Consider the following 288,358-nt stretch of genomic DNA (forward strand, 5'->3'; position numbering starts at 1 on the left):
GGATGTCCAAGTCTGCGAACTCCACTAGGTGGAGCCCAGGGCACAGTGCCCACCAGAAGGAGATCAAGTCATGATGCCCCATCAGAAGTAGTCCAGGCCATGTTGTCTCACCAGGAGTCCAAAACACAGTGGAGCGATAACGAAGCCAGTGCAGCCTGTGCTATTCCCCGAGCAAAACTGTTCCAATACAGCTATGGCATTGGCATCTATCCGACAATATGAACGATTGCCCAGGTATTTGCTATCCACAAAAAACAGGATAAATCTAACCTGGCCAATTACCACCCTATCAGCCTCCATCCAATCATGAGTAAAATGATGGAAGGAGTCATTAACAGTGCTATCAAGCAATACCTATTCCCCAATAACTTGGTCACCGATGCTCAGTTTGGGTTCCGCCAGAACCACCCATATCCAGATATGGACGCAAGAGCTGAATTCCAGGGGAGGTTACAGTAAGCACCCTCGATATTAAGACAGAGTTCAACTGAATATGGCATCAAGGAGCCCGAGCAAAACTAAGGTCAATAGGGGTCAAGGGGGAAACCTTCCAGTGGCTGGATCATACCTGGTTGTTTTCTCCTCTCTCTCTTCCCCAACCCCGCTGGCCCCCTTTGTAAGGGGGAGTGGGGCAATATTAAAACATTTTTTAAAAACACAAACCTTTCCTTTGGGAGTCTAGGCTGATTCCTTAACCTGGACCCTTGTCCCCCCACCCCCAAAACACACACACCAGTGGGGCTCAATTGTGCCTTTCTGGAGGCTGGTATTCCTCATCTCATTGGGTGTGCCAGCCTCCAACTTTACACTGAGGCTGGGGAAGTGGAAACAACCAGAATAAGGAGACGCTGACCCCAGACTGCTCCCCCACCCCTCCCCTTTTATACCACTGGACTTTTAAAGGGTTCGGCGGAGGTTCTGCCCCTCGCAATGACATGCAGAAACTCCAAGTATAAGCAGTGACCCCGGCTAATCCAGGTCCTGGCCTGTTTCTGGGCCTTTCTGCTGCTCTAGCACCAGAGAAATTTCTCTTAATAATTTTGCTTTTTTTGATAGGGCCAGTTTTCTGAATGTGTGCCCGATGGGCAAGACTGAGTTTGTTACACATGACTATTATTACCAAAGATGAAAGAAACAAATTTCTTACCTTTCTTCAATAATAAATTTATGTAGAAAGAAAAACTTATTTATAAATAATTTCCTTTTCCATCCTTGTGATAAAGAATATTTTTCTTGAAGCAGTCTGCTCAACTGAAGCTGAGTCTTTTCAATCAACCCTACCTTTTTGTGGCCAAAAAAAAGTGATTTTACAAGGTGACAGGTGCCCACTGGTAGAACTTGTCCCATCAGGAACTTCTGAAGATGAGAACCTTGGCACACGCTCACATCACCTTGATCTGTAACAACGGCTTGAGACAATAGTGCCCACTCATCCCGTAGGAAAAGGGATTATGGATGATGGCATCATAAATATCCACGATCTGGTTCCTGCACCCCTTGGTTTCCTGCCTCCACTATCCATCTGTTATTGATGCCCTCTGACAGGTTGACAGTAATATCACGCAGTGTTGCCATGTGGTGCAGGATGCAACAAACGGAAAAACATTCAGACCTTAAGGTGTGCCTCCACTGAAATCTAAAATTCAAAATCTCATTTTTCAAAGTCATTCTATTATTGGCCTTTTGGTAATATAAGCCTCATTATCTGTACAGGGGGGAGGAGGAAGGTCAGGAAAGCAACAGTGATAGGGGATTCAATAGTTAGGGGAAGAGACAGGCGTTCCTGCGGCCGCAGACGTGATTCCAGGATGGTATGTTGCTCCCTGGAGCCAGGGTCAAGGGTATCACTGAATGGTTGCAGAACATTCTGGAGGGGGAGGGTGAAAAGCCAAAGATCGTGGTCCACATTGGTACCAACGACATAAGTAGAAAGAGGGATGAGGTCCCGCAGGCAGATTTTAGGAAGCTAGGAAAGAGATTAAAAAGCAAGACCTCAGAGGTAGTAATCTCTGGATTACTCCCGGTGCCACGCACTAGTGAGTATAGAAATAGGAGGATAGAGCAGATGAATGCGTGGCTGGAGAGATAGTGCAGGAGAGAGGGCTTCAAATTCCTGGGGCATTAGGACCGGTTCTGGGGGAGATGGGACATGTACAGGTCAGATGGGTTGCACCTCAACAGAGCTGGGACCAATGTCCTCACGGGGAGGCTCTCTAGTTCTGTGGGGGAGGGTTTAAACTAATTTGGCAGGGGGGTGGGCATCAGGATGTGGCATTGGAAAAGAGAAACAAGGTGCGCAAAGGATTGGGAGAGACAGCTAGCAATAGAGTAAGAAATAGTACGGTATTAGGTGGGATCAGACTAAGAGAGAATACAAGAAGGTCTGAGATAGGTTTACAGTGCATGTGTGTAAATGTACAAATCGTGGTAAATGAGGTTGGTGAGCTGCAGGCACAAATAGCCACATGGGAATATGATGTTGTGGCGATAACAGAGACCTGGCTCAAAAAAGGGCAGGATTGGGTACTAAATATTCCTGGATACAAGGTGTTCAGAAAAGATAGGGAAGGAAAGAAAGGAAGTGGGGGCGGTGACAGTATTGATTAAGGAGAATATTGCAGTGCTGGGGAGAGAGGATGTCCTGGAGGGGTCAAGGACAGAATCTATTTGGTTACAGTTAAGAAACAATAGAGGTGCCATTACACTACTGGGTGTATTCTATAGGCCACCAACTAGTGGGAAGGATATAGAAGAACAAATTTGCAGGGAAATTCCAGAGAGGTGCAAGAACCATGGAGTAGTGATAATGGGGGACTTCAATTATCCTAATATAGACTGGGATAGTAATAGTGTAAAGGGCAGAGAGGGGGAAGAATTTCTGAAGGGTGTTCAGGAGAATTTCCTTGATCAGTATGTTTCCGGCCCAATGAGGAAGGAGGCATTGCTGGATCTGGTTCTGGGGAATGAGGTGGATCACATGGAGCAAGTGTCAGGGGGGAACATTTAGGGAACAATGATCATTGTATCATAAGGTTTAGATTAGCTATGGAAAAGGACAAGCAGCAATCTAGAGTAAAAATACTTAATTAGAAGAGGGCCAATTTCCGTAGGTTGAGAATGGATCTGGCCCGGGTAAATTGGAATCAAAGATTGGCAGGTGAAACTGTAATCAAACAATGGGCGGTCTTTAAAGAGGAGATGGTTCAGGTACAGTCTGGGTACATTCCCATGAGGGGGAAAGGTAGGGCAACTAAAGCAGAGCTCCCTAGATGACGAAAGAGAATGAGAGTAAGGTGAAGCAGAAAAAGAGGGCATATGACAGATGTCAGGTTGATAATTCAAGTGAGAACCAGGCTGAATATAGAAAGTTCAGAAGGGAAGTGAAAAAGGAAATAAGAGAGGCAAAGAGCGAGTATGAGACTAGATTGGCAACTGACATAAAAGGGAATCCAAAAGTCTTCTATAGGCATATAAATAATAAACGGGCAGTAAGAGGAGGGGTGGGGCCGATTAGGGACCAAAAAGGAGACCCACTCATGGAAGCAGAGGACATGACCAAGATACTAAATGAGTACTTTGCATCTGTCTTTACCAAGGAAGAAGATGCTGCCAGAGTCACAGTAAAAGAGAAGATAGTTGGAAGGGCTAAAAATTGATAAAGAGGAGGTACTGGAAAGGCTAGCTGTACTTAAAGTAGATAAGTCACCCGGTCTGGATGGGATACATCCTAGGTTGCTGAGGGAAGTAAGAGTGGAAATTATGGAGTTACTGGCCATAATCTTCCAATCATCCTTAGATACTGGGGTGCTGCCAGAGGCCTGGAGAATTGCAAATGTTACACCCTTGTTCAAAAAAGGGAGTAAGGATAAACCCAGCAACTACAGGCCAGTTGGTTTAACCTCGATGGTGGGAAAGCTTTTAGAAACGATAATCTGGGTCAAAATTAACAGTCACTTGGACAAGTGTTGATTAACTAAGGAAAGCCAACAAGGATTTGTTGAAAGCATTTGATGAAGTGCCACATAATAGGCTTGTCAGCAAAGTTGAAGCCCATGGAATAAAAGGGGCAGTGGCAGCATGGATACAAAATTGGCTAAGAGACAGGAAACAGAGAGTAGTGAACAGTTGTTTTTCGGACTGAAGGAAGGTATACAGTGGTGTTCCCCAGGGGTTGGTACTAGGACCACTGTTTTTCTTGATACATATTAATGACTTGGACTTGGGTGTACAGGGCACAATTTCAAAATTTGCAGATGACACAAAACTTGCAAGTGTAGTGAACAGTGAGGAGAATAGTGATAGACTTCAAGAGGACATAGACAGGCTGGAGGAATGGGCGGACACTGGGCAGATGAAATTTAACACAGAGAAGTGCAAAGTGATACATTTTGATAGGAAAAAACGAGGAGAGGCAATATAAACTAAAGGGTGCAATTCTAAAGGGGGTGCAGGAACAGAGAGACCTGGGGGTATATGTGCACAGGTCGTTGAAGGTGGCAGGGCAGGTTGAGAAAGAGGTTAAAAAAGCATACGGGATCCTGGGCTTTATAAATAGAGGCATAGAGTACAAAAGCAAGGAGGTTATGATGAACCTTTATAAAACACAGGTTCGGCCACAACTGGAGTATTGTGTCCAATTCTAGGCGCTGCACTTTAGGAAGGATGTGAATGCTTAGAGAGGGTGCAGAAAAGATTTACTAGAATGGTTCCAGGGATGAGGGACTTCTGTTACATGGATAGACTAGGGAAGCTGGGGTTGTTCTACATAGAGCAGAGAAGGTTGAGAGGAGATTTGATAGAGGTGTACAAAATCATGATAGGTGTAGATAGAGAGAAACTCTTCCCATTGGCGGAAGGGCCGAGAACCAGAGGACACAGATTTAAAGTGATTGGCAAAATAACCAAAGGCGACACGTGGAAAAACTTTCTTACGCAGTGGGTGGTTATGATCTGGAATGCACTGCCTGAAAGGGTGGTGGTGGCAGATTCAATCGTGGCTTTCAAAAGGAAATTGAATAAATACTTGAAGGGAAAAAATTTGCAGGGCTATGGGGAAAGGGCGGAGGAGTGGGACTAACTGGATTGCTCTTGCATAGAGCTGGCACGGGCTTGATGGGCTGAATGGCCTCCTTCTGTGCTGTAACCATTCTATCATTCTATGATTATATGGCTCTTTTGGGTAATTGGGACTAAATCATAAACTTGGACCTTAGCCTTTGTTATTGGTGAAAGTGATGTTGGCACTCATTAAAAGCAACACGAATGGAGGATGAAAACTGTGAGAGATCCACAGATTAATACTTTACTTAATAGCCATTCAGGAGTTAGTTGTCCTTGAAGAAACATCCTCTCAAGTCTTGAATAGGAAAGGACAAACGAGCCACAGCTGCTGCCCAGGTAGCTGGCATACATATCTTTAATGATGTTCCTTGGCATCACGCACCTGCACTTTCACAGAATGCCCACACTAACCTGCACTTTCATAGGTTGGGAATATTTACTGCAACAGTAGACGTGAGCAATCTCCACAGCTGCACAGATAGGTATGTGGGCAGAGGATCGAACTCAAGACATTAACGTGTATGCTGATACTACCCACCTCTACCTTTCCAACACTTCTCTAAACCCCTCCATTGCCTCCATGCTGTCAGACTCTTGTCTGACATCAAGTACTGGATGAGTCACAAATTCCTTCAGCTCAACGTCAAAAGACCAAAGCCTTTATCATTGGCCCTGGCCACAAACTTTGCTTCCTTGCCACTACTCCTCCTTCTTCTCGGCTGAACCAGACTGTCCATAATCTTGGCATCCTGCTGACCCTGAGCTGAGCTTTAAACCTTACATCCTATCGATCACCAAGACTCCTTAAGTCTGTCTCTATACCATCGCCCACCTCCATCTTAGCCTCTCCACTGCTTAAATCCTTATACATACTTCTGTCATATCCATACTCGACTACTTCATTGCTCTCCCTGTTGGCCTCCTATTCCCCACTGTCCATAAACTCCAACTTGTTGTAGCCTCTGCTGTGCAATAGCTTAATTTAAATATTAATTTAAATGTAATTTCCTGACATTCAGTCATGCAGGATACGGTTGCAAATGACACCCATATGAGTGGTAGTTGATTTAAAAGGCAACAGTATTTTCATTTTCCTCCTGCTGACACTTAGGTTCTCATGAACCTTCATGCTAAATGTGCTAATTTATAGTTTTGACCATTGCCCCCATTAATGAGTTTCCAAGTGGGAGTCCTCTATCTGACATGTTCGGAAGAAGAAGAGGAAGACCAACGAAGGGAGACCATTCAGTTCGGGCTGCACAAAGGGTATAGGGTTGCCAACTGTGGTTGGAGGTATTCCTGGAGGTTTGATTACATGGCATCTGACCATGTGTCATCTGATCACGTGATATCTGATCATGTGACATCTGCAAATGTTATTGCATTTACCTTATGAAGGTTGGGTCCCCAGTGGTTGAACATCTTTGCTCGTGGTTTCGCGCCAGCAGCTTTGTTCGAGAAGTTCCGAGGACCAGGAAGCCACCCACAAGCAGGCAAAGAAGGGAATCCAAGGGCGGCAAAGAGGGAAAACCAAAGGTGGGAGCGGGATTCGCAGGGAGAAACTCCAGCCCTACAATTTCCAAAGCCCTTGCCGATCTTTCCATTTCTGTAACTCTGACTTCCTGAGCATTCCCTCTCCTTTCGCTTTGCCATGTCTTCAGCCACTGAGGCCCCACACTTTGGAGTTCCCTTCCTAAACCCCTCTGCCTCTCCATCTGTTTCTCCCCCTTTAAGACCCTCTTTAAAACCCACCTCCGACCAAGTTTTTGGTCAGTGTCCTAATCTCTCCTCCTTTGGCTCAGCATTCATTTTTCTTTACATCTCTGTGAAGCACCTTGCGACATTTTTCTACATTAAAAGATATATATAAATGCAAATAGATGTTATTGTTGTTGTAGCTGGCAAAATCCATAGGGAGCTTTCTTCACAGAGTCTGAGTGATCAGACCCTGACAGAAAATGTACTCCTTCTAAAAATGTTACAATTCAATAAACCAATCAGAAAGAGACAATAAAAAATCGCTATTTTATTATCAACCCATAGTTGGTGCTAATGTGGAACTTAATTTTTACAGGATTTTTTTCAATAGATTTCCCTACTTGTACACTTACCTGGCAGTGCAGAACTGATCTTTAAGCCTCGATTTTAACCGAACCAGCCTGGTGGGATTGAGGCGGGTTCATGTCAGATGTCTGTTTTACAGCCCACCCACAAGTCAATGGAGCGTAAAATTGGGCGAGGTTTAAAACAGACATCTGACCTGAACCCGATGGTTAGGTTAAAATGGGGGCACTTGAGTCTAAAAGCTAGAAATAAGTGTGGTGATATTAGCTTGACAGGTCTGATAATGCAGCCCCAGGATTGCTGCGCATTGGCTGCTAGTTGTGCCTGTGGGGTAAACAGCTGACCTCACAATCATTTAAATAAATTCCAGGGCAGATGCTGTGCTCCCTCACTCCCAGAGCAGTGTAGCACTCGCAGGAAAGTGTATTGTGGCAAATGGTGGGCGCACAGCCCGTAGTTTACTTTCCATTAATTTTAATTGTTGGTCTGGTTTGCTGTGATGCTCAACCTGTGAGTGCTGCTCCCTGCTGGAAGCATAGAGTGCGGACTTGTCCCTTCTCACAGCTCCTAATATCGAGCATCTGACGCACTGGAATGGAATTATGGAGGGGGTGGGGTTATGAGAAAAGTTAAAGGGATGCAACGCCTTAAAGGTAAAGTGGTTGCATGGGGAAGGAATTTTTAATACTAAATTTTTAAAAATAATTAATAAAGTATGTGTTATTTTTTCTTTTTCTTTTCATTTTTAAAAAAGTATTTGTCAGCCTTTGAAAAGGCAATGTGGCAAGGAGGTAAAAAAAGTGGCAATGGGGTAAAATAATGACGGATCGAAAGCATCTCAATGTCAAGGCCCGAAATGGAGTTTGTGGGCAAGCGACCAAATGGCAGAGACTTGGCCCCCTGTTTGAAGACTGGTGAAGTGAATTATTTGCTGTGTAATCAGAGTGCAATTCGCACATCTAAGACACTGGGATAGATTTTAACTTGGGCTGCCCGGTGTAAACAAGGTGATAGTGGCCCGAAAGTGTCTGTCCTCCCTGTTTAGGCCAGCACTCGGTGGCCTCCATTCTCAAAGGGGTTTATCTCTGGGCAGCGGGATTACCCGCCTGTTTCAGACAGTGGGCCCCCCTTCTGATATGCAAATCTGGGTTGCATGACGGACATAGGATCCAGATTCCAATTTTGACGTACAACTGGGCAGAGTGTGCACTGAGCAATCTCCGCGATGTCTTATTGAGCGGTACAACAGAAGAGGGCCGGAAAAAGGTAAGTTTAAAATTATTTCTGTGAGGCCAGGAGAAGCAGTGGTGTATTCGGGGCAAGAATAACGTGGGCTGCTGCCGCTCCGGGCTCCCCCCTCCACCCCACACCTCTCCAACCTACCATCCTGTCGGCCGGCTCGGCATCTTGCCAACTGATAATGCTGCGGCCCCGAGCCGGCAAGCTGCAGCAGGGCACCTGTTTGGCACACGCAGCTTCTCCAGTGGCATGGTAATAGGGTCCAGCCCCCAAAATGGAGCGGCCGCCCCACCAGCAGGATCCAGCGTGCTCCGCCGGTCAGCCACTTGATAGTTAAAGTGTACCCTACTCTCTCCATAAAATGGGAAAACTCCATGCCTGGCAGAAGGTGGCAGGTAGGCTGAACGCTGTGTATAGTATCTGTAAGATCAGAGAATAGATGCATGAGATGATGGCACACTATAAAGAAACATAGAAAATAGGAGCAGGAGTAGGCCATTCAGCTCTTCGCACCTGCTCCGCCATTCAATATGATTATGGCTGATCCTCTATCTCAATACCATATTCCCGCTCTCTCCCCATACCCCTTGATGCCTTTTGTGTCTAGAAACCTATCTAGCTCCTTCTTAAATATATTCAGTGATTTGGCCTCCATAGCTTCCAGTGGTAGAGAATTCCACAGGTTCACCACCCTCTAAGTGAAGAAATTTCTCCTCATCTCAGTCCTAAATGTCCTACCCCGTATCCTGAGACAGTGACCCCTTGTTCTGGACCCCCCCCAGCCAGGGGAAATATCTTCCCTGCATCCAGTCTGTCTAGCCCTGTCAGAATGTTATATATTTCAATGAGATCCCCTCTCATTCTTCTGAACTCGAGTGAATACAGGCCTAGCTGACCCAATCTCTCCTCGTACGACAGTCCTGCCATCCTAGGAATCAGTCTGGTGAACCTTCGCTGCACTCCCTCTATGGCAAGTATATCCTTTCTTAGGTAAGGAGACCAAAACTGCATACAATACTCCAGGTATGGTCTCAGCAAGACCCTGTATAACTGCAGTAAGACATCCTTGCTCCTGTACTCAAATCCTCTTGCAATGAAGGCCAACATACCATTTGCCTTCTTAACTGCTTGCTGCACCTGCATGTTTACTTTCAGTGACTTGTGTACAAGGACACCCAGGTCCCTTTGTACATCAACATTTCCCAATCTATCATCACTTAAATAATACTCTGCCTTTCTGTTTTTCCTTCCGAAGTGGATAACTTCACATTTATCCACATTATACTGCATCTGCAATATATTTGCCCACTCACTCAACTTCTCTAAATCACCTTGAATCCTCTTTGCATCCTCCTCACAACTCACAATTCCACCCAGTTTTGTGTCGTCAGCAAACTTGGAAATATTACATTTGGTTCCCTCATCCAAATCATTGATATATCTTGTGAATAGCTGGGGCCCAAGCACTGATCCCTGCGGTACCCCACTAGTCACCGCCTGCCACCCCGAAAAAGACCCATTTATTCCTACTCTGTTTCCTGTCTGTTAACCAATTTTCAATCCATGCCAGTATATTACCCCCAATTCAATGTGCTTTAATTTTGCACACTAACCTCTTATGTGGGACTTTATCAAAGGCCTTCTGAAAATCCAAATAAACCACATCCACTGGTTCTCCCTTATCCATTCTACCAGTTACATCCTCAAAAAATGAAATTGGCACGGTAAGATTACCCAACAATACCCTGCATCAGGCTGATGGTGCAAGATTACATGCCACAATATTTCAACCCGTCTCAAATGACCCTTTGCCCAGGCCAAGCCCTCACATAACCTTACACCACATTGCATTTTATGAACATGCATAGTCCAGCAGGGCACACATTCTAGTGAAAGTTACATTTGAAAGCCTTGCCACCTCACATCTTCCAAAGACTTAATACATATTGTAGCACAAATGCAATCACTTACTGACATTCAAGATGGACTTTTGGTTAGGCAACCATCAGTGACCTCTTGTACTTTAACAGTGTGGTGACACTGGGCAGCTGTGCCATGCTACTCAGTGGAAAAGGAGATGAACATGGAGGGCATACTGACCGATGCATCAGTCACCTGTTTGATATCACAGCAGCACGTTAGCTAATATTCCAGTGCTAACCTGCAATAAGCCACAAGAATAACAGTTTGAGGCCTTATGCCTGAAGGTGTGCTTGCTGCAGGTGGCAAAGTTTTGTAACTGGCACCCTGCTGACCCATAGAGAGTTGAGGCAGTTGTCCTCAATCTTTGGCAGGTAAATGTCCCAAGGTCTGCACCAGTGCTCTGGGGCTTAATGATCGTTGGCATCCTTCCGTCATCTTGTACCACTTAAACCCTCAAATATTACATTTGAGGCACTTTAAAGCCAAACTTAGCTTAAGGAGTAAAAAATTGGTCAAATATTTTTCTGAAATAAATATGAAAAATTCAAATACCAAAAATATAGAAAAAATCTGTATCAAAGCAGTATTGCACTGGAAATATACATGCAGACAATTACATTTTTAAAAGCATTTGCCACTTTAAGAAGTCCTGTGCCCATAAAATTTCCATCACCCACATTCCGAATGGGCACAATAAGCATTATGGTGCTATATATTATTTTAAATATTTTTGCGTGAAACCCAAAGCCGTAATGAAGCTCATGACTTGTGCACAAGCTCTCAGCGCCACAGGCAATTCCTCACCATATTGCACTGCTTGGTGTGCAAAGCGAGCAGATCTCAGACTCCTGCCCCACATAATGCAACGAGGCAACCTCCACTCCAGCATGGGAGTGCATTTTCGGTCCCAGTACGTTTTGCGGAACTAACAAAGCAGACTGGCAAACTCTCGTTAAAATGTGATTGGATCATGCAAGTTTCATGAGTTAGCCATTCCCCTGGCACAAAGGGACTCTGAAAGATGTGATTTTTTAAATCCCATGTATCCTGTCTATCTAAAGTCATAAATAAAACAAAAATCTCTCAAATCATTTCATTGTCAACAGTTAATTGGACATGCAAATATAAACAATCCAAGTAAGTGTGTATATATAGAGTATAAATCATGGCTTTTATTTGATGATTGGAATCATCTAAATTTGCCACACAGTGTCATGATTGACTACCTTCAGTTGTACTTTGCACCTCACTGTTGGGTTTATTCAGTTATATTTAACAAACATTTAAATACTAACTATGAGTCATCCGGGAGGTTGTAATACCAGCCAATCTGGGTTTATAAAGCAAATATTGTTCAATCTAAGAATCCCTTGTACTCAGCAGCCAAGATTTGCTCCATCTAGATTGCTGTAACAAAAATGTGTTTGTGTGACATTTCATTCCAAAACAAATATATCCATCTATTTTGTCCCCATTCACCATGGCATGCTTCCCTTCTGATGGAGGGTACAGAAGGCTAAATCAACTGTATTACTTTCAAGGTGTCAACACTGTTGCTACCGCACTCTGACCACAGATGAATGATGTATTAGTGGTGTATATTGAAAAATCTATCTTTAGTTCTATAAACAAAATTTTAAAAGAATTATGTAGATCTGACTCAATGGCCCATTTGTTCAAAATTCTCATTTCTTGATTTTTTAAAATTTGAAGTATTCACTTAAGGCTACATTTGGAATGTTTCGTGCAGATTTGGGCATTCAGTGATTAATTGGAGAAAAGTGACCTGCAACTTGGGCCACAAACTCAACTTATCCGCTTGGCTCAGCTTCGAGTCAGCACGATATGGCTCCAACCTCCACTCCCTACACCCATGCAAATCTGCCCTGGAAGCCATGCTCACGAGCTGACTGCAGAAAATTGAATGCAAACAACCCACTTCCATTTGTGTCTGTCTAAAACCTGCTAACAGACATTCAGGTCAAAGCTACACCATGGAAGAAAGGTAAGGCTTTGGTTGGCTTAAGGAAACCATCATCAAGCTTTTTGCATGACAAAGGATATGTTGGAGAGAGCCCGAAATGCAACAGTAATGTATGTAGGTATGTATAAGTTAGTTTTTAGTTTGCTGCTAAAACGCCTCTACCCATATTCAGGGCTACCCCCTCGATCTTGCCATCTCAGGAGGGCACTCCCTCGATCTTGCCATCTCCCATCATCTCAGTCACAGACTAGGCCATCTCTGATCCCTTCCTTGTGTCCATTACCATGCATGTCCCCTTCCAACCCCACTTCCTCCCATGTCCGCCTCTGGAAAAAAAACTCTCTGCCAAGTCAATTAAAACTTTGAAAAACTCTCAACTACCTTTGGCCCTCTGTTCACCACAATGCTTCTGCAGCTGCCAACCTGATCAATCACTTCCTTTCCACTACCTTTGATGCCTTTGTCTCAGTAAAACCCATTCTCTCTCCCACCCTGGTCGTTTCACCCTAATACAGCCCCCATCTTTGCTCCCTCAAGTCCAAGGGGTACAGACTTGAATGTATCTGGTGCACAACTGGTTTAGCCATTCATCGCCAGATCTGGCTGGACCACATCAAGAAGTATCGGGCTCGTCTCTCCTCTGCCAAAACTGCTCACTACTCCAGGATCATCCTGGAATCCAAAGATAAACCTCGACTTCTTTTCTCCACTACCAATCGTCTCCTTAAACTCCTCTTCCCTGCACTCGCACCTACAATAACAAATGCGAGGAGCTTATGGACTTCTTTGTCACTAAGATTGAGACCATCCGTTCAGCTGCCTCTGGCGTATCGCCCTTCCCCTTTCTCACCAAGCCAAACTTCCTCAAGGTTCCCCCCTACCCTAGCCCTGAACCTGCTATCAGTTTCTCTCTAACAGTATCATAGTATCATAGTGGGTACAGCATAGGAAAAGGCCATTTGGCCTATCGTGCCTGTGCCAGCTCTTTAAAAGAGCTATCCAATTAGTCCCATTCCCCTGCTCTTTCCCCACAGCCCTGTAAATTTTTTCCCATCAAGTATTTATCCAATTCCCTTTTGAAAGTTACTATTGAACCTGCTTCCACCACCCTTTCAGGCAGTGCATTCCAGATCATTACAACTCACTGTGTAAAAAAATGTTTCCTCATGCTGCCTCTGGCTCTTTTGCTGATCACCTTAAATCTGTGTCCTCTGGTTACTGACCCTTCTGCTACTGGAAACAGTTTCTCCTTATTTACTTGGTCAAAACCGTTGATGATTTTAAACACCTCTACCAAATCTCCCCTTAACCTTCTCTGTTCTAAGGAGAACAACTCCAGCTTCTCCAGTCACTCCACATAACTGAATTCCCTCATCCCTGGCACCAGTAAATCTCCTCTGCACCCTCTCTGAGGCCTTGACATCCTTCCTAAAGTGTGGTGCCTAAAATTTAACACAATACTCCAGCTGATGCCTAACTAGTATTTTATCAATGTTTAGCATAACTTCCTTGCTTTTGTACTCTGGATTCCATATGCTTTTTTAACAGCCTTCTCAACTTGTCCTGCCACCTTCAAAGATTTGTGTACCTATACCACCAGGTCGCTCTGTTCCTGCACCCCCTTTAAAATTGTATCAATTAGCTTATATTACCTCTCCTCATTCTTCCTACCAAACTGCATCACATCACACTTCTCTGCGTTAAATTTCATCTACCATGTGTCTGCCCATTTCACCAGTCTGTCTATATCATCCTGAAGATCCTGAAGTCTGTTACTGTCCTCCACGTTGTTTACTCCATTTCTGAATTTCATGTCATCGGCAGTCTTTGAAATTATACCCTCTACACCCAAGTCCAGGTCATTAATATATATCAAGAAGAGCAGTGGTCCTAATACTGACCCCTGGGGAACACCACTGGGGAACCCTTCAGTCTGGAAACAACGATTCATCACTACTCTCTGCTTTCTGTCCCCTAGCCAATTTTGTATCTATGCTGCCACTGTCCCTTTAATCCCATGGGCTTTAATTTTGCTAACTGGTTTATTATGTGGTACTTTATCAAATGCCTTTTGAAAGTCCATATAGACAACATCAACTACACTAACCTCATCAACCCTCTCTGTTACTGCATCAAAGGACTCAATCAAGTTAGTCAAACACAATTTTCCTTTAACAAATCCGTGCTGACTTTCATTTATTAGCCCATACTTTTCCAAGTGCCAATTTATTTTGTTCCGGATTATTGTCTATAAAAATTTTCCCCACCACCAATGTTAGGCTGACTGGTCTGTAATTGTCAGGTTTATCCCTCTCCCCATTTTTGAACAGAGGTGTAACATTTGCAATTCTCCAGTCCTCTGGCACCATCTCCATATCTAAGGAGGATTGGAAGATTGTGGCCAGAGCCTCCGCAATTTCCAACCTTACTTCCCTCAGTAACCTAGGATGCATCCCATCTGGACCAGGTGACTTTTCTACTTTGAGTACTGCCAATCTTTTAAGTACCTCCTCTTTATCTATTTTTATCCTATCCAATATCGCTACTCCCTCCTCCTTTACTGCTATAATGGCAGCATCCTCTTCTCTAGTGAAGACAGATGTGAAGTTTTCATTTAGTGCCTCAGCCATGCCCTCTGCCTCCACAAGAATATCTCTTTTTTTTGTCCCTAATCGGTCCCAGGCTTCCTTTGACTACCCTCTTACTATATATATGTTTATAAAAGATTTTTGGATTCCCATTTATGTTAGCCGCTAATCTATTCTCATACTCTCTCTTTGCCCCTCTTTTTCTCTTTTTTCGATCTCCACTGTACTTTTTGTATTCAGCCTGGTTCTCTACTGTTCTGTGTACTTGAAGGGAAAAAATTTGCAGGCTTAAGGGGAAAGAGTGGGGGAATGGGACCAACTGGATTGCTCTTACAATGAGCCAGCATGGGCTCGATGGGTTGAAATGCCTCCTTCTGTGTTGTAACCATTCATCAAAAGCCTCCTTTTTCTGTTTCATTTGAATCTCTATATGTTTAGTCATCCAGGGAACTCTAGCTGTGGATACCCTTCCTTTCCACCTTGTAGGGATGTGACGACTCTATATCTAAATCAACTGCTCCTTGAAAGCCTCCCATTGTTCAATTACTGTTTTGCCTACCAATTTTTGATTCCAATCCATCTGGACAAGATCCCTTTTTAACCCACTAAATTTTGCCCTCCTCCAGTTAAGCATTTTCACATTTGATAGTTCCTTGTCCTTTTCCATAACAATTTTAAACCTAATGATATTATGATCACTGTTCCCCAAATGCTCCCCCACTGAAACATGCTCAATCTGCCCCACTGAAACATGCTCCACCTGCCCCAGAATTAGATCTAGCACTGTTTCCTTCGTGGTTGGGCTGGAAACACACTGTTGCAAAAAGTTCTCTTGAATGTATTTCAGGAATTACTCCCCCTCTTTGCTCTTTACATGGTAACTGTCCCAGTCTTTTTTGGGATAATTGAAGTCCCCCCATTATCACTACTCTATCGTTCTTGCATCTTTCTGTAATTTGCTTGCAAATGTTCTGCTCCATCTCCTTCCCATTATTTGATGGCCTATAGTATACACCCAGTAGTGTAATAGCTCCTCTATTGTTCCTTAATTCTAACCAAATAGATTCTGTCTTTGACCCCTCAACTGCGTCATCCCTTTCCAGTGCTATTATAGTTTCTTCGATCAATACTGCCACCCCCCTTCCTTTCTTTTCTTCCCCGTCTTTCCTGTATACTTTGTAGCCAGGAATATTAAGTACCCAATCCTCCCCTTCTCTGAACCAAGTCTCTGTTATTGCCGTTATATCATAGTCCCATGTAGCGACTTGAGCCTGCAGCTCACCAACCTTATTTACCATGTTAGGTGCATTTATGCACATGCACTCCAATCTCATTTTAGACTGCCTCGCATTTGCCCCTTGTCTGATCCCTCCTATTTCTGAACTATTCTTTATTCTCATGCTACTTGTCCCTCCCAGTTCTCTGTGCACCTTCTTTCTCCTCTCCAATGTGTCATCCTGGTGCCCATCCCCCTGCCACATTAGTTTAAACCCTCCCCTACAGCATTAGTTAACCTCCCCGCAAGGACATTGGTCCCAGCTCTGTTGAGCTGCAATCCGTCCATCTTGAACAGATCCCACCTGCCGTAGAACTGATTCCAATCCCCCAGGAATCTGAAGCCCTCCCTCCTGCACCATTTCTCCAGCTACGCATTTACCTGTCTTACCCTACTATTCCTATACTCACTAAAGCGTGGCACTGGGAGTAATCCAGAGATTATTACCTTTGAGGTCCTGCTTTTTAAACTTCCTCCCTTGCTCCTGAAACTCTGACTGCAGGACCTCGACCCTTTTCCTTCCTATGTCATTAGTTCCCACAAGGACCATAACTTCTGGCTGTTCCTCTCCCCCTTCAAAATGTTCTGCACCCTCTTAGTGATGCCTTTTTCCCTGGCACCAGGGAGGCAACACACCATGCGGTTGCAGAAACACCTGTCTATCCCCCTGACTATTGAATCCCCTGTAACAACTGCATTTCTTTTGCCCCTGCTCTGTGCAGCCGAGTCTCCCAAGGTACAGTGGATTTGCTCCTGACTCCACTCCCCCGAGGTGTCGGCACCCTCGCTGGTATTCAACACTGTGAGTTCCACGCTCCCAGGGGACTACTACACTGCCTGCCTGTTCTTCTCAGTCTGTCTGATGGTCACCCCCTCCCTCTCCGCCTGAACTCTCTGTAGCTGCGGGGTGACCACCACCTGAAATCTATCATGCTATCCACGAAACTCTCGGGTTCCCGCATGCACTGTAGTGACGCCAGCCGCCCCTCAAGCCCAGAAACTCCGAGTTCGAACTCGAGCAGTTGGTGGCACTCCCTGCACATGTGGTTTTCCAGGACACACAAAGTGTTTTGGAATTCCCACATGGCACAGGGTGCGCATGTGATGGGTCCCAGCTGTCCTGTCATGTTAGCTAACAGTTATTTAAACTGTTCGTTTAGCTTTAAGGCACTTTACTGTTATCTGACACTAAAACACTAACCACTAAAAAACACTAATCAGTGAACTAAATACTTACTGACTTACCCTCGGCGCTCCTCCTTGCCTTGTTTTGATTCCTCGTGCGACTTCCTTTTGCTCCACTCAGTCTTAGTCTATAGTTCTTTCCTTTAAATCACTTAGCACCTCCTTCCCCCTCTGTACCTAATTCCCACACTCACCAAATTCCCAGTTGAAAGTCCTCACTCTGTTAGCACTTCACTTTGTTAGAGGTTCACTCTCTGTCCACTCTCTGTCTTTCCCAACCTCTGTGCTCCTGTCTCCCCTCATGCCTTCTCCAAGTTCATCGTCGCCATGAGACACACCTTTTGCTCTTTTGACCTTATTCCCACTAAACTACCAACCTAACTTCCCTTCCTGATCCCCTTGCTATTTGACATTTTAAACAGTTCCCTCTCCTCAGGTACTGTCCCTACCCCTTTCAAAACTGTCGTCATCAACCCTTCCAATCTTTTTGAAGATGGACTGAAACACTTAGTGAGTCAAGGTCAGGTATAATTCATTACACTGTCTTATTTTACGAACAGCAAGGGAATGTACAGAGTAACAGATGTAATTCAACTAACTACCGAACCCTCTTTGAGAACAACAAAAATAATAAAAGTACACCCCGCTATTGCTATTAGCAGGACTTGATTAACTCCCCTTGTCAGTCTTCTGATTCAGACTGGCTTGAGGCTTGAGATCAGTGAGTTTTGACTTGCTAAGGCCAGGCTTCCTCCCAGACCTAGCTGGCTGGCTGGCTGGCAGACTGCTCGTGTGTACTTTGGTCCTTTTCTCCCTGTGCTCCCTGCCAATGGGAGGGCAGTCTCTCTGACTTCTTCTCCATTCAGTGATTCGCAGTAGGCCTGTCAATAAATCCGGTCACCTCTCCCGCCTCGAACCCCACCAGCCTTAAAGAAAAACATCTGCTAATCTTAAAATGAATAGGGGCCATCCTGGCTTAATGGGTCTGAGATGAGACAATTGAACCTCATTGTCTCAGTTTGAAGTAGACAATAAACAAGAACATGGCTCATCTAGCTTCAGCACGTAACTTCAATGCCTGCAGCCTGCGGCTTTTCTTAAAAACTGTGCAAACTCATACACAAAGTTCATGACCAAAAATCCTAAAACACGACAGGGGCTATGCGAAGAAAACAGGGGCAGTGTAATTAGTTTTGGATTCCTTTAGCAATGAGCTGGCATGGACATGATGGGCTGAATGGCCTTACAGCAATGGACATGAAGTTCACATTCTCTGTGACAGATCGGCGTGCTTGTTGATTCTGGCTTCTGTTGGGAGCATGAAAAAAGGTCCCGCTGTTTCTCCACAACGCAGTTCACAAGCACATACAGAACAACAAGGCTAAAACTGGCTTTTGAACTTACACACTCCACAGCTGGATTACAAAACGTTTCAACATTTATATTGATTCAGCAACTTGCTAGTTTGAGGAGTGATAAAAGATCATTAGTACAGGTGCATCACGATTGGTTGTTTACTTTGTAATTTTGTTAGTGTGAAAACATTCAGCAAAATTTCAAAGCTGCATGGGGTAGATCTTGGCTTTGTGCACTAGGGCAAGTCAGCAGCCCGTTTTACATCACTCCCAATTTTTATTTCCTTTGACTTCAATGGAAGTGACGCCATTTTAACCACCTGGGGCAGGAAGGGTTAAAGTTAGGCCTCAAATCTCTCAAGATTTTCCTCATAACTCAGACCCCAGACAACAACAGCAACAACAACAACTTGTATTTATATAGCGCCTTTAATACAGGAGTGTAATCAACCAAAAATTGATACCGAGCCAAAGCAGTTGTTATTTGGAGGGGTGACTAAAAGCTTGGTCAAAGAGGTAGGTTTTAACCTTGGTTCCACGCCAGGGAAGGAGCAGCCCTCCCACCCTGCCTGGACTCCCAAGGTATTCCTCACTTCAGTTGATCCTGAGAAGGGTAGGCTGCATTCTTCTTGCTGTACTGGCCTCCATAGATATGTCGGGTCTCTGAAAGGCCGAGTTAGCGGGAACTCCAACATAGGGAGTCTCAGTCCTTGGCTCCGCCCCCTGTGCTACAGGCCCCCTTCTAAGGAAGGGTCGCAGTTTTGCCCCTTACAAGACTCCACAAATACTGGCAGTACAGGGAGACCCGGCTTGATTTCCGCACTCCTGGAGTTGCAGCCTAAGTGCGCTGGAAGAGCTGTGGAATTTCAGCCCCACTCTTTCTTGTCTGGTGCAGCATTAACTCAGCTGGAACAAAGTGCTCTTCGGGCCTGTGTATTCAAAGTGTAATAGATTATTTTGCCACATTGAACAAACGTATCACTGTTGATAATGTGAGGTGCTGTCGGTTTATTTGACTGAGGTTGAATAGTGTTGCTTCATTTTTCCAGAATAAACTTTTCTTAACTGCTGAAGTTTCTTTTTTCATCGATAATCTTGATAATAAACCAATGTTGCTATTCTAGCCCACATTCCACTGCACTTGACAACTGTATTGCCCCACAACGTCAGCACAGACATCCCTTTTTGACAATGAGATCAGTAGAAATGGCTTATGATCTATTAATATTATAAATTTCTTAGAGATATTGACATTTCTGAATACTAAATATGGGGGATGAAATTACTGTTTGCCGATTGGCGGCCCGTTTTACACCGCTCCCCATTTTCTTTCCATTGAAGTGCCGATTCGCTGAGCCCATTCCACGCTACTGCCAAAGACCAGTTTCACCCCCATGATCATCAGTGCTTTGTTTTTAATCCATTTCTGCAGATATATGTGGTCACAGTTTATATACAATGAGCTCCCCCTTCCCTATTTTCTTCAAAGCTGGGTGGTACAGCCTGCACTCGGCCCTGAGGCAGTTGCATTTCCAGTGAGAACCGTATGCTTGCCTGGAATCTTACTGTGGTCTGATCTCAATCTGTGGAAAGTTTTTTTTTTGCAATCCTCATTTCAATCTTCTGCTACATCCCAGCATGTTCAAATGACTCACTATAATAGACATCAGAATAAACCTCTGATGATGTCTCATTAACCCAAAGAATGGCTGGAGTTCTCTACCATTCTCTGGTTCAGTTATTTTCTTGATAGTTTCCACTCGCTTTTGTGGTGGACATAGACATTCTTTGTTCACGATAAATGCAAAATATTCTGCTTATGATGCACACTTTGACCTCTTTCATTTGATTGCATCATCATCAAGATATTGTAGAGCAATATCAAAGTTATGATATTTAGTAATGTTCATTGTATCTAACAATAAATGTGAGGTCATTTAAGATACATCAATTCCTTCTAAAACCTTTCCCATGTGTTTTGTACCTTGTTGCAATACAGCGCATGATCCTGATGAGCTTTGTTGGGCTGATTTTACTGAATAAATAGGCAGTGCGTCTGCAATCTCCCGATACGTGCAGCTGGCGGGCAAGCTCCCTGCCGATAATACGCATTTGTAAAATTGCCCCTCGTATATCGGCGAAAAGGTTGGCCCACTCGCTTTCCACTAGAGGAATCAGTTATCTTCAAATTCTTTTGCAGCTCCAACATAGCAGGCCTTGGACAGCTTCATTCTCACCTTGACACTGGCATCCATTATCTTACCATTCAGGTTTTTTCCCTATTTTCCCCCCCATATATTATTTGTGCTTTTCTTGATACACTTCCCATTTGACGCCTTATTTCTTTACAACGGCATTCTAAGTTTCTGTAAAAACAAGAGTCTGCTATGTGGTTATTCCCCTCACACCAGAAACATTCACCCTGTGTTTACTACACTGCAAGGCTGGCATGGCTCGATCTCCTTTAGTTCTTTATCAGCAGCCTCCATGCACATAGCATTCTCTACTGTTTATTTCAAGGTCAGATTAGCCTCCCTCAAAAGTTTCCATTGAGTGGTATTGGAACTGAGGCCACAAACCAACCTGTTTCTGAGGTTATCCAAATGTGCAGTTTTCTGAAGCTTTCCTTGACTCTGTTGACTGTTTCTCCCCTCTCTGTTTTTTTGATGAATTTAAAACCTCCAGCGATGACTAACGGTTTGAGATCGAGACTCTCTTTCACAGTTTGTTATCGAGTGTGATGGATTTCGTGTTGAATTGTTGTTTTAGATCATCAAATGAGTTTGCACAGGGCTTATTGAGGTTTCTTATCTGTCACTATAGCCATACTCATGGATTAGCAATGGCATCTGGGCCTGTTGTTCGTTCTGATTGACACGCATCAAGATCCCGTGTGGCTTGTTCAATTCCATAGTTCATATTTCACCACCAAATATGCAATCTAGCAAGAGTCTTCATGCATACAATCCCTGGATGGTTTTCATGTAAATTACTCAAAACTTGAAGCCGATAACTGTTCAGAGATAATAACTCTCAAGACTCTGAGTAGAAATCCATCTTTGCTGCTGAACTCATTTTTCTTTTACAGTATTGCATTAACTCAGCTGGAACAAAATGTTCTGCTAGGTTTCTTATCTGACTATAGTTTTGACTGCTGCAAGTTGTCAGTAAGGTAAAACACTTTCAGACCATCTTCAAACTCATTTGCTTTGAAGTGCTGCTCCAGTCTTTCAGAATACTTAGTCTAGATTGTTTAATTATTCTATATATTGTTTATTTTTCCTGCTGTATCTTCCTTCTGTATGATCACAATCCAGTGACCAATGTTTGAAAGCAGATATCAGAGGAGGGCAGAACCAGGTTTGACTGCATTATCCCCATGATCAAATAGCCAGCACTCAATGTTGAGCTTACATATAAAGAATAGCCTCTTGAGCAAGGTACTGGAGGGCTGCAGGCATCTGTGAAATTCCCAATGTACCTCAACTACTTTGAGAAGGGGAGAGGGGAAAACTGGGGATAAAGCTTAACTCTGTTTCTTTCTCCACAGATGCTGCCTGACTTGCTGAGCATTTCCAGCATTTTCTGTTTTTATTTCAGATTTCCAGCATCTGCAGTATTTTGCTTGTGATAAACCTTATGCTCCTTGACTCAGTGGACTGTAAACACAAAGGGGTTACAGATGCCATATTTATTCACTAGATTATACATTTTATATTACCACACTATTGTTGAATTTAATTTGTAGATATAGATCCTAAGGGTTGGCTCTTGATATGTTCCAGTTCCTTAGGTTCCAGAAGCTTCATCCAAGTAGCTTCTTATCCATAAATGAGCCTAGACAGCAAGGGACAGATTTTCCCATGCGGCGGGATTCCCACTAGAAGTGCGTCGGGGCAGGATTCCTGACAACTAGTGTGAGTCCACACGGACTCTAATGAATTCCTTGGGGTCAGGCTGATTAAAAAATTCATGGCAGGCTTTAGTGCTATTAACGCTTTCTTTTGAGAATTTGCATCAGGAACGGGGTGGAGGAAAATGGCTGGAGCTCCTGCCAGAGCATAGCATGGCTGGCTAAATCTGGACAGAAAGGCATAGGGTATGTTGACTTCCCCAGCCAAATTCCCAATATGCAATCCTGTCAATGGGAAGGTCCACGGATTAGTAAACTCTACCCCCTTATATAATCTGAAAGCCTGGATAGATGATGATTTCCAAGTCTTTGACAATGCTGCTGTATAAGGTGAAGAGGTGACTAAAGTAGTGGACAGGGGAATGTCAATGGATGTTATTTATATGGACTTCCAGAAGGCATTTGATAAGGTCCCACATAGGAGACTGTTAGCTAAGATAGAAGCCCATGTAATCGAGGGAAAAGTATGGACTTCGTTAGGAAGTTGGCTGAGCGAAAGGCGACAGAGAGTAGGGATAATGGGAAGGTACTCACATTGGCAGGATGTGACTAGTGGAGTCCCGCAGGGATCTGTCTTGGGGCCTCAATTATTCACAATATTTATTCACAATATTTATTAACGACTTAGATGAAGGCATAGAAAGTCTCATATCTAAGTTTGCCGATGACACAAAGATTGGTGGCATTGTAAGCAGTGTAGATGAAAACATAAAATTACAAAGCGATATTGATAGATTAGGTGAATGGGCAAAACTGTGGCAAATGGAATTCAATGTAGACAAATGTGAGGTCATCCACTTTGGATCAAAAAAGGATAGAACAGGGTACTTACTAAATGGTAAAAAGTTAAAAACAGTGGATGTCCAAAGGGACTTAGGGGTTCAGGTACATAGATCATTGAAGTGTCATGAACAGGTGCAGAAAATAATCAATAAGGCTAATGGAATGCTGGCCTTTATATCTAGAGGACTAGTGTACAAGGGGGCAGAAGTTATGCTGCAGCTGTACAAAACCCTGGTTAGACCGCACCTGGAGTACTGTGAGCAGTTCTGGGCACCGCACCTTCGGAAGGACATATTGGCCTTGGAGGGAGTGCAGCATGGGTTTACTAGAATGATACCCGGACTTCAAAGGTTAAGTTGCAAGGAGAGATTACACAAATTGGGGTTGTATTCTCTAGAGTTTCGATGGTTAAGGGGTGATCTGATCGAAGTTTATAAGATATTAAGTGGAACAGATAGGGTGGATAGAGAGAAACTATTTCCACTGGTTGGGGATTTTAGGAGTAGGGGGCACAGTCTAAAAATTAGAGCCAGACCTTTCAGGAGCGAGATTAGAAAACATTTCTACACACAAAGGGTGGTAGAAGTTTGGAACTCTCTTCCGCAAACGGCAATTGATACTAGCTCAATTGCTAAATTTAAATCTGAGATAGATAGCTTTTGGCAACCAAAGGTATTAAGGGATATGGGCCAAAGGCAGGTATATGGAGTTAGATCACAGATCAGCCATGATCTTATCAAATGGCGGAGCAGGCACGAGGGGCTGAATGGCCTACTCCTGTTCCTATGTTCCTATAAGTGGCTGCAAGAAAGTGCATGATAATGCCTGGGGTGACTTTCTCTCCAACTTCCCCTCCATTCCTGTGGAGAAGTGTTTGGCTCCCATCAACATGGCATGGATGAAATTGATAACTAACCATGAGAGGAACTTCAAGTGTGAAGCCATGTCCTACCACTCTGAGGCCCAGTGTTCTGGAACCACAACATTCTGTGCTGCCATGCCACCTTCTGATATAAGGGTATCCTTTCATTTTCTGATGTTAAACTATGGTAAAACTAAATTGTAAACCACTCTGTAAAACCATTGCATCCTAATTGAGATCCAGTTACTTGATTAATAGTGAACTGATGGCGCACTATCGCTGCAGTATGTATTATCTACAGGATACACTGCACCAATTCACTGGTACCTTGAAGTACCTCCCTCCCCTGTGACATCTGCCACTGAGAAGGACAAGAACAGCAATGTCGTGAGAACATGATCACCTACAAGTTCCCCTCCAAGTCACACACCATCCTGACTTATATCACCGTCCCTTCATTGTCACTGGATCATGATTCTATCACCACATGGAAAAGGTCCACTAACATCTTCTTAGGGCTAGTCGGGATGGGCAGTAAATGCGGCCTTGCCAGGACTCCCACATCCTGAGAACAATTTTATTTTAAAATGTGCTATTTAAAAATATTCTTGTCGTCTTTTGGCATTTTTACATATTATGGTTACTTTTGATGCTGGCCCAATTTTTTGCTGTGAAATGCGTGCAAAAGTATTTGCTGGGCAGAGAATTAAAAAGTTATAGAATCATAGAACTTTACAGTGCAGAAAGAGGCCTTTGTTTGAGCAATCCAAAACTAATCCCACTGCCCCACGTTCTCTCCATAGCCCTTCATCTTCCTCCACTTCAATATTTATCCAATTTTCCCTTAAAAGATGCAATTGTCTGTGCCTCAACCATTCCTTGTGGCAAAGCAGTCCGTATTCCAATAATGCTCTGTGTAAAGAGGTTTCTTCTAACCGCCCTCCTCGCTCTCTCAGTGATAATTTTAAATTGATGACTCCTTGTCACTGTCTCCTCAACCAGAGGAAATAGTCTTTCTCTAATCACACTATTAAAGCCCCTTCATAGTTTTATAAACATCTATTAAATAGCCTTTTAACCTTCTTTGCTCCAGTGGAAACTCTCTCTCCCCGTAACTATTGTTTACAACCCTTGGCATCATCATCATTCTGGTGAATCTATGTTGTATACTTTCTATGGTCCTAATGTCCTTTCCATAATGGGGCACCCAATATTACACACATTACTCTAACTAAGGCCCAACCAAAGTCTTGTGTAAATGTATTATTACTTCCTTTCTCTTGTATTCCATACCCCTATTAAGAAAATCCAAAATGCTGTTAGTTTTTTTATGGCCTGCACTCACATTTTCAGGGAATTACATATTTGCATTCCAAGGTCCCTTTTTATCTGCACCCTTTAGAAGTCTGTCCATTGAATATATACTCCCATTCCTTGTTTTAACTCCAGTGTCCTGGCCAATATTTGTCCTTCAACCAACATCACTAAAACAGATTATCTGGTCATTATCTCATTGCTGTTTGTGGGACCTTGCTGTGCACAAATTTGGCTGCCGCATTTCCTACATTACAACAGTGACTACACTTCAAAAGTACTTCATTAGCTGTAAAGCACTTTGGGATGTCCTGAGGTCATGAAAGGCACTATATAAATGTAAGTCTGTCTTTCTTTCTTTCTCACTTTTATCCACATTAAATTGCATCTGCCACTTGTCTGCCCATTTCTCTTACTTGTTGATGTCTTCCTGAAGTCTTTTACAGTGTTTCTTGCTGTTTGCCAAACCCCCTAACATCAGCAAATTACGTAAAAATATATACTTATTTGCATGGAAAATAGATACAAAAGATGTTTGCTTCTTTGAATGTTTCACATCTTTTTTCAATTATTGAGGAAATCTCCCCGTTCAGAATTAACTCTGATTTACCTTCCACTTTGCAAAGCCCTGTGCAAAGTCCTCTGGGTAACACTCTTAGTTGCTCCATGTTCTGACTATAATGGAGCTTCAGCGTGGACCTAGTTGGCTGGATATAATGAGATTTGACTGTAAAAATCTTTATTCATGATGAATAAAAAAAAATCTGAATTTTTACTTCCCAATACTTCTCATCCAACCACATCCCATGTTTATTTTATGATGCCTGGCTATCTAACCTGCTGCAGGTGTTTAAATCTTCCAAAAAGGGCTCTGTTTCTTGATCACAAAGGGGCAAGCTCCCAATCAGAAGTGCTGACAGCTCCAAAATATTCAAATTAGGTTGACCCTAGAAACCTCTGCAGAGTGGGAACTGGCATGGTCGGGAGGGCAGAATTCCTACCCACCACTTTCAGTGGCCAATCACAACCCTCTGTGTAAAAAAGTTTCTCCTGTTCTCTGTCCTGAATCTATACATTTAATTTTATATCCATGACCCCTCGTTCTAGACCCTCCAACCACTGGAAACAATTTATTTCTATCCACTTTGTTCCATCCCTTTGTAATTTGAAACACCTGCATCATCAACAACAACACCAATAACAAAAGTTGTATTATGTTGTGCCTTCAATGTAGAAAATGATTCCAAGGCACTTTACAGAGACATGATCAATAAAAATTGGATGCTGAGCTAAAGAAGGAGAGTATGAGCAAAGGTTCAAGCGGTCTATTTTAAGGCAGTGTTGTCCAATAAGATAGCCACTAGCCCAATGAGGCTAATTGGGAATCCGGATGTGGCTAATTGCATTTGTGATTAGTAAATAAAAAATAAGTAATAACACTGTCATTGGGCATGTGATCTCAATACTCACATTCACATGCATGTGTACTTTAATTTTTTTTGTCCATTTGTTGGTAAAATGGTAAGATGACAAGCGGCGTGTGCAAGTGTTTTTTGATGGTTGTGTGTGCTTTACTTCCTTGGTTACTGCTTGTTGGTTGTCTGCTAAAATGGTGTGTAACACGGGTGAAAACGCCAGACTTCAGTACTGTGGAAACACCAGCAACATTATATGGAAAGGGGAGTAGTCATTGTGGTCAGCTTGACCAATCGATTGACTGTATAAGGCCAGCAGAAGAAAACAAGGCCAACCAATAACGAGCAGTTCCAACATGGCATGTCATGGCAAAGGACAAGCAACATCCAACCACTGGATGGAGAGCAGGGGCTGGTCCGTGCATCTTGTGTGAGTCAACATTATCAGCAATCACTCTGAGGAGTCAGGATACCTTCTAATACTTTACCCACAATGATGCAAGGCTCATTGGCCTTTAATTTGTTGGGTCGTCCCTTAGCCTTTGTTAAAGAATGGTGTGATGTTAACTATTTTCCAATCCTTGGGCACTAATCCCATTTCTAATGATTATATAAAGATACTGGCAAGGACATGACCTATTTTGTATGCACTTCTTTAAGTACCTTTTATGACGTCCAGGTGAGTTTGTTGTCCTTTCTTCATTTAACTTTCTCAGCCGATCAGTGACTGCCTTGTCTGAAGTTTCTATTTCCTTTAGCACTGATATGGTTCACAATCACCATTAAAACTGGATTAAAGCCCAAAGCCATTGCCTGATTTCTTATTGTTTATAGCATACATCATTTCAATTTTATGCTGGGGCTTGGAGTAGTCTAAAAGAATTTAAAACGATCAAATAACAACTTCGGAGCCACCCTTTAAAGTTTCTTTTGGTAACGTCTTTAAAAGTTAAAGGAAGATCATAGTGGAAAACCTTAGTATGGGGCATATAATGCTGGCAGCAGCTGTGAGTGCAGAACCCAGTTGTTTATGCGTTCCACACCCTTGGCACATGATAAAGGATTGATGATTATGATATCATTGCTTCTGGTTTATTCAGACATAATTTGTAGTTGTTTGTCAGGAAGTTACATGCCTAGTATGTGTATTGAATTAATTTAAGCAGGATATCAGCTCAACAGTCATACAGTTTAATGGAACAGACTGACAATGGGTGACACATGATACAGCTGTAACAAGCATTGTATATGGCCTGCATATATTAGTCACTCTCCCAGTCGTAAAGAATAGACTGATTGTTTAACCTCTGGAGAAGTATATGCCCCTTGCGGATTTGAAAATATATAACAGCCGTAGGATTGCCAACAAAGTAAGTAGTTGTTCTTCTGGTTGTTAATGAATGTTAGGAAAAATTCGGGTCTGAAAGAAACACATATTTTAAATCTAAAAACAAATGAAACTGCAAACCTAAAGCTATCTTGGCTGGTCTGATCTGGACCAGGTCTGCAAATGTTTATAAAAATGAAAGCAAGACATGTCCTAAATCATATTGGCCAGCCTCCTCTGTGTAGCAGTGCTGCTGGTAGTGGAACAATGTTCACAATGAATTTGCATTTTGAAGCTGCATTGGCACAAATTGCCGTTAGGGTAATTTTGTTCCAGGAAAAAGTTTTGTTTATTTACTTTGCATTAAAATTGATAGAATCCAGTAAAACGGAAACAGGAACTAGTTGGCAGCATTTTTTTTTCTCTGAACAGAGGAACTATGGGAACAGGCCCAACCAGCCCTTCCAATTTTAGTTGATCTTAACCCAAACTTCTTATTGCATCCCTTAATATGTTTTGGGGCTTTTACTTTAGATAATTTGTTCAAGTTCAGCAACTCAGACCACTTCCATAGGTGAGCCCTTGCTTCCTGTGGCCTGGAATGTGGTGATGGACACAGGCCCAGAGGTGCTCCTGGTCAGTATGATAACAGTATCGTAAGCAGTACGCTATTTGCAATAATATCTAAGTAATTTATGGCAAGCCCCAGGAATCAGATAGAAAATCCAAATTACTGCATTTTGATTTCATCATATGATCTCCCTCAACATCGTAAAGGTAGAATAAACTTTTCATTATAAAATCATAGAAAATAGGAACAAGAGTAGGCCATTCGGTCCTTCGGGCCTGCTCCGCCATTCAAAATGATCATGGCTGATCGTCTAACTCAGTACCTGTTCCCGCTTTTTCCCCATATCCTTTGATCCCTTTAGCATTAAGAAATATATCGATCTCCTTCTTGAATATATTCAGTGACTTGGCCTCCACTGCCTTCTGTGGTAGAGAATTCCACAGGTTCACCACCCTCTGAGTGAAGAAATTTCTCCTCACCTCGGTTCTAAATGGCATACCCCGTATCCTGAGACTGTGACCCCTGGTCCTGGACTCCCCAGCCATCGGGAAAACGCTCCAGTGGCTGGAGTCATACCTAGCACAAAGGAAGATGGTAGTGGTTGTTGGAGGCCAATCATCTCAGCCCCAGGGCATTGCTGCAGGAGTTCCTCAGGGCAGTGTCCTAGGCCCAACCATCTTCAGCTGCTTCACCAATGACCTTCCCTCCATCATGAGGTCAGAAATGGGGATGTTTGCTGATGATTGCACAGCGTTCAGTTCCATTCGCAGCCCCTCAAATAATGACACAGTCCGAGCCTGCATGCAGCAAGACCTGGACAACATCCAGGCTTAGGCTCATAAGTGGCAAGTAACATTTGCGCCAGATAAGTGCCAGGCAATGACCATCTCCAACAAGAGAGAGTCTAACCACCTCCCCTTGACATTCAATGGCATTACCATCGTCGAATCCCCCACCATCAACATCCTGGACCAGCCATATAAATACTGTGGCTACGAGAGCAGGTCAGAGGCTGGGTATTCTGCGGCGAGTGACTCACCTCCTGACTCCCCAAAGCCTTTCCACCATCTACAAGGCACAAGTCAGGAGTGTGATGGAATACTCTCCACTTGTTTGGATGAGTGCAGCTCCAACAACACTCAAGAAGCTCGACACCATCCAGGACACCATCCAGCCCGCTTGATTGGCACCCCATCCACCACCCTAAACATTCACTCCCTTCACCACTTCTCTACAGGATGCACTGCAGCAACTCGCCAAGGCTTCTTCGACAGCTCCTCCCAAACCCGCGACCTCTACCACCTAGAAGGACAAGAGCAGCAGGCACATGGGAACAACACTACCTGCACGTTCCCCTCCAAGTCACACACCATCCTGACTTGGAAATATATCGCCGTTCCTTCATCGTCGCTGGGTCAAAATCCTGGAACTCCCTTCCTAACAGCACTGTGGGAGAACCTTCACCACACGGACTGCAGTGGTTCAAGAAGGCGCCTCACCACCACCTTCTCAAGGGCAATTAGGGATGGGCAATAAATGCTGGCCTCGCCAGCGACGCCCACATCCCATGAACGAATAAAAAAAAACATCCTGCCTACATCTAGTCTGTCTAGTCCTGTTAGAATTTTATATGTTTCTTTGAGATCACCTCTCATTCTTCTAAACTCTAGTGAATATAGGCCTAGTCGACCCAATCTCTTCTGATACATCAATCTTGCCATCCCAGGAATCAGCCTGGTAAACCTTCGTTGCACTCCCTCCATGGCAAGGACATCCTTCCTCAGATAAGGAGACCAAAACTGCACACAATACTCCAGATGTGGTCTCATCAACGCCCTGTACAACTGCAGTAAGACATCCCTGTTCCTGTACTCAAATCCTCTTGCAATGAAGGCCAACAAACCATTTGCCTTCCCAACTGCTTGCTGCACCTGAATGCTCGCTTTCAGCGTCTGGTGTACCTCCCCTTTTCCCAATCTATTACCATTCAGATAATAATATGTCTTTCTGTTTTTACAACCAAAGTGGATAACCTCACATTTATCCACGTAATTCTGCATCTACCATGTTCTTGCCCACTCACCCAACTTGTCTAAATTACATTGGAGCCTCTTTGCATCCTCCTCACAGCTCACATTCCACCCCAGCTTTGTGTTGTCTGCAAACTTGGAAATGTTACATCTAGTTCCCTCATCCAAATCATTGATATATATTGTGAATAGCTGGGGCCCAAGCACTGATCCCTGCGGTACCCCCACTAGTCGCTGCCTGCCACCCGGAAAAAGACTCGTTTATTCCTACTCTCTGTTTCCTGTCTGTCAACCAATTCTCAATCCATGCCAGTATATTCCCCCCATCCCATGTGCTTTAATTTTGCACACTAACCTCTTGTGTGGGACCTTATCAAAAGCCTTCTGAAAATCCAAGTACACCACATCCACTGGTTCTCCCCTATCTATTCTTCTAGTTACCGCCTCAAAAAACTCCAGTAGATTTGTTAAGCATGATTTGCCTTTCATAAACCCATGCTGATTTTGTCCAATCCTGTTAATGCCCTCCAAGAGTTATCACATCCTTTATAATAGACTCTAGCATTTTCCCCACTACTGATGTTAGGCTAACTGGTCTGTAATTCCCTGTTTTTTCTCTCCCTCCTTTTTTTAAATAGTGGGATTACATTTGCCACCCTCCAATCTGTAGGAACTGTTCCAGAGTCTATAGAATTTTGGAAAATGATCACCAATGCATCCACTATTTCCAGGGCCACTTCCTTTAGTACTCTGGGATGTAGATTATTAGGCCCTGGGGATTTGTCAGCCTTTAGCCCCATTAATTTCCCTAGCACTATTTTTAACTAATACTGATTTCCTTCAGTTCCTCCCTCTCACTAGATCCTTGGTTCCCTAACATTTCCAGGAGGTTATTTGTGTCCTCCTTTGTGAAGACTGAACCAAAGTATGTGTTTAATTGTTCTGCCATTTCTTTGTTCCCCATTATAATTTCCCCCATTTCTGACTGTAAGGGACCTACATTTGTCTTCACTAATCTTTTTCTCTTGACATATTTATAGAAGCTTTTACAGTCAGCTTTTATGTTCCCTGCTGGTTTACTCTCATACTCTATTTTTCCCCCCTTAATCAATCTCTTTGTTCTCCTTTGCTAAATTGTAAATTGTTCCCAATCCTCAGGCTTGCCGTTTTTTCTGGCAATTTTATATGTCTCCTCTTTGGATCTAATGCTATCCCTATTTTTTTTGTAAGCCATGGTTGAGCCACCTTTCCTGTTTTATTTTTGCGCCAGACAGGAATGAATAATTGTTGTAATTCCTGCACACGTTCTTTAAATATTAGCCATTGCCTATCCACCGTCATCCCTTTTAGTAAAGTTCCCCAATCTATCCTAGCCAACTCGCACCTCATACTTTCATAATTTCCTTCATTTAGATTCAGGACCCTAGTTTTGGATTCGACTACTTCACTCTCCATCTTAATGAGGAATTCTATCTTGTTATAGTCACTCTTCCCTAAGGGACCCTGCACAACAAGATTGTAAATTAATCCTTTCTCATTGCACAATACCCAGTCTAGGATCGCCTGTTCTCTAGTTGGTTCCTCAACGTATTGGTCTAGAAAACCATCACATACACACTCCCGGAATTCCTCTCCCCCTGTATTATTGCTAATTTGGTTTGACCAATCCATATGTGAATTAAAGTCACCCATGATTATAGTTGTACCCTTCTTGCATCTCTAATTTCCTGTTTAATGCCCTCCCCTACATCTCCACTACTGTTTGGGGGCCTATAGACAACCCCACCAACATTTTCTGTCCCTGGGTGTTTCTTAGCTCCACCCATACAGATTCCACATCGTGATTTTCTGAGCCAATATCCTTCCTCACTATTGCATTGATTTCCTCCTTTACTAACAATGCCACCCCACCACCTTTCCCTTTTTGCCTGTCCTTCCTAAATATTGAATACCCCTGGATGTTCAGTTCCCATCCTTGGTCACCCTGCAGCCATGTCTCCGTAATCGCAACTATATCATAACTGTTAATATCTATCTGCGCTGTTAATTCATCTACCTTATTGTGAATGCTCCGCACATTAAGACACAATGCCTTTAGACTTGTCTTTTTAAGATTGCTAGTCATCTTAGTATTATTTTGCACTATGGCCCTATTTGTTTTTTGCCCTTGTTTTCTCTGCCTTCCACTATTGCTTCTTCCCTTTCTGTCTTTTGTTTCTATCCTTGTTTCCCCCTCCTCTGTCTCCCTGCTCAGGTTCCCATCCTCCTGCCATCCTGGTTTAAACTTTCCACAACAGCACTAGCAAATACCCCCGCGAGGACATTGGTCCCGGTTCTGCTCGGGTGTAACCCATCCCGCTTGTACAGGTCCCACCTTCCCCAGAACCGGTCCCAATGTCCCAGGAATCTAAATCCCTCCCTCCTACACCATCCCTGCAGCCATGCATTCATCTGGTCTATTCTCCTGTTCCTATACTCACTAGCACGTGGCACTGGTAGTAATCCTGAGATCACTACCTTTGAGGTCCTGCTTTTTAATTTATCTCCTAACTCCTTAAATTCACCTTGCAGGACCTCATCCCTTTTTTTACCTATGTCGTTGGTACCGATATGGACCACGACTACTGGCTGTTCACCCTCCCCCTCCAGAATGCCCTGCAGCCGCTCCGTGACATCCTTGACCCTAGCACCGGAGAGGCAACATACCATTCTGGAGTCACGTTTGCGGCCACAGAAACGCCTATCTGTTCCCCATGTTAGACCATGGCTTAGGCGATAAACTGCCAAACAGATTTATTAAACAGTAAATGGATAAGTCAACAAACAAAATGACATATGTGTATTTACAATAGGGACCCAGAACTCGAAGTCCACTCTTAAAAAGAAGTATAGACCCGATTTTAACAGTTGGCGGGAATGGTGCAATAAATATGGTTGGACTCCTGACCAAACCCGGCCAGATCCACCACCTGGCCAGCAGGCAGGAGCGGGAATTCGGGCGGCAGGAAGCAGGAACGGTCCCAGCAGTCAGGTAAGTGGGGGGGGGGGCGATTACGGGAGGAAGCTCAGGGCAAGGGAGGACCAAAGTTTTCTTTGTGGGGCCCGGAGGAGCACTGTTCCTCCTGGCCCACAAGGAAGCCAGAAAAATAAATCTTAAAACTTACCTGCCTGTGCCTCTTTTGGTCCTCAATCCATCTTCTGGCAGGTTTGGCCTAATGGGGAAGCCGTCAGTGCTCCCCCACTCAACCTATGACCTATGACATAAATTGCAGTCGTGTCCCAATTAGATCATCGGGACCTAATCTGCATATTTAAAGAAAGACCCCGCTGCCTTCTTGCTGGTGTCCTGCTCGCCTGCTCAAAAGAGCGAGTTAATATCGGGACATGGTGGGATCACAATGGGTAAATCGCTGCCCTTATTTTAACCGGCCAGCCACCTGGTTTCTGCCAGGGGTGCGTTAAAATCAGGGCCTATGATTCATGAGCATTAGTGTGTTGGCAGTGGTTAGGATCTGGAATGCACTACCCGAGGGGTTGGTGGAGGCAGATTCAATCATGGCCTTCAAAAGGGAACTGGATAAGTACTTGAAAGGAAAAAATTTGCAGGGTTCTGGGGAAAGGGTGGGGAAGTGGGACTAGCGAGATTGTCCTTGCATAGAGCCGGCGCGGACTCGAAGAGCCAAATGGCCTACTTCCTGCTGTAACCTTTCTATGATTCTGTGATTCTAGTGGAGATGGTTTCCACACATATGGTTGAGATGATGCACAAGTGGGAGATGTCCACTACACACATCTACAACACATTGCTGGAAGTTTGTCATGCTACGTGGAACATCCTGGAAAGAGTGACAGTTCAGGAGATCTCTATGGCAACAAGGAAGCAGGAGGAGGGACTATTGATGGCTTCTGGAGTGGCACTGTCCCTGCTTCAATTGATGCTTTGAGGGTCAGCTTTAACACAATAGTTTCACAGAGCACCCAAGACTTAACTGGACTATTCAGCCTGTTATCCTACTGACCAGTAGCACCTCTGAGCCTGTGCCCATCATCAGTGAGCTGCAAGGAGTGGTATCAGATGTCACTGTCTCTCATGAGAGTGACAATGGACCTACTTCTTTAAGGCCTCTCATGTAGTGGTGTTGTATCGTATGGTTAGGTTAGGAGCATTAATTGGGAGAAATTGTAGGGACAGCTTGGCCACGTCCATTGTGTAGCGGGGTGTGCGAAGGACAGACAGTAATGCTGACTATTTTCCTGAGCAGAATTTTGATGACCAGTATTTGGGGCAGAATTGTGGTGATGAACCACATTGCTTGATTTTACTCTTACAATCTCAAAACGACCTGAAAATGGGTGGTTTTCCATAGTGCGAGAGCAGGTAGATAAAGTCATAAAAGGGCCAATAGCATATTGGATTGTAGTAATAAGAGCATAGAGTACAAGAGCAAAGAAGTAGTGATAAATTTGTTCAAGGCAAAGGTAGGCCACAGTTTGGGTACTGTGCGCAGTTCTGAGCGTCCCATGATAAAATGATCATTAAAGCCAAAGGGAGCATAAAATGTAGATTCCATCAGAATGACACCTGGGATGATAACTATAGTTACAATGAAAGTCCTGAGATAGTGGGACAATTTCCACTGCAGCAGAGCAGGCTAAGAGGAGATTTAATAGATTTTTAAAAATATATCAAGAATTTTGAGAGAGTTTATAGGGAAAGATTATTTTCTCTGACTGGGGAGTCATTCTTTATGCAGTGTTGTTATCCTATGGAATGCTTTGCTACAGGGAATAGCTGAGGCAAAGAACATTGCATCTTTTAAGGGAAGAGTAAACATTGAGAATGCAAGAAAGTCTAAAATGGGTTTGCAGTGCAGAGAGTACAAGAAAGTCTAAAGTGGGTTTGCAGTGCATGTGTGTAAATGCACGAAGCGTAGTAAACAAGGTCGGTGAGCTGCAGGCGCAATTAGCCACATGGGAATATGATGTTGTGGCTATGACGGAGACCTGGCTCAAAAAAGGGCAGGATTGGGTACTAAATATTCCTGGATACAAGGTGTTCAGGAAAGATAGGGGAGGGAAGAAAGGAGGGCGGGAGGTGGCAGTATTGATTGAGGAGAATATTGCAGTGCTGGAGAAAGAGGATGTCCTGGAGGGGTCAAGGACAGAATCTATTTGGTTAGAGTTAAGAAACAATTGAGGTGCCATTACACAACTGGGTGTATTCTATAGGCCACCAACTTGTGGGAAGGAGATAGAGGAGCAAATTTGCAGGGAAATTACAGAGAGGCGCAAAGGCCATAGAGTTGTGATAAAGGGGGACTTCAACTACCCTAATATAGACTGGGACAGTAATAATATAAGGGGCAAAGAAGGGGAGGAATTTTTGAAATGTGTTCAGAAGGCCTTTCTTGACCAGTACGTTTTCAGCCCAATGAGGAAGGAGGCATTGCTGGACTTGGTTCTGTTAATGAGGTGGGCCAAGTGGAGTAAGTGTCATTGGGGGAGTATTTAGGGAGCAGAGATCATAGTATCATAAGGTTTAGAATAGCTATGGAAAAGGACATGGACCACTCTAAAGTAAAAATACTCAATTGAAGGAGGACCAATTTCAGTGGGATGAGAACAGATCTGGCCCGGATAAATTGGAGTCGAGAATTGGCAGGCAAAACTGTAATTGAACAATAGGCGGTCTTTAAGGAGGAGATGGTTCAGGTACAGTCTAGGACATTCCCACGCAGGAGAAAGGTAGGGCAACTTAAGCCAGAGCTTCCTGGATGACAAAAGAGAGAGAGAGTGAGATGAAGCAGGAAAAAGGGGCATATGACAGATGATGCAAGTGAGAACCAGGCTGAATATAGAAAGTTCAGAGGGGAAGTGAAAAAGGAAATAAGAGGGGCAAAGAGAGAGTATGAGACTAGATTGGCAGCAAACATAAAAGGGAATCCAAAAGTCTTCTATAGGCATGTAAACAGTAAATGGGTAATAAGAGGAGGGGTGAGGCCGATCAGGGACCAAAAAGGTGATCTACTCATGGAAGCAGAGGGCATGGCTGAGGTACTAAATGAGTACTTTGCATCTGTCTTTACCAAGGAGGAAGATGCTGCCAGTGTCTCAGTAAAGGAAGATGTAGTTGAAATACTGGATGGGCTAAAAATTGATAAAGAGGAGGTACTAGAAAGGCTGGCTGTACTTAAAGTAGATAAGTCACCCGGTCCAGATGGGATACATCCTAGCTTGCTGAGGGAGATAATGGTGGAAATTGTGGAGATGCTGGCCATAATCTTCCAATCCTCTTTAGACATGGGAGGACTGAAGAATTGCAAATGTTACACCCTTGTTCAAAAAAGGGAGTAAGGATAAACCCAGCAACTACAGGCCAGTCAGTATAAACTCGGTGGTGGGGAAACTTTTAGAAATGATAATCCAAGATAGAATTAGCAGTCACTTGGACAAGTGTGGATTGATTAGGGAAAGCCAGCAAAGATTTGTTAAAGGCAAATCATGTTTAACTAACTAGATAGAGTTTTTTGATGAGGTAACAGAGAGGGTGGGTGAGGGCAATGCGGTTGAAGTGGTGTATATGGACTTTCAAAAGGCGTTTGATAAAGTGCCACATAATAAGTAGAATAGTGATAGACTTCAAGAGGATATAAAGGCTGATGAAATGGACGGACACGTGGCAGATGAAATTTAATGTAGAAAAATGCGAAATGATACATTTGGGTAGGAAGAACGAGGAGAGGCAATATAAACTAGAGGGCACAATTCTAAAAGGGATACAGGAACAGGGAGATCTGGGGGTATATGTAAACAAATCATTGAAGGTGGCACGGCAGGTTGAGAAAGCGGTTAAGAAAGCATACGGAAGCCTGGGATTTATAAATAGAAGCATAGAGTAGAAAAGCAAGGGAGTCATGACGAACCTTTATAAAACACTGGTTCGACCACAACTGAAGTATTGTGTCCAGTTCTGGGCACTGCACTTTAGGAAAGGTGTGAAGGCCTTAGAGAGGGTGCAGAAAAGATTTACTAGAATGATTCCAGGGATGAGGGACTTTAGTTACGTGGATAAACTGGAGAAGCTGGGGTTGTTCTCCTTGGAACATAGAAAATTGAGAGGAGATTTGATAGAGGTATTCAAAATCATGAAGGGTCTAAACAGAATAGATAGAGAGAAACTGTTCCCATTGGTGGAAGGGTCAAGAACCAGAGGACATAGATTTAAGGTGATTGGCAAAGGGACCAAAGGTGACATGAGGAAAAGCTTTTTTACACAGCGAGTGGTTAGGATCAAGAATGCACTGCCCGAGGGGGTGGTGGAGGCTGATTCAATAGTGGTTTTCAAAGGGGAACTGGATAAGTACTTGAAAGGAAAAAATTTGCAGGGTAACGGGGATAAGGCGGGGGAGTGGGACTAGTTGGATTGCTTTTGCATAGAGCCGGCACGGACTCAATATGCCGAATGGCCTCCTTCTGTGCTGTAACCTTTCTATGATTCTATGATTTGAAGCAGAGGAAGATACAGGGATATAGGGAGAGAGCAGGGCAGTAGGATTAGTTTCATATGAAATTGACGGGCAGGAAAAGACCAGCTGGTCCATCAAGCCTGCCCCACACCATGATGGCTGGAGCATCGTGCCTAGACACTTCCCAACCCCCTCCACCCTCTACTGCCCCCACAGCCATGTAATCTCCTGGGAGAGTCAAAAAATCCCAGGGTCAATAAAGGAAAAAATACTGTGGAAAATTCCTCTCTGACCCACTCAGGCAATCAAAATCAGCCCAGGAGATCATATGGAACAAGTGTTATCTATAAAGACACTTACCTTCTATATAATGCGAACTCTGCCCAAGTCAAGAACCATTCCAGCTCCATCTTGAAGGTATGGAAAGAGTCAGCACCCACCACACTACCCCGGCAATGGATTCCAGAGGCTCCAATTCTCTGGGAAAAGAAGAAGCGCCTAACACCCAGTCTATTCCTATTCTTACATACTTTAAACTCATGGTCCATGGTCCTTCCCATTCTGTCAAACTGGAATAATCTCTCAATAGCCACGCTATCCAGCCCTTTAATTATTTTATAGACCTCGATCAGGCCATCTCTGGGTCTATGTTGCTCTAAAGTAAATATACCAAGGTCCTGAAGCCTATTTGAGTAGCTGAGTTCTTTAAGCTAGGAATCATTCTCGTAGCTGTCCTCTGGACCCTTTCCAAACCCATTATATCACCCACTATGTAGAGGGGGGGGGGATAAAACTAGACACAGTACTCTCGGTGCAGTCTGACCGGTGACCTATATAATGACAAAATGGTGTCCTTTTGATTTATATTGAATGGTTCTATTAATACAACCCAATACCCTGTTAGCTTTAGCTACAACTTCTCTACATTGGTCTGTGCACAACAGCACCTAGATCTTTTTTTCTCTCAACCTCTTTCAGTATTGCTCCCTGCAAATAATATGTTTGTTCTGTGTTGGCCCTACCAACATGCATGACACTACATTTATCCAAGTTAAAGTTCAGATTGCTCTAGCATAGAGCCAGCACAGATATGATGGGTCAAATGGCCTCCTATAATGTAAATGTCAATGGTTATATGATTCTGTTTACTCATTGATCCATAACAGGAGCCCTTGACATTTCCATCAGCAATTTGTTTCCCAAATTGCTAGAACTCCAGGCTAATTGCATACCATACAGGTGGTCTCAAGCCGCAGTCAGACTGATGTTTTGGAAAATGGATGAATTGTACTAACACCATTGCTGGGTTTCTACAGTAAGTGCCTCCTTAGAGACCAATGAATTTTGGTACAGCTTTCATTTAGTGTGTGGTACTCAGGGTTTAGGGCTCATATTGTAAGAGTGGTAATGGTCACATTTTTCTGCTGGTGCCTGTTCACAATGTGAACGTCAGCTCCCCATCACAAAAATGATTCCAAATCTCATTGATTCCTGTGGAGGTGCTGCCTGATAAATTCCACCATCAGTGGAGCATAATTTCTCTCACAAAATATCAGCCTGACGGCAGCTGGGGAACAATTGTTTAAAATAGAAGTATTCTTTACATACAGAATATGCTCCACTGATGGTGGAATTTATCAGGCAGCACCTCCACAGGAAACAATGAGATTTGGAATCATTTTTGTGATGGGGAGCTGACGTTCACATTGTGAACAGGCACCAGCAGAAAAATGTGACCATTACCACTCTTACAATATGAGCCCTGAACCCTGAGTACCACACACTAAATGAAAGCTGTGCCAAAATTCATAGGTCTCTAAGGAGGCATTTACTGTAGAAACCCAGCAGTGGTGTTAGTACAATTCATCCATTTTCCAAAGCACTGACTGCGGGAGTATAGGAAAATTGGGACAGAATCTTACGAACATTTGGAACATGCACATGCTATGCGATATTTAGCTGTAATAAATTTATCCCCTGTCAGTTATGAATCAAATAAATGAACTTTTTCTCTGCAACCACATCTCAGAATTACCTTCAATTTGACACATATGTGCGGCTCCGTTAATGTTAGGATTTGTACGATATGTTCACTTTGCTTTTTCTGTTGGTCTCTTTAAAAATCAGAGACCATAATAATGAATTGTGTTCAAAGTATTCTAAAGTACTGAAGATTTACTGTTTACACAGACATTCTGAGATACCCATTTATTCCAGTTTGGTAAAACATTTTACCACACTAACTCAAACCTGCTGAAGCTTGTGCTTGTCTGAGGAATATAAGTGTCTTCAAACATATTCCTTTGCACTGATTGGGTGAATCATTTGCATTAGAAAGCCATTTACCTCAATTTGAAACTTTCACACAGTGCAGTGCGAGGGTAAAGACATTGGGGGCTAAATTGGGCCATGTAGTTCCTGTTTTGTAGGCGCTACGTGGACACCCAAGCCCCGAAAATGGTGTCCGAGATGAGTGCACTTCCAGCATGACGTGTGCAGGATGCCATGTTGGTAAAGATGGGTGCGCACCTAATGAACGGCGGAAGCATGTAGAGTAGGGAGATTATGATGTAAATCGGTGTACAACGCTGATTTGAAGCAGCCGGCTAAGGAGCTGTCCACAACCGAGTGCTGCCGACAGGCACAATCCAAGGTCCAGGAGTACGTGCTATGGGACACACTGAAACGAGGTGCGGCCTGCGCAAAGGCTCTATGGGGAAAGGCTATCGTGTAAGGCCATTTCACCTTGTATTCTACAGCATGTATTAGAAGATATGTCCTGTGTTTTAAATTGTAATAGTGGAATCGTATTGTATGTGATCTGTATTTGAATTGTAATTGTGATAGCCATATTGAACTGTGTATATCCTTAAGTTTTATGAAATGAAGTGTATTTTGAAAAAACAAAAGATTTGAAGCAGCCAGCGGCATTTTCGAGCTCCCTGCTCCAGTCAACACACTGTCCTAATCTCGCACAGCTGAACAGGAGTTAAAGGGCATGAAGGACCCCCCCCCCCACCAGTGCTATTTAAAGGGAGAATGCAGGAGTTACAGGTTAGTTGTTGGAATAGTTATTCTGGCTGCTGGTTCAACTGTGGGTGTTTGTGGAAGTTTCCTATATGTGGAGAAAGTTACAATATTATATAAAGAGTGGTCTGGGTGATCTTGCAGAACTGTTAATGGCATTTTAAATAGTGTACTGAACAAAGCTGCTTCCAGACATGGATGGCCTGCTAGGGCTCCCTCTGGGAATTGAACATGACTGGGAGCATGCAGAGAGGCCACGCAAAGCAGGACAAGCTGCGGGAAGAGGGGGGAGGAGGAGGAGGTGCAGGGCACTCAGCAGGAGGCCATATCTAACGAGGGCCTTCAGGGACCAATTCTCTTACCTCAACTTCAGCGATGACCATTGCATCCGATGGCTGCGGTTCCCTAAAGAGGTCGTGACTGAGATTTGTCAACTGCTGCAGCCACAACTGTGATCAGATCAGGGCAAGGACACCATTGCCTGTGGCTGTTAAGGTAACCGTGGCACTTAATTTTTAAGGCTCTGGCTCCTTTCAGGCTGATGCTGGAGATATAAGCAACATCTCGCAGTTTGCAGTCCACTGCTGTATAAGGGAGGTCATTGAGTCTCTGTATGCACTCAGAAACAGATTCATCACGTTCCTCAAGCAATGCTTCTGCTGCCTGGATCGCTCTGGAGGAGCCCTGCAGTACTCAGCTGAGTGAGTATCCAGATTTGTTGTTGCATGCTGCACGCTGCACAACCTGGCCATTAAGAGGGAACAGCCCTTGCTACCGCCTATCCGGCGAGAACCTGAGCAACAGGAAGAAGAGGAAGAGGCAGAGGAGGAAGTGGAGGAAGGGACAGGGAGGCAACAAGATAGACAGGCCCTGTCTGCCAGGAGTCTGCATGATCAGATTATTAATGAGCAGAATTAGTGTGCGACCTCGCCCTCTGGCGAGCTGGCACCTGTGCTATCCATTCCCCCCGCCCCGGCTCCTGCGCACTTGTGCCCGGTGTCTCACCATGTGCGGATCCCTCCTCCATCCTAGCCTCTAAACCAGTGGTTTTCAAAATATGGGTCACGACCCGATACTGGGCCACGGAACATTAATCACAGTGTCGCTTCCCTGTGAGGCCGAGTTCCCCGCCCACCACGTTCGCGCTTCCTCTGTCCCGCGTCAAGCTCATCATAAAGAGCTGCCCCGACACGTCCAGCGTCAATCAGGACGCGCTGAGCCCTCTCACTCCCTGATTGCTGCTTCACGCTGCTCCCCTTGGTGGCGGGGGAGGGGACCAGACGAGCAGGTGCATTGTGGGTGCCATAGGCCGCAGGCTGGAGAACAACCATGGCGACCAACATCGAGGAGATCTCCCGGTCTTTTGTGGTAAAAGAAGATAAAGGAGATAAAGGACGAAAAGCAGCAGACGTAAGGAGTGGGGGGGGGGGGCACAGTTTGATTTAAAAAAGAACAGAGGGGGGCGGGGGGGAAGAAAACAATACAATAGTTTTTTTTTAAATATAGGTGATGTGGTTCATGTTTTCACTAAACTTTAATAAACCGTTTTCGACCTGGTCCTGGCAGCTGTGAAGCCTCCGGGTGAAAATGGGAGGCAGACCTGGAGTAACATGTTTGTAAAGAGAGATCTGGGTTTCCAATCCGGAGTTTAATTTCAGTCCCTGCACCTTTTGTTGGGCTCAGAAAACAGGCCTCATCCTGCAGTTCTTTAAAAGAAAACACCCACCACACCCTGGCCCTTGTACTGGGAGCAGTGCAGTGGCCGCTCCTTCAACTGATCAACCCAGAGGGCCGCTCCAGGCAGCGTGTTTTTCCACACTGAAAACACGCCACAGTCATTAAGTTTGTCATCTTTTTGGATCAGTGCTTTCAAAGAATATCCACTGTTAAGTAAGATTGGTGTTCGGTTGTTGCTGCCGTTGACAACAACCTATATGTGCGAACTGGGATTTTTGACTTTGACAAAGTTAAAAACAAGAGAAAGAAACTGACTCAACAGCGCACCTGATATGCCTGTAGTGCTTTCATCTTGTGATCCAGATTGGAACGAGATCATGAACAACAGGCAGACCCACCCATCACATTAAGTAAGTGAAACTCAACCTGATCTTTTTTTTTACTGTATTTAAAATGTTTTTCAAGTAACGTCGATGTCTAATTTTAGTTATTACTTGAAGTGAAGTGGTTAAAGCTAGCATGTATTGCCTTTTATTGTGATTTTATGAAAACTCCAGTTAGAAGATATTATTGTTTTGGGTCCCTGGGGTAAGCGTGTTTCTTCCACTGAGTCACGAGAAAAAAAGTTTGAAAAACACTGCTCTACACTACGTGCAGTGTCAGTCCCTGAGCTGGTGACTCTGTAAGATCAAATGATGGTGTGTCTGCATCATCACATTTGTCTTCCTTCGCCTCCTCTGTTGGCGTCAGGACCAGTTCTTGGGTATCTGAAATGACAAAGGGATACAGGTTGAGTTGTGGTGCGGGGAGAGGAGAAAGTCAGACGTGCGTGCTCACACCATCTGCAGCATGTGAGTCAGAAAAGATTGTGGGAGGAAGGAGAAGTGGGAAGTGAGAAGGAGGATTTGGTAAGCAGAGATCCTCCAGCACTGCCAGTGGTCGCGGCATCAGCGATGGCCCTTCCAATGATGGACAGCACTGTCTCCTCCATGGGGGTGAGGACGTGTAGGCGTGCCTGACCTCTCCCAGTTCTTTCCTGCTGCCTACTGTTATGCGCCACCTTCTCCTGCAAGAAAGAGGGACGTTTTTTTTTATTCGTTAATGGGATGTGGGTGTCACTGGCAAGGCCAGCATTTATTGCCCATCCCTAATTGCCCTTGAGAAGGTGGTGGTGAGCCGCCTTCTTGAACCGCTGCAGTCCGTGTGGTGAAGGTTCACCCACAGTGCTGTTAGGAAGGGAGTTCCAGGATTTTGACCCAGCGACGATGAAGGAACGGCGATATATTTCCAAGTCAGGATGGTTTGTGACTTGGAGGGGAACATGCAGGTGGTGTTGTTCCCATGTGCCTGCTGCCCTTGTCCTTCTAGGTGGTAGAGGTCGCGGGTTTGGGAGGTGCTGTCGAAGAAGCCTTGGCGAGTTGCTACAGTGCATCCTGTGGATGGTACACACTGCAGCCACAGTGCGCCAGTGGTGAAGGGAGTGAATGTTTAGAGTGGTGGATGGGGTGCCAATCAAGCGGGCTGCTTTGTCCTGGATGGTGTCGAGCTTCTTGAGTATGTCAGTGAGTGTCCTGCAAGATGTTTGGGTGATGTGGCTGTCATGGTTGAAAAGCTGCTAATGTGTGTGACCTGTGAGTTGTGGGTGTGCGGCTTGCAAGAGTGGTAATGTATGAGGGTGAGATGAAGCATCTGATTTGAAGAGTTGCGTACTGATTGCAAGATTTTGTTGGTAGGTTGTGACGGGGGGTGTGGTGCGTGGTGCAGTTGGTAGGAGACGCCACTTGACAGTTGAAGTCACGCACCTTGACCACTCATGTCAAATCATTGAACTTCTTCCTGCACTGCATCCATATGCGTGGTGCTATACTCCTGGCATTGACCTTGTGCATGACGTCTTCCCACTGCCTCTTCAGCATGTGTCTGGAGAGCCTCCTGCCCCATGCTGATAAAGGCCCCTCCGCGCCTCCACCTCTTTCACCAAGTTTCTAGTGCAAAGTATGAGAACCTTGTTGCACGCCCTCTCGCAGAACGCAGCCATTCCTCACCATCCTGCAGCACAGAGTTAGTTGCCAAATGAATTCCAGCTCTTCTTGCAGCAACAGTGCACCTCCCCTTTAAGAGTTGAAGGCTACCTTTAGCCGCTCCCAATATCGGGGCCCCCTGCTGGTGCGTGCAGCCAATCAACAGCGCAGGTAGCGCTGCAGGCAGCACGAATGTTACATGCTGCTTGCATCGCAACCAATGGGCGTGGGTTAATCGCACGCCACGATCACAGTGCCCGTTTTCGTGGGTTAACCAATTTAACCCCTATGAGATTTATTATTGTTAGAATTATATATCACGAAGGGTGTTTTATATTTGTGTACTGTCTCCTTGACAGGCATATAGTGCTGCCGAATTTGCTTGTAACATGCTTCTAAACATGTTACTTTCCTTAAAACTATTGTGATCTACACCGCTCTGTGAGGAACATCTTGACTTTATACGATCGTGTAAAATGGGTGATAGTGAATCGGCAGCCTGTTTTACATCTCTCCCGATTTTTATTTCAACACCAAGCCACATAAGGAGATATTAGGAGAGGTAACCAAAAGCTTGGTCAAAGAGGTAGGTTTTAAGGAGCGTCTTAAAGGAGGAGAGGGCGGAGAGAGAGGTAGAGAGGCGGAGAGGTATAGGGAGGGAATTCCAGAGCTTAGGGCCTAGGCAGATAGCACGGTCGCTAATGGTGGAGCAATGAAAATCGGGGATGTACAATTGACTTCACCCGTTTTACACTATTGCACGGTCAAGATCTACGTCCTTGTTCCAATAACCTATGGAATTGGGTGGCAGGATGCAGGTAGCCTTTGCTATTATTTCCCACGTAATGACATCCCAACTATGGCTCTTCCTCATAGGAGGAAAAGAATGTGTCATTGGGTAAAGATTACACTCTCTAGTGGCTGGCTGGAAAGTAGCTTGGGCAGGCACGTGACGCAGGTTGTTGGACCTGAAGTTTGCTCTCTCAGCGTGTGGCATAGAGGACCAAGAAAGAGAGGAAAAAAAACGTATATTTGAAATAGGGACAAAATGAAAAAAAGGGAGAATTTTTTTTCAAAAAGCATGTAAAATCCTTGATGTATTTTTTCCTTTTAAGTTTTAATTTATGAAACTGTCTTGTTTGAAGCACGACCCATTTGGGAGATTTTGCTTTAGTGTAGCAAATGGTGCTGATCCCCACATTCCACTCTGCTTGTCCCTGGATTTACAATGAACAGGAGTTAGTGTTCCACAGCGGGGGCCAGTGCTATCTATAAACCATGGTTCAAGAAATCTCACTCTTTGCTTTGAAAGTGTAACATTTCCAATGTACATTTTGACTATCAGTTCAGTTATAAACTTTAAGGCCAGAAACACCCTGTCTACAGTAGTATTATCATTTAGTTCGAGCTTCTAGTGGTTATTTTGGCAGTAATCCTACTTTCAGTATAGTTAAATTAAACACATTCATGAGTGATTAGAATACAATGGCTCGAACACCAATTAAGCAAATCATTCATTTGTTACAATGAAGTATAAGTCAATTAAAAACTAAAGTGCAGGATAGACTACAGCAGGCCTGCTGTGTAATGCTGTCATTGGGAGGCATCCACAAATCATATTACAGTAAGGGTGCCTTACAGACAACAGAAGGCTTATTCACAAACTTTCTGGTGAGGGACACAATCCCATTTTCTCCATCTATCCTCCATCCTATTCTTTCTCCTTTTTCTTCCAGTTCATTACTTGCCCCTCTGACAACTTAGATTTCTTTCCAGAACTGGAGGGGCCCAGAAGCAAAGAGAACAACAAATCTGTTGAGGGCCAGAGCAAGGGGAAGCTGGGCTGCAAGTGGTCCCCAGGTCATTTTATGACATGATGTGGAGATGCCGGTGATGGACTGGGGTTGACAATTGTAAACAATTTTACAACACCAAGTTATAGTCCAGCAATTTTATTTTAAATTCACAAGCTTTCGGAGGCTTCCTCCTTCCTCAGGTAAATGTTCAGGAGCTCCTCGAAGCCTACGCATTTATACATATAGAACAATACATGGTGTTTACAGACTGCCTCTGCAACTGCCCGTTGCCAAGGCAATCACCGTGTTCATGACACCTCTCTGTCTGAACACGGTGATTGCCTTGGCAACGGGCAGTTGCAGGGGCATTCTGTAAACACCATGTATTGTTCTATATGTATAAATGCGTAGGCTTCGAGGAGCTCCTGAACATTTACCTGAGGAAGGAGGAAGCCTCCGAAAGCTTGTGAATTTAAAATAAAATTGCTGGACTATAACTTGGTGTTGTAAAATTGTTTACATTTTATGACAGTCATTGGAAAGTAAACCGTTTTCTGTTACTCAGCACACTCTACCCAAAGAATATTATCGCAGCAAGTGCTATTGTGAGAGTAATTCGAGAAAATCAATCCAGCAAAGACAACTTTTAATTGATTTCAAACACCTTCTGACCTTAAATTCACATCCCATGGGTTTCAATGTTTCAGTTCCAGCTGTTCCAAAGATTATGTATATGTTTTATAGCTCTACAGATAGCAACAAGGCTGAGAATAATAGTGCAATTTGTTACAACTTTTTATATTAGTACAGATAGTTTTGTTGTGACACCAATCATTTTTGACGTACTGGTAAATGAGTTTGTATTCTTCAAGAGTTCATACATTGGCTTTAATGCCCTCAAAGTTCCTTTTGAGTGCTCCAGGCAGTATCATGTTTATCAAGAGTGGCACCAAATCTAAACTGCGTGGTTATTCTGCAAACTACTATAGAGGAGGATCTAATGGTTTGGATATTGTGTTAGCACAGTGCCTTAGTCTGCCATGTGCTCCACTCCAGACTGGGAGACTTGGTTTGAAATTTCACCTTTTGCTCAGATACATGTTGAGCTTTCCCATGTGAATATGAATATTTTCTCAAAGGTATCTCTGTAGGTTCCAAAGTTTGGATGATGTCTGAAATTCCTCACCTGTATGAAAAATACAGGAACCCATATAAGGATGGGAGTACTGCGAGTGGAAGCAAGTTTCTTGGATGAGGAAACAGAGGGAAAATTAGTCGGGATCCCAATGTAGACTGCACCTCAGATGTCTCTTCCAGCTGGCCGTAGAGCGACACTGAGGGAGGGCTGCACTGTCGGAGGTGCCGCCTTTCAGATGAGACGTTCAACCGAGGCCCAGTCTGCCCTCTCAGGTGGACGGAAAAGACCCCATGGCACTATTTTAAAGAAGAGCAGGGGAGTTTTCGCTGGTGTCCTGGCCAATATTTATCCCTCAACCAACATCCTTGCAGACACGCACACCTCTTCTGCCATGTGGATTGAATCACTCAATATAACGCTCTATTATCACTGACTCTCTGTTACCTCATTGTCAACTTAATGCATTGTGAGCTGGAACACAAGCACATGCAAATCTTTAATTGGTCCTTAACAAGCCAAAAATTCTAACTGAGAATGAAACCTGTTCAGTACTGGAAGGAATTTTGGAAGTGTGGGTGAAAATGCACTAACACTCTGTTAATGCTACCGCACAAAATTACTATACATTAGCAGAAACTTAATGTACCTATTAGCATTAGCAGTGACACTGCCTAAATATTTATATAATTCTCCACATACATTGTCTGATTGCAATGCAAGTACATGGTTGGAATCTTGACCTGCAGAGGACACAAGCCTGACTGTGTCCACTGGAGACGCCTTTTATTTTAAAGTTGTGGTTCTAAATGACCTTATTGCTGTTAAAAATAATGGCAAATCAGGCACTCCAAGTTACTTATGGTGCCCAGTTAGTAAGCTATTACTGCTGGTATGGACGCTGGCAGCAAAAATCCATAGTGGGAGGGGTTCATCCCGATATTATGCCTGGACCCAGTGTATCCAAGTTCTGGCCTAATTTCTAGCCCTTCCAGTACATCCCCACTGAAATTACAGCAGGAGTGCGCCATACGGCTGCAGATTTTCAACCCCACCATCTGCAATAACTGGATGTTATTATCAGTTACAACTATTGGAGAAAAAAAATTACTGCCCATTGGACAGTCTTGGCAAATCCTTAAAGATGTGATTGTTCAGCATTATTATTTTTATGCTTTGATCGAAATAAGTACAGAAGAAAATAAGAAGTTTGGATCGAAAAAGGCCATTCAAGCTATCGTGGGTATTTTATGTGCATTGATCTTATAGATTTTGTGCTCAGCAGTACATATAAAAAAGTTATTGCAATTGTAAAAGCTCATCTAATACTGCAATATCCCAAATCAATAACTTTTAAAATAATCTGACTTTAAACTATAAGCAACTTTTGACAAGAATAGGCGCTTATCAGAAGTGAGACATGAAAGCAAAATGGGTGCGGCAGATTTCAAACCATTTAAATACATGAAACTTTATTTATTTTCCTAGAGCAGGAAGCAGAGAAACAGATTGGGGGTGAAATTGGGCCTCGTAATGCTCGTTTTGTAGGCGTAACGCAGACACCTAAGTCTTGAAAATGGGGTTCAGGATGCGTGGCGCACACTTCCGATGGGAAGTGCGCAGGATGCCATCTTGGTAAAGATGTTTGTGTGCGCACATCGAAAAACCGCCGGCAGCATGCAGAGCAGGGAGATTACGATGCAAATCAGTGTGCAAAGCAATGCTGCTATTTTGGAACTCCACACACCAGCCAATGCCCAGTCTTAACCTCGCACAGCTGAACAGGACTTAAAGGGCATAAAGGACCCCCTCCACCAATGCTATTTAAAGGGATCATGAAGTACTTACAGGTGAGTTGCTGGATTATTTCTTCTGGCTGTTGGTACAATTGTACGTGTTTTTGGAGGTTTCCTCTACTTGGATAAAGTTTGAATACTCCACAGGGAGAGTGGTCGGGCTGGTTTTGCTGCACTCTGTGTCATTTAAAATATTGTGCCAAAAAAAGTTGCTTCCAGACATGGGTGGCCTGGTAGGGCTTCCTCTGGGAATTGAACATGACTGGGAGAATGAAGAGAGGCCACGCAGAGCAGGACAAGCTGCTAGAAGAGGGGGGAGGAGGAGGAGGAGTAAGGCACTCAGCAGGAGGCAATATCCGCGGAGGGTCTTCAGAGATCAATTCTCTTACCTCAACTTCAGCGACCAGTGCATGAAACATCTTTGGTTCACAAAAGAGGTCGTGACTGAAATTTGTCAATTGCTGCAGCCACAAAGCAGTGCAAGGACAGCATTGCCTGTGGCTGTCAAGGTGACCGTGGCTCTTAATTTTTATGCCTCGGGCGCCTTTCAGGCTGCTGCTGGACATATAAGCAACATCTCGCAGTTTGCAGTGCACTGCAGTATAATGGAGGTCACTGAGGCTCTCTATACAATGAGAGACAGATTCATCTCATTCCCTCTTGCCAGAGACAAACAGGAGGAGCAAGCACAAGGTTTTGCTTGCATTGCAGGCATCCCCATAGTGCAGGGTGCCATTGACTGCATGCATATTGCCTTGTGTGCTCCTCATCTGAACTCGGGCATATTCATGAACAGAAAGGGATTCCACTCCCTCAGTGCGCTGCTGGTGTGCGACCACAGACAGCGCATCATGCAGGTCAGTGCCCGCTATCCTGGCAGCAGTCATGGTTCGTTCATTCTGCAACAGTCCTCTGTTCCACCTGTATTTCAACCAGCATGGCAAGTCAGAGGCTGGCTACTGGGCGACAAGGGTTATCCCCTCATGACATGGCTCATAACTCTGGTCAGGAACCCACACACACGTGCACAGCAGGCGTACATTGAGTGCCATTCTGCCACAAGGAACATCATAGAGCACACCATTGGCAACGTCAAGCAACGCTTCCACTGCCTGGACTGCTCTGGAGGAGCCCTGCAGTATTCAGCTGAGCAGGTATCAAGATTTGTTGTTGTATGCTGCATGCTGCACAACCTGGCCATTATGGGGGAACAACCCTATCAGGCGAGACCCTGATGTGCATGAGCAAGAGGAGGAGGAAGAGGAGGAGGAGGATGAAGAGGAGGAAGTGCAACAGGATGTGGAGGAAGAGGAAGGGAGGCTACAACATAGACATGCTCTTTCTGCCAGGGCTCTACGTGATCAGATTATTAATGAGCGATAGCAGTAACCTCAACTGCACCTCCCCATTTACCAACAGTCCTACACTCCTCACCTTTCCTCTCTCACATGACCATCAAATCGTCTTCCTTATGATTACACATTGGATCCTCTCTCAGCTCACGCAGAAATAAAACCCACCATAAAATGCAAATTCAAATCCACTTTTATAAATGAACACATGAAATTATGCAAACAAAATGAGACTATTCATCCTTGTGCAGTCCCTTAGTCCCTGTTTTCCGTGTGCCTTTACCTTTCCTAGTGATCCTACGAGGTGCTTCCCCAGTGGCTGGAGCATGGGAGGTGGAAGGCTGCTGACATTCAATTGGGGAGACTGCAGATGCCTTGGAGGACAACCTCGAGCAGCCCTGGGCCTAGAGGCCCTGACTTCAGACTGCACCATCTCGGCCTGGGCTGCAACAGTCTGGCCTGGCTGGCTGACAGGCAACAGCAAGGACACTGGCGGAGTGGCATGGGTCGGAGCAGGAATGCTGTCACCCTTAGAGAGGACAGCAGGTTCGTGTTTCATGGAACCACTGCCACTCTCCTGGGGCGGCACCTCAGCACTCCTGGTGATCTGTTGGAGAACAGATTGCTGGACTGCTGTGATGCCCTGGAAGCCCCTTTCAACAGTGATACCCAGAGTCATGGTGGCAGCAGTCTGAGCTCCAAACGCAGCAGTCTGAGCTTGCAAGCAGCAGTCAGACCTTTGATGGAAGATGTTTGTGCTGCAATGGAAGCTGTGACATCGGTCATCAGATGTTGTATCATGGTGGGTTCCCTAGGTTTTTTAAAATTCATTCATGGGATGTGGGCGTCGCTGGCAAGGCCAGCATTTATTGCCCATCCCTAATTGCCCTTGAGAAGGTGGTGGTGAGCCGCCTTCTTGAACCGCTGCAGTCCGTGTGGTGAAGGTTCTCCCACAGTACTGTTAGGTAGGGAATTCCAGGATTTTGACCCAGCGATGATGAAGGAACGGCGATATATTTCCAAGTCGGGATGGTGTGTGACTTGGAGGGGAACATGCAGGTGGTGTTGTTCCCATGTGCCTGCTGCCCTTGTCCTTCTAGGTGGTAGAGGTGTGCTGATGGAGGTGACCACCCAGTCAATGTGGGCAAGGATGGGCTCCAAGCTCTGCACAAGCTCTGGACTCCTCCATGCTCCTGACATTGTGCACAGGCTTTCTGGCAGGCTTTCCAGTGCACCAAGCATGTGGTGGTGTATGCCCATCAGCCTTCTTCTGTAGCCTGGCCCATCAAAGTCATCATCTGACTTCTCTGCAGCAGAACTAGTGTGCGACCTCAAGCTCCGGCAAGGTAGCATCTGCAGTATCCTTTCCCCCCACCCTGGCTCCTGCGCACTTGTGCCCGGTGTCTCACCACGTGCAGATCCCTCCTCTATCGTAGCCTCTAAACTACGCGCAGTGTCAGTCTCTGAGCTGGTAGCTGCAAGTGTAAAATCGATTGATGGGTGTCTGCATCATCACTGTCATCTTCCTCTGCCTCCTCTGACTGGGTCAGTTCTAGTTCTTGGGAATCTGAAATGACAAAGGGACAAGGGTTGGGTTGTGGTGAGGGCAGAGGAGAAAGTAAGACGTGCATGCTTACACCATCTGCAGCACGTGAGTCAAAAAAGATTGTGGGATGAGGGAGAAGTGGGAAGAGAGATGGAGGATTAGCTATGCAGAGACCCTCATCACTGATCCCTCCAGCGCCATCAGTGGCCATGGCCTCAGCGATGGCCCTTCCCATGATGGACTTGTGGGTTAAAATGTGTAGCTGTGCCTGTCTTCCCCCAGTTGTTTCTTGCTGCCTCCTGTTATGCACCACCTTCTCACTAAGGAATTGGTACTCAGTAAAATAATGGGTCTCAAGGCGGATAAATCCCCTTGACCTGATGGCTTACATCCGAGGGTCTTGAGGGAAGTGGCAGTAGGGATTGTGGATGCTTTGGTAATAATTTTCCAAAATTCTCTGGACTCGGCAAAGGTCCCGGCAGATTGGAAAACTGCTAATGTAAGACCATTATTTAAAAAGGGTAGTAGGCAGAAGGCTGGAAATTATAGACCAGTTAGCCTAACATCTGTGGCGGGTAAAATTTTGGAATCTATTATCAAGGAGACAGTAGCGGAACATTTGGATAAACGTAATTTAATAGGACAAAGTCAGCATGGCTTTACGAAGGGGAAGTCATGTCTGACAAATTTGCTTGAGTTCTTTGAGGACATAACGTGCAGGGTGGATAAAGGGGAACCAGTGGACATAGTGTATTTAGACTTCCAGAAGGCATTTGACAAGGTGCCACATAAAAGATTATTGCTCAAGATAAAGAATCACTGGATTGGGGGTAATATTCTGGCATGGGTGGAGGATTGGTTATCTAACGGGAAGCAGAGAGTTGGGATAAACGGTTCATTCTCGGACTGGCAACCAGTAGCCAGTGGTGTTCCGCAGGGGTCGGTGCTGGGTCCCCAACTCTTTACAATCTATATTAACGATTTGGAGGAGGGGACCAAGTGTAACATATCAAAGTTTGCAGATGATACAAAGATGGGAGGGAAAGTGGAGAGTGAGGAGGACATAAAAAACCTACAGGGGGATATAGACAGGCTGGGTGAGTGGGCGGAGATTTGGCAGATGCAATACAATATTGGAAAATGTGAGGTTATGCACTTTGGCAGGAAAAATCAGAGAGCAAGTTATTATCTTAAAGGCGAGAAACTGGAAAGTACTGCAGTACAAAGGGATCTGGGGGTCCTTGTGCAAGAAGATCAAAAAGTTAGTATGCAGGTGCAGCAGGTGATCAAGAAGGCCAACGGAATGTTGGCTTTTATTGCTCGGGGGATAGAATATAAAAACAGGGAGGTATTGCTGCAGTTATATAAGGTATTGGTGAGACCGCACCTGGAATACTGCATACAGTTTTGGTGTCCATACTTAAGAAAAGACATACTTGCTCTCGAGGCAGTACAAAGAAGGTTCACTCGGTTAATCCCGGGGATGAGGGGGCGGACATATGAGGAGAGGTTGAGTAGATTGGGACTCCACTCATTGGAGTTCAGAAGAATGAGAGGCGATCTTATTGAAACATATAAGATTGTGAAGGGGCTTGATCGGGTGGATGCGGTAAGGATGTTCCCAAGAATGGGTGAAACTAGAACTAGGGGGCATAATCTTAGAATAAGGGGCTGCTCTTTCAAAACTGAGATGAGGAAAAACTTCTTCACTCAGAGGGTAGTAGGTCTGTGGAATTTGCTGCCACAGGAAGCTGTGGAAGCTACATCATTAAATAAATTTAAAACGGAAATCGACAGTTTCCTAGAAGTAAAGGGAATTAGGGGTTACGGGGAGCGGGCAGGAAATTGGACATGAATTTAGATTTGAGGTTAGGGTCAGATCAGCCATGATCTTATTGAATGGCGGAGCAGGCTCGAGGGGCCGATTGGCCTACTCCTGCTCCTATTTCTTATGTTCTTATGTCCTGCAAGAAAGAGGGAAACGTGTCAGTGAGTGTCCTGCAATATGTTTGGGTGATATGGCTGTCATGGTTGAATAGCTGCCAATGTGTGTGAACTGTGAGTTGTCGGTTTGGGCTTGCAACAGTGCTAAGTGTGAGGGTGAGATAAAGCATATGATTCGAATGGTTGAGTACTGATTGAAAGAGATTGTTGGTAGGTGGGTGATGGGGGTGCAGTGCATTGAGCAGTAGATAAAGCTATTGGTGCATTTGGTAGGATATGCCACTTGAAAATTGAACTTCTTCCTGCACTGCATCCATGTTCTTGGAGCTATGTTCCTGGCATTTACCTCCTCTGCTACTTCCTTCCATTGCCTCTTGAGCATATGTCTGGAGGGCCTTCTACCCCCCACCTCCGGATACAGGATTCCCCTCCTGTTCACCATCTCTTGCACCAAGGCCTCCAGTGCATTATCAGAAAACCTTGGTGCACATTCTCTCGCATGTTCAGCCATTCCTCAAAGCATCAAACAATTCCCACCACTTCTTGCAGCCACAATGCAGCTCCCCTTTAAGAGGTGCAGGCTGCCTTTAAGATGCACTGGCCACTTGCAATATGGGGCCCCGGCTGATGCATGCAGCCAAAGTACAGCGCAGGTAATGCTGACTGCACGCAACAATCATGGAAATCAGCAGGCAGCTCAAACTTAACATGCTGCGTGCCGCATAATGAACGGGTGCAAGTTAATCGTGGACCGCGATCCCCACGCCCGTTTGTGGGGGTTATCCAATTTAACCACCGTTATGTTGTGAGATTTGACAGGCCTGCCATTTTTGCACAATTTAAAAAAGAATTTGGTTGACCTCACCCACATAATGTGCATTTTGTTCATGTCAGAGCTCCAAGAAGTGCTGGAACTAAGCCTTCCTACCCTCCCTCTCTGTTATTTTTCTCCCTTCATTTCTTTTCTCTCTCGCTTTCTCAAACTCATTTTCTGGCAGTGATTACTGCTTACTTACATAGCCTTTGTAAACAAAAAAAAACTCTTGCATTTACATCACATCTTATCATAGTAAAACAAATAAGAACACTTCAAAAGGCCCAGAGTGAAAAATTTGCCAAATGATCCAGCCCTCTTCATCCAGAGTCCATATATAATTATTCTATCCTGGACTTACCCCCACCACCACCATCATCATTGCCTGTTAATTTCCCTACTTAAGAAACATTAGACCATAAATTTTCCAAGTCTGCATCAACAACAAGATACATATCATTGCTTTCCCTGTGAGCTGGCAGCAGGTAAGGTACCTTGCTGCTGGCATGGACTTGGAAAATTTAAGCTTAAATTCCTACCTTAACCTCCCTGGGGGGGAAAAAAAACCAAGCAGTACTATAACCCTCAATCCCCTTCACAACAGCTATCAATCTAGCCCCTTTTTAAAGATACCAGTTGACCCTGAATCAACCACCTGGTCTGGAAATCTGTTCCATGTATCTACCATCCTGTGAAGGACAAAAGATTTTCCAATCTCTAACCTTGCTTGAGATTTGTGAATGTTTGTATTTGCGTCCTGTAGGCCTGGTCACAATGTCCAAGTTAAATAGCTTAGCAACTTCAACCGTATCTATAACTTTCGTTATTTCAAAGATATCTATCATGTCTCCCCTCAGTCTTTTCTTCAACAAAAATAAGCATAAGGGGGGCGATTTTAGGAGGCAGTTGTGGGTGCGTTGGGGGCAGTGGGGCTCCGAAAATCGCAGAAATCCCATTCGGGTTCGGAAGCCGGCTCCAACCCGTCGACTTCCAAGTTTCCCAGGGACCCACCTGCCAATTAAAGCCAGCGGGATGACAGTCGAAGAGCCAACTGTACCTCATTGAGGTACTTAAGGCACTTTACCTGTGACAGATGAAGTAATTAGAGCGATTTTTAACTTACCTGGGTGGCTTGTCCACCGCTTCTGATTCACGGCATGAAGGGCCAGATCAAGGAACGAGAAACAAAATAAATTAGCAAAATAAATTTGAAGGAAGTTAAAACACAAAATGAACCTACATTTGCACACTGATCCGATGTCCGATGTCTCCTGCTCCGATGTCCCCTCTTCACTCCCCGATGTCCCCCCCATGACCTCCCCAATGTCCTCCCGATGTCCCCCTCTTCACCCCCTCGATGTCCCCTCTTAACCTCCCTCTCGATGTCCTCCCAATGTCCCTCTCTTCGCCCCCCGATGTCCTCCCAATGTCCCTCTCTTCGCCCCCCGATGTCCTCCCGATGTCCCCCTCTTCACCCCCTGATGTCCTCCCGATCTGCCCCGATCTTCCCCTCTCCCCCACGATCTTCCCCTCTCCCCCACGATCTTCCCCCGATCTTCCCCTTCCCCCCCCGATCTTCCCCTCCCCCCCCCCCCCCGATCTTCCCCCTCCCACCCCGATCTTCCCCCTCCCACCCCGATCTTCCGTTCCACCGTTGGATGATGGCTCGCTCTCTCTCTTTCTCGCCCCCCTCCTCGCGTTGCAGCTTATGACGGCAGTCAGCCTGTCAATCAGCCTAGCTGCCGGGCGCGAAATCAGGAGAGGCAATCATCAGCAATCAACATGCGATCACCTCAGAAATAGTAAGTTTTGTTCATGTGGGTTTGCCACGTGCACCATCCCCCCACCCCCCACCCCTGCCACCCCGCCACCATTGTAAAATTGAGCCCAATTACTTGATTCTTTCTTTACAACTTAGTTCTCCAATCATCCCTGTCATTTTCCTCTGAACCCTTTCTAAGGTGCAATGTTATGGTGATTTCCAATGCAGTCCTCTCCAGATATATCCAATATCAGATCTTCCTTATTGACAACTGCTTCACATTGACCAATGGCTTTCAGAGGAAGAACGATTCCTCCCAAATCCTTTTCCTTTTCAATCTCTGCCAGTGGAAAACCTGTACCTTGCCAAGTCTGTCATCCACAGCTCCAGGATGTATAAGAATGTCAGACAGGATTCCAGCAACTGTTTGCCCACATTTCAAACTACAGTTTGTGCCCAGATGACCCTTAAACACTAACATGTGGAGCCTACCGACTCACTGGATGTCTTCTATGACTGGTGCGCACCGCATGGAATTTTTGTTTTGATTTCACTCAATTTTACCTCTTTGACGTAAATCTTTTATTCTAGTCACTTTTGTTTGTTTCGTTAAAAATCAGTTTGAGTGGGTCAGCCACTCCCTGAAATTTTAGTGTGTTGCCCCTTTAAGAAGAAGCACTTGATTGTATCCCAGGGTTTTTAGGCTTGCTAAATCCCACAACTCCACTGGTCTACTTAAAATAGGACCCTTTGATGTTATTTGTTTGGGTGAGCCAAACCGTCCAGGAATTTTAATTTTGTTGCCCTTTTAAAGGGAGGGACTTGTTCAAGTCCAGTAAGATTGGCCATAATCAATCCCTTAATTCCCACTGGCCTACTTAAAACAGAATCACTGCATGTTATACATATGTTCATTATTAGCTGTTCCTATCAGCATTACCCTACATTCATCCTTGTTGTAATCCATTTTCTATTTCTTAGCTCAGACACATAATTGGCCCAAGCCTCTAAACATGATCAATCTTCTTCCTAATCATCACCTGCCTACATTGCTTTACATCATCAGAAAGGTTAATGATACTAGTACAGACACCTTGTTCCATATCATACACAAATACTGTGAGTAATAGAGATCCAATAATGGATTTCTAAAGAACGCTGCTAGTTACTTTTTCCCAGGCAGACCATTTTGCATGGATCAACACCCTCTGTCTTTTACTCCTAAACTAATTCACAATCCATCTGGACAATTTGTTATCTAGCAAACAAGCTGCAAGAGAAAGAGTTTTGGGGTCAATTAGTACCATTTAAAAGGAACTGGATCAATATCAGTTTAGAAGTAGGACTGAAGGTTCTAGAAATATTTAAAACTGTTTGATTTTTTTTGCAGGGAAGGTCGGCAAACAGAATCAGTGTTCCCTAAAGTAAGGATCGACAGGCATTGTGAAAGGGAAGTCCACAATACAATAATCATATATAAATTCTGGATGGAAAGGTTTGATGGGCTGGATGGCATTTTCTTGCTCTGAATTTTCTTACATTCTTACCTGTTCCTTAAACATTTCCTATTAATCTCACATGAGGAGCTTTATTGAATGTCTTTTGAAAATCGAAGTAAGCAATAATTACTGGACTATTTTCATCCACCACTGTAGTTACTTCCTCAAAAATTCCAGTAGGTTTGCAAGACATGATCAATTACTTCTAAAACCATGCTGAGTGCTCCCTATGTCGCATATGTTATGATTCAAGCTTTCTCCCAATACTTTTGTGTGAATGACAAAAAGGCAGTATCCATGACCAAACCAAGTTTCGTATAGACCTGCATCCTATGTGTGTGAGTGGTACAGCAGGCTACAGGATTAACAATTACCTCCCATTTAAAGTATATTGTGCACCAGAGAGCACATGCAATGTCCATCATATTCTCTAGTCATCTCTGGAAGGCAGTAAATCCACAGGGGTATAAATTCATCCTGGGTGATGGTGCAGAACGGGTGATAGTGAACCAGCAGTCCCTTTTCCATTCCGCCTGATTTTCTTTTCCATTGACTTCATTGGGGAAAAAATTTGGAGGGAGTGTGAAACGGGCAGAGTGTGAAACGGGCGAAGTATAAAATGGGTGGCCGATTCACTATCACCCATTCTGCGCCACCGTCCAAAATTAATGTGTACCCCATACAATCAGATCCAAATGTTCAGGCAAAAACTGTTAGTCAGATTTATTTACAGGTTGAGTGATGCACAGCAGCAGAAAGTTATTGAAAGTACGATACTTAAAACAATATAGGTAGAACCAAGCCACGGGATTAAAACACTGTCCTTAGAACATATTTCTTACATCTTGATGAGCAACAGGACTCTTGATTGAAACAGTCTTTGTAGTCAGTCACAATACAAAATTTTATGTAGATGATACAAATTTTCAATGCATGGAGTTCAGGTCTCCAGACAGAACTAAAGCTATACTTATGTTGAGAATCCTTTTAAGTGAAAGCTATGCTTTGAAGTTACCTTTCACACCTTGTGAATGTGGTGTTAATATTTCAGTATTACTGTCTTTCTGCAAACATCTTGCTTTATAACTGGAGTTTGTCCATTCCACGATCTGTTAATCTGCATATATTAACATTTCAAACAACCCGTCCTAGCCATCAAGCAACTTCTTACTTAATTAATCTCTGATACAAACAAAGGAAAATCCATCCAGCACAACTATCTCTCATTGTCATGATCTGAATTTGCAGCCAGTAACAAAAATGGTCACCATCACCACAGAAACAAAGGGCTTCATCCAGAAATACAGCTGATTGATGACATTTTTTATGTCACTTTTACCCTCCCCATCTAAAGTCATATAAAATATAATACAGTAATCTCCCATTTTGTCACAACCTATATTCTGTAACTATTCATTTAGAGGTGAGCAGAGCATAAATGGAGGCCCCAAGAGCGAGGGGAGAGTCCAAGAGGTGAGTGGAGGGAGGCCTCGAGAGGTGAGGGAGAGAAGGCCCGGGAGGTGAGGGAGGCCTCGAGAGGTAAGGGTGGGAGGCCCCGAGAGGTGAGGGAGGGAGGCCTCGAGAGCGAGAGGAGAGTCCGAGAGGTAAGGGAGGGAGGCCCCGAGAGGTGAGGGAGGGAGGGGGGCCCCGAGAGGTAAGGGAGGGAGGCCCCGAGAGGTGAGGGAGGGGGACCCCGAGAGCGAGAGGGAGGGAGGCCCCGAGAGCGAGAGGGAGGGAGGCCCCGAGAGCGAGAGGGAGGGAGGCCCCGAGAGCGAGAGGGAGGGAGGCCCCGAGAGCGAGAGGGAGGGAGGCCCCGAGAGCGAGAGGGAGGGAGGCCCCGAGAGCGAGAGGGAGGGAGGCCCCGAGAGCGAGAGGGAGGGAGGCCCCGAGAGGTGAGGGAGGGAGGCCCCGAGAGGTGAGGGAGGGAGGCCCCGCCCCTTTTTTTGTTTCTCTGTCACTCACACAGGCAGAAATTTCAAAGAGTGTTGTCACAGGAGAGCAGGTAGGTGATTGGTTGGTAAGTTGAACTGCTTTTTTCACTGTTTTATTTGCTCTCTAACTTATGACAGGGGTTAAATTAAGAGCTGAGAAAGTATACCTGCTATTAGTTGATTAAATTAATAAATTAACCCATATTAACTAATTAATCAAACTACAAATAATCGATTGAATAAAAACTTTATCTAATTAATTAAAAACAAGGTTAGATAGGGATGGCAGGGCAGGTGGTGTGTCGTAACTGCAGCGTGTGGGAGTTGGTGGAGACCAGCGAGATCCCGAGCCACCACATCTGCTGTTAGTGTTTGCAATTCGAGGAACTTTGGCTCAGAGTTGTTGAGCTGGAGTCCGATCTGCAGACATTATGATGCATCAAGGAAGGCGAAGAGTTAACCGGGCACTTTGATCCAAGAGGCAGTCACACCCCTTAGGTTAGGGACTAGTTTAGATTTGTTCAATGATCAGGGACAGGAGGGTGTGACTGCGAGTCAGGCAGGTATGGGGACCCAGGATGTAGTGATGGAGGAACCTCAGCCCTTGACCTTGTCCAACAGGTACGAGGTACTTGCTGCCTGTGTGGATAGGAACAAGGGCTGCAGGGAAGATCGGCAAACTGACCACGGCACCATGGTACAGGAGGCCATTCAAGTGGGGGAAGTGAAAAGGAACGTGGTAGTGGTAGGGGATAGTATAGTCAGGGGGATAGACTCTGTTCTCTGCAGCCGCGACTGAGGCTGTGTTGCCTGCACTGTGCCAGGGTTAAGGACATCTCCTCACGGCTGGAAAAGAACTTGGAGCATGAGGGGGAGGATCCAGTTGTCACGGTCCATGTAGGTAGAACTAAGAATGAGTTTCTGCTGAGGCAGTTGGAGGAGCTAGGGACCAAATTAAAAAGCAGAACCTCAAAGGTAAGAATCTTTGGATTACAACTTGAGCCACGTACAAATTGGCATAGGGTCAAGCAGATCAGAGAGTTAAATGCGGGGCTCAAAGAGTGGTGTGGGAAACAGGGGTTTTGATTCACGGGGCGTTGGCACCAGTACTGGGGAAAGAGGGAGCTGTTCCATTAGGAGGGGCTCCACTTAAACTGGGCTGGGACCAGCATCCTGGCGAATCAAATAACTAAGGCTTTAAATTAAAAAAGGGAGGGTGGGGTCAGGTGAGGGGAAATTTAGAAATCTAATGAGAAAAGTCAAGGCAACAGAGCATTGTAGTGATTTGGGTAAAGATAAGCAGAGTGTGGCAGGAAGGGACAAAGAGTTTACCAATAATAGTGCATCAGCAAATAATGTCAAAGCAGGAAAAGAAAATGGTAAAATGTCAAAATTAAAGGCCCTTTATCTGAATGCATGGAGCATTCTTAACAAGATAGATGAATTAGTTGCACAAGTAGAGATAAATGGGTTTGATCTAATTACGGAGACATGGGGTCCGATATTAGGAGGGAGGCTGGTTGGCAGCAGGGGGTCGACTGGGCGCGTGGGTAACGCGCCCAGTGAATTCGGGGTGCTCCGCACGCAATCGCAGCCTAATTGAAGGCACTTACCTTGGCTTCCGGGTTTCCCGTTCTAGACCTGCGCAGCGGGCGCACTGCGCACCCGCATCACAGGCTGTCAGCAGGAGGAGCCCTATTTAAAGGGGCAGTCCTCCAATGCTCCTCCTGCAGCAAACAACCAATTTAGGAGCATAGAGCAGGCCAAAGGCAAGGCTGCTTCAAGGTCCGTGGCTAACTAAAGAAGTTAAGGATAGTATTAGATTAAAAGAAGAGGCCTATAATGTTGCCAAGAAGCGTAGTAAACCTGAGGATTGGGAGAGTTTTAGAAACCAGCAAATGATGACCAAAAAATTGATAAAACGGGAGAAAATAGAATATGAAAGAAAACTAGCAAGAAAGATAAAAACGGATTGTAAGAGATTCTACAAGTATGTAAAAAGGAAGAGAGTAGCAAAAGTAAATATTGGTCCTTTAGCTGCTGTGACAGGAGAAATTATAATGGGCAATCAGGAAATGGCAGATGCGTTAAACAAAATATCTTGTATCTGTGTTCACAGTAGGAGACACAAAAAGCATACCAGAAATAATGGGGAACCAAGGGGCTAATCAGAGTGAGGAACTTAAAGTAATTAATATCAGTAGAGAAAAAGTACTTGAAAAACTAATGGGACTAAAAGCCAATAAATCCTCTGGACCTGATGGCCTACATCCGAGGATTCTAAAAGAGTTGGCTGCAGAGATAGTGGATGCATTGGTTATGATCTTCCAAAATTCCCTAGATTCTAGAACAGTCCCAGCGGATTGAAAGGTAGCAAATGTTACCCCGCTATTCAAGAAAGGGGGGAGAGAGAAAACAGGGAACTACAGGCCAGTTAGCCTGATATCAGTCGTCGGGAAAATGCTGGAATCCATCATCAAGGAAGTGGCAACAGGGCACTTAGAAAATCATAATATGATTAGGCAGAGTCAACATGGTTTTATGAAAGGGAAATCGTGTTTGACAAATTTATTAGAGTTTTTTTGAGGATGTAACGAGCAGGGTAGATAAAGGGGAACCAGTGGATGTAGTATATTTGGATTTTCAAAAGGCATTCGATAAGATGCCACATAAAAGGTTGTTACGCAAGGTAAGGGCTCATGGGGTTGGCGGTAACATATTAGCAAGGAGAGAGGATTGGTTAATGGACAGAAAACAGAGAATAGGGATAAACGGGTCATTTTCAAGTTGGCAGGCTGTAACTAGTGGAGTGCCGCAAGGATCAGTGCTTGGGCCTCAGCTATTTACAATCTATATTAATGACTTGAATGAATGGACCGAGTGTAATGTATCCAAGTTTGCTGACGATACAAAGCTAAGTGGGAAAGTAAGCTGTGAGGAGGACGCAAAGGGATATAGACAGGTTAAGTTAATGGGCAAGAAGTTGGCAGATGGAGTATAATGTGGGGAAATGTGAGGTTATTCACTGTGGTAGGAAGAATGGAAAAACAGAATATTTTTTAAATGGTGAGAAACTATTAAATGACGGTGTTCAGAGAGACTTGGGTGTCCTCGTACAAGAAACACAAAAGTTAGCATACAGGTACAGGAAGCAATTAGGAAAGCAAATAGTATGTTGGCCTTTATTGCAAGGGGGTTGGAGTACAAGAGTAAGGAAGTCTTGTTACAATTGTACAGGGCTGTGGCGAGATCTCACCTGGAGTACTGCGTACAGTTTTGGTCTCCTTACCTAAGGAAGGATATACTTGCCTTAGAGGTGGTGCAACAAAGGTTCACTAGATTAATTCCTGGGATGAGAGGGTTGTCCTATGAAGAGAGGTTGAGTAGAATGGGCCTATACTTTCTGAAGTTTAGAAGAATGAGAGGTGATCTCATTGAAACATATAAGATTCTGAGGGGACTTGACAGGGTAGATGCTGAGAGGTTGTTTCCCCTGACTAGAGAGTCTAGAACTAGAGGGCACAGTCTCAGGATAAGGGGTCGGCCATTTAAGTCTGAGATGAGGAGAAATTTCTTCAATCAGGGGGTTGCGAATCTTTGGAATTCTCTACCCTAAAGGGCTGTGGATGCCCAGTCATTGAGTATATTCAAGACTGAGATCGATAGATTTTTGGACTCTAGGGAATCAAGGGATTATGGAGATCGGGCAGGAAAGTGGAGTTGAGGTCAAAGATCAGCCATGATCTTATTGAATGGGGGAGCAGGCTCGAGGGGCTATATGGTCTACTCCTGCTCCTATTTCTTATGTTATTATGTTCTTACAGCATCCCTTGGAATACTCTCTTTTTGCCACTATGGATGTTGAGTTAACTGGCTCATAAATATCAGGTTTTCGCCTTACTCCTTTTTCTGATTATTGGAACTACATTTACCATTCTTCAGTTCCTTGGTGCTACTGTGCAATCTTTTTTATTTGTTTGTTTATTTATCCAAAGCAATTTCACCTTGAAACTGAAAAAGGAATAGAAGCAGAATGGCAAAAAGGATTTAATGCAGGGGACACAGCGAAGAAATGAGAAGGAAAGCAATTTACTAGAATGCTGAATAAACAAAATGTGTATTATGTGATTGATATGAACTAAACACATTTTAAAATTGTGTAAAAACAGTAAAGCAGAAAAATGCAGGAGTGGGCTTATTGCCAAAATTTGGTAAGTAGTTTGAAATCACTTTTTATTTTAACTTAATGATTGTGGAGCAATGCAGCTTTAAGTATATGCAGATCCCATTATAAATCTGCTGTGTAACTAAATTGAATTACTGGGGGCGATTTTGAATTTGCTGCCATCTCTCTTACTCTTAAAAACGAGACAAAAATCACATGAAGGATTAACCCACCAACTTACCTATACCGATTTTCAGGAGGATTTAGGTAGCCAGAGCTCCCTTTGGAAACAGGTGGGAGCCTCATCAATATATACAAACTCAGTTAAAACCCCAATGCTATTTTCATCTCTACCCACGTTGCTATTGCCAGTTCCTCTACTAGCCCACAAACCATGGCGGTACAAGCTGTGAGGTGGCCATTTCCAGCAGTATTTAAAGGGGTCCTTCCCTGCAGTAAGGTAAAGCTGGAAGCAGTTTTGCACTCATTTTTACTGCAGCTTGCTTGTGCTTTTTGTGCCTTAAAGGCTTCCAGTATTTGATCTCCTTGCCACTGTTCCCTTTCACTCCTGGCACTTCCATCTCTGCCCTTTAAGATGCTTCTGCAGGCCTATCAAACCCACCCCTCCCACTGCATTTCCCACCCTCCCACTCGACGAGCTGCATATAAGGAGCACGATTAGCACTGGCAGCTCGCCGATTCACCTGTTCAATATTGTGGCTGAAGCTTCCCACACCCGACTCTGCCATCCGCACACCTGGGCCCCGATATTAGCGGGGAGGCGGGTTGGCAGTGGGGGGGGGGGGCGATTGGGCGCATGGCAAACCCCCATGAACCAAACTTACCGTTTCCGACGTGATCGCACATTGATTGATAGTGGTTGACGTCCTCTGGATAGTGGTTCGTGCCCGGCAGCTAGCGGGGGGGTGGGGGGTGGTGGGAAAGAGAGAGAGCCAGATGTCATCTTGCACTGGGCTGGAAGACCAGAGAGGGGGGAGGAGAGGGGAAGACCGGGGGAGGGGGGGAGGGGGGGGAGGAGAGGGGAAGACCGGGGGGGAGAGGAGAGGGGAAGACTGGGGGAGGGGGGGAGGAGAGGGGAAGACCGGGGCGGGGAGAGGGGAAAATTGGGGGTGGAGAGATCGGGGGAGACATTGCGGAAGATCGGGCGGACATTGGGGGGACATCGGAAGCGTGAAGAGGGAGACATTGGAGCGGGAGACATCGGACATCGGAGCAGGTTTCAAAGGTAGATGCATTCAGTGTTTTCACTTCATTGCATTTTTAAAATTTAATTTATTTAGTTTCTTTCTCCCTGATCTGGCCCTTCATGCCTGGTTTTATCAGGTGTGAATCAGAAGCTGTGGGCAAGCCGCCCAGGTAAGTTAAAAATCTTTCTAATCACTTACTCTGTCACAGGTAAAGTGCCTTAAGTACCGCAATGAGGTACATTTGGCTCTTTATCTGTCATCCCGCCGGCTTTAATTGCCGGTGGGACTTCCGGTTTCGGGTCACCTGCGTGCACACAGGTGGGTCCCTGGGAAACTCGGAAGCCGGCGGGTTGGAGCCTCCTAAAATCACCCCCCTGATCTCAGCTTAATTGCACGCAGCCAGCGTCTTGCTTAGCCATCAACCATCAGTCGGGAAATTAGTGTGTTCTTGTACATAGTAACGCTTCTTGGTCAAGGCTTGCAAAATTGATTCCTTGTTAGATAGAAGCTGAGTTTGCATTGTGTAACAGTGGAGTACAACTTCAGTGTTGCTTCAGCTGATAGAAGCAACAGACAGCTGGACTTAATTGTTTTTAATTATATGAATTATTCTTTTTTGGCCAGTACTTCTCAATGATCAATCAACTGTGATTAACACACTACACTAATCACACCCTCTGACTCTCTCCCTATTTAAGTTGCATGGTATTGATGGGAGAGTCTCATACATCCCAATTCAAATCATTACTGCCCTGGTTGCACTCAATGTATCTTACAAGCAGATAAATGAGGCACTGTGGTTTGCCTGATCCTGGCGAAACTGCTGTATTTAAAGATGCTAACTTTCTGAACAAAATTTGCTCATATCTCAGATTTGCTTTCATATATTTGGAAATATTTTCTTTCATGGATAGCTACTGAGATAGACTTTAAAGTACCAAAGTAGGATGGGGCACTCTCTGGTTACCAGCAAATTTAGAACTGCCACCTACAGTACAGGATACTATTGAACTGCATAGGTTTCCTATGGGAATTTCTCTGTACGCAATGTTGATGAAGGAGGAGGGGTTGACCTTAAGAGAGCAAATCAGAGTGTGGCAGCTTCGAAGAAAGAATGAGGTCAATCCATAACTACCCCCCGCCACCCCCCCCCCCCCCACCCCCGTCCCAGGAGATTTTATGAAGGTATGAGTTATGAGTTGTGTCTTTGCAAAATTAGAAGCTCTGGATGACCTGTGCCCAACTTCGACACGCAGACCTGCAGCCAGATCACGTGCCCAGATAGCTCTGCCAGTGGTTGTCAAAGTGAGTGCAGCTGTTTATTTTTACGTCACTGGCTCATTCCAGGCTGCAAAGGGGTATTTTTGTAACATCACCCAGGGGACCATCCAGCCCTGCATTCACCAGACCACCGATGCCATCTTTAGGAGAGCTGGGGAATTCATCCATTTTAGTGTGATTCCATACATGCCAAACATTTGCTATTTTAAGCTGACAGTCACCTTTTCAACCCATTTGTCAGCATTTTGCAAGAAACGTCAATTTTTTTCACTGGGATTGGAGGTCAACCCCAATATGAACCAATCAGATCAGTTGAAGGCACAGTTGGAGGTTGCCAGTTGGAGGGCAGAAATTAAGGCTATTAGAACCATTTTTTTCTTCTACTGTTGGATGTATACAAACTTGGACCAGAAAGCTTTACAGTGAGTTCATGGTTTATGAGCATCACACTTCCAGGTGTTTTTATTTATTGATTAGCCCCAGTGAAGTTGTATATCACAAATAAGCTCCTAAATTGGAACTTTTAAAAACTTTTAATTTTCCTCATGTCTGGCTGTAATTTTATCTGAAGATTTATTTTCTTCAAGACTAGTTGCAACGTGGAGTTGCTAACGTGGAGTGATTGGAAAGAGAGGCCACACCACCTATATTAGAACTGTCAACATCTATGAGGAAATATGAGGAGTGGTATTTATCATCAGTAAGCGTATAATAGGTTGTGAACCCAAAGATGAAAGGCACTCAGTCAGATCCACTTGAGGGCACAAACGTCAGCTCCCCATGCATGTTCCTGCAAACCTGATTTTTGTTCACTTTAATAAAATAAAATGATTGCAGTGCGTAATAATTTTTGTGATTTGTGAATATTGCCCGGCAATTATATGTTGGTATGTTGGTGTAATAGACCAAGATCACATGTTGTCATTATTTGTAGTTACTAATGGCTTCAAACAAGGTTGCATTCTCGCTCCAACCCTGTTCAGGATATTTTTTGTTGTGGTACCGCTCAAGGTATTCAAGAACTGTGACAGAGGAATTGATATTTGATATCATACAGGTGGTGGCACTTTCAACCTTCATTGGCAGCATGCAAAAACAAAACGAATGCAGATAACCGTGACTTGTTTTTTGCCAATGATTACGTGCTACCCAACCACACTAGAGGATATTTAGCTGCTATCTGACTGCTTTGCTCAGGCGGCACAACATTTTGGTCTTACAATCAACTTAAAAAAGACTGAAGTCATGGTGCAGCCCATACCTGGTCATCCAGTCACACCCCCTACCTGGTCATCCAGTCACACCCCCTACTTGGTCATCCAGTCACACCCCCTACTTGGTCATCCAGTCACACCCCCTACCTGGTCATTCAGTCACACCCCCTACCTGGTCATCCAGTCACACCCCCTACCTGGTCATCCAGTCACACCCCCTACCTGGTCATCCAGTCACACCCCCTACCTGGTCATCCAGTCACACCCCCTACCTGGTCATCCAGTCACACCCCCTACCTGGTCATCCAGTCACACCCCCTACCTGGTCATCCAGTCACACCCCCTACTTGGTCATCCAGTCACACCCCCTACTTGGTCATCCAGTCACACCCCCTACCTGGTCATCCAGTCACACCCCCTACCTGGTCATCCAGTCACACCCCCTACCTGGTCATCCAGTCACACCCCCTACCTGGTCATCCAGTCACACCCCCTACCTGGTCATCCAGTCACACCCCCTACCTGGTCATCCAGTCACACCCCCTACCTGGTCATCCTTGTGGTTACGATCAATAACTTACCACTTAAGCTCATGGATGAATTCTGCTACCTCGGAAGCGCTCGCTCACAGAATGTCACAATCAACAATGTCACATACTGAATCAGGCCCCAACATCACACTATAAAATAAATTTGATACCTTCAATGCTCACAACCCCCGTCAATCATTTTTAAATTCAGCACCTCTTCAAACCGTGCATTTATGTATTGGAGGATTTTCCCCCTACAATAAAAGTGATGAAATATCAGGTATACCTACAGCTTCAGTTATCGCCTGCCCAAGTTTCATTGTGACCACTCATCTTCACATCTCATAAGGCTTATATTCAGGACTGTTCTTGAACTGCCAGTTTTTCTGGGACTGTCAGCTTTTTTTAAAAACTGTTGGTTAGATTTTGCTAGTTTTCTAAGTTGCAATGAATGTGACTCTTGAGACAGCAGCATAAAAGGGCCATTCAGTTCTCTAATGTTGCTGCATTCCCTACAGTTCGAGGGCCATAGATGGGACTGCAGGCTCTTATTTGGAACCCATTGGTGTCATCCTTGGCTCAGTGGTAGCACTCTCGCAACTGAGTCAGAAAGTTGTGGGTTCAAGCCCCCTTCAGTGTAACAGATTCGGATGTGGCACCAAATGGTATTCAATGTCTCATTTATTAATAGTCAAATCAAACATCTAAAATAACCCAATATTAGAAGACAGTAATACATAGATTAAAACAATATTACCTCATTTGATCTCTGGGCAGAGTTTGTAATTAAGTTGACGGTGTGGCCCTTTCAATTTTTCTGACAGCTAGGAAGTCTTCTGACATCTTGGTAGCTTTCTGACAGCTGGGTAAACTTTGTTGATTCCTCTGCCCTGAGCTCAAAAGATGTTGGGTTTTTATAGCCACCTGGCCGGACCCTCACACCATATACAGAGTTGTTATTCACAAGACCCTTGTGGATTTACACAGTTGTTTTTCACAGAACTCAAGGTGGCCAATTTGTTTTAACCTTACTCATCTAGTCACAAGACCCTTTGCGAGGTTGTTTTTCACAGAACTCAAGGTGGCCAGCTGGTTTGATCTTACTCAACTATCTTGCTTGTGTCCTGTTCTTAACACTATCTTTGGATTATTGTTCCGCTTTTTGGGTCAATTGTTCTTCTTTCTATCACATAGCTGTCTTGCCTCACAATGAGGGTGACAAGGTTCAGTCATTAGTTAAAGGTTACCATTTTACAATTCAGCAAAATAAGCAGCACAGTCTGCAGAGCATGATGGTTAATAGCATTAAAAATAAATATGTCAATTTGTCCCTGTTTCCAATATTCTTACACCAGGACTTGACACACAATCCAGGCTGACACTTCAGTGCAGTACTGAGAGAGTGCTGCACTTTCGGAGGTGGTGTCATATGATCAAATGTTAAGCCGAGACCCCCGTCTGCCCTGTCAGGTGGAAGTAAAAGATCCCATGGCACTATTTGAAGAAGAGCAGTAGAGTTCTATAGTTGTCCTGGCCAACATTTATTCCTCAACCAATATCACTAAAATAGATTACCTGGTCAAATATGTCATTGCTGTTTGTGGGACCTTGCTGTGTGCAAATTAGCTTCCATGTCTCCCCAGATTACAGCAGTGACTACACTTCAAATGTACTTTATTGGTTGTGATGTGCTTTGGGATGTCCAGAGGCCACTAAAAGCACTATGTAAATGCAAGTTCACTCTTTCTTTCTTTCTGTCTTTCTTTCTGTGGAATTTCCTGATTGGAAAAGGATTCCACGCCCTGCATGTTTAAATTGTTTGTGACCAGCAGCGAGTTCTCCATGTCAATGTCAAATTTGCAGACCATTGTCACTACACTGTTGTCATGAGGCAGTCCAGCCTTCCAGTTTTATTCACGGAAGACGGTCAAGTGTCAGGATGGCTTAAGGGCAAAAAAGCATACCCCTTGCTTCGATGGCTCACGACTCTACTTTGCGTGCCATCCTCACTAACAGGTACAGTGAGGCACATTGATCAACTAGGTCATTAAAAGAACTATTGTGGCTCAGGGGGGAAGGTTTCAATGCCTGGATAGATCAGAAGGGACGCTGCAGTATGCTCTAAAGTGGGTCTCATGCATTGTGATTGCTTGCTGTGCCCCACACTACGTCTTTATTCAGAAAGGAATGGAAATGGAATCCCTGGGGGAGGAAACCCTGTGAAAGCATTATGAAGATCTGTGAGGCAGCTTAATGAATCAAAATCCAAACAAAATTAAAGCAGAATGTTGTCTGTGCCAGTTTTGTGGCAATAGCAGGTATAAGCCGAAGGAGGTGTAGCAAAATGTCCCATTGTGATCAGAGGAGATGCTTGTGCAGCAAGGGAAGAGAAGGATTGGTAGTGCTGGGAAAAAGTGTAGAATTGTAAGGCTGTATTCAGAGTAAGAGAGATGTGAAGAGGAATCTTGCCTTGGCAGTCCTGGTATGATGGTACGGCAGCCAGGTCTTGGGGGTGATGCCACTGCCACTGATCTGCTCAGCCGCCTCTCTCCATGCATGCTGACTTATCTGTCGCGGGACCCGTCTGCCATCAGGGAAACAGATCCTCCTTCCTGGCCCTGACATCTTCAATAAGTATTTCCAATGCAGTATCAAAAAATTGGAGTGCCCTGGCCATTGACGTCGTACCTGCTGCTCCACAAACTTTCCAGACACCATCCAATTAAAATTACACATCCCCTTTAAGATGTGCGGGCTGGCTTTAAGAAGCGGCAATGATATCCCACCCTCCCAAACAGTGAGCTGCTTATAAGCAGCGTGATTAGTGCTAGCAACTCACTACTCATATTTAAATGAGACCCAAAATCGATTGGGCCTCCCGCTGATGTCATCCCAACCTCCGCCACCTGATCTGCGTCCAAAACAAATATCAACCCCGATGTTTCTTTCTAGTTGTGTGTTTTAAATGTCTGTACAGGAAATTCTTTCATCCAAAATATGGCAAAAATCTAACGCAAAAGCAATGTCACCTGTTACTGGCTCTTAGAAATCATGTTGGTGCTTCCCTGACAACTTATTTGGTAAATGCACTGCCCAACACAGTACTAAGCCTTATGGCAGTCGCAAGTTCAGTCCATTCTCTGTGTTGAATTATCTGATCTCAGCTGGGTTGGTATTTGGGGTACTACAATTGGCCTCGTTTTCATGGACTAGAAAAGAGAAAAAAATCACGCAGAATTACCGCATCTGATCACTATCCAGAGGGCCTACTGGACAGCCCAATCTGTGAAAATTGGGTAAGGAGAGGATCAGGGACAGATGTGATGCCCTCCAACAATGTGTATCCAACCAGCACTCACAATCTCGATTCATCCTGATCACTTGGATGAGATTCCAACAGGAATCACTGTCATAAGGAAAGTGGGGGGTGGGGGGAGAGAGAAAGCTGTGGAAAATATATAAAGATGACATTGCAGCCTTATAATCAATGTTTTCTTTTGTGAAAAAACTGTGGAGAAAAAAACCTGAGAAGACACACATGAAGTATGTTTTGCAACAGTTTTAATGCAACAGTATTGAGCCTGGGAGGCCATATAAAACAAATTCTCAGCTCTTTAATTACTAAATCTATATATCAAGCCAAGTATGCAATAGTTTGTTTCGATGAACACTGGTTCACTAATGTCCTTTAGGAAAGGAAACCTGCCGTCCTTACCTGGTCTAGCTTACATGTGACTCCAATTCCACACCAATGTGGTTGACTCTTAACTGCCCGCTGAAGTGCCCTAGCACGCCATTCAGTTTAGGACAATTAAATGCCAGCCTTGCCAGCGACGCCTCTATCTCGAGAATAAATTTTAAAAATCTACCATTCCAACAACAATCCAGGAAAAGGAATTTGCTGCAAAAGACTGGAACAAGAGTTAAATGAGTAGGGCAGTTTTGCATCTGTAATTTCCTTCCATTACAATTCCTGATGATAGCTAGACGTTTGGGGGCAGGATGATAAGGAGGGTTGGGGGAACTGGAGAACAGAGCAAAAGCAGAGCCCTTCACTACAGAGAGGAAGGGAAAATCTGAATGCCAGTCAACTGTAATCTTAGCTGTTTATAATCCACAGATGCCAAAAGCCTGGGACTGTGCCTTAGTATGGGGTATGATAGGTCCTCTAGGAAACCTAAAAGGAGTGGAGGTAGAGGAGAAAATGATGGTGCCCAATTTCACAAACAAACAAGGGAATATCCACATTAAAGTGATAACCGTCTGGTGTTGGCAGATCAATAGGAAAACAATCATGTGGCTTTCAAACATTCATTTTTGTGCTTCTGTTTCTTGTGATTTGGAGGAATCAATTATTGATATTATTAACATTGTCGATTATTTTTGATCTGCAGTAAAAAAACATCTGAACCCAAGCCTGTCACTTCTGCTACCCTCTATTCAGCCTATCCTGGTGATACCCAGTTTTGGAATTAACAAAAAGTGACAATCCTAATCCACATACTACATTTTTACTTCATTATAGAACATGGTTTCACTATTGTGCAGTTCGGTGTGTCGCAGCAAAAGGAAACTATTACAAGTATATTAGGATCCTTACACAGCTTCATATTTGAATGAAAGAAAAATGCAGTGGAGAAGAGAGTCGTACCTCATGGCAGGTATGGCAGAATAATGAGGGTATGTTGGCAGCAGGCACAGAATCACACCTAATTGCTCTTACAGTTGTGCAAATAATAAGTTTGACAGCTCATCCCTGGGAAACTGTACAACTGTTTTACTTAATAAAAGAATAAACACCTTATTTTACACAAGAACTAGATAACAGTAAATAACACTGGCAAGTAATTGGAAGCATGTGGAGTTGTGGGGAAATTGTATGTAGCAGTAGAGATTTGTACTTCATTGCTGCCACATCATAACATGAAAGTGTGTCAATAATCTGGAAATGACTGTGATTGTTGTTGCCATACAAACTTAATGCACTTGTATCAAATTTCTCTCTCCGTTATTTAATTGAGGCATTATCCCATTTGTTTTAACTGGGTTAACACCTCCATTAAATTAACGAAAAGAGGAATTTGCTACAAACACGTTGGGGGTAATTTTGACTTTGGGTGATAATGTAAAATGAGCGATATCGATTCAGCCGCCCGTTACACCTCTCTCCCGATTTTCATTTCCATTGAGTGTTTGTAGGATAACTTCACTCACAGTCATTTCCAGAAAATATGTACAGTTGAGTGCAATAGACAACTAACTATAACATCCATAATCAGATCAAATTACAATGGCAAGCCAGCACTTCTTAGTAAGTTCCTTAAACACAATACGATGTTCAGTTAGTAATGGAAAGATAATTTTATTCATGACATTTTCCGACTTTTTTTGATTGTAATAGAGTTAAACAAAATTCCACCAGGATGCTATGAGTATATGTGGCAGCCTGCAGAGATGTTCAATTCCCTTCCTTCCCCTTCCCCCAGTTCATGGCAATGTTCATTTTAAGGGAAATCTTTCCAAGGTACCAGTTCACTACCCAAACGTTCAACAGCAGAAAGGGCAGGGGCTGCATACTCACATTTGGTGAGGTACATAAGGCTATCACAGTAAAACTCGAACATCTACCTGCAAACCTTAAACTTATTGTAATACTCAGTCCATCAAAGGAAACATGCTTTAAGGAGCAATTTATGATATTTTCCAACTTGAGGCAATGAAAAGTAAATAGAACCTGCAAATAAGTAAAAATAGTGAAACAAAGACTATCTGAGGTTTATATTGGAATCTGCTTCTGTTTATGCAGAAATTAAAACAGGAAGTGCAAGCAGGCCAATCAGCACCTGAAAGAAAAAGACATTCAGGTCTGGCCCTTTCATCAGCTGTTTTTATTTCAGATTTCCAACATGTGATTTTTATCTTCTGCTGATGCCAACCTGCTTCGCAATGTATTTAAATTTGTACAGCTATGGTCAGCTTTAAGAAAGAAGCATGTCTCCAACAGATGTAGTTAAATGATTGCAGCATCATTTTAAAAAAAAATCCGCTTTAAACATAGAAATCTGCACATTTTGTGGTGTAACCAACAAAGCAAATGAAGAGTAGAAGCACAATACCAACCCGGGGCGGGGGGAGGAATTGGTAAATGACAAAAAAAAAAGCCAATAATGGAGGAGCTCATTTCTTTTCAGTGGATTATACCAGCATCTGAATTATTTCAACAATTTGGTGTAAGATTTCTCCCCTCCCCACTTCCAGGGTGAGAACACCTCAAGGCCAATTTTTGCCTTTGGTTCTGTCTGTTCTAAATGGGTTAGAACTGGTGTAAATTCCATCAGAAAGGTCAAATAGAAAATAGCACTCAATATATATTTTTTTATTCGTTCCTGGGATGTGGGCATCGCTGGCAAAGCCAGCATTTATTGCCCATCCCTAATTGCCCTTGAGAAGGTGGTGGTGAGCCGCCTTCTTGAACCGCTGCAGTCCGTGTGGTGAAGGTTCTCCCAAAGTGCTGTTAGGGAGTTTCTGGATTTTGACCCAGCAACGATGAAGGAACGGTGATATATTTCCAAGTCGGGATGGTGTGTGACTTGGACGGGAACGTGCAGGTGGTGTTGTTCCCATGTGCCTACTGCCCTTGTCCTTCTAGGTGGTAGAGGTCGCAGGTTTGGGAGGTGCTGTCAAAGAAGCCTTGGCAAGTTGCTGCAGTGCATCCTGTGGATGGTACACACTGCAGCCACTGTGCGCCGGTGGTGAAGGGAGTGAATGTTTAGGGTGGTGGATGGGATGCCAATCAAGTGGACTGCCTTGTCCTGGATGGTATCGAGCTTCTTGAGTGTTGTTGGAGCTGCACTCATCCAGGCAACTGGAGAGTATTCCATCACACTCCTGACTTGTGCCTTGTAGATGGTGGAAAGGCTTTGGGGAGTCAGGAGGTGAGTCATATAAGCTTATTTACATAATTATTATAGCAGCAGGTACAATCTTAGATAGGTTTAGGGAAAACACAGGTAGTGGGACAGGAGAATTGTGTATGTCAAATTTAAAGGGATGGAGACTATGTCACAATAGGGAGACAAACAAAATCAGAAAGCTTTTGGAGAGCCTCAACAGGCATTTCAACCTATTAGCAGCCTTTGTCCGGACTAAAGTGGTAGACCAGACCAGTACGTCCAGTTTGATCATCGCTGAAGTTGAGGTGGTGTTGCTTGAAGTACACATAAGGAGTGTTGCCATCTGTACCAATCCATGGTACTATACCTTTATGGTAGTGCACCTGCAAGGAGGTGCAGCCAAGTTTCAGACCACCACTGATCAACCTACATGTGCCAACCCTAAACTGTGTGGTAAACACACATACACCTATGACAAATTGCACAGTTATGCTAACCCAGACCCTGACAAGGCAGCTCCCCATGGCCATTGGTGGATAGGTGTGACAGGGCCCGCAGGTATGATTGGTGGTATCTTGATGAGTACAACCAATAAAGCAGTGCTGGCTCTTGGACACCCTGACATTCCTTCTTTCATGCAGAACCATGTAAAATGTGACATACTGTGATTGGGGGTGCTTCTGAAGAACTATCCAGCCTAACGGTTCGTCAGAATGACACCATCAGGGTCTGCTGGAGCAGATTTCTTTGCGAAGGGGAGCCTACACTAGCACTGTATGTCAAAGAAGGGTAATTTCACCTCTCTCTGGAGATGCAAATGTGTGGGTGCTAGTGGGCCAGTAAAGGGAGGTAGCAGCAAAATATTAAATAGTCCCTGAAATTCTGTGGGGGAGGGGTTGTACCAGTCTCCCACTGTAACTCCAGCAGAACCCCTGCAAAATAGCATAAGCAATTAACATAACTGGCACAAAATCTCATGAAGGCCTAATTGCCAGCAGAAAAGTTATCTAGGACGCAGAGAACTCCCTGCTCATGTTCAAATAGTGCCGTGGGCAGGCAGATGGGAGTTTGGTTTAATGTATTATCCAAAAGACAGTGCCACCAATGATACAGCACTATCTCAGTATTGCATTCATAGGAACATAGGAACAGGAGTAGGCCATTCAGCCCCTCGTGCCTGCTCCGCCATTTGATAAGATCATGGCTGATCTGTGATCTAACTCCATATACCTGCCTTTGGCCCATATCCCTTAATACCTTTGGTTGCCAAAAAGCTATCTATCTCAGATTTAAATTTAGCAATTGAGCTCGTATCAATTGCCGTTTGCGGAAGAGAGTTTTTAGACTGTGCCCCCTACTCGTCAAATCCTCAACCAGCGGAAATAGTTTCTCTCTATCCACCCTATCTGTTCCCCTTAATATCTTATAAACTTCGATCAGATCACCCCTTAACCTTCGAAACTCTAGAGAATACAACCCCAATTTGTGTAATCTCTCCTCGTAACTTAACCCTTGAAGTCTATTGTGGTTTAAAGAAAGGTTTGGAGAACTTTTGCAAAACCATCCAATCAGTAATTGCATTTAACCCAAAATCCTTTTATTCTACATTTCTCTATTGCTGCTATGGAATCAAAGATAATGAACAGAATAACAGAAAATTAATTCTACTATGTTGCACAAAAATACAGAGAATTTATTGGCACTAATGAACCCAAGAGAGCGCAATTATCCAAGTGTCTCAGGATTATGTTTTAGCATTTAGCTTCAGTGTCAGAATGGTCCCTGAGGAGCTAAAGCTTATTTTAAACATGTGCTTCTTTGTACATTATTTCATTTTAAGTGGAATCCTGAATAAGTAAATGACACATACTGAACGTTTTTATTGTAAAATGAACTAAGAAAACATAAGATAGATTTTTTAAAAAGTTTTTCTTGTCACCGTTCCACTGTTTGCAATCAAATTTTATTCTAACACATCAGCCTTCAACAAATCATTCGTATTGTGCTTTCCTCCCCTCTTTGTTTTCCCTAACTAACTTTACAGTATTGATCCATGATATGGGAATGGCCATCTAGTACCTTGCCAAGTGGCCTTTCCTCATGTGTGAGCCTGGGTAACTATGCTGATTGGCTATTTATGAATGGGGACCATAATAGCTAAGATTGGTCCTAGTCTCGCCAATGGGTGCTCATGAAAGCAACCAGCAATGAGAAACCAGACTATTTTTCTCCTCCTGATCCTTGTAATACTGCAGCCAATCATAATGTTCCCATCTTTGCCCCAGATGGGATTAGATAACTGCACAGATCACAGGTTGAGCCTGCTTACTATCTGCATTGGCTCACACATCATCATACCATACTCACTATAGACCCATCCTCAGGTGGGTCCAATCCTACTTGTCCCAATGTAGCCAGCACATCACCAGCAATGCCTCAGATTCCCAAACTCAATCCTTGGTCCCCTCCTATTCCCCATTTACACGTTGCTCTTTGGTGACATCATCTGCAGCCATGTTCTAAGTTTATTTGTTTGCTGGCAAGACCCACCCAACACTCAACTCCATGACCTTCGGTATTGTCTGACGTAATGTTATGGATGAGTCAATTATTTGTCTCCCATTGAAGATATTTTGTTGCTGATTCTATTCCCTTTCCTGGATGCTCATCCAGGCTGAACCAAACAGTGTGAAACCTGTGTCCTGTTTGATCCTGAGCTATGCCTCAAACCCCCATATCCTTTCCATCATCAACACTATTTATTTCTGCAACATTGCCCACTACTGACCTGACCTCAGCCCCACAGCAGTTGAATCCCCTGATGGCACTTTTGTTATCTCCAGAATCAACTTCTATGACGCCCTTCACCTCGGCCTCCTGAACTCAACACAAACTCCAACTAATCCAAAACTACACTGCCCACATCGTGTCCTGCAATAAGTCCTGCTCACCCACCATCTCTGTCCCCATAGACCTGCATTAGCTCCCCATCCCCAATGCATCAAATTCAAAATCCTTGTCCTCATTTACAAATCCTTCCATGGCCTCATCCCACCTCACCTGTGCAACCTCCTCCAGACCTATATCCCAGCTCATGTTCTTCAATTCTGACTTCCTGCACATTCCTCTCCCCTTCCTTCCAAGCACCCCCTCCCCCACTCCACAGCTGGGCGCAAATCCTCCAGCTATTTCAGCCCTACTGGTTAGAAGTCTTTCCCTAAATCCCTTTGTTTTGCTACTTTTCCTTCTATTTTTAAAAACCTCCTTGAAACCTATCTTTTCGACCATGCTGTCAGTCATCTCTTTTTCTGCATGGTATTTCTCATCTATGAAGCGCCTTGGGACATTTCCTGTGTTAAAGGCACTATATAAATGCAAGCTGTTGTAGTTGAGTCACGAGGGTACTTCCAGTCTTGGCTTTGTCAACCTTGCAGTCAGCCTGGCTTTGATTTAGATAACTTTGCAACCAGAAAGGTACATCTGCCTGTGACAGATTCAGTGAACATTGCAGGGCTTGCTGAGTACAAAGAAATACGTTCAAGGATTGCTGCTGTAACTCAACATATCTTTTGAGTGACAGAGAAGACAAATGAAATCAGATCACACAGCATGACTGGGAATTACTGTTTGGATGATGAATTACATTTTCTTTAATGAATCAAAACAAATCCTGTCTGTTCTTCACTGTTGCGGTTTTCTTTTTTTAATGGAAATGAATAGCTTGCAATGAATATCTTCACTATGAGGAAGATGCAGTTGACATTCACAGAATATGAAGGTATCAATAACTATATCCAACAGTGTGAATGCCACACGCGCTCACACACACAAACATAATGAAGGTAATCAATGTTAATAAAGCCACGTTCAATTAAGAACAAAAAGGTAGCTACAATATTATTTATTTTTCTTAATAAAAGTTAACAAAGCCATTGTTAAGCAGAAAACATACAACTTGAATGAATATGCTTACATTCTTCAGGACTGTAAGAATGCGACTTTCTCTTTTTTCCAACTTCCATTACACTGCTTTCTTTTGCATGCAATGATTCTTTAACTGACACGGTTATTCTTTGATGACTAAACGAGCAACATTATGAGGCCTTCAAATAAATAGGTGCATTGCCCCCCCCCCATCCCCCACCCAACCCCTCATGGCCTTGTTTATGTCTCCAGTATGCATAAGACCGATGGCACTAGTCAAAGATGTGACATGGCAAAAAGCTGCATTCAGCACAATTCTCGCTATCCCTTCACTGGCGCAAAACTATATATAGATCAGAACAAAATGCACTGCAGATGGCATTAACCTAGATTTTTGTCTGTGCTTTTTTTTGTTCAGTCAATAAAATACCATACCTGTGCCGCATTCCTTGGAAAAAATGATCAGGATGCAACTGAAACAAATTTTGGAAAATGACAATAATAAAAACAGTTATTAGCAACCGACAACAAGAAAAGCAACATTGAAAAATAGAAACTCCGTAAGAACAACAGCTTAGGAAGGGACCATGCTACCTGCTTTATACAGTTACAAGTGACCAGGCAAACAGTCTCATTTTTTAGGATGAAGTACAAGGCACGGGCTGCCACTATGCACTTTAAAACATCTACATATACCCAGTCCATGCCTGAGTCTTGTTTCATAACTGAAGTCATTTTATATAAATATATATGTTTCAAAGAATAGATTTGGATAAAATTGGTTCATTGAGCTATGGAAGTTTATGTTTCCCACTGTGCTTTAAGAATTCAAATGGATTAACACCGGTTGAAAATATATTTTTCAAGTACATTTTGGGACTACTAAAAAGACAAATGGCCGCGAACATAAAAGAGATTAGCTGATTTCTAACGGTCGTGGCTTTAGGTTGTATTTTGTTACAAATATCAGCAACTGATCAGAGCATAAGGAAGTTTCTGCCGTCTTATTGGAAAGAATTGTGTTCGTGAACTACGCTACATTCAACTTGTTAGATCTGTCTGATTTCTTGCACCTCTGAGGTTACAAATACAAGGCTAGGCTTAGTAACTGTCCACAATCCAATTTCTTTGAAACATCAGGCTGTGCAAATTCTTCAGCCTGGAGTGTTATTACAGTCACAACGTTTAAAGATTTCCCTGCTGTTTGCGACTGAAGGAGGACTGTTAGTCTGCGGCAATGCTGGGCTGCCTACGCTTTGCCAAGTCAAGTAAATGGTATGTGAGTGGATGCCAATACGTATAAGCCTGTCACTAAGCAATTTGCCAAATCATTGGTAAAATATTCAAATTAATTAAATTGATATGTAATTACAAATGTGTAGATTATAAACGTTAGTTTGGCGCTAGTTCACTTTTCCATCTTGTTCTATCAAATCATGCCATCAAATGTTCCATAGTATGTTGTGTAAAACATTAATCTCTTAATGAACACCTAAACCAGATAAAGAAGAATATTCAAACGTTTCCATGGTCTGAAGTGAGAATGTGTCACATTTATGACATGCATCTGCATTGCAAGAAAAAAAAACTACAGAAAATGAAATATTTCTGACTGTCAACTATTATATGCAGATGAACATCATTGTACACGAAAGGCAGCCAAGTGTTTGAACTTTAACTTGCCGTGCTGTTGTGATGCTGCAAGGCTCATTCATGCAGAGAAGCTAATCAAATGTTAAATTAGCTGGGTTCATTCTCTGGCCAGCAATTTTCTAGTATAACCCCAGTGCAACCTCCCCCCCCCCCCGAAAAAAAAGTACCAGAACAGCCATGCACTATACCAAGTGGTGCTAAGCATTCAAATTCTAATTATATTTTACTATAGGATTGTGGATAATTGACTGCTTTGATAAATAATAATCTGTACAATTATTTGGTAATGACAGTCCCACCTTGCGCAGTGTCTATGTATGTGCTACATATAAACTTCTTCAATGCAAATTCCCAAAAGTTGATTTTGCCACACTTGGCTAATTAATATTCTTTATTGTAACCTTGGTATTTATTTTAGGCGAGAGGTTAAGTGGGTCGAAAATTAGTAGAGGCTAAGAGTTCTTGAAAATACTACAAAACAATAGACTTGCAAATAAGTTTTTTTTAAAAAATTCCATATAAACTGCGAGGCTCAGCAATAATGTGATGCTGCTCTTTCCACCCACATGTGCACTCGTGAAATAGTTGTCAGGCGGGATTTCACAGTTCGTAGATATTGTGACACTCGGAGGGAGGCCTGCGGGCAACTTCAATATAACCACTCTCCATGCAGTCTTACATTCTTTTAAATAACAACGGGGGATGGGGGGTGGGAAGAGTCATTGATCTTTGTGGATCCAGATGTTTTCAAACCCCGGGGTTTCACAGGAGCAGACAGGCTGACGACCAGCTTTCATTCCAATAATGTAACTCGAGAGACCAACAAAAAAAATAAACTGCTGACTTTGTTTGTCACTTTACTTTGCTAAGTTCGTGAAAGATAGGTAGACTTGTTTAAAAAAATAAATAAAGCCGGTTAGGCTTGCACTAAAATACCATTACGGTAATAAGCGCCTCTTTCATTCCGTGAGTAGGATCTGATTTAAGTCACTGAAACTTGTATCAACCGCTAAACAGTCGGTTTCTTTGTGCTACTACACCGCCTGGGGACCGATGATAAAACTTCGAGTTGGTGAAGCCAAATGTTCAAAAACTGTGTGCGACAGCATTGTTTTTATTGCTTATATCGTTTTTTTTTGTTTTATCCTATGAAATGGTAAAATGGTTACTGTAGCAATTAATCCCTTCTCCCGACTATAATACACTGGCGGTCTAAATCCTCAGTAAGTTTTAAGAGTTACTGTATTATTACAGGGGTTCACTGCAAGGCTTAGAAAGAGCTTCAGTACCTTTCAAAGTCGCTCTCTTATTTTTTTGGCACAATCACACAGCGGGTCATGAAAAGAGGGAGAGAAGGATCACACACACCGCAGCCCATGGAGCACTTCCTACTGAGAGAGTCAAATCTTTTGTCACTGTCGGGTTTCCATGGAGAATGACACAAGCAGCAACTTATGTCCGTTGTTACGAGTGGATGTCATCATGCATAGCTATTACAAATAATTAATAGTAAAAAAAATCTAATTGGACCGTCTTTAGTCTCAAACAAATCAACTTTCCGCAGCAATGTACTTTACACATCCGAATTAGAGCTAAGGTTTGTCAATCTGGGGTCTGTGTTAATCTCGTATCTGTAATGATAACCTTCCATATGGTCTCGACATGCATCCCTGACGTTATAAAGCCACTTTTTGATGCCTTTTCTGTTTAGGTACAGGACAAACATGAAGATTACCCCGATCAGGGCTAGAACTATCCCGAGGAAGACGTAAGAAGTTTGCAAAACGCTCTCCATGTCTCCTTGGAAGGAGCACTCCAAATTGGAGCTTTTCGCCTGGAGGATGGGTTTATTTCTCATGCTTTCTGGCGAAGCACAAAGCAGCCCGTCTTTCTCCACTACTTTATCGGTGCTTTCCAGCCAACGCAGAAACTCCTCGACGCCGCAATCGCAGACGAACGGGTTATCTCGGAGGTCGACGCTGATCTGGGGCTGGCTGCTGAGCTCGGCCAGGGTGGTGTTACCCATCGTCTTGAGGGCGTTGGAGCTCAGGTCGAGCGTTTGCAAATTCAAGTTCCTGAAAGTGTCTTTTAAGTCCACGATCGAGTTGTTCCTCAGCTCCAAGTGTTTCAGGTTGGGCAAGCGGGAAAAGGTGCGGGCCGGCAGGTAGAAGAGATCGTTCTCCGACAGCTCGAGTTGGACCAGGTTGGTCAGGGTGCCGTTCTGAAGCAGATCCGAGATCTCCTCCACCATCGAGCCGTTCAACAGCGCCCGGCTCAGATTGAGCTCCCGCACCTTGTCCGTGTCGGCGCCGAAAGCCGCCGGGTGGAGGGCGGAGATGCGGTTGTTGCTGAGGTCCAGTTGCTTCAGATTGGGCATGGAGGCGAACACCAGGGGCTCGATGACTTCGATCTTGTTGCCGCTGAGGTTGAGGGTGACCAGCTGGTCCAGCCGCGGTCCGAAAGCCCCGGTGACCAGGGTGGAGATGTTGTTGCCGGTGATGAAGAGGTTGGTGACGCCGGCGGGGATCCCGCTCGGGATGCCGCTCAGGTTCTTGTTGACACACTTGACCGTTTTGGCGGGCTCGGAACACTCGCAAAACCCGGGGCAGGCGGCAGACGAACCCCGCACGGACACCGAGCCCCAGAGCTGCAGGACGAGCAGCAGCAGCAGCAGCACCGGCGGCGGCGGCGGCTTCCTCAGGTCGGGGGGAGGAGGCGCCTTCGCCCCGTCGCAGCGGCGGAAAGTTTGCACCGACCTGCACCCAGACATGGTATCATCGGTTTGGATTGGACTCCCTCCTCCTCCTCCTCCCCCTTTACTCCCCCCCAACTTTCAACCTCTTCTTGACCCTTCCACAGTCACGGAAAGGGAAGGATGGAGTAACTGGGGGGGAAAAAACAAAGGTGGTGGGATCTAAAGCGTGGTTAGAAACTCCCGCGGCTGGGAGTTAAACCAAAGGGGGGAAAAACTCCCGAGTCCGGACCCCGCCGCAGGAAATCAAAGCAGAGAGAAAGAGAGAGAGAGAGAGAGAGGCAGCCAACCCCGGAGCTCCTCTCCCTCTCTCTGGTTGCAATTGGCTTCAGATGAGAAAGCTTCCTGTGCTCCACTGCCTGACCCTCCTCCTCTTCACCTCGCTCTGCTCTCTCACTCACTCACTCCATCGATCCCCTTGGAAATAAGTGAACTTTCTCCTTTTTTTTTGGGGTGAGAATTCCCGCCTGTTGGAAGTTTCACTCTCCTGTTTGTGGTTTACAGCTCTTCCGGGTGCTGGTGGTGATGATGATGATGATTAGGAGGAGGAGGAGGAGAATGGGCTCCGAGGGTCTCAGGTTACATTTTTTGAGTCTCTCTCACTTTTGACGATTGACTACAAATCTCGCAGAGGCAAAATGTTTTTTTTCTCTCTTCCCAAAAGAGAAACCAAAATTGAATCGCGAGAGCTGACGTCCCAGACCGCTCCCCTCCTCCTCACCAGATCCCTCGTCTAACTTTACACACTTCCAAGTATTTCTCCCCAAATCGCTGGAAGAAAGGAAATGACTCGCTGTGCCACAGCTGCACAGAAAGTAATCGCCGTGGGCAGGACGACTCGATCAGGATAGGGGTGTTCACCTATACCACCGCCTGCTCCATAGGCTTTGGGACCGAAAGCAAAGAGCACATTTCTTTTGTGTTAATCATAAAGGTTTTAATGAGCTCGGTCATTGCTTTATTTAATAATTGGAAGGGATATCTGTGCGGTTACAAATAACTCGAACCCGGCGGGCACCTCCCCATTTAAATGCTAGTTATTAAACAACACAAATCAGGAGGATCAACTTTTTTTTAAAAATCGGATTTTTAAAATAATCGACAGCCTAAAAAATGGGAATTATTCGCTCTTGTGTTAAGAGTTGCCTTAACAGATAGTAAATGGGAGTTCTGCACTCAGAGGCTGATATAATACCCCATCAGCTCAGTATGCTGTGTTTTATAAACCGATAGCACGGGGATTGGTTAACAGCAACGTTGTTACATAGAATATGCAGTTTCGTTTTAAAATTTGTGTAGTATCACATTTTCTCCAAACATTTATTATTAACTAATTGGAATGGGTGCTTGACTCCTTAATTTAAGCGATTAGACAGACACTTCTAGGTTACAGAGATATATAACTGGACACATTCGGGTGAATTTGCAATACACTAACACAATGGCTTGACCTGTTCTTGTAGTGCTGCAGGATACGGGATCTCTCCAGCCTAACCACGTCCATTCTAATGACGAGTCATACATGAAACATTTACCTTTCTCCTTATGGGTTTCGTTCAGATTCATAAACCGCGGTTAGTCAAAGCTTGTTTTATTTCGTTTTTTGAACCCCACAATGGATCACTGCCTTAAATACGTTTTTGTTGACATGGAGAAGTTTGTGAACTTCTTCACAATGTGTTTTGTTGCGGTTGGAGAGCTGTTTCCCGTATCATTAAAAGATCTATCCCAGTTTGGAACTTAAAGGAATTCTGGAGCATCGATTTTACAATGCAGCACACGAAGGAATATTAGATCTGTGACTAGGGCAGGCATGTTACCAAGTTATTTTTGAGTCTCGAATTATTTGAAAATTCAGGGCTATCGAAGTATTAGGATGGCGGGGGAGGGAGAGCCGAGATGCTGCGAGATTGGAAAGAATAATTTCACGGTTAAAACTCACTGACCTCATTACTTTTTGAAAAAGAAAGGCTCTGCCTTACACCCCCTCCCGCCCCCCCCATTTGAAAGTTCAATTACTCCATTATCCATCAATCTGATATCAAACTTTATTATTATTTGTTCTTTGCGTATGTTTTTTTGTCCTTCCCCGTCAAACGATTTCGTTTTTAATTCAGGTTTCTGGTAAATGTTGAGGAGCCAAATGGAGCCAATGCTAAGTTGACGTGATCGCTACACAATGGGATTCACTTTCTTTCGAACAGTATTTGGCCTCAATAACACTACTGTACATTCGAATGCAAAACATCTACCAAGTGAGAGGCGACAACCAGATGATAAAAGCCATATCATTCCTCAATTCAAAAGTCGTCCCCCCCGCCCCCCGTGATTATAGTTAACTCTGATGTGGAGATGCCGGTGATGGACTGGGGTTGACAATTGTAATCCTCCTTCGTTCACCTGACGAAGGAGGAAGCCTCCGAAAGCTTGTGAATTTAAAATAAAATTGCTGGACTATAACTTGGTGTTGTAAAATTGTTTACAATAGTTAACTCTGACACGCCATTCGCATAGTCTGCGATCAAGCGTGAGTCCGACCAAACCTATAGAGCATTGCGATTTGCACCCACCCGACAGCATGAGAGCTGACCCAGTTGTAATTCTCGGACTCCGTTTCATTAAAATATTGTGACTGCGCGCCAGGTATTAGAAATTCCTATGATTAGGAGCTCGCAGGTTGGTGATGGAGGAGAGGGATGCGGTAAATAGCATACTCCTGCAAGATTTAAAGGGATAGATATGACGAAAGGTCTTCGACCTGAAACGTTAACTCTGTTTCTTTCTCTGCAGATGCTGCCTCACTTGCTGAGCTTTTCCAGCATTAGTTCTGTATTTATCCCCAGATTCATTTTCGGAAGGCCCAAGGCCCTAAGTAAGTTATATTTGAGAAAAAAAACCTGAGAGATCAGATGACGGGTAGAAAATTCTCCACTTCTCAGATGTAGCTGTGGAAGTGCTGCGGCAGAAAGTCAGACTGAGAATGGAGTCCCTCTTTGGAATGGAGTAAACACAGGCCCCCACCAAGAGCTGCTCCGGGGATAGTGGAAGGAGGTGACTAGAGCAGTATGTGCCAAATCCCAACACTCCACACACAGGCATTCAACACCAGGTCAGGCAAGGTAGAAGGCCACACTTTCCAAGACTGTACTAAATGTGTCTGCCACTTACAATGAACTTCCCCACACACTGCATTAAAATGCTTAATATCAGTAACCATGAGGTAGCATGGCACCCGTTACACCTTCATCTAATTTATCCTTAAACAATGCAACGCTGTTTACTTCAACCACTCCGTGTGGCAAAGCATTCCATGCTTCAACATTGACGCCTGAAAATCCATACACACATCTACTGCACTCCCTTTATCCTACCAGTCACTTTGTCAAAAAAGACTATTACATTTGTCAAACACAGCTTGCTTTTAACAAATCCGTGCTGACTGTTCTCTATTCAAGTCTTTTTCGATTAACCCATGCAGATCTAAATGGTAACATGTTTTACCTCAAATTATGAATTCTAAGAGTTTGTCCATAACTGATATTAGACCAATTGGTTTATAGTTTCCTGGTTTACCTATCTCTCCCTTTTGAACAAAGGTGTTACATCAGTTACTCTTTAGTCCAACAGCACAATTTGCATATTTAAGGAGGATTCAAAATTTGCAAGTATAGCCTTTCAACAGTCTAGAGTTCGTACCATTGGGGACTGGTGATTTATCCGTTCTGATGGTCCTTTTCAGAACCAATTCCTTCTCTACAATTATTCCATATCATCCTGATGTCTACCTATATTCTTACCTCCACCATCATTTGTAAAAATAACAATGCAAAATATTTATTTAATATCACCTCCATACCTTCATCCTCCACAGCTGGACTCCCTCTTTCATCCCTGAGAGATTACCTTTTTACCTATGTTTTACATGCTTATAAAAACCCTTGCTATTTGCTTTTATATTATCTGACAGCCCTCTTTTTAGGTTTCCTTTTTTCATCTCCTTAGTAAACTTTCTACATTTCTCACAATTATCTTTGATGCTGTTAACCCTAATTTTGACATAATTATTTATGGACGTTGGAGTTGACTTCAATGGAAATAAAAATTGGGAAAGATGTAAAACGTCTGCCGACTCGCACAAAGTCAAGATCTACCCCAATGCATTTTAAGGAGATGTAATGGCTATGTTGGGACAAGTACAAATGGAACCAGGAAAGCAGTGCCATGAACGTAGACTCGGAAAGATAAACAGCAGAGAAGAATGGAGTTACTGACAGTATTGAAGGTAGCAGAGAGATCAAAGAGGCGAAGAAAGGATATTCACCGATCATAGTCACACAAGATGTCATTGGTAACTTTCACCAGGGCAGTCTTGACGTTGTGGGCAGTTTAGAAATCATATTTGTGGGATTTGAGAAGGCATTCTGGGAGAAGCTGTGTGGAGTTGTATGACAATGACATGTTCAAGGGTCTTTGAGAGAAAGGACAGATTGAAGATAGGATGGTGGTTTGAGAGATTCCCATTTTTAGAAGAGTGTGATGGCAGTAATTTTAAAAGGGATCGAGATTACACCGAAGAAAAGAGAGAGGTTGATAATGTTGGTGAACATGGCACAAGTAAGAGGAAATTACGTATGTAACAACACTGGAATTCATATCCCAATAAACCTTGTAAGGGATATTAATCAAAGGGCACCAGATAAATCCTTAACTCCTTCACCTTAACTCCTCATCAAAGAACCATCTTGTAATTCACTATTGCCTTGTAATAAATGCTATTATTTTGTTTGTTTGAACCACCTTACATTAACCAGTTCAAATTATATTAAGATTTACACTACCAACCCCCTACTGGGATTCATATAAGCTACTGAATAGATGAGTTAACCTCTTCTTGCCAAAGTCATCAAAGACAAAGTCAGACCATGAAATCATGAATATTTCTTTATTAAGCCACTAAGGATAATATAGTTAACAGCATCTTAACTTTAAGCAGTGATACTGCAAGATACTTAAATAAATATTATTGACATAATTAATCTGGGTTTCAAAGGCAGTCCAAGTGTACCACAGTCACTCAGCAGCAGCTGGGTCTACCTATTATAAGTTTATACTATACTCAAAATTGACATAAAGTCGGCAAGGTTGGTTCTGTGTACAGCTAACAAGTTAACAGCCTTGAATAATGGGTGAATCATATATTAAAAGCCTAGTTAGTTCAGCTCATTACTGATAAGATGACAGCTTTAGCAAAGATTTGTGGATCTTATACAACCCATCCTTCAGAGTCAGTGTTGGACGGTTGCTGGTCTTGTCTCCTTCAGTACATCAGCACAATGAATCTCCACCTGTTGTAGTACTAGTTTGGCTTTCTTACGATATTTGTTCTCCTTTGGTAGCACTAATCTTGCTTCTGTTCTCAGGAATTGAACTCTTACATATACATGATGCACTGAATTCATAGAATCATAGAATGATACAGCACAGAAGGAGGCCAATCGGCCCATCATGCCTGTGCCGGTTCTTTGAAAGAGTTCCACTCCCCTGCTCTTTCCCCATAGCCCTGCACATTTTCCACCTTCAAGTATTTATCCAATTCCCTTTTTAAAGTTATTATTGAATCTGCTTCCACCACCCTTTCAGGCAGTGCGTTCCAGATCATAACCATTCAACAACAACTTGCATTTATATAGCGCCTTTAACGTAGTAAAACTTCCCAAGATGCTTTACAGGCGTGTTATCAAACAAAATTTGACACTGAGCCACATAAGGAGATATTAGGACAGGTGACCAAAAGCTTGACCAAAGAGGCAGGTTTAAAGGTTCATCTTAGAGGAAGAAAGGGAGGAGGAGAGGTTTCGGGAGGGAATTCCAGAGCTTGCCGTGTAAACTTTTTCATCCCTGGTACCATTCTAGCAAATCTCCTCTGCACCGTCTCTAAGGCCTTGACATCCTTCCTAAAGTGAGGTGCCCAGAATTGACCAGAATACACAAGGTAGGGTCTAACCAGTGTTTTATAAAGGTTTAGCATGACTTCCTTGCTTTTGCACCCTATGCCTCAATGTAGAAATCCAAGGATCCCATATGCCTTTTTAACAGCCTTCTCAATTTGTCCTGCCGCCTTCAAACACTTGTGTACGTACACCCCCAGGCTGCTCTGTTCCTGCACCCCCTTTAAAATTGTACCATTTAGTTTATATTGCCTCTCCTCATTCTTCCTACCAAAATGCCTCACTTCACACTTCTCGGCATTAAATTTCTTCTGCCATGTGTCTGCTCATTTCACCAGTCTGCCTAAGTCCTCCTGAAGTCTGTTACTATCCTCCTCACTGTTTACTACATTTCTGAGTTTCGTGACATCTGCAAACTTTGAAATTATGCCCTGTATACCCAAGTCCAGGTCATTAATATATATCAAAAAGAGCAGTGGTCCCAACACTGACCCCTGGGGAACACCACTGCACACTTCCCTCCAGTCTGAAAAACAACTGCTCACTTCTAACTCTCTGCTTTCTGTCCCTTAGCCAAATTCGTATCCATGCTGCAACTGCCCCTTTAATCCCATGGGCTTCAATTTTGCTAACAAGTCTACTCTGTGGTACTTTATCAAACACATTTTGAAAGTCAATATACACAACATCAACCGCACTAACCCTCCCTATTATTTCATCAACGAACTCAATCAAGTCAGTCAAGCACGACTTGTCTTTAACAAATCCATGTTGGCTTTCATTTATTAACCCATATTTTTCCAAGTGCCAATTAATTTTGTCCCGGATTTGTGGGGGTTAAATTGGTGAACCCCAAATCCAGGTGCGGGCATCGCGGTGTGCAATTAGCCTGTGCCTGATGGTACCTACGCAGCCTGCACGTTAGATTGATGCTGCAATTTAATTTACCTGATAGATGAGCAGCGTGGAGCCCTAGCTGGGTATGTCGCTCCATTTTCTCCGTTCTCTCCATTTCTCACCAGAAAGGGGGGCCCAAATTTAGGGTGAGTTGCTCACACCTCTTAAAGGCAGCCTGCACCTCTTATTTGCAAAAAATAAGATACGGATCCGCACGGACCGCACACATAAAACACAGATGCAGATCCTGTTCCTATGTTTACAAACTGTTGAGCTATGTTAATACATTGAATAAAGGTTGCGCACTACTAAATCCCACATCCTCCAATCTGCACGCCAGACCTCACCAATCTGCCAATCTGAGTTTGCACCAGGCCTGCGAGAGAGCGTGTACCAAGGTTCTCTGATGCTGCACTAGCGGCCTTGGTGCAAGAGGTGAACAGCTGGAGGGGCATCCTATATCTGCGGGAAGGCAAGAGGCCCTTCAGACATATGCTTCCGAGGCAGTGGGAGGCAGTAGGGGACGAAGTCAATGCCAGGCGCATAGCACCACACACATGGATGCAGCGCAGGAAGAAGTTCAATGCTTTGACACGAGTGGTCAAGGTGAATGAGGTCAATTATCAAGTGGTATCTCCTACCAACTGCACCACTAGCTGCACGTACTATATCCCCCGTCACCCACCTACCAACAAACTCTTTCAATCAGTACTCAACTCTTCCAATCAGATGATTCCTCTCATCCTCACACATTACCAATGTTGCAAGCCACACACCCACAACTGGAGGTCACACCTACTGGCAGCTATTCAACAATGACAGGCACATCATCCAAACATTACACAGGACACTCATCGACACACGTCCCGCTTTCTTGCAAGAGAACGTGGCGCATAACAGGAGGCAGTGAGTGGCAGCCCCTCAAGCCTGTTCTGCCATTCAATAGGATCATGGCTGACCTGTGAGCTAACTCCATATACCCGCCGTAGCCCCATATCCCTTCATACCCTTGGTAAACAAACACCTATCAATCTCAGGCTTAAAATTAACTATTGAGCTAGCATCACCTACCCGCTTGCGGAAGAGCGTTCCAAACTTTTCCCCCCGTTTACACTTGGAAGCGTTTCCTAACTTTACTCCTGCAAGTCCTGGCTCTAAATGTTAGGCTATGTCCCCTAGTCCTAGTATTCAAGTATAGGAGACCTCCAAAAACAGGTACAAATGCATCAGCAGCCAGAAGCAATAATCCAGCAACTAACCTGTAAATCCTGTATCGTCCCTTTAAATAGCACTGGTTTGGGGGCGGGGTGGGGGTGGGGGGGTCCTCCAGGAGGTCTAGGACATGTTTAGCTGGTTGTGATTAAGACAGTGTGTTGGCTCCAGCATCAAAAGCCAAAATGGTGTCTATCCCTTTAAATCAGTGTTGCAAACTGATCTAATGCATATTCCCTCTACTTTACATGCTGCCGGCGTTCGTTATCTGCGCCTGCGCAAACCCCTTTACCAAGATGGCATCCGGTGCAGGTGCGTGCGCATCCCGGACGCCATTTTGGAACTTCAGAAGGCCGTGAAGCCTGAGATTGATAGGTGTTTGTTAACCAAGGGTATTAAGGGATATGGGGCTACGGCGGGTATATGGAGTTAGCTCACAGATCAGCCATGATCTTATTGAGTGGCAGAACAGGCTCGAGGGGCTAAATACCGCTGCCACTCGCTGCACCTGTTATGCGCCAAGTTCTCCTGCAAGAAAGCGGGACGTGTGTTGGTGAGTGTCCTGTGTGATGTTTGGATGATGTGCCTGTCATTGTTGAGGCTGCACCGTCAAATTTCTAGCCCATTGTTTCTAAAAGTTTCCCCACCACCGATGTTAGGCTGACTGACCTGTAGTTGTCGGGTTTATCTCTCTCCCCTTTTTTGAACAGGGGTGTAACATTTGCAATCCTCCAGGCCTCTGTATGAAAGATATTGTTACAGCACTAAAAATGGTTGAAGTACTTGAGAGTTGAAAGACAGAATCTATTTGGTTACAATTAAGGAGCAATAGAGGAGCTATTACACTGCTGGATGTATACTACAGGCCACCAGAAAGTGGGAAAGAGATAGAGGAGAAAATTTGTGGGCAAATTGCAGAAAGATGCAAGAAGTTTAGAGTAGTGATGATGGGGGATTTCATATAGACTGGGAAAATAGCAGTGTAAAGTGCAAAGAGGGGGAGAAATTCCTGAAATGTGTACAAGAGAACTTTCTTGATCAGTATGATTCCAGCCCAACGAGGAAGGAAGCAGAGCTGGATCTAGTTTTGGGGAATGAAGTGGGGCAAGTGGAGCTTATCTAAGGAGGATTGGAAGGTTGTGGCCAGAGCTTCCGCAATTTCCACTCTTCCCTCAGTAACCTCCGATGCATCGCATCCGGACCAGGTGACTTTTCTACTTTGAACACTGCTAACCTTCTAAGTACCTCCACTTGATCTATTTTTATCCTATCCAATTCCTCTACTACCTCCGCCTTTACTGTGACATTGGCAGCATCCTCTTCTTTAGTGAAGACAGGTACAAAGTACTCATTTAGTACCTCAGCCATGCTCTCTGCCTGCACAAGAAGATCTTTATTGTCCCTAATCGGCTGCACCCTTCCTTTGAATATCTTTTTACTATTTATATGTTTAGAAAAGGCTTTTGAGTTCCCTTTTATGTTACCTGCTAATCTATTCTCATACACTCTCTTTGCTCCTCTTATTTCCATTTTCAGTTCTCCTCTGTACTTTTTGTATCCAGCTTGGTTCTTTACTGAATTATGGATCTGATATTTATCATAAGCCTCCTTTTTCTGTTTCATTTTAATCTCTATATCTTTCGTCATCCAAGGAGCTCTAGCTTTGGATGCCCTTCCTTACCCCCTTGTGGGAATGTGTTTAGTCTGTACCCGAACTATCTCCTTTTTGAATGCCTCCCATTACTCATTTACTGTTTTCCCTGCCGATCCTTGTCCTTTTCCATAACTACTCTAAACCTAATACTATTGTGATCACTGTTTCCCAAATGATCTCCCACTGAAACAAGCTCCACTTGTCCCACTTCATTCCCCAGAACTAGATCCAGCACTACTTCCTTCCTCGTTGGGTTGGAATCATACTGATCAGGAAAGTTCTCTTGTACACATTTCAGGAATTTTTCGCTCTCTTTGCACTTTACACTACTATTTCCCCAGTCTATATTAGGATAATTGAAATCCCCCATTATCACTACTCTAAAGTTCTTGCATTTTTCTGCAAATTGGCTGCAAATTTGCTCCTCTATCTCTTTCCCACTACCCGGTGGCCTGTAGTATACACCCAGCAGTGTAATAGCTCCTCTATTGTTCCTCAATTGTAACCAAATAAATTCTGTCTTTCAATCCTCAAGTACTTCAGCCATTTCTAGTGCTGTAACAGTATCTTTAATCAATACTGCTTCCCCCCACTCCTTTTTTTCCTTCCCTATCTTACGTGAATACATTGTAGCTAGGAATATTAAGTGCCAATTCCTCACCTTGTTTGAGCCAGGTCTCCGTTATTGCCACTATATCATAATCTAATTTTTAAAAATTATTCATTCATGGAATGGGGGCATCACTGGCGAGGCCAGCATTTATTACTCATCCCTAATTGCCCTTGAGAAGGTGGTGGTGAGCCGCTTTCTTGAACCGCTGCAGTCCGTGTGGTGAAGGTTCTCCCATAGTGCTGTTAGGTAGGGAGTTCCAAGATTTTGACCCAGTGATATATTTCCAAATCGGGATGGTGTATGATTTGGAGGGGAACGTGCAGGTGGTGGTGTTCCCACGTGCCTGTTGCCCTTGTCCTTCTGGGTGGTGGACGTCGCGGGTTTGGGAGGTGCTGTCGGAGAAGCCTCGGCGAGTTGCTGCAGTGCCTCTTGTAGATGGTACACACTGCAGCCACGGTGGCCGGTGGTGGAGGGAATGAATGTTTAAGGTGGTGGATGGGGTGCCAATCAAGCGGGCTGCTTTGTCGTGAATGGTGTCGAGTTTCTTGAGTGCTGTTGTAGTTGCACTCATCCAGGCAAGTGGAGAGTATTCCATCACACTCATGAATTGTGCCTTGTAGATGGTGGAAAGGCTTTTGGGAGTCAGGATGTGAGTCACTCACCACAGAATACCCAGCCTCTTACCCCAGCTCTTGTAGCCACAGTATTTATGTGGCTGGTCCAGTTTAATTTCTGGTCAATGGTGACCCCCAGGATGTTGATGGCAGTGGATTTGGCGATGGTAATGCAGTTGAAGGTCAAGGGGAGGTGGTTAGGCTCTCTTTTGTTGGAGATGGTCATTGCCTGGCACTTGTCTGGCACAAATGTTACTTGCCACTTATCAGCCCAAGCCTGGATGTTGTCCAGGTCCTGCTGCATGCGGGCACAGATTGCTTCATTATCTGAGGGGTTGCGAATGGAACTGAACACTGTGCAATCATCAGCGAACATCCCCGCTTCTGACCTTATGATGGAGGGAAGGTCATTGATCAAGCAGCTGAAGATGGTTGGGCCGAGGACGCTGCCCCGAGGAACTCCTGCAGCGTTGTCCTGGGGCTGAGATGATTGGCCTCCAACAACCACTACCATCTTCCTTTGTGCTCGGTATGACTCCAGCCACTGGAGAGTTTTCCCCCTGATTCCCATTGACTTCAATTTTACTAGGGCTCCTTGATTCCACACGCGATCAATTGCTGCCTTGATGTCAAGGGCAGTCACTCACACCTCACCTCTGGAATTCAGCTCTTTTGTCCATGTTTGAACCAAGGCTGTAATGAGGTCTGGAGCCGAGCGGTCCTGGTGGAACCCAAACTGAGCGTTGGTGAGCAGGTTATTGGTGAGTAAGTGCTGCTTGATAGCACTGTCGACGACACCTTCCATTGCTTTGCTGATGATTGAGAGTAGACCGATGGGGTGGTAATTGGCTGGATTGGATTTGTCCTGCATTTTGTGGACAGGACATACCTGGGCAATTTTCCACATTGTCGGGTAGGTGCCAGTGTTGTGGCTGTACTGGAACAGTTTGGCTAGAGGCGCGGCTAGTTCTGGAGCACAAGTCTTCAGCACTACAGCTGGGATGTTGTCGGGGCCCATAGCCTTTGCTGTATCCAGTGCACTCAGCCGTTTCTTGCTATCACGTGGAGTGAATCGAATTGGCTGAAGACTGGTTTCTGTGATGGTGGTGATCTTGGGAGGAGGCTGAGATGGATCATCCACTCGGCACTTGTGGCTGAAGTGCTGAAGACTTGTGCTCCAGAACTAGCCGCGCCTCTAGCCAAACTGTTGCAAACGCTTCAGCCTTGTTTTTTGCACTCACGTGCTGGGCTCTGCCATCATTGAGAATGGGGATGTTCACAGAAGCTCCTCCTCCCGTTATTCACGACTGGATGTGGCAGGACTGCACAGCTTTGATCTGATCCGTTGGTTGAGGGATCGCTTAGCTCTGTCTATAGTATGTTGCTTCCACTATTTAGCTTGAATGTAGTCCTGTGTTGTAGCTTCACCAGGGTGTATGCCCGGTGCTGCTCCTGACATGTTGTTCTACACTCGTCATTGAACCAGGATTGATCCTCTGGCTTGTTGGTAATGGTAGAGTGAGGAATATGCCGGGCCATGAGGTTACAGATTGTGCTGGAATACAATTCTGCTGCTGCTGATGGCCCACAGCGCCACATGGATGCCCAGTTTTGAGTTGCTAGATCTATTCACGTGGTTACTTTTGCTGCAGCTCACCAACCTTATTTACTACGCTCCGTGTACTTACACACATGCACTCCAAACCTATCTTAGTCTCCCTCACATTTCCCCCTGTTTGATCCCTCCTATTTCTGAACTACCGAACTACTAATTCTGAATTATTTGCCTTTCTGTGGCTAATGGAGTTCTTGGGCATGATTTTAGCCTGGGGGCGGGGGCACGTGGGTGGGCGGTGGTGGTGGCGGAATTCCTGACGGGATACCTGGAAGTATGTGTTTCCTGGACACCCTTATGATTTTGACTTAAGCGCATCATTTTTTACTTTTTTTCTAGTTTCCCACCTGACAGGTCAGCCTGATTGACAGGCTGGTTCTCAGTCAGACAGGAGAAGAGCCAGGAAGAGGATGTGATCAGGTAAGTGTTAGATTGGGGGGGGGTCATCGGGGGTGGGGTGGTGGTTGGGGGTCACTGGGATATCGGGGTTCTCCGGGGGGCTGTCAGTCATCGGGGGGGGGTCATTCATCATTAATTGGGGGGTTCGGGGACAGGGGTCATCATGGAGTCGGGGATTATAGGGGGTTCAGAGATCATGGGGGGGTGAGATATCATTGTGGGGTCTGAGATCATAGAGGGTTCGGAGATCGTGGGGGGGTTGGAGATTGTAGGGAGGTTTGGAGATCATAGGGGGAGATCAGAGATTGTGGCGGGGGGGTGGTGGAGATCGTTGGGGCAGTGTTGGAGATCATATGGGGGACCGCTGCAGGTAGGCTTGCTGGGCCTGGGGAGGCACTCCTGCTCTTCCGGGCCCACAAGCTGTGCTATAAAGGCACTTACCTGCCGTTTTGGGCCTTCTCGCCTCCTCTCACGTGGCATGAAGGAGAAGGCCCGGGAACCCGGCCACCAGGGGTTAAAATTAAAAAGCTTTGTAAATGGAGGCCCGTAGCCTCCTTAAATGCTTTTACTGCCCGACCCACCTCCTGAGAGCAGGTTGGTTGCCCGCCCCTTGTCCCGCCCCTGTGAAAATCGGAAATGGGTGGGTTGGGGATGCGTTTTAGATTTTTGCAATTGTTACTGCCCCCCCCCCACCACCCACCTCCAACTCACCCATTTTTCCAGGCTAAAATCATGCCCAATAACTTTTCTGAACTCATGTATCTTCTCTCTCTCAAAAGCCTTCTATCTGCCTTCTCTGGTCAAATTTTCTCTCTCTCTCTCGACCTGATTTTTTTTGCCCTTTTGTATCAGAAAAAACATTTTTTATGTCTTTTGATTCTCAAGGTAAAACCTTCTTTCATTTCAACCAATCTGTGTGGCACATCTTTTTGCAAGGATTCTCTTATTTAGTGACAACAATCTTGGGCAGTCACAGGTCAAGCACTTATAATGGGAAATTCTTAATAACTTGAGGAAAGCCAGATCTATCCATCAGTTGAAAAACCTTTTTACTCTGCCTGGCTTTATATAATGACCCAAGACAATCCAGATAAAGGATTTGATCACTCCCAGATCCAAAGTGAAAACTCATTTCGCTTTGCTAGAGTGTAAATCATCGGTCAAAACCGCACAAGGTAAGATGACTCTCTCCTTAGGTCATCCCAGGCACTTAGTAGCTTGTTCAGGAAACATGGCCTTTTGTTCAACCTTGATGGGCCTGCGTGTATCTAACTCTAACCACTGATTGGAACCAGTTGCTAACTGTGAATGATCTTTTGGTCTCACAGTACACAGTGCTACCTTGAAGTACCTGTGGTTCTTACAATTAACTCTTTCTGTTTTTGCAGAGTGGTGCAGGATGACTGCAAGCCAAGGCTAAGGCCTGCAGCAGGTAAGTGTGGGGGATGAAATGGAGAAATAGGAGGCCACTACAAGGCCCTTCCCCCCGCCCCCCCACCGATGAGGGGACTTTAGCAGAAGAGCAGACTTGGTCATTCTTGCTTTCCAGGACAATCCAGAAATAATGGGAAGATTTAGACATAGTGACCAAATTAGATCTGTGCATTCAAGCCTTTGGCCCACACACTTGAGTCCCTGAAAGGTAGCTGGTGTACCGGGTGGGACAATGGAGGGAGATTGAGTCCTAGCGTGGACAATCAAAGATGGAGGAAGGACAAATGGGGAATAAATCAACATTAGTGGCAACAATGGCATAGGAAAGTGTGTACACTTATATATATACAAGATAAATATTTTATCAACCTTGGGGTGGCAAACCAGCTATTACAGCATGCTAGTAACTGCCCAGACAAAGAAGACATGTTCTAAGGGGTTGAAGAAACAACAAATCGGAGTGCGAAGTATGTGAGCCAGCTTCACTCAGTTCTCTGCTGTGAAGGGTGCTTAAGCTGCACAGGTGCACTGGACAGGCTGTGAGACTGGGATCCACACAGTGTGCTTGGTTGCAACTCTGTGGCAAAATGTATTCAATCAGCCCTTAGTGAAAATACTATGCCAGAGAAGACTGATGGCTTTCCAGGCCAGGGCTTGGCCTGGACCTGGGCTTCACAACAAAGCCAAATCACATCAAGACAAACAATCCTGGCAGCTTTCTTTGCAGTGATTTGTACTGTGATAACTGAATGTTCATGTACAAAAGCACAAGGATTGATTAGATTTAGGAAGGTAAGAAATTCTTCACTTTTAATGAACCCTCCCACCAATTAGGAAGAGAAGCTTGGACCTGTAGCCCTTACTGGGCAGGGAGTGAGTGGTGAGGCTGGAGTATATCAGAGTCTGGACTTTGAGGGAGAGCTTCCCTGGCTGGATTACCTCCTTGACTGCCCCTTTTGCTAGTGTTCTGTTTAGGTTTGGGAGGGAGGCAGGAAGGGGTATGTTTTTAGTGGAAACGTGATGGTGGGGACAAAATTATGTGGAAAGAAAAAAAATTAAAAAGCAAGTTGTGTCAAGTAGAGAAGACAGAAAGGGCAAGGAAAACATGGAGAGAAAGCAACCCAATCTCTCAAATCTGACTCATTTGAAGGGATATTACTTAATCTGATTTAGAAATGCGACATTTTGATATATCTTACAATGAAAAATAACAACACAGCTCCATTTGTTTAACTGGGTTTGCAATCTATTTCACTGTGATGAAAATGAAGCATTTTTGTTTTTTTTAGATTTTTTTGCTGATGGCCATAATCCACACAAAGATCAGTTATTGCTAGCTGTTTTCTGCAAGGTGGAGGAAATTTACATTGCAGCCTGTCTAACTTTGCACCTCAGAGCAAGGCAGAGATATGCTTAGTTCTGGAAGTCATTGGTATGTGTGCTCTGATTGCTGCTGTTCTATGTGGATGGGGGCTTGTCTGGCAGGTCAAAGTATTTAGCACAGGTCAATGGAACTAGCCATCTCATTCAATTTCAAACCTTCCTAGGTAATTGACATCCAGGGTAGTGATTCTTGATTAACAGCTGCATACGAAAGAAAGAACTTGCATTTATATAGCGCCTTTCAAACCTCAGAACATCCAAAGTACATAACAACCAATGAAGTATTTTTGAAGTGTAGTTATCGTTGTAATGTGGGGCAATTGTGGCAGCCAATTTATTCACAGCAAGGTCCTATAAACAAGAATGAGATGAATGTCAAGATCATTTGTTTTAGTGCTGTTCATTAAAGGGATAAATATTGGCCAGAACACCAGGAACACTCCTCTGTTCTTCTTTGAATAGTGCCATGGGATCTTTCATGTCCACTTGAGAAGTCAGACTGGGCATCGGTTTAATGTCTCATCTGAACGACAGCACCTTCTACAGTGCAGCACTCCCTCAATACTGTACTGACAACCTACATTATGTGCTCCACTCTCTGGAGTGGGAGTTAAAAGCGCAACCTTCAGACCCAAAGGCAAGAATGCCACCACTGATCTAAGGCTTGATACTATTTGGGGTGAAGACATGGATCAGAGCTGCGAGTAGGGACAGAACCAGTAATTCTTTGTAGTCATTTTGACGGACAACTCTGTGGCCAGTGGTTTCTAATTATGGATTTATATTGGATACTTGTGCTTAGCTTATTACTTTACAGTCTCTAGCTAGCAGAGCAACTGGGGTCACTTGATTCCATGGCAGTGGTTCACTACATAAGAAGGGAACATCCATTTTCAAGATTCAATCTATGTGGAGAGCTCACAGAAAAATGTTTTGGTATATATATGTATTATGAACAATAGAAAAGCTTGTAAATTATTGTGAATACACTCTTTTGCACTGAATATTGTTTATTTACCTGTTCTATATTATATAAATTGTCAGTCATTTTATAGCTTGAGTATCGGTCTGTTGGAGCGAATATTCAATGAGCCTAGGAGGAGAGTCATGTAATAACATGTAATATTTCTGGTATGCCAGTGTACAATGGCATGGATTTTCTGTTGGATCTCTGGGTGTCGTTATCATTTACCTAGATATTAGATGGGTAGAGGCACACTCCTGATCATAGGGGACACAAGATCCGCTTACAGGAGTGGTTCCAAAAATGTAACACTCTTTGTTATCATAAATCTCTCACTCCTAATATTTCCTCAATGCTGTCAGCTATGTGATGAATCATGAAGCGAAAGAAGTAGGAATGGGGAAGACAGAGACTGAGAGAGGACAAATGGGAGAAGTGGAGGAAGGAGACATGAGGAAAGAAGAATGGGAGATGGTGACAGAAGGAAAGAGAGTGGGGGGGAGGTGGGGAGAGGAACTGATTTGCATGGGGTGCATAGGGTAAACTGATTTGCAAACACAGGCACAATCTAATTCCTATTAAAAGTAAAAATGGAACCCAATGGGGTACATCGCTCATTGGGAGCATAATTTTGTAAAATTGGCCCTTAAGTCCTGGTCCCCTGTCACTCTTGGCCTCAACAATTTTTATTGGTTTCCTGTCGCCAAAGCAGTGAATTCAAAACCCTTGTCCAGGTTTATAAATCTCTCTACAATCTTGCTTTTCCTACCCTATCTCTGCAAAGTCCTCCATCCCTATGTGCCAGTGTATGCCCACTAGTCGTCCAACTCTGGACACTTTGCAGCACTCCTCCTTCTTTTCCACCTTTAGTGACAGAGCCTTCAGCTGTCTTAGCCCCTTGTACGTCCTCCCTAAACCCTTTGGTCTTGCCACCTGTCTTACCTCCTTCAAAAGTCTCTTCAAAACACTTTGACTATACCTTTGGTCATCTCTCTCAAGAGTCATTCCTTATTTATCCTATCAATTCCCTTGATTACTTTAAACACAGCAATCAGATTACCCCTTAATCTCCAGGGAATGCAACCTAAATTACTCAGTCTCTCATCACAGTTAAGTGCCTTTATTCCAGTTATCATAATGATGAATCATTGCTGGACTCCCTTCAAGTTGGGGTACCCAAAACTGAGCAGAACACTCTATAAATGAGTTTGGACTAGTGCTCTGTAAAATTGCAGTAAAATGATTTTGCTTTTATATTCTATACTTCTTGTGATGAAGCCCAGCATCCTTTTAGCATTTTTGATTAATTTTTGTACCTGGTACTAATTTTTAATGACTTATGTAGCTGGACTCCTAAATCCCTTTGTTCATTCAACCTTCAGTGCTCCCCAATCAGACTGTATTCCCACCTGCCATTCTTACATTCAAAGTGTACTACCTCATACCGTCTGGAGAGAAGGAGTATGATGAGGTATTTGATAGAGATCTTTAAGATTTTCATGGATATGGAGAATTTGGATCCAGGAAAATAGATTTCAAGGGCAAGTGGACACATTTTAAAGTTATGGGTTTTAAAGTGATTTAGTAACAGGAGGCAAGAAGGTGGCAGCTTTTAAAAGTAACTTGATGAATTCCTGTTGGTAAAGGAGATACAGGGTTATTAGTTCTGGAAACAGGTAAGGAACCTAATACGAGGTTGAGTAGAATCAGTAATGCAGACCAATAGTCTTTTCCTGCCCTAAATATTACTGTGTTCCTACATTAATATGTAACTTTTTAAAACCTGTGTCATAGATAATATGCTCAACTAAGCAATGAAACATCTGAAAAAAGACCTAGTTGTCACACAGCTAAATGGTCCTTGCATTGAGTTTGTTTTGCAGTTACAACGGTCGATCTGTATCAAAACATGTTGTCAGGTTCTTCCTTTACTCGTTTCTCCTCCCTAAGCTGTAGTAGAGCCTAGAGTTGGTGCCGTGCCTAGAGAAGGTGGCATCAATGGTCCTGGATTTCACACCCTGACTGAGAGTTGGTGACTTTGGAACAGCTAAAGGCAATGATAGGATAACATGTACGACCACACCGTTCATCTGCTATTAATGCACAGAAAATACTAGTCACAAAATAGCCTTATGTGTTTGCTTTCCCTAAAATGCTTCAATGGAATTAATGTTATTGCAAAGAGATGTGAAATGCTGAGACAGCATCTGTTCCATTAGAACAGCCAGGAGTAATTTTTGTCACTGTTGGAGCACTGAAGATGACTGTAAAATGCACCCTGTGTATTTCATGTTTTCACTCTGCATAGATTTCACGTTTAAACTGAATGCTCATAGGCAGCAGCAATGGTATGTGAATAAGTTTGCAGTAGTTAAATAGTCAGATGAATTATGTATAAATTGTCATTTTTAATTTTATATTAATTGTGACTGTAACATGTTATTTTTGCTGCCTCCTTAGCCTTTATAACCTTGAATGTCTGATTCAAGATGTTGTGGTGACTAACCGAACATGAACTGTCTCTTTTTAATTAAAAAGACATCAACCATGAAATAAAAAAAAGTTTCTAATATCATTTGAATAGAAAATTTTCCAGAGGGCAACATCCGGAAGGAGTTTATTTAATTTTAAAATTGCTGCCTCCACCTCGAGTATCGAAATTGGCAGAACAGAGGAGGAATTGGGAATTGGAGAGGGATAAAATCAAAAAGTACTGCACTCAGCAGGTCAGTCAACATCTCTTTAGAGAATAAACCAGTTTGTGAGGCAAATGGGTATTTCTTTCTCTAGAGAATGCAACGATATTTGGTTTAAGATAGGCTGGGGCTTTACTGTGGAATAGTTGGCTGTGCTACACCTGATCTGAAATGGGAAAATGTCATTTGCTCAGTTGTAAAACATCCCTCACGTTGATCAGCATATATTCTATATTTTATAATAAAACGAATCAAAAATACATAAGTGCACATATGTAATCCAGTTACAACGATTATGACTGTATTTTTTTTTGAAAAGTCCATTGCAATATATTGCAGGCCCACAGGTGAATCCCCAAATTAAGACATGGATTACAATAAAAGTGTGTGTGTTTTGTTGTTTTCGTAAAACAAAATTGAACAATTTGATTTAGTGAGTTCTGCAATACATTCTAGAAGAAGAAGAAAAAAAAAATGTCGTAACACGGACAAAGCTATTGTCCAGTAAAAGGTTGCAAACTAACAGTAATAATAAACCCCCTGGGTGATGAGCCCAGCAGCTCCCTGACTGCAGGCATCCTTGACCCAGAGGCGAGAGAGTGTCCAATCAGGAGTGGGAGTGCTGAGAGGCCGCGCCAATGAGAGCGGGCGACGGTGCGGAGTGCGCGTTGCTGCGGACGGTTGGTTCACCGTGTGGCTGGAGCCGAGAGGAGAGGAGAGGAGAGGGAGAGAGAGAAAGAGGGAGAGAGAGAAAGAGGGAGAGAGAAAGAGGAGAGGAGCCGAGTTTGTGTTGTGACCATGGTCCCCGCCGTCGCTCCCGCCTCATACCCGCCCCAGTCAGCCGCCCTCTGCACCGCCTGTTTCAACTAGCGAGAGGTAAGGACAGCGTAGACTCGACCGTGGCCGGGCAGTGTTGGAGGCAGCGAGTGACCCTCCTCCTCCTCCTCCTCCTCCCTCCGCATACCCAACCCCCGGGAACGCCGGCCGCGGCTCACTCACTCACTGACTGACAGGCGGCTTGTTTGCTCATACTTGGGAGGCCTGGCTGGGGAGAGGGAGGGAGGGAGGGGGACGGGGGTTTCCCTCTTTAGCTTTTTATTTTACTTTGTAGGGAGATGGGATCCGGTGATTGATTTTTGTGCCACGTCTGCTGTCAGGGCCCCAGGCATAGGCCCAGGTCAAAGAAACTTTTGACAGTATGTTTGTGAATAAGGGCCAGGCTAAAGGTGACCTGTCAGTGAGCCGTCCTGGGAGAGAGTTAAATAATGTGTCAGGATGGCACTGAGCCTGTCTGTGTTTGTATATGTGTGTGTGTATCTATGCATACGTATACAGTTGGAGCCTTTGCCAAAATAATTGTCCTTTTAATTCTATAATTATAGGTCAGAAAATGTTATTGTTTTACTTCTCTCCTGAAGACTTTTCCAGGCAATGTTTCTGTGGGTACCTTGGTGAAGTGGCTGCCTTCATACATAAGCCCAGACATCAAGTCGTTGGCAGGTTATTGAAATATGAAGTTCTATCACAACTGAACACTTCTACCCGTTCCACTTTCAGTTCGGGATCATCAGATAGTAATCGGAAATGAGAATTATAGATGATTTGCTTCCCCCCCCGGTCCAGCAGAGCAAATGTCCTCAGATCGACCATACTTCAGAAATTGCACAGAGATCAATATATGACAAACTAGCATGAGGAACATTGGAAAGTACAGGACTGGAAAGTATTCTGCAACCTGCCTTCTGGTCCCATTCGCGGACTCTCGCGTGGCTATCAAGTTCTGCCTTAAATTTTTCCACACTAGTTTCCTCCGTTCCACACGTTCACCACCGTCTGTGTAAAATAGATAAATATAAAGTGTCTGTACACCTTTTCTAAGCTTAAGCCTGTGTCCTTTGGTTCTAGAGCTTGGGATAACCTGGAACACATTGAGAGTTCAATTTATTTCTTTATTTAAGAATCTTAAATACTTGAATAATATGCTCCCATTATTCTCTAGAATAAACAATTTGAGACTTTGCAGTCTCTCCTCCATAGGTCAGATGCCTTCAGCTAGGTATCAGTTTGGTTGCCTGACAGCCCAAAATTTTGTGTTCGTTGAGATTCTTATCTTTAAGAATGGCAATTCTGCCTTCTCTTCCTCTGCCTGCAGTTATTTCAAAAGGGAGTCTATGTTTTTCAATACTTTTGTTTATCTGCAATTTGTATAATACTATTTTTGTACTGCACTTTTGGTGTGGTGTTTCTTCTTCTGAATAAGTTACTGTCTCATAAACACATTTTCTTGTAATCTTAAGTTTTTTACATTTAGTGCAGTCACTCATTTTTGCTTGTTGTGAATTCCATATTTTGACATCTGGATTTATTAGATTTTTAAAACCAAAAATTCATTAATCTCATGAAGTTGTGGTGCAGAGGCTTTGTCCATCATCTATCACATCTTGCGTTGAGAGGAAGTATGACCCTTATTGATTGCATAAGGCTTTTGTTTCCTATGTAGATAAAATTTGAGAGTATTTGTCAATCCACACAATTGTTTCATAAGAGAATAGATCAGTACTTAAATGCATAAGCAACTGCAACTTGGAATTATATAATGCCATTTATCATCGAAAAACACACCGAGGTGCTTTAGAGACATGAGCCAAAGAAGGAGAGATTAGGAGGGGTGACCAAAAGTGAGGGTTTTAAGGAGGACCTTAAATAAGGAGACCGATGTGGAGAGAGGTGGAGGGATTCAGGGACATAAATTCAGATAGTGGGATTGAAAGCACAACCGTCATTGGTGGGACATAGGAGGTCAGAGTCAGAGGAATGAAGAGTTCAGGTGGGGTTGAGAGGATGAGGCCATGGATGCATTTAAAGAACAAGAACTTTAATTTTAAGGTTTTGGAGGACCGTGAGCCAATGTAGGTCAGTGAGGAGGGGGTGATGGGCCTGTAGAACATGGATAGAATACAATTAGCAGAGTTTTGGATGAACTGGAGATTGCGCTGGAAGTTTGGAGGATGGGAGGCTGGCAAGAAGAGCATTCGAATAATCAAGTCTGAATGGGCTGAAGTAGGGGCATGTTGTGGAGCTGGAAGTAGGTGATTTCTGCAATAAAATATGGGGTTAGAAAGATAGTTTGGGTCGATTTTTTTGTTTTTTAAATTTGTGTCAGGCATGATTCTAGTCACTGCAGGGTTTTCCTCTTGACATCCATTGACCTTAGTTTTGCTAGGGCTTCTCGATGTCCTACTCCAATGAATGCTGCCTTGATGTCAATAGCAGCTACTCTCACTGCTCCTCTGGCATTCAGCTCTTGCGTCCATTTCTGGATCAAGGCTGTCATGAGGTCTGGAGCCAATAGTTCGGGTTCTACCAGAACCCGAGTATAAGCAAGCAGGTTACTGGTGAGTAGGTGTTGCTTGATGGCACTGTTGATGACTCCTTCCATTAGCTTTAACTGTAACAAAAAGGGACAGAATGACCACTGAGTGCTATTTTAGAAGTTCATTATTTATAAACTGCCTATAGACATGGGAATAGGAAATTATTTTATTTTGGATTGAGAATCCCATTAAATTTTGGAATTGCTGCATATATTGGAGCTCTTTGTTGTACCAGGAAAGAGCACTGTTTATCACTTGGATTTCTTCTATGAAGTTATATATAATTATTTGCTCATGTTTTCATGGGTCTTTCATACAAAGATGTCTTTAATTTTGTTGCAAAACAAGTGCTGCAGTGTTACATGATTTATAAGTTTATCATTGTGAACAAATTAGGTTACTGGGTTAGTTTGAAATTTAAATTAAATTTTATTATGCATCACAAAAGAAATATCGGGCCAGAAATCACGCAGCTTCTGTGAATTAAATTAATGAAAATACTTGCTGCGGGCTCTGAGGTGTTGAATTGCTTGATTTTGAATTTTTAAAAAAAATGTGCGCTATCAACCCAACCTCTCGGAAAGTGTCAACTTGGATGGGCTTGCGGAGGGTGGCCAGTGGCTGTTGAATTACACCTCAGCATAAATTTATGACTTTTTGGGAGAAAATTGGAAGGAAGAAAATAACTAAGTGTATCAAGAACCAGGTCCTTGACACTGTGGTTTCACTGTTCTAAATAAAGAGTCCATTTTCATAATTATTCTTTATTTGGATTCAAATTACAGTATAAACATAACTAGTTGAGCTGTGGATTATAACTTTAAGAAAAATTCAATCTGTAAATTCTTCATCTTTGTCGAGGACGCAGCTGTTTGGGTTCTTGTGAAAATATATTATGAATGGTTTAGAAATTGTCTCCAATTAAAACCTAAATGCATAAGGTACAGAAAATATAATTTTTATTTTGTTTTTGTTTGTGCTCCAGTGTTTTTTTTTAAATATGGTATTAACTTATTCTGCTGCTTGCTGGTTTTGTAGCCCGAATACTGAGCTCCAGTCAGTACATTTCAAATTAGAATGCTGGGGAGGTCCCAGTAGATTGGAGGATCCAGGCAACTACAAACCCATTAGTCTTAGTTCAGTACTGGGTAGAATAATGGAATTGGTTATTAGGAGTAAACTTGAGGATACCTGTGTGATAACTGATTATAAAGCATCTGAACACTGATTCAGAAGGGGAATGTCTTGTTTAACTTTGACTTTTGTGAGGAAGTGACGTCTCAAGTGTGACTGGGTGTACCTTGACTTTCAAAAAGCTTTGAAGTGCCACACGAAAGGTTGTTACTTCAACTCAAAGCAGTGGAGATTCAAAGGAAAACCAAGGAATGGATAAGAAATTGATTCAAAGGCAGGAATCAACAGATACTTGTCAGGCACATTATGCTAGAGTGGGGGTGAGAACTGCTAAGTGGGGTTACTCGGGGATCATTGTTGGAATCTCTATTGTTCCTGATTAACATGAATAGTTTGTGTTCAGAAGCTCAATGCAAACTGGTCAAATTCATAAGTGATACTAGAATAGGAGGCAGTTGAATCTGAGCAGAGAGCCCCTTAACTGCAAATATGAGCTAGATGAAAGATGTAATGTGAGACAATGTCAGATGAAATCTAATATGGCAATTGGAAAGTACTGCACATAGAAAAAATGAGTGATGCAAGTAATTTGTGAATGTTGTTGAAATAGCTGAGGGTGAAGGGGTTTATTAAATTTGACCTAATCACTGGAGCAGCAATCATCTGACAAATAATAGAATACTCAACTATTTAGCCAATACAATAGAGTACAAGTTGTACAGAGTCATGCAATCCGTACAGTGCTCTGGTCAGGTTACACCTTGAGTGCTGTGCCCAGTTCTGGTCACTTTGCCACAAGGCAAACATTCAAGCTACGGAGGTGGTTCCAAGAAGAACAACAAGACTGATCCCTAATATCAGCAGTGTGCTTTATAAGGAAAGACTGGAGAAACTTAGACTTTTCAGACTTGAAAGGAAGTGACTGGGATTAAGTGTGTGTTTATGTGGTAATGGTATAGAAAAAGTAAATCTAGAATAGTAGATTTGTGGCAATAGGACAAGGGTACACAGATCCAAAACTCTGCTGCCCGTATCTTAACTCGTACCAAGTCCCGTTCACCCATCACCCCTGTGCATCGGTCTGGCAATACCTCAATTTTAAAATTCTCTTCCTTGTGTTCAAATCCCACCATAGCCTCACCCCTCCCTATCTCTGTAACCTCCTCCAGCCCTACAACCCACGAGATCTCTGCGCTCCTCCAATTCTGGCCTCTTGCGCATCCCCGATTTCCATCGCTCCACCATTGGCGGCTGTGCCTTCAGCTGCCTAGACCCTAAGCTCTGGACTTTTCTCCCTAAATCCCCCTTCATCTCTACCTCTCTCCTTTTAAGTCGCTCCTTAAAACCTACCTTTTTGATCCAGCATTAGGTCACCTGGCATATCTCTCTGTGGCTCGGTGTCACATTTTGTCTGATAACGCTCCTGTGCAGCGCATTAGGATGTTTTACTATGTTAAACACGCTATATAAATGTATGTTGTTGTTGTTCAAACTAATAAAAGGCAAATTTAGGATGAGGTTAGGAAACGACTCTTCATCCAGATAGTGTTCAACACATGGAATGGACTTCCACATAGGATAATGGAAGTGCAAACCTTGGAATCATTTAAGAAACAGTTGGATGTTGTAATGGGGAGGGGGGAACTTTTTTTTTGTTGAATTGATAGTGTACGATGCACAGAAAGGGCATCCTTATCTATTTTGTGACCTAAGCCTAGAGAATGAAGATGTTCCTAGTTCAGTGAGTAAAACAGTATAGAGTTTGGAGTAGCAGGAAGGATGAACGTGGTCTGTGTGTCATGAATGTGGATTTTAATGATTGAGTGAGCTGGAGAGGCTGACTAACAGTTTCTTATGTTCTTGTTAAAGTTCTGGGACATTTTATTTTCTTTTACTGGTTTCCATGGTTTGTACAAAGTAATTTTTAAAGGTTCCCCAGGTTTCAGAGGACTAAGGGTAACACTATGTGATTTGACAAAGTATAGAGGGATAAGGAAAAACAAACTGTATCTTGTAATTCAACTTTTAAAATAAATAGACCCATCCAAAAAGAGGTTCTTCGTGGCCTTTTAAATAATCTTGTGTCACAATTTAATTGCTGTTGGAGAACATAGATTTTGCACATTGATACACCAGTATGATGAAGAGAAGTCAGTTGACAAATGAATATGACATGTGGCTGATGGGTTTTATATTTGGTGTCTAAAAGATGAAAGCAGATTGAAACACCTCATTTAAATTATTGCTTGAAGATTGTGCAGATGTATCTTTGTTTGCATGGACACTTCTGTTACATTGTTGGTTTCCTGGAGTGATTCACATTTTGCATTAAATAGCTTGCATAGGAACAGATGGCTGTTAAAATATACATATATCATTGTAGAGTACAGTGATGGACTGTTCTGAAAGTGCTATATGGTAGAATGTGTTTTTCAATGAACAACAAAAACCAACAGCTTGGTTATTGCTAAGGTTGCATAGATGTGTTAAGCCATAATACTTGAAAATATAATGTTACAAGTTTAATAGTCTATGTAGAGGAAGGTTGGGTTTGTTCATCAACTTGGTTCAAAAAAATGTACACGGCTCTTCCCTTTACTAGGGCTGAAGTAAGTGGTTCTTGTCAGTTTGAGATATGTGGTGATGGATTTTATGTTTTGTGTCTAAAAGATGAAAGCAGACTGAAACACCTAGTTAATTGCAGAAAGTGAGACACCATGTGATATCAGACCATGTTTGGTGTGAGTGAGTACTGTCAGTAACACTGCACATGTTTTGTCTGTAATCCTTTGGCCCATCACAGTACAATTAAAAGATAAATTAATTCAGCACAAGCTTTTTGAAATGGTTATGAGGATAGAAATGAGTGAGATCCACAAAGATGGAGAGTAGCTGGAAAATCCTAAAGTAAATAGTCAAAGTTGTCACTAGGCTTTTGTTAGAAAAAAGGCACTTAAGCAAATACACTTTGTCAATATGCGTCTTGAATCGTACACTTAAAAAAAATTGAGGAAAAAGCCATTTGGCCCATTAAAACTTATTTCTGTAGTACAAATTCATTACTCAATTTCCTCCCATCACTATCACTGCTAATTACCAGACTTAAAACCAGTACTTCTCCCTGGTGTTATACAGCTCAAAATGCTCTCTCCAGATGCAACCTAAGTTTAGAAAGATTAAAAAGTACAATTGTACTGCTAAATATTCAGTTTGAGTGGGTTTTGTACAAAAAAGGCATGCCATTGTGCTTTATTGAAATGATGGTAAAACCATTGCATTGCCTTATTTTAATTTTAAGTTATTTTAGACTTTTGAATCTGCCAAGTTCTTTCTGTTAACCCACTTCGGTCAGGAAAAGGATGTGTGATTTTCACAAATGGTATATGATGTAGTACTCTCGAAAGTGGTATAGGGCATCATTTGTGACCAGTGCTGTACACACCATTTGTGTATTTTAATTAAGTAATATAAACTGGAGTTAAGGTTACTAGGCATTTAACAGTTTCTAATAAACAGATTGTGAGTAGAAGTGCTTATTGCTGAAGGCAGTGCTTAATTGTCAGTAAACATCACTACAAAGTGTACTGCTATTTTGTTTTGTGGCATTGTTTAAAAAGTTTATTTCTGTTTATTGGTATGGGCACAGTTTAAGGTAGAGTATTTTTTGAGCTACATTCATACAAATATAGGGATATTGGCACAGAAGGAGGCCATTCAGCCCATCACACCTGCGCCGTGCTGGCTTTTTAACTGGCGTTATTTAATCCCATTTCCCTCCTGCGTTTCTGGTATCATTTTACATTCTTCCTTTTCAAATACTTATCCAATTTTGCTTTAGATGATATACTCTTTTACTTTAATACTCACCAGTGGCAGGAGTCATAGCTGACACAAGGAGGATGGTCATGGTTGTTGGAGGCCAATTGTGCAGCTCCAGGTGATCACTGCAGGAGTTCTTCAGGACAGTGTCCTTGGCTCAATCATCTTCAGCTAGGGCTGTTTGCTGATGAGTTTGCAATTAACAGCTCCATTCACAACTCCTCTGATAATGAAGTAGCTCTAGCCAACCTACAGCAGGACCTGGACAACATCCAGGCTTGGGCTGACAAATTGTTGGCAATGACCATCTCCAACAAAACATCTGACTGCTACCCCTGAATTTCAATGGCACCAGCATTGCTGAGTCCCCACCATCAACATCCTGTGGGTTAACATTGAACAGAAGATTAACTGGATCAGCCTTACCAACAACATGGCCTATCAAAATCCTGGAACTCCCTACCTAACAGCACTGTGGGAGAACCTTCACCGTACAGACAATAGCGGTTCAAGAAGGCGGCTTACCACCACCTTCTCGAGGGCAATTAGGGATGGGCAATAAATGCTGGCCTTGCCAGCGACGCCCACATCCCATGAACAAATTTTTAAAAAAGCCTCTCCACCATCTACAAGGCTGAAGTCAGGGGTGTAATGGAAAGCTCCCCACTTCTCTGGTTGGTGCAGCCACAAATTCAGGGAGAATTCAGAGAAAATCCGTTTTTATTTTGAACATCACTAAAACTGAAGAAAAGAGTTAAATTGCAACCCACGGTCATTTACATAGTTCACGGACACCACTTTTACGGATCTCGCTTAACTCCTAGATAGGTTTTTAAAAATTAAACTTAAAAACTAAGAACCTGATCACAAAAATTAATTCACCCCAAACATGATAAGTATGTCAGAGGGGATAATAACAATGACCTGCATTTATATAGGGCCTTTAACATAGGAAAACGTTCACTGGAGTGTTAGCAGACAAAAATTGACACTGAGCCACGAAAGAGATGCTGTGATGCGTGACAAAGCCTGGTCAAAGAGGTAGGTTTTAAGGAGGGTCTTAAAAGCAGATTAGGGAAGGCAGAGAGGTTTACGAATGAGCAAAAATTTCCTCCAACTAAATATTGGGAAGACCAAAGCCATTGTCTTCGATCCCTGCCACCAACTCCATCCCTTTCCCTGGCCACTATCTAAGGCTGAACCAGACTGTTCGCAACCGTAGCATCCTATTTGACCCCGAGATGAACTTCCGACCACACATCCACTCCATCATCAAGACCGCCTATAATCACCTTCGTAACATCGCCCGTCTCTGCCCTACCTCAGCTCATCTGCTGCTGAAACCCTCATTCATGCCTTTGTTACTTTTAGACTTGACTATTCCAATGTTCTCCTAGCTGGCCTCCCATCTTCCCCACCTCCATAAACTTGAGCTGATCCAGAACTCTGTTGCCTGCATCTTAACTTGCACCAAGTCCCGTTCATCCATCACCCCTGTGCTTGCTGACTTACATTGGCTCCCGGTTCTTATCCTTGTTTTCAAATCCCTCCATGGCCTCTCCCCTTCCTATTTCTTTAACCTCCTCTAGCCCTACAGCCTTCTGTGATCTCTACGCTGCTCAAATTCTTGCCTCTTGCGCATCCCCAATTTTAATCGCTCCACCATTGGCGGAAGTGCCTTCAGCTGCCTAGGTCCTAAGCTCTAGAATTCCCTCCCTAAACCTCTCTCCCTGTCTACCTCTTTCTCCTCCTTTTAAGATGCTCCTTAAAACCTACCTCTTTTACTAAGCGTTTGGTCACCTGTCCTAATATCTCCTTATGTAGCTCAGTGTCAAATTTTGTTTGATAACGCTCCTGTGAAACACCTTGGGACATTTTACTACGTTAAAGGCGCTACGTAAATGCAAGTTGTTGTGGTAGTTTGAAAGGAGTTTTCAATGTCATGGATGTCACACGCTCAACCAGCCTTGTATCCCAGACAGCACCATTGAATATATTGGTACGGTTTTAAATATTACTAGCACAATGCTGCTATTCTCAAAACATCACGCTTGGAGGTATATAAACAAAAGAAAGACAGTTATTTTCTGTTAACTTTTTTTCTTGAATCGTACCTGGGAATTTACAAGCAGCTACCAATGTACAAACTTTCTTCAATAGTAATTACCCTTTGACTTGGGGATGTGCCCATTTACAGCAATTAAACACTGTTCCACTTTAGCAGCAGAGTAATACGTTATTCATTAAGATGTATAATACTTCTGTTATAAAATAGGGAACCATTTAACTTACTGCGAGCAATGCCATTGGACATCCACATTGACTTGGAACCTAAAATTGGCTTAGTTATAAAATTGTATTTTCTTGAGTGTGTTTTCCAAATTGACAAAAGCTTCATATTTTAACAAGGGATGTAAGATCACCTCCAGATGGTAGTCTGACTTCACAATTTCTGGCGAATAACCAAAACATAGAAATTTCTTAGTTCAGTGAACAACCCTAGGAACTTTTCAACTTTAGTCTTAACTCTTAACGCCAATTGTTCCTTTTGGTTTGCCATTAACATTTCACTAACTAGTGAGCTACGTGGAGCTGGCTGACACTATAATTTGGATCTGTCAAATCTGCATCGTTCTCAGCTTGTACTGGATTGATACTGACCAGGAATGTAAAATAATTGTGCCCCAAGTCTGATTTGTCCATTTTAAGATTTCTTGTTTGCTAATAACTATTAACTATTAACTAGGACTAGTGCTTGAGTCTGAATTTGGTTCACCAGCAGTTGCTGAAGATAATGTCTGTGCTTGGTAGTGAGGTTTTGGTAGTTTTTGGTTAGACTAGATTGAACTAAGTGGAGGAGAGTTTTATCGGGTTGAAATTAAAACTGGTATAGTTGTCTTGTTCTGCTGCAGATTCTGCCAGTTTGTTGTGGAGCAACATTAATGAGAACTATAAGGTAGTTTGCAGCTCAGACTGTTGACTAGATCAGATAAGAAATTGGAGTATGAGAAATACGGGACCAATAGTTTTTTTAAATAAAGGAAGGCTTTATGGTGTGGCTTGATTGCGATGTGAGATACAGACATTCTGCATTTTGTGAGGTGAAATTTAAGTAAAGCAAGGATTTGTTTTCAGCAGGCCCCAGCAAATATTTTGTCTGATCAGTAATATCTTGGAGTTTGATTATAAATTCCATCTAATGGTACCTGTATGAGGCCCCACTTTAGTACCTTGTTTATTTGGAAACTTATAAATTTGTCTTCGCCTTTACATTACTCATCTGTTGGTTTGTGATATCTTCCGGTTTATAGAAACATAGAAAATAGGAGCAAGAGTAGGCCATTTGGCCCTTCAGGTCTGCTCTGCTATTCAAAATGATCATGGCTGATCGTCTAACTCAGTACCCTGTTCCCGCTTTTACCCCATATCCCTTGATCCCTTTAGCATTAAGAAATATATCTGTCTCCTTCTTGAATACATCTAATGACTTGGCCTCCACTGCCTTCTGTGGTAGAGAATTCCACAGGTTCACCACCCTCTGAGTGAAGAAATTTCTCCTCATCTCGGTTCTAAATGGCATACCCCATATCCTGAGACTGTGACCCCTGGTTCTGGACTCCCCAACCATCGGGAACATCCTCCCTGCATCTAGTCTGTCTAGTACTGTTAGAATTCTATGTGTTTCGATGAGATCACCTCCCATTCTTCTAAACTCTAGTGAATTTGGCCTAATCGACCCAATCTCTCCTCATAAGTCAGTCCTGCCATCCCAGGAATCAGTTTGGTAAACCTTTGTTGCACTCCCTCCATGGCAAGGACATCCTTCCTCAGATAAGGAAATCAAAACTGCGCACAATACTTCAGATGTGGTCTCACCAAGGCCCTGTATAACTGCAGTAAGACATCTCTGCTCCTGTACTCAAATCCTCTTGCAATGAACGCCATCATACCATTCGCCTTCCTAACTGCTTGCTGCACCTGAATGCTCACTTTCAGCGACTGGTGTACAAGGACACCCAGGTCTCGTTGCACCTCCCCTTTTCCCAATCTATCACCATTCAGATAATCTGCCTTTCTGTTTTTACAACCAAAGTGGATAACCTCACATTTATCCACGTTATACTGCATCTGCCATGTTCTTGTCCACTCACCCAACTTGTCTAAATCGCATTGGAGCCTCTTTGCATCCTCCTCACAGCTCACATTCCATCCCAGCTTTGTGTCATCTGCAAACTTGGAAATGTTACATTTAGTTCCCTCAGCCAAACCATTGTGAATAGCTGGGGCCCAAGCACTGATCCCTGCGGTACCCCACTAATCACAGCCTGCCACCCCGAAAAAGGAAACAGAGAGTTATTCCTACTCTCTGTTTCCTGTCTGTCAACCAATTCTCAATCCATGCCAGTATATTCCCCCCAATCCCATGTGCTTTAATTTTGCACACTAACCTCTTGTGTGGGACCTTATCAAAAGCCTTCTGAAAATCCAAATACACCACATCCACTGGTTCTCCCCTATCTAATCTACTAGTTACCGCCTCAAAAAACTCCAGTAGATTTGTTAAGCATAATTTCCCTTTCATAAACCCATGCTGACTTTGTCCAATCCCGTTAATGCCCTCCAAGTGTTCTGTTATCACATCTTTTAGAATAGACTCTAGCATTTTCCCCACTACTGATGTTAGGCTAACAGGTCTGTAATTCCCTGTTTTTTTCTCTCCCTCCGTTTTTAAATAGTGGGGTTACATTTGCCATCCTTCAATCTGTAGGAACTGTTCCAGAGTCTATAGAATTTTGGAAGATGATCACCAATGCATCCACTATTTCCAGGGCCACTTCCTTTAGTGCTCTGGGATGTAGATTATCAGGCCCTGGGGATTTGTCAGCCTTTAGCCCCATTAATTTCCCTAGCACTTTTTTTTAAACTAATACTAGTTTCCTTCAGTTCCTCCCTCTCACTAGACCCTTGGTTTACTTTCAGGGCAATTGAACGCCACACTGGAGTGGTATGTTGCTACTTAATTACTCTTACCTGCTTGTGCTGTGTTTTTTCCCGTTAATGTAAGTAGGACACATTTTTCTCCTGTTGGAACATAGGAGCAAGAAAAGCAATTTGAGTCTGCTCTTCCCACCACCAGTGTAACACTTGTGATATTGCAGACCCTTTGCAACCTATGTAACCTGCTAAGTGGGGGTGAATAACAAAAGACGTTAAAATTTTGAATTTTGATCATAATCTACAAACGTGATCCTATTAAACTCAACAACTGAGGACCATATATGTTATGTTTATTGCTGATTTCCACTCCTTATCCCTAGGATATCAAAGCCAATTATAGCACCCCTATTGCTAACTCAGCAGAGACTGAATATCAGACCTACCTTGGTTAGTATGGCTCTGCTGCTCATTGGGTAAATTTCTATAACTTTCAGTCTTGCTGGTTGTTTGATATTATCTAACTTTTTTTATATAAAAAAATGATGTAGCATTTGCTGCCTTTGTTTACAGGCTATTTGATATATCTACTATTTGGCTGGGAAAATATGTGGGCTCTCTGGAGGTTTGTTAAATTTGCACTTGTGTTCTCTAGTTCTGTGATCGAAGTTCAAGTAGCCTGCTTACATTGTTATCCATACCTTTTAATATTTGAGAGACTTGGTTTGTGACCTCCCTGTTTTTTCTCCAGTGACTATTCTGTTATATGGTCTTTTTCCATCCGTATGTTGCTCAGTCCCTGGTCTATGCCAATTTAGCCAACCTCAGCCAAAGAGACAATGGGGGTGCTACAATTGGTTTTGGTGTCTGATTTTTCATAGCGTACAGTCAGGGTTTCTTCTCCTGATCACTGGCATGTATGTAGGGACAGGATTAGGCTCCGCTATGATTGGTTCTATGGTAGAGTAGCCTGCCTATACTTGCTATCTAGGCTTACACCTGAAGAAAGGCCACTTAGATTAGGGATCAGTGGGCTGCTAGTGTTGGGGAATTGTACTCGAGCATGACTCATTGCATTCAGGAGAGGAAGGGGAAAATTGAAGGCAAATGTAGATATTATACGATGGCAAACAGTTCACTTGTTTCAGACTTTGACATTTTGGTCTTGACAGCCATATCAAACTACAGTTTTGCTATTTTTAAGAAATCTTAGATATTTAAGAGGCCATTCAGAATTGCTGTCATTTTCATAATTTTAGCTAGGAAAGCAAGCAAAAGAACATTCTTGTAGGAAAGATGACAATTGTGGACAGCTCCTAAAATAACTTGATTTTACTTGCCATTGTCTGTTAGAAAGGCTGAAGTGGGGATCATAGAGCGGAATGACACCAGCTCATTAGGCGCTTCGTTTTTGTAACAAGCAAATGTATCGAACTGAGTATAAGCTACTGCGATCCAAATGAAGCCTGCAACTGAAATCTCATTTATTTTAAGTCTCCAGTACAATGATATACTGTAAATGATTCAAAGAAATTGATTAGACATTCCGAGCCCAAAGTTACATCTATGGCATAATTAAGTGTCCCATCTCAGAACCTCTGATTATTGCTTTATCAAGTGAATCATTGGCAGATGTGTACAGTGTTACCCTTTTTCATCAGAAACCAGAGTTTATCAATCTAGAGGATGAGGGAATAGCCAGTTGAATCATTTTTCGTTTAAAATTAGATATGTTATTCAAAATGATTAGCTTCAGAACTAATCCAGCCCTTGTTGCTTTACAATATTCAACATTTAAAGTGCACAGAAATGTTTTGTTTTTATTTTGATGTTTGACCAAACATGATTACATCTTGAAAGCATCAAAGGATACTTCAAAGGGATTTAAAAAGCTTTGTTGTCTAATGGCCTTGAAAACATCTAAGTGAAAATCCTTGCAAACTGGGCTCAGTCCCTATGAACAGCTTTCAGGGAAGTAAATGCACCTTTATGTTCCTGCCTACAGGAGATCCAGGTTCAACCTACAATGAAAGAAAAACATTAAAATATATCACAAAATTTTGTTGAGTCAATAGTGTTGGTGTTGCCTTTTACTGTTGTTGGTTCATGTCATACCTATGATGTGGAGATGCCGGTGATGGACTGGGGTTGACAAATGTAAGGAATCTTACAACACCAGGTTATAGTCCAACTGTTTTATTTGAAAATCACAAGCTTTCGGAGGCTTTCTTCGTCAGATGAGCGAGTAAGCCAATTTAGGAAAGTAACTTGGGGAAATTCCTCTTTGCCGGAGATGGGGGGGCGGGGGGCAGCGATTAAGCAACCTCCAGGAAATTTAAGTGCCTTCTACCCTGCACCCTACTTTTTATAACTTGAAACATCCTCTTTCAGGAATGTGTCCAGTCCTCTTTTGAAGGTCTGCAGAGAATCCATCTGACGAAGGAGAATGCCTCCGAAAGCTTGTGATTTTCAAATAAAACAGTTGGACTATAACCTGGTGGTGTAAGATTCCTTACACATGTCATACCTAACTGTTGAACACTTCATGCCATTGCCAGGCACTCTGGAGGGAGGGGAAATAAATAAAAGACTTGTATTTACATAGCGTTTTATCATGTCTCTTACAAATATCTCGAAAGAGCTTCACACAGAATGAGCTATTTTTCCATTTGTGCACAGTTATATCCTACCAGTAGTAAAGATGAATGATTAGGTAAGTTGTTTTTGGTGGTGTTGGATGAGGGAGGAATATCGGCCAGAACACGAAAAGAACCTCCCGCTATTCAAAGTAAAGTAAAACAGGATTTTTAATGTCCACTATCCAACAGAACAAATAGGTGGGGTTTAACGCATATCTGAAGGACAGCACCTTCAACCAAAATGAAGAATAGTAAAAGCCTGGTCCATTAAGTCTGCCTCCTGAAACATGGTTCAGCCTCTTACACCATTGAGCCCTCCTTTATCACTCCCCACCAGCACATCATGCAATGGGCTGGGAAAAGTGAAAGGAAAAAACCTGTAGCCAATTTAGGAAAGTAACTTGGGGAAATTCCTCTTTGCCGGAGATTGTGGGGGGGTGGGGGCAGCGATTAAGCAACCTCCAGGAAATTTAAGTGCCTTATGAATCTCTCATCTTGCCTTCTACCCTGCACCCTACTTTTTACAACTTGAAACATCCTCTTTCAAGAATGTGTCCAGTCCTCTTTTGAAGATCTACAGAGAATCCATTCTCACTGCACACATTGGTAATATGTTCAAGGGCGATGACTCTAAATAAATAAATAACTTCCTGGCATCTAACCAAACTGTTTGCCTACATACTCTTATGCTCACGCCTATAGTTCCCCATCTCTCTCCGTTTCAAATAAACTATCCAACTGGACAGAATGTATTCCCTTCATTATTTTTAAAACTTTAATCCTATCTTCTGTAAGCTTGCATTTCTCTAATGCAAATAGCCCCAACTTGTGGAGCCCATCTTGATAGCAAAGAGCCTTAAGACCAGGTGTCATTTTTGTCACCTTCCTCCGTACATTCTCCATGGGCCTGATAATCCCTGCCAACTGGACATAGTACTCCAGATGTGGCTTGCACAGCCCAAATATAGTATTGAGTTTTATATTGTACTGTCCTAGAAATATAATCTAAAACCCTATTTGTTTCCCAGTGGTTTTGAGGACCTTCAATGATTGTTGTATTCTTTCACCACAGCTACCCTGTGGCTTACAAATCAAGCACTTGGGCTTTCCATTCATGTCCACAGAGAAGTATGAAATTAATTTCATAACTCGTGAACGTTCTGCTAATTTACCCAATTGGCGCCGCATGTGTTCTGCATCACAAACTGCACAGTTTAAGAGGGGGAGTACAAAAATGCTTGTTTTTTATTCTTGCATGGAACTTAATTATATTGTGATCATTATTTCTTAAATGTTCTCCTTTTCGGTCACCTACTCGCACTGCTTTTTACACATAACCAGATCAACTATTGCTATTCTAATGAGGACGAAAGCAATGTGATTACTGAGAAAACAGCCCTGAACACACTGCTAAAAACCCCTCCCCTTTCTCACCACAAACATTTTCATTATTCAGCCTATTTTTGGATAATTACATTCTCCTTCAATTATAACTATTAATACACTTCCTTAATGCTTAATTCCCTGATCTAACAGATTCAGGCCCACTCTATCTTGGTGACAAACTCCTGTTCAGGTCAAATTCATTTCCTCACTTTCAGCAAAAGCTCACTCTGTCAGCACATCGCTCTGTTAGCCTTTCACAGCTCAGGAAACTGATTTGAGTGTGATAAGATTGCCCAGTGGTGTGTGTTTAAAAAAAAAACACCATGGGGCAAGTGGGCTGTTCAAATCGCCCTGGTCACTTACCTGCCCTCGAGCTGCTCAGATCCTGCCAAATGTGAGTTGGGCAATTTCTGGGTGGGCAGGTAAGCCAGCAGGGTTCTGCCTTAAATATGTAGATCGGGATTCGATTATCAGTTGGACCCTGGAGGCATTTTAACTCAGGCCTGAGCAGCATCCTGCAAGTCAGAAGAGGATCAGGACGTGAAGAGGCCCTGAAAGGTAAGTTTTTCTTTTACTTTCTTTTGTGTGGCCCAGAGGAGCTGGAGTGCTCCTCTGTGCCTCAAGGAAAGTTTAGGCTTTCCCCATTCTCTCCTGCGAAACCTTCCCTTGCTACCCAGTTTTCTGGAAACAGGCACCCATTATGGGCAGGCTGGACTGGCGGCCTGTTAATGAGGCCTGGGAGCTAAAATAGCCAAGGCCAGATTACTGCAGCAGCTGATGAATTTCCAACTCATCTCGTCACCCATCCACTCAAAACCCGCCCAGAGTTAAAATTGAAGACCTAATTCTGTTTCATTGCATTTGGAAATGAAAGAACAAATTAGTTTTTTTAATTCTAATTTTGAGTGTATTGCTGTTTTATTTAGCTGTTTACTGCAGCCATTAACTTACTGTTTAGCATTTATTTTCCACCCGAGCAGTAGTCCTAAATTCGTGTACCCACCCTATTCCCATATCCCTTTATCCCACCTATCCAACCTATTCTTAAATGTTGACATGGTCTCTCCTTCAATCACTAACCCGGCAATGCATTCCAGATTCTCAATGCTTTGAGTATATTTTTAAAAAAAGTTTCTCCTGCCCTCTGTCCTAAGGCCTTGAAAGGTGGTATATAAATGCACCTTTTCCTTTTTCAGCTTTCTTACTTTCTCTAGCTGGACAGGTGGGAGTGTCTGAGTTCTTTTCAGGGAATTCTTGGTGTTTACTAAATACTGGTCTTTGTGACAAAGTGGACTTCAGTTGGAGACCGGCATTCCAGACACGGGTTGTGCCTGACATAATTTCAGATGCTGTTCAGAAAGATGATGCAATCCTCTTACTGCAAATGTAGAGAAGTAATTGCCTGAAAATGATTTTTTGATGCCCTGGGTAGGAGGGAACCTTTTCAATCCTTACAGATGCATGGTGTAACAAGTACAAAATTATTTTACTGGAGTGAATGAAAATCTATCTACATTCTGATTTTTAAGCCAGTTTATTGTTTGTGGTGATAATTTTAAAAATATTATACATTCTATCTGAGTGCACAGTTGATTTAATATCAAGTGCCACATTCCCTTAAATGGCACACGTACTGCCATAAATTTCTAAAACAAATGGAAAATATTACTGCCAGGATTGTGTAAATATAAAGCTTGAAATACTAGGTTCAGGAAAAAACTTGGCTGAGTTTCTGAATGGTGCAAAACTAATGACAATTTGTAAGCAACAGAACAGGAACACTAAATCTAATTTATTATGCCTCTGGAGATGACTAAAATGTGGTTTCATGACACAAAATAGTATGCAAATATTGACTACAATTGAAGTTTGGTAAACTATTGTCTTGAGGACTGAAAGTTTTACATTGTAGCCTTGATCACCTCTACTTGGAGGAGTAGTAGTGTACCATATTCCTTGAACATTGATCTCTGTACATGTCTTGTTTATACCCTTAGATTAAATTGACTTTTTGTGCAGGCTTCAATAGCGCAAATTCATTTTCTTTCATGCAACTACTTTTCAGCCAGTTTCTATTTGATTCTATTTGATACAATGCAATATATTTTGAATAAAGATAAGATACCTGGGTGTGGGTTGCAGCTTTGAAGGGCAAGAATAAACTGAGAGCAAAGCTTTTGTAATTTGTGACTGTCAACTGAGTGCAAGATTCAATTCCAGCTTTAGAATCACTTCATGATATTTTATGTTCTGTACAAAAAAAATTTTAGTTCCAGTTTTGTGCTATTTCTGGGAAAGTTTAAGGGTTTCTTGCTTTTTAAGAGTGGCAAAATGCTGAATGAACACCGTAGGACATAGCCTTTTCTGATGTCAATTGACAAGTATTTTTTCAGCAAATTGCGGTAAAATTCCATACACTGGATGCAGTTTTAAAAAATTTAATTCTGGAAATATGGGTGTCATACCAAGGTCAGCATTTATTGCCCATCCCTAGTTGCCCTTAAGAAGGTGGTGGTGAGCCTTCTTGAACCGCTGCGGTCCATATGGTGAAGGTACTCCCACAGTGCTGTTAAGTAGGGAGTTCTTGGATTTTGACCCAGCGACCATGAAGGAATGGCGATATATGTCCAAGTCAGGATAATGTGTGACTTGGAGATGACGGGTGTTCCCATGGTTAGATTCTTGTTGGAGATGGTCATTGCCTAGCATTTATGTGGCATGAATGTTACTTGCCACTTACCAGCCCAAGCCTGGATGTTGTAGGTTTTGCTGCATGCGGGCATGGGCTGCTTCATTATCTGAGGAATTGTGAATGGAGCTGAACACTTTGCAATCATTAGTGAGCAGCTCCACTTCCCTCCTTATGATGGAGGGAAGGTAATTGATGAAGCAACAACAACAACTTGGATTTATCTTGCACCTTTTAACATAGTGGAACTCCCCAAGGCACTTCACAGGAGCGTTATCAAACAAAATTTGCCACTGATTTACACGAGGAGATATTAGGACAGGTGATCAAAAGCTTGGTCAAAGAGGTAGATTTTAAGGAGCATCTTAAAGGAGGATAGAGAGGTTTAGGGAGGGAATTCCAGAGCTTAGGGCCCAGGCAGCTGAAGGCATGGCCACCGACGGTGGAACGATTTTAAATCAGTGCTGCGTGAGGGGCAAGAATTGGAGGAGCGCAGAGATCTCAGAGGGTTGTAGGGCTGGAGGAGGTTACAGAGATAGGGAGGGGTGAGGCCATGGGGTGATTTGAAAACAAGGATGAGAATTTTAAAATCGAGGCTTTGCTGGACCGCTAGCCAATGTAAGTCAGCGAGCACAGGGGTGATGTGTGAACGGGACTTGGTGCAAGTTAGGATACGGGCAGCAGAATTTTAAATGAGCTCATGTTTATGAAGGGTGGAAGATGGGAGGCTGGCCCAGAGAGTGTTGGAATAGGCAAGTCTAGAGGTAATAAAGGCATGGATGAGGGTTTCAGCAGCAGATGAGCTGAGGCAAGGCTGGAGACGGGCGATGTTACGGAGGTGGAAGTAGGCGGTCTTGGTGATGGAGCGGATATGTGTTTGGAAGCTCACCTCAGGGTCAAATAGGACGACAAGGTTGCGAACGATTTGGTTCAGCCTCAGACAGTACCCAGCGAGAAGGATGGAGTCGGTGGCTAGGGAATGGAATTTGTGGCGGGGACCGAAGACAATGGCTTCAGTCTTCTCAATATTTAGTTGGAGGAAATTTTTGCTCATGTCGGACAAGCAGTGTGACAAATGAGACAGTGGAGGGGTCAAGAGAGGTGGTGGTGAGGTAGAGCTGGGTGTCATTAGCGTACACGTGGAACTTGCTGTTTTTGGATGATGTTGCCGAGGGGCAGCATCTAGATGAGAAATAGGAGGGGACCAAGGATAAATCCTTGGGGGACTCCAGAGGTAACGGTGTGGGAGCGGAAAGAGAGCAGCTGAAGATAGTTGAGCCTAGGGTTTCTTGGGTGCAAATTGGCTGAACAGAAAAAAACTTCTTCAGTTGTATTGAAATTAAAAACATTTCACAAAATGGCAGAAACTAAGGAAGTACAAATTTGCCTAGATAATTGTGAAAATCTATTTCATATCCTGCAGTTTCATGTATTGGTGTGTTAGCTGTGACTTTACTTGAGTGATGATATAATTTTAGTCTTGCAGATGCAATGCATCTAAAGTACCACACATGAGCACAATAAAAATCTAGAAAAGTGGAAAAAAAATCATAAATCAGCATGCTTTTGTAGTTTATATTGCAACATATACAGAATGCTGATGAGTTGTACTTACAATTTGAGAGTTGTGTAACCAAATTGGGCAAAAGCAGTACTGAAAATAATTTTAGTAACTAGATCTAGCTCTGAAGCTTTTATTTAGTTCGAGGTATACAATGTGAGAGGATGCAAGTAAAACTCTGCCCTGAGTGAGGAACAAAAGCAAAATATTTCGGATGCTGGAGATCTGAAATAAAAACTGAAAATGCTGGAAACACTCAGCAGGTCAGGCAGCATCTATGGAGAGAGAAACAGAGTTACCATTTCAGCTCAATGTCCTTGTACACCAGTCAGTGAAAGCAAACATGCAGGTGCAGCGAGCAGTTAGGAAGGCAAATGATATGTTGGCCTTCTGTACTCAAATCCTCTTGCAATGGAGCAAGGATGTCTTATTGCAGTTCCCTCCCAGTCGGGGAACACTTTAGCAGTCAAGGACATTCAGCCACCGATCTTCGGGTAAGCATTCTCCAAGGCGGCCTTTGAGACACACGACAACGCAAAATCGTCGAGCAGAAATTGATAGCCAAGTTCCGCACCCATGAGGACGGCCTCAACCGGGATCTTGGGTTCATGTCACGCTACACGCAACCCCACCAGCAGAAAAAAAAGTTATCTTTTTAATACAACTGGACATTCTCTCTCTCTCTCTCTCTCTCTCTCTCTCTCTCTCTCTCTCTCTGCCTTTTGGGTCTCTTTCTCTCTTTGTCTGTGTAATTTGACCCATTGTGTATTCAGTATACTGGGACCTACTGTTTTCCGTGGCTAACCTGTCTGAACACCAATGACACCTTTGATTGGTGTGATGGTGTCCCAGCCTAATATAAGATATGCGATTTGAGAACCTCTCATTCACTCACTCACCTGACGAAGGAGATAATCTCCGAAAGCTTGTGATTTTCAAATAAAACTGTTGGACTATAACCTGGTGTTGTAAGATTCCTTACATTTGTCCATCACCGGCATCTCCACATTATTGCAGTTATGCAGGGCCTTGGTGAGACTACACCTGGAGTATTGTGTGTAGTTTTGGTCTCCTTACCTAAGAAAAGATATACTTGCCATAGAGGGAGTGCAGTGAAGGTTCACCAGATTGATACCTGGGATGGCAGGACTGTCGTATGAGGAGAGATTGGGTCGACTAGGCCTGTATTCATTCGAGTTTAGAAGAATGAGAGGGGATCTCATTGAAACATATAAAATTCTGACAGGGCTAGACAGACTAGATGCCGAGAGGATGTCCCCCCTGGCTGGGGGGTCCAGAACGAGGAGTCACGGGGTAGGACATTTAGGACTGAGGTGAGGAGAAATTTCTTCACTCACGGTGGTGAACCTGTGGAATTCTCTACCACAGAAGGATGTGGAGGCCAAGTCACTGAATATATTTAAGAAGGAGCTAGATAGATTTCTAGACACAAAAGGCATCAAGGGGTATGGGGAGAGAACGGGAATATGGTATTGAGATAGAGGATCAGCCATGATCATATTGAATGGCGGAGCAGGCTCGACGGGCCAAATAGCCTACTCCTGCTCCTATTTTCTATGTTTCTATGATGGTGCAAGGCAAAAGGAGTGATGATGAGTCAAGTACAGAAACAAAAGATTGGTCCAAAGGAGGTGTGAATGGTTACAGCAGAGGGGAAGAGAAGCATGGGAAATCTGGCGAAGCGGAGAAGGCTCCTGGGCTCGGGAATCTGGAGGCAGAAAGGCAGATAGACCCCAGGGGTGTGGAGCACTCCACAGGCTGTGTATCGATAGGGAATCTCCTTCCTCTGAGCGAGGAAGTTTGTTTGAGTTACATGAATGTTTAAAAGGCCCATGTATTGCCGAAGAAATGCAGGAAAATTTTTATATTCTGCTTTCTGGTTATACTTAACCACGTGTATTACAACCTGTTTTTTGAAAACTCAATAAAAATAAAAGTTGTCTTAAACTCACATTTTAAATTCTGACAGTTGTGAATTTGGGATTTGTCTTGTAAAGCAGTAAAATTGGAATAATCTAACCATTGGAAATATTTGGTGTGTACTGATCTTGTTTTTAAAAAATTATTTTTACAGATGGCACTTACAATTATGGAGGCTTAAACAAGAAAGGAGTTGTAGGGGTGGAGGGGAGCTTCCCTTCCCCTATGGTGGTTGGCTTCGAAGGAACTGTATTCAGGAGAGTGTGATGGTGATATTTTGACTGGAGGTTTACAACAGTTTTTATTTTCCACAGACGTATTATAACTAAATTTCTATTTTTGTCTATTTAATTGCAACAAAGTGCCATATATTATATATATTTTATACCTTGAAGGAACAGTTCCAAGGACTGAACTAGTGCTGCTCCGATGTACTGAACTAATGTAACGAAGACTACAGGATTGCTAGAGTGCAGTGTTTTTATAACACAAGCACAAATCTAGCGCTTCAATAGTATAACTGCAGCCAACTAAGTTCCATAAGCTTTAACAGAATTTTTTCTTTGAAGACCTATAAAGTAACAGGATGAATTCTGTGACTGCTGACTGCACCCCAAAGTGCCGTTCTCTGCAGCATGCCCTTGACATGATTTCAGTGCTGACCAAGGGAACTGAAGGTCAAAATAAGGCCTTCCTTTCATCTTATTGCTACAATGCAGCTTCCCTGAAGGATAGTTTTGGAAGAACGGCTCTGCACATGGCTGCATCTTGTGGTAAAAAATCTGTTATGGATTGGCTTCTTGAAAGGAAAGGGGCTGATCCTTCCGTGAAGGATAAGGAATCTGGATGGACTGCTCTGCACAGAAGTATCTTCTATGGGCATATTGATTGTGCTATATTTCTTCTAAAGGTACTGTATTCTGTTCTGTTTGTGGATGTTTTGACAGTTTCTACATCTTCTAGATAGGGAAGTTTCTTTACCACTCCTTGTAATGGGTTGATTGGAGGAAATAGAGCCCAAAGGAAATCAAGGCAACATCGTCCTCCGGTCAATTTGACATTCGATGTCCTAGTTGTGGGAAAACATTCTTCACGAAAATTGAACTTTACAATCATATGAGAACTCACAACCTGTATTAAATTGGAAGTGAATCATAGGCTGTTGTCATTGACAATGATGGATAAACCATCATCAATTTTCAGAAGGCACACAAGAGACTTGATTTTTGTAACAGCATTAAAGAAAATATAGCTGCATGGGTGGACAGAAGGCTTGGGGATAGAAAGCAGAGAGTAGGGATAAATGGATGTTTTTTGAATTAGAGAGATGTCATTAATGATCTGTGCTAGCATCTTTTTCATTTGGACATAGCATTGTTCCTGTGCCTATTTAAATTTGCTGACACCACCAAATTAGGTAAAACGGTAAATGACAAGGAAGAATGGAGGAGGGCAGACAGGTAAGCGGAGTAGGTGATGCAGTTCAATGCAAGTAAATGTAAAGTACATTTTTGGAAATAGATTATTGAAGGTAAGTATATGCAAAATGGCTAGATACTTTGAGTGGAGGAATGGAAATATCTAAGGGGGGGTGTGGTGACAGGTCTTCAACATGCAGAAAAGGCCATAAAGACAAGGTTTTATATAATGGGGGCATTGAATACAAAAGCAAGGAAGTGATACATTTGTATAAGACACTGTTTAGGCCGCAGCTGGGATACCATATGCCATTCTGGACGCCCCAATTTTGTGCCATAGAAGGGGCACAGTGAAAATTCATGAGAATTATTCCAGGAATGAGGGATCTTAGTTATGAAGCAAAGCTTGAAAATTTGGGGTTTTGTCGGAGGATCTAATGGAAGTTTTCAAAATTATGAGAGGGTTTGCAAGGATAAATAATGAACTATTGTTTCCTTTGAATCAGTAACAAGGGAACATAAACTTGGGATTATTACTGGAAGAACAAAGGGGAGGTTAGAAGAAATATTTGCATATACAGGGTTATTAGAACATAGAATGCTTTACCACAAGTGGCTATTGAGACATGGACTAAAAGATAATTCAAAAGAGAATTGGATAAGTATTTACAAAAGAAGAGTTTAAAAAGATATGGGGAAAGAGTAGGGCAATTGAGTTATAGCTCTGATTGAAGCTAACTCTGGCTGAAAGGCCTCTTTCTGTGCTCTAGTTCCTATGATTGTACCAATTTTGAAGCTGCAATTTGGGTGCTATTAAAGTAGAAGTGGTGACTTCTAGAATTTCACCGAGTTTTGTTTTAGATTTCAGAGTTTCTTTGTACATTGAAAACATCTTGTTTATCTCCTGCCTTTTAAACATGTCAAGTTTGTAGTTTCTAATTTATACTTTTGCTATTTTTTTTACAGCATGGGAGTAGTCTCTATGTGCAGGACAAAGAAGGGTTATCTACGCTTGACTTGGCCATGAAAGATAGACCATCATATGTTGTTTATAGAAAGACTGGTAGAGTCCTCTCTTCATTCTCTCTTTTTATATGCATATTAATATAGTAATTTAGTGTAAAACCTGAGTAGACTTTAAAAAATCTGTTTATTGTAAAATCCTTACAAAAACTCCTGGTGCAGCATCATTTATAGATCAGATGACTTTTTGGGTTCTAAAGATTCTTTTATGTGTGGCTACCTGAGTATTTTGAAGTAGAAATCTTCAGTGTATATAATGCCATTTATCTGCTGCAGATGCTAATGGAGTTAGAGGAGAAAATAGTGCCATTTTAAAAGTGAACTTGTTTCATGATTTTAAAAAGCAGGACTCGTGATTGGTAATGTCGGGATTACTACCCGAGCCACGTGCTAATTCGCACAGGGATAGACAGATCAGCAAGGTGAATACGTGGCTGAAAGACTGGTGTGGGAAGGAGGGGTTCCAATTCATGGGACACTGGCACCAATACTGGGACAGGAAGGAGCTGTACCGCTGGGCCGGGCTCCACCTGAACTGGAATAGGACCAGTGTCTTAGCGGAAAGGATAAATAGGGCTGTCAATAGGACTTTAAACTTGTAAGACGGGGGAAAGGATCTGGGGAAGATAATGAGTCAAGTTTATAGTTTCTAATTTATGCTTTTGCCATAAGTCTGAAGAAAAAAGAAATAGGAAGTGATGGTAAAGGTCAGACCAAGTTAAGGAATAAGGGTAACATAAATGGTCAGGGAGCAAATACAGTTATAGAACATAAGTACAAAATGACTGTTAAAACAAAGTGAGAACAATTATTAAAAACAAATCAAATTGCCTGTAGAGCAATATGCACAGCATCCAAAACAAAATGGGGGTACTGGAGGCAATAATTCATAGCGAGGAGCCAGATGAGAGAGAGATAACTGAAACATGATTACATAAGGAACAGGATGGGCAGTTAAATATTGCAGGATATAATGTATTTAGAAATAGATAGGGAAGGAAGAGGGGGGGGGGTGGAATGGGGTAGCTGTACTAATTAGAGACAACATAACGGCAATAGAAAAAGGGGACATAAGTAACATTAAAATAGAAACAGTATCCATATGGATTAAGAGAAAGGATAAGAAAGGATCGATCATGTTAATAGGTATATTCTACAGACCACCTAATGGTGGAAGGGAAGTGGAGGATGAAATAGGTAGACAAATCTGAAATGAGTTTTTTAAAAAAATCAAATAAATAAACTCGCAAGAAGAGGTAGGGAATGGAGTTTTTACAGTGTGCACATGACTCCTTTCTTACCCAGTATGTGAGAAGCTCAACAAGAGAGGAATCACTGCTGGATCTCGTAATGGGAAATGAACCAGAACAGATAAGAGAAGGAAGCATAAGGGGACATATAGGGACATATAGGCAATAGCGATCATAACATAATAAGGTTTAAAATAATGATTGAGAAAGACGTAAATAAGACAAAGACCAAAGTAGTAGATTGTAAAAAAGCTCATTTTGAGGGGATGAGAATGAAACTAGGGCAGGTAAACTGACAGACAAAGAAATAGGATAGCAGTGGATAATATTCAAAATGGTGATCAACAGAGTTCGGGAGAAATATACTCCTCCTAAAAAGCACAAACAAACTAGTCAATAATGAAACACCATGGATGAATAAAGAGATGAGTAAAATTGAAATGAAAGAAAAAGGCATACTCTGTGTACATAGACAATAAAGGAGAGGATGACAAAAAGGTATACAAAGAGGCTAGGAAAGAAGTCAACAAAACAATTAGAACAGCAAAAAGGAACTACTAGATTAAATTATCAAGGAGTATTAAAAAAAAGTAAAGTATTCTACAGACACATAAATAACAAAAGAAAAATCAGAACAGGGATAGGGCCACTAACGGATGCACAAGATAAATTCACAGGTAACGACTGCGAAATGGCGAAAATATTGAATAGTTACTTTACTCAGTATTTACCAGGGAGACTAACAAGGTGGGCAGGGCATTAGAAAAAGAGATTGTAAAAGATATTAAAACATTTAAGATAGAAATGGGTAAATAATTGATAAACTAATCAAACTAGGAGAGAATAAGTCCCCTGATCAGGATGGATTGCATATTAAAATAAGTTAGGGAGGAGATAGACACTTTTTAATAAATAAATAAAAATCAGGGGACTTATTCTCTCCTAGTTTGATTAGTGTGTATATCTATTTCACTAGAAAAGGGGAAAGTGCCAGAGGACTGGTGGACAGCTGATGTTCTGTCTCCCTTTTTAAATATAAGAACCACAAGTCCAGGGAACTATAGACCAATTAGCTTAATGTTGGTGATAGGAAAGATAATAGAATCTTTACTCAAAGATATAATAGAAATACATCTAGAGAACGAAAATATAATAAAGAATAATCAGCATGGATTTCAGAAGGGAAAGTCATGCTTGACCGACCTTATTGAATTCTTTGGAGAAGTAACAGAAAAAGTGGACAAGGATAATGCAGTAGATGTAATATATTTGGATTTTCAAAAGGCCTTCGATAAGGTACCGCATTGTAGACTTGTGGTTAAGGCCAGGGGACAGTTAGCAGAATGGATAGTAAGCTGGCTACAAAACAGAGTAGGGGTTAATGGTAGCTACTCAGACTGGCAAAAGGTGGGAAGTGGTGGACCACAGGGAGCAGTGCTGGGATCATTGTTGTTCAAAATTTATATAAACGATTTGGATTCGGGAATCGGAAGTACAATTTCAAAATTTGCGGACAGCACCAAATTGGGGGGTGTAATTAATACAAAGGAAGAATTATGCAAGAGGACATTAATAAACTTGCAAAATAAACTTGGCAAATGAATTTCAATATAGATAAGTGAGGTATTGGAGAAGGTGCAAAAAAGATTCACAAAGGTGATAGCAGAACAGATTGGGGCTCTTTTCTCTAGAAAAGAGAAGACTGAGGAGTGACCTGAGAGGTCTTTAAGATAATAGGGTTTGATAGGATAGACATGGAGAAAATGTTTCCACTTGTGGGGAGTCCAAAACTAGAGGTCATAAATATAAGGTAGTTAATAAATCCAATAGGGAATTCAGGAGAAACTTCTTTACTCAAAGAATGTGGAATGTGCTACCACAAGGAGTAGTTGAGGCAAATAGTATAGATACATTTAAGGGGAAGCTAGATGAGCACATGAAGGAGAAAGGAATAGAAGGGTATGCTGATAGTGAGGGAGGAGGCTCATGTGGAGCGTGAACGTCAGCATAGACCAGTTGGGCCGAATGGCCTGTTTCTGTGCTGTAGTTTCGATGTAACTCGATATGTCAACAACATACCAAACGTAAAGGTAGTATAAGGATGACGCTTGACAATCTACTGTGCCAAAGCTTTAACACAGTCTAAGGGCCACGATTTGCCATGTGACTAGCTTCATTGAAAGTCCAACTTAAATTGGGGAGAAGCTGATGAGACACTGGATGGTTTCTTGGAGGGAGGACATATCAGCTGATATAGTCTGCTGTTGGCGTTAGCAGATATTGTAAGCAGACCATCTTCTTTCCCTCTTGGCTGGTTATGGCGTGTAGCAATCTAAGAGCATTGGCAAAACATTCAAGAAGATTATTGAAGGTAAGTATATGCAAAATGGCGAGATACTTGGAGTGGAGGAACAGAAAGATCTGGGGGGGGGGGGGGGGGGGGGTTGGGTGGTGGCGGCTGCGGTGCAAAGGTCTTTGAACTGCAGAAAAGGCCATAAAGACAATGGGGACATTTAATACAAAAGCTGGGAAGTGATAAATTTCTATAAGACTTTGTTTAAGCTGCAGCTGGGATACCATGCCATTCTGGATGCCCCAATTTTGTGCCAAAGAAAGGACACAGTGAAGATTCAAGAGAATTATACCAGGAATGAGGGATCTCAGTTATGAAGAATAACTTGAAAATTTGATGTTTTGTCAGAGGATCGAATGGAAGTTTTCAAAATTATGAGAGGGATTGCAAGGATAAATAGCGAACTATTGTATTCTCTGAATCAATAATAAGGCAGCATAAACTTGGGATTATTACTGGAAGAACAAAGGGGAAGTTAGAAGAAATTTTTGCTTATGCAGGGTTATTGGAACATAGAATGCTTTACCACAAGTGGCTATTGAGACATAGATTAAAAGATCATTGAAAAGAGATTTGAATAAGTATTTACAAAGGAAGAATATAAAAAGATATGGGGAAAGAGCAGGGCAATTGAATTATAGCTCCAATTGAAGCTAACTCTGGCTGAAAGGCCTCTTTCTGTGCTCCAGTTCCTATGATTGTACCAATTTTCAAGTTGCATTTTGGGTGCTATTTAAATAGATGTGGTGACTTCTAGAATTTCATCGAGTTTTATTTTAGATTTCAGAGTTTCTTTGTACATTGAAAAAGTCTTGTTTATCTCCTGCCATGTGACTAGCTTCATTGACAGTCCAGCTTAAATTGGGGAGCTGCTAATGAAGCACTGGGTAGTTTCATGGAGGGAGGACATATCAGAGAATATATTGGTCTGCTGTTGGCATTAGCAGATACTGTAAGCAGACCATCTGCTTTCCCTCTTGGCTGGTTATGACGTGTAGCAATTTAAGAGCATTGGCAAAACATTCTAAAAGTACCATAAAAGATATTTAACAAAAAACATGTGTATAAGTCTCTTATACTGTTTATTTAGGGTTCTAATGTCACAGAAACTTATTTGAATTTTGTCCAAATGTCATTTCTAATTCTTTCTATTGACCTCCTTTGGAAGATTGCATTTAATAATCTACCACATAGCTGAATTTGTTTCTTTAACATTATACTTAGTAGTAAATGGCTTTTGAACTTTTGACATGTATATTCAGATTTATTTTCCAGATCCCACTGAAGTCTATACCTGGGGTAACAACACTAATTTTACTCTTGGCCATGGAAGCCAGCAAAGCAAGCATCACCCTGAGCTTGTAGACTTCTTTCCTAGGGCAGGGGTCTACATTAAGCAGGTACTAAAACTTTTCTATTGTAAGAACAGTCATGTTTTAAAATCTGTTCTTGTACTAAAATGTAGGCCTCACAGTAGATAAATAATTTTCCACTAAAGTGCACAAGACAATTGGTGCCTCTGTCAGCTTGGCTCAGTGGTAACACTTTCACCTCTAAGTCAGAAGGTTGTGGACTCCAGCTCCACTCCAGGACTTAAGCAAATAATCTAGGTGGACACATCAGATTGAAGGAGTGCTCTATTTTTGGATGAGATGTTAAGTAAGCCCTGTCTGCCTCTTCAGAAAGATGTTAAGGATCCCATGGCACTATTTGAAGAGCAAGGAGGTCTCCTGCTGGCCATGCTAACATTCGTCCCTTAACAGCAAAACAGATTAACTGGTCACTGATCGCATTTTGCTGTTTGCAGGACCTTCTGCACAAGTTGGATGCTGCATTTGTCCACAAAACAACAGAAATTACACTTCAAAAGTAATTAATTGGCTGTGAAGCATTTTAGGTCATCCTGAGACTGTGTAAGGTGCTATATGAATGCAATTATTTTTCATACTGATTTAATGTTTATACTCAGCCTGAGGGATATATACATTTGTGCTGTATTTTAGGAATGAAAGATTTTAAATATTGAACAATTTGTACAACCAGAGTTGAGTGTATGTTAACCTCTAAACCCATCATACCAAATGTCCCACGAACCACAAGATTGAAATACCTCAAATTTATATATTTCATAGAAAAATAAATTTACCGTTCGTGTTTTTTTGCGTCAACAGGGATGCGTTCTCCTGAATTCCCTATTGGATTTATTAGCTACTTTTTTAGCGACTGTTTTGGGCTTCCCCACAAGTGGAAATATTTTCTGTATGTCTATCAAACCCTTTCATTATCTTAAAGACCTACACCAGGTCACCCTCAGCCTTCTCTTTTCCAGAGAAAAGAGCCCTAGCCTGTTCAGCCTTTCCTGATAAGTATATCCTCTCAGTTCTGGCCTTTTAGGAAAGTTGCCCAGGTATGTCCTGTTCACAAAAAGCAGGACAAATCCAATCCAGCCAGTTACCGCCCCATCAGTCTACTCTCAATCATCAGCAAAATGATGGAAGGTGTCGTCATCAGTGCTATCAAGCGGCACTTACTCACCAATAACCTGCTCACCGATGCTCAGTTTGGGTTCCACCAGAACCGCTCGGCTCTAGACCTCATTACAACCTTGGTCCAAGCATGGACAAAAGTGCTGAATTACAGAGGTGAGGTGAGAGTGATTGCCCTTGACATCAAGGCAGCATTTGACCGAGTGTGGCATCCAGGAGCCTGAGTAAAATTGAAGTCAATGGGAATCGGGGAAAACTCTTCAGTGGCTGGAGTTATACCTAGCACAGAGGAAGATGGTAGTGGTTGTTGGAGGCCAATCATCTCAGCCCCAGGACATCGCTGCAGGAGTTCCTCAGGGCAGTGTCCTAGGCCCAACCATCTTCAGCTGCTTCATCAATGACCTTCCCTCCATCATAAAGTCAGAAGTGGGAACGTTCGAGATGATTGCACAGTGGTTCCATTCGCAACTCCACAGATAATGAAGCAGTCCATGCCCGCATGCAGCAGGACCTGGACAACATCCAGGTTTGGGCTAATAAGTGGCAGGCAATGACCATCTCCAACAAGAGAGAGTCTAACCACCTCCCCATGACATTCAACGGCATTACCGTCACCAAATCCCGCACCATCAACATCCTGGGGGTCACCATTGACCAGGAACTTAACTGGACCAGCCACATAAATACTGTGGTTACAAGAGCAGGTCAGAGGCTGGGTATTCTGCGGCGAGTGACTCACTTCCTGACTCCTCAAAGCCTTTCCACCATCTCGAAGGCACAAGTCAGGAGTGTGATGGAATACTCTCCACTTGCCTGGATGAGTGCAGCTCCAAAAACTCTCAAGAAACTCAACACCAACCAGGACTCCCTCGACCACCAGCGCACCGTGGCTGCAGTGTGTACCATTGACGAGATGCACTGCAGTAACTTGTCAAGGCTTCTTCGACAGCACCTCCCAAACCCGCGACCTCTACCAACTAGAAGGACAAGGACAAGGACAAGGACAAGGGCAACAGACGCATGGGAACACCACCATCTGCATGTTCCCCTCCAAGTCTCACCATCTTGACTTGGAAATATATCGCCGTTCCTTCATTGTCGCTGGGTCAAAATCCTGGAACTCCCTACCTAACTACTGTGGGGGTACCTTCACCACCTGGACTGCAGCGGTTCAAGAAGGTGGCTCACTATCACCTTCTCAAGGGTAATTAGGGATGGGCAATAAATGCTGGCCTTGCTAGCGGTGCCCACATCCAATTAATGAATTAAAAAATAATAATTAGGACGGAGATGAGGAAAAATTTCTTCACTGAGGGTTGTGAATCTTTGGAATTCTCTACCCCGGAGGGCTGTGGATGCTCAGTGGTTGAGTATATTCAAGACTGAGATTGATGGATATTTGGACACTAAGGGAATCAAGGGATATGGGGATAGGGCGGGAAAGTGGAGTTGAGGTTGAAGATCAGCCATGATCTTGTTGAATGGCTGAGCAGGCTCGAGGAACTGTATGGCCTACTCCTCCTATTCCCAAGGTTCTTATCATTCTTGTGAATCTTTTTTGCACCCTCTCCGATGCCTCTATATCCTTTCTATAGTATAGAGACCAGAACTGTGCACAGTACTCTAAGTGTGGTCTAACCAAGGTTCAATACAAGTTTAACATAACTTCTTTCCTTTTCAATTCTATCCCTCTAGAAATATTGGCAAGGAAACTGAAGTTAAATCCCATAGAAGGCATAACCTTGCAATTGGAAGTAGTGCTGAGTAATGTAAAAGGAAAGGATATTACAAATTTTGGGCATTATGATGCATGCTACCAGTTCATGTGACTCAAACTAAAGCATTATGCTGGGTGGTTTGTGTTGCTTTACTGATTTTACAAATGTATATTTTATATTGTAGTATGTCTTGGACAGCAAAATAAGCAGTAGTCTGGATTTAGTTTAGCTTTATATCTTGTCTGAGGAAATGTCCTTCAGGGCACTGATTTAACCATAGGCTACTGTTCAGTGGATAGTTCACATTCTAGTTGGAAACTATTTGCTGTACAAATTGGACAGGTTGCAGTAAAAGTCAAGATTGGTGCACTATTCATCTGAATGTTATAAACACATTTAGTAAAGTGTGCTGAATGTATCAGAGAATATATTGTTACTGCACCGATCTTCAACTTTGAATCCTTTAATTCAATGTTGTACTCTTGAAAATTAGATCTTGCAGTCATTTGGGCTCCTAATTTCAGAATCTTAGATTGAACAGTGCTTTAGGTTCATATTGTTCGGCATAAAAACATGTCAAGTCTATTCTATCTATTCTGACTTGGGAAGGCAGCAATTAAGCTAAAATTGAAACTGTTTCTGACATTGTTTCTATGGTTGTAACAAGGAATTGCTTTCTAGTGCTTCTCTTGGAGACTGAATGCGTTACAAATTTAATGAGGCAGATACTACTTGTACATGTAAAATTGGGAGCAACAAAAAAATGTCATTATTATACCAATTACATACTTGACTTTGTTTTTATGTTTTTCAGGTTGTGCTTTGCAAGTTCCATTCAGTGTTCCTTTCCCAGAATGGTCAAGTGTACACCTGTGGCCATGGTCAAGGAGGGCGTCTTGGACATGGCGATGAACAAACATATCTTGTAGGTAGAAATTCTATGTTAAAATTTGTTTGCAATTGGTATTTTGTACTCCTATTTTTTTCCCTTTTTTAAGAAAGGAGAATAATATATTCTGTAAAGTCATGATACAGTTTTATCACATAGTACGTACATGAGTACATTGGCATCTTTTAGGATTGTCATTACGGTTGTGCATGCATTAGGAGCAGTATATTGTTTGGGGGTTGGAATAATTTGACGAATCCTAGGGGTTTGGCAGAGTTCGAGCAACATTAAGGGTCTTGTCTATCTGCAGTCTTTGTGGAGTGCTTGGAGGGGCTTGTTGGTTTGTAGTCCTGTTCTGACCTTGGGAGGTGATCTGAGTTATATGGGCTGCCAGGAAAGGGTTCCAGATTGACTGATACCTCTTGAGTTCTAGGTAGAGTCAATCCATTACCTGCTTTAATTACCATATAACTCATGTTTCACCCACGCATTTGTTGAGGGAAGGGATGAATTCTGTAGTCGCCAGCGGTGACAGTTGCTCTAACTGGAGTTGTGCAAGAGAGGGGTAGACCCAGGGGAAATTTACAATACAAATAGTACAAACAGTTGTTCAAGAACAAGTGAAAGGGAAAAGCATAGAGCAGCGGAAAGAAAGTGTACTTTAGGCACGACAGATAAAATAAAAACTAGAAGGCGTAAGGCGATTAACTCAGCATCAAAGCTGAAGGCCAGGCTAGGGTGTGTGGCCCAACTAAGAGTTCCATATACAAATGCACGGAGTATAAGGAATAAATTAAATGAACTACAGGTTCAAATTCAAATTGGAGGGTATGACATGATAGCTATTACTGAGACATGGCTGCAGGATGGTCAGGATTGGGAACTAAATATACCGGGTTATAAGGTCTACAGGAGAGATAGGGAAAATGGAAGAGGGGGAGGAGTAGCCTTAGTGATTAGAGATGAAATCACTTCAATGATAAAGGAGGATATAACGAGAGGTAAGCAGCCAACAGAGACTTTATGGGTTGAATTGAGAAATAGGAAAGGATCCAAGACTATAGTGGGAGTTGTGTATAGGACCCCTGACAGCAGCTCTGAAGTGCTAGATTGTATAAATGCAGAGATTAGACAAGCGTGTAAGAAAGGCATAGTGGTCTTAATGGGGGACTTTAACCTTCACATAGATTGGGAAAAGCAGACTAGCAACTGTCAGAAAGGTAGTGAATTTCTTGAGTGTGTCTGGGATAGTTTCCTACAGCAGTATGTTCTAGAGGCAACAAGGGGGCAAGCCATACTAGATTTAGTAATGAGTAATGAACCAGATTTAGTTAACAGCTTAACTGTGCGTGAACATCTATCCAATAGTGATCATAACATGATCGAGTTCAATGTAGTGTTTGAAAGGGTAAAAGGTGAATCAGCTGCTAAGATCCAAGACTTGGGCAAGGCTGACTTCAATGGGATGAGACAGAGACTGTCCGCAGTAAACTGGGCAAATCTGTTAATGGGTAAAACGACTGATGATCAGTGGATAATGTTTAAAGAAACATTTAACGTGATACAGAATCGGTTTATACCGCTGAGGGGCAAGAACTCTACTTGCCAAAAAAAACAGCCATGGACAACTAAAGAGGTAAGGGACAGTATATGACATAAGGAAAGGGCATACAAAAAGGCAAAAAATGGCACAGATCCTGGCAAATGGGAAAGATCCAAAGATCAACAAAGGGTCACAAAACAGATAATAAGAGCTACAAAAAGAGAGTATGAAAAGAAACTTGCAAGGGATATCAAAACCAATACAAATAACTTTTATAGTTATATTAGGAAAAAGAGGGTGATCAGGAGCAGTGTTGGCCCCTTAAAAACTGAAAGTGGGGATATTGTCATTGACAATGGGGAAATGGCGGACATGTTGAACGATTACTTTGCGTCAGTATTTACAGTCGAGAAAGAGGATAGCATGCCGGAAATCCCAAGAAAACTTATATTGAATCGGGGACAGGGACTCGATAAAATTAACATAAGTAAAGCAATAGTAATGAATAAAATAATAGCACTGAAGAGTGACAAATCCCCAGGACCCGATGGCTTCCATCCCAGGGTTTTAAAGGAAGTAGGTGAGCACATTGCAGATGCTCTAATTATAATCTTTCAAAGTTCTCTAGATTCAAGAACTGTCCCTCTAGATTGGAAAATTGCATATGTCACTCCGCTTTTTAAGAAAGGAGAGAGAGGGAAACCGGGTAATTATAAACCAGTTAGCCTAACATCTGTTGTGGGGAAAATGCTGGAGTCTATAATTAAGGATGGGTGACTGAACACCTCGAGAATTTTCAGTTAATCAGGGAGAGCCAGCATGGATTTGTGAAAGGTAGGTCGTGCCTGACAAACCTGATTGAATTTTTTTGAAGAGGCGACTAAAGTCGTGGACAGGGGAATGTCAATGGATGTTATTTATATGGACTTCCAGAAGGCATTTGATAAGGTCCGGCATAAGAGACTGTTAGCTAAGATAGAAGCCCATGGAATCGAGGGAAAAGTACGGACTTGGTTAGGAAGTTGGCTGAGCGAAAGGCGACAGAGAGTAGGGATAATGGGAAGGTACTCCCATTGGCAGGATGTGACTAGTGGAGTCCGACAGGGATCTGTCTTGGGGCCTCAATTATTCACAATATTTATGAACGACTTAGATGAAGGCATAGAAAGTCCCATATCTAAGTTTGCCGATGACACACAGATTGGTGGCATTGTAAGCAGTGTAGATGAAAACATAAAATTACAAAGCGATATTGATAGATTAGGTGAATGGGCAAAACTGTGGCAAATGGAATTCAGTGTGGACAAATGTGAGGTCATCCACTTTGGATCAAAAAAGGATAGAACAGGGTACTTTCTAAATGGTAAAAAGTTAAAAACAGTGGATGTCCAAAGGGACTTAGGGGTTCAGGTACATAGATCATTGAAGTGTCATGAACAGGTGCAGAAAATAATCAAGGCAAATGGAATGCTGCCCTTTATATCTAGAGGACTTAGTGCACAAGGGGGCAGAAGTTATGCTGCAGCTATACAAAACCCTGGTTGGACCACACCTGGAGTACTGTGAGCAGTTCTGGTCACCGCACCTTCGGAAGGACATATTGGCCTTGGAGGGAGTGCAGCGTAGGTTTACTAGAATGATACCCGGACTTCAAGGGTTAAGTTACGAGGAGAGATTACACAAATTGGGGTTGTATCCTCTGGAGTTTCGAAGGTTATGGGGTGATCTGATCGAAGTTTATAAGATATTAAGGGGAACGGATAGGGTGGATAGAGAGAAACTATTTCCGCTGGTTGGGGATTTTAGGAGTAGGGGGCACAGTCTAAAAATTAGAGCCAGACTTTCAGGAGTGAGATTAGAAAACGTTTCTACACACAAAGGGTTGTAGAAGTTTGGAACTCTCTTCCACAAACGGCAATTGATACTAGCTCAATTGCTAAATTTAAATGTGAGATAGATAGCTTTTTGGCAACCAAAGGTATTAAGGGATTATGGTCCAAAGGCAGGTATATGGAGTTAGATCACAGATCATCTTATCAAATGGCGGAGCAGGCACGAGGGGCTGAATGCCCTACTCCTGTTCCTTTGTTCCTATGGGAGAGGGTGGTGCATTTGCACTCAAGTAAGCAAGTCCAGCAGGCAAAGGCCTAGGCCCGCAGAGACTGAGAACTCATTAAGCTCTTAGTGGTTTCTTAGACTGTTTCCCAGAATGTTTGAATGTGGGGGCATGACCAGAATGTCATAACATTTGTAGTAATGTGCCCTTCTGGCCACTGTCCAGCAGTCATTCTTCTCCCCTGCCCTAGGAGAGATTAAATCTGTGGGGCATCTGTTGGATGCTCAGTGTATTACCTTGAGCTGGCTCTCACTATTTATCTGTAGGTGATAGTTGTGAGGATCCTGATCCCAGACCCTTATTTAAGATTGTGCTGTCAGCTGTCCCATTATTTGACCCTTTATCATGGTGAAATGGCCATCATCTCCTGGTGGTTGTCTTGGTGGCGAAGGAGAGATGCTTGTTAATTATTTTGGCCACTCCTCAGCTCTTGGATGTGTTAGAAGCTATAGTTTGTCCATCCAGTCCCTCGTGAGCTTGGCATGGTGTGAGGAGGTGAAGTGGGTCTCCTGGGTTTGCCAGCTTTTTTTTTGAGGTGTTCGGATTTTCTTCATTTTTGGCTGACTGAGTCTCATGACATTCTGGCCAAACCAGATATTTAAAAAGAATCTTTTGTGTATCCCATCTTTCCTTTGCTTCACCTTGGGCGGCAGAGCTTTCAGCTGCCGTGGCACTACTTTGGAGCTCCCTCCCTAAACCATGGCACCTGTTCACTTCTTCCTCCACCTTTCCCAACTGATTGTTGTTCATACCTTGAGCCTTGATGGTGGGTGTTGGAAAACTATTCACCCACAAGCCCAATTCAGTCCTCGCCATATGGCATTTATAGGGGGTCAGTGGATAGCAAGCAAGAATGGAAATCCTGGCATTCATTTCCTTTCCTAACACGGACACTGATGCCAATAGTAGCACCTCAACTGCTAACCTGGCTGAGATCAATTGACAGTACTGAGTTGAATTCTCAACTGACTTTGTGCCCTCCTGTCCTCTCTCTACCTATCCTCCCTACGCATAAACTTTGCTACCCATATTCACCGTCACACCCTTGACCTTGCATCTCACATGGACTCTCTACTCCCATGATCACTATCCTGGACAAGGCCATCACCAAACACTTCTTTACAGTTGGACTTTTCAGCTTCCAAATGCCTAGCCTTTGACCCCCTAATTGCCACGATATTTGTGCAGTTGTCGATCTGCTCAACCACTCCCTCACCTCCATCTCTGATGCTCTTGTCCCCAGTAAAACCTTTAATCTATGTCCTCCTAGTCGTTCTCCTTGGTATGAGCCCCCCAAGTTCACCCTAAGTCCAAAGGGAGCAGACTTGAGTATATCTGATATACAACTAGTTCAACCATCCATCACCAGATCTGGCTGGACCACATCAAGCATTATCGGGCCTCACTCTCCTCTGCCAACATTGCCCACTACTCAGGATCATCCTGAGAGCAAAGATAACTCTGGCTTCTTTTCTCCATTATCAACCGTCTCCTTAAGCCCCTCTGCACCACCTCGTCAACCCTCACCTCCAATAGCAAGTGCGAGCATCAGTTCAGTTGCCTCTGCTGCATACCCCCCTTTCATCCGCTCTGTCCTAGCTCTCCTCATGCCCTTTCCGAGCTCATCTTCTCTGTAATTCCCACCATCACCTCCTTTGACTTCATTCCCATGAAACCTCTGACTACCTAACTTCCCTTCCTAGCTCCCATTGCTAGTTGACATTATAAATGTTTTCTGCTACTCGGATATTGTTCCTCTCCCTTTCAAGGTCGTCATCCATCCGCTCCTCAAAAAAAGAAACACCCTTGACTTCTCTGTCCTTGAAAATTACCTCCCGCTCTCCACCATCCCCTTCCACTCAAACCCTTGAATATGTTGTCGCCTCTGAAATCTGTGAAACTCCCTGTTTGAATCTGGTTTCTGCCCCAGTCGCAGCACTGAAATGGTCTTAATTAAAGTCACAAATGACATCCTCTGTGACTGACCATGGTGCATTTTTCCTCCTTGTCTTCCTTGACTTCTGTGCAGCCTTTGACACAATCAATCGCACCATCCTCTTCCAACACCTCCTTCATTGCCCAGCTCAGAGGGATTGTACTTGCTTGGTTCCCTTCTTACCTATCCAGTTGTAGCCAGAGCATCTCCAGCAGTGGCTTCTCTTCTAACCTCTGCACTGTTACCTCTAATATCCCCCAAGGATCTATGCCTGGCACCTACCTCTCCTGCATCAACATGCCGTCACTTTACAAAATCATCCAAACATATGGGGTCAGGTTGCATGTGTGTGCTGATGACACAGCTCTGCCTCTCCACTATTTCTCTCAACCACTCCACTACCTCTGTTGTCAAACTGCTTGTCTGACATCCAGTCTTGGATGAGCTGCAATTTCCTCCAGCTAAACATAGGGAAGACCGAAGCCATCATTCTTGGACCCCATCACAAGCTCCCGAGGCTTGCCACCAATTCCATCTTCCTCCCTGGCCACTATCTCAGGCTAAACCTGATTGTTTGCAACTTTGGTATCATTTTTGACCCTGAGCTCATCTTCCAATCCTGTATTCTCTCCGTCACAAAGAAAGCCTACTTCTACCTCCATAACATCGCCCAGCTTCACCTCTGCCTCAGTCCATCTGCTGGTGAAACTTATCCATGCCTTTGACACCTCCAGGCTCTACTATTCCAATGTTCTATTGACTGGCCTCCCATCCTCCACACTCCATAAACTTCAGCTCATCCAAAACCTTGCTGTCCGTATCCTATCCTGCACTAAGTCTTGCTTATCCATCACCCTGACTGTGCGGACCTACATTGGCTTCCGGTCTTCCAATGCCTCCAATTTTAAATTCTTGTCTTTGTGTTTAAATCCATTTATGGCCTTGCTTTCCCTATCTCTGTAACCTCCTCCAGCCCTACAACTGCCTCAGAACTCTTATGTTCCTCTTGTGCATCCCCCCCCCTCCCACCCGTCACCCTAACATTGGTAGCTAAGCCTTCAACCATCTAGGCCCCGTGCTCTGGTATTTCTTCCTGAAACCTTTCTGCCTTTCCACCCCCTCCTCCTTTAAGACCCTTTTTAAAACCACCTCTGACCAAACTTTTGGATACCCTTTTTAATATCTCCTTTGGCTCAGCATCCATTTTTGTCTGATTACTCTTCTGTGAAACACCTGGGGACAGTCTTGTACATTTAAGGCGCTATAAAAATACAAGTTATTGATGAACCTTTCTGGTCTGCATGGCTCGGCTAGCTACTTGGTGAGACGTTGGGCAAGGTGTGTATACAGGTTTCTAATGAGACTTTTTGATTTTACATTTGCTGCATAACTTTACTGTTTTGTTAGGTTCCCCGAATGGTGGAAGGTTTAGCGAACCATCGTTGTTCTCGAGTGGCAGCTGCAAAGGACCATACCATTGTTTTGACAGAAGATGGATCTGTTTATGCTTTTGGGCTGAACACTTATAATCAGCTGGGTATTGTACCTCCACCAGCCAGCAGTAGCGTACCAAGACAGGTAATAATGGGAGGTTCTTTGTGGATGTATAACAAAAGTTCAGTGAGGGATCCTATAATGTGTGCTTATAATTAAGCAGTTTTATTTTGGACATCTTCGTGCAAACTGGAGATTGTAATGTCACTATTAGCAACTTCTTTCAAAAAAAATGTTGAAGATGTGAGATAATGGAAAGTATTTTCAGTGTAAATATATTTAATTTAATTAAAATAAATTGTAGGAAATTTTCAAATTCTTTCTGATTTATTGAACTTCCAGCTAGAGTTTGGGTTTGCTGTATTCCACAGGGTGGGAATTGAATTTTGGGATTTGCTATCTTCCAATTCAGGACTTTTTCAAAACTGTAACTTTCACAAGGCAATTGGATATATACTTGAAAAGTAAAAAATTGCAGGGCTGTGGGGAGACAGCATGGGAATGGGACTAACTGGATAGCTCTTTCAAAGAGTCGGCACAAGCACAGTGGGCTGAATGGCCTCCTTCAGTGCTGTAAGATTCGTCTATGATCGTATTTTATGATTCTAGAAGAATCACCAAAGAAATTTGTACTCTTATGTAGCCATTGACGTTGAGCAACCCTCTTTCACACTGTTATACATGAAGCTTTGTTCTGGAACTACCCATAGTTCTTTTTTCTGCACCCATTCTGGCTGCTGTTGCTATTTAAAAATTAAGGAGTGTTCTTAGTGTACAGTTCTATTAAGATTTAAAGAGGCTTTTGTTGAAATTTGATGCAGGTTTGAGTATTTTTATTTAATATTTTGTTTTTGAAAGCTAACCAACACCAGTATCTTGCGTAATGTAAGGTTTTATTTTTCAAACTCACTCTCGACCTAGTGTTTCCTAAGAATTCTCACTTTCTTGAAACGTTTTAAAATCACATTTCATAAACAAAGTCAAATTATGTGAGTAGGATTTTATGGGAGGCCTTGAATTAATTTGGAATAACTACAATCAAGATTTTATATTGATCTCAATTGCACATGCTCTTGACAGCTTACACAATTGTAGTGTTTGAGTATGACCTGCCATAACAGATAACTTCAAAAGTTGAAAATTAAAAAAAAAACTGTATGGAACCTGCTGTTCTGGAATAAGCATAAAAGGGAACTTTTTGCTTTTTCTTTCCTTAATATTTGTGATTTTTTTTAAAAAAACATTTGTAAAGGTACAGTCCAAAACCCTTAAAGGAAGAACTGTGATTGGAGTTGCTGTGGGGAGGTTCCATACTGTTCTGTGGACAAGGGAAGCGCTGTATACCATGGGTCTGAATGGTGGTCAGCTTGGTAAGATGTAAATGCTGTTTCACATATAATACTTGCATTGGTGAATATATCATGCCAGTTTTGCATGTCACTAAAAACCTTCATGGTGTGAAATTTTATACACTAATTACTGTATCTATCAAAAAGTTCTTTTCACTTTGCATGCTCCTCCACTTTCTCAAGTTCATTTGTAGCCCAAGTTAAATGCAGAGTAAACCTTAGAAGTGCACACAGTACTGCACCAGTGTGGCATTTTAACTTTGAACGCCATTTATCCTTGCATCTAAGTGAAAATATATTGTCTGTTTAGTGTATGGATTAGACTAACTGTCCTGACTTTCTTACTTCAGACACTTGCAGCTGTTTTAGAGAGGAGATTGTTATTGTCAGTCTGAGCAGGATTTGAACCTGGGTTGGAGAGGTGAAAGGACATTGTGCCACCCTACTATCTTTTACTTCCCTCATCTGTGCCCATTGTTTTTAAATTTAGTGATGAATACTTTGCATGTGGGTGACTTACACATTTAAGGACAGTTTAAGTGTATAGATTACATGGGTATTTTTTGAGAAATACAGGTGGTAAGATCCTATTCAGAGTACTCTGGTAATTTGTGCTGTGCCAAAAAGTGGGAAAAACATTGGTGCACTATTCTTGCAAATCTGTCTCTGTTTTAAAGTTGCAATGATATTTGTATTAATTGGCTTTTAACGCATGATATTTTGGTCTTGCCCTTCAAAGTTTTTGGGACACCAAAGTTTGAGCGTTCTGTTGGCAATTTATTCTGTATGCCCCTACATGCTAGTGTTTACAGTTCGTCTGAATTATTGACTCAGGTTACTTAATGGATCCTAATGGGGAACGATGTGCACTTGCACCTCGTCAAGTATCAGCTTTGCATCATAAGGATATAGTGATCTCTCTGGCTGCAGCAAGTGATGGAGCCACAGTGTGTGTTACGGAAAGAGGAGATGTTTACCTGTTGACGGGCTATCAATGCAAGAAGATTGCTTCCAGGTATGTATTTGTGTTTAACCTTTTAACTATTACAGTGGTAGTGTTTCAAAGAATGGTAATAGAGAGTCTACAGACCTGAATTTACAAGACTGTATTTCTGGCGCAGTCTAAGTTGACAGGACCACATATTGGGGAAGCCAACATGGAAGTCAGCATGTCCAACTTGTGGGTTCCCTAGTTTTCCAGCCAGTGATACTCTCAACTGTTCATCCGTTGTGCGAAGCTCCCCACCAGGACCAGAGTGTCTCAGTTTTGGGGTTCACGTTTTTTGGATGGCTGCTGTTGTCTTTTACTTTGGCTGTATTTTTATTTATAAAACCAGAGCATCTGCTCAGAAAAAGTGCTTCTGATTTACCTTTTTCCCCCAATTTTTCTGGAAGGTGACACTTTATTTGGATTTAAAGTACTCCTCTGTTTCAACCCTCCCAAGGAATGTTCCTTTTTAAGTAAACCGATTCATACATTTAATTCTCCAGGCAGTTTTGACCAAACACTCCTTACAAGTTGCACAGGTATATTAGGAGAAATACAGGTTGGTGAAATATTAAATATTCTTTCCTTCTTGAAAAAAGACCCACAGTAAGCACTGCAGTACTATATATTTATTATTTCACTTGCAATAATGAGAATAATAGTGATCTTATTACTTTCAATATTTAGACAATTGATGAGGCAATTAAATGTACTGTGTGCTGTTTTGGTCATGCTACAAAAGAGATATGCAGGCATTGGAAAAAGTAGAGAGAAGAGGAACAACAGTGATCCTAAGTGTAGGTGGCGTGACTTATGAGGAAAAGTTCAGTAATTTCAATCTGTACTGTCGAGAGGGAGAACAGGAATGAGTCCTCACTGAAGTATATAAAATATTAAATGGGTTAGAGAATAAATCCAGAAGACTAAGACAAGCTAGTAGGTGCAAAGGTCATAAGTATAAGTTAGTGAAAAGTAAATTTAAATTGGATATTGGGGGGAAAAAATTCTACACCTAAAGTATGATAAATGTCTGGAATAACGTGTCAGGGCAGTAAAGGCACAAAACTTTAGGAGCATTCAGGATACACCTGGATGGTAGTCTGGGAGAGTTATGGCACTAGATGGATGGCCTTGACTTGGGTGTTTCCATATTACTAACCTTTTGTGTGTTTGTGTAATAATTATATTTCTAAGAGGTGCTGAATTTCATTGTTTTCTTGGATATGTGCAGGCAGTTAAACTTGAAGAAAGTTCTTGTCACTGGTGGACACCTGGATCATAAAGTTGACCCTCAAGTACTTAATGAAGGAGGAGGTGAAAAAGTTTGCATGCTGGCCCTGGATGAAGCAGGCAGGGTAAGTTATGATATGTGTATTTTTCCTCCTCCCCTCCGTTTCTTAATATGTATTATGAAATGGCATGGTGGCATGTCGCATTAGAGCACTGAAGCACACATCACAGATCAGAGGTACACCAGTATGATCTGGCATTTTTAGTTATATTGTGTGGTGTTGCTAAATGGAGGTTAGTTGCCTCACGGATTGGAAAAGTTGGTATCTCCACTGGGCTGCGCTGCTCTGCTCTGCCTAAAGGTGACATAGGCAGTTATCTGGGAGTAAATTGCTTCTTTTATTCTTTCAGCTATTGGAAGTGTGTCTCTTCTGGGGGGCCATGAAGGAGAAGAGGGGAAGGGTATATTCAGGAAAAAACAACACCTTGCACCCTCTCCCTTGTCAACTTCATACCCTTATCTGAAAATAGTCAAGTATTTGCCTCACATTTGGGAAGGTTTGTTGTGTTGCCTTACTGTTTTATGAGATCAATATCAGGCAAGTTGGATGACATTTTAAAGCTGTTGCTCATTGTTGAGGTGTTGCTGGCATGTTGTAAAAGCCAACTGAAACAAACTGCCCTTCGGGGAAGAAAATCTCCCACTCGTACCCAGTCGGATCTACATATAACTCCAATCCCAAACTATGTGATTGACTCTTAATGTCCTCCGAAGTTTCCTAGCAAGCTAATTAGTTGTATAAACTTGCTACAGAAGGTCCACCAGCATCTTAGGGCAACCGTGATGGGCAATAAATATAATCTTGCCAGGATCGTCCACAGAACAAATAAAACAATGCGCTGCTCAACCTCCCTTCCTTCTCAAAAGAAAGGGATAAGAGATGATAATGAAGCAGAAATATTATAGTTTGGTGTATTTATTATTGTAAAAGGGCAAAGATGTGTGAAGTATTCAAAATACTTCTATCACTGGAACCAAGAACAGAGAGACACTACTCAAAACATGATGTGTTTGGTCTGAAATTTTCTTAATAATATTTCACTTTCTTTGTATTTACAAAATTGTTTGTGTGTTTTGAATTCTTCACATATTACAATAATGCAACTTGAAGGAAATAAATACCTTGTGTGTGTATATATGGTTTTGTGACACTGTTTGAAAGAAGGGACTGAGAACTAACAAACTCCAGGTGTTAGTACGCTTTAATTGGTTCAAGGTCTCCCTTTTCTAAATAGGACCAGTTGGAGACAGAAGTTTAAAGTAGCGCCATGTGGCATCTGCTATTGGTTCTAGTGCAAATGATATCTGTAAATATTCATAGAATATGAGTCCTTATTAAGGATTAGTGGTTACTGACCAGTCATTTGCAATGAATAAAACAAACTATGGAAACATGAGAAATCTCATCACTTTGTCAATTAAGCATTCTTTTCTGGTACTTTTACAGTTTAGAGTTTGAGTTTCAAGTCACTCAGGTTTGCAAAACTGATATGAAGGACCTTTTATTTCAAGTTTCAGTCTGAAGTTTGTCCAACCGCTGTACATGTGTGGATGAAGTACAATATATAGTGTAGTGGATGCCATCTAGTGGCCTTAACATAGATGAACAATTTAGCGGCAGTTCGTTTTTTAAAACGATGTGTGGTGACATTATTATAAACATTTTTTTTTCTCAAAAACACTGGACAGAGTTGTAGGATGTGGGTTGATGTTCAAGATTCACTACCTGTTGAATTCTTGCTGTTGGTCATGATTTCTGGAGCGATGATGAGTGGAGGCCAGGCACAGGTTTTGTCAGAAAGCTGAATAGTTGCTGATCTTGTTCACCACCTTGTGCCCGTTGTGACAGCAGAGTTTCATCAAGCCACAAACGTGAACATTTTTGCAGTGTATAATTTTTGAAATTACTTTAGCTAGACAGACTATTGTGAATTTAAAATTGACTTTACTTGGATGCGTTATTTTGCCTTAAGTGTTTGGGGAGAAATTGTTTTAGTGCCAGGGGAAAAAATAGTACACAAAACTGTCTGGTGATAGCCACATTTCTAGGGGAAGCAATCTGGCTTAGCCAGTTCTATGCAAAGACATTGTTGCCTGTATTTGTAAGTTAGTTTCATCAAAAAGTATCTTGTTTTTAAAAATGCTAATGCATATGAGTTTGTAGACCTGGAGAGAAATTTGTCTCTAATGGCTGAACTATGAAAGACCTTTTTATTTCAAGTTTTGGCCGTTGAACTTTATGTTTAACCTGAACATATGTGAATGTAGTATATAGTATTATGGATGCCATCTAGTGGCCTTAGCATAGATGAACATTTTAATCACGAAAACAGGAGTTGTTGATTTTTAAAACATTATAATAATATCACTTCTACTGTACAGTACAGAATGGTGGGATGTCAGTGGGGGGGGGGGGGGGGGAGGGTAGAGATCATCATTCATGCAATGTTTTATCAGTGATTCAATTAAAATATGCTGGAAAGAACCACAGAGATTTTTGGACTCGACTTACACAATAATGAAAAATAAAGTATTGTGCCACTAACTACTTGGTGTGATTTCTGCTATCATGTAATTTATCTCATATGCAAATAACAACAGCTTGCATTTATATAGCGTCTTTAATGTAGTAAAATGTCCCAAAGTGCTTCCCGGGAATGACCAGAGTTGGAGACAGTAAGGGTTTTACTGGGAACAAGGACATCAAAGGTGGTGGTGAGGGTGTGATTGAGCAGATTGGTAGCTGCAGAAGTATCGTGACAAATGGATGGCCAAAGGCTAAACAGTTGGGAGTTTGTAAGTGACTTGCGGGAGAGTTTTTTTCTAGGGCAGACGCAGAACGAAGGGGGATGTGAATGCTGATAGATACGAGGAAGTGATCAGAGAGGGCCTTGTCTGTGATTGAGAATATGGGAATAGAGAGGGCACATAAGCTGCCAAGGTCGAGGGGGTGGTGTGAATATCAGCAGGAGAGCTTATATGGAGAGAGAAGTTAAGGGAGGACAGGCGGGCAAAGAACCCAGAGACGATAGCGCAAGGTGAGTTGAAATGGAGGTTGAAAACACACAAGAGGAGGCAGCATTGTGGGTAGTGGTTAAGAGGGGGGCAACGGGTGAGACGTGGATGCGCTTTAAATGGCGTCCCCACTTCAGAGTCCCCTTTCGCCTTCATCCCTCCCCTGGGCCAGGGCCACATCACTCCTACCACTCTGCTGGACAACAGTTTGGAGGACATGTGTGATGCTTTGTAAGGCCAGTGCTAGTGTATCTGTCTGCCTGTCTAAAGCGGCAGAATGTTATTCACCTTGAGTCCGAACGACCGTTGTTATGGCCTGAATGGACTCATTTGTGAGCCATGCTTGAAGCTCAACGGAGGCTAGCCTTCTCTCCATCGCAGACATTCCCGCACTTACCTGTGACACTATCTTAGAGAGTTGCTCACATCCCTGTGACGGTAGCACCGAGATTCTGTCCCATACCTATGCCACTAATGCAGGAGTTGGACTCCTCCATCCTCCGCGTGATTGTGGAGAGTGCACGTGGTACCTGTTCCGGTACCTCTGAAATGTGCCGCTGTCCCTCGATCATTCTCCTTTTAAAGGCTGGCCCTGGGATTCAGCATCTGCGTCCAACTGAGCAGAGACTGGAGAAGAGTGCTCCCACCGACGCGGACTCCACAGCTGCCCCTGCCACCAGTGTCTACTCGTACTCACTTGTGTGTGGTGACTCACCAAGTGCCCAACCCGACTAACTGAATACTAGGACCCACCGAGGTGTGAGTATCTGCGCTGGTGGATGGCTCACTAAGATGTGACAGTGCACCCTCAGAGGCCAGCAGGTCCTCTGAGGAATCGCCCTCTGCTGTCACTGCGGTCGCTGAAGGCCCTGTAAGAGAACAGAAGGCAATATTAAGCGTCATCACAGATGTGTCATGTTGCGATGAGCATACTGACTTATTGAAGATGGCAAGCCATGTTAACATCAATTCATATTGTGTATGATGAATGTTTCTGCCCATCTGACCAGTCCATTGATATCTTCCTGCAGACTACAGCTTTCCTCCTCATTATCAACCACATGGCCAATTTTTGTATCATTTGCAAACTTATTAATCATGCCCCTTACATTTAGTTCTAAATCATTAATGTATACCACAAAAAGCAAGGGACCTAGCACTGAACCTTGTGGAACCCCACTGGAAACAGCCTTCCAGTCGCAAAAACACTCGTCGACCATTACCCTTTGCTTCCTGCCACTGAGCAGGAAAAGTACTGGATGAATTCCTGACGGTAAATGGGAGACAGGACTATTGGTTCTCAAATCAGATAAGAAACAGGAATTGTCACTTAGTGTTTCCTTCCTCACTAAACCACACTGCGAGGATGAGAGCCAAGAGGGAAAGGGGCAAATTTTTCTCTAGTGCTTGGGCACAAAGCATCACCTGGAGAGAGCACAGAGGAAAAATGGCCAGGGAGCATCACATGCCTGTAATGGATCCTGCCTGATTTTCTATCCATATAAACTAATGGACAGAAATTCAGACTGACTCGGTTACGTGTAACGTGGAGCACAGGATTCGCCCCACCCGGCTTTCCTCTGCATTCAGCCCAGGCGATGCTTTATGTCCATGTGCTACAGAAGAAATTGCCCCAATGGCTGTTGTAGTTTCCTGCCAAAAAAAATAAAAGCGCTGTAATAGTTATACCACATAATTATCCCTCTCAACACGACTCTGACCCACCCTGGTTAATGTACAACCTGCTAAATAATTCTTAAAATGCAACATAAAGGAAAAAGGAACACTTACCCTGACACATTGTTAGCTGAAATTTACAGGAAAACAATTTGAACCTTATTTTAGGGAAAACAATCAACTTATAAGATATAATAATGCAGTATGAAGTAATGCTACTCGGACTGGAAAAAGGTGGAAAGTGGTGCTCCATAGGGATTGGTGCTGGGGCCACTGTTGTTCACAATTTACATTAACGATTTGGACTCATAAGTACAACTTCAAAATTTGCGGACGACACCAAATTGGGGGGTGTAGTTAACACAAAGGAAGAATGCGACAAAATGCAAGACGACATTAAACTTGCAAAATGGCGTGTAATTGGCAAATGAATTCCAATAGAGATAAGTGTGAGGTGGTGCATTTTGGTAGGAAGAATAAAGAGGCCACATACTGCTTAGATAGTGAAAGTCTAAATGGGGTAGAGGAGCAAAGGGATTTAGGGTTACACATTCACAAATCACAAAGTGGTGAGGCCGGTTAATAAGGCCGTTTTTAAAAAAAAAAAGTAAACCAAGCACTGGGGTTCATTTCTAGAGGGATAGAATTGGAAAGTAGAGAAGTTATGTTAAACTTGTATCGAACCTTGGTTAGACCACACTTGGAGTACTGTGCACGGTTCTGGTTTCCATATTATAAAAAGGATATAGAGGCATTGGAGAAGATGCAGAAAAGAAGGCTGACGGGTGACCTGATAGAGGTCTTTAAGCAAATGAAAGGGTTTGGTAGGGTAGATGTGGAGAAAATGTTTCCACTTAGGGAGTCCAAACTAGAGGTCATAAATATAAGCTAGAAACTACTAAATCCAATAGGGAATTCAGGAGAAACTTCTTTACGCAAAGAATACTAAGAATGTGGAATGTGCTACCACAAGGAGTAGTTGAGGTAAATAACACAGATTCATTTAAGGGGAAGCTAGATAAGCACATGAGGGAGAAAGGAATACAAGAATATGCTGATAGGGTTAGATGGAAGGGTGGGAGGAGGCTTGTGTGGAGCATAAACGCCAGCATAGACCAGTTGGGCTGAATGGCCCGTTTCTGTGCTGTCGACTTGGTGTAACTCGATGTAATGTTAGTGGAAATTAATCAGTCAAGGCTCATGTAAAGGGCAGACAGCTCTCATTAAAGACAGTGAAGCCAAAGGAATTGCAGAACCTAAGGGACTAAGGGGAAAAAAAACTGTACACTTAGCAACTCATTAATATAAGAAAATGGCAATTATCAGGAGCACAGGCCACCTACGGAGCTGAGCTCTCTGCAGTGGAAATGAGGCTAGCTAGCTGTCAGCCAGAAGTTAATAGTCAACAACAACTTGCATTTATATAGGCCATTAACATTGTAAAATGTCCCAAGGCGCTTCTCAAGAGGTTATCAAACAAAATTTGACACCTAGCCACATAAGGAGGTATTAGGACAGATGACCAAAAGCTTGGTCAAAGGGGTAGGTTATAAGGAGCGCCTTAAAGGTGGAGAGATTTAGGTAAGGAATTCCAGAGCATAGGGCCTAGGTGGGAATGGCACGGCCGCCAATGGTGGAGTGATTAAAATCGGGGGCATGCAAGAGGCAAGAATTGAAGGAGCGCAGAGATCTGAGGGTTGTAGGGCTGTCAGAGGTTACAGAGCGAGGGAGGGGTGAGGCCAAGAATGAGAATTTTTAAACCAAGGTGTTTCTGGACCGGGAGCCAATGGATATCAGTGAGCACAGGGATGATGGGAGAACCAGACTTGGTGCGAGTTAATATACGGGCAGCAGAGTTTTGGATGAGCTCAAGTTTATGGAGGGTGGAAGATGGGAGGCCAGCCAAGAGAGCATTGGAATAGTCGAGTCTACAAGTAACCAAGGCATGGGTGAGGGTTTCAGCAGCAGATGAGCTGAGGCAGGGGTGGAGACGGGCGATGTTACTGAGGTGGAAGTAGGTGGTCTTGGTGATGGAGCGGATATGTGTTTGGAAACTCATCTCAGGTCAAATAGCACACCAAGGTTGGGAATTGTCTGGTTCAGCCTCAGACAGTGACCAGGGAGACGGATGGAATCGGTGGCTAGAGAATGAAGTTTGCGATGGGGAGCGAAGACAATGGCTTCGGTCTTCCCAATATTGGAGGAAATTTTTGTTTACCGGCTGTGTAACAGACGAGAGGCAGTGGAGGGGTCGAGGGAGGTGTTTGTGTGGTAGAGCTGGATGTCGTCAGCACACATATAGAATCTGATGTATTTTCGGATGATGTCGCCGAGGGGCAGCATGTCGATGAGTTGTTTTTGAAATTCATTAAATATTTCAACAGTAACAACAAGGAAAACTTTACGTTAAAAATAGTGCTTGGCACATAATGCATTATAGTTAGTGAATTGAATCACTTTTCTCTTTTTTTCCCCCTCCCGGATGTCAAGTTAGCACCTAGCACTGCTTTCCCAGATGGCATAAAAATAAAGGCAGGCTTGGAGACAGACCATGGAAGAGGAGCAGATGATGCTTTGAGGCAAGGATAAGACTGGAAACGTCAGAGCTTCAGCATATCTGAAGCCAGTGGTGCAAGCTAATTGTTGAATGTCTTATTTCCTGGAGCACTTTTTCTTTCAGATGACATTGGTGGTCAAGATTGATCTGTTGATAAAGCCATAGGGGTAAGGAAGCTCTTCTGAATAAAATAGATTTTTAGCACTCATTTACACTAGTTTATTGTTGTCAGGGAGCAGTTTCTGCCACATGGAGTACGACTGCACTGTACCTCTGAAAATAGTTATATTAGGAAAAAGAGGGTGGTCAGGAGTAGTGTTGGCCCCTTAAAAACTGAAAGTGGGGATATTGTCATTGACAGTGGGGAAATGGCGGACATGTTGAACAATTACTTTGCATCAGTATTTACAGTAGAAAAAGAGGATAGCATGCCGGAAATCCCAAGAAAACTTATATTGAATCGGGGACAGGGACTTGATAAAATTAACATAAGTAAAGCAACAGTAATGAAGAAAATAATAGCACTAAAGAGTGACAAATCCCCAGGACCAGATGGTTTCCATCCCAGGGTTTTAAAGGAAGTAGGTGAGCACATTGCGGATACCCTAACTATAATCTTTCAAAGTTCTCTAGATTCAGGAACTGTCCCTCTAGATTGGAAAATTGCACATGCCACTCCACTTTTTAAGAAAGGAGAGAGAGGGAAACCGGGTAATTATAAACCAGTTAGCCGAACATCTGTTGTGGGGAAAATGCTGGAGTCTATAATTAAGGATGGGTGACTGAACACCTTGAGAATTTTCATTTAATCAGAGAGAGCCAGCATGGATTTGTGAAAGGTAGGTCGTGCCTGACAAACCTGATTGAATTTTTTGAAGAAGCGACTAAAGTAGTGGTCAGGGGAATGTCAATGGATGTTATTTATATGGACTTCCAGAAGACATTTGATAAGGTCCCACATAAGAGACTGTTAGCTAAGATAGAAGCCCATGGAATCGAGGGAAAAGTACGGACTTGGTTAGGAAGTTGGCTGAGCGAAAGGCGACAGAGTAGGGATAATGGGAAGGTACTCACATTGGCAGGATGTGACTAGTGGAGTCCGACAGGGATCTGTCTTGGGGCCTCAATTATTCACAATATTTATTAACGACTTAGATGAAGGCATAGAAAGTCCCATATCTAAGTTTGCCGATGACGCACAGATTGGTGGCATTGTAAGCAGTGTAGATGAAAACATAAAATTACAAAGCGATATTGATAGATTAGGTGAATGGGCAAAATTGTGGCAAATGGAATTCAATGTAGACAAATGTGAGGTCATCCACTTTGGATCAAAAAAGGATAGAACAGGGTATGGTAAAAAGTTAAAAACAGTGGATGTCCAAAGGGACTTAGGGGTTCAGGTTCATAGATCATTGAAGTGTCATGAACAGGTGCAGAAAATAATCAAGGCGGCAAATGGAATGCTGGCCTTTATATCTAGAGGACTAGTGTACAAGGGGTCAGAAGTTATGCTGCAGCTGTACAAAACCCTGGTTAGACCGCACCTGGAGTACTGTGAGCAGTTCTGGTCACCGCACCTTCGGAAGGACATATTGGCCTTGGAGGGAGTGCAGCGTAGGTTTACTAGAATGATACCCGGACTTCAAGGGTTAAGTTACGAAGAGAGATTACACAAATTGGGGTTGTATTCTATCGAGCTTGGAAGGTTAAGGGGTGATCTGATCGAAGTTTATAAGATATTAAGGGGAACAGATAGGGTGGATAGAGAGAAACTATTTCCGCTGGTTGGGGATTTTAGGAGTAGGGGGCACAGTCTAAAAATTAGAACCAGACCTTTCAGGAGTGAGATTAGAAAACATTTCTACACACAAAGGGTGGTAGAAGTTTGGAACTCTCTCTTCCACAAACGGCAATTGATACTAGCTCAATTGCTAAATTTAAATCTGAGATAGATATCTTTTTGGCAACCAAAGGTATTAAGGGATATGGGCCAAAGGCAGGTATATGGAGTAGATCACAGATCAGCCATGATCTTATCAAATGGCGGAGCAGGCACGAGGGGCTGAATGGCCTACTCCTGTTCCTATGTTCCTGCTCCTATGTTCCTACTCTGCAGGTGTGTCACCATGCATGTGCAGAACTCTCCTGGACAGGTGAACCAGAGCTTCAGCTAGATGAGCATTGTCACCAGGGTACTACGTTGCTGGAAATAACTTTGCAGTTACTGGCCTGAGATTGATTTTGATTGGCATACAATACCTAACTGCTTTATTGTGGGCAGTTTTTCTGATCATATGTCACGTCCTGGAGAAAAGTAGATTTTTATCCCTTGTGTGATTTAGATGCCTTATGGCGGACATGTTTGTAGACTTGAAAGAAAGTGATCTGCACCAAAAGACCTTGTCTGTGTGTGTGGGTTTAGCTCAAGTACAGGGCTAATTGAAGAATCAAAGCTGGAGTGCTGGACTGGAAAAATCAAATTGTAATGAGATAACAAGGGATCTTGCCAAATTTTTGGGCAGAAAAATTAGCAAACAGGATAATTGATCGGTAATGCAAAATCTTTAAACATGCAATGGATAGAGTACAAAATAAGTACCCTTCTGTAATGTGAAAATAAGGTGCCTCAAAGGAGGGAATTCGTAGATAAATGGATTAAAATTAAACAAATTTAATTTTAATCCATTCATCCACAAATTCCATTCTCCCTGATACCTCGTATGATAAAACTAGAACTAACAATATTTAAAGACTATCATGAAGATTATAGAACGGATAATTAATGGTGAGTGGAAAGGGTTAAAAGGGAATTTAAAAAAACTAATGGATAATGTAAAAGGAAATAATAAGAGCTTTTATAAGCCTATAAAAAGCAAAAAAATAGATAGAGGACATAAGACCCCTCGGGAATGAAGAAGGAAGTTTGGCTGTGGAGGATGAAGCTCTGGTAGAGATATGGAGGAGGGTTGGAAGTGGTGTACCCCAGGGGTTCGTGTTGAGTCAATTGTAAAAGACTATAGAAGTAAATGGTATAGCAAAATGGGTAGACATGTGACCAATACACTTTAATGTGGGGAATGTGAGAATACATTTTGTGAGGAAAAACAAGGACCGGTATACAGTCAACAGAAAGATGAAGCATGTGGACAAACAAGAATTCAAATACACAATTGTCTCTGCAAGTGCAAGTGCAGGTAGATTTAAAAAAAAAGACCATTAGACTTTTTGTGTTTTATAAATAAGAGCATAGAGTACAAGAGTAAAGAAGTAATAAATTTGTAGAATGCAATGGTTAGGCCACAGTTACAGTTAACAATTTTGGGTAACCCATTATGGAAAGGTCATAAAGCGTACAATGTAGATTTACCAGGATAGGAAGCTATAATTATAAGAGACGTGTGTTTTTTTAATATATTCATTCCAGGGGTGTCGACATTGCTGGTAAGGCCGACATTTGTTGCCCCTGAGAAGGTGGTGGTGGGCCTTCTTGAGCCGCTGTAGTCCGTGTGGTAAAGGTAGCCAGGATTTTGACTCAGTGACAATCAAGGAATGGGTGGTATATGTCCAAGTTGTGTGACTTGGAGGGAAACTTGGGGGAAATGGTGTTCCCATGGACCTGCTGCCTTTGTCCTTCTAGGTGGTGGAAGGTGCTGCTGGAGAAGACTTGGCGACTTGCTGCAGTGCATCCTGTAGATAGTACACAGCAGCTACGGTATGCCGGTGATCGAGGGAGTCGATGTTTAAGCTAGTGGGTGGGGTGCCGATCAATCAGACTGCTTTGGCCTGGATGGTGTTGAGTTTCTTGAATATTGTTGCAGCTGCACCCATCCAGGCAAATGGAGAGTGTTTCATCAAAATCTTGACTTGGGCTTTGTAGGTGATGGAGAGGTTTTGGGATTTGGGAGGTGAGCCACTCACCACAGAATACGCAGCCTCTGACCTGTTCTTGTAAATATGGGATTTATGTGGCTGGTCCAATTGAGTTTCTGGTCAATGGTGACCCCCAGAATGGTGGGGGACTTGGTGATGGTAATGCCATTGAATGTCATGGGGTGGAGGTTAAGCACGCTCTTGTTTTAGTTGGACATTGCCTGGCACTTACGTAGCAAGTAACATTCATGCCACACATCAGCCCAAGCCAGGATGTTGTCCAGGTCTTGCTGCATGCTGGTATGGACTGCTTCATTACCTGAGAAGTTGCGAATGGAGCTGAATACTGTGCAGTCATCAGCAAACAGCTCCACTTCTGACCTTCCCTGCATCGTAAGGTCAGCTGAAGATATTGGGACTATTTGCACTGGAGCAGAGAATACCTTGCCACAGGAAGTGGTCGAGGCAGAGACCATTGCGTCTTTCAAGGAAGAATTGGATACATATTTGAAACAGATACGGGGCTATCGAGAAAGGGCAGGGCAGTAGAATAGTTTTTGGAATGCTGTAGCAAAGGACCGGCAGAGCTGTATGGCCTGCTTCTGTATTGTAAACAGAAACTATAGATAGTTTTTGTCAAATGTTAAAGTCAGGACCTTGGGCTAAGTATTCATGTAGAAAATGGGATGGGAACTTTATTTTCAGCACCCTTCTAGTTGCTAGAAATCCTGAACTTTTTCTCTGACTTATATCTAGGGAGTGGATTTTTGAAGGTGAGAATTCTCCAGCTATTCACTTTTTATCCTGCTTGTACTTCAGGAGAGTGCGATTCCCTCATCACGTCTACAGTTTCTGTCCACTTCATGGGCCCTGGTTAAAGGCTCTCACCCCCAAATTATGCATAATAGGCTAGCTAGAAGCAAAAACAAAAGATGGATTTTGAAAGATGGATATTGAGTGCTGCATAAGTAGCTTGACCAGAAGTGTCATGTGACCATTTCATATTTTTACTATTGTCATTTTTCTCATTGTCTTTGGATGTTCAGAAATTGATGTTCCTCCTAAGCAAAGGTCTCCATTTTTATAATTGTATTTCTAGGCAGTTATTTAATTCAGTTTTCCTCTTTTCCCTATCAGGTGTTTTGTTGGTGGTCTTCAAGCTGCTTCATTAAACAGTGTCGTTGGGCTTATGGTCGACAAGTCTTCATGTCAGACATTGCTTTAAGCAAGAATGAAATGATTTTTGTGACACAGGATGGAGATGGATTTACAGGACATTGGGCTGGAGCCGAAAAGAAGAATTTGGAAAAGAAAGGTGAAAATTTCAATCTTGTTGCACTTGGAATTAATTTGTTTGAATGGATTAAAATTAAATGTCACAGTAAAAATTAGTCGAGAAATGTGTCTGTCTAGCTTATTAAAGCTTGAGTGCTTCATCATTTGATTAAGACTTTTGGTGTGTTTTTTTTAATACCCAAAATGATGGTGTCTGTGTAATTGGTAAGCCGTAAGCATATGTGATCTTAGCTCTGTCTGAAAAGTTTAAATATGAATACTTCAAATCTTAACCTGTAGACTGTGCTTCTAGGTTGAGGGAAATCCCTGTCTCTGGGTTGGATGGTTTTGCAAGTTTTCAGCTGGCACACCACACCAGTGTTGGGAGTAGCTTTATCCCAATAACTACAAGACACAATATGAAAATATTCAGCTTATTTTGTTATCCCTATTTTTCCCCATTCTCTCTGTCTCTCTCTGTCGCTCGGCAACCCTCGCTCGTGTGGCGATTAACTTGGTGCCAGGAAGAGGGGGCGGGAGTTTGCGGATGGGAAACCTGGAAGATGTTTCAAAAGGTTTCTCACCTGATAGCTTGATTGACAGGGTGGCTGTCTGTCAGGCGGGAAAGCAGCCAGGGAGCGGGTGAAAGGTATGTCGGAGTTTGGGTGGAGGGGCTCAGGGAGAGATCGGGGTCTTCAGAGTTTGGGGTGGTGGGGCAATCGTGGGGAGTTGGGGGATGTCGGACAGTTGTAGATTGCCGGGGTGAGCTGAGCAGTCGGAGATCACAGGGTTCGATCGCGGGGTGTATAGAGAGGATAGCTTAGAGAGGCCGGGACGATGCACTCCTGCTCCTCCTGGCCCACAAATAGTGATTTAAATACACTTACCTCATGCGCCCACTTGCCTCCTTTTACCTGCTGGGAAACCCAACCCCCATGGGTTAAAAATAAAAATAAAAATTTTGGCAAAATGGAGGCATGCAACCTCGTTAAAAGATATTACTGACTGACCAGCCTCCTGAGAGCGGGTTGGTCGCCCATCCCCCCACCCACCTCCGTTAAAACCGAAGTGGGCGTGTTGGAGCCAGGTTGTGATCATGCTGCAAAATTCTATTATTTTAGTTTCCAACCCACTGTCTGTTAAAATTCCTCTGTCTGCTACCTGTCTGCCGACTCACTGTCTTTGTCTCTTTTATTGTTTACCTTTTCTTCCCTACCTATGTCATCTTTTCACCCTAAAACCAAACACCTCTCTTCTATCTCTTGGCATTTGAATGTGAGTATTTAAAAACTAGATTTTCATTTTCTGAAAAAAGGTTATATAAAGGCTGAATCAGCCAATCAAAAGACTGAAGTTGGAAAACTGACTTGAGAGATTTTCCTCTTTCGTGCCAGGATATAAGAACTTGCCAGGTCTAAATGCTTATCGTAGATTCAGGCACAAGTTGCTCATGGTTTTCCATCCATTAATTTTAATGGCCAGATTATTGTGCAGTTTGTGCTTGAATTTATAGTAAGTGACCAGGTTAATCTTAGATGTGATTTGAAGTGTCAAAACAGAAAGGGGGTCTTCACATATTCAGCTGCAAAGATATTAACAATTTAAGCAAAAATATTTTTAAAATGAGTAGAGATCACTACAAATTACTTTTTCAACTTAAAAAATATTTTTTGAAGTGTTTTGGCATGCATTATTGGTTTACACAAGTTGTTGTTGATTTGTAGATATCCGTTAGTCATTGGACTGTATATCTTACTCATCTTCTGATCCAGGAGGATTCCATATTGCCTATGCCAGCTCCCAGCTGCACTGTTAGATTGCTCTGTGTGGGATAGTGCAGTCAGGAATTTTGGGGGTTAAATTGGTGCTTCCTGCGCAGGCAGGACGAGACATTCGTCCGGCCTGGGGACTTATCTGACAGCAGCGTTAAAAACTAGGCCTGACATGACGATTCAAGGCAATGTGCATTTTCCACCAGCAGGGGCAACCCCAATCTCTTAAAGGGAGGATGTCTTAAAATCTCAAAGATAGCCGGTAACTGTTGTTTGCTAAAAAATAACAGTCTGCTGTCTGCACGGAGTCTGAACAGAGATCAGACTTCGCACACGTAAAACACAGATGCAGGTCCCATCCATGTGTTTACAATCTGATGAGTTATATTAAAACATTGAATAAAGGTTGTGCACTACTTAATCCCACATCCTCCAATCTACATGCCAGACCTCACTAATCTGCTGATCTAAGTTTGTCCCATGCCTGCCAGAGTGCGTGCATCTAGGTTCTCTGCTGATGCACTAGAGGCCTTGGTGCAAGAGCTGGACAGAAGTGGGACGTCCTATATCCACGGTGGGAGGGGGCACGGCACGCACAGCGTGCAAGAGGCCCTCCAGACATGCCCAGAGGCAGTGGGGGGCTAAGTCAATACCAGGCGCACAGCACCACGAACATGGATGCACGAACAGGAAGAAGTTCAATGCTTTGACACGAGTGGTCAAGGTGAATGAGGTCAACTATCAAGTGGCATCTCCTGCCGACTGCTCCATGCACTACACCCCCATCACCCACATACCAACAAACACTTTCCATCAGTACTCAACTCTGCCATTCAGATGCTTCCCCTCACCCTTACACATCACTGCTGCAAGCTGCCCACCCACAACTCATAGGCCACACACACTGGCAGCTATTGAACCATGCCAGGCACACGTCCTGCTTTCTTGCAGGAGAAGGTGGCACTTAACAGCAGGCAGCAAGAGGCGGTGGCATTTAACCCCTTGAGCCTGTTCCGCCATTCATTGAGATCATGGTGGACCTGTGACCTAACTGCATATACCCGCCTTAGCCCCATAGCCCTTCATACCCTTGGTTCACAGAAATCTAACAATCTCAGATTTAGAATTCACGGTTGAGCTAGCGTCAACTGCCATTTGCGGAAGAGCATTCCAAACTTCTCCCACCCTTTGCGCGTAGAAGCGTTTCCTAAATTCACTCCTGCAAGTCCTGGCTCTAAATGTTAGGCTATGTCCCCTAGTCCTAGTATTCAAGTATAGGAGACCTCCAAAACAAGTACAAATGCATCAGCAGCCAGAAGCAATAATCCAGCAACTAACCTGTAAATCCTGTATTATCCCTTTAAATAGCGCTGGTGGGGAGTCCACCAGGCACTCTAAGACATGTTCAAATGGTCGTGGTTAAGGCTGTGTGTTGAATTGAGCCTTAAGTTCTAAAATGGTATCTATCACTTTAAATCAGCGTTGCACACTGATTGTATCCATTTTCTCCTTATGTTACATGCTGCCGACGTTTGGTACTTTTGCATGCTCTACTACCTATACCAAGATGGCGTCCGGCGCGCGTCATGCTAGAAACGTGCTTGCTCAGCCAGGGTGCCATCTTGGCATTTCAAGAGGCTGCGTAGCACTGAAACAACGGGTGCTATACAGCCCAATTTCTAGCCCGGAGCCATCATCAGGAGCTGACGAGGCTGAGCTAGGATCCTCCTGGATGACTGACGAGTTGTATGTTTTATCTAACTTGACTGGCCTTGTCATGTGCATGTATCATTTGCATGTATATGGGAAAATAGAATTGAGGCACTACAGCTTTAAATGCAGGCTTGGATTTTTTTCATCAGTGGTGGTTGGTGGTCATATTAGTTGAGGTATTTTTCTTGTTGTAGACCAATGGTGGGAAGTTAATAGGGAATATGGAAAGGGGGTTGGTTGATCTCTCACCTGGCTTCCCTATTTTAAGTTTCCACTTTGCTACAGAAGCCTTTGGAATTTGATATCAACCCTGTCATAGTAGATTATTTCAGCACTTGGATTATTGTAAGATGTCCTTGGCAGGAAAGGATTCTATCTATAAAAGTAATGAGTAGCTTGTTGAGAAAATCTTCCTCCTCCTATTAAAAAATGCCTACCATATATTTGGACTGTTCACACACCAAAAAATAGTTGCTGTAGTGACTTTGTAAAGTTTGCTTGATGCACATCTTAAATATGTAAACAGTTTTAATTTTTCTATGCAATAGGAACTTATGTAATGTCTGAACTTTCATTGACAGGCTATCATCTGCCTTAGATAAGTCTGACTCTGGTTTGAAATTAGACTGTATGCTAGAAAGTATGCTATTGCTTGAACTGGTTTTCCTTTTTTATTAGATGAATTGTCCAACATTCTGCAAAATCCTTTGGATCAGCTTGTTCACACAGCAGAAATGAGCAACAACTTGTATGAAAGGATTAAACTTGAGAAGCTCCCTTGTGTTCACCGTGCTGTTTCTGTTATCACTGATTTGAATGGGCGCAATTTTGCTGTTTTACAATCTGATCCTAAAACTAGGTAAGTTTTTAGTTTGTGCCGAATTCCGATAGATGATTTGTATTCACAGGCAGGATAAAAGGAATAGGAGAAAGAAAGATTCTTGCCTGTGTTTTTCTGTCTTGGCTGTGAGTGTAAATGTTCTAATTACTAACTCTCAACATAGCTGGTAATAATCAAGTGTGATAATTAAAGACTGTTGGCTTCAAAATTCAACTTTTTTTTGGAAAGATTAACTTTTCTCTTTGAGGATGCATGATCTGAAGTTTATAGAACACAAAGCAAAAACAGCAGGTGTGTAATCAGTAGTTTTGTTTTCTCTCACACACCTTCTCGCTGTCAAAAAAAAATCCAATATAAATTTACCTGAATAAAGAATTTGCAATTTGTCCTCTAGTTTCAAATAGTTTTGAAAAACTTTTAAATAGAAATTATTAAAATATTCCTTTAGTACAGCTGACTTGTACTGATGCGTCCTGAGAAATTACACACACTGCAGAAGCTCAGGCTGCGTAATCAAAATTCAGTTCTCTTGCAGCTATGGGCAAAAAATTTCAAGTCGATGCCCAGGCTTGTGGGAGAAGCTGAGGCCTTCAAGCAAAAGTTTTAATGAATACTATAAAAGACAGAAAAGGCTGTTCAGTGGGCAAGTTTGATAATTTTATTGGGAAATACGTAATTAAAAAAAAATTAAACCTTTGTTTTGTACATTAGCAATGTCAGTAACTGAGGGGAGAATAAATTTTTCAGAAAGCATTTTGAGCAACTTGTGCAATTACGAGATGATATACTCTCACTATAAAATAGCAGATAGGCATGAGCTGCGACATGGAAGCCTAGCACATAGGAACAAGACTGTTTTGCTGTTCCTCAAGACTGTTTTGCCATTCTGTTCGATCATGGCTGATCTGTATTTCAGCTACTTTTGCTCCATATCCCTTGATACTGTTACTTAACAAAAATCTATCAACCTCGGTCTTGAAAATTTCAATTGACCCATCATCCACATCCTTTTGAGGGAGGGAGTTACAGATTTTCACTATCCTTTTACGTGGAAAAAGTGATTCTAACTTGCCTAGCTCTAATTTTGAGATTATACCTCCTTGTTCTGTATTTCCCCCACCAGAGGAAATAGTTTCTCTGTAGCTACCCTAATGAATGAATCTCTTTAACATCTATATACATCCTTTTGAAAGAGTAGAAATATGTAGTGGTTGTTTCACTGAGCAATATTTAAGACAAAAAGGTAATATCAGATCTCATAGTGATATGGTGTAGTCTGGTTTGGCAACAAATTTCATTCATTGAAGTTGTTTTGATTTAATTCATACCTGATGTTCTGTTGCTATAATTTTATATTTATATTTTTGTCCTATTTTGGGTGAGCTGTTTTGTGTGGAATGAGGCAGGAATGTGTAACAAAAAATCAAATAATAAATGAAGCAACCTTGCAAGCTACTCTCATGGATATTGTGCTGCCTGTTGGGGAAAGGCATCAACTGAGAGCCATGCAATGAGAAGATTTAGTTTGACAGGCTGGGTAGAAATATGGGGGAATGGAAAGTGACAAACTGGGATTTGAGATATGCAGAAGCCCAAATGGTGGTCTAGAAGCTCATTTACTCTAAAACATTAGGAAACTCACAGCAAAGAAACTGCTGCTTCTCAGGTCAAAGTGGAGTTTATGACATTTGTGAGCTGTCAGATCTCAGAATTTGGCTTAACTCCTCATGAGAACATTTCTCACCGTCCCGCTTTCTAAAATATCTCCAAGAAATAAAGTTATACCTTTCAATGTCCTTATATTTACTTAGATTTTTTTAAATTATAAGACTAGACTTACCTGTTTTTGTATTCTTCCTTTTTGCATACTTATCCAATTTTTCAAGTTGTCTTTCTGATGTATTTTTGTGTCCTTTCCATGGCTTTAATATCCTTAATGCAATGGGGTGGCCAGAACAGCACTCCAAATGTAGCCTAATGTCTTGTACAAATTCAATATCACTTCCTTGCTTTTATACTTAGTGTCTCAATATATAAAACCCCTGAGTCCCATTTGTCTTTTTATGGCCTATTCTGTCTGAATTTAAAGATGTATGTATCAGCACCCCTAGATCTCTCTTCTTCCATTGTTAAAACTTGCCCTTTTGAGGATACTTTCCTTCAATCTCTTTCCCTAAAATGTATTGCTTAACATTTCTCCATATTGAACTATATCTGCCCACTTTGTTAACCTGTCTGTCCTCCTGTAGTCACCTGCATTATTCTACGGTTTGCTCTGCCACCTGATTTGGTATTCTGCTTGTACCTTTACCCTTTCATGGAATGTTTAATTTTTTTTTTAGCTTATATGAAATTCCAAATGTGTCTTCCTCAAATTTTACTGAAGACTTTGGCAAACTACTTGGGGAAACCAGTGAAACTGACAACATCCATGATGTCACATGTCAAGTTGGCAATCAAACTTTTCCCAGTCATAAGTACATCCTGGCCATGCGATCCGACTACTTTCGAAAGCTTTTCTTTCCTGATGGAGAACATGTTGAGACCCCAGATGCCCAACTACAAGAAGGTGATGCAGTGGGATGTGACCTGTACGTCCTGGATAAGATTCAGGCCGACTTGTTTGTCTATATTTTGCAGTTCATGTATACTGATACCTGTGACTTGCTAACTGATGGCTACAAACCAAAAATCCAGTGCAAAGATAAAATAGAAGCCTATCAAGATCCACTGATATCCAAATTGGAAGGATCTATGCAGAAGTTCAGCTTTTGTGAAGAAGTGAAAGGAAATTATAAAAACCAGCAGAGTCAGAAACAGAAGACCAAAAGTAAAAACAGCAAAAAGAACAAAGGACTTAATGAAGAGGTTAATCCAGTTAAAATGCTGCAGGCCATGGCAAAGAAATTTGGTCTTGCCAGTCTATCTGCAAGGTAAGATTGGAAGAGAAGCCCAGTTAAGCAAAGGATGAATTTAAGTGTATGTTTCAAAGTCAGTGTCCCAGGGCATCTCATCGTGCCCCGTTAGTTAGACTTTCCTTCACCCGTCAGCTCTCAAATTGTTTTGCCCTATAAGTTGCTGAAAGTGAGAGCTATTAACGGCATGGCGAGGGCAACAGGGTATCTAGGATCTTGGTAAATGACGGGACTAACAGTCTATCTCTCAACGAGTGAGATTTAAGGATTGAGAAAGAAACATAGGAACGTGCAAAAGGAAATGGGGTGAATTAGAATTAAACCAGGTACAGGAAGAGTAACAAAGAGATGGAAAGAAAGATTGGATTGAAAGAGAAAAAAAAAGACAAAGGAAATGTAAGGAAAAAATTAAAATTCTAATTTTAAAAACCTTTAACAACAATTTACTACCCGTAGGAATGAGACTCCAGTTTAAATTGCTTCCTTTCTGGGCCGTAAAAGTTGAGTGGTATTGCAGGAACATAAATCTCCTCATTAAAAAGATACATAGGAACAGGAGTAGGCCATTTAGCCCCTCGAGCCTGTTCCGCCATTCACCTGAGATCATGACTGATCTGTGACCTAACTCCCGTCTTTGCCCCATATCCCTTAATACCTTTGGTTAACAAAAATCTATCAATCTTTGATTTAAAATTAACAGTTGAGCTAGCAGCGACTGCCATTTGGGGAAGAGAGTTCCAAACTTCTACCACCCTTTGCGTGTAGAAGCGTTTCCTAACTTCACTCCTGAAAGTCCTGGCTCTAATTTTTAGGCTATGTGCCCTAGTCCTAGACTCCCCAAATAACGGAAATAGTTTCTCTCTATCTACACTAACAGTTCCTCTCAATATCTTGAAAATTTCGATCAAATCACCCCTTAATCTTTTAAATTCAAGGGTATACAACCCTATTTTGTGTAATCTCTCCTCATAATTTAACCATAAGACCATAAGAGATAGGAGCAAGAGTAGACCATTCGGCCCCTCGAGCCTGCTCCACCATTTAATGAGATCATGGCTGATCTGATTTTTACCTCATCTCCACTTTCCCACCCTTTCCCCATATCCTTTTGAAAATCCTCCATAACCCTTGGAGTCCAGGTATCATTCTGGTAAATCTACACTGCACTCCCTCCAAGGCCAATATATCCTTCCTAAGGTGTGGTGCCCAGAACTGAACACGCTGTTAAGTAGCAGCTCTAACTTTCTGCGGTGAGTTTAATGGACAATTGATGCGCAAATGCAACAATTTTATCAAACTCACAAACACCCCACAAATGCTGCTAATATTTTTGAAGGGTGTTTGAGTAACCAAAGTGCTTGACAAAACCTTGTGGCCAGAACGGTAAACCCCACCATCCAGTGCTTATTGCTTGCCAACTCTCACTGACACAGCTCTCCCACACTTGCCAACAGTAACCTCAAAACTGCAAAAACTCTATTCCTTTTTGGCTTCTTAAATGTACTTATTTGGAACCCTGGACATTATGTTTACAGCAATGGTAAATAATGTTATGGGTTGAAAAAGTTGAGGTGTGAAGTTCCTCCCATGTCATGTAAATATTAAAATGAAGCTTCTGCCTACTTCAAGTGGGAGCTTACAGCCCTGAGAACTGGCACACATGGTGCATTAGGATGAGGAAAATTGGCCCCCATCTGTCAGTTAATTCTGAATTAGGAAATTCAAAGGTTAATGACTCAAAGTAGAATACTCTTGCCTTCCTATGCCAGGTTACAAAAGGATACATTTGTGTGATTTGACACTTCATAACAATTTGAATATTGTATGTTGTAGGTTAGATGGGGTCAAATTAGAAAATTGGAAGATAAAAGTTGTGCACAAGAAAAGTGGTAACAAATTGAAGTTCAATCAGAAGAAATGGTAAGTGCTGTTTTTATCTCTTCAAAAAATGTAAGAATGTGATGTTGGAAAATGTTCACTGTTATTTATCACAGTCAATAAAGTCCATGAAGTGTAGGCTAGAAAGTTGTTGGATCTTTTCATGTCAAAATTAACTCCCTTTACCTGATTGTTATCTGACACTCAAATCATTTAATATGGGGTGCAACTCTGCTTTAAATCTAAGCGATCTATAGAAAACAATTGAGTTGATGTAGTTATATAGACTACAGTTACTGGAGGGGAGGGAGGGGGAGGGTGGGGGTGAGTTGGGTGGTGCAGTGCCCCTTCCAACACTTGTAGGTTGGATTTGAATCCAGCCTACATTGATGGGATGAAAGTCTCTGCCGTTTGCGGAAGAGTTCCAAACTTCTACCATCCTTTGCGTCTAGATGTGTTTCCTAACTTCACTCCTGAAAGTCCTGGCTCTAATTTTTAGGCCATGTCCCCTAGTCCTAGGCTCCCCAACCAGCAGAAATAGTTTCTCTCTATCTACCTTATCAGTTAATATCTCCAAAATATCTTGAAAACTTTGATTAAATCACCCCATAATCTTCTAAATTCCAGGGAATTCAACCCTAGTTTGTGTAATCTCTCCTCATAATTTAACCCTTGGAGTCCAGATATCATTCCAGTGAATCTACACTGCATTCTCTCTAAGGCCAATATATCCTTCCTAAGGTGCAGTGCCCAGAACTGAACACAGTACTCCAGGTGTGGTTTAACCAGGGCTTTGTAAAGCTGTAGCATAACTTCTACCCCCTTGTAGTCTAGTCTTCTAGATATAAGGGCCAGCATTCCATTAGATTATTTTTGATTATTTTCTGTACCTGTCCATGACATTTTAATGATCTATGTACATGGACCCCCTAAGTCTCTTTTGGACCTCCACTGTTTCGAGTTTGTCACCATTTAGAAAGTACCCTGATCTATCCTTTTTAGGTCCAAAGTGGATGACCTCACACTTGCCTACATTGAAATCCATTTGCCACAGTTTTGCCCATTCACTTAATCTATTAATATCGCTTGTAATTCTATGCTTCCATCTACACTGCTTACAATGCTGCCTATCTTTGTGTCATTGGCAAACTTGGATACGTGGCTCTCTATCCAGTCATCTAAGTCGTTAATAAATACAGTAAATAGTTGAGGCCCCAACACAGATCCCTTTGGGACACCACTAGTCACATCCTGCCAATTTGAGCACCTGCCCATTATCCCTGTTTTCTGTCTCCTGCCGCTCAGCCAATTTCTGAACAGTAATATTCCCTTAGCTAAAGTTGAAACTCATGTAATTAACAGTCTCTTATGAGGGACTTTATCGAATGCTTTCTGGAAGTCCATATAAACAACGTCCATAGACATTCCCCTGCCCACTACTTTAGTAACCTTTTCAAAAAAAATTAAATCAGATTCGCCAGACATGACCTACCCATTACCGGGTTTGGCGTGGGAAGGTATAGTGGGGCTATAAGGATTTTGCTGGCTCTCTGATCAGCTGAAAATTTTCAAGGTGTTTAGTCACTCTCTATGCTTATAGACTCTAGTAATTTCCCAACAACATATGTTAGGCTAACTTGTCTATAATTCCCTGGTTTTCCCCCTCTCTCCTTCCTTAAATGGCAGAGTGACATGCAATATTCCAATCTAAAGGAATGGTTCCTGAAACTAGAGAACTTTGGAAGGTTATAGTTAGGGCTTCTGCAATGTTCTCACCTACTTCCTTTAAAACTCTGGGATGGAAATCATCTGGTCCTGGGGATTTGTCACTCTTTAGTGCCATTATTTTCTTTATTACTGTTGATTTGCTTATGTTAATTATGGTGAGTCCCTGTCCCTATTCAGAATTAGTTTCCTTGGGGTGGCCGGCATGCTATCCCCTTTACTGTAAATACTGAAGCAAAGACCATTATCAGTTTTTAAGGGACCCACATTGCTTTTGACCACCCTCTTTTTACTAATATAATTGTAAAAAAATTTAGTGTTGATTTTGATATCCCTTGCAAGTTTCTTTTCGTACTTCCTTTTTGAAGCTCATACTCCCTTTTTGTAGCTCTTACTATCTGTTTTGTCACCCTTTGTTGTTCTTTGTATCTCTGTCGCCAGGATCCATGCTATTTTTTGAATAATTTCCACCCCTTTGTATTCCAGCCCTCTTGAGATAAAGGCCAACATTCCATTAGCCTTTTAAATTATTTTTTGTACCTGTCCACTAGCTTTGTGATTTCTGTACTTGGACCTCTAAATCTCTACTTGTCCACAGTTCTTAGCTTCTCGCCATTTAGAAAATACTCTGATCTATCTTTCTTGGGTATAAAATGGATGACCACACACTTTCCTTCATTGAACTCCATCTGCCACAGTTTTACCCACTCATTTAATCTATCAATGTCCCTTTTGCAACCTTCTCCTCCCACCTACACTATTTACTGTGTCACCTAACTTTGTGTCATCAGCGAACTTAGATATATGGCTCTATTCCTTCACCCAAGTCATTTATAAATATAGTGAAAAACTGAGGCCCCAGTAGAGATCCCTGGGGGACACCACCAGTAACATCCTGCCAATTTGAATATATACCTAGTATCCCTGCTCTCTGTCTCCTACCTCCTAACCAATCCCAATCAATAGGTTGCCTCCAATTCCATGCGCGCTTATTTTGTTAAGTCACTTATGTGGAACCTTATCGAATGGCTTTTGGAAGTCCATACAAATAACATCCATAGACGTTTCCTTATCTACCACGTTTGTTACTGCTTCAAAAAATTCAACTAGGTTCGTTCGACATGACTTACCTTTACAAATCCATGCTGGCTCTCTCTGATCAGCTCATGTTTGTCCAAATGCTCAGTCACTGTGTCCCCAATAACAGATTCTAGTAACTTCCCCACAACTGACATTAGACTAATAGGTATATTATTTCCTAGTTTATCTCTCCTACCCTCCTTAAATAATATTGACATTGGCAATTTTCCAATCCAAGGGGACAATTCCTGAATCGAGAGTGTTCTGGAAGCTCATGACTAATGCATCAATAATTTCTCCACCTGCTTTTAATACCTTGGGATGGATACTATCGAGTCCTGGAGATTTGTCTATCTTTAATCTCATTAGTTTCTCCGTTACCATTTTTTAACTTGTTTGAATCTAGTTAGTTCCTCCCCTTGATTTATTTTTAGTTTACCATGTATCTCTGGTATTTATCCTCATCCTCTACTGTGAAGACCGATACAAAGTAAGTAATTATCAAGTCTGCCATTTCCTGATTTTCAATACAATATCACCTGTGTCTGTCATTAAGGGGCCCGCATTACTCTTTGCCACTCTCTTTTTCTCTTAATATATTTGTAAAAACCTTTAGTGTTGTCCTTGATATCCCTTGCAAGCTTTTTCTCGTAATCCCTTTTTGCAGCTCTTGCCACTTTTTGTATCCCTTTGCTGTTCTCTATCTCTCTGTCCGCGGTTTCCCTACTGTTCTTTGCTTTCATATAAGCCCTTTTAGTTTGATACTATCTTTCACTTCCCTTGTTGACCAAGGTTAGCTGCTGGGATACAACAATTGGCCTGAGGGTTCCAGGGCTCGGGGGTGGAAAACAAGTCTGGTTTCACGCTTCTGATTGCCAGTTGTTAACCTCTGCTGGAAAATATGTTGGAACTTTGGGTGAGGGCAGTTCTGGACTCAGCTGTGAAGCTTCATAGAGTCAGATAGGCTGCAGGCACTTTCTGTCTAGGTTTAAATTTGAAGGATGGCTACTTGGGTGTGGTACCAGAGGGCTGCCTATGCCTATGGAATCATACCCAAGCATCTTTGGGAGAAGAGGGAAGCAAGTCCTAATAAAAAAAAACTGGTAAAGTATTACTCCATGTTTATAACCACTGTGGACTATTTTGATGTGCAGTACAGTGCCTCTGCTGTAAAAGCAAGTGATAAAGATTTGACTTCATTGTGAAAAGAAGAATATTCTCTATGATAGACTTTTTCAGTTAGATCCTGTGTAGATCTTGCCAGATTTAACTTTCATTCCGACCTTTGCTTTGTTCCCTATTAGTTCGTATTTGTGTGATGTAACTTTGAGATCAGAAGATGGAAAAGAATTCATCTGCCACAAATGTGTGCTATGTGCTAGACTTGGTAAATATGCCTATTATCCTTTTAACACGTGTCTATTTGTACATTTGTGTTTATATTTCCGTTCAGAAATATTTATGAATGTCATTCCTTTTCTTCTAGAGTACTTTCACAGCATGCTGAGTAACGCCTGGATCGAGGTATTTATAATTGTCCTTTATTGTGAAATGAAACCTAGTTGGGGTGGAAGCTGTTGAAAGTGGACATTATTGCTATGAATTAATAGAAATTTCAAGTAAAAAGCAATAGTTTGATCTATAGGTGCCCATCAGCACTTTTTGTAATAAGTTTAAACATTTTCCATTTTGTATAACACCAAATGGATAAATGATTACTCCTAAAACTGGTGTACGTATTTATAAGCTAATGCCCTATTTAATAATCTGATTACTGAGGGAAGATTTTTTTTTATTCGTTCACTGGATGTTGTCATCGCCGGCAAGGCCAGCATTTATTGCCCATCCCTAATTGCCCTCGAGAAGGTGGTGGTGAGCCGCCTTCTTGAACCGCTGCAGTCCATGTGGTGACGGTTCTCCCACAGTGCTGTTAGGAAGGGAGTTCCAGGATTTTGACCCAGCGACAATGAAGGAACGGCGATATATTTCCAAGTCAGGATGGTGTGTGACTTGGAGGGGAACGTGCAGGTTGGTGTTGTTCCCACGTGCCTGCTGCTCTTGTCCTTCTAGATGGTAGAGGTCGCGGGTTTGGGAGGTGCTGTCGAAGAAGCCTTGGCGAGTTGCTGCATTGCATCCTGTGGATGGTACACACTGCAGCCACAGTGCGCCGGTGGTGAAGGGAGTGAATGTTTAGGGTGGTGGATGGGGTGCCAATCAAGCGGGCTGCTTTATCTTGGATGGTGTCGAGCTTCTTGAGTGTTGTTGGAGCTGTACTCATCCAAGCAAGTGGAGAGTATTCCATCGCACTCCTGACTTGTGCCTTGTAGATGGTGGAAAGGCTTTGGGGAGTCAGGAGGTGAGTCACTCGCCGCAGAATACCCAGCCTCTGACCTGCTCTCGTAGCCACAGTATTTATGCGGCTGGTCCAGTTAAGTTTCTGGTCAATGGTGACCCCCAGGATATTGATGGTGGGGGATTCGGCGATGGTAATGGCGTTGAATGTCAAGGGGAGGTGGTCATTGCCTGGCCCTTATCTGGCACGAATGTTACTTGCCACTTATGAGCCCAAGCCTGGATGTTGTCCAGGTCTTGCTGCATGCGGGCTCGAACTGCTTCATTATTTGAGGGGTTGCGAATGCAACTGAACACTGTGCAGTCATCAGCAAACATCCCCATTTTTGACCTTATGATGGAGGGAAGGTCATTGATGAAGCAGCTGAAGATGGTTGGGCCTAGGACACTGCCCTGAGGAACTCCTGCAGCAATGTCCTGGGCTGAGATGATTTAGGAACATAGAAACAGGAGTAGGCCATTCAGCCCCTCGTGCCTGGTTCGCCATTTGATAAGATCATGGCTGATCTGTGATCTAACTCCATATACCCGCCTTTGGCCCATATCCCTTAATACCTTTGGTTGCCAAAAAGCTATCTATCTCAGATTTAAATTTAGCAATTGAGCTAGTATCAATTGCCGTTTGCGGAAGAGAGTTCCAAACTTCTACCACACTTTGTGTGTAGAAATGTTTTCTAATCTCGCTCCTGAAGGGTCTGGCTCTAATTTTTAAACTGTGCCCCCTACTCCTAAAATCCCCAACCAGCGGAAATAGTTTCTCTCTATCCACCCTATCCGTTCCCCTTAATATCTTATAAACTTCGATCAGATCACCCCATAACCTTCGAAACTCAAGAGAATACAACCCCAATTTGTGTAATCTCTCCTCGTAACTTAACCCTTGAAGTCCGGGTATCATTCTAGTAAACCTATGCTGTACTCCCTCCAAGGCCAATATGTCCTTCCGAAGGTGCGGTGCCCAGAACTGCTCACAGTACTCCAGGTGCGGTCTAACCAGGGTTTTGTATAGCTGCAGCATAACTTCTGCCCCCTTGTACACTAGTCCTCTAGATATAAAGGTCAACATTCTATTTGCCTTCTTGATTATTTTCTGCACCTGATCATGACACTTCAATGATCTATGTACCTGAACCCCTAAGTCCCTTTGGACATCCACTGTTTTTAACTTTTTACCATTTAGAAATTACCCTGTTCTATCCTTTTTTGATCGAAAGTGGATGACCTCACATTTGTCTACATTGAATTCCATTTGCCACAGTTTTGCCCATTCACCTAATCTAGCAATATCCCTTTGTAATTTTATGTTTTCATCTACACTGCTTACAATGCCACCAATCTGTGTGTCATCGGCAAACTTAGATATGAGACTTTCTATGCCTTCATCTAAGTCGTTAATAAATATTGTGAATAATTGAGGCCCCAAGACAGATCCCTGTGGGACTCCACTAGTCACATCCTGCCAATGTGAGTACCTTCCCATTATCCCTACTCTCTGTCGCCTTTCGCTCAGCCAACTTCCTAACCAAGTCCGTACTTTTCCCTCGATTCCATGGGCTTCTATCTTAGCTAACAGTCTCTTATGTGGGACCTTATCAAATGCCTTCTGGAAGTCCATATAAATAACATCCATTGACATTCCCCTGTCCACTACTTTAGTCACCTCTTCAAAAAATTCAATCAGGTTTGTCAGGCACGACCTACCTTTCACAAATCCATGCTGGCTCTCTGATTAACTCAAAATTCTCGAGGTGTTCAGTCACCCTATCCTTAATTATAGACTCCAGCATTTTCCCCACAACAGATGTTAGGCTAACTGGTCTATAATTCCCTGGTTTCCCCCTCTCTCCTTTCTTAAAAAGCGGAGCGACATGTGCAATTTTCCAATCTAGAGGGACAGTTCCTGAATCTAGAGAACTTTGAAAGATTATAGTTAGTGCATCCGCAATGTGCTCGCCTACTTCCTTTAAAACCCTGGGATGCAAACCATCTGGTCCTGGGGATTTGTCACTCTTTAGTGCTATTATTTTCTTAATTACTGTTGCTTTACCGATGTTAATTTTATCGAGTCCCTGTCCCCGATTCAATATAAGTGTTTTTTTTTGGGATTTCCGGCATGCTGTCCTCTTTTTCGACTGTAAATACTGACACAAAGTAATTGTTCAACATGTCTGCCATTTCCCCATTGTCAATGACAATATCCCCACTTTCAGTTTTTAAGGGGCCAAGACTGCTCCTGACCACCCTCTTTTTCCTAATATAACTATAAAAGCTCTTCGTATTGGTTTTCATATCCCTTGCGAGTTTCTTTTCGTACTCTCTTTTTGTAGCCCTTACTATCTGTTTTGTGACCCTTTGTTGATCTTTGGATCTTTCCCATTCGCCAGGATCTGTGCCATTTTTTGCCTTTTTGTATGCCCTTTCCTTATGTCATATACTGTCCCTTACCTCTTTCGTTGTCCATGGCTGGTTTTATTAGCAAGTAGAGTTCTTGCCCCTCAGGGGTATAAACCGATTCTGTATCACGTTAAATGTTTCTTTAAACATTTCCCACTGATCATCAGTTGTTTTACCCATTAACAGATTTGCCCAGTTTACTGCGGACGGTCTCTGTCTCATCCCATTGAAATTGGCCTTGCCCAAGTCTAGAATCTTAGCAGCTGATTCACTTTTTTCCCTTTCAAACGCTACATTGAACTCAATCATGTTATGATCACTATTGGATAGATGTTCACGCACAGTTAAGCCGTTAACTAAATCTGGTTCATTACTCATTACTAAATCTAGTATGGCTTGCCCGCTTGTTGCCTCCAGGACATACTGCTGTCGAAAACTATCCCGGGGACACTCAAGAAATTCACTACCTTTCTGACAGTTGCTAGTCTGCTTTTCCCAATCTATGTGAAGGTTAAAGTCCCCCATTAAGACCACTATGCCTTTCTTACACGCTTGTCTAATCTCTGCATTTATACAATTTAGCACTTCAGAGCTACTGCCAGGGCTCCTATATACAACTCCCACTATAGTCTTCGATCCTTTCCTATTTCTCAATTCAACCCATAAGGTCTCTGCTGGCTGCTTACCTCTCGTTATATCCTCCTTTATCATTGAAGTGATTTCATCTCTAATCATTAAGGCTACTCCTCCCCCTCTTCCATTTTCCCTATCTCTCCTGTAGACCTTATAACCCGGTATAATTAGTTCCCAATCCTGACCATCCTGCAGCCAAGTCTCAGTAATAGCTATCATGTCATACCCTCCAATTTGAATTTGAACCTGTAGTTCATTTAATTTATTCCTTATACTCCGTGCATTTGTATATAGAACTCTTAGTTGGGCCACACAAGCCTGACCTTCAGCTTTGATGCTGGGTTAATCGCCTTACGCCTTCTAGTTTTTATTTTATCTGTCGTGCCTAAAGTACACTTTCTTTCCGCTGCTCTACGCTTTTCCCTTTCACTTGTTCTTGAACAACTGTTTGTACTATTTGTATTGTAGATTTCCCCTGGGTCTTCCCCTCTCTTGCTGCTCTCAACTTGATTCCCTTCTGACTCACTGCTCAGGTTCCCATCCCCCTGCCACTCTAGTTTAAACCTTTCCCCAACAGCACTAGCAAACACCCCCGCAAAGACATTGGTCCCGGTCCTGTTCGGGTGTAACCCGTCCCACTTGTACAGGTCCCACCTTCCCCAGAACTGGTCCCAATGTCCCAGGAATTTAAATCCCTCCCTCCTACACCATCCCTGCAGCCACGCATTCATCCTGTCTATTCTCCTGTTCCAATACTCACTAGCTCGTGGCACTGGTAGTAATCCTGAGATCACTACCTTTGAAGTCCTGCTTTTTAATTTATCTCCTCACTCCTTAAATTCACCTTGCAGGACCTCATCCCTTTTTTACCTATGTCGTTGGTACCAATATGGACCACGACTACTGGCTGTTCACCCTCTCCCTCCAGAATGCCCTGCAGCCGCTCCGTGACATCCTTGACCCTAGCACCAGGGAGGCAACATGCCATCCTGGAGTCACGTTTGCGGCCGCAGAAACGCCTATCTGTTCCCCTTACAATTGAATCCCCTATCACTATAGCCCTGCCATTCCTCTTCATCCCCTCCTGTGCAGCAGAGCCACCCGTGGTGCCCCGAACTTGGCTCTTGCTGCTTTCCCCTGATAAGCCATCTCCCCCAACAGTATCCAAAGCAGAATATCTGTTTGAGAGGGAGATGGCCCCTGGGGACTCCTGCTCTACCTGCCTAGTCCTTTTACTCTGCCTGGCGGTCACCCATTTCCTTTCTGCCTGTGTAATCTTTACCTGCGGTGTGACCACCTCACTGAACGTGCTATCCACGATAGTCCCAGCATCGCGGATGCTCCACAGTAAATCCACCCGCGGCTCCAGCTCCGAAATACGGTTACCCAGTAGCTGCAGCTGGACACATGATCGCCAGGCCACACACCCTATCCTGACCTTCAGCTTTGATGCTGGGTTAATTGCCTTATACCTTCTATTTTTCACTTTATCTGTAGTGTCTAAAGTACACTTTCTTTCTGCTGCTCTACGCTTTTCCCTTTCACTTGTTCTTGAACAACTGTTTGTACTATTTTTATTGTAAATTTCCCCTGGGTCTTCCCCTCTCTTGCTGCTCTCAACTTTACTCCCTTCTGACTCCCCTCTCAGGTTCCCATCCCCCTTGCCACTCTAGTTTAAACCTTCCCCAACAGCACTAGCAAGCACCCCCACGAGGACATTGGTCCCGGTCCTGCTCTGGTGTAACCCGTCCCGCTTGTACAGGTCCCACCTTCCCCAGAACCGGTCTCAATGTCCCAGGAATCTAAATCCCTTCATTGTGCAGCATTCAGATTGTATTGTAAATTGAGAATGTTCTGTACTCCAATGTTTCTATTCTATTTTTCTTCTGAATATTATAATTTTGTTAATGTTATGGTAACACTTGTAATGTTGAAAGGTATTCCAGTACTTGCCGGTTACAGGAATACTACAGTTGTAGGTGATACAAATTTACACAGCATTGTTCTTTTAATAACTTTCCTTCTACGTATAAATTAAATTATAAATATCTGAACACATTTGTTATCTGCACATACATATGCAGATAGTTTGTCTTCTACTCCAGTTTAGTAATTTGAGAGGAAATGATAAAAGACAGAAGATACTGAAGCAAATTGAATGTGATTAATCTTAAAGTTTACTTTATTGCCCTTTCCCCTACCCCTCACCCTCTACCTCCTGTATTTTTCATGTTTAGGCCTCTTGTTGCACAGCATTGGAAATGCCCATCCATTCTGACATTTTGGAAGTTATTCTGGATTATATCTACACAGATGAAGCTCCAGTTGTTAAAGGTCAGAACTACCTGTTCTATGTCTTATGAATCATATTAAAGTATGCAAATACATAAAGCTGATTTTTAAAAGCCTCTCTTTCCAATCCAACAGCTTTATTTGAAATCACAAGCTTTCGGAGCTTTGCTCCTTTAGTCACCTGACGAAGGAGCTAAGCTCCGAAAGCTTGTGATTTCAAATAAAGCTGTTGGATTATAACCTGGTGTTGTGCAACTCCTTACATTTGTCCACCCCAGTCCATCACCGGCATCTCCACATCTTGAATTAAGTAGATTGTCCTAAGCCACTATTTACACTGATTTTTTTTCAGTTAAATAAATGCTTTGGGATTGCAATGCATATTGGCCTTATGCTTCAATACTTAATCAAAAAGAAACCCTGGCTTCTAAAATTAATCAAACTTTAATGGGTGAAATTTTATCCCCATGACTGCCCTGCCTATTGGGACAGTCACCTTTGGATGGCTTCTGAAGCTGGAGCTCTAGAGCATCTCATTTGGGCTATCAGCATCTCCTTTGCTTTCTGTGAAAGACTAACCATTGCATGGTAAGTTTTTAAAATTTATATTTTCTGGGAAATAGAATATCTTTGGCAGTTTGAGTTCCCAGCATTGGCATCAAGCACTCCCAGCACAGGCCCATTTTTGTACCAACCTGAGAGCACTGTCTACTGCACCACTGCAACATTTTTATTTCCCTCTGCAATCATCCTTGTGGTCGCTGAGTGAGATTGCCAGTTTTTGCTGCATTGTGGCCTTTTTTGCTAGTGTGGGACCATTGACAAACCAAACTGGGCTGAGATGAATCAAACTAAATTCATGTGTGATGTTTACAGCCATCACACTACAGTGTGCTAGTTAGCACAGAAATAGAAAGATAAGGCGGGTTAATTTGTGGCTAGTAACATGGTGCAAGAGGGAGGACTTCAGATTCTTGGGGCATTGGAAGAGGGACCTGTTCAAGACGGATGGGTTGCACCTCAACAGAACTGGGATCAATGTCCTCGCGGGGAGGTTTACTAGTGCTGTGGGGGAGGTTTTAAACTAATTTTGGCAGGGGGCTGGGCACCAGGATGTAGCATTAGAAAGGAGAAACTAGGTGCACAAAGGATTGGGAGAGACAGATAGCACTAAAGTAAGAAATAGTACAATATTAGGTGGGATCAGACTAAGAGAGAATACAAGAAGGTCTAAGATAGGTTCACAGTGCATGTGTATAAATATACAAATCGTGGTAAATGAGGTTGGTGAGCTGCAGGCACAAATAGCCACATGGGAATATGATGTAGTGGTGATAATGGAGACCTGGCTCAAAAAAGGTTAGGACTTGGTACTAAATATTCCTGGATACAAGATGCTCAGGAAAGATAGGGAAGGAAAATAAAGATGGGAATGGCAGAATTGTTTATGGAGAATATTTCAGTGCTGGAGAGAGAGAATGTCCTTGAGGGGTCAAGGACAGAATCTATTTGGTTAGAGTTGAGAAACAATAGAGGTGCCATTACACTACTGGGTGTATTCTATAGGCCACCAACTAGTGGGAAGGATATAGAGGAGCAAATCTGCAGGGAAATTACGGAGAGATGCAAGAACTATAGAGTGGTGATAATGGGGGACTTCGACTATCCTAATATAGACTGGGATAGTAATAGTGTAAAGGGCAAAGAGGGGGAGGAATTTCTGAAATGTGTTCAGGAGAGCTTTCTTGGTCAGCGTGTTTCCGGCCAATGAGGAAGGAGGCATTGCTGGATCTGGTTCTGGCCAATGAAGTGGGTCAAGTGGAGCAAGTGCCAATTGGGGAACATTTACGGAACAGTGATCATATTATCATAAGGTTTTGATTAGTTATGGAAAAGAACAAGGAGCAATCTAGAATAAAAATACTTAATTGGAGAAGGGGCAATTTTAGTGGGTTGAGAACAGATCTGGCCCGGGTAAATTGGAATCAAATATTGGCAGGCAAAACTGTAATCGAACAGTGGGCAACCCTTAAAGAGGAGATGGTTCAGGTACAGTCTAGGCATGTTCCAACGAGGGGGAAAGGTAGGGCAACTAAAGTCAGAGCTCTCTGGATGACGAAAGAGATTGAGTAAGATGAAGCAGAAAAAGGGTGTGGCACGTCAGGTTGATAACACAAGTGAGAACCAGGCTGAATATAGAAAGGACAGAGGAGAAGTGAAAAAGGAAATAAGAGGGGCAAAGAGAGCGTATGAGAATAGACTGGCAGCTAACATAAAAGGGAATCCAAAAGCCTTCAATAGGCATATAAACAGCAAACAGGTAGTAAGAGGAGGGGTGGAGCCAATTAAGGACCAAAAAGGAAGTTTACGCATGGAGGCAGAGGGCATGACTGAGGTACTAAATAAGTACTTTGCATCTGTCTTTACCAAGGAAGATGCTGCCAAAGTCACAGTAAAAAAGGAGGTAGTTGAGATACTGGATGGGCTAAAAATTGATAGAGGAGGTACTAGAAAGGCTGGCTGTACTTAAAGTAGGTTTGTCACCCAGTCCTGATGGGATGCATCCTAGGTTGCTGTGGGAAGTAGGGGTGGAAATTAGAGGTGCTGGCCATAATTTTGCAATTCTCCCTGATCGGCACTTGCTCCACCTGACCCACTTCATTCCCCAGAACTAGATGGGGTGGTGCCAGAGGACTGGAGAATTGCAAATGTTACACCCTTGTTTAAAAAAGGGTGTAAGGATAAACCTGACAACTACAGGCCAGTCAGCTTAACCTCGGTGGTGGGGAGGCTTTTAGAAATGATAAATCCGGGACAAAGTTAATAGACACTTGGACAAGTATGGATTAATAATCGATAGCCAGCATGGATTTGTTAAAGGCAAATTGTGTTTTTTGATGAGGTAACAGAAAGGGTTGATGAGGGCAATGCAGTTGATTTTGTATATGGACTTTCAAAAGGCGTTTGATAAAGTGCCGTGTAATAGGCTTGTCAGCAAAATTGAAGCGCATGGAATAAAAGGGGCAGTGGCAGCATGGATACGAAATTGGCTAAGTGACCGGAAACAGACAGTAGTGGTGAATGGTGGTTTTGCAGACTGGAGATAGGTATACAGTGGTGTTCCCCAGGGTCGGTACTAGGTCCACAGCTTTTTATGATATATTAATTATTTGGACTTGGATGTACAAGGCACAATTTCAAAATTTGCAGATGACACAAAACTTAGAAAGGTAGTAAACAGTGAGGAGGATTGTAATAGACTTCAGGAGGACATAGATAGGCTGGTGGAATGGGTGGACACATGGCGGATGAAATTTAATGCAGAGAAGTGCAAAGTAATACATTTTGGCAGGAGGAATGAGGAGAGGCAAGAAAACTAAATGATACAATTCTAAAGGGGATGCAGGAACAGAGACCTGGGGGTATATGTGCACAGATCATTGAAAGTGGCAGAACAGGTTGAGAAAGCAGTTAAAAAAGCATATGGGATCCTGGGCTTTATAAATAGAGGCATAGAGTACAAAAGCAAGGAAGTTATGTTGAATCTTTATAAAACCCTGGTTTGGCCACAACTGGAGCAGTGTGTCCAATTCTGGGCACCGCACTTTAGGAAGAATGTGAAGGCTTTAGAGAGGATACAGAAAAGATTTACTAGAATGGTTCCAGGGATGAGGGTCTTTAGTTACATGGATAGACTGAAGAAGCTGGGGTTGTTCTCCTTGGAGCAGAGAAGATTAAGAGGGGATTTGATAGAAGTGTTCAAAATCATGAAGGGTTTAGATCAAGTAAATGGAGAAACTGTTCCCATTGGTGAAAGGGTCAAGAACCAGAGGACATAGATTTAAGGTGATTGGTAAAAGAACCAAAGGTGACATCTTCTGCTATTAACGTTCTTTTAGCTACATCATTAGATAAATTTAAAACAGAAATAGACAGTTTCCTAGAAGTAAAGGGAATTAGGGGTTATGGGGAGCGGGCAGGAAATTGGACATGAAGCTGAGTTCGGATCGGTCAATGCCCTGTGGGTGGCGGAGAGGGCCCAGGGGCTATGTGGCCGGGTCCTGCTCCGACTTCTTGTGTTCTTTAGATTTGTGGTTGGGATCAGATCAGCCATGATCTTATTGAATGGCGGAGCAGGCTCGAGGGGCCGATTGGCCTACTCCTGCTCCAATTTCTTATGTTCTTATGACATGAAGAAAAACTTTTTTACGCAGCGAGTAGTTATGATCCGGAATGCGCTGCCTGAAAGGGTGGTGGAAGCAGATTCAATTGTGGCTTTCAAAAAGGAATTGAATAAATACTTGAAGGGAAAATATTTGCAGGGCTACAGGGAAAGAGCGGGGGAATGGGACTAACTGGATTGTTCTTACAAAGACTGGCACGGGCTCGATGGGCCGAATGGTGGCCTCCTGTGCTGTAACCATTCTATGATCAGAGAGAGGATCAATCTGAGCTAGATTCAAACATTGCTTTCACATTAATCCATTGTAGCAACCATTTTTTAAAAAAAAGTTAAATAATTAGGTTTTGCTTTTTCCCCACAGCAAAATTTGATGGAGCTATTGGGCTTCATGTCTGTTTCTATGGCCTGGTTTTGAGTGAAATGCACATAAAACCGTTTCAGTTACAGACATTTCAACAAAATAAAGATTTCCTCAATAGTTAATATCAATGCAGCTCTTCAAAAACTACTTGGAACACCTAGAATTTCATGCCACATGAAAAGCTGTGAACAATCACAAGTACGAAATGGTGATGTGAAGAATTTTCTCAGTTATTCTGTAGTTTGCAGACATTTTTCAGTGTTTATAAACTAATACAAATTATCGTATTCTATATATTTTTTCCATAGAATCCCAGGATGTGGAGTTTATTTGTAACGTGCTTGTGGTGGCCGATCAGCTTCTTATCAGTCGTCTCAAGGAGATTTGTGAAGTGGCCATCACAGAAAAATGTGAGATTCTGTACCTAATTTTGCAGTATCCATTTTTAGGAGATGCAGAGCCAACTGAATGGAGACTCAGTACTTTCCAAAGGGAACCCTTAAGAGGATGTAGCAGAGACTGTACACATGGCAGCTTGACATTACTGCTGTTACACAAATACTTGCATATATTAGCTGCCATGTTGAGGTTTGCAGATCTGATTAGTGAAAATCTCACAATACTGTTTAGGTTGAATTGCTGTATTACTGGGCTGTAGTCTGAAATTTTGCTAATTGATATTTTTTTTAATTAATTCTCGGGTTGTGGGTGCAGCTGGCAAGGCTGGCATTTATTGCCCATCCCTAGTTGCCCTGAGAAGTTAGTGGTGAGCCACCTTCTTGAAGCACTGCAATTCTTAAGAATCAACTACAATGGTATGGGGCTGGAGTCACATATAGGCCAGATCGGTTAAGGACGGCAGATTTCCTTCCTTTTAAGGGCATTGGTAAACCTGACAGTTTCATGGTCACCTTTACTGATACTAGCTTTTTATTTCCAGATTTTTAAAAAACTGAATTGAAATTCTCAAATTGATCTGAACTCTCGTTCTCTGGATTACTAGTCCAGTAACATAACAATCACATTACCTTACCTGCAGTTGGTAGAGATTATATTTTATTGGTGAAGTAATTTAGTTTTTCAGGATTAGTTTCTTTATACATTGTGTGTACAGACTTCTTGATGATTCAAATATAGTTCATTACACCATTGAAATCCAAAACTGCACAGATGTTTAGGAATGGATAGATAAATAGAAAGATAAACTTTTTAAAGTTGATTTTTAAAAGAAACGCACAAAATGAGTGTTGTCATGTAGTGTATTGAAGGTACAATATACTATATGTAAAGGTACAACACACCAAGCTACAAAATTTTAGGATGCAAATTGACTTCCACTTGGTGAGTTTCTGATTTCAGCCATGCTTCCTGATTGAAGGACAGAGTGGAGTCCAGAGCACATGGAGAAAAGAAGAAACTTTTTTTATTTGGGCGTAAGGGAATGTTACTGAGTAACAGAAGTTTGGAAAGCTGCTGCTCTCTTGGATAGGACAATGCATAATGAAACCAGAAGTAAAATGAGAAAATATAAAAATTAGTGTTCAAAATTGACAATAAAATTATGCCATTTTTAGTGAGATCTGAAAGCACTAATTAGCTGCCTCAAATTGCTTTTAACACCAAATCAGTAATAGTTTTAATTTGTGTTAAACAGAACGGGATTCCAAAATAGCTTTCAGTCTCTTAAAGACAGAAGCTAAATTTTGCCTTTTTCTTCTTGTTTCCCTGTAGACTTGTACTCTACACCTGTATAAACTTGACTTGTATTCCCTTGAGTTTAGAAGGTTGAGAGGCAATCTAATTGCGATGTTTAAAGTGATAAAGGGATTGAATAGGGTAGATGCAGAGAAACTATTCCCTCTGGTGGGTGAATCCAGAACAAGGGGACATAATAATAGAACTAGGCTATTTAGGAGTGAAATCAGGAAGCACTTTTTCACAGTTTTTCAGTGGAAAACTGGAACTCCATCAAAAGGCTGTGAATGCTGGGTCACTAGAAGTTTTCAAGACTGAGATGGATAGATTTTTGTTAGGTAAGAGTATTGAGGAACATGGAGCAAAGGCGGGTAAATGGAGTTGAGGTACAGATCAGCCATGATCTAATTGAATGGTGGAACAGGCTTAAGAGACTGAATGGCCTACTCCTGTTCCTATATTGCTATGTTTCCTTGAATATTAACAGACTTAACCGTGTTCTGTTTTCAGTAACGTTGAAAAATGCTTCCGATCTTTTGGAATTTGCTGCAATGTACAACGCTGAACAGCTAAAACTATCCTGTCTACAATTCATAGGTCTAAATATGGCAGCTTTGCTTGAAGCAAGGTAAAAGCAATTGTCTCTAGATTTACCTCTCTACTTAGAATTTGTATCACTTTTATAAATATTTTGTTACATATTGGACATGAAAAATGTTGATTATAGTTCAGGTGTCAGCTTGATATTATTCATGCTCTTCTGTTCCACCACTGGGAGCCAACCTTTCAGCCATTGAACCCTTTCCCCTGGAACTGTCTTCCAAAATCACATTCCTCCCTTAACTTCAAAAGCCTCTTAAAAATGCATGTCCTCATCATACCTTTAATCATACTCTTTCCCCTTCTAAAGAACTCTTGAGATCACCTACACAATGAGCTCTATATAAATGCATTTTGCTATTTAGATTTTCTGGTGTTACCACTATTATTATGCAGCTTAGTGTTTCTTTTGAGCTAATTTTTGTAGTGGCTAGAAGAACTGATGGTGGACCAGGGTTTTATTGGGGCTTGTTGCCGTACACACGTTTTACTAAGAATTCATAATGGGGGGGTGTGTGTGTGTTATATATAATGTGTGTGTTATATATTTATAGAATCATAGAAGTTACAACATGGAAACAGGCCCTTCGGCTCAACATGTCCATGTCGCCCAGTTTATACCACTAAGCTAGTCCCAATTGCCTGCACTTGGCCCATATCCCTCTATACCCATCTTACCCATGTAACTGTCCAAATGCTTTTTAAAAGACAAAATTGTACCCGCCTCTACTACTGCCTTTGGCAGCTCGTTCCAGACACTCACCACCCTTCGAGTGAAAAAATTGCCCCTCTGGACCCTTTTGTGTATCTCCCCTCTCACCTTAAATCTATGTCCCCTCGTTATAGACTCCCCTACCTTTGGGAAAAGATTTTGACGATCGACCTTATCTATGCCCCTCATTTTATAGACTTCTATAAGATCACCCCTTAACCTCCTACTCTCCAGGGAAAAAAGTCCCAGTCTATCCAACCTCTCTCTATAAGTCAAACCATCAAGTCCCGGCAGCATCCTAGTAAATCTTTTCTGCACTCTTTCTAGTTTAATAATATCCTTTCTATAATAGGGTGACCAGAACTGTACACAGTATTCCAAGTGTGGCCTAACTAATGTCCTGTACAACTTCAACAAGACATCCCAACTCCTGTATTCAATGTTCTGACCAATGAAACCAAGCATGCCGAATGCCTTCTTCACCACCCTATCCACCTGTGACTCCACTTTCAAGGAGCTATGAACCTGTACTCCTAGATCTCTTTGTTCTATAACTCTCCCCAATGCCCTACCATTAACGGAGTAGGTCCTGGCCCGATTCGATCTACCAAAATGCATCACCTCACATTTATCTAAATTAAACTCCATCTGCCATTCATCGGCCCACTGGCCCAATTTATCAAGGTCCCGTTGCAATCCTAGATAACCTTCTTCACTGTCCACAATGCCACCAATCTTGGTGTCATCTGCAAACTTACTAACCATGCCTCCTAAATTCTCATCCAAATCATTAATATAAATAACAAATAACAGCGGACCCAGCACTGATCCCGATTTGAGGAGGTGATAGGGTGAATGGGGGAAATGCAGTGGATGTGGTGTACATGGACTTTCAGAAAGCCTTTGACAAGGTATTATAGGAGACTAATAGAGCATATTGGATTAAATCAAATATTGCAGGTGCTGGAAATCTGAAATAAAAACAGAAAATATTGGAAAAGCTCAGCAAGTCAGGCAGCATCTGGAGAAAGAAAACAGAGTTAATGTTTCAGGTCGAAGACCTTTCGTCAGTTCAAAACTGTTTAAGAAGGGAGAAAACAGTAGGAGTTTAAAGGAAGTTTCTGAGATTGGTTGGAAATGGGTAGTGGTGTTACACAACGCTAGAAGGACTGGTATCCAAATTTGCAGATGAAACTAAAATAGGCATAGTAAATGATTCCGAGGATCAAAGGATGCTGGAAAGGGATATGGATAAATGGTGGAATGGGCAAAAAATTGGCATATGGAATTTAATGTCAATAAATGTGAGGTAGTACATTTTGGTTAAAAATGGACATAATCATTATACTTTGGGAGAAAGCTGAGTGTGGAAGAGCAGAAGGAAATGGAAGTTCAGGTTCATAAAACATTAAAAGTAGCACCTCCAGTGGATAAGGCCTTTTAAAAAAAAACTAATGGAATAATGGGTTTTCTGGCAAGAGGTATAGAATATAAAAGTTGGTAATATCAGTAAAATGATTGAAGGAGTCATCAATAATGCCATCAAACAACACTTAGTCACCGATAACCTGCTCACTGATGCTCAGTTTTGCCAGAACCACTCTGTTTCAGACTTCATCACAGCCTTGATCCCGACATGCAGGAGGAGAGGTTAGAGTAGTTGCTCTCGACATTAAGGCAGTATTCAACTGAGTGGCACCGAGGAGCCCTAGCAAAACTGTAGTCAATGGAAGTCAAAGGTAAAGCGTTCCAATGGCTTCAATCATACCTGACACAAAGAAAGATGGTTGTGGTTTTCGGATGTCACAGTCCTCAGCTCAACCATCTTCAGCTGCTTCATTAATGACTTTCCTTCCATCATAAGGACAGGACTGTGGTTGTTTGTTGATGATTCCATAATGTTCAGTTCCATTCACAATTCTTCTGATCATGAAGCAGCCTGTGCCAGCCTACAACAGGATCTGGGCTGGCAAGTGTGAAAGAATTTATGCCACAGAAGTTGTAGGTGATGACCATCACGAACAAGAGAAATCCCCCCCCCCCCCCCCCCCCTTGTCCTTCAATGGCAATATCATTGATTGCCGAGTCCCCCACCGTCAACATCCTGGGGTCGTCGTTGACCAGAAACTGAACTGGACCAGCTGTATCAACGACATAGCTACAAGAGCAGGACAGAGGCTGGGTACTCTGCAACGAGTGGCACACATCCTAACTCCACAAAGCCTCTCCACCATCGACAAGGCTCAAGTTAGCAGTGTGATGGAATACTCATCACTCACTTGGATGGGCGCAGCTGTAGCAACATCCAAAAAGCTCAACACCATCCAAGACAGAGCAGTTCATTTGCTTGACGTTTTTGCCTCTGGACTCAATATCCACCCCCTCTACAACAGTACTATGACTGCAGTATGTGCCATATACAGCATGTATTGCAGCAACTAGTCAAGGTTACTTCGACAGCACGTCCCTTCCCAGCAACCTCAAGAAGAACAAGAGCAGCGATGTTGTCGGAAGACAATCACCTCCAAATCACACACCATATTAACTTGGACATAGTGTTCCTTCATCGTCACAGGGTCAGAATCCTGGAATTCCCTACCTAATACCATTGTGGGAGCACCATCATCACAAGGACTGCAGCCGTTCTGTGAGAAGGCCCAGCATCACCACCACGGGGCAATTAGGGATGGGCAAGACATTTTTTTAAATGTAATGGTGAACCTTTTATAAAACCTTAGGAAGACTGCATTTTGCACTTTTGGGCTCTGCACTATTGGTAGGACATTAAAGCAATAGAAAGGGTACAGCACAGATTCAACAGGATGCTGCCTGATATGAGGAAATACAAATATGCAGAAAGGCTTGATAAATTGGGACTGTCTTAGTTAGAGCAGAAGAGTTTATGGGATGATTTGGTAGAGGTGTTTTAAGATTATGAAGCGATGGGACAGGGTAGATGGAGGCAGACTTTTAGACATTTTTACACAGAGAATTGAGACTGTGGAATGCACTACTGGAGTTAGTGATTGAAGCAGAAACCACAGTGCAGATTTCCCCCCCCCCCCCCATTGTGTGGTTTTCTGGCAACCAGCCAGTATCTGATAGTACCAACGAAAGACCTGGTCCATTTTGAGGGCTGGGTCTCATTAACATAGGGCCGGCGGACAGAAAACAAGTGTCCCGGGGCAATCCACTAGTTCCGCGCAACTGCAATATTGGGCACCCTGGCCAGCTTCCACGCCTGGAAAAATGTAGGTCTGGGGCAGGGGGAAGGGCTCTTGAGAGGGAGGGGAGCCCGGCACGACAGCAGCTCAGGTTGATTTTTTTTGGAGCCCCCGGAGGAGTGCTCCTCCTGGCTCCACGAAAATAAATGGAAACCTACCTCCTGGGCTCCTCTTCAGCTGGACTGCCAACTAAAATTGTGCAGAGTTTGCATAATGCATGCTTTGCTAGTTGTGTCCTAAAATGGCAATCGTGGTCATAAGTAAGTTTGCATAGTAAAAGAACCTACTCCCTGACTCGGGTGGGCTCCCCGGCCCTTTGGAATATAGTGTCGACCACACAATCAGAACGAAGCGGTAAGTCCTACCCTACAGTTTTCAGGGTGCTACCACCCCGATTCCACTGGGCAGGGGGCCTCAAACTCTTTTTTTCCCCCCCACCCATGACAACAAAGAATAATGAAAGCAGAAAATAACCAATTATATTAAAACAAAAGTTTCTCCTGAATCACATTAATCTGAGGGAAAAAAAATTGAGATGCAGCTGCCATGATGGTTCCTCAAGGTGCACCAAAAAAAAATCTCAAATTGGCCCATAAACTTGGCGACAACAACTTTTCCTTCCGCTCCCACAAACTGTTCTGCATGTCCAACCAAGGCTCTGAACAACTAGGAATCCAGGTACGTCTTTCCCTGATACTTAAGATCGCCAGCTGCCTCCAAGCCTCAGATGGGTTCCATCCCATGGCACATTCTGATGTTCATCCTGCTAGTGAAACTACGATTCCAAAGTTTACATAGCCTCTTTTTTAACATAGAAAAACGCCCCAGAGTGCTTCACAGACATGTAATCAGACAAAAATGGATGCCAAACCAAAGGAGGAGATATTAGGAGGTGACGACTAAAAGCTTGGTCACAGAGATGGGCCCCATATTCTTGAATTTCCTCTACCTCCCTCAAGATCCTCCACAAAACCTATCAGGCTGAAGGCACGGCTGTCAATGTTGGGATGAAGGGTGGGCAGGGGAGGCCAGAGTTGGGAGCAATGCAGAGCTCTGGAGGGGTTTGTAGGGAGGCCACAGAGATTTGAGCACAAAGATGAGAATTTTATATTGGAGGCCCCTCCATTGCCGACTGTGCCTTCAGCCAAATAGACCCATGCTCTTGAATTCCCTTCCTAAACACCTCCACTTCTCTACCTCTGTCTTCTCCTTTTAAGACCTCCTTAAAACCCACCTCTTTGACCAAGCTTTTATTTATCTCTCCTAATATCATCTTTGGCTCAGCGTCCATTTTTTTGATTACACTACTTCTCTTTCCTGTGCTTATTATAGAGGCAAAGAAGTAATAGGTTCAGCAATGTGTGTTTGTTGTCTTGAGATGCATGTTGTTTAAATATAAACTAATATGTTTAGATTTGGTTATAACAGTTCAGAAAAATTGTTTAAGCCATTAAAATGTAATGTGAATAAAAAGTAATTGTTCAGAAGGCTCTATCTGTTTTGACACATGCATACCTAAAGAGACACATGAACGAAGAATATTGAACATTGCCACTGATTTTTAATTTTAGGTCTTTGGACATTCTTAGTGATGAAGTATTGAAGGAGCTGTCAGTTGCTTATAGGAACATGGTAAGCATTCTCAGACCTGCTAGATGTCGCATTGACTGCATCACAGAATAAAATTCTGATGCCTCCTTACTGAATTGGAGTGATTTATCTCCTAGTCTTATTAGAAATACTGACTTGAAGCTAACGTACACACTGCTTTAAAGGGTAATGCCAAGTGGGAGCTGTTTGCTATTAGTACAGGTGACGTGTAGTGTCTATATAGAAGGTCTGTGCTGTGAAGCTAGTGTTGTGGTTATATTGTGGAATATCAACAAGTAAGAAAACAAGAACTTGCATTTATACAGCACCTTTCAGGATGTCCCAAAGTGCTTCACAGCCAATTCTTTTGAAATGTAGTCACAATTGTAAATTAGGGAAATGTGGCAGCCAGTTTGCACACAGCAAGGTCCCACAAACAGCGATGAAATAAATGACCAGATAATCTGTTAGTGGTGTTGGTTAAAGGACTAATTGTTAGCCAGGACACAGAAAGGACTCCCCTTCTGTTTGAATAATGGCATAGGATCTTTTACATCCACCTGAGATGGGGCATTGGTTTAACGTCCCTTCCAAAGACAACAAAAGGGTCACAAAACAGATAGTAAGAGCTACAAAAAGAGAGAGTATGAAAAGAAACTTGCAAGGGATATCAAAACCAATACGAAGAACTTTTATAGTTACATTAGGAAAAAGAGGGTGGTCAGGAGCAGTGTTGGCCCCTTAAAAACTGAAAGTGGGGATATTGTCATTGACAATGGGGAAATGGTGGACATGTTGAACAATTACTTTGTGTCAGTATTTACAGTAGAAATCCCAACAAGACTAATATTGAGACAGGGACTCGATAAAATTAATATAGGTTAAGCAACAGTAATGAAGAAAATAATAGCACTAAAGAGTGACAAATCCCCAGGACCAGATGGTTTCCATCCCAGGGTTTTAAAGGAAGTAGGTGAGCACATTGCAGATGCCCTAACTATAATCTTTCAAAGTTCTCTAGATTCAGGAACTGTCCCTCTAGATTGGAAAATTGCACATGTCACTCTGCTTTTTAAGAAAGGAGAGAGAGGGAAACCAGGGAATTATAGACCAGTTAGCCTAACATCTGTTGTGGGGAAAATGCTGGGGAGTCTATAATTAAGGATAGGGTGACTGAACACCTCAAATTTTCAGTTAATCAGAGAGAGCCAGCATGGATTTGTGAAAGGTAGGTCGTGCCTGACAAACCTGATTGAATCTTTTGAAGAGGTGACTAAAGTAGTGGGCAAGGGAATGTCAATGGATGTTATTTATATGGACTTCCAGAAGGCATTTGATAAGGTCCCACCTAAGAGACTGTTAGCTAAGATAGAAGCCCATGGAATCGAGGGAAAAGTACGGACTTGGTTAGGAAGTTGGCTGAGCGAAAGGCGACAGAGAGTAGGGATAATGGGTTGGTACTCACATTGGCAGGATATGACTAGTGGAGTCCCGCAGGGGCCTCAATTATTCACAATATTTATTAACGACTTAGATGAAGGCATAGAAAGTCTCATATCTAAGTTTGCCGATGACACAAAGATTGGTGGCATTGTAAGCAGTGTAGATGAAAACATAAAATTACAAAGCGATATTGATTAGGTGAATGGGCAAAACTGTGGCAAATGGAATTCAATGTAGACAAATGTGAGGTCATCCACTTTGGATCAAAAAAGGATAGAACAGGGTACTTTCTAAATGGTAAAAAGTTAAACAGTGGATGTCCAAAGGGACTTAGGGGTTCAGGTACATAGATCATTGAAGTGTCATGAACAGGTGCAGAAAATAATCAAGGTGGCAAATGGAATGCTGGCCTTTATATCTAGAGGACTAGAGTACAAGGGGGCAGAAGTTATGCTGCAGCTATACAAAACCCTGGTTAGACCGCACCTGGAGTACTGTGAGCAATTTTGGGCACCGCACCTTCGGAAGGACATATTGGCCTTGGAGGGAGTGCAGTGTAGGTTTACTAGAATGATACCTGGACTTCAAGGGTTAAGTTACGAGGAGAGATTACACAAATTGGGATTGTATTCTCTGGAGTTTCGAAGGTTAAGGGGTGATCTGATCGAAGTTTATAAGATATTAAGGGGAACGTATAGGGTGGATAGAGAGAAACTATTTCCGCTGGTTGGGGATTTTAGGAGTCGGGGGCACAGTCTAAAAATTAAAGCCAGACCTTTCAGGAGCAAGATTAGAAAACATTTCTACACACAAAGGGTGGTAGAAGTTTGGAACTCTCTTCCGCAAACAGCAATTGATACTACCACAATTGCTAAATTTAAATCTGAGATAGATAGCTTTTTGGCAATCAAAAGTATTAAGGGATGTGGGCCAAAGGCAGGTATATGGAGTTATATCACAGATCAGCCATGATCTTATCAAATGGCGGAGCAGGCACATGGGGCTGAATGGCCTACTCCTGTTCCTATGTTCCTAACATCTCTGAAGTACTGTGCACTCTCAGTACTGCACTGATCAACCTAGAATATGTGCTCAAGTCTCGAGTGCGGCTTGAACACATGACCACCTGGCCCAGAGGCAAGAATGCGACCACTGAGCCAAAGCTTAAAATTAATACGTTCTTTGTTATCTTGTTCTGAAATATCAATTTCTCTGCTGGCATTCTATCCGGTTTCCAGCACACATCTGTGGATGTTTGTCACTAAGATGAGCTGTACAACACTATGGACGAACTATTGATTGGATTACATGCAGTTTATTTTTATATACATATGGCTGCTACTATGTTTCATTATTTTGATTTTATTTGTTTTGGTTTAAACTATATCTCCAGAAAATTATGAGCAAATCTATTGTGTTCTTTTGCAAATGACTCTTCAGAAGCAGCTTCATCCATTATTTTTATAAGACATTTTCAAATGTAACTTTAACATGTGTGCTCCTCAGACGTTTTTTTTTATATATAGAGATTCCATTTTGTTAATCCATCCAGTTCCAATTTTTTAGGTACTTTCTATGCCAGCTGGAAGGATGATTGCTATACTGCTAATTTAAAAAAATACCAGCTGGTGTATAAATCACATCTTCATGCAGGCTTTTATGGCCTGTAAACATGAGGGTCCAGTTTATTTGATCTCTCATCACTTGGCCACAAAGCAAAAAGTCACAGTTGAGAGTTTTACAACAATGTGATCTATAACCTTGGGGTTTATTTGGTGGACCGGTAAAATTGCAATACTATTGATTATTACCACCAGCAATATCAAATTAAGGGATAATTTGTTTTTATGTATTTGCTTGAAGTTTAATAAGCTTGAGTTTTGAAGTTTGAGTTTTTAAATTGTAGATTCCAGCCATGCAAAAAAGGATCATCACTCCTTATCCGGATGGCCCGGACATCAGCTACCTGGGCGAAGAGATTGATGATAACTCTGTGGCCAATAAAATTGAATTGGACATGGAACAACCTTCCAAGTAAGTGACACTCTGTCCTGGGTTGAGAGAATACCTGTGGGTTTCCCTCATCTTCTGCGGTATCTGAAAAAGGACAATGTTACTGTAATTCTACTCAGCTTGGTTATGACTTCTGTTAAATCTGTTCATGTGCAAACCTGCTACTTGTTTCAAAAACTGCCTTGATCAAATATTAGTAGGTAGCACCTACTTAAATTGTTGCGCACTCTTTGTAAAGCTGCCAGTTTGGAAAAATTACTTTTGATCTATTATTAAAGCAACCATAATACACAAATGGTCTGCAGTAAATACAGTAAACATTGCTGCTGCTGGTCACTGATCTGTTATGCTTGTCCTCTGTACATCATATGCCAGATAATCTTCAGTGACTGGTTTTAAAAAAAAAACGAGCTTACCATTGAATAATGTATAATTTGCTGTAAAATGGGAATGTTGACACCATTCTTGGCAACATCTTGCAAATGCATCGGTATAGAAGCAAATAAGACTTAATGTTTTATTGATATAGGTACAGTATTGGTAACTGTTGCTGTTTGCACATGCATTTGTAAACATGTTTCACACACAGCGCTGTATAAGGGACTATGAGATTGCTATTGGAGTTTCACTTAAGGTAGTTGGATTCATTACTGAGTTAGACCAGCTGAGGGAGCATTGGTTTAATTGTAAATCTTACTGATTTCCACTGTTGTTTAACTTGAATTAGTTTCTATCTTGCACAGAATCGTCTAGATTCCTGGATAAACTCACTAAAGGGGTGTGCATGTGTTAGTGGTTGAATGAGTTTTATGTACATTAGAAAGCCAATATATTTTATAGGTCCTTTTGTTAATTTAGGTTATTATGAAAAGGTAGTTATAAACCTTAAGTAATGATAGGGGAGTGTAGATTTTGTTCTTTTAGATCTGGTTTCAAGCCCAAATATTGGAAGACTCTCGGGTTAGTCTGTTTGAGTTTTTTGACCGTCTGGTAGTCTACCATAGGGAGAAGTGGTGACTGGTCTTTCTTAAGATAGAATGGCACTGTCTGCTGATGCATTCATGAAGTATCATTGATGTTAGGATATTCAACACATTTTATGTAGAAGCTGCTACCCTATGATGTGAAATACAACAGTAGGCACTGTACTGCACACTTGATATACGGTGGTGGGGAGGGAGGAGAAACTTCTTGATTATAAGGGCAGTTCTGCCAAAATGTTTACTTTTAAGCTGCCTTTAATCAACAAGGGAGGACTGAGATAGATTAGTAAGTACAGTGAAATCTGTAAATTAGGGACACCAAAGGGACTTGCATAAGGTGTCCTTTATTTGCCTATTTTCAGGTGTCCTATTTTCAAAATGGTCATTGTATGTATAGTAAACTGGATGAGCCAAATATCCTGGGGATTGGCTGTAACTCCTGCAGCATTCCTTTTTTTCGTGCTCACCTGGGATTGTGACTAATTCTGGAGCCTTGCCAGCAGGATGTGATTTCAGTTCATTTTCTGTTCATTGGATTTCCCATTTCATTGCCATCCCAGGATCCTTTTCCTTTGAGGGAGGGATATGCTGATCCTGGGATCTTCTACGTTGGCAGCCTGCACAGGGCAAGGTGGCTGCTGTAGGGCCGGAGTGCCTGGGAGATCCCAGCCAAATTGGGGGGATTAATGTCCTCAGGACCCCCCCATCCTCCATGTGCTGCAGGTGCTCATGTTTGAAGTGCTGTGTGTGGGTAGGGGGCTGTTAGCAGCTCGTCGGTACATTACATACTGGCGGAGTAGGGTTGCCAACTCTGATTGGAGGCATGATCACGTGATGTTCTGACCACATGACATATGACCATGTGATGTTACCTCACATGATGTCAGATCACATGACATTGAGTCACATGACAACTGATCACATGACTTCTACAAATGTTATTGGATTTACTGTACCTTTTTATAAAGGTTGGGTCCCCTGTAGTTGTGCATCTCGTGCCAGCAGCTGTTGTGTGAGAAGCTCCAAGAACCAGGAGGCCACTCGTGAGCAGGTGAAGAGGAGAAAACCATTCTCTTCCCCCCATTCTCCTCCCCCAGTCTCCATCTCTCCCTCTTCTCCCCTCCCCTCCGCCACCCTCCCCCCATAGCTGAGATTGTGAACTCCTGTCCCCTCACTTTAATACTGAGCCACCATACAGTACCCAGTTTGCATAATACATTTTACACTGCAGAGAATAATTAAGTATCTTCATTTGTGTAAACCATTGTACATAAAATGTCATCGTGGTATGGGAACTGTCCTTGATAAACTGTTCTGGTATAATTTGATAGTCAGCAGTTGTCTTCCCTGTTATAGCTTAAACAACATTGTACTAAATACTTTTCAGAAACATCTGAAGATGTATCTATCTGATTGGAGAGATAGGTCAAAACCCCAGAAAGATTGTACCTCTGGAATAAATAAAAGACACCAGCGATTTGCGGGGAGGGAGTTATTGAAATTTTTCTTGTACAAAAATGTCTGAACTGTCAAATACTTGAGAGTTTTGGTTATTTTCCACTTATGTTTGTGTGATGCACAGTCACTGGTAAAAGATCTTATCTATTCAATGAAGGTATAGGCCATTCATTGAGGATACTTTTTGAGATATTGAATGTAGAACGCTTCCTACACTTACTCCAGTAGAATAAGTAAGTTGTGCAGTTTTATCTTCTAGGACAAGTATCATATTAAACAATAAATGGTAAGTATTCTGCTTATATTGCAAGCGTGGTGTTTCTAATATTTTAAAATGGATTAAATTAAATAATTTCAATGGGAATTCTCTTAAGGGTTGCTTTAATAGTATTCATTTGATATTTTTCAATTCACTCCAGAAGGAATTGGCTCACATCTCAAAAATCAGTTTAATGAAGACTGGAAAGCACATCACCAAAATAAAAACTTTAAAAAAAAAAGTTTCTGATGCAGCTCTTAAAAAATATATATATTTAGCGATATGTCTTTATCACTAAGCAGTTGTAACTGTGATTTACTCCTTGGTTTACTTAAGGATTCAACGGTCTTCCATAACCCACCAGTGAGATAACAATTTATTAAACATAGTTAATTTGTATTTTTTAAAATTAAATCAATGTTTATTAAGTCCAATGGCAAAAACTTAAATTAGCATTGTGACAAATTACTTCTTTCTGGTGGTTCCGGAGACCAAATAGTTGTTGCAACTCTTCGCCGTTATATATTTAGGTGAGCGAGTGTGGAGAAACCCAAATTTTATCCCACACTTGTGTAAAACCAAGCTTGTGGTGTAAAGCACGAGGCAAATTAAAAATGTTTTTTCTTCAGAGAAACACTTCTCAAAAAGGCAAAAGCAAAGGCAAAAAAGAAGCAGAGACGACGCTTTGACAGTTCAGGAGGATACCATTTATCTGATCTCATCCAGAGCCCAACCTCAACAGGTGAGCAAGCCACAGTCAGATAGTGTAGTGAAGGGAGGGTATGACCTAGACTTGGGCTGCTGATTGTTCATTAAACATCTGGTAGGTATATTTCCATTAAAAATTAGGCCAATTAGGATGGTATTTATCCTGCAGTTTCTGGTCTGAGTATCTATGATACAAGCATGGTACTATCACAGATGAAGCTTTCAATCCACAGAAACTTGAGGGATTTTTTTGGGTGGGGCGGCACGGGGTTGGGCAAAGGGGCTTGGTGGTATTATGGGTTAGTATACTGTCCTTTCAATTTTGGAACTTGGGTTCCAATCCAACACAAGCTGATGGGACTGTGCTGGAAGTCCTCTGTGAGGACAGAGTCAGACTTACTTGTGATGCCTACCCTGTTGAATAGCCTGTGGACACTCACTGAGGCATACACGTGAATAGCCACTACAGTGAGGTACCAGAGGCCAACTGGCCTTAGTGAACCATACCCCAACGAGTCCACACCTACAGGCGAGGATGTCTTACTGCAGTTGTACAGGGCCTTGGTGAGACCACATCTGGAGTATTGTGTGCAGTTTTGGCCTCCTTATCTGAGGAAGGATGTCCTTGCCATGGAGGGAGTGCAACGAAGGTTTACCAGACTGATTCCTGGGATGGCAGGACTGACTTATGAGGAGAGATTGGGTCGACTAGGCCTATATTCACTAGAGTTTAGAAGAATGAGAGGGGATCTCATCGAAACATATAAAATTCTAACAGGACTAGACAGACTAGATGCAGGGAGGATGTTCCCAATGGCTGGGGAGTCCAGAACCAGGGGTCACAGTCTCAGGATACGGGGTATGCCATTTAGAACTGAGATGAGGAGAAATTTCTTCACTCAGGGTGGTGAACCTGTGGAATTCTCTACCACAGAAGGAGCTAGATATATTTCTTAATGCTAAAGGGATCAAGGGATATGGGGAAAAAGCAGGAACAGGGTACTGAGTTAGACGACCAGCCATGATCATTTTGAATGGCGCAGCAGGCCCGAAGGGCCGACTCTTGCTCCTATTTTCTATGTTTCTATTAACAGCCTTCGCACACCACAATCGCTCTCTATCATCCCTTAAGGCCATGGTAGTGGTGGTAGTTTCTTGGTTAGGGAATTTTGCTTATTTATTTGTAGAGGATTAGCTTAATAGAACTAGGCTGAGTGACGTTTGAGAATTTGTAAGAATTAGCTTGTATGGCTGTGGCAGACATAAAAAGAGAAAACACAAATGTCAGAAATGCTCAGCGGGTCAATCAGCACGTGAAATTGTAAGTACAGATCTTTGATCAGAACTTTTTTTTTCAAGTTTTCTCCCTTCGACTTCTGACGGTGCTGAATCTTGCTGGGATGTAGTTCCATGGGTGCCACAGCCCTCTGGTAAATGGCAATACTTCATGTATGAGCCTAGACATTCAATTTGTGCAGGTTATTCATCATAGAGGACATCGCAGCTGAGCCCGATGCTCGTCTAATCCACTGTTTAATTCCCTCTGGAAAGTGCATGTATTGAATGTTAAGCAGAGACGCTAGCTGATTTTTCATCCCCTCTCATTACCCCAGTTAGTGGAATCCCTTCCCGCAAACTTGTAATTTGATGTGAGACTTTCTTCTTAGCATAGTTCAGTGCTACATCGTACAGTGTCTTTAGCTACTATCCTGTTGGGAAGTATGATAATACTGTTTTATAGATTAAAGATTGTAATGAGTTCAAAGGATTTTGGTGAGTTGGAGGATCACCTTTCTCTCTGCTACATCTCTCTGGCTCTTGCATATGTTCCTGTACTGTGTTGTTCAATATTTATCTCGCCTGGGTTATGCAAGAAGATGGGAGGCAACACATACTGCTTTAGTGGTGGGGGTGAGGAGAGGTTGCCTGAGAGTTGATGCAACATGGGGAGTGGAGAGAAAAGGTGGGTTTGAGGGTTAGGCCGAGGGGGAGTGGGTGTGGAGCAGGAAGAAGGACTGCGGTTGGGTGGAAGCAACTGATTGGGGTTGGAATATGGGAAGGCTGGACATGAGGATTAATTCGGTGGTGGGGGGGGGGTGCGGGGGGAGTAGAAACTGGGGTTTGGGAACACTCAAATTGTAATCTGCAGCCTGAAAGGGTATTGGGGGTGGATGGGCTCTGGCACGACATGCAGGAAGCTGGGGTGTGATTGTGTTGCACAGTAAGGTGTGAGTTCTGGGAGCACTGGGGGAGGGAGGGAGAGAGAGAGAGGAGGCTGATACCTGAAACTACTTGGCAGGGTGGGACTATTCAAAGAAGTCTGAATACTGAAAGGACGCAGGAGATTGGAGGTTTTGAGGTCTGCAAGGAATCAGGAAGGAGGTTGGGGCGGTGGGGGAAGGCCAAACATTTTAGAGCATCAAGAAGATGCGAAGTCTGGACGTTGCAGTTTATGGGTTATACAGGAAGCTGGGGTCTAGAAGCACCAAGGAAGGGGGAGAGGGCTGGGACACTGAAGAGGAAAATCCCAAATACTGGCCAACTGAGAATGCAGCAGAAGCACCAGCTGGGAATGCAATTGAGTTTCCGCACTGGAGTGCAACAGAGTTGGTGGCGAGAAGTCGAAGCACTGTACAGCAGGTAAGACGTGTGTCACGAAGAAGACACAGCTGAAGAGACAATGAAGATTATATTTAGTTGACTGGCAAGCCAGAGTTACATCGCATGATCATAGTGAGGCCACTGCATCTCTTGGGATGGGTCAGGGATAGGCACATCTAGTTAGAAGAAACCTCAAACTCTAAAGCAAAATATTTTATTTCTATATTTTTAAGTTCACTTCACTCCCAGCTTGCTGAAGCAACACCCTTGACTATAAATATCACCAAAAACGATCTCATTCTGTAATTCTAAAACTTTTGGGGGTCAAGCTCACTCTTAAGCTAAAGATACTGATACCAGCTCACCCTCCTGCTTATTGAACCCAGCCTACCCTGACTTTCACACAGTCCTTCATTCCATGATCAGTCCAAAGTACTTCCTGAACAAAACTACAATTTGATACAAGCTACAAAGTTACAGTAGGAGAGCCAAATACAGCAGGAACTTATCAGAAAACTGGTAGGTGGGAAAAGACTTGGGCAGGAACAACTGCCTGTAGGGAGGGTCTGGGCCAGGGTGGGGACAGTTTTAGGCAAGGCACGCTGCTGAAAGATGCATGGGACGTGGATCAGGCCGGGCTGCTGAAGGAGAACACAAGGAGCGGCTCAGGTCGAAGGAACTTTGGCAGAGCAGTGTGTGAAACCGAGGAGGGGGATCCTTGTGATTGACATAGACTGCAGCCAGTTGGGAGGAAACAAGACATTTCATAGAATGATACAGCACAGAAAGAGCCCATTCGGCCCCTCTTGCCTTTGCTAGCTCTTTTGAAAGAGTTATCCAATTTGCAGAAAAACTTCTAACAAAATCTACCCATATTCAAACTGCAGCCAAATACTCCAAATTGATTCCCAGGTTTCCAACAGAGAAGTAAGCTTCCCCAAGAAAACTTTTTCCATGGACTGCTAACACTGTCCAGGCTACTCTTGAGTAAGAATAAATACTTTATTCAGAATTACTTAGTTTTTGTATCTTTTTTGTGTTACAAATGATATTTCTACCCTAAATTTTCAGCAGGTCAAAGATTCAAGAGGCAGTTCAACTTCACAAAATGATTTTAGCAATTTTATTGCTCAATTCCTGCTACTTGCCACTTTGGAATTGGTACCTTTTCAGATAAATTGGGTGATTTGTTAGCTCAGTTTCTGTTGTTTACTTGCCCCTAAATGCTTTTGATTTGTTCAATTTAATCAACAGAATATTTGGTAATTTAAGCGATAAGTCCTCATTTCAGCCAATCGTCTAAATTTTCCCTATGGACGTCCTGAAATTATACTTTTGGGGATGATGCATTTTGAAGGCCATGATGCAATGGACATGCAATAGATGCAAGACTTACTCATATATGTGTAAGTCTTTGCAGAAAAAAGTTTGTTGAGACTTGATTGCACAAGATTATGCATTGTTTTGGCTTGCCATGTCTTAATGCCACATAATGGAACTTGAGCATCCTGCATCCTGGACGATTAGAAATAGATTACACAAATGCATGACTTATGCAAATAGTTTGTGAAATAGTAATCTATACAGCAACCAATATCAGTGGTGACTGTATTCAGAGAAAGCAATTGCTTTCCACTATTACACACAACCGTCATTTGACTTCATAATTGTTACTGTGTAAGTGCACAGTGAGTTCAAGATTATTCTGGGTTTTTTTTCCCAAACATACCAGCTTTTCTTGCTCTAGGAGCAAGACATGTTTTGACAGACACTATTGCTGGCTAACTATTTTAGTTAAGAACATAGGAACAGGAGTGTAGGCCATTTTGCCCCTTGAGCCTGTTTCGTCATTCAGTTGGATCATGGCTGACCTGTATTTGAACTCCAGTTACCTGCCTTTTTTTTTCATTCGTTCATGGGATGTGAGCGTCGCTGGCGAGGCCAGCATTTATTGCCCTTGAGAAGATGGTGGTGAGCCGCCTTCTTGAACTGCTGCAGTCCATAATCCCTTGATACACTTAACTAACAAACATCTATCGATTTTGGTCTTGGAAATTTCAATTAACCCAGCATCCAAAGCCTTTGTGGGAGGGGTGGAGGGGGGTTCCAGATTTCCACTATCCTTTACTAAAGTGTTTCCTGATTTTCACTTCTAAATGACCTAGCTCCCTTTATCATTTTAAAGACCCCAATTAGATCACCCCTCAACCTTCTAATTGTAAGGGAATACAAACCAAGTCTATGCAACCTGTCCTCATAATTTTAACTCCCTTAGCCTTGATATCATTCTGGTGAATCTGCACTGTACCCCCTCCAAGGCCAATATATCTGAGGGTCGGTACCCAAAACGCAGTCTGATCTGTGCAACTGAAGCATCACTTGAGATTATAGGACATTGCCTTTTTGATTACTTTTTGTACCTATGGCTGAGCTTTTAGTGATTTGTGTACATGGACACCTAAATCCCATTGCTCCTCCAATGCTCCTAGTCTCTCACCACTAAGAAAATATTCCGATTCGTCTTTCTCTGATCCAAAGATCTGATCTCACTCACCTGACGAAGGAGATAATCTCCGAAAGCTTGTGATTTTCAAATAAAACTGTTGGACTATAACCTGGTGTTGTAAGATTCCTTACATCTGATCCAAAGTGAATGACCTCGCACTTCCCCACATTGAAATCCATCTGCCATAGTTTTGCCCACTCACTTAGCCTGTCTTTGTTCCTTTGTAACTTCCTGCTCCCATCTATGCAACATACAGAGTTTCCTAACTTAATGTCATCTGCAAACTTGGATGTACAACTCTCTTCTGTAGTTGCCCCAAAGTTTGTATTTTTTGCTTTGGCATTTTGAGCTAGTATATAAGTGAGGTATGGTGAGATGCTCTGAATTTTTGGCTTTTTCATGTGCAGGTTAAGATTTTAGAAAATACTAGTAATGCTCACAGATAAAAATGGGGAAATGGTGGGGTGGGGAGGGAACGCCGGAGAGAATGTACGGCGAGAGAATGTTTATTGATGGTTTTCCACTTTGGCCTTGGTACATATATGTCTAGAGGTGCTTTTTTTTTCTGCTTTGTCTGCCAAATTGTGTATCACCTTTTTCGGTGGCACAATGCTGAAGTAAATATTCTGGAGGAAAGAGTTCTGGGGGGAAGAAAATACATGTTGGTGTAGAATATTTAACCAGATTTTAGGGGGGAAATGAAATGAAATTTTGTATGATGTAGGCCTTGAGTGGTGGCTGCATGTTGGTTTGGAGCTTTTTGCTGAGGTGTTACGTCCTTGTCTAAGGTTGGAGGAATAAAGTGTCAAAGACACAAGGTCAGGACTGGGGAAGCAGCAGAGGAGAGTGAGCAGTGAGTTAGGCTGGTTAGGAAGGATGAAGGGAGACCTAATGCTGGGGCTGTCAAGCCTGCAGATGGGAAATTTAATTTATTGCTGTTCAACTGGGGGAGGTGGGAATGGAAAAAGACACCTTTGCAATAAAACCAGTGAAGAAACTAGAGTGGCCCACAGAAGGGCCTGCACTAAGGTTGCACTTCTGCAGATCTGTGATAGCTGAAGCATGCATGGAGGCCTGAAAAGTATTGGGAAGGCCCAACAGAAGAAAGCAAGCTCCACATTTTAGTCCCAGATCTCTAAAAGAAGACTGGTTCTCTTTTTGAAAAATCTAATTGGACAGATTTGCAGCAGGACATCAGCAATGTTATGAGTAAGTTTAAAGATTTATTTGTGAATTATTTAAGTTTTTATGTGATATTGTCACTGTTCTTCAGGTTTATATAGTCAGTTGAATGAGGAAACAAAGCTGCTCAAAGAAATCAAAATAAACATTGTTTGAGCAATTTGATTGGCGTGTTTTGTGCTAGTTGCTGGTTCCAGATACGTGGTTTTGATAAAAAGTTGTGATTTTTATTTTGCTGGTGTTATGTAGGTTGTCAGTTCTTGATTGGTAGCTTTTTTTAAAAAACTACATTTCAGTAAATCAGTGTGATTAATTTGACTCTGGTTATTTGAGCCAATTTGAGAAAAATGTGACATCACTTTATATGCTACGAATACATTTAAGGTATGATGTACACATTGAAGATGTAGTGTATGCACGACTTTTCATGATACAGAAATTTTTATAACTTTTGCTTTAAGAACAATATTCTTTATTCCTGCAGATTTGCAAAGACCTGGTAAAACTAATTCAGTGGAATCCCTGCAGGAGCTGTTGATGTCCGATTCTGAAGGCAGCTATGCTGGCGGAGTAGCCAGCCCTAGAGAATTAGCTTCACCTGACTTTGCAGCTGGATTCTGCCAGGAGAAATCTGAGGTCCGCAGACTACATTGTTGATGACAACTTGTGATAGTTACAGTGCAATATAGAACCAGGCTAAAACACTCCAGCCACTTTGCAGCTTTGGGGTGCTTTGGCAATCCTTCATTATTTTCCTAATTTCTTGTTACACCCTCTCCTTTGTGGTTTGTTGCAGCTCTTCACTACCCTACTGAGTAGCTCTCATCGTTGTTGTATTTTATCCTATTTGGTTATCACTGCTATTTTATTAAAATTTTTATGAAGTAATTTTTATTGACTGAAAGGGAATTTAAGTGAGTTACCCAACATAAATCAAGTGACTTTTAAACTTTTCTTACATGAATGTGAAATCTTAAATCTATCATTTTTTACAAAATGACTAAAATTGTTATGGGGCATGAAACACTTGCTTAATAGGAAAATATTTCAATCTCTGTCGTCATAAAATTGTTTTCTAACAATGCTCATAGCCATTTTGTAACATTAATGGGTCAACTTATGCTCATCAATTATTTAAACAGATACACAATCTTCAAACTATAAGTATTATATTTTGCCTTTAAATTACAAAACTGGTTGCGGTAGGTTTTTGAATAAATTTAGTCTAGCTAATTTCAGTACATTTATTTTAATGTAGATCTCAAAAATGATCATTTTTGGAAATCAAATACATATTGCAGAGTTAGTACGGCTTCAGTCAGAGAGAATCAAAAGGAACATAAAACGTGCAGCCTCTACAGAAGAGGGGATTGCATAAATTCACCAGTTTCAGAATACTTCTAATTTTTAAGATTTTGTCAGCAATTTATATTTCTGCCCTGCATAAAAATGGCGTTCTTCACATGTAAATTAATTCAAATTTAGCTATAAAACTAAGCAAACAGTATAAGTGAAACAAAAGTTGACAGTTTTTGTATAAAATCCAAATTAAATTTTCTATGTATAATTTTCATTAAAGTTTACAAAGCATAGTCATCTAATACCTGGAGCTGATCACTACAATAATTACATTTTCAACTTTTTTAACAAAAGCTTTTTTTTATATATAGTGTTCACTGACTGCACTGCATTAGAAATACTAAGTACAAAAGTAATTTCACAAATTAAATAACTTCATATGTAACTAATGATTGACCAGTGTTTTAACAGTATGTGGCCTTTTGTAGTTTTTGAGGCATAATGTGTTATGATTTATTTATGATGTATCTTTTAGCCTTACTCTCTCCTCCTACGATATGTGTTATACTTTGTTACAATTTTCAAAATCAGTTTACTTCTTAAACTAGCCCAGGAAATTCCTGCCTCCTTGAGTTGGCTGATTTTGTAACTTCTCCGCTGAAATGATTGGCCTCCAATAACCACAACCATCTTCCTTTGTGCCAGCCACTGAAGAGTTATCCCCCTGAATCCCATTGACTTCAGTTTTACTTGGTGCTACACTCAGTCAAATGCTGCCTTCATAAGAAAATAAGAAATAGGAGCAGGAGTAGGCCATCTGGCCCCTCGAGCCAGATGGCCTACTCATGGCTGATCTTCTGCCTCAACGCCATTTTCCTGCACCATCCCCATATCCCTTGATGCCTTTAATATCTAGAAATCTATCGATGTCTGTCTTGAATGTACTCAATGACTGAGCCTCCACAGCCCTCTGGGGTGGAGAATTCCAAAGATTCACCACCCTCAGTGAAGAAATTTCTCCTCATCTCAGTCCTAAATGGCCTACCCCTTATTCTGAGATTGTGACCTCTGGTTCTAGACTCCCCAGTCAGGGGAAACATCCTCCTTGCATCTACCCTGTTGAGTCCTGTAAGAATTTTGTATGTTTCAGGTCAAGGGCAGTCACTCTCCCCTCATCTCTGAAATTGAGCTTGGCTTGGACCAAGGTTGTAATGAAGTTTGGAGCCAGGTGGTCCTGGTGTAACCCAAACTGAACATCAGTGAGCAGGTTATTGGTGAGTAAGTGCACTTGATAGCACTTAACAACTCCTTCCATCACTGTTGATTGAGAGTAGACTGCTATGGCAGTAATTGACAGAGTTGGATATGTCCTGCTTTTTGTGGACGGGACATACCTGGGCAATTTTCCACATTGTTGGGTGGATGCCAGTGTTGTAGCTGTACTGGAAGAGCTTGGCTAGAGAGGCGGCTAGTTCTGAAGCACAAGTCTTCAGCACTATAGCCGGGATGCTGTTGAGACCCATAGCCTTTGCTGTGTCCAATGCACTAATGCTGAAACAACACTTATGTTACAATACTAAAACTAGTAAAATTATCGGAAATAGCTTTATGACTGTAATTAATGTAAGACTGTAATTTTAATCAAAATATTGAACTTTTGTTTTAAAAGTTGACTGCTTTCCTTGTCATCTCTTTGCCCTTCCAGTTCCCTTCAACTTAATAAACTTAAATTTTACTTTTAATTTTTAAATCTTTATTTTCCTTAAAAAAAATCTAATTTTTATAATCTTTTGTTGCCTTCTTTCTTCCTCCTAATTTCTATTACCCATTTTGGAATTGGCAGCAGGTTTTAAAATCTGGCTTTTCAGTGGCTGAAAAATGGCTTCAAAGACCATATTTCCAAAACATAAAGATTGACATGGTCACATTATAGATGCAACCGTATCAATTTTTTTGACATGTAAAATTGCTGAATATGGAAGAAGCTCTTGACGATCCCAGAGCATAACACCATCCAGTTGAGTAAACGGTGCCGAGCTGCTGTCAGGATTAAGATAGACTTCTATTATTTTTAATTAAGGATAGTGAATTTACTCTAATTAATAGAGTAATCTAATTTTACCTTTCCTATTTTGAGACTCTAGTATTCCTTCTGGTCATACGTTATGTGATATTTTGAAGTGGCAGCAGAAGTATAGCACCATGACTTTAAAAATGTAAATTTAATTCACAACCTTGTATAGAAAATTACCCAAATTTTTCAATGATGCTAAGGCAAAAATCTAATTGGTTTAGATGACGACATAAACTGCTGAAGCTTTGCTCTTGCAGTTTGACATTGTCTGAACCCATCAATTGGATTTATTGCCTTGTAATGTACTAATAGCTATCCATTATCCTCTGTAATTGCCTGTGGTCTTTTATGACTAGAAGTTAATGATGAAGTTGGTCAGTAATTTCAAGGGTTTAAAATATCCTTGCAGTTGCTATCTTATAGATAATTGTTTTGTGTTTTAGGTTGATGAAAGAGCCCACATTTCTGAGATAAAAAGTCCAACTGAAGAGGCAAAAATGAGTGAGAAAATATGGACTTCTAAGAAAGAGTCAAACCCAAAGTCCATTCCTAGATCCAGCTCTGGAAGTGCTATTGGCTGGGTGACTTGTTCTCTCAGGTATAAATCTCACACATATTCTGATTTAGAAAACTTACTTTCTAATAATAATTGGTTTAGTATGAATATGTTGGATTTTTTTGTACTATTGGTCTATGTGTGATAATTCTTTGGTATAATTTAATTCTGTCCAAAGTGTTTTTAAGCTCGGTATATTGTGGATGGATTGGTTAAAGAAGATAGTCCTTTAACAACAACAGCAACTTGCATTTATGTGGCACCTTTTAACATAGAAAAACTTCCTACGGCACTTCAGAGGGCTAATCAGGGAGAAAAATGGACACTGAGCCAAAGAAGGAGATATTAGGTAGAATGACCAAAAGCTTGGCCAAAGGGATGGATTTTAAGGAGGGTCTTAAAGGAGGAGAGGGTGAACTTGCTAGAAATAGAGGATCAAGGAATGGTTGATCTGGTAAACGGATTTGTCATATTAGTCTTCACATTAAGACTGAAAACAAATCTTGGGTACAGTAATTTTGGCTCAGCAATCTATAATATGTACAGATATCTGCAAAGCATGTGTTAAGAAACTGGAAGAATGTCCTACAGTGCAATAGTTTTAAAAAAAAAATCTTCTGGAGTACAAATTCATCCTGAGCAGTAGCACAGAAACGGGCAGTATCGAATTGGCCGCCTGTTATACTCCCCGCCTGATATTTAGTTCAACTGACATCAATGGGACTGAATGTTGGGCGGGGAGCATAACGGGCGGCCGGTGCGATACTGAATATCGGGCGGGGAGTATAACGGGCAGCCGGTGCGATACTGAATATCGGGGTTGGGGGGGGGGGAAGGGGAGGGGAGTATAACGGGGGGCCGGTGCGATACCGAATATCGGGGGTGGGGGGTGGGGAAAGAGTATAACGGGGAGTATAACGGGCGGCCGGTGCGATAATGAATATCGGGCGCGGAGTATAATGGGCGGCGGGTGCGATACCGAATATTGGGGGTGGGGGGGAAGAGTATAATGGGCGGCCGGTGCGATAATGAATATCGGACGGGGAGTATAACTGGCGGTTGGTGCGATACCGAATATCGGGGGGGGTGGGTTGGGGAAAGAGTATAACGGGGAGTATAACGGGCGGCCGGTGCGATAATGAATATCGGGCGCGGAGTATAATGGGCGGCGGGTGCGATACCGAATATTGGGGGGGGGGGGGAAGAGTATAATGGGCGGCGGGTGCGATACCGAATATTGGGGGGGGGGAAGAGTATAATGGGCGGCCGGTGCGATAATGAATATCGGACGGGGAGTATAACTGGCGGTTGGTGCGATACCGCCCGGTTTGCGTTCCTGCCTAAGACGAACTTCTACCCCTCTGAATCCCCACTCCCAGTGCTGCTCCATCTCCCTCCAAAGCCATCACTGCTATTTCTCCCTATCCAAATCCTCTTCCTTGCTCTTGCCCCGAATCTCAGCTGTTCATGTTGCTTTTTTCACTCTCGCACACTTTCTGCTGAGTCCTAGCTACTGCTAATCTTGACTGTCCCCTTGCCAAGCATGTGATCGTACTGCTGATCTTTCTTGCCTTGTCAAGCTGTAGCCATCATTGCTGTTCTCTTTCTTGTGCAAGGCATTTTCAGTATAATATAAAGATAGTTAAGTGCAACATTTGAGACACTTAAAATTTATCCCATATTAAGATCTAAATATTTTATTTTCTTAGTCCTTCTCTCATTAGAGCTATAAACAGTTTAAAGTATAACCCACTGAATGCTCCTGAACTTCCTAAAATAAATTCTCTTTATTTAGTCCTGCAAGTCCTCCCACTGTAGGCCTACGAGCCATAATGGAAATGGAAGAAAATATGCAAACATGTGTAACTGTAACAAAGACTAATACAAGGTGAGTATAAAGCTTTACTGCTGTCAAAAGTAAATGATGACTCAGAACCAAGTTCTTTAATATTCTTCTCCATTCTGGCATCTTTTACAGCTTGTCCAAGCTTGAATTGTTTTTAAGGTGAACGCTTGCGTAGGCAAACCTCTCTCTTAAAAATTTGCATCATGTCACTGGGACTACTACATGTGACCTCCTGCCTTAGCATCAATAAAGCCTAGGACCTGTATAATAGTGCCAATTATTATTGTCTATCTTTTCCCTCCTTTTTGTAGGCTGTCTTCTCCTACCACCTCAATTCTCCAGATACTATAAGTCAAGCCCTACAGCCTCTAGCATTTTTACAGAAAGGATTAGTGTAGTTGTAGTACCTTTTGTGCTTTTAGCTGTTTTGCTGTGTTATAATTGTGTTTTTTTAGCTCTGTGCTCCTCACTTAGAAAGTCAACATGAGCTGATTTGAATCTTCTATAAGCTAAGAGAAAAATCTGCCCTTTTCAGGACACGAGGCAATTTTGTTCAAAACACTTTTTTTTCAAGAGGTTAAAAAAGAAAGCTATTTTCTCTCCAAAAAATAAAGTTCAGTACCTCAGTTCAGTCATTGAGCTTTGTCTCTAAGCATGAGAGCACAAATATAAACAGAACATGGTATCTCAGCTATGGCACTGACTGCCACAGAACAAATACACAACAGAAACTTCAGGGTACTATTGGTATGTAGTTTCTGGTATAACTGTTCAAAGATAGTCTGGAGCATGAGTCAACAAGTGGAGCAGTTGGATGGGAGACGCAGCGTAGGATTGGAGACTGGAGTAATTGGATCAAGTGCGAGCTAGAGAAGTGTGTGTTTCCTGTTACTTGGCAACTGTAAGTAGAAAACTCTGGGACTCGGGCTCAGTAGAGCAGAGGTTTTAGTAGAGTGAGGCTGAAGTTGCGTAAGACAGTAGGCTAGTGAAAGTGTCAGGTTTGGTTCAGTACAACATGTAGTATATTTGCACTATTGTATTATATATTACGAGCAGGCTTAGAAAATCACAGACTAAAGTTACTGAGAGACAGGAGATGGCTAGCCTCTATCCTTTCCTTTTCCTGAACACAGGAGTTTCTGCAAATGCCCCTCCCCCACATTCATAGTATGTTGTAGAAAGTGCATGCAGAATAGATGAACGGTATTTTTATAATACTGTATACAAAGCTTATAAGTAGGAAAAATGTTGAGTGCTCTTCTGAGTCAGTGAGTGATTGAATCACATATTTTAGAATAATTGTTTGAATTGGGCTCCATTTAAGTAGCTTTTACAAACTGCTAGCTTTGGGACTGATGGGATGACCTGTTAGGTGTCCAGCTTCATTGGTGGGGGGGAGGGTGCTATGTGAACGTTCCGTTTGCAGTGCTTCCCTAAGTCGTATTAAACTTATGGACCTATATTCTAACTTTGTGTTTGCTTGGAATATGTCTTTGTTATATCAGTTCTAGCATACAGGGTTAATAAATGGCAGACTTTGGTTGTAGATCAACATTATTTGATTCGGCATGAAGACAGGGTAGTTATCACAAGACAGATATAATTTAGAGGCTATTAGGCCCGTTTTGGCTCATCCGTCCAAAAAGAGGCAAATTTCCCCATCACAGCATCAGATTGTCAAATGATTCCAGGGTTTTCACTATCATTACCCTATCCAATGGAAGTCCATTCCATGTGTTGATCACTGTGTGTGAAGAACTTCTTGACATTAGTCTTAAATTTTCCCTTTAACTAGTTTGAACTGGTGCCCCCTCGCAGTTTAGTTTGAAGTAATGCTCTGGAACTACCTTTTCTATACAGTTTAGCATTCATCTCTACAAGGTCACCTCTCAATCATATCACGACCGAAAAAAGTACAGGTTCCTCAAGTCATTTCTCAAAACTCAGTCCTCCTCTTGGGATTCTTCTCAAGGTGGTTTCTCAGTTTCATTTAAATCAGGAAATTGTTCTTCCCTCATTTCATCTGCCTCCATGTCAATCAGGTAGGTACCATAGGTTCTACTGTGTCGATGCTGACAAATCTCTCTTTCTATGTTCACCAAACACACGAATTCAGGAAATCAAGGCATATTTTAGTGTTGGTTACAGAACCCTAGACAGCTCAGCAATGAGGCTAATAGCAGGAAGGCTGCAGGAGTGTTTTCTTCATTGCTATCATCTGGATGGTAGGAATCCCAGGGGTCAGGTAAAAGCCATTCCAGTCATTCTGTTGCCACTTACTGAGAATCCCTTTATCAGCATTGATTGACAGCTATATGGAGTACTTTTCGTGTGTCTACCAAACATTATTGTTTAAATTTGGCAGCAGGGGTTGGAATTTCCTAGCTAGTGCCTTCCCCCTCCTCCTAAATTGGCTCTGTTTTAGCAAGGCTTCTACAGGTCTGAAGATTATTAGAATAAAGAAGAAAGCTTAGCTACTGAGTATGATCATCTTCATTCTTTGATGGACATCCTTCATGCACCACACGGACTGCAGCGGTTCAAGAAGGCGGCTTGCTACCACCTTCTCAAGGGCAATTAGGGATGGGCAATAAATGCTGGTGTCGCCAGCGACGCCCACATCCCATGAACGAATTTTAAAAAACAATCCCTCACAGCTATCATCTCAGGCCGTCTTGGATTTGTTTTGGCTAACATTGTTGTAGTGGAGTTAACATTAGTTCCAGGCAAAAGAACTGGTGTTATCATACAGATCCCAGGGCTTTATTTGACATTTGGGGGTTAGGTGTAGTACTGTCCGGATTATGCAAGGTGCAGATTTTACGGTCATGCTTCAGCATGTGATTTCCCCAGAATCAATTGGACAAGTTCTCATGGTATGTGAAGGATTCCTAGTGTAGGTACTTTAACATTTCTATATCAAATATTACAACTCAATTTCTAAATAATTGTAAAATATTTTACAACAGATGAACATTACTAGTTTTTTATATTCTGTATTATGATTGAAATGCAAGTCAATTGTATTTCCAGGTAATATAACTGAAATTGTCTGCCAATTCCTGCAGATACTCTACATAAAATTTATTCTTTTAAACTCCCATGTAACACTGCAAAAAAAAAAAAGCTTCTTTGACGATGATTGTTTAACAATGCAACATTTTCACAGCGGGAATAAGGCAATGTGCCATGGAGGAAAGCTTTCTCAGAAACAAAGGAAGATGATTGCCATGGCAGCTAAAGAGCCATGCACAAACAGCAGACTGGACAGCCCACCTGTGAAATCAAATCTGACTACACCGTTAACCCCATCAAAGACAGGAAATGCTTGGTAAGATCACAAGTGTCAGAAGTTGAAAGTATGCCAAATTAAATTAAGTGGATTTTAAGTTATGTTTAAGGTATTTGCTCTGTATTCCGATATGTTAAGCACTCAAACTTGGTTAGTGTTTCCCTTGTGATGATTTTTCTTCCTCCACTTGTCAGCTACATTTTGCATGTCACTCACATTAAGTACACTTTCTAGTTTGAGTCGCCGTTGAAAGTTATAGAAGATCTGTGGCCTAGACTGGGAAAAAGGATTTTGAAAACTGGGGGGCAAATAAGTCAGACTCTCTGCTTTATTGTAACTCTAAGGATTTCTCATTTATTAAGTTTTTGCAATTTTTGTTTGATCAGTTATTTTAGTAATAAACTTTTTAACTGTTACAAAACACTTTCATTTAGGGCTACTCCTTTCAATGGTCTCTCCTCCCCAAAGTCATTCCGTGACCTACTGGTGGAAGAAAAGTCATCAGAAAAATCAGGTGACTCCCTGGCTTCCAGCGCATGGGAAAATGGTTCTAAACAAGAGCAGCCTACCAACAAATATGAGCAACCTACCAGGTGAAGAATGCAAGAAAAGCTGTTTACCTTTAAAGTCAGTTTAGTAAATTGATAAATAAACTAAATGTTTAAATTAGTATATTTAATCCAACTTTTCAACTAAAGAGCGTGCAGTACATAGTTCTTCTAGCTTCAAAATTTCCCCCCCTCAAGGAAAAAGAAGAGCTTCAGTTATAGCTGCATCACTGATCCTTTCGGCATGCTGCTGCTATAATCTGGATTGTGCATAGCACAGCATTTAAAAGTGGTCACTTGATATTAAATGTAGCTATCCTTCCATTTTAATATTTCAGACAGCGGCTTTAGATCATGATTGTTTGGAACAGTACCTTTTGTGAGTATTATTATCTCCTGTGCAAAAAAAAATCCCTTTATCTATTTACCTCCCCCCACAACACCATATAAACAGAAGTTGTTTTCTCCCTTCTTCCAGATGCAAAACCTGCAATTTCCTCATTTAAGAGGGTGAAAAGGCCCTGCTATTTTTGGAGTTGTATAAAAGTAACCCAGAGGGACTTTCTCTCTCTTTATTCTCATTTACAGTGAGGGGATGTTCATGCAGCTTTACAGGAAAATGCATGTGACAAGCCTTCTGGGGGAGAACTAACTTGAACATTGTCTCAGTTGAACATTCATGAAGAAGTTCATGTGTCAACACCCATAATGCATTCTACACTTTAGTTTCTTAATTCACCAGTTAACTCTTTCTTTCTTGATCATCAGGTTCTCTCGCGAGTAAAATATTTTTACAGTAGCTTGGCAATTTGATATCTTGTGTTTGCCCTGCTGTCAGTTATGAATATTGATTTTAGAAATGTTCTAATATAACCATTAAAAACATGAAATTGATCAGTTTTAGTTAAGATAATATATTTGATCAAAATGGGCTGTGCTTAGGTTCGTGTAATACTTTGCATTTTGACTAATTACAGTGTGCCTTGCAAATGTAGGCGGTGTGCTGTGGACCATATCATTGATTTGTCAGACAGTCATAAGAAAGTACAAATACTGTCGAAGGGTTCACCTTGACTTTCCTCCTCTCTTTCTCCCCCCCCCCCCCCCACCCCCACTCCATCATTTTTCCTCAGTAATTGATCCCGAGGAGGGTACAAGAGTAACTCTTGTCGATTTTTCTCTTCCTTCCATCCCCGTCACTTTGGAGAAGTGCCTAATCTTCATTTAGCACTTCTGTCAGGCAAATATCAAGATAACTACTTGGAACTCACAAGCACACATCTGTCAACTAAGGTTTGCAATCCCACAATCCTGACCAATTTAACAGTCCCAAAGTCCTGATCCAGCTCAAATGTCAGGATTGTTTAATGCTATCCTACAGACGAAGTTCACCGAACAAAGAGCAGCACTTCGAACTTTATCACACTTCCTCATATGATGGAGCATCACTGCTGGGTGTCATTTTTTCTGGCTTAACAATGATGGCTAGAGCACAATGCAGAAAATTGAGAGTGAAGATAGTAAAAGTAGAAATATTTAGAAGACTAGTGGATCTCCTGTGGTGTTACTCATAGTTAGTCTGAAGCACGATCACGATGTTTAGCTGCCAACCTGGTCCCCTTTTAAGGCCTCTGGTCGCCTTTTAGGGCCACTGCTCAAGTACTTCCTGTGGAGGGGCGTGGTCTCAGTTGGCAAATCTGTTTAGAGTGTACCTTTTTATAGCAAAGGCTCAAATTTATAAACTTCTTAGTTTAATCATCTTTGTAGCTTTGCTTCTTTACCAAATATTTCAGTAATTAGTGTATTAAACAGACCCTATTTTAAAAAAAAAAAATTTGCGACTTTCATTCAAAATTCACACCCAAACGTGAATAATGGTATAGCCCTGTTGTTAATACGAACAATTATTGTTTTTGATTTCTCTATAAACAAGTGACGCAGTTGCTGTAACCATTTAGAATACATTGCAAAATATAAAAATTCAAATTTTAAATGTCATTGTTTAAAGTAGCATTTGCTACACATGTTATATAGTTTAATCAACAAATTGAAAATAAATAAGTTAAATAATTTACTGCAGAGATCTCCTACAAATGAGGAGAGACTTGTGATACAGGGACGGTTTCCACTGAAGCAGAGAAGACTAAGGAGATTTAATGGAGATTTTTAAAATTATGAAGGATTTTGATAGTGAATAAGGAAATGCTATTTCCTCTGATTAGGGAGTGAAAGATGAGGAGTCATCAATTTTAAATTATTATGGAGAGTGACTAGATAGGTTAGGAGAAATTTCATAACATGGGGCATGGAATGTTTTGCCACAGGGAGTGGTGGATTTAGAGACCATTGCGTATTTTAAGGAAAAGTAGAAAAATATTTGTACCTTCCTCTGCTTCAGAGTTATGGGGAGAGTGGGCAGTGAGATTAATTTTTTATTTCTATAGCAAACAGTCAGCACAAACGTGTTGGGCCGAGTGACCTCCTGTGCTGCAAATTTCTATGGTATAATTCTGGGACTGACTTCAGGACACCACTACCAGTACTGCAATTGCAGCAGTGTTGATGCCAACAGAAATAACATTTGGAACTAGCATTATAGGCATCTGTCAATAATGCTAACTTCTGTAAGGTGACAGTGGCTGGAATAATTTCTACAAGCTCCATTTTTGTCTTAGTGATGACGCTTTACTTTCTGAACGGCTTTTGCATTGTTGTTAAATGGACAGCTATGAGTGCCTTATGTTTGTTGTTTGTGTTTTCTATAGAAAATTAAAGTGTGAAAGATGGGGGTATTTACTGGGTGTGTTTCTTGCTGTGTAGTATATGTTTTGTTTGGATTTTCCTTTTATAGACTGTTAACGGTACCGGTGATGAGGTGATGGTATGTTTACTAGATGTAGTGTGCTATGTGTTGTGGAAATGAAATGGAAGGATATATATGACTTGTCATTCAGTCTCTTGGTCTGAGACAATTCATTTTGATCAGATGTGCTGAATATGAATGATCCCTGCTAAAGCTGAAGACAATCTTTGCAGAGTTAAGTAGAGAGGAATCTCAATACCATGATTGTTTTTATAAAAGCGTTAAGTATGAATAAATATATTCTGATCCATCTGAAAGACTGTTATTTATTGTGCTTCCATTTTCCCCAAGTTTTAGTGTGTCAAGTATAGATAAACGGTCATCCCAGTCTCTAATTTCAGAATAAGCATGATTGAATCCCAAAATCCTGAAGGCACAAGAGGCATCCAGGATTGCAAACCCTATTGTCAATTTATAAGAGCCAATTAATTATTTGTGCCTCTACAAATAAAAACCTATAATGTAGAAAACAGATTTGTTAAAAGAAAACAAATTATTAGCCGTACATTTGTGAATTTTTATGATTCAGTGCATGTTACGTATATCCAATGTTATTTTAGCACCATGAAAACTGGGCAACATATAAATTATGCCACTTCAAAATTTGCTGCAATTAATGCAAAAAGTACTTGAATCTCAAGGTTATAATAATTGCTTCCGATATATATGTATGAACTTAGCAAAATTACTTTTAGCTTTTTAGAGACATCAAATTTAGAGTATTATGAGTTATCATCTCTCCTTTTCCTAACTGCATCTAATTTGCACTGCAGCAGTTCTATTATAAGAGCAGCTGGGTCTAGCTGCCTGTGTAAATTTGAAAGTCTATTAACTTTAAATCTCTCATCTTTAACAGTCCTTGGTTAATGACAGTTGCTAAAAGTCCGCCAGCAATGACTCCGATTACTTTTGCGGCTATTGTAGAAGAGGAACGTCAGCAAGAAGCTGCACTCATGAAGAGCAGGGAGAAACCACTAGCTTTGATTCAGGTAATGCTAATTGTAAACTGTTCCGAGCACTACCAGCTTCAAAAAGTTTTATTGGAAAATTAGCCTAATTTTTGAGAAATATTGACCAGAGCTAACAATAATTCAGACACAAGAAAAGTTCTCATAACAAACACACATAACTTGGCAGATGCATTAATGTGTTCTTCATTAGCACCCTAAACAATTTTCTGTCTATATATAGAGTAGATTTGTCAGAATGTGCGTTTAGAGGCGAGGATGGCATAGAATTAAAGAAATTACGGTAAAAGCTCATTCAACCCATTGAACCTGTGCCAGTCCTAGCTCTACAATTTGAGATATCTATTCTAATCCCTTTGCCCTGCTTTTTCCCTGCCCATTTCTCGTATCCTTTTGTATTCTCTGTAGAAACATATTTCTCTTTTATAGGGCCATAGACCTAAAGTACTGTTTTCTACTCTTGTTCTCAAGTTGTGGCCAAAAACAAGTAGCCTCAGGCTGGCACTTAGTAAAACACTGTCTCTCATGCTGAACATTGGGAAGTGTTTAGCATTTGTACATCACCCTTTTGAGGGCAATATTCAGATGTCAAACTAGTGCCGTTGCTGTGATATTGGAGTTGAGATGCATTGTTGGAAGGTCTGAATTATAAATGGTCACAATTAGCTTGCAGCTGCACAGCATTGATCACTAACGAAACATTTTGTTAAATATATACCTCACTTGTAACCTACTTTGGACTCTGCTAAAATCTAGAAGGTCAGAGGCAGTGCATACAGCTTCAGATTCTTGCTTTCTAGCTGGTATAAAAAATGGCAGCAGCAAAAATACATGGCTATTGACTACCCCAAGCCCCATCTCTCCACTCCTCTCTGTACTGGTAGGGCAATGCTTTTTAAGTATTCACAGCCCTAGGGTGTGAAAACTAAGCAGCTTTGCTTGCAGGAGGGTGGCCAGTACTACAGATTCAGTACAGTTGTCAGTTGGTGTCAGACCTCAGAAGTCCGTAGCCTAGATTTTCTGATCGATTATTATTCTATTAATTTTAAACAGGTTGATCAGTCAGAAAAATCTAAACCCTTTGGGTTCATCTTGACCACTAGCTGTCATTCTGGATAGGCATGTATGTAACATGTAAATTAGCCATGATAAAAACATGTTCTAGCGAGGAACTTAATAAAGGTAGGCTGTTCCCAGTGGCTTCTCTACTAATGAGGAAGTCATTAAAAAAAAATCACAGTAATGTAATATCTCCAAATTTCAAAATTAAATAATTTTTATCTTCTACTTTCAGATTGAGGAGCGTGCTCTCCAGGAACTACTAATCCACTACCAGGCCTGTGACAACCCTGAGGAATTTATTGTGATAGATAGATCGCCGCAAGGGCCCATAGCAACCCCAGTATGGAGTAAACACTGATACTTGTATCTCTTCCTCTACAGCTAACAGCTAACAACAACATATGGTCATGAAATTAAATTGTGCTTACTCTGTGAAAAGGCTGCATTTACAAAAGAGCAGAGGAACAATGCATTGCTCTTTGTTCCATTTTCTAGCAGATCAACTGCTGTGTTTGACCTCAAATGCTGTTAAGGAAATGTTTTCATCTGGAATATATATCTCTGGAGATCTTTTTCACTGGCACAGTAAATAAGAATTTGATTAATAAGTGCTGATCAGGTATTGATATTTTGTCTTTCTCGCCACTTCCCCCACCACACACATTTCATAAATCCTTTCATGTATACTTTCAAAGCTAACTTCTAGTTGCAAGAGTGCAAAATTGGTGGCAGAGAATTCTTACAGGAAACAGTGGATAAATACTTGGGGAGGGGGTGCTGAAATGGTAATTTTTTTAGTTTAAGCCCCTTTGGAAAAAAACAGTTGTGCGAGGGTGGGGGTGGTGATGGGGTTAGGTACAAATGCGTCCCTTCACTGACGACACTGAGGCAACCCATCTCATCCCGATAACTCAACCACCAAAACCAATCAAATAATTTTATTATCAGTGTCGATTATGCACTCCAGTCCCTGCGGTGCCCACCGGTCGTGGAAAGCTTCAAACACACTGGCAGACACTTCTCCAGATTCCAAGGTGCTCGTTCTCCAGGGCCACCTGGGCGCTGATCGTTGAGTCAATTAGGAAACAGATGCTGTGGGGATTAAAGTTATTTTAATGTGCCACTACATCTTTAAAGTAATAGCAGTGAGAGGAGCACCTGGCCTATTACTTTTGGTCCTTGGCCAGCTCTTGTATAAAAAGTACAACACACTGAATTGCTTCAGTGGACATATCACCAACATGGGTTTGATTTGCTGATTGCTGACTCCTAATTTCAGCTGTGCTGTTATAGGGAGGTATCGTATGGAGATCAGGTGCCTGTCCACAGGGAAGGGAGAATTGGAAGGAAAATCAACCATGCATACCTCTTGACAGTCGACTGAAAGCAATGTTGCTGGAGGCTTTGGAGCAAGTCACCCATTCTCTAAACTACAGTCTGGTAAAAGGAAAGTGGGGAAAGAATTCATACATTGATCCAGCAATAACAATATTGGAGAATCACTTGCAACTACATTTAAAAACCCATGGAACTTGGTGAGGATCAGTATTGCTTGTCGATGTGGGGGTGCCACTTGCACAGATGTGTGTTATGAAAGGCTAGTTTTCACTGCTTTCAACAGACTTGTGTTAGTTTCAAAAGTAATGAAGATTCAATTTATTATACAAAAGCACAAAATAAACTCCAACACTAAGTCAGTACTTTTTCTACAGAACAGCAAAGCCAATCAAAGGTCAATGGCAACAGCACATTATTCTTCCCATCAGTTATTTTAAGCCCCATGTAGATTAAATCCCAACAGTTTGCCACTGGCACCAAGGTTGTCTTTACCATTTTAGGTCTGGCTGCAGGCAAGCTGGCAGTTTATTTTGCCTGTGAACAGACTTAAGATAGCAGACCTTAACTTGAAAATAATGGCTGCTGTTTACATTTGGCCCTGGTGGCAAGTAGTGGGTGCAAGCTCCAGATGCAACCCCCTCGAGAGCAGCCTTGATGCCTCCGGCAGCACTGGCCTTGCTTTTCTTTTTATTTAACAGGATTTGACCGTAATTGTACAATTGGAGACATCTCTGCTAAGTATCATATTTTGAGGTATTATGGTTGTCCCAGTGCTGAAATAAATTTCTAATGAGATGTATTAACATAAAATAATGCTGTGCATAGAACTGAAATAAACTTTTAGGCAATTTTTTTTGCAAGTGCACAGTTGAAGGTTTAGGTTTGCACTATTTTGAGGATCACAAATTTTAAATGGGAGAGGTACTGCTATTGATTATTTCTGCATTCTATAAATATGAGAATGAGCTTTAACTTGAGTCTCTAGTAGGTTTGAACACGATGCAAACTACTAGTTTTTTTTTAAAAAAATGCTAGTATACTGTCTAGCTTTTCCCATTATGTACATTATTTGAAACAACACAGGTATTTCTGCATTTGTGTTTGCAAGGCCTTACTGTAGCTGTGTGATGAAGGCAGTGTTGCTCCTGCATGATTTGTTCGTTGATTTTGTTTGTATTTGCACAACTGAGAATGTACTGTTGACAAAACTGGCGTGTGATTTTTGGGCTCTGGCAAGTAAAATGTCTGTTACTTCTCATGGTTGACTTGGCAAATTAAACTTAACCACTTGTAAGGAGTGTCACTGTGTAAAAGGTAAATTAATGGGGTGGGGGGCCAAACTAATGTAACGCTTAAGATGCAGTGTACATGATCCTTCAGTGTTTAAACGAAAATATATTTTCATCATGTTCATGGGGTTTTGCCATGACAGGTGGCAAGCTGGAAAAAATGAAAGCAATAAATGTGTTCCTGACTTGAATATGCTGTGCTTACTTTATTTTAAACTACAGTGCTATTAAAAAAAACCTTCTTCAATAGGTGCTTTATTAATGGACATAATTTTCAATTATTTACATTTTCTGTACATTCAACTTCAGTGTGTCAAGGAATATTCATATCATCCAAAAAGAAATAAACACTTAGGAACACTGTCCTTTTAAAAGATTTGCACCATATAGGCTCATCTTGGTCTAATTCTTTTTCTCCCGTCACTGGCAGCACTGCTAGATACATACAGGAAAATTAACATTCTGTTTAATATTTTTTCCAACTTTTAAAATAGTTTTAGTCTCTTACAGAAGTGCAGTGGACGTTTTACAAGTTTTTCCACTGAAGTTTCAATTTAGGAAAGTCCTGTATTATTAACTTTAGCAGAGATCTATTATTTCATATTTTCAGTCCTGCAGGACTCTCAATCTGTTGAAACCTCAGTCACAAAAATGTTCAGCCTTGAGGTTCTCCAACCACAACTTTTCATGGGGTACATCTCATTTTAAGGTTTGACACAGACTTTTTTTCCCAAAAGGAGTCAGGCCAAATTAAATACTGACGGATCCAAGTTCACGAAATTAAGAAGAAAGAACTTGCATTTATGTAGCATACTACATTAAAGGCGCTATAAAAATGCAAGTTGTAGTGCCTTTCACAACCTCAGGACATCCCAAAGTGAACTGTTTCATGGGTTCTTTTATATCCATCTGAAAGGGCAGGAAGGGCCTCAGTTTAATGTCTCATCCAAAAGAGAGCACCTCTGACAGTGCAGCAATCACTGAAGTATTAGTCTAGATTATGTCCTAAAGTCACTGGACTGGGGCTTGAGAAAGTGCTACCACTAAGCCAAGGCTGACCGCTTAACCCGAACTTGCCCAATTTGGGAGACTTGTGTTTTAGAAACTGGTTTGCTTCTCATCCCTACTATTTCAAACATACGTAAACGTGGGGAACTTCGGCCGAAGTCACAGCAGCGGAGCAGGGGAAGCCCTGAGAAAATTCACTCCCCTTGTTTGTGTCCTGTGAGATTAAAATTTTGGGTAAACCTTAAACCGAATAAATGATAGCTTTATGCATTGGAGTCTGATTTGAACATACAGCACTCAGTAGTGTCTTTAAACAAAATTGTTACGTGTCAAGTATGATGTTTTATGCATATTTCAGTCAAATGCTTTCATAATTTAAAAATGGGAATGTATTTTAATATTTTCAGCCAACAAGATTGAAAATAAATATGAAGAATATTGTGTAATAAAAAATCCTATTTTATCTTCGTTAGATGATGTGAAAATGTGGGTCTGTAATAACCAGAAGTGCATATCATCGGTGGGTGGGGGGTGGTTACAAAAAAATATAAACATGCAATTAATGAGCGATGGGACCTCTGGCTGCTTGATAAAACTTGGGGCTGAAAATGCGCAGAATAGTATCCGACAGTTATTCACCACTGACCCTGGGAGAGTATGCGAGGTCAGGGGGAGGTCGCCCAATTTAAATATTCCCAGTGGGCACCCACTCCTCTGGGCAAGCACCTAGGGTGCCTACTTGCTCCAGGAGGCTGAAAAATGTGGCAGTTGGTGACTGAGCCAGGGACCTCCGGATAGCTCCTGACAGCGACCCTAATGACTTCCTTGCCAAAGCAGTTGGTCTAAAAATTTGCTGTAAAATTTGACATTCCTCCTCTTTGGGGATCCAGGCCACAACCCACAAACATTAATCATAGAGAATGATAATAGTCTGAGAGCTTCAGATGATGCCAAGAACTCATCGTGGGAGTGAAGCTCGTATCCATTATCTGAATCCTGAGCGTAATTGTGTCCTTGAAATCACATATGTTATTAATTACAATATATGCTCGCTTGGTATGTTATTAATTATAATATAATGTTTAAATTGTATTTTTGTGCCAGAAGTGGATGCCAACTGTTAGTGCACTCCATGTTCTTCTTGTTTGATGTTCACACCAGAGAATTAATGAATATTATGTCATTGCTGTAAGTAAATCAAGAAACAATCTGGAGTTGATTATCAGAGAATTCTGTGTCTAGTACATATTCTAAATTATTATCGTACTCCTGACCAATCTGCAGGAGTTTTGATCACGAGAGGATGCTGGGCAAAGTGTTGTCATATTTCTGTTTTAGCAATAATGCCCTCTTACTCCATTTGTGAATATCGGGGTCATTAATGCTGCTGCCCCAGACTTACTGCTACTTTCCAGCAAGCAGTGCTGGGGAGTGGCAGTAAGAGAAGTGGACAGGAGGAATATGGGACGGGAATCTGGGCCCTGCCGCTATCGGCATTCACGTGCAATGGGTGAGGAAGAGGCTGCTGGCGGGGACGGGGAAGTATTCAGGTTAGTAGGAGAGAGCAGTGGTATGCCTCACTGCTCCATTTGTCCACTGTTTCTATCAGTATCCTGCCTAGTGGTGTGCGTGCTCACTGGGAATATTTAAATTGGTCTGTTTATGAAAACTTGACTTTCTGCTGTGAACTCAAGTTAAATAGTGTTGGGAGAAAGCTTAGATGCTAATCGTTGGTGGCAGCTAAATCGGAATAAAAATCACTTGCAGACAATACAGGCTGTTTAAAGCTTAAATTAAATTAAATTACCAGGAGCGAACAATGATACTAGATCTCAAAGACATGGACAGAAAGTTTTGCACTGGCTTGTTTGGCACTGGGGGGGAGAAACCCAGCGCTGTCATAAAACTGAAATGCATAGATTGTCAATAGAGGAGGATATGGGATGATGCAGGCATGGGGAAGAAGAAAAGGAGCAACCGTGTCATTACGCAAAGGAAGAGAAGCAAAATCAGCACTACAAGATAGAAGAAGAGAACCAATACTCGTGCACTTGAATTGTCAGAGAGGCTTGATGACTTACAGGTCCATTGAGTGAGTTTTCGAATTGTGATCAAACCACCGTAGGTGCAATAAAGAAATATCAGCGGAAAAGCTGGTGTATGCGTTTTTGCGAGTAGACCAGATGTACAAATTCTGGTTTCTCCATAAATCGTGCTGATGTCAGACTGCGTAAGAATGATCTTCTCAAGAAGATATTTTAATCTCGTGCGGACTGATTTAATATTTATTTGTTTTCTATGCATTTGTACCAGTGGTATTCTGCTGCTCCTGTGCAATTATTTTATTTGTAAATAAATCAACTAATTTTAGCCTGAATATAGTGGTCTTATAATGTGTCATTGGCTGTGTTATACCAGATTGGGAGGTGCAATTATCCACGTAGTCATCAGGGAGTACTCCCCTCCTTTTAACCACAATAAAGTAATTCATTAAAAAAAAGTATAGTCTAACAATTTAAAGAAAAATTATGAATAAGAACGCATGCATTAATATAATTGCATTGATGGGGCTGCTTTTTAATCTCTAATGTATCTTTAAAAATCTTTTTTTCTGTGACTGATATAAACTCTTACAGTAACTTGCCCCACGTCTCCGAACATTAAACGTGAAACACTTACTTAGTACAACACAAGTCATCAGTCCATAGACAAAAATCATTATTCTGGTACTAACTCGCCAACACGTGTTTCATGTGTGTAGCATTACCTTAACGTGCTCACGATTACTTCACTTGTGAATTGGAACATCACCCAGATTAATGGTATTGCCACTGACAGCTTTGCTGTGTCAGATCTTACACATCTGCTTGGCAGATCTAAGGAATTGGGAGGAGATCCCCCAGAGGACTTGTACAACCACAAGAAGAACTTCCAAATGAATATATAAGCAAATGACTCACAAACAGGAAGGTTTCTAAGCATACTTTAAATACATACTTTAAAAAGTTCTCAAGACCTACATAAGAGGGTTTTTTTTTACAATCAATACCCAATTTATACTGCTGTGAGAACATATTTTTGTACAGGTGAAAAATGAACCCATAAGTCAGGTCAGCCCCACTTCTTTAAGGAACGTTTGCTATAGTAGAATTTTTGTGTTTTGGGAATTTGCATTACATTTTCCATGAAGAAACAAATAATAAAAAAAATCATCACACTTTTTTAAAAAAAGTGGCATGCAAATTAAAACTCTACTGTCAGTAAATGCTTCTTAAAAGGACACCTCAGGCCGAAATCTTTTACTAATCTGTTATGAACTGAGCAAAATTTAAACCAGCTTGATAGCTTGGGCCACTGGAACACCTGTGAGTTTGGCACCTGAGTTTGGGATCTGAGTTCTGACACCAGTGGTAACTGATATTTGCACTTATTTCAGCCCTGCCTGAGAGAGGAGGTTCTGCCAATCTCATTCATATTGTCTGCAAAAGGGAGTTACAGTAATAAAACTATTCTCATCATTTTAGCAACTTTGTTATTATAGTCTTAGTGTTTGTTTTATGGTTGTATTGTGTGAACTCAAATCTTGAGAGAAATGACTGGTCTGGGGTAACATCCCACCGGCAGTCTAGGGCCCCGAAACTCCTGGGGCCTGCTCGGCCAGTGCAAGTGCAGTAGAGGCAAACTCCCGTCCGCCCTCGCTCGAAGTAGGAGACCCTACCCCAAATCCGGGGGACAGGGTCAATACAAGTCATCAGTCCACGGGCACTTAGTGGTAGAATTTCCAAGGGGATTCCCCAATCTCCATTGTAAGATCAGCAGAAACCCTGGAGAAATGTCATAAATGGCTGTTCACGTCATTTTTCCAGGGTTTCTGCTGATCGTCCAGCATTGAAGTTCCAGCGGGAGATCGGGAGAACCCCCGTGGAAATTTCTGGTGTTGGCGTGAGGCAGGGGCAGCCGGCAGAAGATCTGCCCAAGGCCTCTCTCCATCACAATTTAACACAGCACTGCCAATGGGGCAAAATATCAGCAGATCCGGGTTCTGCTCCAAATTTCTGGTCCCACGTCCAGAGGGAAATCTTGCTTTTCACCCTGTCTGGCCTCAGGAATTTCAGGGCCTGAAGTTTAATACTAGTAGCAGTGTCAAGTAGTGAGATTTCAATTATGTGTGATGTTTTGTGAGTGATATATTGTATTGATATGCATTTGTTCATCCAGGAGCTGACAACCAAAGTTTGGAGCGGCCACTACTTGCAAGTTCCTACAAAGGTCTGGAGTGAGTGGTACACCGGCTTGAAGTCCATGCAAAAGAATTGAGTACTGGCCCCAAGCCCCTGCAGACTAATCTTTAGGAGACTCAGGGGAGCCTCGACTATCAACATCCTGGATTTGTGTGGAAGACATCTGCTAGTGTTTCACCAGTGTGATGAGGAGGTTGATTGTAGAACCAACTTGCCCTATCAACAATGCCCAGCCAAATTGTACAATGGTACGCAACATTGTCATATTTAAGAAATGTCGATGCAACTGGTAAAGAAGTGATGGACAGACAGAAAGCACTGAAGAAAGCCAGGGCCTTGGGTCAAGGTGAATGTATAGATGTGGAGGAAATTGAGGTAGGAGGTCCAGAAATGCCTCCTATCACTTTATTTCTATAGTAACACTGGGCCTACGCCTGTTGCAGGTACAGAGCCAGGTACACACATCCGGGAAAGCCCCAGAAATCCTGTGGCAATGTAGTGAGGTGAGAAATATGACGTTGCAGATTTTCACCACCTTTTCCTCTCTGCAGCAACTAGGGAATAAGCATACCCCTGGCACTGTATTGAGGAAGATTGACTGATAATTCCTAGACACTGGGACTGGCCAGATGGGCTGTTATGGACATTTCCTCTGTTCCTATATCACAACAGCTGAGTGATCCTACCTTAGTTCCCTTTGCATAAGTCAACAAACAAAATTTATAAAAACATTTTGGTGAATGTACAAGTTTTTAAAATTTTGATATTTTATTTTTTAGCTATTTGTTTGAATCACGTGAAGAGAAGCCAGATCTAAAGTAGGTCCTATGAGAATTGCACGAAAAGGACAGAAGTAGAAGGGTGGAAGGCACTGGGCGTAAACAATTCTCATATGACGTTGGGCAGCCTAGTTTTTGAAGAGTTATGGAAAGACATTCAAAAGATAGTAAGTAGGATTTCTGAGTTACGAATGAGATATGATCCATCTTTAGTCTTCCTGGTCGATGTCCTGAAGGAATAGATTTTGGGAAAGGTTCAAAATATCTGATTTTACTAAGCATTCTGTTGGGAAAAGATGTAGCAGGCAGATAATAATAAATATCTACCAGTGAATGAATGGATTGCTAAACGTGTCACACTGGGAAACAGTTGCTTAGCAACACAAGATATGGAAAATTTATGATAGGATGTGAGCTGCAGTGTCATAGGCAGTAAAGAAGAATAGCAGAAGTGTAAGAGATTAAAAATGTAGATGTCAACACTCTGGAACACAGGTTCAGAAATATTGGGAATTTCCTCAGAGCTGCTATGAACTATGCAAAAAGGAGACACATCCAAAATATGTCCTTTGAAAACCACTCGAAGGGTAGTTGGGACTGAACATGAGAGAGGAAGGTGGGGGTCGGGGAAGCTAGAAGTGGTTATAATTTTCTCCTTTCTATTGGTACAATCACTTTGCAACATAAATAAGACAGTTTCACTAACAGGATTAAAAAAAAATTCTCCAAGTCATATTCTACATGCTTATCATTGTTGAGTTAAAATAAATACAGTCTAAGAATAAAAACTGGACTGCAATCCCAATTCATTCATAGAATTATGTAGAATTACACAGACATTACAACACAGAAATAGGACATTTGGCCCAACCAGTCCGTGTTGGTGTTTTATCCTCCACACAAGCAGTAGTCTTACTCCCATATGCCAGCTCTGTTCCCATATCCCTTTATTCCTTTATTTATTCCTTTTCCTTCAGCCTATTCTTAAATGTTGACAAGGGGAGATTTTCCAGCAGATTCTTGGATGGAAACAGCGAAAATGGTGGGGTATTATTACCGCTCTGTTCCCGCTGGTGATGGGGTCAGCACTACCTTCCCAAAGGGCTACAGCTGCGTGGCTGGAGCGCTCGCCTGAGTCACGGGGTCGGCCCTTTCAGTGTGCAAATCGAGGTTCTACAACATCATTGGACCCCGATGGCCATTTTAGGACTCAAATGGGTGGAACCTGTGCTGTGAATACTCAGCTCATGATTCAGCTGGTGGACCAGCCGAAGAGAATCCCAGAAGGTAATTACTCCCCGGGGGCTCCACAAAACAATGTGAGCTGCTGCCCCGCACCCCCCCACCCCACCCAGACTTACCTGTTTATGGCTTGGAGGCTGACCGCGCTGCCCGATATTGCAACATCCCAGAGTCAGCAAGCTGCCCTGGGGCACTCGTTTTCTGCCCACGATCCGCTGGCCCTATGTTAATGAGGCCCAGCCCTCACAGTGGATCAGGCCTCTTTTCAGCACTATAGGACAATGGCTGACTGCCTGAAAACTGCACCGGGTGAGGGGGGTGGGGGATGGAGTTCTGCCCCATGGTTTCTGTCAATCACTAACTCCAGTAGTGCATTCCACAGCCTCACTATTCTCAATGTAAAACGGTTTCTCCTGCTGTCTGTCCTAAACTTCTTGCATTTAATCTTAGATCCATGCCTCCTTGTTCTGGACCCCTTCTCTACTGGAAACAGTCTGTTTCTATCTACTCTGTCCCATTTTTCATAATTTTAAACATCTCTATCGAATCATCCCATACTCTCTTCTGTTCTCACAAAAAAGCCCCAATATTCATGTCTTTCTTTGTATTTGTATTTCCTCATACCAGGCAGCATCCTAATCAATCTGTGCTGTACCCTCTCTATTGTCCCAACATCCTTTCTATAATGTGGAGCCCAAAACTGCAAACAGCATCCCAACTGTGGTCTTATTAAGGTTTTATGTAGATTCACCATCCTATTCCTATTTCTAACAGGATGAAAAATTCCAATTTTTCACAATAAATCTGGACTTGGACCTGCCTCTTGAAGTGGACTAAATTGGGATGGGTTCAAATTTATGTTGATCCATGGGTTTGAGAAATCTCCATGAAATCTGCATCACCCAATCAGATGGTAGAACCACTACTGCTGCTTGAGTCATTGCATGGCTCTCTATTTCCTCGGCCCCAACTCCAACCACAGCACTAACACCTTCCACTACAATTGGACAAAAACAATAGAACCATTTTAGCAGTGAAAGAATTTTTATTTAAATAGTTCAGTGCCTTTCAAAGATTGGGCCTCATGACGTGATACTATTCTGAGTTTGCAGCACCATCTGTGGAATATAATTTTGCCCTTGGAATCCCCAAAGGCATAAAGTGTTAATTAAATAATTATGCTAATCTGCCACCAGAGGGCATAATTAAATAGGGTTACTTGAATTGATTTATGCCATCTTCTATCTCTTCTCTTCCCCTCCAGCTAAACCTCATGTAAGTCAGTGCCCTGGAATAAGTGAATTAGAACAGCGGGCAGCCAAGAACTTCAGTACATGAGTCACTTCACCCTAGTTGGGAATCACATTCTCGGTGATAAGTTTGAAAGTGATGTAGTTTATTCCGAAACTAGGGTCTTAAATCTAAACAAAGGAAACTACGAAAGTATGAAGTGCAAGTTGGCTGTGGTTGATTGGGGAACTACATTAAAAGGTATGATGGTAAACAGGCAATGGCTAGCATTTAAAGAATTAATACATAATTTGCAGCAAATATATATTTCTTTACGGCACAAAAGCCCAACAGGAAAAGTGGTCCAACCGTGGCTAACAAGAGAAATTAAAGATAGTATTAAATCAAAGTTAAGAGGCATATAAAGTGGCCAGAAAAAGCAGTAAGCCTGAGGATTGGGAGCATTTTAGAATTCAGCAAAGGAGGACCAAGAAATTGATGTAGAAAAGGAAAATACAATAGGAGAGTAAGCTAACGAGAAACATAAAAATGGACTGTGAAAGCTCCTACATGTAAAAAGGAAAAGACTGGTGAAGGCAAATGTGGGTCCCTTGCAGACAGAGACGGGAGAATTTATAATGGGGAATATGGAAATGGCAGAGAAATTAAACAAATACTTTGGGGGTGATTTTAGGAGGCAAATGTGGGTGCGTTGGGGGCAGGGGGGCTCCGAAAATCGCAGAAATCCCGTTCGGGTTCAGAAACCGGCTCCAACCCACCGACCTCCGAGTTTCCCAGGGACCCACCTGTGTGCGCGTGGGCGACCCGAAACCGGAAGTCCCGCCGGCAATTAAAGCCGGGGGATGACAATTAAAGAGCCAAATGTACCTCATTGAGGTACTTAAGGCACTTTACCTGTGACAGAGTAAGTGATTAGAAAGATTTTTAACTTACCTGGGCGGCTTGCCCACCGCCTCTGATTCACACCTGGTGATACCAGGCATGAAGGGAACAAGAAACGAAATAAATTAAATAAAAAACCATGGAAGGAAGTGAAAACACTAGATGAACCAACCTTTGCATCCTGCTCCGATGTCTGATGTCTCCCGTTCCAATGTACCCCTCTTCACTCTCCCGATGGCCCCCGATGTCCCCCCGATGACCCCCCGATCTTCCCCCAATGTCCCCCCAATCTTACCCCAATGTCCTCCGATCTTCCCCCGATGTCCCCCTGATCTTCCCCTCCCCCCCCGCCCCGGTCTTCCGTTCCAGTGCCGGATGATGTCTCACTCTATCCCTTTCTCACCACCCCCCTCCCCCCCACCGCATTGCAGCTCCTGATGGCAGCCAGCCTGTCAACATGCGATCGCGTCGGAAACAGTAAGTTTGGTTCATGCGGGTTTGTCATGCGCCCAATAGCCCCCCCGCTGCCACCCCGCCTCCACCCTAATATCGGAGCCTTTATGTCTGTCTTCACGGAAGAAGACACAAAAAACCTCCCAGGAATACTAGAGAACCAAGGATCTGGCGCGAATGAGGAACTGAAAGAAATTAGTATTAGTAAAAAAATAGTACTGGAGAAACTAATGGGACTGAAAGTCGATAAATCCCAAGGACCTGATGATCTACATCCCAGGATTTTGAAAGAGGTGGCTATAGAGATAGTGGATGCATTGGTTGTCATCTTCCAAAATTCTAAAGATTCTGGAATGGTTCCTGCAGATTGGAGGGTAGAAAATGTAACCCCACTATTTAAGAAAGGAGGGAGAAAACAGGGAACTACAGACCTGTTAGCCTGACAGTAATAGGGACAATGCTAGAATCTATTATAAAGGATGTGATAACAGGATACTTAGAAAATAATAATAGGATTTGGCAGAGCCAACATGGATTTATGAAAGGGAAATCATGTTTGACAAACCTATTGGAGTTCTTTGAGGATGTAACTAGTAGAATAGATAAGGGGGAACCAGTGGATGTGGTGTATTTGGATTTTCAGAAGGTAAGGTCCCACACAGGAGGTTGGTGAACAAAGTTATGGCACATGGAATTGGGGGTAATATACTGGCATGGATTGTGAATTGGTTAACAGACAGAAAACAGAGAGTAGGAATAAACAGGTCTTTTTCAGGTTGGCAGACTGTGACTAGTGGGTACCGCAGGGATCGGTGCTTGGGCCCCAGCTATTCACAATCTATATCAATGATTTGGATGAGGGGACCAAATGTAATATTTTCAAATTTGCTGATGATACAAAACTAGGTGGGAATGTGAGTTGTGAGGAGGATGCAAAGAGGCTTCAAGGGGATATGGACAGGCTAAGTGAATGGGCAAGAACATGGCAGATGGAATATAATGTGGAAAAATGTGAAGTTATCCACTTTGATAGGAAAAACAGAAATACAGAGTATTTTTTAAATGGTGAGAGATTGGGAAATGTTGATGTTCAAAAGGACCTGGGTATCCTTGTACATGAGTCACTGAAAGCTAACATGCAGGTGCAGCAAGCAATTAGGAAGGCCTTTATTACAAGAGGATTTGAGTACAGGAGAAAAGATGTCTTACTGCAATTATATAAGGCCTTGGTGAGACCACACCTAGAGCATTGTGTACAATTTTAGTCTCCTTACCTAAGAAAGGATATACTTGCCATCGAGGGAGTGCAACGAAGGTTGTTCACCAGACTGATTCCTGGGATAGCGGGATTGTCGTATGAGGAGAGATTGAGTAGACTAGAGTTTAGAAGAATGAGAGGTGATCTCAATGAAATATACAAAATTCCTACAGGGCTCGACAGGGTAGATGCAAGGAGGATGTTTCCCCTGGCTGGGAGTCTAGAACCAGGGGTCACAGTCTCAGAATAAGGGGTAGGCCATTTAGGACTGAGATGAGGGGAAATTTCTTCACTGAGGGTGGTGAATCTTTGGAATTCTCTACCCCAGAGGGCTGTGGAGGTTCAGTCATTGAGTACATTCAAAACAGAGATTGATAGATTTCTAGATATTAAAGGCATCAAGGGATATGGGGATGGTGCAGGAAAATGGCATTGAGGTAGAAGATCAGCCATGATCTTGTTGAATGGCAGAGCAGGCTTGAGGGGCCAGATGGCCTACTCCTGTTCCTATTTCTTATGTTCTTATGTTCCCTTAATACTTGAGTTACTGGATTGCACCCTGCCAGTGGGTTCATAGTCTGACATTTGAGGAGTAACTTTATTAAATCCCAGAGCCTTGCCCACTGGGAGTTTATATTGGGAATATAAGCACATGATCCCCCGTGATTTTCTGTTCATTGTGGATAGAAAATCACTGGGAGTGCATGTCTGAATCCCCACTATGTGCTCCCAATGGGTGAGGCTCTGTGCTGGGAGCACTGTTTTGTATTATTACTCTTGCATATAATAGCTGGGCTTTTGTTATTCTGTTTGATATTAAACTGATTATATTGTTTATATATGCTTTAGATAGATGGCATTTAGGTATTTGAGTTGTTCTGAGGGTTGCCACTATTGGTTTTGGAATAGGCCAAGTTTCTAAAATGTAAACCAAGGGTAAAAATTGGACCTCGTTATGCCTGTTTTATGGTTGTAGAGTAGGCACAATGAGGCCCAACTTAGGGGACCAATGTCCTATGTTGCAAGGACGCCTGAAAAATGTCTGACCGGAAGTTGGGTCAGGCCATTTTTTAGGAGCCCCGGCGGCCATTCAAAACAGGCGTTAGGCCACGTACATATGTAAATGAGGGACCTAGCGTCTGTTTTCAGGGCCCCTTGCAGAAATTGGATATCGCAGTGCGGATCAGGTGCCGGGACTGCTTCCCTCGGGATTCTTCGGCCTAAGTGGTGGTCGCCAACAAAAGATAAAATATATTTTTAAAAATGTTGCTGTGGAACTAGGAGGAGCTGCAGTGCTCCCCCACAGTAGCCCAATCGCATCACCATTGCTGCTCCAAGACCTCTACCCCCGGGACTTTTCAACAGCGACAAAGAAAATATCAGAACTTATGCCATGATCCCACCATCTGCCCGAACACCTAACCTGCCCACCATCCAGTTATGGAGTTGTCAGAAGTTGGTAATCAAAATCAGCCAATGGTTTTGGCTAGTCCCTAACAGATAAGCAGCTAAAATTAAATGAAATGCTTGATTTACTTTGTCATCAGGAGCAGAGTGTTTTGGTTCTAGATCCTCATTTTCAATGGGGTTTCTTTTGAGCACTTGTGGTTGAATTATCTATGTACTGTGACTGCTGTGACATAGACTTCCAGGCACACTCCTACCCTATAATAGAAAGTCTATTTAAAAAGAATTTTATTACGTCAAGAACTTTGTTTATGTTTCCTACATTACAAAAGTGACTTTATTGGCTGTAAAGCACTTTGGGACGTCCTGAGGTCATGAAAGATACTATATATAAATGCAAGTCTTTATTTTCTTTTCTTTTTTTCTTCTTGTTATGGTATTTTAAAAGAAAACTTTTAGCACTCAGGCTGTTGCTGTCTCCGTAATTTATGCTTTTCTCCGAGGCTGGGGCTGTTTCTTGTAGCTATTGGAATGCAATTTAAAGCATCTGGAATGTTAACTTCATTTCTATAAGTTCTTTTTCTCTTCCGCTGTTGTAGTTTCACTGCAACACACTCCATTTGAACTGATAGGAGTTTGGTGAAGACCTGCTCCCGGGCCTTTTACAGCCAGTGTAATTGCCCCTTTAATTTTTCCTTTCCTTCCAGTGGACAAGTACTGTTCAGTGCTTTACCACAGTGTCATAGTTGAGACAGAGAACTTACTATGTTAGGATACGGAGTCATACACACAATACCAATCGTTCCACACACAACACCCTGTCAATGTCAATGTCAATGCACTGTGTTGCCTTGGAATGTTGACTTCAAAACAATTTCCTTCATCAGGTTTTCATCACAGCTAAAATCTTCATAGAACTCATTAATATCAAAAAAAACTCCAAATGAATGGATTTCATTCAATTTTTTTACAAACTGCATTTGAGGGATCAATGAGTAAAATAATATTTATATTGGTTGAAAGACATTCCAAATCAGTTAATTGTAATGACGATTACAAAACCATACAAGGTTACCAGGAGATCTGGAGATGTTCAGATTTATGAGAGAATTTCCACTGGACAGCGAGCATGTAACTAGACGGCTTACATTTAAGGCTCTCCCCAAAAGAATGAAAGGAGAGATTTGGAATTTTCTTTTTTACACAGAGGCTTGTCAGGACACAGAATGCCTTACAAGGATATAATGGTGGAAGCAGAATCCACGACAGCTTTTCAAAGAGAGATGAATAAATATTTGAAAAAGAAAAAAATTAAAAGGGTATGAGGGAAAGAACAGGGGCAAAGCACTATGTGGATAGGTCTGTTAGAGAGTCAGTACAGGGCGATGGGTTGAATGGCCTCCTTCTGTGCTGTAAAAATTTCTGATTCTATGGCCTGGATTTTAACATCGAGACAGGAACTCAGTGGGCGGGTGGATTTGCGCGTGGGGAACCCGGAAGCAAAGTGAGCACGTTTAAATCTGTAATCACATCTCGATTGCAGTCAATTATCTTTGCTTCCGGGTTTTGCGTCTCCAATCTGCGCAGCGGGCCTACTGCGCACCTGGATGACGCGATTGGAGCTGCACTATCTAAAGGGCCAGCTCAACAATGGATTTTGAAGGAGAAAAGAGAAATGGAGTCGAGGAAAGCAAATGCAGCGCCTAGATTTAGTGATGCTTCCCTAGGTGTGCTACTGGCTGCAGTAAGAGCCAGGAGGGAGGTTATTTTTCCAAGGGATGGCAGGAAGAAATCTGGCTCTGTCACCAAAAAGGCTTGGCTGGAGGTAGCACATTATGTAACAAGCAGGAGCACGGTGCCCAGGTCTTGGCAACAGTGCAGGATGCGATTTAAAGACCTGAGCAGGTCTGGAAAAGTGAGTACATTTGCATATTCACCCCACCCCCCTCTTCATCACTCTGCCTTGGCAAGCATACTCCATCAGAAGACTCCTCACACCCGCTTAAGTGTCACCATCAACCATCCTTCACTTTCTATGCACTTGCTCACCTCCCCGTGTATGAACTCAACATTGTCACTCACCCCAATCCTTATGCAGTGTAATGCACCTGTGTGACAGTTAACCTCTGATGCATCTGTATGATAGTCAACCTCACCCAATGCACTGCATCCATCAGATGAATACGGCACCTTCAGTCCTTCACAGGTTTGTTCTGTTGCCCCTTTTAGGAGAAGAGAGCGCAAAGCGCAAGAGAGAGGACGAGGACTAGTGATGGACCTCCACAAATTGTCGAATTAAATGAAGTGGAGGAGGAGTCAATGGAGATAAGTGGCACATCTGTGGTCCTTTCAATCAGAGACGGAGAGACTGGAAGCTCACAATTGGCTGGTGACAGAATATAACACGTAATACACAAAGGTGTTGGGGGAGAAATTGGATTAGGGTCCGTTCTGGGCGACGTTAGCGTGATGCGCTAACACCCCACACCCGATGGACCCTGGGCAGGCAAGTCGCAAGATTGGTCCCAAGGGAGCACTTGCCTGCAGTCAGCGTTCCTTTCCAGGCCTTGCAGGTGGAAACAATGCAATTTGCACTTTCCACCACCAGAGGGAGCTCCATCTCTTAAAGGGAGAATTTTTCTTAGAAATCTCTTAAAGGTCGTTGGTACCTGTTATTTACTGAACATAACAGTCTACAGTCTGGATGGAGTCTGAACTGAGATCAGACATCGCACACGTAAAACACAGATGCAGATCCCATCCCTTTGTTTACACACTGATGAGTTATGTTAAAACATTGAATAAAGATTGCGCACTACTAAATCCCACATCCTCCAATCTTCATGCCAGACCTCACCAATCTGCCGATCTGAGTTGGTACCAGGCCTGCGAGAGTGCATGCACTAAGGTTCTCTGCTGATGCACTAGAGACCTTGGGTGCAAGAGGCGGACAGAAGGAGGGACATCCTATGTCCGCAGGGGGTGCAAGAGGTCCACCAGGCATATATCCAAAAGGCAGTGGGAGGCAGCGGGGGACGAAGTCAATGCCAGGCGCACAGCATCATGAACATGGATGCAGAGCAGGAAGAACTTCAATGCTTTGACACGAGTGGTCAAGGTGAATGAGATCAACTGTCAAGTGGCATCTCCTACCAACTGCCCCATCCCCTACATACCAACAAACTCTTTCCATCATTACTCAACTCTTCCAATCAGATGCTTCCTCTCACCCTTACACATTACCACTGTTTCAAGTCGCCCACCCACAACTCACAGGCCACACACACTGGCAGCTATTCAACCATGACAGGCACATCACACAGGCACACGTCCTGCTTTCTTGCAGGAGAAGGTGACGCATATCAAGAGGCAGCAAGTGGCCGTGGCATTTAGGCCCTCGAGCCTGTACCACCATTCAATGAGATCATGGTGGATCTGCGACCTCACTCCATATACCCGCCTTAGCCCCATATCCCTTAATACCCTTGGTTCACAGAAATCTATTAATCACAGATTTAACATTCACAAGTGAGCTAGCATCAACTGCTGTCTGCAGTTCCAAACGTCTCCCACCCTTTGCGTGTAGAAGCATTTCCTAACTTCACTGCTGCACGTCCTGGCTCTAAATGTTAGGCTATGTCCCCACATCCTAGTATTCAAGTCTAGGAGACCTCCAAAAACAGTTACAAATGTCTCGGCAGCCAGAGGCAATAATCCAGCCACTAACCTGTAAATCCTCCAAGGTCTCTTTAAATAGCGCCGGAGGGGGGTCCTCCAGACACTCTAAGACACTTTCAGATGGTCGAGGTTAAGACTGTGCGTTGAATTGAGCGTTAAGTCTCAAAATGGTGCCTATCACTTTAAATCAGTGTTGCACACTGATTGAAGCCATTTTCTCCCTCCTTTACATGATTCCAGCGTTCGTTATCTGTGCCGAAACAATGGGCGCTACATGGTCCAATTTAGCGCCCGTTGACTTTATTTAATCGATGCCTGAAGTATGAGACGCCTGAGTCCAGAGATTGACAAGATTGCTATTTTCCTAAGATTAAGTCGATTATCTTTCTTTTGTCTTCCAGGGCCTTCACGCCTACAAGAAGATTCTGCTAATAAGAATGATGTCAATTTTTCAGAGGACATTATTCCTTCTGAGGATGCACCGTCACAGAATATACAGCCATGCCCCAGCGCAGATACTTGCACTTCGGTGGGTCCCGTTAGACAGATAGTTGGGTTGTCACCTGGTGAACCACAAGTCACAAGTGAGTACGAGCAGGCACTGGTGGCAGGGGCAGCTGTGGAGAGTCAGCATCGGAGGGTGCTGTCTTACCAAGTTTTGCTCAGCTGGACATAGATGCCGAAACCATGGAGGCAATCGTTGAGAAAGAGAATGATGAGGTACAGTTGCACCTTTCCGAGGTACATGAAAATGTCCCATGCTCACTCTCCTCTCCATAATAGCTGAGAGGATGGAAGAGTCCAACTCCAGCATTAATGGAGTGCTGTCACTGGTAAATGCAAGAATGTCTGCCATGGAGAGAGTGGCTGCCTCCATTGAGCTTCAAGCATGGCTCAAAAATGAGTCTGTGCAGGCCATGACCACGGCCGTGCAGGAGATGTCTATCTCCTTCAACAGGATGACAGACACCTTATCCATGGCCTTACAACGCGTCACTGATCCTCACCAAGCTGCTCTCCAGCGGAGTGGTGGGCGTGATGTGGGCCTGGCCCAGGAGAGGGATGATGGCGAAAGGGAACATGGAAGAGGGGACTCCACTCAAAGCGCTCCCACGTCTCACCCGTTGCCCCCTCTCAACCAATACCTGCTATGCTGCCTCCTCTCCCGATGGTTGAGTCTGCCCCTGCACAGGTGCAGATGGAGCAGTTTTTGGCGGGGCCCTCACGGGGTCCAAAACCCAGAGGTCTTAGGCCAAGAACATCTCAGTCGTCAGGGCAGGGATCTGACCTCTGCTGAAGCCACAGGAGATGCACTACGTAGAAATGGTTGAAAGCGTAAGTTTAAGCAATTGTCGTTCACAAAGGGTATGCACAAGGGTTTTTGAAGAAATGCTATGTTGTAATTTATAATTCTTTTTATGTTGCAACATAAAATTTATTCATTATCAATACTTCCAAGTCTTCCACATTATTGCTTCCAGACATTCAAGTGGGCTTGTCATTTGCTTCATGATCAATGCCAATATATAGTGACATCCATTGGGCAGCTGTGCCATGAGTGTTTGCATGATTGAAGGACTGTTTTTTGCAAAAGGGGTTGGGGGGTGGGATTTGGTAGTCGTGGTGATGATTTTGCCAGGTGCAATGAGTATGTCAAAGATCTTTATTTTTGGAATGTCACAATGAGAACCTCTGAGAGATGAGGGCATCCCTGGCATCCTGGGCAGCAATGTGCGTGGCTGGTCTAGCAATGTGTGCACCATTGCCATATTCCTCCTCCTTGCCCTCCTCCTCGTGTTCCTCATCATCCTCCTCATCCTCTTCCTCAATGTTGCCTCTGACAGGGGATGATTGATGAGCGCCTTTGTCCTCGACCACCTGTAAACCTCTCTGCAGCGCAATGTTGTGCAGGACGCAGCACACCGCGATTATCCCGGAGACCCTCACTGGCGAGTACTGAAGGGCTCCCCCAGACCCGTCGAAGCAACTGAAGCCCATCTTCAACATGCCCATGGCTTGCTTAATGTCACACCTGGTGGTCATGTGGATCTGGTTGTTTCGTTATTGTGCCTCGTTGGTGGGGTTCTTCATAGGTATCATGATCCATGTTTGCAGGGGGTATTCTCTGTTGCCAAGGAGCCAGCCCTTAAGCCTATCTCATGTCTGGAAGAGGTCTGCAATGTTGGACTGGTGCAAGATGAATGAATCATGACAGCTGCCAGGGAATCTGGTGCACACCTGCAGAAATCTCTTCTTCCGGTCGCACACCAGCTGTGCATTGATGGAGTGATAGCCCTTTCCGTTTATGAAGACTTCTGGCTCATGTAATGGTCCTTGGATTCACACGTGTGTGAAATCGATTGCGCCCTGCACCCATGGGAAGCCAGACCGAGAGGGAAAACCCACTGCCCACTCATTCTGGCTGATGTTGTGGCAGGGGAAGTTCACATAATCAGACGCCTTGGCAAACAACCCATCCGTTACCTGCCTTTATGTACTTATGTGTAGACGATTGAGAGACTCTGTAGATGTCGCTGGTGGAGCCCTCGAAGGAACCAGAGGCAAAGAACTTCAGGGCTGTGGTTACTTTCAGTGCAACGGGCAATGCGTGGCCACCAGGTCCAGCTGGGAGCAGCTCTTCCTAAAGGAGGCTGCAAATATCTGCAACCACCTGCCGACTCAATCTGAGCCTGCGTAGGCACTGCTCCTCAGAGAGATCCAGGAAGCTCAGCCTCTGCCTGTAGACACTCTCACGTGGGTAGTGCCTCCTGCGACCTCAGCCTCTCTGTTGCTCCCCTCTCTGCTGTTCTTCAGATCCTTGTTGCGCAACTCTGTTTTGTGCACCTATAGATCCCAGAACTGCATGACGCACCTACTGCAGATGGTGATTCTCCTCCTCCTCAGATGTACTGTGGAATACATCCATTGCGCACCCATTCCAATCTTGTCAGTTTGAGAGTCTCCAAAATGTTGGTAAATATGTCTGAACACAAGAATTCTGAGTCTCAACAAAGAACTCTCAGACTAAACACAAAGAACACTCAGCCAAACGATTGCGTGAGGGAACTGAGTGACCAGTTCCACACATGACCTTTTATGGAGATGCCTCAATCACAGGTTTAAAGGTCCAAATGAGCTTCTGCTGCATCTCGCCTTCAATTCAATGGCATCTGTCAGAAGTCATGGGAAACACATGCAGGAGAAGTTAAATCCGTTTCTGTTTCAGAATCCACAAAATATTAAGTATCTCAAGTGTTTCAATGACCTACATTACCCCTTTAGCAATCAGCCCATCAGCTTTAAGTGGGGATGGGACTTTCGGGTTTCGGTTGCACAGATCCAAATGCGCCTGGGTTAAACCCAGAAGTGGGCACGTTGAAGCCGGAATGCGCTCCCGCTTCCAATTTTTGTCATTTTGACTTTACACCGGCCCCCAACCTATCCGTTCTTGGGGGTTAAAATTCCCCCCTATGATTCTAGGTTGCGATGAATACAATGAAATGAGACAGTGAGTTTTTCTGAGCAGCAGAAATGCAGGAAATAGGCCAGTAGACAGTTATTATTTCTTTTTAAATGACATAATCGACTAGTGATGGCATCGGGAGAATTATGGGGAATGCTTCATACACATAATGATTGCACAGTGAAGACTGTTTCAATTAAAACCACAACCAACGACATATTTTTCTCCAATACTTCCTTCCTGAATTCTTTTATTTGAAGCACATCAGTTGTTAAATAAATCAAGGAAGGAGGGTAAAGTCTCCTTTTGATTATACAGGACAACTTGTATGGGGATGTTTCCTTGTGTCCTGTACTGGGTGAAGATGCTGCTGTAATAATTTAATAGGGTGACTTCTTTATTAGACAGAACCAAACAAACTTTACCAGAGCCACAGATCCACAGCCGTCGGAGCTACACAGAAATCATCGATCAATATTTGATTATTTACATATTGACAAGGCTTTTTTTGCAACAGGCCAATAATAAGCCTGCTGAGCTGACAACAGGTGGTGCTTTATTCACTGTCAGTGAGATTGTCATTTTAAAGCTGCCATTTTGCTTCTCCTAATATCTATTTGGCAGTTCCATCAAATTAAGAGATTCAAACCCTACTGTTCATCAATGATGTTTGATTGATCGAATGCCCTGCTCGTCAGTAATTATTACTGTGATAACATTTTAAAACCTGTTTAAAGAACAATCACTGAACACAAATATATTAAAGGGGATTGTGAAGCGTGTTCTATAGTTAAAAGGGGCACCATGTTTATGAAATGCGCCAACATTTTTAATTTGCAAACGCACCACAAAAGGTCATGTTAAAATAGATTATCATGGCCCAGCCACCCTCTGATGGTGAAATACACTGTATGGTGTACTACCATGTCATACTGGTCAGGAAGTTCCCAGGCTTGATCCCTGGTCTGTGTGGTCTTATATGACTTTAGGTGCAGTGGGGACGGGGCACAGCAATTGGAGTCAAAATTCCCAGTGCAGGGAGGGGAGAAATCAATCAGGACCCTCACCCTTCAGAAAAGTGTGCATGTGGATGACTGGTGACAGCAGGATCAGGTTTGATTGTGATGTCCCTATGGTCCTATAGTCGGCTGACACTCTCTCGGAGGCCCACAGTCAAGATAAGCAATTGGCTGATGTTCCAGGTGGCTGCCCTTCCCCAATGCGAATTGTGCCTCCACCTGAATCAGCACTTTTGGGCCAGAAGGGGAAAAATTGGGACAAAGAGAAATGGATCATGAAGTGGGTGACCCAGGCTCAGTCTCCCACACTGCAAAGTTTCCAGTCTCACCTACGAGGTGGTGGAGAAGTACTCAGCAGCGGCCGGACTTCCTCCTGGGGTGCGGAAATTAGAAGAGTTATTCCTGAGTCACTCTTGCACATCTTCCAGAGATCGGTTCAGAACAGCCAGGCTAATTGCTTGGCATATGAACTCAAGAGACAGAGAGATGTCTGATTAATAATCTTTATTGTTAAACACGCTAATACAACCCATTACATGCAGTGCTCATGAGACCAATATTGCTCACGCACAGAGAACTCATTGGGAGTTCATACGCTGTGCCCTGCAGACCGCTCATGCTGGTCCTATACAAGACTAGGTAGAGTTCCGAAAGTGCTCCAGTGTGTAGTATCTTTATATGGTTAATCATATAAGACAAACATGAGGTTAGTACGTAAGCACGTTTCTACTATGTGCATAAGTATCAGGTATGGTGGCATAATGGTTATGTTACTGGACTAATAATCCAGAAACATAAGTTCAAATCCTGCTACGGCAGCTGGGGAATTTAAACTCAATTAATTAAATAAAATCTGGAATTAAAATACTAGTATCAGTAATGGTGGCCATGAAACTACCGGATTGTTGTAAAAACCCATCTAGTTCACTAATGTTCTTTAGTGGAAGGAAACCTGCCATCCTTACCTGGTCTGGCCGAAATGTGACTCCAGACCCACAGCAATGTCGTTGATTCTTAAATGGCCTAGTAAGCCACTCAGTTGTAAAATTCTCACTAAAAAAAGGTCATAATAAGAATAAAACCAGACGAACCACCTGGCATTGGAGTACTGGGCACCAGCCACCGAAGCTCAGTCGACCCTGTAAAGTCCTCCTCACTAACATCTGGGGACTTGTGCCAAAATTGGGAGAGCTGTCTCACAGATCAGTCAAGCAACAGCCTGACATAGCCATACTCTCAGAATCATACCTTTCAGCTAACGTCCCAGACTCTTCCATCACCACCCCTGAGGTGGTGGTACAGTGATATACAGTCAGGAGGCAGTGACCCTGGGAGTCCTCAATATTGACTCTGGACCCCATGAAATCTCATGGCATCAGGTCAAATATGGGCAAGGAAACCTCCTGCTAATTACCACCTACCACCCTCCATGGAAAATGTGAGGTTATGCACTTTGGCAGGAAAAATCGGAGAGCAAGTTATTATCTTAATGGCGAGAAACTGGAAAGTACTGCAGTACAAAGGGATCTGGGGGTCCTTGTGCAAGAAAATCAAAAAGTTAGTTTGCAGGTGCAGCAGGTGATCAAAAAGGCCAACGGAATGTTGGCTTTTATTGCTAGGGGGATAGAATATAAAAACAGGGAGGTATTGCTGCAGTTATATAAGGTATTGGTGAGACCGCACTTGGAATACTGCATACAGTTTTGGTGTCCATACTTAAGAAAAGACATACTTACTCTCGAGGCAGTACAAAGAAGGTTCACTCGGTTAATCCCGGGGATGAGGGGGTGGACATATGAGGAGAGGTTGAGTAGATTGGGACTCTACTCATTGGAGTTCAGAAGAATGAGAGGCGATCTTATTGAAACATATAAGATTGTGAAGGGGCTTGATCGGGTGGATGCGGTAAGGATGTTCCCAAGGATGGGTGAAGCTAGAACTAGGGGGCATAATCTTAGAATAAGGGGCTGCTCTTTCAAAACTGAGATGAGGAGAAACTTCTTCACTCAGAGGGTAGTAGGTCTGTGGAATTTGCTGCCCCAGGAAGCTGTGGAAGCTACATCATTAAATAAATTTAAAACAGAAATAGACAGTTTCCTAGAAGTAAAGGGAATTAGGGGTTACAGGGAGCGGGCAGGAAATTGGACATGAATTTTGATTTGAGGTTAGGATCAGATCAGCCATGATCTTATTGAATGGCGGAGCAGGCTCGAGGGGCCGATTGGCCTACTCCTGCTCCTATTTCTTATGTTCTTATTATCAGCTGATGAATCAGTCCTCCTCCATGTTGAGCACCACTTGGAGGAAGCACTGACGATGGCAAGGGCACAGAATGTACTCTGGGTGGGGGACTTCAATGTCTGTCACCAAGAGTGGCTCGGTAGCACCACTACTGGCCAAGTCCTGAAGGACATAGCTGCCAGACTGGGCCTGCGGCAGGTGGTGAGCGAACCAACACGAGAGAAAAACTTACTTGACCTCGTCCTCACCAATCTACCTGTCGCAAATGCATCTGTCCATGACAGTATTGGTAGGAGTGACCACCGCACATTCCTTGTGGAGACGAAGCGCTGAAGGATACTATCCAACGTGTTGTGTGGCACTATCACCGTGTTAAATGGGATAGTTTCAGAACAGATCTAGCGGCTCAAAACTGGGCATCCATGAGGTGCTGTGGGCCATCTGCAGCAGCAGAATTGTATTCCAGCACAATCTGTAACCTCATGGCCCAGCATATTCCTCACTCTACCATTACCAACAAGCCAGGGGATCAACCCTGGTTCAATGAGGAGTGTAGAAGAGCATGCCAGGAGCAGCACCAGGTGTACCTAAAAATGAGGTGCCAACCTGGTGAAGCTACAACTCAGGACTACATGCATGCTAAACAGCAGAAGCAACATGCTATAGACAGAGCTAAGCGATTCCACAACCAACGGATCAGATCAAAGCTCTGCAGTCCTGCCACATCCAGTTGTGAATGGTGGTGGACAATTAAACAAGTAACGGGAGGAGGAGGCTCTGCAAACATCCCCATTCTCAATGATGGCGGAGTCCAGCACGCGAGTGCAAAAGACAAGGCTGAAGCGTTTACAGCCAGAAGTGCCGAGTGGATGATCCATCTCTGCCTCCTCCCGATATCCTCACCATCACAGAAGCCAGTCTTCAGCCAATTCGATTCACTCCACATGATTTCAAGAAACAGCTGAGTGCACTGGATACAGCAAAGGCTATGGGCCCCAACAACATCCCAGCTGTAGTGCTGAAGACTTGTGCTCCAGAACTAGCTGCCCTTCTAGCCAAGCTGTTCCAGTACAGCTACAACACTGGCATCTACCCGACAATGTGGAAAATTGCCCAGGTATGTCCTGTTCACAAAAAACAGGACAAATCCAAACCGGCCAATTACCACCCCATCAGTCTACTCTCAATCATCAGCAAAGTGATGGAAGGTGTCGTTGACAGTGCTATCAAGAGGCACTTACTCACCAATAACCTGCTCACCGATGCTCAGTTTGGATTCTGCCTGGACCACTCGGCTTCAGACCTCATTACAGCCTTGGTCCAAACATGGACAAAAGAGCTGAATTGCAGAGGTGAGGTGAGAGTGACTGCCCTTGACATCAAGGCAGCATTTGACCGAGTGTGGCACCAAGGAGCCCTAGTAAAATTGAAGTCAATGGGAATCGGGGGGAAAACTCTCCAGTGGTGGAGTCATACCAAGCACAAAGGAAGATGGTAGTGGTTGTTGGAGGCCAATCATCTCAGCCCCAGGGCATGTGCTGCAGGAGTTCCTCAGGGCAGTGTCGTTGGCCCAACCATCTTCAGCTGCTTCATCAATGAACTTCTCTCCCTCATAAGGTCAGAAATGGGGATGTTCGCTGATGATTGCACAGTGTTCAGTTCCATTCACAACCCCTCAAATAATGAAGCAAGACCTGGTCAACATCCAGGCTTGGGCTGATAAGTGGCAAGTAACATTCGCGCCAGACAAGTGCCAGGCAATGACCATCTCCAACAAGAGAGAGTCTAACCACCTCCCCTTGACATTCAACGGCATTACCATCACCAAATCCCCCACCATCAACATCCTGGGGGTCACCATTGACCAGAAACTTAACTGGACCAGCCATATAAATACTGTGGCTACAAGAGCAGGTCAGAGGCTGGGTATTCTGCGGTGAGTGACTCACCTCCTCACTCCCCAAAGCCTTTCTACCATCTACAAGGCACAAGTCAGGAGTGTGATGGAATACTCTCCACTTGCCTGGATGAGTGCAGCTCCAACAACACTCAAAGAAGCTCGACATCATCCAGGACAAAGCAGCCCGCTTGATTGGCACCCCATCCACCACCCTAAACATTCACTCCCTTCACCACCAGCGCACTGTGGCTGCAGTGTGTACCATCCACAGGATGCACTGCAGCAACTCGCCAAGGCTTCTTCGACAGCACCTCCCAAACCCGCGACCTCTACCACCTAGAAGGACAAGGGAGGCAGGCACATGGGAACAACACCACCTGCACATTCCCCTCCAAGTCACACACCATCCCGACTTGGAAATATATCGCCGTTCCTTCATCATCGCTGGGTCAAAATCCTGGAATTCCCTTCCTAACAGCACTGAGGGAGAACCTTCACCACACGGACTGCAGAGGTTCAAGAAGGCTGCTCACCACCACCTTCTCAAGGGCAATTAGGGATGGGCAATAAATGCTGGCCTTGCCAGCAGCGCCCACATCCCATGAACGAATAAAAAGAAGTATGTATGGTTACTACATCATCGTGTCAGCAGTCATGTGGACCCCTTGTCCCTACACGCGCATTCTCACAACTGTTACTATCTGTTTATTGTTCTCCCGAAATTCTCCATCAATGAGTGACTGTATCTGTCCTGGGTGGCTTCACTTCCTTGTCTCTCAGATATTTATTACAGAAAGCCCCATTCTCCTTTCACACTCCTTTCTGGGTCTCAGACATGCTGGTTCTACTCCAGCAATTAAAATTCCACTCTCGCATCATCCCATACCAAACTGCTCGTCGTTGCTCCTCTCTGTGTCTGGAGACTGACTTAATTCCAATTAACCCTTACTACTACGATAACCTAACTTCTACACGATGCTAGGTATTCCATTTGGCTTGCCAACTCTTGCAGTAACAATATGAGAAAATGCAACAGAAATTAAGTTGTTTATAATAATATTCACGCATATATATTTAAACTGTTCAATGTTATTTCCTTGACACTTTTGTACACTTATGACTTTTTGTATGGATTCTTGAGCTCACATTGTGAGAGATTTTAGAGGTGGAGAATGAGACATGTTTCATTTCGAGCACACAGAGCTGAATTTCTGGTGGGCTTCTCCCAATCGTCTGCTGTAACTTCGGTGGAAGATCTGTAGAAACCCCAAGGAACAACGCAAACATCTGTATCCTAGGTCAGATAAAGCATGGTTATGTACAAAGTAAATCTTCCTCCAGTCTCCCTCAACAAAATGCCTCAGTCCTAACCTCAGAAAACACCCCTGCTTCTCCAATGGGACATTTTCCCATGTCAGCCATCTTATGTTGTCTGTCTGACTAAAATTGCCAATTTAGTAATAATTAGTACCAAATTAAGGACAGCTATGTACTGGGACCCACTGAGATTACACAAACTCATTTCATCCAGGGTCCTTGCAGCCAGCACACAGGATACTTTCATCCCATCAGTCTGTGTTGAATATGAACTAAGGTCTCAAGTACCCACCTACTTGAAGGCTTCCAGTTACAAAGCTGCCAATCAAAAGATTACATACCAATTATTGACCCTGCCCCTTCTTACAGGTCTTAGATATAGCTGTCAATCAAACCCATTACAGCAGGCTGGCTTAATTCATTGATCTCTGCCAGCCAACTTGAATGACCTGGGTCAAGACCTTTTGAAGACAAGTCAGAACAAAAGACATTAACATTATCACACTGTGGGGCAGTTTTTCCTCTTTTGCACTTGGGCATTAAATGATCATCTGGGTGGGGTGCATAGAGAAATATCAGATGGGGGGGACTGCATGCCTGTAATAGGGTCTGCCTGATTTCTTGTCCATTTAAACGAATGGATGGAAAATGGGGCAGGTTCTTTTCCGGATGTGAGATCCTCTCCACCTAAACATTCTACCCGATGGATTATTTATTAGCGTCCAAGCGCAAAAGAAGAACATTTGCCTCTGTATCTCTCATAATCACTCAAACAATACTTTAAAGAGAAACACAGGATTCTAGCCCTTAGATTGGATTGGTTTTGCAATAATCCAATTGTAAATGCGTTGATACCAGTGACTGTACATTCAATCAACATCAACCTGTTAAACTCCCTTTTACCTAATAGGAATCAAAACTCAGATACATATTAATTGACTCCTCCCTGCCGAACTGAAATATGTATTTCTGTGCCTTACAGAAACAATATTAACCCTGTGTATATTGCGTCCAACAGTAAAGAAAACGATCAATGAATTAACACAGACAAAAATGCATCTTTTTCGTCACAATTAGGCTATCCCTTATTTATTCAAATGTGTGCAATAAATTAGTCAGGAGGTCTTCTTAATACACTGCAAATGGAATAGAACTCTTTTTAAAGTTATCATAATCTGTCAATGATTGAAAACATACTTTTCTAAATGATGAATTTCTTTGGTAGTCAGGTAAAAGGCTAAGCTTGGATATTCAAAATTATAGCACCGTCCTAATGCTCTTTAATTATAGGATTCAATTGCAACAATGATTTAGACAGAAGCATTTTAGACATCTCTTCTAAGATCCCATAGGTGTTCAGTGAGGCTCTAGGGCACGATTCAGTTGATTACTAGTGAACACCACCATAGCATTGCTCACCGATCAAAGTAAAAGAAAGTTAAGATGATAAATATAGGCGAAGGGGTGAGATCCACACAAAGGTACCAAGGAGGATTGGTGAGGACAGGTAGTTGAGAGCACCATTTGGTGCCTCCCACTTGGTGTGATACAGATATCTCTCCTTTCCTTGTTCTCCCGATGATTTTTAATTCATCGTGCGTTTGCCTGGAGCGTAATCCCTAGGATCCTGAATTAATGATGACCAAAGTGGGTGTAACTTGGGCACTGGCATATCAAAAATAGTTGCCTGTTACTTATTCTCATCCAGAAATCAGTAGGGCACGGGGAAAAAAAAGGGTGGGCTTTTTTACCAGTGATGTAAAATCTTAAATGACATCTCCCTGCATTCCAGTTGCATGTTTTTGAGCACACATGTCTCCATAGTCCATCCTCCAACATGCCCTGGACTTAACATGATCACACCTATTAGGAAGAACATGAGATTATTGTTGATGTGAAACCAGATACAGACATAAAATTAGCTTGCTTCAAAGTTAATAGAGTAATAAGGAAATTGCCACTGTTGGGATAGTCATCTTGAATGAAATATCGTCACTAATTTAGAAAGGAAGCAAAACTTTAATTATAGGAAGTCGCAAATGTAATTTGGTGATGGAAAATTAATTGGATCACAAGGAAATGGAAATGATGCTGGCCTGCTTAGTTTTTGAATTAGCAAGAATTTTATGATTGAAAGTCAAATAAGAAATCTGCCAGTTATCAACTCAATAGTTTCAAAGTTGTTGTCGTCATAGTTGAACCAGACTGTCCTTTTAACTGGTGTTGATTTCATTAGCTCATACCCAATGTTTAAAGGAAATGCATCACATTGGGTGAATTGAGAGAGATACCTGTCTTGTCATAGTTGAAATACTTATTGGACGTTGGATTTTTTTGAAAAAAAAATCTTACCATTGCTCAATTCATTGTGAGTGGCAAGAGTGCAGATGTAATAGAGGACGTTGTGACTGACTGGAAGGAGAAATTGCTATTGGTAATTTAGTAGGTATGATCTTTGTGATATCTGTATGGTTGAAGCCTCACTCAACCTTACCTTAGCAAGCACCAGCTCAGAGACTAACACCATGCATTGTTTACAGGGTACATAAGAACATAAGAACATAAGAAATAGGAGCAAGAGTAAGCTATACGGTCCCTCAAGCCTGCACCGCCATTCAATAAGATCATGGCTGATCTTCAACCTCAACTCCACTTTCCTGCCCAATCCCCAATATCCCTTGATTCCCTTAGAGTCCAAAAATCTTTCCATCTCAACCTTGAATATATTCAATGACTCAGCATCCACAGCCCTCTGGGGTAGAGAATTCCAAAGATTCATAACCCTCTGAGTGAAGAAATTCCTCCTCATCTCAGTTTTAAATGGCCGACCCCTTATCCTGTGACTGTGCCCTCTCGTTCAAAACTCTGCAACCAGGGGAAACAACCTCCCAGCATCTACCCTGTCAAGCCCTCTCATCATCTTATATATTTCAATGAGATTGCCTCTGAACTCCAGAGAGTATAGGCCCATTTTACTCAGCCTTTAAATTCCTGCGGCATTGGGACCAGTTCTGGGGGAGGTGGGACCAGTACAGGCCAGACGGCTTGCACTTCAACAGAGCTGGGACCAATGTTCTTGCAGGGAGATTTGCTAGTCCTGTGGTGGGGGGGGGGGCGGTTTAAACTAATTTGGAGATGGGCACCAGGATGTAGCATTGGAAAGGAGAAACAAGATGCACAAAGGATTGGGAGGGAAAGATAGCACTAGCATAAGAAATAGTACGGTAGGTGGGAACAGACTAAGAGAGAGCACAAGAAAGTCTAAGATAGGTTTACAGTGCATGTGTGTAATGAAGCGTGTTAAACAAGGTTGGTGAGCTGCAGGCGCAATTAGCCACATGGGAATATGATGTTGTGGCGATAACGGACACCTGGCTCAAAAAAGGGCAGGATTGGGTACTAATTATTCCTGAATACAAGGTGTTCAGGAAAGATGGGGGTGGGGGGGTGGTGGCAGTATTGATTAAGGAGAATATTGCAGTGCTGGAGAGAGAGGATGTCCAGGAGGTGTCGATGGACAGAATCTATTTGGTTAGAGTTAAGAAACAATAGAGGTGCCATTACACTACTGGGTGTATTCTATAGGCCACCAACTAGTGGGAAGGAGATAGAGGAGCAAATTTGCAGGAAAATTACAGAGAGTTGCAAAAGCCATGGAGTAGTGATAATGGGGGACTTCAACTATCCTAATATAGACTGGGATAGTAATAATATAAGGGGCAAAGAGGAGGAGGAATTTTTGGAGTGTGTTCAGGAGAACCTCCTCGACCAGTACCAATGAGGAAGGAGGCATTGCTGGACTTGGTTCTGGGGCATGAGGTGGGCCAAGTGGAGCAAGTGTCAGTGGGGGAACATTTAGGGAACAGCGATCATAGTATCATCAGGTTTAGGATAGCTATGGAAAAGGACATGGACCACTCTAAAGTAAAAATAGTCAATTGGAGAAGGGCCAATTTCAGTGGGATGAGAACTGATCTGGCCCGGGTAAATTGGAATCAAAGATTGGCAGGCAAAACTGTAATCGAACAATGGGTGGCCTTTAAAGAGGAGATGATTCGGGTACAATCTAGGTACATTCTCATGAGGGCGAAAGGTAGGGCAATCAAAGCCAGAGCTCCCTGGATGACAAAAGAGATAGAGAGTAAGATGAAGCAGAAAAAAGGGGCATATGACAAATGTCAGGTTGATAACACAAGTGAGAACCAGGCTGAATATAGAGAGTTCAGAGGGGAAGTGAAAAAGGAAATAAGAGGGTCAAAGAGAGAATATGAGAATAGACTGGTGGCCAACATAAAAGGGAATCCAAAAGTCTTCTATAGGCATGTAAACAGTAAATGGGTAGTAAGAGGAGGGGTAGGGTTGATCAAAGACCAAAAAGGAGATCTACTCATGGAAGCTGGGGGCACGGCTGAGATACTAAATGAGTACTTTGCATTTGTCTTTGCCAAGGAAGATGATGCTGCCAGAGTCTTAGTAAAGGAGGAGGATGAGCTAATAATTGAAAAAGAGGAGGTACTAGCAAGGCTGGCTGTACGTGAAGAAAATAAGTCACCCAGTTAGGATGGGATGTATCCTAGGTTGCTGAGGGAAGTAAGGGTGAAAATGGTGGAGGTACTGGCCATAATCTTCCAAACATCTGTAGATATGGGGATGGTGCCAGAGGTCAGGAGAATTGCAAATGTTACATCCTTGTTCAAAAGAGGGTGTAAGGATAAACTCAGCAACTACAGGCCGGTCTGTTTAACCTCGGTGGTGGGGACACTTTTGGAAACGATAATCCAGGACAGAATTAACAGTCACTTGGACAAGTGTGCATTGATTAGGGAAAGCCAGCATGGATTTGTTAAAGGCAAATCATGTTTAACTAACTTGATAGAGTTTTTTGATAAGGTAACAGAGAGGGTCGATGAGGGTAATGCGGTTGATGTGGTGTATATGGACTTTGAGAAGGCGTTTAATAAAATGCCGCATAATAGGCTTGTCATCAAGATTGAAGCCCATGGAATAAAGGGGGCAGTCGCAGTATGGATACAAAATTGGCTAAGTAACAGGAAGCAGAGAGTAGTAGTGAACGGTTGTTTTTCGGACTGGAGGGAGGTGTACAGTGGTGTTCCCCAGTGGTTGGTGCTGGGACCACTGCTTTTCTTCATATATATCAATGACTTGGAATTGGGTGTACAGAGCACAATTTCCAAATTTGCAGATGACACAAAGCTTGGAAGTGTAGTGAACAGTGAGGAGGACAGTGATAGACTTCAAGAGGATATAGACAGGCTGGTGGCATGGGTGGACACGTGACAGATGAAATTTAACGCAGAAAAGTGCGAAGTGATACATTTCAGTAGGAAGAATGAGAATAGGCACTATAAACTAAAGAGCACAATTCTAAAAGGGGTACAGGATCAGAGAGATCTGGGGGTATATGTGCACAAATCGTTGAAAGTGGCAGGGCAGGTTGAGAAAGCGGTTAAAAAAGCATATGGGATCCTGGACTTTATAAATAGAAGCATAGAGTACAAAAGCAAGGAAGTCATGATAAACCTTTATAAAACACTAGTTCGAACACAACTGGAGTATTGTGTCCAGTTCTGAATGATTCCAGGGATGAGGGACTTCAGTTACATGGATATATTGGAGAAGATGGGGTTGTTCTCCTTGGAACAGTGAAGGTTGAGAGGAGATTTGATAGAGGAATTTAAAATCATGAAGGGTCTAGACAGAGTAGTTAGAGAGAAACTGTTCCCATTGTCGGAAGGGTCAAGAACCAGAGGAAATAGATTTAAAGTGACTGGCAAAAGAACCAAATGTGACACGAGGAAAAACATTTTTACACAGCGAGTGGTTAGGATCTGGAATGCACTGCCCGAGGGGGTGGTGGAGGTTGATTCAATCATGGCTTTCAAAAGGGAACAGGATAAGTACTTGAAAGGAAAAAGTTTGCAGGGCTACGGGGAAAGGGCAGGGGAGTGGGACTAGCTGGATTCTCTTGCATAGAGCCGGCACGAACTCGATGGGCCGAATGGCCTCCTTCCGTGCTTTAGCCTTTCTATAATTCTATGATTCATAAGACAACCCTTTCATCCCAGGAATTAACCTAGTGAACCTTCGTTGCATCCCCTCTATGGCAAGTATATCCTTCCTTCGAAAAGGAGACCAAAACTGCACGCAGTACTCCAGGTGAGGTCTCACTAAAGCCCTCTACAGTTGCAGTAAGATTCCTTACTGTTTTACTCCAAACCCCTTGCAATAAAGGCCAACATTCCATTTGCTTTCCTAATTGCTTGATGCATGCTAACTTTTTGTGTTTCTTGTACAAGGACAATTCCTTCTGAACACCAACATTTAATAGTTTCTCACCATTTAAAAAAATTCTGTTTTTCTATTCTTCCCACTAAAGTGAATAACCTCACATTTACCCACATTATACTCCATCAGCCACCTTCTTGCCTACTCACTTAACCTGTCCATATCCCTTTTCAGACTCTTTGTGTCCTCCTCACAGCTTACTTTCCCAGCTAGCTTTATATCATCAGCAAACTTGGATACATTACACTCAGTCCCTTCATCTAAGTCATTAATATAGATTGTAAGTAGCTGAGGCCCAAGCACCGAACCTTGCGGCACCCCACTAGTTACAGCCTGCCAACCTGAGAATGACCTGTTTATCCCTACTCTCTGTTTTCTGTCCGTTAATCAATCCTCTATCCATGTTAATATGTTACCCCCAACCCCATGAGCCTGTATCTTGCATAACAACCTTTTGTGGCTAGACTGGTCTGTGCTAGCAGACTTGCCAAGTACTGGAGTGCAGGAGACTGGGATGGGATGGCCCAGGTAGTAGCTTGCCAGAGGAAGAGCTCACGTCCTAGCCCGGCTGCAGAGGGCACAGATGAAGACCTTGAGGGCGCAGCCTACATAAAAAAGACTGATTGGCAAGCTTACACACAATGGCACAGAGCATGGAAGAGTTCAGCTCCAACTTGTGTGGGGTCGTCAAGCATGCCATTGACACCATGCAATCAACTATGGAGCATTTGGTCAGCTCTATGAACACTGCAGTGGGGCCCACAGTGATGGAGCTTTTGGTGATAGCTCAGACCGCTTTGCCTGGAGTTTGGACTGCTAGCTCCTCAGGCTTTCAATCCATGACAGAGAGCATGGATAGGAGTGTGGAGAGCAGGGGCTTCCTGAGGGCCACTACACTCCTTCACTGTTTTCATGCAGAACAGTGGGAGTGTAAAGGCATAGCCCCAAGATAGTGGCATTGGTTCCATGGGAGAGGCTTATGTGTCCTCTTTGACAGTGGCCTGCTCTCTGCCAGCCCTTGTTGCTTCCACACAGCCAGCTGCCCCAGACTGCCCTGGTCAACACTCAGCTGTCTGCAGCCAGGCCCTCAGCAAACAGAGCTGTTCGAGGTCGCCCACCACGGCCATCTCAAGTACCCTCAGTGGACTATCAGCAAACTTCCACCTCCCAGGATCCAGCGACAGAGGAAGCACCTCGTAGGAGCATTAGAATAGATAAATAAACACAGAGGCCAGGCATCAAGGGATTGCACTAGAGTGATTTCAGTTCAGCATTAAAAGAATCAAAATTTGTTAAATCCAGAACGGGCAATGTACAAGAAGTGAAGTAAAGAATTTTTTTTGCATTGATGATGGTCGTCATATTCTTTGTTATGTAAGAGGAACACGAGGCATTCGTGTTTGAGGGCATTCAGAAGGTGTGTGGAAGGACTGGCCAGATGATAGGTGCAACTATTGGTGTGTAGGGGAAGGGAGGGATTGCACAAGAGAATCTCTTCAATAATTCATTGCCTTACAGCACTGGCAGCTGGCAGCACTGCTCGGCCTTGGTCTTCCTCATTTTCTTCTGCTTCCTCATCCCCTTCTTCATCTTCCTCTTATAGTGTTACTATAGCACTAAAATTTAACGTTACAGTTTTATTTTAAAGTTTAATGTTAAAGAATGTTTGCATTTTAAATAAAGCAAAATATTGTACAGTGTAATTACCTTTATACAGAGGCTAGTCCCATGGATGACCATAATGGGTCACTCCCACTCTGCCACCAGGGGCTAGATCACTCCCTCTGCTACTAGGTATTGGATTAATCCCACTCTGCCATCAGATATCTGATCATTCACCACTGTCACTAGGGATTTGATCACTCCCACTCTGTTACTAGGGATTTGATCACTCCCACTCTGTCACTAGGAATTTGATCACTCCCACTCTGTCACTAGGGATTTGATCACTCCCACTCTGTCATTAGTAGTTAGATCACTCCCACTCTGTCACTAGGGATTTGATCACTCACACTCTGTCACTGGGGATTAGATCACTCCCACTCTGCTGAGAGGGATCAACATTCCTCACCGCTCACTAGGCATGAAAATAAAACAAACATTAAATGCTTTAGGTGTCAGTCTTGGCTCAATGCTAGCACTCCCATCTCTGAGTAAGAAGGTCGTGGATTCTAGCCCCACCCCAGAAACTTGAGCATATAATCCAGGCTGCCACTTCAGTGCAGTAGTGAGTGAGTGCTGCACCTTTGGAGGTGCTGTCTTTCAGTTGAAACTTTAAACCATGGCCCCATCTGCCCACTCAGATAGATGTAAAAGATTCCACAGCACTATTCAAAAAAGAGCAGGAGAGTTCTCCCAGTGTCCTGAACGATATTTATCCCTCAGGCAACACCTAAACAGCAGATGGGGGATACTTTTAATTTTTAGCAATAGTGTAAATGGGGCGATTGTGGATAAGCCGCCTGTCAATGGAAAACAAAAATTGGGAGAGGTGTATAACAAGCGGCTGATCCAATATTGCCCATTTACATATTGACAAAAGTCAAAATTACCCACATGATCTGGTTATTTATTTCATTGCTATTTGTGGGACCTTGCTATGCGCAATTTGGCTGTTGTATTTCCTACAACGTTGACTACATTTCAAAAGTCCTTCATTGGCTGTAAAGTGCTTTGGGACATCCTGAGGTCATGAAAGGCGCTATATAAATACAAATTATTTCTTTATTACATAACAAATAATTTGTGTCATAGAATGGAAAGTATTACAATCCACTTCAAATGGGCCTTACAACATACATTGATTGTACAAAATAAATGTGAAAAATAATGACTTAGAGAGATTCACCTTTCATCAGTGCCTTCATCTGTCTTTTAGTCATTGTGCATAAATCTGTAAAGACTGGATGTAATTCAAAGAAGAGAATTAAGATTACCAAAGATATGGCTGCCATTTCAGTCCAAAATAAGCAGTAAATATGCAGTAACTTCCACAGAAACTTTCCAGCATGTATTTTAAACTGGTGAGAATCATAGGCAAGAATTCACTTGTTTGGTATCTTAAGCAATGAAATATTACATTCCTCTCTCGCCCTTCAGCCTCCACAAAATCCCTGCACGATCCAATTGCTCAGTGCAATACCGAAGCTCAAACAAATTAAATTGTACAAACTGCTGAAATCCATTTGCCTCTGAGCCACTCAGCCCAGTGAAGATGGAACCTTGTAGTCTGTCGAGATGCATTGAAATGATGAAGAGCCGCCTATTTGGAAGCACGCTTTGAAATGGAAATGCCGACAACACTGTCGTAATTGATATTATCTCCTATAATCCTGCTTCGCCTCACTAGACACATTGACTGACTTTAATAGTTACGTATCCCAAGGCCTTGCTTTCAAATAGCCTGTCCTCTGTCTGGGCTGTAAAATTAGTGGAGTTTCTGTATGACAGGCTGCCAGCCATTGACATGACACTCTGCAGATTTCACTGGAGTTTTATAGGGTGAAAATTGCATATTTCTTGGAAGCTGTTGTACAGCAACAGCTCAGGTTTTTAATTCCCCCTCCGACAACTGCCTCCCCCACTCCCGCTCCCCACTGTGGCTCGAAGCAAAGGTTTATGGTATAGTGCTCAGGTGCTGCCCGTTTTCAAACACTAAGGGCTCAATTTTGAAATGGTGGTGGGTTGGCAGTGGGGGGGGGGGTGAACCCGAATAAACAAAATTTACCGTTTCCGACGCGATCGCAAGGTAATTGATGGTGATTAAAGTTCTTTCTGGTTTTCACATCTGGCAGCCCCTGATTGACAGGTTGGCTGCTGACAGGAGCTGCAACGCTGAGGTTGGGTGGGGGGGGAGAAAGAGAGCGAGTGAGACGTCATCCGGCACTGGAATGGAAGATCGTGGGGGGTAGGGGGGGGGAAGGGTGGAAGATCGGGGGGAGAGAGGGGAAGATCCGGGGGGGAGGAGAGGGGAAGATCGGGGGGAAAGTGGAAGACCGGGGGGAGAGGGGAAGATCGGGGGGAAAGTGGAAGACCGGGGGGAGAGGGGAAGATCGGGGGGGGGGGGTAGAGGGGAAGATCGGGGGGGGGGGGGGGGGGGTAGAGGGGAAGATCGGGAGGGAAAGTGGAAGACCGGGGGGGAGAGGGGAAGATCGGGGGGAGAGAGGGGAATATCTGGGGGGAGAGGGGAAGATCGGGAGGGAAAGTGGAAGATCAGGAGGAGAGTGGAAGATCGGGGAGGGAGAGGGGAAGATCGGGGTGGGGGGGTAGAGGGGAAGATCGGGAGGGAAAGTGGAAGACCGGGGGGAGAGGGGAAGATCGGGGGGAGAGAGGGGAATATCGGGGGGGAGAGGGGAAGATCGGGAGGGAAAGTGGAAGACCGGGGGGAGAGGGGAAAATCGGGTAGGGAGAGGGGAAGATCGGTGGGTGGGGAGAGTGGAAGATCGGGGAGGAGAGTGGAAGATCAGGGGGAGAGAGGGGAAGATCTGGGGGGGAGAGGGGAAGATCGGGAGGGAAAGTGGAAGATCGGGGAGGAGAGAGGGGAAGATCAGGGGGAGGGGAAGATCGGGGGAAGAGGGGAAGTTCGGGGTGGGAGAGTGGGAGATTGGGGGAGAGGGGAAGATCTGGGGGGAGAGGGGAAGATTGCAGGGGAGGGGGAATATTGGAGGGAGAGGGGAATTCCGTGGGAGAAGGGAAGGTTGGGTGGACATGGGGGAGAGGGGGAGATTGGGGGGCAGGGGAAGAGGGGGAGAGGGGGAGTTCGGAGAGGGAGTCATCGGGGGCTGAGAGGGACATCGGAGAGGGAGACATCGGACATCGGAGCAGGGTGGAAAGTAGGTTGATTTTGTGTTTTAACTTTGTGCAATGGTTCTTTATTTAGTTTATTTTTGCCTGATCCGGCCCTTCATGCCTGGTTTCACCTGGCGTGAATCGGAAGCCGTGGGAAAGTCGCCCAGGTAAGTTTAAAATCCTTTCCACTACCTAATATGTCACAAGTAAAGTGCTTTAAGTACCTCAATGAGGCACATTTAGTTCTTTAACTATCATCCCACCGGCTTTAATTGCCGGCGGGACTTCTGGATTCGGGTCATCTGTGTGCACACAGGTGCGTCTGTGGGAAACTCGGAAGTTGGCGGGTTGGAGCTCGCTCTGCAATTTTGCAATTTTCGCAGCTCCCCCTGCCCCCCAACTCACCCGCAATTTAAGTTTAAAATTGAGCCCTGACTTGTTGACTCTGGTAACTTTATTAAATTTTAACCAAAAACATTTTAAGTGACTTTGCGCTCACCAGATACTGAATGCCTTTTCTCATACTTGCATTTTGGGAAATGTACATCTGTGCATTCATGGATCAATAAAAGTTACCAGCTCAATAATTTAAGGAGACTTTATTAGCTTTCTCTCATCGGCTGCCAACTTCCTTTAATAAATGTGATGCTGGAAATCATATATCGTAGCCTCTGGTTGTGCACGGAGACATCTTTTGTTCTGTCTTTTGCGCTGGAAGTTCAATAATGTACTCCCACTCTGCACATTCAGCCTATTTCTGAAGGGAAATTAAAAAAATACCTCCACAACATATTGGTACTGTAACAGTGAAAGTTCCTGTTGAAAAGCTGAACCCACAGCAGGGACCGTAGATTTATGGTTTACTAGCTGAGCGACAGGTATCTCATAAATACCCAGACTGACCACACCTGGGCCAATTAATTACTTTTGAATTGAAATGACAATCATTAGCAGAGGAATGCTCAGGTTGATGCTCAGTTAAAATAACAGACAAAGGAATTTCTTAACAACACACTGAACATACATATGACAGCACACTGTGATTTCAAGGCCTTAGATTGTTCTTGTGAATCCTTTTAACCCTTATTTCCAGGTGCTGCCTCTAAGGCAAGATTCGCCTCTGAACTAAGCCGACAGGAGAAGGTGACCCTACAAATGCTCAAATACAAATGTATTTAGTTTATTCCTTTTTCGTTGTTATTTTCTTCCTTCTGTGAGGTCCACCTTTGCCATTCACTGTTTTCCACCTTGAAATCAGGCAGCTGCCAAGTTGCACCAATGCTGATCTGTAACTTGTTACTGAGATCAAAAGAGAAAATACCTGGTGATTTACCCACTTACTTCCCCTCTCTTTTGCTTGGGGCGTGTTTAGCCTCTGCTTGTCACCACCTTGGATCACTTGACTGAGCTTATGAACACAAAGTGTGGGGGATGGGCGTTCTGTGATACAGTGGATTACTTCTCTGGCCTTTCACGATGCTTTACAGCAATGGCTCAGCTCCAAGTCCCAATATTCCTGTAGCACCAAGAGCACAAAGACTTTGGAATTTTTTACAGGCCGAGTTTAGATTTTATATATTCATTTTAAGATTCAGCTACAGATTGCTACCGCACTATAAACACTGACTTACCAATTCAGTAAACTACCTATACCTTATTGACCAAGTTTTATAAACACTTTTCTCCCAACAGATACTTAACTCCTTTTGAAACTGAGCATACTGGGAACAATATATTTGTACGTCTATTCATAATAACAGTCTTAAAAATTCAATAACTTGAAAAATATTCACCAGTGCTAATAAAGATTCTTAAATGACTTCCTGTCATTGGTCACTGGATGGCTTTTACATATGAGTATGTTGGGAGTATTGAGCACGTGTCTATTTGTAGTAAAGTACCAGGTTTGTATCTTCAAAATGACTGATTCATTTTCAAATTGTATAAATGAGTACAGGAAGCTGTTGGCACCTATAGAACTGTGACCTAATCTGAGTCCTCAAGGCCACAAGGGAGCCTATTTTGGAACTGTTAGGTTGGATTAAGTCACAGTTTTGACTCTGTTTAATTTATATTCAACTGATGACACCTCATTTTTGCCTCCTTTGGAATTCCTCACATTTTCTGTAGAAGTTTAAACCAGCGATCATATAATATTTGCTATTATTGACCTTTTGCACATTTATTCATACAAATGATGTGACTTGACCTGTGCAAATGATCTGACTTGATATTGGTAAGTATGCAATAAAACAACACAGGAGGCCATGTTTTAGCAAAGTCAAAGATTTTACTGTAATGATGGAATTCTGAAACTGAAACAATCTCCAGCAACATTTTTCATACCATTTAGGTTCCAGCCTTGGCTCAGTGGTAGCACTCTTGCCTCAGAGTCAGAAAGTCATGGGTTCAAGCCCCACTCTAGAGACTTGAGCACATAATCCACCTTAGTGCAATTCTGAGGGAGTGCTGCACTGTCAGAGCTGCCGTCTTTCAGATGAGGCCCTGAATTCCTTCTCAGGTGGATGTAAAAGATTCCATAGCAACATTCAAAGAAGAGCAGGGGAGTTGTCCTAGTGTCCTGGCTAATATTTATCCTTCAACCAGCACCACTAAAATTATCTGGTAATTAATCTCATTGCTGTTTGCCGGACCTTGTATGCAAATTGGCTGCTGCGTTTCCCTATGGTCCAAAAGTGGCTACACTTCAAAAGTACTTAATTGGCTGTGAAGTGCTTTGGGACGTGCTGAGGTTGTGAAAGATGCTATATAAATGCAAGTTCTTTCTTTCACTTAGCTAAAGATACAGGCTAGTGTCATTCAAACAGCTAACAGATATTCAGAAGAATGCCAAACTTGATCAGGCCTAGCAGGCAGCAACTTGAGGACATGGCTCCAACGAATAAAAATTATGCACAGGAGGGAAAGAATAGTGAGAGTGGGAAGCAAGAAAGCTAGTAGCCAGGATTATGTGGAAGGAAGTGGCACATGCAGCGAATGGCAACTCTAACTCCCCAGAACCTCCCTCCAATGTAGGAAGAAGTTTAATGACCTCACAAGTGAGCTGGAAGGAAGTTGCCATTCATCCATAGTAGACTACAAACTAATATTAGCCCTAAAAGTGTAGTAACAAACTTAAGGGCATAACCCTGTAAACTAAATGAACTGTACTGGCTCCTTCACATGGAATTACATGAAAACACTAGAGAATCCTGCAATACATATACGGCCGTTGATGAATCCATAAGAGAAGTGATATGAGTTCTCCAAAAATTGTCAAATAAACCAGCCTAGGACTGAAAGTAACAACCATTCTATTCTCATGCAGGAAAACTTCCCGATAAGAGGAGAATCCCCATTGGGAAACCTACACTGCAGCCTAACAGTGGGGGAGAATTTCATTGGGGTTTACACAATCTCCCACCATACCTTTTGCAGAAGATCATCTGTTTTTAGTTTATGCCATTTTTCTGGGGGCACTGCCAATCTTCTGCCAAAGTTGTGATGAAAGATGGGGAGAACACCCATGGAAATTCCAGGTGAGTACATTTCTGGGAAATTTCCTATGTAAAAAACTGTCTTGAGGAATATGTCCAAATGAAGTAAAGAGCCTCAAAAATAAAGAGGAAAAAAGTGCAAATTTCCAAAGTAAACTTATTAAAGTCCCAATGTATCAGCACAAGGAAACACAACAATTTACCTTTAAGTTTCCAGCATCAGCCTTCCTCAGCTAGTGATCTAAGTTGCCCTTGTTTTATTTTAGCTTAAGTTAGATGGGCAGATCCTGGCCTAAACCTTTCGTTTTCATGGCTACACCTTAGTTAGGACGGGTGCATCTTGCATATTTCCTGTAAAATTGAAGGCAGAACTTAATGGTGTGTGAATCTGGCTTTTCCTCTCCAGGTTGCAAATTCCAACCCTCCACCACTGGGTTTATGCTTTACCAAACCTTTGGAATTTTGGGGCCAGCAACTTATTCTGTAAAGTAGATTAACAGCAGGAATCTCCCATTTTCAGTTTGAAATGGCAGATTTCCCATCTGTCTGTATTTTATTCCTATCATATTTCAGATCATTTTTGAGTAACCACCATGACTTTGTCTATCTAGTTGTTTTAAGCTGAAAGATTGCGTAGATCCTATTTTTCACTCCTCAGCCCCCGAAAATGGTGTTTAAGATGCGCGCGCACACTTCCGGCGTGACGTGCGCAGGACGCCCTCTTGGTAAAGGTGGCTGCGCACACGTATGTAAAGTAGGGAGATTATGTAGTAGATCAGTGTGCAACGCTGATTTAAAGGGACCATTGCTATACTGGAACTCCACGCTTCAGCCAACGCACTGCCTTAACTTTACACAGCTGAACAGGTCTTAAACAGCAGGGAGGATCCACCACCAGTGGTATTTAAAGGGATCATGCAGGAGTTACAAATTAGTTGCTGGATTATTGCTTTTTGGCTGCTGATGCATTTGTACCTGTTTTTGGAGGTCTCCTATGCTTGAATATTAGGACAGGGGGCAAAGCCTAAAAATTAGAGCCAGGACTTTCAGGAGTGAAGTTAGGAAACATTTCTACAGAAAATTGGAACTCTCTTCCATAAACGGGAGCTGATGTTAGCTCAATTGTTAACTTTAAATCTAGATTGATAGACTTTTGTTAACCAAAGGTATTAAGGGGTATGGGGCCAATGCAGGAGATCCACAGCGAACATGAGGATGTAGGCCTAGCAACACCAGTACATCCAGGAAGACTGACATGCAGAGATGGATTAAGAACTATTGGGGCCCTGGACAACCAGAACAGTCAGGGCCCCTCCACACGCCGCACCCCGATCCATTTAAACACAATGTAATAAAATGCTTGAAAAAATAAGCCTGTGGAATGTTTACACACTGTAATAATAATAAAACTAATCATATCACAGTATACTATGCTTAAATGGAACTGAGCCAGCAGTTTTTCTGCATTATGGTGAGTTTTACCAGGGCTCCATGTTGGCTGGTGCTCCTGCGATAATCTGCCCCTGCTGATGCACCAGGTATTGATGCGCAATACATTTAGCTAACTCTCTGCACTGTCCCTTTAAGGGACCCTCGTGTCCATGTGTGCACAATAAAATGTCCAAAACAACTTCAACAACATGTTCTCTGCACTTCCACAACCACAATTTCCAGCCTTTGTTCTGCTGATTATACATAATCATGAACAAAATCTCCAGACAAAGTTCAAATACACTGCAAGCAACTTACTCTGTGTGATGAGTGAGTGATCTTACTGTCATTTCCCATGGTGTGTCCCCTTGTGCTGATATATTGCATACACTGTCTAATTCCTAAGCTGTGATTTACTCTGTGGAAGGAGTGAGTATGCTGGCTGACTGCAGGGTTTCAGTGACAGCTGGTTGGGATCCAGCTGGCTCCATATCTCCTTGTGCTGATTCATGAGCCCTGCAACTGATACAGCCATATCTGCTGCTGCCATAGCTAGCTAGCCCTGTCTACATTCTAGCACATCTATTGTCATGGCACAGAGATGCTGAATGGGACTGATGTGCCATTGCATTGTCGGACAGCAGCCTCATCCAGTCATACTCCAGCCTCGCCACTGTTGTTGGGCGCTCCCCCAGCACGTCCATTGATTTGCATGGGAGCAGTCTTGAGTGCAGCAATGAGGTCTATGAACCCCAGCCTCAAGGTTCTCGGTCAGCATGTTGAAAAGATTGTAGATTGGAGCCCAGGACCTACAAGCAGTCCTTGCATTATGGTATACTGTTAGTGATGTTTATGAGTGCTAGCCTGTGTGTCCTTAACTGAGCAGGGGAACAAGGCATAACAGGTGGGATTTTTCTGTTTAGCAGCAGTAATGGTGTGGGTGGGTGGCAAATTGGGTAGGGACTCATTAAGCTGGGACCCCTGCTCATTTTTGCCCCTAACATACTTTTATACCAGAAGTGGTGGTGGATGCCAGAAGCGCCTCCCCAAATATGGGCAGGCATATTCAAGTGAGGCAATAATGACAGAGTCACATGTGTCACAATATCTGTCATTATCACCTTGGCAACATTAGATGCTACTTATGCCAACGTTCAACAGCTGCCCACCATTGTCAGGAGAGGTGCAATTCCAGCAACAATTTAAACACCCAAAGAAAGATCAGAAATTGAATGCAGTCCAATGGATTGGCAGTTCTACCTTGATAGAATTTGCCACTTCATTGGAGGCCGCAAACGCTTTTTCAAAACGCTGAGCCTGCCTGTCCCTTTAAGCAGGCATCTATTCTTGCAGCACCAGTCATTAACCTCTCCCCCTAGTAATGAGTTCCCTAGCAAAGGTAGGAACACCATTAGGAGCCTGCTGAAAAAATAAATGAGGCTGAGTCCAGAAACCTCACCAGGATCAATGACGGATCAGTTGGGCAGGCGCAAAGCTCACCTGATGCTCCAATGCTACAGATTGGGCCAAGGGCAGAGGGGGGTAGAAATTCCAGGTAACAAGTCTAGGATGGTACTAGTTCTGAGCCAGGGGAGGCTTCTGGCTTCACATGGTTGTCTAATCTAGCTGTTCTCATTCTAGTAGCCGATCATTACATTGTGGCACTAACCCCTTGCCTGCTTTCCCCTGTGCAGATGCAGGGGTTTGAAAGCCTGCTTAATCCACCTAAATACTGCTCAGCAGTATAATTGATTCCAGTGCGCCACTGAACAAACTGCCATGAGAGCAGAGATTGTACAAATTGCAACGTGCTGCTAAAAGCAATATTGAGGATTAATGGGCAGGCAGGAATTTGCCCAAAAGTTTTCAGTTACCCAAAGTGAACCCTCGAGTAGTTCAGAAACCAACAATTTTAGGTTGTTTTTATTTAAAGGAGCTGATCTGCCATAAGCAAAATCATTAAAATTTTACATTTAGACCCTCCCATAGAATTGAAATGCTATCACGTTCTCTCTCTGCCTAAAATTCCAAGGTTCACCATTTGGGAATATGGATTCTGAATAGATTGGCTATACCAACATTCCCTTGATGTGATGCTGTAGTAACCTATATTTTTAGAGATACAAAGTTGATTAGAAATAGATCTAGCTGCTGTTAATTGCAAAAGTTAAACACTCCTTCAGTGAAAAAGTTTCTGCTGTTGAAAAGACATTCGTGACCTCTAGATCCTTCAATCAAATCAGTTTTTGAGGCAAGCTTTAGAATTATTACATTTTGTTTATAAGTATTACATAGAGTTATTAAACTTTTTACTTTCTTTATCCACAGTCACAGTTTCTGAAGGGCCTGCAAACAATTTGTAATGGGAGGCTAATTGTCCAATAGATTTTATTGGCTGGGAGATTTTAACTTCTGGTGCAGAATTATGCAGGGAGGGAAAGAATGAGCATTGAACTTCAGGTCAGACTTGATGTTAGTCAACTGAAAAGAATTTTCTATTCAACAGCACGGGTGTTGCACCCATTGCCAGTATCTCTTAGTGCAGCGTTGTCTAATAGACTCCGTTCTGGCCCCATTCATTAATTTTAGTAGAAAACGCCGTACATACACACACAATACAGGTAAATGTACTTCACTTACGTATATTTACTTAACAAACATCTACCACCATTCAGTAAACAAGGAAGTAAAGCACTCATAATGGTTAAAAAAAATGCTTTTGTCTTACCATTTTACCAAGAAACGCACTAAAAAAAGGCTAAAGTACACATGCATACGCCATGCAAATATGAGTATTGAGATCACATGCCCAATGGCCCTGTTTGTTACTCACTTTTCATTTACTAATCAGAAATGCAATTAGCTGCATCCCAATTAGCCACATGTGGCCCAGGACATAAACCATAGGACATCCCAAAGAATTATTTTTTGAAATGTGGTCATTGTTTTATAAGCCAATAAAATGTATTATAGTAAATGGTATGACATAATATAACATGGACCTGGTGGAAAATGAAATTCAAAGCAAATGGCTTATTGCCACATGCACATAAAACAGAACTGAGCTACAAATGAACTATGAACTGCAAGATTAATGTAGTCAGAGATTCAAAAAGTAATGACCATTTTTATAGTGCAGAGCCTCTTCTAGTGAAAGTGTTTCTGCAATGCCATAGCTTGCAGGCATTGTCTCTGCTTTATTTATACTGGGGGGCAGATTGCACAGCCACAGAATATCAGATCTGCACATTCTTTGTGTAATTTCTAATGAGCAGTATAGTTTAAGTAAAAATAAATAAATGAAGTAAAAGTTAGTATCTTGTTTCCTTTTTTGAAGTGGTAGTCACTTTAACATCGCATGGGTGTTACACAAAGATAGGAACTAAATAAATGAAAAATTGGAGCTCTCAGCAAAGACGGACTGGATTGATAACTCGCTAGTAGATATGACCGTAGCCTTTAGGTGATAACTTAGCACAGCTGTCTTCCAAAAGATGTGTGTAAAATATTTACACACATGCTAATGAATTGTGCAATTGTGAGAACAAGTGAGAGAGAGAATTACATTTAAAGAACAATCAACACCGAGAGTATGTAATAGATGCACTTCACTGGCAAAAACTAACTGCAATGCATTTTTTTAATAACACAGCGCTTTAAAATAATTTCAAATACTTGCCCATGGACATAATAAAAATATCTGTGTGTTTAACATTATTGGATAAATTGGACTTTATTTTGAGAATATATGTGGTTCTATCTTTCAGGATAACAAGATAAGGCAAATTTTCCTTTAAGAAGAATGCAATTTTCTCTATTTTAATGTAAAAAATGACAAAATGTCTATCAGATGGAAATGTCTGAGGTATATTAAAATCATGCATCTCTATTTTCTAAAGAATATGTGATGCACATGTGCAGGCCTGGCAGGCAATATTTGATCCTAACATCAAACAACAGCAAGATAAATGGCTGGAAAATGGAGATTGCAGACTGCAAGATTCTCCAATCTGCATTCCAGCTGCATGAGACTTCACACTGAGAGGCGAGACTCATAATTTTGAGGCTCAACTGCCTAGGCTCACATGGTAAGAATGGCCATTAGTATGAAGGGACGGCTAGCACTGTGGAACCACACCTCAGCATAACTGAGCCTTTTAGGAGAGGTGTGGAGAACTGACAGCTCTAACATGGCTCTGATCCTCTTTAATTGCATGTTAGGTGAAAACATTAGAACATCTAGGAACAGGCCACTAGACCCAACAAGCTTGTCCCTTTCTGAAAAGCAACCCCAAGTCCATACCTCCAACTTGTAGAATCACCGTTCAATGGGCTATGATATGTTTCCATGCTGTTGTCAGGGTGATAGTAATGCCCTCATGTTTTATGATGAGTTGTGGTGCTTATCATATCACATGTGAGGAGCTCTTCGTACCTGCTGTCCACCCATTTATGGCTCAAATCCGCATTTGTCACTTGTCTTCTGATCAACCTGATGGGGTGGAGGGGTGGGAGGTAAGTCTCTTTAGGGTCGAGTTGTCTCTGAAATGACATGAATTGTGATAGAAGTTCAAAACCAAGTCAATCCTCTTTGGCAAACCTGACAATCTGATACCTAAGCCAGGCCCACAGTACTGCAGGATACATGGTGACTGGGTGGTTTTCATCTCTTGTGTTTGATTTGTCTATCAATGGAAATAACCTATTTGTACTTTGTGTTTGACCCCATACAAAATGATGGTTATGTCATATCTCTGTGCAATTTTGCACTCTTCGCTATAGGAGGGATACAATTATTTACAGAAATTGCAACAGACATTTACCAACACCAGGGTTGAGGGAAGGCTTGAGCAACTAGGGCTGTATTCAAAACAGAAAATGCTGGAGAAGCTCAGCAAGTTTTTATTTCAGATTTCCAGCATCCGCAGTATTTTGCTTTTGATTTAGGGCTGTATTCTCTTGAACTGAGAAGGTTAAGGGGAAATTTGATAGAGGTGTTCATAATAATAAAAGGAAAGCACAAAGTACAGATAGGTTATTTCCATTGGTAGGCAAATCAAAAACAAGAGACCATAATCTCAAGATAAGTAAGAGTGGGAGATTAGAATAAACTTTTTCCTGTACAGTTATTGGAATGTAGAATGCTTTGTCACAAGCTGTTCTAATGTTAAATTGATTACAACACTCAAAAAAGGTACTGGATAATGAGTTAAAGGAGAAGATAAAAGCATATGAGGAGGAAAGTGGGACTATCCAGAGGGAGCTTAAGTTCAGAGAAATAAGAAGAGCCAACTGGCCCCTCTCCTGCACTAAGAAATCTAGCCTAGACATTGTATGGTTTGGGAGTGGAAATCAGATGCAGAGGGGGTGGAGGAGAAGGAAATTAGGGCAGAATCCATTTCCACCAGGTTTCCCTCCCTTTAGGGCTCCCAAGAGAAATTACTCCAAGGTGCTTCATACATCCATCCCCACCCCATCCTGACATTGTTTTTGGGAGGAGAAATGTTGGATCCCATCCATCCCCTGAATTAATGCCAGTTGCACCTCGTGTTCTCCTGGGGTAAGGAGGGACACTTGTCGTACAGGTCCATAGGTGATCCTCACAATGCCGTACTCAAACAGAGAGATCAAATTGCCATTTAGATTTTGGCAAACCATCTAGGCAGCTGTAAACAAAGAAGATTAGAGCCTGGAAGTTTATGGTCCAGACCAGCCCATTGCCTCCTGAATGGAGCAGAATGGTGCCGCTCTGCAATTCTGTTCATTCCGTGGTAACACCACTAGAAACGCGAGCACTCGCTCCTAATATTCAAATGACCACCCTCTCTGGGATTTGAGAGGGGTTTCATGGTAAAGGCCAAACTGCTGGGCGAGCCCATTTCTAGGCTTCAATGTTTGAAAGCCTGCGATGGAACAGTTTCAGAGATGCAAAGTGTTTCGTTTACAGTGATGAACATGAATGAGGTGACTGATAATTTTAATAAACATTAGTTTATTGGATGGTTGGGATGAGAACTGCAAACCTGTTTAGGAAATTTCATGTGCAACTGACTTAAAAGCTGAGGTAAAGGGTTAATTTTCCAATGTGCACTGCAGGCACAGAGCCTTGCCCACTGGGAGTGCACATCGGGAAATAGTGGGCAGTGCACTGCGAGGCTCTGCACTGAGAGCCCACAAGTGGAAAATAACCTATATTGTGCTGGCAGAGTATTTATGCCACTGCATCAAGAGGGAAGTTTAATCCCTGTTGTGTAATTGACTTCAAGTGGAAAGTAATGACATTTTTCTCATAAGGCGATGGACTTCACCCAGGGTTCAGTATCATCATTGACTCATAATTTTTAAAAATCTTCCAATATCAGTTTTCTCTCCTCAGTGGCAAAATACAATGTGCAAGCACACGCTGACATTAAGCAAAATATTACATGGATCATTGGACACAGTGCAGTGAAACGACTGTCAATAAACAGCTTGCTTGTGAAACTTTAACTAAATATTTCTACAAAAGACATGTGGAATCATGTGTACATGGCACTTTATAAAATGATCAGCCAATGTTATTGTCAAAACTGGTTCTGGTTCTAGATTATAAAAATCGCACAGCTGAGTTCAAAATCATTTCAACAGGGAGTCTGTGATAATTGGTTTTATGGCTCTATCTTCCGAGTTCTACTGTTATCTGCAGATCTGTGGGATCGAAGCCAAATCTTCACATCTGGTTCTGGATTACATGTGTGAACTGGAGGACCAGGATATTTGATAAACATCAGGCAAGGCATATGCCTGATTAGGAGCGCAGGGTGAATAGGGGGTAATAATTAGGTTCATGTGCTAAAGTCCCGCTCATACTCCGCTGTGGAACTAGGTATTGCCTTTACCACTTACTTAATGGTGCAAGTTTCCTGGGGCAACTACATGCAACATACTCTAGAAATTATAATAGATAGTTTTTAACCACCTGTGGAACATGCTCAAATCTTTTACACACGGATTCCACTTGTTCCTCACCCTGATCAGGAGGCATATCTTCTGGCCAGTAATCCAGATACAGCACAGTATCTTGGCAATAAGACTCTGTTTCGTGTTCACTGTCCCTGCGGTTTTCTTGTTAAGTGCTGCAGCAGTGGCAAATAATCGCATTCTCTTGTGGTTTATCAAGCTGGACGGACACTGCTGATGGTTAAAGCTGGTGTGCTTTCTGTCAGACACTGAAAGAGCACTTTTCAGCTGACTTTGTTGGGCTGCAACTTTTGCTTTCAATGTCCCGGTACCTGATTTTAGCTTCAAAGGTCTTAAAAATCCCACCATAAATTTGCTGGAATAGCTAGAGACTAGGCCAGGAAAGAAAGAATTTGCATTTATACAGTGCCTTTCACGACCTCAGGATGTCCCAAAGCGCTTTACAACCAATGAAGTACTTTTTAAAATGTAGTCGCTGTTATAGTGTAGGGAAACAAAGCAACTAATTAGAACACAGCAAAGTCCCACAAATAGCAATGAGATAAATGACCAGAAAGTCTGTTTTTAATGATGTTGGTTGAGGAATAAATATTGGGCAGGACACTGGGAGAACTCCCATGCTTTTCTTCAAAATAGCGCCATGGGATCTTTTACATCCATCTGAGAGGGCAGACAGGGCGTCAGTTTAACATACCATCCAAAAGCCAGCACCTCTGGAGTATCGACCTAGATATTTGTACTTAAATCTCCAGAGTGGGACTTGAACACACAACCTTCTAACATCAAAGGCAAGTTGTGCTACCAACTGAGCCACATGTGACCTTCTGGGTTGGGGCTGGCAAACATCAAAGTTCCAGCACTCTGCACATTTTTTGGTGCCCAGGGTATGATCAGCACAGGTGCACTGGGATCATGGCCTGGACCTCTGAGGATTAATGATTTTATCGTGACCTCATTACAAAGGGAATCACAGGGTCAACTGCAAATAGTTTCTGGGTTGGGGAGTGGGGTGGGTCTGCAGCTGGATTTTTTTTTGTCTCTTTGGCAGGTGCAGGGTGCTGCTGATGTGCCTCGAGCCCACTTATGGCATATGCAGCATGACACCTCTCCCTGTCCCTGTGAACTTTGGCAGGGTCAGAGGTGGCGCTCCAGGGCAGCTTCACACAGGCACTTCAGTCAATATGTGCCACTCCGTAGATTTTCTGGGCTATTGGCCCTGATATTTATTCGGGACCGTGGAGAGAGCGGTGTGGGAGTGGGGAAGTGGGATTTCCGGAAGTATGGGTTTCATGGATGTCCTTACAATTTTGACGTAAGGACGTCTTTTACATTTTTTCTGCAGGTTTCCCGCGTGGACGGACGGGAAAACAGCCAGGGAGCAGATGCCAAAAGGTAAATCTGACATCGGGGGCTTGGGGCCGGTCATCAGTGCGGTGGGGGGGGAGGGGGTCGGTTATTGTGGAGGGGGTCCAGACTTTTGGGGGGGTCAGACATCCGGGGTGGGGGGTGTCGGTCATCAGGGTTGGGGTCGGTCATCCTGGAGGGGGCTCGGTCATCAGGGGGTCAGTCATTGGGGGAGTTGGTCATCGGGTGGGTCGGTCATCGGGATGGGGGGTCGATCATCGGGGGGGTCGGCGGTCATCAAGGGGGGGTCCATTGTATTGCTTTTTATGCCTTTTAATGCCTTTATAGAAGTTTTAGTTGCATTTCCCAAAATGGCCTATTTGAAAATGGGACACTTTTTATATTTTTTACAATTGATCATTCAGCACAGCCAGCCCACTTACGCTGTGACAAAGTCCTGTTGTGAGTCTCCGCCCCCGCCTTAGGTGGCTGTCCACATCATATACAGCACAACTGGGACAACATGTAAATGCCTCTGACCCTGCAGAATGGGTCAGGGTCAGGGGCATGTTCACATTGCGGTCAGAAGTCTCACCTCGCCCCACCTGGCCTGCCCAAAACTCTCCAATGGAATTTCTGGCCAGTTATTTTTTCTCTCTAACCAGAAAGATTAATCCAAAAAGGTAGTCCGATTGGCTAGCAAACGGGCATTAATCTGTGACAAAGTGCCACAGTTCAGTAACATGCTTTTAATGTAGGAACAGTGTGATGGGGGATCTTATCTACGAACAGCTGTCTGAGAAAGAGGTTCTATGTTGAAATAAGATGATCCTGTGCTCCCACCAAGGAGTCTTGCTCACAGGGGTAATGCAGACTGGGGGATTTGGACTACAGAATTCTGGCCCTTTCTCCAACCCACACCCACTACGAACGCTGGCCTCCACTGAGAGTGGGGATGAAATTGGGTCATTTAGTGCCCGTTTTTTAGGCCCCACGCGGCCAACTAAGCCTCAAAAATGGGGTCCCAGGTGCGTGCGCACATTTCCGATGGAAAGTGTGCAGGACGCCATCTTGGTAAAGGGGTTTGCAAACGCACATCTAATGACCACCGGCAGCATGCAGAGTAGGGCGATTATGTCACGAATCAGTTTGCAACACTGATATAAAGGGACCGCTGCTATTTTGGAACTCTACACTCCATGCAATGCACTTAACTTAAGACACATCAGGCGCTATTTTGGGCTGTGTAGCGCCCATTGTTTCAGCGCTACATGGCCTCTCAAGGTGCCAAGGTGGTGTCTTGGCTGCGCCCGCACGTTTCCAGCGTGACATGCACCAGATGCCATCTTGGTATAGGAGTTAGCGCATGTGCAAATACCGAACACCAGCTGCATGTAAAGTAAGGAGAAAATGGTACAATCAGTGTGCAACACTGATTTAAAGTGATAGACACCATTTTGGCACTTAATGCTCAACTCAATGCACAGTCTTAACCCCGACCATCTGAACACTTAGAGTGCTTGGAGGACCTCCCACAAGCGCTATTTAAAGGGGCCATGCAGGATTTACAGATTAGTGGCTGGATTATTGCTTCTGGCTGCCGAGACATTTATAACTGTTTTTGGAGATCTCCCATACTTGAATACTGGGACGCAGGAACATAGCCTAATATTTAGAGCCAGGACGTGCAGGAGTGAATTTAGGAAACGCTTCTATGCGCAAAGGGTGGGAGAAGTTTGGAACGCTCTTCTGCAAAAGGCAGTTGATGCTAGCTCAATTGTGAATTCTAAATATAAGATTCAAGGGTATTAAGAGACATGGGGCTAAGGCAAGTATATGGAGTTAGGTCACAAGTTCGCCATGATCTCTTTGAACAGTGGAACAGGCCCAAAGGGCTAAGTGTCACTTCCACTTGCTGCCTCCTGATATGCGCCACCTTCCCTTGCAAGAAAGCGGGACATGTGTCTGGGTGATGTGTGTGTAGCCTGTGAGTTGCGGGTGGGCAGTTTGCAACAGTGGTAATGTGTAAGGGTGAGAGGAAGCATCTGATTGGCAGAGTTGAGTACTGATGGAAAGAGTTTGTTGGTATGTGGGTGATGGTGGGTGTAGTGCGTGGAGCAGTGGATGCAGCTAGTGGTGCAGTTGATAGGAGACACCACTTGACAGTTGACCTCACTCACCTTGACCATTCGTATCAAAGCATTGAACTTCTTCCTGCACTGCATCCATGTTCGTGGTGCTATGCGCCTGGCATTGACTTCATCCCCCGCTGCCTCTCACTGCCTTTTGAGCATCTGTCTGGAGGGCCTCTTGACCCTCTGCGGATATAGGATGGCCCTCCTTCTGTCCACTTCTTGCACCAAGGCCTCTTGTGCAACAGCAGAGAATATTGGTGCACGCACTCTCACAGGCCTGATACAAACTCAGTTTGGTGAAGTCTGGCATGCAGATTAGAGGATGTGGGATTTAGTAGTGCACAACCTTTGTTCAATGTTTTAACATAACTCATCAGTGTGTAAACATAGGGATGGGTCCTGCATCTGTGTTTTACGTGTGCGATGTCTGATCTCTGTTCAGGCTCCGTGCAGACAGCAGATTGTTATTTTTAGCAAATAACAGGTACTGTCTACCTTTAAGAATTTTAAGAGACATCCTCCCTTTAAGAGATTCGGGATCCCCCTGCTGGTGGAAAATGCAAATTGCAAGGCCTGGATTTGAACACAGCTTGCAGGTGAGTACTGAGGCAGGACGAAGTTCTCATCCTGCCGACGCAGGGGCCATTGGGCGCGGGTTAATAGCGGATCACGTTACCTACGCCCTATAATAGGCAATATTGAATTTATCCCCCATTTTCTTCACTTCGCACAGCTAAAATGACTTAAAGGGCATGTAGTGCCCCCTTCAGTGTTATTTAAAGGGATCATGCAGGAGTTACAGGTTAATTGCTGGATTATTTCTTCTGGCTGCTGATGCATTTGTACATGCTTTGGAGGTTTCCTATACTTGGATAAAGTTTCAATACTCTACAGGCTGGCTGACAGGCAACAGCAAGGATACCAGCAGAGTGGCAGGGGTGGGTGCAAGCATGCTGTCATCCTGAGAGAGGTCAGCAGGTTCATGTTCCATGAAGCCACTGCCACTTGCTGCCTCCTGTTATGCACCACCTTCTCCTGCAAGAAAGCGGGACGTGTGTCAGTGAGTGTCCTGCAAGATGTTTGGATGGTGTGGCTGAATAGCTGCCAGTGTGTGTGAACTGTGAGTTGTGGGTGTGAGGCTTGCAACATTGCTAAGTGTGTGAGGGCGAGATAAAGCTTATCATTTGAACGGTTGTGTACTGATTGAAATTGTTGGTAGGTGGGTGATGGGGGTGTAGTGAATTGAGCAGTGGATGAGGCTAGTGGTGCAGTTGGTAGGATATGCCACTTGAAGCTTGCACTCACTCACCTTGACAATTCGTGTTAAATCATTGAACTTCTTCCTACACTGCATCCATGTTCTTGAAGCTATACAGGATGTCCATCCTTCTCTCCACCTCTTACACCAAGGCCTCCAGTGCATCATCAGAGAACCTGCAGGAGTTCCTCAGGGCAGTGTCCTAGGCCCAACCAGCTTCAGCTGCTTCATCAATGACCTTCCCTCCATCATAAGGTCAGAAATGGGGATGTTCGCTGATGATTGCACAGTGTTCAGTTCCATTTGCAACCCCTCAAATAATGAAGCAGTCCGAGCCCGCATGCAGCAAGACCTGGACAACATCCAGGCTTGGGCTCATAAGTGGCAAGTAACATTCGCGCCAGATAAGTGCCAGGCAATGACCATCTCCAACAAGAGAGAGTCTAACCGCCTCCCCTTGACATTCAACGGCATTACCATCGCCGAATCCCCCACCATCAACATCCTGGGGGTCACCATTGACCAGAAACTTAACTGGACCAGCCACATAAATACTGTGGCTACAAGAGCAGGTCAGAGGCTGGGTATTCTGTGGCGAGTGACTCACGTCCTGACTCCCCAAAGCCTTTCCACCATCTACAAGGCACAAGTCAGGAGTGTGATGGAATACTCTCCACTTGCTTGGATGAGTGCAGCTCCAACAACACTCAAGAAGCTCGACACCATCCAGGACAAAGCAGCCCGCTTGATTGGCACCCCATCCACCACCCTAAACATTCACTCCCTTCACCACCGGCGCACAGTGGCTGCAGTGTGTACCATCCACAGGATGCACTGCAGCAACTCGCCAAGGCTTCATCGACAGCTCCTCCCAAACCCGCGACCTCTACCATTTAGAAGGACAAGAGCAGCAGGCACATGGGAACAACACCACCTGCACGTTCCCCTCCAAGTCACACACCATCCCGACTTGGAAATATATCACCGTTCCTTCATCGTCGCTGGGTCAAAATCCTGGAACTCCCTTCCTAACAGCTCTGTGGGAGAACCTTCACCACACGGACTGCAGCGGTTCAAGAAGGCGGCTCACCACCACCTTCTCAAGGGCAATTAGGCATGGGCAATAAATGCCGGCCTCGCCAGCGACGCCCACATCCCATGAACGAATAAAAAAAAACCTCGGTGCACGCTCTCTCCCAGGGCAGCCATTCTTCAAAGTATCACAGCACAGATTCAGTTTTGAAATGACTCCCACCACTTCTTGCAGCCACATGCACCTCCCCTTTAAGAGGTGCAGGCTGCCTTTAAGAAGCGCGAGCCACTCGCGATATCGGGGCCCTCTGCTGATGCGTGCAGCCAATCAACAGTACAGGTAGCGCTGGCTGCACGCAGTAATCATTTAAAACAGCAGGCAGCACGAATGTAACGAGCTGCCTGCATCGCAATGAATGGGCGCGGGTTAATCACGTACCGCGATCCTGCGTCCGTTTTCAGGGGTTATCCAATTTAACTCCCATCTACTCTAAAGTTAATTAAAACACTTCGTTATTGCTTCCAGCTATAATTAGATCTGGAACTAAAAAGCAAAGGACTGCAGATGCTGGAAACCTGAAGCAAAAACAGAAGATGCTAGAAACAGTCAGGTGGCAGTTCTGGAGAGAACGGAAAAGTTAGCGTTTCAAGTTTCAGAAACGTTCTGATAAAGGGTGACACCTAAATCGTTAACTTGTCTGTTCTCTCCATAGATGCTGACTGACATAATTAGATCTGGCCCCCATTCCGGTTTATAGTCCAATGGATCACAGATCAAACTGTAGGAAAAATCACTCACCTTTGACACAAATCTATTCAGCGGAGTCTTGTGATTTATGTGAATATAATTTTTGAAGAAAAGGGATTTGTTTCCATGTGATTTAGAGGCAGCGTTTTCTTTCCTTTAGAACTGCAGTTCTTCGAATTAGAAGCCTCCTAGATTAGTTGACTGGTATCATCTTCCACCATGATCTGCATTACACATAAATTCCACATTTACAGTCCATTTATTCTGAACTATTAAGGGCACAGACTACAAAATTACACTTAAGCTGAAGAGATCTTTCAGTACAGTATAATTCCAAGATTATGCATTTGCCTGACTGCCACTCTGAATCACTAATATTCATCCGGAAAGTTCAGTTGCTGCTAATATGCTCTTCATCATGTCACGGAGCACTCCAGCTCATTACTTACGTTACATTAGTGGTTTCGTTTGCATGGAGACATTCAGCCATTTGCATTTGCAAAACACAAGGGATCAGTCAAAAACTTTCACCAAATCCTCACTGAATTCTAAATGGTATGCAACTAAAGCCACAGAATGAAAACAAAGCAATGAACACAGGTGTGAATATTAATTCTTCAATTTTTCAGCATTATATTGTAATGAGAATGTAAAAATATTCATGATTAATTGTTTTAGTTTCGTAAAAACACAACATATGGCCTCAATTGTGGTGTGTTTCAAATATTACATGGTCGCCATGGCATTCAAGGATCAGTAAATGTAGAAATTAATGCACCAGACTAGTAATGATTATTTTCAAGCAAAATAATTAAATGTCTGGCATCTAGCACACATCCGCTACATCACCGGGGGTGTGGGGCTGGGTAGGGGGATGGGTTTCAATGGCTGGCCACCTGTTACTCATCTGAAAAACGGGTGCTCGGCAGAGGAAAATCTGGTGGAGACCTTGGACACCCATTTTCCTGCCTGATTCAATTTTCAGGCAAGACTTTAAATGAGTGTTTAGCCCTCCCGCCCAAATCAGGCGGGAGGCTGTTTATGCAAATCAGTCACCTATGCCGGTTGTAGGACCCCAATTACAGTTTTCATGGAGAAATGGGTGGAACATATGAAATGCACCACTTGTCCCAGTTTGTCCAGGCGTTGAGAGGCTTAACCACTGGTCTCTACAGAGACCGCTGGAACCGGCTCAGAAAAAGTATTTCCTTTATTTCCTGTTTGTTAAGATGCTAAACTGCAACAATCGCTGCTCTGCTGCAATGAATTTTAAATGATTTGCTAAATTTGATGGAAACTGGACCAAATTAAGAAACTTCAGCGTTGTTCTTAAGTTAGTCACTTATGACGATAAGGTTCCGAATTTCCAACATACTGAATTTCACCTCTCTTAACTTGTTAATTCTCCCGATGAATAGATATGATAGATACATTTCTGTCACACAATAGCCCCTGAGAGCAGAATCATAGAAAGTTATGGCACTGAAGGAGGCCATTCGGCCCATTGTGTCTGAGCTACGTTGCCTAATCCCACTTTCCAGCACTTGGTCCGTAGCCCTGTAGGTTACGACACTTCAAGTGCATATCCAAGTACTTTTTAAATGAGTTGAGGGTTTCTGCCTCTACCAGCCTTTTAGGCAGTGCGTTTCAGACCCCCACCACCCTCTGGGTGAAAGATTTCTCCTCAGCTCCCCTCTAATCCTTCAGCAATTACTTTAAATCTATATCCCCTGGTCACTGACTCCTCTGCTAAGGGAAATAGGTCCTCCCTATCCACTCTATCTAGTCCCCTCATAATTTTATATACCTCAATTAAATCTCCCCTCAGCCTCCTTTGTTCCAAAGAAAATAACCCCTCGGACATATCCAATATTTTCTCATAGCTAATATTCTCTAGCCCTGGCAACATCCTTGTAAATTTCCTCTGCACCCTCTCTAGTGCAATCACATCTTTTCTGTAATGTGGTGACCAGAACTGTGCGCAGTACTCAAGTTGTGGCCTAACTAGTGTTTTATATTGTTCAAGCATAACCTCTCCGCTCTTATATTCTATGCCTCGGCCAATAAAGGAAAATATGCCTTTTTAACCATCTTATCTACTTGCCCTGATACCTTCAGGGATCTGTGGACATGCACTCTAAGGTCCCTCACTTCCTCTACACCTCTCAGTATCCTCCCATTTATTGTGTACTCCCTTGCCTTGTTTGCCCTCCTCAAATGCATTACCCCGCACCGCTCCGGAATGAATTCCATTTGCGACTTTTCTGCCCACCTGACCAGTCCATTGATATCTTCCTGCAGTCTACAGCTTTCCTCCTCACTATCAATCACACGGCCAATTTTTGTATCATCTGAAAACTTCCTGATCAAGCCCCCCACATTCAAGTCCAAATCATTAATATATATCAGAAAAAGCAAGGGACCTAGTACTGAGCCTTGTGGGACCCCACTGGAAACAGCCTTCCAATCGCAAAAACACTCGTCAACCATTACCCTTTGCTTCCTGAATTATATTATATTATTATTATAATATATTAACTATAGTATTATACTACAGAGCTATATTATTATTTCATACTTTTAGAACTTAAAATTTCAAGCATTAATACAGCTGCATTAATCAAATAACCTAAACCTTTGTAAAATGCTCATATATGATCAGTATCTAATTTTTATTCTTATGTTAGTCTCATACATTTTCATGCTATAAATTCTTGTGGAGAATATGAGATATTAGATCTTGTGTTGAGGCCCTCATATTGGCTCCTTCGTCTTTGTGCCCAGAGATGCTGACTCTTGCTAAGGTACAGATCCGTGATTGGCAGCAGCCCTCTGGTAGCTCAGCTCAAGTGATGGCCATCCTTTATCTGTTAAACAAGACGAGAAGGTGTAAGCTTTCTGGCTGGGCATGCAAATGACCATGGGACCAGAAATTCCGTCAAAGTAGCATCGCTGTGCTGAGTGGAAGTCTTGTCTTGCTAGAATTGGAAAGCCTAGGCCCAAGGGAAATCGTGTTTGACAAATTTATTAGAGTTTTTTGAGGATGTAACCAGCAGGGTAGATAAAAGGGAACAAGTGGATGTTGTATATTTGGATTTTCAAAAGGCATTCGATAAGGTAAACATAGAAACATAGAAAATATGAGCAAGAGTGGGCCATTCGGGCCTGCTCCGCCATTCAAAAAGATCATGGCTGATCGTCTAACTCAGTACCCTGTTCCCGCTTTTTCCCCATATCCCTTGATCCCTTTAGCATTAAGAAATATATCTATCTCCTTCTTGAATACATCTAATGACTTGGCCTCCACTGCCTTCTGAGGTAGAGAATTCCACAGGTTCACCACCGTCTGAGTGAAGAAATTTCTCCTCATCTCGGTTCTAAATGGCATACCCCGTATCCTGAGACTGTGACCCCTGGTTCTGGATTCCCCAGTCATCGGGAACATCCTCCCTGCATCTAGTCTGTCTAGTCCTGTTAGAATTTTATATGTTTCGATGAGATCACCTCTCATTCTTCTAAACTCTAGTGAATATAGGCCTAGTCGACTCAATGTCTCCTCATACGTCAATCTTGACTTCCCAGGAATCAGTCTGGTAAACCTTCGTTGCATTCCCTCCAAGGCAAGGACATCCTTCCTCAGATAAGGAGACCAAAACTGCAAGGGGGTTGGAGTACAAGAGTAAGGAAGTCTTGCTACAATTGTATAGGGCCTTAGTGAGACCATACCTGGTGTACTGTGTACAGTTTTGGTCTCCTGACTAAGGAAGGATATACTTGCCTTAGAGACAGTGCAACAAAGATTCACTAGATTGATTCCAGGGATGAGAGGGTTGTCCTATGATGAGAGATAGAGTAGATTGGGCCTATACCCTCTGGAGTTTAGAAGAATGAGAGGTGGTCACATTGAAAGATATAACATACTGAGAGGGCTTAACAGAGTGGATGCAGAGAGGCTGTTTCCCCTGGCTGGAGAGTCTAGAACGAGGGGACATAGTCTCAGGATAAGGGGTCGGTCATTTAAGACTGAGATGAGGAGGAATTTCTTCACTCAGAGGGTTATGAATCTTTGGAATTCTCTACCCCAGAGGGCTGTGGATGCTGAGTCGTTGAATATATTCAAAGCTGAGACCGATAGATTTTTGGAATCTAAGGGAATCAAGGGATATGGGGATCAGGCAGGAAAGTGGAGTTGAGGTTGAAGATTAGCCATAATCTTATTGAATGATGGAGCAGGCTTGAGGGGCTGTATGGCCTACTCCTGCTCCTATCTCTTATGTTCTACTGTTCTAAGTGTCTGCAGACTTTTTGACCATGCAGAGTATCGCAGCTGAACCCAATCCTGTCCTTATTCAATGCCAGGACTTAAAGGAGCAGTGGCGTCCGGAAGATCAGAACAAGGCCTTCCGCTGAAGGCAGCAGGTAAATCGCTGGGGCCAAGATGAGGGAGAGGAGGCTGCTGCAATTTTCTCTCCCTCCATTTGGGTATTTACCTCCATCTTCCAAGGCAGTCCTGAGAAACAGTAGTAAGTTTGGCAGAAATCATTGATAACTCTGGACAACGCCCCCCCACTCCCCCCGCCACCCCACCTCATTGCTATATATCTGCGGGTGGGAAAGGAGTGGGCAGCAGTAGTCCCCGAGGGGACGGTGAGGGGGGGGGGGTAGTGAGGCAATGGACGGTACACCACACTGCCCGAATTCCCCAATGTGCTTTTCCGCAATCTCAGCTGATTTCGGGCAGGAGCACGGAGGAGAATTCCCCCGCCCCCTCTATTTTTCTCCCAGACAAAATTATTTATTTGTGTCAAACTGTTTAGCAAACATCAAGGTTTTTTTGGAACGTCTTCAACATTGCCATCACCTGAAGGAATGTCACACAAACGGACTGTGAGAGCTAAAATAGTTGAAGTTGTAACACTTCAGTGGTCATCACGGAATTGCCATAAAGAATCAACAACATCAACAGGCTTGTGAACCAAACTGGGTTGCAATACCCAGAGGTCGCAAAGAGATCTTTGAGGGAACTGCCCTTGACATCAAGGCAGCATTTGACCGAGTGAGGCACCAAGGAGCCCTAGTAAAATTGAAGTCAATGGGAATCAGGGGGAAAGCTCTCCAGTGTCTGGAGTCATACCTAGCACAAAGGAAGATGGTAGTGGTTGTTGGAGGCCAATCATCTCAGCCCCAGGGCATTGCTGCAGGAGTTCCTCAGGGCAGTGTCCAATGCCCAACCATCTTCAGCTGCTTCATCAATGACCTTCCCTCCATCATAAGGTCAGAAATGGGGATGTTCGCTGATGATTGCACAGTATTCAGTTCCATTCACAACACCTCAGATAATGAAGCAGTCCGTGCCCGCATGCAGCAAGTGCCAGGCAATGACTATCTCCAACAAGAGAGAGTCTAACCACCTCCCCTTGACATTCAACGGCATTACCAACGCCGAATCCCCCACCATCGACATCCTGGGGGTCACCATTGACCAGAAACTTAACTGGACCAGCCACATGAATACTGTGGCTACAAGAGCAGGTCAGAGGCTGGGTATTCTGCGACGAGTGACTCACCTCCTGACTCCCCAAAGCCTTTCCATCATCGACAAGGCACAAGTCAGGAGTGTGATGGAACATTCTCCACTTGCCTGGATGAGTGCAGCTCCAACAACACTCAAGAAGCTCGACACCATCCAGGACAAAGCAGCCCGCTTGATTGGCAATCCACCACCCTAAACATTCATTCCCTCCACCACCGGCGCACTGTGGCTGCAGTGTGTACCATCCACAGGATGCACTGCAGCAACTCGTCAAGGCTTCTTCGACAGCACCTCCCAAACCCACGACCTCTACCACCTAGAAGGACAAGGGCAGCAGGCACATGGGAACAACACCACCTGCACATTCCCCTCCAAGTCACACACCATCCCAACTTGGTAATATATCGCCGTTCCTTCATCGTCGCTGGGTCAAAATCCTGGAATTCCATACCTAGCAGCACTGTGGGAGAACCTTCACCACACGGACTGCAGCGGTTCAAGAAGGGGGCTCACCATCACCTTCTCAAGGGCAATTAGGGATGGGCAATAAATGCTGGCCTTGCCAGCGACGCCCACATCCCATGAGCGAATTTTAAAAAAAGGTGCTTTACCACTGATGTAATTGTAACTCAAGACTTCAAAGATTTTCAAAACCATTCCAGAGATTGGAACAACTACATCAGGAGTTTAAGTAGTCTGGTACGTGTACCTTAGTGTTTCCTTCCATGAGGCAGTAAATCACTATGCATAAATGTACCTTAAGCATCAGGGCAATAAAAGCCTATAAAATCTTTCATTGACAAGCAGAAACTACGATGTACAATAATTGCCCTTCACCTGTATTTGTAAGTCCCCCCACAATGGGGTCTGCAGTTGTCTATCTCCGACTCCACAGCATGCATATTTATAAGTTCACCAATTACCCCTTTGATCGCTGATCTACATTGGCTCCTGGTCCGGCAATTCCTCGATTTTAAAATTCTCATTCATGTTTTCAAATCCCTCCCTGGCCTCACCCCTCCCTCGCCCCTCGCCCCTCGCCCCCCCTTATCCTTCAGCCCTACAACCGTCCGAGATCTGTGCGCTCCTCCGATTCTGCCCCTAGTACATTCCCGATTTTTATCGCTCCACTGTTGGCGGCAATGCCTGGCCCTAAGAATTCTCACCCTTTCCGTCTCTCCACCACTATCTTCATCCTTTAAGATGTTCTTTAAAACCTATTTATTTGACCAAGTTTTTGGTCACCTGTCCTAATATCTCCATATGTGGCTCAGTGGCAAATTTTGTTTGATAATGCTCCTGTGAAGTGCCTTGACAAGTTTAACTATGTTAAAGGCACTATATAAATGCAAGTTGTTGTTGTGGTAGTTTGAATATTGTTCCTGCTTGCATCGACATGCATTGTCCTTTTCTTCCAAATTCACTCGATCGATCACAGTGGCAATTCCCATTTCTGAAGACACGGTTGAGGTACTGGTGGATGAGGAATTCACTGATAATGAATTGGCAGACATGGAATAGCCTTTTGCTGAGCAGCAGGAAGATATCCAACTGTACATTAATGCCTAGATAGTATTATCTACAAAGGTTAGGTGGTTGGTAAAATTGTCAGATGTTGGATTATGACACACACGCATACACCCCCCATACACATATACACCTCCCCACATACATACTCCCCTACATACACATATACACCTCCCCACATACATACTCCCCTACATACACATATACACCTCCCCACATACATACTCCCCTACATACACATATACACCTCCCCACATACATACTCCCCTACATACACATATACACCTCCCCACATACATACTCCCCTACATACAAATATACACCTCCCCACATACATACACCCCCCATACACATATACACCTCCCCACATACATACACCCCTACATACACATATACACCTCCACACATACATACACCCCTACATACACATATACACCTCCCCACATACATACTCCCCTACATACACACATACACCTCCCCACGTACATATACCCCTCGTACACACATACACCTCCCCACATACATACTCCCCTATACACACATACACCTCCCCACATACATACACCCCCCGTACACATATACACCTCCCCACATACATACACCCCTACATACACATATACACCTCCCCACATTCATACTCCCCTACATACACATATACACCTCCCCACATTCATACTCCCCTACATACACATACACCTTCCCACATACATACACCCTTTGTACACACATACACCTTCCCACATACATACACCCCCCATACACATATACACCTCCCCACATACATACTCCCCTACATACACATACACCTTCCCACATACATACACCCTTTGTACACACATACACCTCCCCACGTACATATACCCCTCGTACACACATACACCTCCCCACATACATACTCCCCTATACACACATACACCTTCCCACATACATACACCCCCCATACACATATACACCTCCCACATACATACTCCCCTACATACACATACACCTTCCCACATACATACACCCTTTGTACACACATACACCTCCCCACGTACATATACCCCTCGTACACACATACACCTTCCCACATACATACTCCCCTATACACACATACACCTCCCCACATACATACACCCCCCATACACACATACACCTCCCCACATACATACACCCCCCATACACACATACATCTCCCCACATACATAGGAACATAGGAACAGGAGTAGGCCATTCAGCCCCTCGTGCCTGCTCCGCCATTTGATAAGATCATGGCTGATCTGTGATCTAACTCCATATACCCGCCTTTGGCCCATATCCCTTAATACCTTTCATTGCCAAAAAGCTATCTATCTCACATTTAAATTTAGCAATTGAGCTAGTATCAATTGCCGTTTGCGGAAGAGAGTTCCAAACTTCTACAACCCTTTGTGTGTAGAAATGTTTTCTAATCTCGCTCCTGAAAGGTCTGGCTCTAATTTTTAGACTGTGCCCCCGACTCCTAGAATCCCCAACCAGTGGAAATAGTTTCTCTCTATCCACCCTATCCGTTCCCCTTAACATCTTATAAACTTCGAAACTCCAGAGAATACAACCCCAATTTGTGTAATCTCTCCTCATAACTTAACCCTTGAAGTCCGGGTATCATTCTAGTAAACCTACGCTGCACTCCCTCCAAGGCCAATATGTCCTTCTGAAGGTGCGGTGCCCAGAACTGCTCACAGTACTCCAGGTGAGGTCTAACCAGGGTTTTGTATAGCTGCAGCATAACTTCTGCCCCCTTGTACTTCAGTCCTCTAGATATAAAGGCCAGCATTCCATTTGCCTTCTTCATTATTTTCTGCACCTGTTCATGACACTTCAATGATCTATGTACCTGAACCCCTAAGTCCCTTTGGACATCCACTGTTTTTAACTTTTTACCATTTAGAAAGTACCCTGTTCTATCCTTTTTTGATCCAAAGTGGATGACCTCACATTTGTCTACATTGAATTGCAT

The 288,358-nt window shown here is 42.9% G+C and overlaps 2 protein-coding genes and 1 long non-coding RNA gene across 6 annotated transcripts; 2 read left to right on the forward strand and 1 right to left on the reverse strand.

Moving 5' to 3' along the window:
- Positions 1-81,882: 81,882 nt before the first annotated feature.
- tpbg (trophoblast glycoprotein) lies at positions 81,883-85,045 on the reverse strand. The gene has a single exon (XM_067984917.1). The coding sequence runs from the start codon at positions 84,292-84,294 to the stop codon at positions 83,098-83,100; it is 1,197 nt and encodes a 398-aa protein (XP_067841018.1). The 5' UTR covers positions 84,295-85,045; the 3' UTR covers positions 81,883-83,097.
- Positions 85,046-85,259: 214 nt separating this feature from the next.
- LOC137321969 (uncharacterized) lies at positions 85,260-86,736 on the forward strand. Of its 2 annotated transcripts, none has more exons than XR_010962934.1 (2): positions 85,260-85,850; positions 86,394-86,736. It is a non-coding gene; the product is annotated as an uncharacterized lncRNA (long non-coding RNA). The 2 variants fall into 2 exon arrangements; XR_010962933.1 differs by lacking the exon at positions 85,260-85,850 and adding an exon at positions 85,861-86,087.
- Positions 86,737-104,370: 17,634 nt separating this feature from the next.
- On the forward strand, positions 104,371-223,873 carry ibtk (inhibitor of Bruton agammaglobulinemia tyrosine kinase). 3 transcript variants are annotated; one of them, XM_067984919.1, is made up of 29 exons: positions 104,371-104,581; positions 127,338-127,470; positions 127,579-128,093; positions 129,568-129,664; positions 134,503-134,627; positions 138,246-138,356; positions 145,323-145,493; positions 146,662-146,779; positions 147,593-147,773; positions 148,978-149,101; positions 161,297-161,474; positions 165,598-165,778; positions 168,103-168,693; positions 170,509-170,595; positions 174,663-174,745; positions 174,845-174,882; positions 180,975-181,071; positions 185,882-185,983; positions 187,779-187,896; positions 193,376-193,436; positions 196,744-196,871; positions 200,180-200,292; positions 207,032-207,183; positions 210,364-210,518; positions 212,272-212,364; positions 215,492-215,653; positions 216,049-216,207; positions 219,882-220,014; positions 221,288-223,873. In XM_067984919.1, exons 3-29 carry the CDS (start codon positions 127,770-127,772, stop codon positions 221,411-221,413), a joined length of 4,008 nt encoding a protein of 1,335 aa, XP_067841020.1. In that variant the 5' UTR covers positions 104,371-104,581; positions 127,338-127,470; positions 127,579-127,769; the 3' UTR covers positions 221,414-223,873. The 3 variants fall into 3 exon arrangements, with proteins under 3 accessions (XP_067841020.1, XP_067841019.1, XP_067841021.1); XM_067984918.1 differs by having other exon boundaries at positions 127,338-128,093; XM_067984920.1 differs by lacking the exons at positions 127,338-127,470; positions 127,579-128,093 and having other exon boundaries at positions 104,372-104,581.
- Positions 223,874-288,358: the final 64,485 nt, after the last annotated feature.

This window comes from Heptranchias perlo, chromosome 5, assembly GCF_035084215.1.
Source record: "Heptranchias perlo isolate sHepPer1 chromosome 5, sHepPer1.hap1, whole genome shotgun sequence".
Classification (NCBI taxonomy): Eukaryota; Metazoa; Chordata; class Chondrichthyes; order Hexanchiformes; family Hexanchidae; genus Heptranchias; species Heptranchias perlo.

Excerpts from the sequence above, each read along its gene's own strand:
- tpbg (XM_067984917.1), bottom strand. The coding sequence starts at position 84,294 with ATGTCTGGGTGCAGGTCGGTGCAAACTTTCCGCCGCTGCGACGGGGCG.
- ibtk (XM_067984918.1), top strand. The coding sequence starts at position 127,770 with ATGAATTCTGTGACTGCTGACTGCACCCCAAAGTGCCGTTCTCTGCAG. Across the intron at positions 134,628-138,245 it reads CAGGGGTCTACATTAAGCAG|GTTGTGCTTTGCAAGTTCCA; the intron begins GTACTAAAACTT and ends TATGTTTTTCAG. Across the intron at positions 215,654-216,048 it reads TCAAAGACAGGAAATGCTTG|GGCTACTCCTTTCAATGGTC; the intron begins GTAAGATCACAA and ends ACTTTCATTTAG.